This window comes from Tympanuchus pallidicinctus, unplaced genomic scaffold (assembly GCF_026119805.1).
Source record: "Tympanuchus pallidicinctus isolate F22 unplaced genomic scaffold, pur_lepc_1.0 scaffold33, whole genome shotgun sequence".
Taxonomy (NCBI): Eukaryota; Metazoa; Chordata; class Aves; order Galliformes; family Phasianidae; genus Tympanuchus; species Tympanuchus pallidicinctus.
Window position 1 is genome coordinate 910892 of NW_026294751.1, and position 288358 is coordinate 1199249.

The 288358-nt window shown below is 46.8% G+C and overlaps 1 protein-coding gene and 1 long non-coding RNA gene across 4 annotated transcripts; one reads left to right on the plus strand and one right to left on the minus strand.

Moving 5' to 3' along the window:
- Positions 1–8965: 8965 nt before the first annotated feature.
- Positions 8966–239487, minus strand: CSMD2 (CUB and Sushi multiple domains 2). Of its 2 annotated transcripts, XM_052698617.1 has the most exons (72): positions 239182–239487; positions 238783–239038; positions 220790–221006; positions 207929–208041; positions 186147–186341; positions 179382–179589; positions 150917–151029; positions 145840–145917; positions 138824–138911; positions 137543–137667; positions 135130–135251; positions 129328–129431; positions 125816–125928; positions 118645–118827; positions 108709–109035; positions 106688–106882; positions 104521–104659; positions 104166–104353; positions 103600–103788; positions 103324–103440; positions 98918–99133; positions 97081–97269; positions 94992–95161; positions 93865–94021; positions 93318–93509; positions 91909–92035; positions 87450–87652; positions 84947–85138; positions 82443–82581; positions 81854–82041; positions 75669–75863; positions 74745–74861; positions 71931–72044; positions 71673–71768; positions 69114–69317; positions 68456–68580; positions 64876–64972; positions 63742–63846; positions 61057–61175; positions 60893–60962; positions 58140–58256; positions 57643–57852; positions 56364–56552; positions 53918–54095; positions 53422–53567; positions 49849–49929; positions 49369–49482; positions 47627–47815; positions 47008–47154; positions 45878–46066; positions 41415–41600; positions 40991–41185; positions 39437–39610; positions 38948–39121; positions 35528–35701; positions 34549–34737; positions 31723–31896; positions 29206–29388; positions 24856–25032; positions 24372–24551; positions 23009–23182; positions 22023–22196; positions 19719–19792; positions 18538–18649; positions 16461–16640; positions 15953–16018; positions 15179–15340; positions 14561–14673; positions 13784–13871; positions 13285–13423; positions 12550–12726; positions 8966–11904 (listed from the first exon to the last, which is right to left on the minus strand). In XM_052698617.1, exons 2-71 carry the CDS (start codon positions 238937–238939, stop codon positions 12567–12569), a joined length of 10794 nt encoding a protein of 3597 aa, XP_052554577.1. In that variant the 5' UTR covers positions 238940–239038; positions 239182–239487; the 3' UTR covers positions 8966–11904; positions 12550–12566. The 2 variants fall into 2 exon arrangements, with proteins under 2 accessions (XP_052554577.1, XP_052554578.1); XM_052698618.1 differs by lacking the exons at positions 118645–118827; positions 125816–125928; positions 129328–129431; ... (1 more) ...; positions 137543–137667; positions 138824–138911 and having other exon boundaries at positions 239182–239486.
- A 30473-nt stretch (positions 239488–269960) lies between these two features.
- LOC128088295 (uncharacterized) lies at positions 269961–275596 on the plus strand. 2 transcript variants are annotated; one of them, XR_008210215.1, is made up of 3 exons: positions 269961–270049; positions 270821–270910; positions 273367–275596. It is a non-coding gene; the product is annotated as an uncharacterized LOC128088295 (long non-coding RNA). The 2 variants fall into 2 exon arrangements; XR_008210214.1 differs by lacking the exon at positions 269961–270049 and adding an exon at positions 270170–270221.
- The last annotated feature ends 12762 nt before the right edge of the window (positions 275597–288358 follow it).

Below are 288358 nucleotides of genomic sequence, written 5' to 3' on the forward strand. Positions count from 1 at the left end.
TGTGCAGGACACGACTTCTAACAGCAGCCAGCTACAGAGACATGATTTGGCCTAAAATATAAAGTTGCATAACCTAATTGTGCATGTTAAATTGTGATCACTTAATACAATGGTGATTCTCATCTAATTTGGATGAAGTCAAGGGTAAAATTCTCATTAAATTACCCGACTAGAAATAGGTGTTCTCCTTTGCAAGAAGCTTCTGTTTTGTTCTTTCGTTTTGTGTATTAACACACCCATTTCTTTATCTTTACACTGCAAATGAGTGCAGCTATTTCTCAATTTGACATTATTTCTTCATGTTTAATGGCAGCCTATGGCAGCCTGCTCCCAGGAAGAGGGGCATTGGCTGTGCCTGATCCATGCCATACCATCCTCAGACCCCCGTGCATCACACTGGGATCCACAGACCTGCTGCACAGTGGAGTTCTGTGCTCCCCACCTCGCCGTCGCCACACGCTCTGGCTGTTGGCAGCACACAGTGCTGCTGTTCCTCCACCCCTCCTCTCCATACAACTCTGTCCCCTCAGTCTCCATCCCGGATGGAGGATGCTCGGCTCACACTCCTGCTCTGCTGTCCCTTCCCATGTTCCCATGGAGCTCCCAGCCCTGGCTGCCTTGCTCCTGCAGGGGGTGACGGCCTTCTTGTGCCAGAAACAAATCAGATTCCCTCGTCAAGAGCTGAACTGTGCGACTCCTCCACCAGCAGATCAGAGCGTTTCTATCATTTCCTATTCCAAAGGGCTCTGTGCAGCTGGATGGCAGCAGGAGGAACTCACCGCTCCCTGCACGGCGCCTGCTCACTCCCTCCAAGGGCTTTTTATGCTGAAACCTCTGATCAGAAACAAACTTCACCCAGCGGGGCAACGGAAGGATGCCACGATGCTGGTAGAGCAACCCCTTCCCTGTCCTTTAATTTACAGAGAGGAGTAATGGAGGGGAAAATCAGCCGAAAAGACCCCAAAGTCAGCTGCCTCGTCTCCCAGCACAAAGCACGAGTCCCTGAGATGTGCCACTGCTTGGCAGCTCTCAGATTATTTACGGCCTTTTATGCAGAACAAACCTGCCTGCCTCCACAGGCTTCCCCATCCGCTGGCAAACAAGGTGACATGAAAAGCGTTATGAATAACACATGGAAACAGAAAATAAGACAGATATTACAAGGCAGGAGCGAAGAGAGCAACCATTTAAATAATTCTGCTGCATTGCCACCTGTCATACATTATTGAGCAGGGCAGGGTGCAGCCGGGCACGGCTCAGAGCACGGATTGCTTGGTGACAGCAAGCCTGGAATGGCCGCGGATGCACTTCTAGTGTTGACATGGAATCGTCTCCTCCATCCCCAAAACTGCTTTTCTTGAAAGCCAGTGTGGGAAAATCAGCTCACGTTGAAGGTAAGGAACTCAGCATCCTTTGGAAGTGCATCTCCCAGCCACATCCATGCACTGACACACAAAGCACGGCACAGAGCTGAGCCAGCATCAGCCCGACGAGCAGCACTGCTCCAGCCAACCCAGTGACCGAACCAGAGAGAATTACTGCAACCATTACCAAAAAGGAACAAACAGGACAACAAAAAGCATCACTTAATTTCATAAGCAAAAAATCAAGCTATAAATGTGATCTTCCAGCAGAAATGGCTACCAAATGAAGTTATGGACTGATCGTGGCCAAACATGCCTGCACTGCCATTCGTTGACATCGATTTCCCCTTTTTCTACTGACACGGATGTCAGATATAAATATTTCAAACCATCTCACTCCATAAAGCCAAGGGCATCACGACCCGCTGGTTTCAGATCGTTATTGTCGTATTTATTGGAGGCCACTGAGCTGGCAGGGCTCTGGGCAGTGCATCAGTGAGGGATGGCAGCCAACAGCAGCCCAGAGAGCGCCGTGCTCTGCTGCTCCACTGCCTGCACCCAGCAACGCCTTGCTGCGGAGGCACCACGACAGCAATGCAAGAGAAGCAGCCCTGCGGATCACATCCCCTCCCTCCATCAGCAGGAGCCCAGGAACCTCTTGGAGCAGTGCTATGATTCTGGTTCATGGTCAGCGTGAGATGGCATCTGGGTGTTTGGAAGAGAGAGCCAGATGTGGGATGTGGGTTAGCAGGCATGGGAGTGATGGGTTGGAATAGACGGCCTTGGTGGTCTTAGTGACTCCATCCTGCCTTCCATCCATCCCATTCCAGCTGCCATCCTGCAGGGTGCTCCCACACCTGCTGGAAATGGACTCAGGTGGGATCCTCCCCTCCCATCCCATCCCATCCCATCCCATCCCATCCCATCCCATCCCATCCCATCCCATCCCATCCCATCCCATCCCATCCCCAGCCAAAATAATTGTGTACTGCTGCTTCATTTTGACTCTTGAGTGCCAAAGCTTCCTATATTGATACCAGTAATCTCAGCTGTGATATTTCCCTTGCCAGATATTTCATTCTTAATAACAGGGCATAATTAGTGCTAATTAATACGAAATGCAGTAAGCAAGAATTCCAGTAGTTTCCCCTGCTGTTTTATCTCATCAGCTCAGATTCATTGCAGCTATGGCTGCTTCATCCACACCAACCAGGGCTGCAGGGACAGCACTGGGTTGGCTGGGATGCCCTGATGGCAGGGAAGGAGATGAAGCCAGGTGGGTGACAACCCTGGATAAGGGACAACACAGGGGCCATGGGTGAGCCAGGACCCTCCTGGGAACCCTCTGCAGAGTGCAGATGCTCCTCTGCTACAATGGGACCAATTGTACCAACGGAGCTCTTCTGAAGGCTTTGGCTCAGCTCTGAGCTCTCTTGGTCTTCTCTGGTTGCTGGTGTTGATGGGTTGAACAGCAGCAGGAGCTGCTGCTGGAGCTGACACCCCCAGGCTTGGGAGAGGACTTCTCTTTATAGGCAGATAATGAACCCCACACCTCCCCCCATCCCTCCTCTCATTGGCTGCTGTCACTTTTGGCACTGAACACCAAAATCTGCTCCCACCAAAACCATCCCCAACAGCTGCGCTGCTCCTTCCCACACCTCCTCCATTCACACTCACCTCTCTGCTTCTTTTCTTTCCCCCTTCCAAGAGCTGCTGGAGCTTATCAGGAGATGAAAGATTGAAGGACATGCATAATTAATGGCCTGGATTTCCTTAAATAATTTAATTTTGCCATCACGTCTGCATTCTTCAGGTATGGCTTTAATTCTTTAATTACAGAAGAGCGCGCCACGGCGCTCTGCCTGATTAACGGTCAAAAATTAAGGCTGGATTGGAGTGGAGGGAAGGATGTGTAAATACAGCAACGAGTGCATGGAGAGCTCAGCAATCTGCCTGTGTTAAGGGGATCAGCCTGGAAGCTCTCAGTGCAAATCACTGCTCAGGGTCAGCAGTCCCAATGGGGATTGCAGCCCCCAGGTTCCGGCCTGACAGAAGCACTGCGGTGCCATGGGGCTGACCCAGAGACACCCCAAAATCAAGGCTTTGTTCTGCTAAAGCAGAACAGAAGCAGCAGGGCCAGGAGAAGCTGAATGCTCTCATTGCAAAGTGATATTTTCAACTCTAGGAATGAAGAGCAAACTCTTTGGTCGATGCAGTGCCATCAATTAGCCAAGGGCCAACATCGGCGCTGGCTGTAGAGGATTGCTCTGCTTCTTGGCTCTGCTCACAGCCCAGCAGGCAGAGGGAGGCAGCAGCCCAAGCTGGGACAGCAGAGGAGAAACAAGAAGTGGAAAACAGGAGAGAAAAGCGTCCAAAGGGATTGGGAGCATCGCTGCTGGGGTTCATTGCACAGATGCTCTCCTGGAACCGCTGCCCCAAACCCTTCTTTCCACTCTTCGTGCTGTTTTACTTTGATGCATCGGAGGCGTTTCTCAGTACTGAAGCAAATCTTAAAGCAAAGGACCGAAAGCACAGGTGTGGAAAAAAAAAAAAGCCCTAATGAGCAATTAAGGGAAAGGTTTCACCTGCACAGCAGCTGTGTGACACCAGGCAGCTCCATCCCTGCTGTGCTCACTGCCCACTGGGTTCAGGTCTGCTCCCATGCACTGCAGTGAAGCAAACTTGTCCCAGGGCTGCAGTGCTGCTCCCCAATCCATCCCCAGCTCCTGCCACTGCTTGAGGCCACCCCATCCCAAACCGAGTGGCTCCAAGGGGCATTTCAGACCATTCACACAGCCCTGCCTTATAATGGGAAGATGATCATGATTAATTATCCTACCTGTCTACAAAGGGAATAATTTCTCTTTGCTGGAATAACAGAAATGGTTTCTTTTACACCATAACAGCACTTTATTGCCATGGGGCATCTGAAATCCCAGCACTTCACACCTGTGAGCCCCAGGAGGGCTGCTGTGCTCCTGCAGGACAGCCCTGCTCTGCCGCCGCAGTGCGAATACAAACAGCACCTCTGTTTTCTTGTTGTTTTTTTTGTCTTCCGAAGTCAGAAAAATGAATAATGCATTTTCCCCCATAGCACCAAACTATAAATTCTCCTTACACAGCTCGGAATGTTTCTGAAGAGAAAAAGCTCCCAATTCCCTCCCCCCGAGGTGCAAAATCTCAGTTCGATAATGTGTCACATTTGGGTTTTTCATTTAGGCGCCGATTTATTGTGGTTGCTGCTCAGCCAGCAGCCCCCTGCGATGGGTTTTATATCACTCAGCTGTTCGGATGTGAGGATTTTGCATCATCTCAGCCTCTCCCCAGGAGATCAAACCTGCTGCTTTTATCCCAAAGCCCCAGCAAAGCTCGAGGAGATGCAGCACAACGCCCTGCGTGGAGCTGCTGACACCACTTCAGGTTCTGCCCTCTGCACCACCTCTGGCAGCCCCCCCTGCTCCTCACTTCTCCATCTCACCCCAGTGCCTTTCCATGGGCCTTTACCTGCCCCCAAAGAACGGCTTCAATGCCTCTTTGCACTCCTCTAAGCATTCCAAATCTCTGGGTCGTGCCGTGGGGACCGAGGCACACAGAGGCACACGTGGCCGTTATGCTCAGCTCCAGGGCTCTGTTCCCCTCCAGACAAGGGGGAACGGGCAGCAGATGCTGAGCACATCAGGAGCAGCACCGCAGAGCCGTTGGCTGCCTTCTGCTGAACACAGATCTCTGCCTCCCCGGCCCAGACATCAGCCACTGCCATGCATGGGGGTCCTCTATGCTGAACCCAGCTATGATTCAGATGTCCTGGCTGGAAGCCCAGCTGGACACTTCAGCCTCATTAGATCCCATGAGAAAAAGGGAACACTGCCTCAGTGGGAATTTCTAATGAATTCAGCCACACAACAACAGGCGGTGAAGCAGATGAATCCATGGAGTCCTCAGGTGGGGCTGCAGAAGCTCAGGCAGAGCTGAAAGCATTGGAAGCATCTGCAGGAGCAGCCCAACGAGGGGATGCCTTCTGGGTGCGATCTGTCTCTCACAATAAGAGAGGGCATGACTGCACGGCACGACATGCTAAGTGGGAACCTTACATGGACAAGGAAAACTGGAACAATCCAAATTAACAATTACTGAGCAATAAAGCAACATCAGGGCTGCATTTCTCTCATCCCTGAGCTGCCTTTAGGATGCTCCCACCCACAAAACCTTTCTCCTCTCTCCTGGTTTTGATGGAGCCCAGAGCTGAACGTGTGTTGTGCACAGGCCCAGGGCTGCACGCAGCTGCAGGGTCCAATGGAAATGCCACTAAAATCAGCTGAAAGCTTTCCATTGACACACACTGTGTCAGCTTGGAGGTCCCCCTCCCCTCCCAGGTGGATGCCACGACTTTTTATCCCCCCACGCCACAAGCTGCAGCTCTCCTTGCAGAAGGCATCACAAGTTCTACCACCACAATGCTTCACCCCACATCTGCTGGGGAACCACGAGTCGTAGGAGCTGAAGAGCACCAATGTGTGCTGAGAACATCCTGCCTTGTGGGTGCTGATGGGGGCGGAGCAGAAAGCGAGGATGCAGCAGCAGGAGCAGCAGGCAGAGCTCAGCCCAGCTCCGAGCAACGCCGACCTCCTCCCAGCCCGGCTCCCCATCCGTGGTTAATTATTCCAGCATTTCATTACTCACCTCACTTGCTTTCTTCCTTTCTCCTCCGGTGACAAATGAATTTCCAGGTGCTCTGTCGGGTGCTGTAGAGCGTAACCAGCACAGCCGCTGCGTGGCCGTAATTCGCTTGGACAGCTGCACCCCCCCCGCCCCCAGCAGCACAGAAAGGACCTTCCTCCCATCCCTCATCCTCACGCTGCTCACTCCCAATTGTGGGCCCCAAAATTCAGCCACCGCGTGGGAAATGGGCTCCCAGCACAGCGGGATCGAACCCCAGCTGAGCGAGTAAATAAAAGGAGGAAATGAAGTAAAACAAAGCGATAAAATCAATAACATCGCGACCTCCCCGCGTCGGGCTGGATGAGGTGGGGGGCAGGACGGCCGCTGCACTTAATTGGGGTAATTAAGGAAGGCGTTTCCATCCCTGAGATCTGCTGGAAAGCCAAAGGAGCCGCAGCTGTGGGTGGAGCGGTACGGACGGGGCAGCCCTGGAGCTGATGGCTCATTTACAAAGCGCTGATAGGAACCGCCGCTCATTAGCTCCGCAAACGCTCATTGCGCCGGCTAAATTAGAACCTGCTGGGCAGGGCGAGACGAGCCAACGTGGGCTGATGTTACTCAGTGATTTCTAAGGTGGGCTGCCCGGGAGTTTTGGGCTGGCTGAGCTCCACCTCTCCTGTTGCGATGCGGGGTTTTCCCTCGCCGGTGTCCTTCGAGTCCAGCAGGATCAGCGCTGCTGCCCTAAATGCCATTAAAACCCATCCTCGTGCGCAGCTCAGATGGCTCAGCCTGTGGAAACCTTCAGGGCTGCATCCCAGCTCCTTCCTGCCGACCTCATTCCAGGTAGAGCAGCTGAGAACACGACAGATGAAGCGCCTGACTTGGAAGAGACAAATAAAAAGCAGCGTGAAAGCCACAGAGAGCAGCCGACCTGCAGCTGTGCAGCCAGAGTGGGCAGAGCAGAAGCAAAGCAGGGCATCAAAGTGTAACAGCCTTCCTTAAAACTAATGTCAATCAGTGCCCAGACATGAGCTAATTGCACTCAGTTACTGGGGGGTGGAGGGGAGGCAGAGAAAACAGCCTAATTAAAGCAAATTGAGGCATCCTGGAGCAGAAAGAGCAGAGCTGAGCAGCAGTGGGATGGGGGGGAAAGATTGAGGTTGGATGTTGGGAGGGAAACATTCAACTCTCTTTGCTGTGAGAGTGGTGAGGTGCTGGAACAGCTGCCCAGAGAGGCTGTGATGCCCCGTCCATCCCTGGAGGTGCTCAAGGCTGGGTTGCATGGGGCCCTGGGCAGCCTGGGCTGCTGTGAAATGTGGAGGTTGGTGGCTCGGCGTGTGGCAGGGGGTTGGAGATTCATCATCCTTGAGGTTCCTTCCAACTTGGGCCATTCTGTGATCCTGCAGAGCTTGCAGAACGGATCTTACAGCTGCAGCAGGGCCTGAGAAAACCCAGCTGGAAAAGCAAAGCAGTGCATCCTGCACACGGCTGGGATTAACCTCCAGGATGGCACAGGGACAGCCATCATTTCCTGCACCGTGGACTGCCAGCCTTATGGCAGCTGATGGGGAGGAAGCACGACCCATAGATGGGAACATCTCACATCAGAGTGCTGTAACTGAGGGAGCAGCTCTTCCATGCGGTGCTGGGGATCCAGACTGCACCGTTTTGGCTGGGGCACGGAGCTCTTTCTTCCAAGCTGATTGGTGCAGCAATTAAATGACTGATTCGTTGTCTGGCTGTGCCTTTCTTCGGGGTTTGGAGAGATGGAAGTTCTGCACTGTTGCAGATGTCTCGTTTTACATCCCTGGTTTTAAAGCTCATTTGGAGCCTCAGCCAGAGGGGCAGAAGGGACCGGAGGGGGACGGGTGGTCACCCCACAGAGCTGCAGGACTCCCACCTCCCCAACCTCAGGCACGGAGCAGAGCAGAGGCTTTGCACAGAGATGTCTGCAGGAGGCTGCGGGCTCCTTTCCGACCATCACAAACTGATGCTTCCAACCTGGGCTGCACAGAGGCAACTTCTGCTGAGCAGAAGAAGGTTCTATGCTCCAGCAGCAGGGAGACCAAAGCGTTGGGCAGGAACCTCAGGGATGCAGCTCTGTATTGGTCAGAGCAGGAACATGCAGGCAAACGTCTTGGGGAATCCACAAATGGAACGTGTCCATTTATCACTGAAAAACTCAGGAATTTTGGGGGCCCTCCCAAAGTGTGACATGAAAACACACTCCGTGCCCCTTTCCAGCTCCAAAATTCTCCGCCATCCAACTCGATGCAGTACCAATCCAGCAGCAGACCTGCACCAAGGGCCACCAACAGCAGTCAGCCTCGCTTCGGGGAGCTGTGCTCCTGATTTCAGTCGCGAGGTGGAGATGGAAATCAGCTTCAAGGGTTTTGTTTGTCTCTTGGAGGTTCTTCCTTAAGTACCTGATTTCCAAGGGGCTCCCAGCACAACCAGCATCCATCCCCTCCCTGCTGGGGGGAAGGGGAGCAGAAGGGGAGCACAGCTGGAAGTGCATCACAACTCATCAGCGCAGAGCAGGTGAGGAGAGAGGAGGGCAGCGACGGACGGCAGGCAGGCAGTTCAGCTCCTCATGGATGAGTCTTGGTGCAGACTGCACCCAAATTGGGGCTGCCCTCCCAGGGCATCGCGTGGGGATGGCAGGGAGAAGCGTGTGGAGCTGCTGCTGGGACAGGAGCAAAGTGTGAGTGCTGCTGTGTGTCGTGAGAGCTGGGCTGAGCTGCAGGGCTGCTGCAGCACTGAACCTCCAGCCTTGGGGTGACCCAGCAGCCTTGGGCACGGCGTCGTGTGCAGCTCAGCATCCAGATGTCCTGGAAGAGAACTTGGGCAGCTCGTGAAAAAGGCACCAGAAAAAAAAATATATTAAAACAAAATACAGGTGTATATAAATATATATATATATATATAAGAAAAGCAATGCAAAAATTTATATTTTATTTTAATTCAAAAATTTAAAATAGCTTTCAAATTCAGGAAAGTATGCCTGGACACAATGAAAAGCCTCATATACAGAGACAGATAAATTAAATTGTATATATTGCAGACAAGCCAAGTGTATGTATAGATTACATATTTACACTTTTATGTAAACCATATTTATACATTTTATTACATTTACAAAAAGAAGCTGATCTTCCACTACTGCGTACTACAATAATGAAAAAACATTTACATTGTGTCTTTTTTACTGTACAAACTTTTGCTTCATAAAAATATATCTCTGTACAAAAGAGGGATTTTTTTTCTTTTTTTTCTTTTTTTTTTCTTTTTTTTTTTACTTTTTCTTTCTTTTTTCTTTTTTTTTCTTTTTTTTTTTTTTTTTCCTTTTCTTTTTGGAACATAATGCAAGTCCTCTGGGCACAAGAATGGAGAATGGCACACATCACGACCCAGCCAGCTTGCAAAAAAATGGGATCAGACCCCTTCCTCTGCCTTTGTTGCTTGGGAACAGTAGAAAATGGTACCTAATAGGTTGAAAGCAGCAAATCTCGTGTAAGGACGGCTCCTGCCCTCCCTGCTTTGCTGTTGAAACATCCCAGGTTTGTTTTACACACCTTGACACGAGCTTCTCCTTGCTGTTACACTGACTGAGTGGGATTTGGAAAGGTCTGAAAGGCAAACGTGGGATCTGCTGGGCTGTTTGTGTCCAACCTGCTGCAGTGCCAGCAGCCTGCTGTTGGTGGCAGCTGGGGGATGATTTTCTTGAGCTCCCAGAGCTGGGGCAGATTCCAGCTCTGCTGCTGTGAGATGCTGCAAGGTCTGTGCTGACACGGGTGCCAGGGTGCTGCAGTCACCAGCACAGGGGATTGCAAAGGGGTGCAGCTTTAGAGACTCGTTGGGCAAGGGAGCCTGGTCTGTTGTCTGTGTTATGGGGACTTGGCAAAGGCAAGGAAGAACAGGTTGTGGGTTTGGCTAAGGGCAGAAATCACAGATTAACTCAGCTTTGGGAGGGGCCTCTGAAGTCAAACAGGGGCCAGAGAGCAGAGGTGAAGTCAGGAACCAGCTGTATCTCTGCATACAGGAGGAGGAGAACCAGGGGAGCATCCTGACCTCAGTTACATCGGTGTGATGGAGGGGCTGCCCCCAACTTCACTGCAGCAGCTCAGCTGAAGCAGGGGAATTGGACACAGCTGAGCCCTGGCCCCGGACCCCCAGACCCCCACTCTTCTTACTTCACCTTCAACTGGCCATTTCAGGGAAGGGCAGGGAGCTGGCAGCCCCTCCTGGCTTCCCAAAGGAGCTCAGGCCTACAGCCAGCTTTTCTGGTTACCTTTCTCACCTGTCTGATGGTCTGGCATGAGCTGGGAGGAGCAGTGCAGCAGTGCAGGAGTGGCACTGAGCTCACACGTGTGCTTCCACCCACCTCTCAGGTACGAATCAGAGCACCTTTGTGATGCTTTGGGGAGCAGATGGCATTTTTTGGCAGGCTGGCTGTTCAGACTATAGGCTGGAGAATGCTGCTTATTCTGAGAGCACTGAATGAGAGACAGAAGTAAAAAAAAAAAAAGATATATTTATACATACACACACAGAGAGTAAAAGAATAAACAAAACATAAAAAACTACCCTGTGGTTTTCATCAGACAAAACCTCAGCTGACATCAGGTAGGGGAGAGCCAGTGCTCAAATACAAGCAGAGATGTAAACACCACTCCATTTGTTTTAATTATTTTCCCTTCAAGTTTTCTGTAAGAAAAAGCTGTTTCATTGACTTACTGCTCTAAGTCAACAGTATTTCAGAGAGGTGCTCGACTTACAGTTTGGTAAAATGGCACTGTTGCCTTCTTGGACTCCAGCACGGTTCAAGAAACAGTGACTCAAATCAAACAGACTAAACCCCTAAATCAACAGGAGCAGCTCTCCTCTTTATTAGAGGAGGGCATCACAAAGCAGCGTTCTTTTAGAAGGGAGGAAAAATGTCAAGTCCCCTTATCTGTTCTCATGAAAGCCAGGCCAACCTTTCCGCCCCTGGGAAATAAAGGGAAGAGCTTTGGATGGAAATTAGCACTCTTATTGCATTGCCATTTGGAGGATCAATATGGAAAGGGCAGAGGCTTTTGAATGCAACCAGTTTTGGGGGGAGGTGGAAATCAGTGTTTGTTATTTTTAAAGAGGTTTTTGTCCCTTCACGTCTGTCAGCAGTTTTCTCGTGAGGGTTTTTGGGCATGGCTGACGTGGGCAGCTGGCAGGAGCCAGGGATGGAGGGACGTTCCCTCAGCAGCCCTTGAAAGCAGCCTCAGGCTCTGAGAGACTTCCTGTAAATTGGCAGAAGAAACCCAAACTCAACTAAACGTGCCAAGGAAAATTAAATGTAAGGAAGGGGAGAAACGTTTTCCCATTGAAAAGATCCCATCTGAACACTTCCACAAAAGCCCCGGCTTCAACAAACCAGCGGGTGACCAACCAAACCGAAGACAAAGCAAATCCTCACCCTGCCCCACGCTGGTATTTTCCACTGACTCCAGTCAGCACCTTGTGCAGTGCAACCTGGCTTCCTCCCTGTCTGCCCAAGATCCTCCAAAAGCGGAGGAGACCCCTCGTACCCCCCTGCTCCCTGCAGCACACTGAGCCCATCGCCTCGTTTCCACGGCCCTCCGCTTCCCCAGGTCTCACTACCAGGCTGGTGCCCACTGGGAGGAGCTGTGCAGAGCAGCTGTTTGCTTGGCTTCATGATCCATGGAGGGATGCAGAGGTGGACGAGGATGATGGAGCCATCTCTCAGGAGTAACACAGAGTCCAACAAGGCGTAGCAGCTTCTCCACAGCCTCAACAAGGTTGGAAGGAGGGAGATGGGGAGGGAATGGACGGAGACTAGTGAGGTGAAACACAATCATTTGCTAGATACCGACCCTGGAGGAATCTGGGACAGTGGGAAGGGTGAGAGAGAAAGAAACGGTTTGTGAGTGCACACAGAAACGATGAGAAAACCCACAACAGCTTTGTTACCTCAGAGTGAGAACTTGCCAGCCTAGAAATGCCCCTGAGGCTCTGCCTGGGGCTTCTGTCTACAAGCTACTTAATCCTCAATGTCTATGTGGTCAAACTTCCAAACCCCTTGGCTCACCCTCCTCTGTATCTTTTGTACCACTGAACAAAATCACAGTGCGTGATCTCCCATACAGACTTGTTTTTTCCTCCCCTTCCCAGTGCTTGTGCTCATCACAGGGATATTTGGGATTCCCTTTGTCACTGCTCCCCAAGAGGCCACGTCCCAGCTGATCACCAGACCCCAGAGATGGCAGTTCTGGTTTGGGTTGTGCCCAGCACAGAGATCTCCCAGGCAAACCAAACCACAGAGCGCTTCTTTGAACCACTCTGATCCAGCTTAGGACAAACACGAGGCTCTGACAGCCTGAAGGCAGGAAGGAGACACCCTGGGAGTGGGGATCAGCAGCACACAGCCCCCCCCCAGCAGAAGGGCAGTATTTTATCCACAACCAGTTTCACCAGGCTGAGCTGCGGGTGCCACCGTTCCGCTCTGACGTCCCCCCTGTGCCCCACTCACCACGCAGGGGATGAGTGCTATACAGCTGTGCACACAGTGCTGACTGTGAACTCTGCCTCGTTGGCCATGATGTCCGTGGGCTGCAGGTTTCTGTCATACATGGGGTTTTCAAACGTTGCTCTGACGTTGGTGTTTTCATGGCCCGCGTAGCCATTGAATGGGACTTTGGGTCTCCTCCTGCAGGGTGCCAGAAGGAAAAACCCAGAGAGGTCACGGCTGCTCCTGCTGCAGCCACAGCACTGACAAAGTCAGTGGGAAAGAAAAAAGCTGCTTTTGAAGAAGGCAAACACCTGCGGGAAAGGCAGGAGGGATCTACAGCAAATCTTGTTACAGATTCGTGGTACAGGAAGCTTTGCCATAGTCCTACGTGTGCTCCCCCTGCACAGCATCCAGTCCACACAATGCTTTGAAGTGCAGCAACGTTTCCACAGCAATGCACAGATCAGGAGAAAGAAGTCATTTACAACGTACGCAAAGCCCAAGTATGAAATTTACTTTGCTTCACCCTCCTGAACGCTGCCACAAATCTCACTGATCGCCATAAAAGCCCTCAGCACTCTGCTCTCCCAACACCCCTGCATCTCTGTGCACTTTTGCTCTACTCCTTTTTGTTTTTTTACTTTCTGAACTAAATGAGAAACCAGGTCTGGAGGGAATGCTTTTAAGACAAGCTCACAAATACTTCTGTCAGCCCTCTTATTTTGTTTCACTTACTGTGTCATTCCTGAAACCCACCTGTGTTTGTAGAGATAAAGCACAAACCCTGCAATAATCAGGGCTATGAAAGGCACAAGAATGGCAGCTGCCACAGAACTGCTGTTAGATGCAAAATGGTGTCCTATCGATTCTGGATCATTTTCCATCATGCTGACGTCTGAAACACAGCAAAAGTAACCATGCTTCAAAGCAGCACTGCAAGAAGTGGGGTTTGCTTGAGTTACATCTTCAACAAGACAACAACAGGGTTAGAAGTGGTGCTGTGGAAGGTAATCAAAAGCTTCTGACTTGCAGGAAGAATGGCTTGGCAATCTAGCCTGGCTTAGTTCATCATCATTTATTTAGGAGGGTGATTAAAAGCAGATGTAAACAGATTAACCTTACTGATTTTCGGCCCAGCAGGGCTGAAAATTAATGCCAGGGACAGTAGAAACATTTCCTGCTCGATAACCTCCACTGCAACCACAGTGCAGCTGTCAGCAATTAAGGGAAGAACTAGTAGTCAGAGCAAGGTTACCCAGTCTCTGAAGGCCAAACTGCCCGAACCCTTTGCCACGCACAAAGCCCTGGTACACAAAGGTGCCACTGGACGACTCTGATGAGACCTGGAACGATAAGAACCCGGAGATGAACAGATCTGTTCAATGCTTCCCTGGTTTGCAGCACCCATCTCGTCAGCCTCCTTCAACTTCATGCACTGTTTTAATTTAACTCCATTCCCTGGAAAAACGTGACATCTTTTTAGAAGTCTAACTGCCCAGCAACCTGTTCAGACTCTCGCATCTCAAGGGGGGAAAGCATCTTGTCTGTGATAAAGATGTGCTGACAGCGATGCCCTGAGCTCCAGCTGGCCGTGGGTCGATGAGATGCACGCTGCCTGTGAGCTCCACTGGGTCTCTTATGGGCATGGGAAGCTACCAGGCTCAGAAATCGGGGTGCAAAGCTGACTCCATAAGGAAAGACTGGCTCTTCTGATGTGATGCTTAGCAGATATAAGCGAAACAAATTGTGCTGGTTTCTCCTCTGGTGTTATCTGGAAGACCTACAGATAACCAGGCACAGATAACCAAACACACAGCTGCAGCGTGGCAGAGCTGACTGCTCATGGAACGTTATCTCATGTACTGGAAGAATGGCCCAGGTGCCCTCAGGGCAGGCAGGTCACTGCAGGATAACAGCCTCATCTGGGGAGTTACGTCCCCACATGGGACAAATGCAGTGAGAGGAAAGCTGGGGTTATGACAGCAATGGATGAGTTGTGTGGACTTTGTATACGAGGTGTCCAAGTACTTACGTGTCCATCGAGAGCCCATTTATCGTTTTTGAACTTGTTCACAAAGATCTCCACTGGCCCCATAATCTGATAGACCTGGAGGAGCAGGTGCACGTCTTCTTTCTTGTAAATGCCTGGAAAACAAGTGACTTTTAACCACCAGATCACAATGTCTCAATTCAAATTTGAAGCGATTCGCTTTCTCAGAGAGGGCAGCAACTCCTCCTGCGCTCCCATCCGTGGGGTCACTTGGAACCACACCACGAATTCTCAACCTCACATCTGTCCCCCAGGATATTAAAGGCATTTTGCACGTGGGAAGCGATTCAGCTGCAAATATTTCCTATGTGACACCAGATCAGTAACACGATGCTCCTAGGGGGGCCAGAGACAAGGGGTATTCACACCATTTAACTGCTTGGATTAAATTACAAGTCAGTGAGCTGGGTTGTGCTGCTTTCCAGGATGAGTCAAAGCAAACTCATACACAGGATTTGTTCGTCTTGCTCCACTCAAAGACTGGGCACTTCCAGCTTCTGTCCAGCTCTATCACAAAGCCCAGACCATCAGATAACAGAGCACGCTGCTCCATGCCCAGCAATGCCATGAACTACAAAACAGCCACGTTGGTTCCCTCACCAGAAACCTGGAGCTCCACGCCGCTGTGGTCTATCAGAGTGGCATTGACTTTACTGGTGACAGGGTCAAAGCTGGTGACAGACAGCATTGCAGGCTGCTTTTTCCCCATGTATTCATAGGAGCCTTTCCAAAGGGAATTTCTTGCAAACACATCAGCAGGCACTGCAGAGCACAGTAATTAGGGGCAGAGAAACACAAGATACGATCATCATACGATCCTGTGATCGTTGCCACTTGTTTCCATTTCTCAGAAATCAACACAGGGTGGTTTTCTTTCTTGCCTCGAATTCAAAAATATGTATTTAAATATCCCAAATCCCACCCACTCTCATCAGTGGTGAGAGTGATGTGATCTTTCAGTGCTGTGCTGTCATCACTGAGTACAAAGCCAAAGAGAGGAGAACAAACGTGCTGATGACTTTCATTTTGGTGTTTTGACCAAAAAAAAAACCAAACAACAAAAAACCCACAAAAGTTTTAAAAACAAACAAAACCCCAAACAGGTTCCTATGGAAAAACCAGCACAGACCACCAACAAACCAAAACCAAACACAGAACCAAAAAAGCTCTGACGTAAAAATATCCCAGAGGGCTTCAGCTCAGAGCAGCGGCGCTGGTGCTCCACTCCTGAAGGCGCCCATCTGCTCTCCAGCAAAGCATGAAGGAAGGGGACGGGGCACTCAGGCTGCTGCCACCAGCCTAGCAGTGTGAAATGTGCAGGACCAGCTGCTTTTCTGGCTGCTCCTTTGCCACAGAGCCAGCCATGCCTCCTACCTGACAGCTTGGAGAGCGGCGGGTCCCGCGCTGTGCCCACCGGCCGGCCGCTGGGGCGGACGTCAGCTGGAAGAGAGGAATGAAACCCACAGCCAAATGAACACTGCTGCACCCGAATCTGCTGAGACACTGCTGCTGTGGTGGTGCTCATAAAGGACAGCCTTCACCTTCAGCTGCTTGAGCACACAGCAGGGCTACCACCACACCGGGGCTTCAGGTGGGTTCAAGACTGCACGATCTTGAACCAAGAGCTTCAAGGCACAGAACGCACAGGTACAGACCAGGTTCAGCTTGTGCAGATGTTTCTAAGTCTAAAACATCAAGCAGAAAATCCCCTCACTTCCCCCCGTTTTCTGGGGTCTGTGGATGCTGCAATCAGCTCAGCCACGCAAACCATGGCTTCTCCAAAGCGCCCACGTAGCTCTAACAGAGTTGCTCTTTTCTCTCAGGCTGCAAATCCCCCCTCTGCAGAGACGGAGGCCAAAGCCACGCTGCTCACAGCTCTTACCGAGGCAGATGGGAGGCTTCCCTGTCCAGCTGCCATCTGCTTTGCAGGTCCGATGCTCAGACCCTCCGGTGAGGTAGTACCCACTCTGACAGGAATAGATCAGGGTGTAGCCAAGGGATGGCAAATCCAGAGCCCCAACGTTGGCGTGGGAGGGGGTCTCAGGCTGCTTACAGTGGTGAGCTGAAAAGCACAAAACCAGAGACGTGACACAGCAGGCAGCGGCACTCAGAAAGGCAGAAGAGTGGCACCAGCGATGTCAGCTGGGAGACGGATCTCTCAGAAGAGTGTTTTTTTAGCAAAAGCTTTCTCTGCTCACTGAGGGACGCAGTGCCATGCCTGGACTTTTACCAGCCAGTGAATTAATGAGACCATTTCCCACGCTTTGCTGCCAGATTGTTCTTCCTATCTGAAGCTCTCAGGGGATCCTTCACTCAGTTCCAGCCTCCATGAACTCAACATCAGGCTCCATCACCCCTCCCCTTTTCAGGAAAAGAAGCCGAAACCCAACGATCCTGAGGACCTTGTGCCTGACACACGGAGGAGGAGAAAGCTCTGCTCACCCTCCCAGAGCCAAACAGGAGCCTGTGATCAGATGGCCACTTCTGCATTCCAGCAGGGATGGAGCGTTTGTGATGCCTTCCCTTGCAGCTGTAGGGCCAGGAAAAGAAACCGAGCAGCTGCCTTTCTCTTCTCTTTAAGCTTTCATGGACAAAATGCTCCTCTGCAGGAGGATTTCAGTGGATGTACTACAGGTCTGCATTTGTATAACCTCACTTCATAGGACTGCTGTCCTACTGATAATTTGTACCTATCCACACACAGCATCGCACAGCAAGTCCTCAGGAGTGTGCAATAACCATAAATTCCTATCACTGCTCAATTAGTTCCAGGATTTGGCCACAGGGATCCGGGCTGAGCTCGACCAGCTGCTGCCACCAGAGAGCGCCTGGCTGTGCTGCTGGCAGCGTGTCACCACTTCTCCCCAGAAGTTATGGCCCAGAGCTCATCAATCAGGGGCCAGGAAGCTCGCTTGCACCCACGCTGTATATTTCCCCTTTCTGTAGCTCTCAAAGCGCTCATGAGTGAAAACAAATCCTCGGCAGCCTTCATGAGGTATTATCTTCATTCCCGTTTTACAGAAGATGAAAAATAAAACCCAGAAAGGCTCAGAGAATGATGGAGCTCACACAGCCTTAACGCTGCGTCCCAGAGCCCCAGGCTGTGTCAGCAGTGACCGCATCCAGCTCCGTGCTGCAGGCACAGGAGGCAACAACTCAGCAGCACGAGGAGTACAAAACACCTTCTGTTCCAATGCACCTCACACCAGGAGCAAAATCCCATTCACACTCACAGCTGCTGTGCAACCCTGCCATCTTCAATCCGACAAAGAGGAGCTGGTAACTCTGGGGTCACGCTCCCTTCACTGCAGTGAGTGCTGGGAAAGGGAAGCTGCCTCCCAGCACCACAATCCCTCTCCCCAGTGCCACTGCTCTGAAGCTTTAAAGCCCCCCCAGCTGCTCTCATGTGCACCTCCAGGGTTTGTTCACTCTATTCACCACTACCCCACCTCACAAGGGAGAGGAGAAGCTTTGTAATGCTTATGGTACAGAGGCCACTGTGGATATTACAGCTTAAGTACATTAGCTCAAATTCCTTCTGGTATAGCGGGGAAGAGATGATGGACAGCTTAAAAGGAAGAGCAACACGTTATTAAAGGCAGGGAGAACACGGCTCTGCCTGAGAGCCCTTCTGGCTCAGTGTTAACTGCAGTGCCTGGAGCTCCAGCTCACATCTCGGCCATCAGATGTGGTTTCAGAAGCACAAAGCAAAGTCTCACCTCAAACCACGTCTCTGAGGAAAGGACAAGCTAAAAAAAATATCTCATCTGAAAGCAGAGGTGGCTGCTGGCACAATCATGTCAGCAGAGAGATGACAGCGCCGTCTCCCTTCTTCTTCAAGCCTCTGTTTTTTTCAAGCTCTCCCAAAAAATCACCAGCTCCTCAGAGCCAGCAATTCACAGGGCAGCAATGACAGTGTGCCAGCAGTGACCAGTGTGCCCACAGCTGCCAGCACTTACGGACACAGTCGGGCTGCACGCCGCTCCACGTCAGGTTGGGCAGGCAGGTCCTGGTGGTGGAGCCCTGCAGCAGGTAGCCCTTCTGGCACTTGAAGAAAATCATGCTTCCCACCTGTTTCCATAGGAGACAAAACACAATGTAATTTACCAGTGCTTACAATGCAAGAGTACTTCTATCGTTTTCCACCTTCTATGCAATGAAAAGGTGAGTTGCCTTCTTCCTGCACTCACCGTCCTGCCAGAGCCACACAGCTCCCAGAGCAGCTATGAACTGGGCAGAGGGTTCCTCCATTCAGTGATAAGCAAAGCTGCTGTGTCTTGAAAGCACCCAAAGCGAGCATCAGATTTAGCAACGCCCAAAAGTTTTGCCAAAAAGGGGGCATTCAAAATAATTACCATCAACAAACAGCCCACAGCCATAGTATAAATGCCAACTTGGATTGCAAACAGCAAAAAGGATCACAAAAACTGGGAGGTGACTCCTCGACGCTTCCGAGGTGCGTTCACTTCCTGCAGACTGCTCACTGCTTTGCTTTTGGATTCAACAGGACAGCAGATCTCACTCCCTGCTCCAGACAGATCAGATGTGATGCTGCATGGCTGTGAGCTCTGCTGCTGCAACAGGATTTGCTGTTAAACCTGAACACACTGGAATAAAACTGCCAGGGAAGGGCTTTGAGCATCCTCCCTTTCTCCCTAGCTTGGCAGGACCGTGCAGCACCCCTTCCCTGCATTGGGGGCACACCTTCCCCAGTGCTCCCTGCAGCCACTGTTGTGCAGCTCCCACACGGGCAGCCCTTACACAAGTCAGGCTTGGATTATCTCAGGACTAATTAAAAGCTAGGAAGAATACATTAAAAGCCAGAATTAAGATAACTAATTGGCAGCAAGACCGAAAGGTCCTGGCAGGAGCATGGAAGGCAGCATCCCAGCCCTGCACCCAGCTCTGCTGCAGCAGCAGCGCGCACCCATGGGTGCAGGGCCGACCGCCTCCTTCACGCTGTACAGACTACAAAAACCACCAGCACAATTTAGGCTGACAATGAATGGAAACTGTGCCTCCGATCTGAGTGCTAATTACGCTGATAACTATTAATTAGCACTGCAATTAATACCATAAATAACGCGTTCTTAGCTGATGCCCCACCACCACTCGGTGCCCACGGCCGCCCCAGCAGTACCTGATAGCCCTGAGAGTTGTTCTGCATCCCAAAGAGCGGCACGCCGGGGTCTGCACACGTGGTCAGGGTTGGGTCTGGGGGCAGAGCAGAAGCAGAGCATTAAGGGAGAAGCTGTGGAAGCCACACCGGAGCTCTGCGACGCAGCAGAAATACTTTGCTACAGAAGGAACACACAGCAGTAAGGAAAAACACGTGGATATTTTTGTTCTGTAAATCCCCGACGGCTGCAATGCAACCCAACCAGAGGCACTCAGACACCCAGGAGAAGATGTAAGAATGCAGAGCTTGTCTTGGAGACGCTGCTCTGCCCACGCCAGGAGCACAGCATGCAGCACTGTGCCCTTCCCTGCATGCAGCCCTGCCCACAGCCCCCTCCATGGAACCCTGCTGCTTTACCCAGGGGCTGGGAGTTCTAATGCATCTCAGATGCATCATCTCTCTTAATGCCTCATTTGGTCTCTACCAGAAGATGAACACACACAACTCACTAGCAAAACTTGCTGCTACTCTTCCAGCATCTCTTTTTTTTTCTTCTCCCCAGCACGTTGACAGTAGCAGCACACCAATGGGATCAAGGCAGAGATGCATTATGCTATTATCAGCATCTCAAACTGAGCAAAGGAACTGAACTCTTGGTGTGAAAGGCAATTCGGCAGCAGCAGCAGGATCCCTGCTCCTGGGGATCACAGCACAGAGCCCCACTGCCCCCAGGGGATGCTCTGGTACCCAGAGAAGGCAGCACCTGGAGCGTTGTGCAGTCATGTTCCAACGAGATTCCAGTCTGTTTTTCCCAGCCCTTTTTCTTCATCACACCATGAGAAGGATGCAGTCCCACTGCCAGCACCTCTCTACACTCAGTCAAAGCACTTCAATCAACATAAACCCAGACATAAACCCTCTAAGAAAAATCCAGGACGGAGTGGGAGCAGAGGCAGCCTGTCACTCCTCGCTGCAGCTCCAGGGGAACGAGCACAACCTCTGTACCTGACAGCCTGGCCCTTTATTGCTATGCCTTTATTCCTCCCTATCCAACTGACCCCTCTGTTCCCACCGAAGCACTACACACTTGGTGATGCTCTCCCTGTGTCCTCGGAGCACTGCTGACTCACTCAACAAGGGACCCACAACGTGGGCCCACGTGGGGCTGCAGCACAAGCAAAGTCATTTTCCCTCATTCAGCTCTGCTGAGCTTTTGTCATTCATCACTGAAGCGGTTTCCATGGAAGCCCCCAGGTAAGTCGGTGTCTGTGAGAAATGATGAAGAGCCCCAGGGGCTGGTGGAGGTGGAAGGGATGGATGGTGCAGGGCAGAGGGCACAGCTCTGTCTCCTGACTGCACCCAGCACTCTGCCCATCCTGCCTGCCTCACAAATGAGTGAGATCTGACTGAGCAGAACCCTCTGGGTTCAGCTGCCTGCCCCCTGTAGGCACCCTCCACTTCCCACTGCTTGGACTGGGGAGATGTTTCCCCAGCACAGCAGCAGGAATTGCTGCTGGATGCATTGCACCACTGCAGCTTCGTGGGCCTGCAGTGCCATGAATGGAGGACGGGATTCTGGATGAGGGATGAATGCCTGGATGAGGCCTTAGAGAGAAATCTGGCACGGGCATTTAAAGCCAAAATTTATTCTAGGAGGCAGCGCTCCCAGCTGCTTGCATGTGAGAAGACCATGGGGACACCAACGTGGAAGTAAAGAACTGACATTCAGGCCACCAGGATTTTACGTTAACAGAATCAGGGACACACTGAAGATGCAGCTAACAAGCCAGAATGACTGAGGTCAGCCTGCACCCAGCTGAGGGCAGGCAGCACGGTGGTGGTGAAGGAAAGCAGCACAGAGCCTGAGCAGTTATGTCACCACAGAGCCCAGGAGTTCAAGACTGCAGCCAGAGTTTTAAATTGGCGCAGAACACCGTGACTAATTATCATTATAGACCTCGCTGAGGCTTCAAAGGGTTCTGGAAGCCCCAGGAAACAGTCGCATGAAGCATGTCTGGAGATTTCAACCTGAATACCAACAGCTAGGCAAAGCAATCCGTAGGACTCTGTATACATCACCTTCATGTTCTAGGAGCTGCTGCTCTGCCATTCTGGATAGAATTCAAATGCAGCAGAGAACACAGGAGCTCTCACGTGCACATCTGGGCAGAATTGCAGTCAACGGCACGTTCAGGCCCAGAAACGGGACTTAAAACCCAGAAATGAAAGAAAACAACAACGGCAAACCAAGCCACTCTTCTGCAAATGAAAATGCAGACCAACAGCGCTCCGCCTGCAGGCACAGGCCAGGCGAGGTGCCCTTACCGATGCAGCTGGGCTGGGTCCCACTCCACGAGCCATCGGACTGGCAGAAGCGGCGTGCTGAGCCCACCAGCACCATGGGGGCCAGGCAGGAGAAGGACACCGAGGAGCGGTACGTGAAGCCTCGCTCCTCCCTCCGGCCCTGGGCAGGGATCCCTGGATCTCCACAGAACACAGCTGTAACAGCAGAGAGCGGGGGGTGGTGATAACCTCTCTGAGAGCAGACGATGCTAATGCACCAGCAATGGGGCTATTAATGAGGCAAAGCTCACTGCTCACTGCCACGGAGCTCAGTGATTGACCAGGGGATGATTGGTGGCAGGAGGCGTCGCTGGCTACTTTCCTTATAATTCTCTCTTTTTGCCAATTGCTGTTAATTAACTTCTACTTCTCCCCATCTTTTTCCTTTTTTTTTTTTCCTTCTTCTTTTCCCCCCTAGCAGCATGCTTAGCTTTAAAACGTGTCCCTAATTGCATGATGTCAAATTGCTATATGGCTCCATGTCACACAGAAAGCCCACTAATTATACAAGATCCTGGGAAGGGTGCAAGGAACACAGTGAGGGCTTTGTGTGATTTAATACGAAAATGGCTATTGTGCAGCTGCCAGCCATTCAGCCAAGAAAAGAAACTCAAATCTGCCTTTATCACCATGAGACGTTTAACTAATTTTTTGCATTAGCTATTTAATGGAGTACACAGGTTTCCAAGAGCCAAAGCTCTGTCTTCACAAAACGTTCCTAACTTCTGCTGTGACCCCACAGAGCCCTTTGTCAAAGGGCTTTTCTCATCACCGAACTCAAGGAGGCACCTGGACCAACAGCCACGAGCTTTAAGGGTGTTACACAAACACGAACGTGCAAGGAGGAATTCACACCTGTCACAACCCTGACCTCAAGCCCACATGCAAAGAGATGGATGAGTGCATCCAGGTGTTTCAGCCCCGTCCCTCTCCCAACCCATCCGTGGATGCGCAGCGCTGCTACTCACGGAAGCATTGGGGGATCTCCCCACTCCAGGTCCCGTTCCCCTCGCAGGTGAGCACGGCAGGCAGGGACAGTTGGTATCCCTCCAGGCAGGCGTAGCTGACGCTGGAGCCCCAGCTGAAATCCGAGCCCACCACCTTGCCATTGGGGATGGCTTGTGGGGATTTACAGACGATGGCTGAACGAGAAACAAAGGCAACATGCAGCTCCCTGCGCTTCTCAGCAGTTATTTCCATTAGCAAGCAAATTCACTAGGATCAAAGTCACGCCGCTCTCAAAGAACAGCCCCTGGGAGCCCCTGCAGGGGGCTGCACAAACTTCCCCAGCTGTGTGTGCAGCTGTGAGCACTGGGATTTTACTTTGAGACTTGGAATTAACGGAATCCCTGATCTCCGAGTCTGTGTTCACTTCCAAGTGAAGGAAGGATCCAGCCTGACTTATTGCGAAAACTCATCTAAGGCCTCCCTGAAAGATTCATGCATTTTGGACAACCTGGCTGAGTCTCAGATTAGCAGCTGAATCAATAACCAGTCTGTATTTCACTCACTCCAGGGTGTTTTAATGTGACATTTTTGCAGTGCTTTGCTTTTCAGCTCAGGGGAGCACTGGGAAAGATGCTAAGCTCATGTAAATCAACCTGGCCTCCAAATGAGACTGTGGCCACATTCTGTGTTACTCCTGCAACATTAGCTCAGTGGTGAGAATGAAAGAGGAGTGTGAGAATTGCTCTTTACAGCCTCTGAAGGAACTGGAGTATATTTGGAAGTTTCTACGTGGTCTGCATGAATCAGAATCATGACAGTTGAATTTTCCAGATTGCAAAAGAACACAGATGCTGCTACAAGTCTTATCTACACGTGGTGGGAGAGTAAAACACTGGCAGAAGAGATCCAGCATGTCCCGCAACTGTTCTATTACTTCCCTTTCCTATCTCTGAATTACAGAGGCAGTCTCAGAATGGAGAAATAATGAAAGGAGTTTGAGGAAGCCTTTTCCAGACCTCCAGATGATGCTCAAGAAGCGTGTGCCTGTGAAACAGAAGGCGCCATTCGAGCCTGTTCTGACTTCTTGTGAAGAGTCACTTAGCTCTCAGCGCTCCACTCTTCCTTCTCCCCATAGGGATAACAGCAATTCCCTCCCTCCCTCCCAGGCACGTTGGGATGACTGACAGACCTAAAGCTGGCACGGTCTTCTTTGTGCTGACAAATTGGGTAAGTGCTGTAAACATGGCAGAAAGACTGAACGCCAGGACGGACAAACTGCCAGGTGTGCTCAGGCACTGCGCTGCAGCTCATGGCACCACAGAACCATTAAGGATTGAAAAGACCTCCAGATCCTCCACCATTTACACCACCAACCAGCCTTACCCTTGCAGGCAGGTTTGGTGCCGTTCCAGGTTCGGTCTTTTGTGCACATCAGAGAGGACGCTCTGTCTGACTCCATCATGTACCCAGGCATGCACTGGAACACCACTGTTTTGTTGTAGGTAAAATCACTGCCCAGCCTGATGCCGTTGGCTGGCACACCTGGGTCACCACAGTTGATCACTGCCAAAAGAAGAGAAAGAAGCATTTCCGGCCTCACCATCCCTCATCTCATGGTCCCAAACACTTTTCAGAGCAGGATGCGGCCCCCTAATTGCAAAGCTGGGCTGCACCAAGTGGAGAAAACTTAGAGAGCTCCCTTCAGCCAGCTGGAAAATACAAACCCACAGCAAGAGTTTTCCATTAGGCACTCACAGGGGCTGCAGGCGGAGGGGCAGCTGGTACCAGGCAGCTCAGCTGAGTTTCTGTGAGCACTCAGTGCCAGCATTTCCCAGTGTGGCACCCAGGGGCCCATCCCAGTGCTCACCTGTGCACTCTGGGCTGGTGCCTGTCCACGTCCCATTCACTGTGCAGTGCCTGCTCAGCACACCAGTGGAGTAATAGCCCTCCCTGCACTGGTATATGATGGAGCTGGAGAAAACCAAGCCGTCATTAAACAGAACCCTGGCGTTGCTGGGGGTGCCTGGGTTCCCACAGGAGATAACTGGAAAGCAAAACAGCAGAGTTACTACGAGACTGAATGAATGAAAAACCAAATCAATAAAGCTTCCATCCTGCAATCAATCGACTGCTTGCCACAGAAGTGAGATTAGCTGCAAAGCCACTGGACCAAACCACTCAGAGCCGACTTCATTCCCAGCTGGTCCCACAGCTCTGCCCTACAGCACACCTTGGGGGGTGGCTGCCCCTCGGGAGCCCATGGCTTTGCAGACCTCAAAGGAATGACAGCCAGGAGCTGCTGCCCTGCACTGAGCACTGCTGCTGCACTGCCCTCCCACTGTGCCCTCCGGGGAGAGAGGAGGCTGTGGGATGCAATTAGAGGTCTGCCAGAACCCAAGTTTTATGTCTGAGGCACCACAGCAATAAAAGGGCTTCAGAGTGGACAGCGGTGCACAAAGTACTGTCGTGGCAAAATAAGTGCCTGCAATAATTGTATCAGCCCTCATTTACACTGAAGTTGCAGAACATAAAAGAAAATCACAGGTATTGAGGAAAGGCTCAGGCCATGGGATCCCAGGGCTTTGAAGGGAACTCCTCGCTCCCTCCCTCTACCTGTGGTCCAGATGCAAAAGAAGCTGTAAGCATAAGGATGAAGAGGCTTAAAGATTTAAAATCACAGATTAAATATATATAGGATCGAATCACTCAAGTGAGCAGAAAGTGGGCAAGTAATTCCCTTTGGCTTCAGTGGGAGATGAAAAATGAATGAGACCCCAAAAAGAAACTGGTTTGGGAACTGTTTTCTGAGTATAAATCCTAAAGACCCTGGAAGTCCCACAGTCATATCCATTCGCATCTCCTGAAGCATTTCAAAGCCAATCATCTTTAAACTAAGTCAAAATTCAAGAAAATAACCTGAAAATCAGCTGCATCAAATGGGGATTTCTTGGAGTTGCTGCTTCTTAGCAAGTGAAATATTTCAGCACATGATTATTGCAGAACTCCCCACCACGAGGTTTCTCAGTTTGCTCCTTTATCAAAAATAAATTTGGTTCCTGCAGTTATTTTCAGGAGGTCCTTTCTGTGCAAACCCTTTGGATGGCTCACTGAATGCAATGGGCATCTCTGCTGGAGACGCAGAGAGCACCCTGTGCCACAAGGAACACCAGAGAGAGCATCACCAGCAGCAGAGCAACTGCTGCCTGCTGAACAAAGAGCGCTCGGAGCTGCTGGGGAGATGTGTGTGCCTGCAGCCAGAGCTGTGACCACGACCAAAGACCATCCTGCAGCAGGGGAGGGCTGGGCTGCATTCCAGGAGGTCTCCATCCCCACCAGCATGTGCACACCTCCAATGCCTGCCCAGAGAGTGGGATTTTCCCAACAGCTTCAGGCCAAGCAGAAGGATGAGAACTCGGGTTCCAAGCATCTCTAACAGGAGGTGGCACAGAGGGAACCAAACACCTGAAGTGTTCCTGGCCCTTCTGAGAACCCAGCAGCTTGCCCAGCTCTGGGAGCACCATGCTGGGCAGTGCGACTTTGGTGTTCTGCTTACAGCCAGAGCTGCTCACACAAATCTCCTCCTGCACTGCAAAGCGACCTCTGCTATGAAACCCTGCAAAGCTCAGGGATGCTCCAGAGATCAGCAGTAATTAATGTGATTCCCATCCACACACCTTTTAGCAGGGCTGTGCTCTATCCTTTAACCAAACCAGCGCCCACAGAGGGCAAGTTGAAGTGCTGTTACCTGGTATGGAGCTGAACACTCTCAGCCCCACACAGCACTGATGGTTCCGATGCTAAGGAGGAGGGCACCTGCAAGGAGCAGCATCCTGCTCCTCAGATCATGCAGGAGGAAAGACTGCAGGCTGGGAGCTGCTATCACAGAGCACGGTGCATGTCTGACTGCTCCACTGAGGTGGCATGTGAATACTGTGTCCTCTGTGTGTCCCCCACTGACCTCACCTTCATCACACTGATCCTTCTTCTGGACTTTGCTGCCATCGGAGCACCTGGCTGAGAGGCTCTCCTAATGATGTCTGACACATCAGGCACAGCCTGCAGGGCCTCACAGCCTTCCCTCCAGGGCTGGTAATTTCCATGCTGTTTAATTTAACCAGTAACCCACATTCCACCTAACTACGCAGAAAGAAAAAAGCAGCCTGAGCCTAAATCCCAGCCCTGCCACCTCCCATGTCCTCAGCAGTCAGATTGGGATGAGACAGAACTCGGCTCCTTCCCTCCATTACCGCTTTAAATGAACACATTTCTGTCTTCTGCAATTGAGGAAGAGCAGCCAGGGCTGCGTCTCAGTTTGGATGCAGCTTTAATGCATCTGGTGAAACAATAAACATTATGAAAACAAATATTCTGCTATGCTGAGAGGAGGAGGGAGTGTAGAGGAGAGCACAAGCAATGGGCCCCTCCTGCACTGCCCCTGGGAGCACCAATTGGGCAGCAGGAAGGAGGAGAAAGAAGGAAAAACTACAATGCAATTTCCATCTTCAAAATGTGCTGCAAATCAATGGTAAATGAGGCTTGAAATCTGTGATTTTTAGGAAGCAAAGGGAGCTGCTCTGAGTGGGCACAACAAAACCAGAGCTGCGTACAACGGACTGAAGCGGAGTCCCACGATGTGTCCCTGCAATTAATTTAATTGTGCACCATTTGTGCATTTTGGAAAAACCAGCTGTGGTTCCCTCCTGTTTCCAAACTCCTCTGGTTTTCACAGAAATATTCCAGCAGGTGAAAGGCTCTCATTACTGCTGGGCCTGAGGTCGCCCTCAGCCTGGAGCTGCTCTCCCCTCCCATCCACACCGCAGGATTTGCACGGTGTCCTCTGCACCTCTCTGCACTTACACATCCACCTGCAGCCGAGCAGACCGAGCCCCCATGCTCACTTTGCAGCTGATCAGAGCAGTTTGCATGCTGGCAGTTGTGTGCCAGTGGCCTGCAGAGCCCCAGCAGCTCCAACTTCGCTCAACCGCAATGGCTGAGAGCCGCTCCGTTGGATGGCTGATGCCCTATGGAGGCACCGAGTGCTGAGCTGGGGCTCCTCCACTCCCCCCGAGCAGCTCTGTGCTCTCAGAGCACTCTCCTTCACCCTGAATTCAATCCCCAAATTAACCCCTCTCCTATGAACACCCGTTCCAGAAAGTTGAATGCACCACTCAGAAGTGCAGCCATAAGAGCACCTCGCAGCGCCTGCAACTTGCTGTGAATGCAAATGGCAGAGACACAGCTCGCTGCTCATCGCTGCAAATTGCTTTCCTATATTGGCCAGTCAGCACTTAACATTAAATGAGTACATTATGGGCATAATGTTATTATTATTCATAAAGTACAAAAAAAGAATCCGCCAGGGATCCGTATTTTGGTGCCTCCGGAACCTGATGGGTTATTTATGCTGAGATTAATGAAAAGAACCTTCCTACTGAAAGAAAAAAAAAACAGAATGGGAAAAAAAACCCCAACCACCAAGACCTGAGCGTGTTAATAACATGATTCAGTGTCTTTTCAATCAAGAGCTCCATCAATTTGGAATAAATTTCCAATTCATTTACAAGATCTCTCTGGGCTTCTGGCTTTCAAATCAGCAGGAGAGAAGCACTTGCCCAGGTCTCCTCTCATTCGGTATCCTGCTTCCTTTTGGCTTTTGTTCTTTCCCCATTTGATTTTTAAACACTTTCATAAAATAGCAGCAGTAAGCAGCACAGCTCAGAGAACCTGGCTGGGGGTTTATCACACTGGATGATGGAGCCTTACTTGATTCCTTCAAATAGAAAAATAAGAGGTTTGGGTTTTCTTTGATACAAAAATCTGCTTACTGGTTCATAATTTGCACTCTGCATTTCTGCTCAATGCAAATGACTTTTGCACGTGCCAGTTCCAGCTTTGACACAGGCTTGAGGCTGTTCACATCACTCACTCTGATGCGTTTCTTTGATAAAGCATCTATTAACTGCTCAGTGGTGCTAAATGCAGCGTGCCCTGCGGATGTCTGGGAGGTGAAGAGGCTGCCTCACGACATGGACAGACACGGAGTCAGAGACTCACAGAACAGCCTGGGTTGCACAGGCCCACAACGCTCATCCAGTTCCAACCCCCCGCTGTGTGCAGGGTCGCCACCCAGCAGACCAGGCTGCCCAGAGCCACATCCAGCCTGGCCTCGATGCGTTTCACCGTCAGCAGCTCGGCTGGGACCAGTGCTGAGCAGTACCTTCACACTCGGGCTGCACGCCGCTCCAGGAGCCGTTGGCCTGGCACGTCCTCTCAGATGAGCCCCTCAGAGTGTAGCCAGGCTCACAGCTGAACCGCACCACGCTGTCCACACCAAACTCATCTCCCAGCCCGATGCCGTGCGATGGGATCCCCGGGTCGCCACACACCCCTTGGCTGCCTCCTGTTAAGAAGAGAGCATGACACCATCAGAGCAGGCAAAGCTCAGGGCACGGCTCTTCTCACCCACCTGCACTTTGAGAGCACCAACACTGAGATTGGGATCGTGTGGCTGATTCAATTTAACTCCACGTGACAAGTCCCCCGAATCTGGGAGCCCGCTGTTTGCAAGCAGGTTGCAAAATCTGGCCTGCAAAAACTCCTGCATCTCAAGATGGAGTCCCACCAGCTGGAGCTGCTTTCCGTGGCAGCTGCTCCAGCAGACAGCAGCTTGGTTGCCAGCATCAGTCATGTGGATGGTTTCCCTCCAAGCAGAAATTACAACATGCTCCAGGCCACCTCAGCGAGCCCCATTGTATTTGCAAAACAAGAAGCTGTTGGGTTTGGAGCGCAGAGGCGAGAGGGATCCAGCTGAGAACCATCCGCTGGTACAAGTTGTGAACACTTTGTGCTGCTGGCTCTGCGTCTGGGGATGGGAGGAGGGAGCAGCTGGAGCGGATGCCTCGCGGGGAGCTGCTGGAGCAGGCTGGATAAATGCCCACCTCCTCCTCGCTGGCTGGTTTGGGCTCACACCGCGTACGCCTGCTCTTGGCTTTCTCTGCTAATGATCTGTGTAAACACAGTGAGCCCCAAGCCAGAAAGGACAATTTCACTCCAGCAGCTCGCAAGGAAGGTCCCAGTTCCCTGCCCTGCTCCCATTTGCTGCAGGTACAACCTTTGCAGTGTAACATGTAATGTAAAATATAATGAACGTATTCATCATCTGGGGAAAAACACTCGCTTTTAGAGAGAAGGGGGAAATGCTCCAGGCTCAGCATTTTCCTTCACGCATTTTCCTTCCTTCCTTGACTTGGACCAAAATCCTTTGTTTCACCTTGCAGAAGCTGTCATCACACTGGAGAGATCTGCACACCAGAGAACCTTGGGCAGGAGACATTCAGGACTTATTCTGCTCTCAGCTTCCACCCTGGGCTGGGAAAGGGCCCTGGAGAACCTCCCCTGGGCAAAAGCCAGAGCCATGAGCCTCTGCTCTCCTGTCCCAGCTTCCAGCAAGGGCACACACTGGGAGGGCAAAGGGAAATGAAGCACCAGGCCAGATTTGTGGTCTACAGTTAAAGGAACGTGACAATGGTTTAATTACTCATTGCTTTGGTCATTGTACCACCCAAGTTTGGGGTAGTAAGAGGGGCCCTGTCTTGGCTGCTGGGGAGAAATCCCCAACCCTGGTTCTGAGGGTGTTCATGGGGACCCAGTGCAGGGAGCTCCCACCAGGACCCATCAGCACTGCTCTAACACTGCTGCTGTGATGTCCTTAAGAAAAATCACACACAACAGATGTCAGCAGAAACTCATCAGAGCGATGCTGAGCATTCCAAACATCCACCCAAAAAGATCATGGGAGAGACAGTGAAAACCACAGGGGGAAGAAGCACGAACTAGAGCAGAAAACCCTTCAGAGCAGCTACAGATCAAGAACTCTGCAGACACAGCTTCTGAATAGGAGGACGGCTCTGCCTGATTTCTTTTCGCTTTCCAAAGCAGAGGTTAAACTTGGTCAAGTACAGCTGCTAAGTCTAAGTGGCATAATTAAAAATTAACACTTGTCCCAACTGCTTTGCTCCAGCTAAGTTCTCATTTCATCTGCAACTGTGCTCTCCATGGAACAACTGACCGGATGGCACAGAAAGGGCTCTGCACAGCATCCTCCAGTTATTCAGCATCTTTCTTCCCACTGGAGGCCATCAGCTGGGATCCCAGTGCCCTGATCTCAAGAAGGCTTGGCAGCACATCCCTCTGTATCGCCCACTGGTCTGATTTGTCTCCTTAGGGACATTTTGGCCCATCAGGACGTTTTCAGTGCAAGACCCTTTCTCACTGGCACGGAAGCAGAGATGGAGTCCTGATGCCAAACTGTTCCCAGCTGATGTGCTGAGAGCCGGCACAACTTGTGGTGCCTCAACAGCAGATGCCAGGCCCTGGAAAGGGGCCACACATGCTCTTTTACTGGAACACATGAGAAAGAGGATCAGATACTGCAGTTGGATGCAAGGACCCAATTTTTCACAAGACACGTTCACCCTGTACAGAGAAAACTGTAAAGCAGCAGGCTGCAGTACACCTCCTGCCACAAACATTTGCTGCAGTGATTTATTCCTCCTCTTGCAAGCTGAGTGCTTTACACTCTGCCAGTGCTTATCATCCAAGTTGCAGGGGACCCGATAGCTAAGACAGCGATTTGCAGCATCCCGACATCCGGCAGCGCTCGCGTTCCTGCAGCTCAGCAGAGCTGTCCTGCTGTCCCCTCTCGGGCTGCAGCCCATCCCCAGGCCCAGCTCACCTGAGCAGTGTGGCAGGGAGCCGCTCCAGCGCCCGTCCAGCTGGCACATGCGCGTGGAGTTGCCGACCAGAGCCCGCTTCCCCAGGCAGCTGTAGCGAACCACGGAGCCGACGGTGTATTTGTCACCCGAGATCTGAGCGTGGGGTGGGGAGCCCGGGTGCCCACAAGAGACCACTGCAAGAGACAGAAGCAACAGCCTCAGCCACCAGGGCTGAGGTTGGTTGCCTGCTGGCACTCTGGCAGCTCACACCGACGCAGCCGCCCCAGAGATGCCCAGCAAACAGCAGCGCCCAGCGCCAGGGATGGGCTCACACCGAGAGCAGACCCTGCATCGCCTCCTTTGAGGGCACACGAGGCACAGACCCCGCTGAGGGTCTGCGCATCGCTGCCTTGCCCTAACACCCACAGGCATCTGCGCATTCCTCAGAGAACCCTCCTTAACCTCAAACCATTCCATGCACATCCTCACCCCCCGCCCCGTCCCGGCAGCACAGAGCTGTAATCGATGCTGTGTCACACCTGAGCAAATTACCCTGGCGGATTCCGAGCGCTGCTCGCTCAGCCATCACCAGTAAAGAAGCACCGCTAACAATAATTAATAGGTTTACTTTAGCTTGGCAATCAAAGTGGAGACAGCGAGGGTGTTGACAAATATACCGACAGATCTAGGGGCTATTAGACAGGTCTGGATGAGCATTCTCAGCCTAAAGACCACGCGTCGCTCGGCTGCTGAAGGAAAGCATCCGTAACGGATATGTTCTCTCCCTCTGCTAGAGTCTAAAAATACAAATACTGGCATTAGGTAGAAAACATGATGTATGCCTCAATAAAAGGAGAGCACGCTTCTGTTTGGGCATGTGGGCGTTGAAATATATTGGTGCAGAGCTGTGACTAAAACCAAGGACGCTTTGCAAAGAAATGGGTTTGATAGCTAATACTTAAACTCGCACTGTAACTAACAATTTAATAACAGACACTCTGGCAGACTCAGCTAAGCTTAAAACCTGTGGCAGTATTGAGGTTTTTAGGGGATTTATGTACACAGCAGGCAGACTGCTCCTTCTGATGCGCTGGGCTCAGCTCCCACCTGCTTCCCTTCCTGGACTTCTCTCCCACTCCTCAAAGGAGATCAGCTCTGCTTTATTCCCCCCCAAAAACCAGGCACGAGACCAGACTCTCAGCACAAGCCTCTCCAGCATCAAGCTTCTTGGCTTCTGTTTTAGAAAGTCCCCACTAATTTTGGGATCCCAGCTGTAAACACTTGGAAGGAATCCAGGTTTCAGCACTGAGCGCATCCTGACTTGGACTCACAGAGAACACAGACGTGCAAAAATCTCTCCAAGCTTTTACGCCTGCAGATTCCAGGTATCAGTTGTAGGACTGACCTGGGTTTCCAAAGCGCCCACAAGTCTCCTCCAAATCAATGGATGTTCAGCATTTTAGGGAAGGAGATCCCTTTTACTCAGCCGAGCAGCTGTGGGCTGAGCAGCCCAAGGAAGCAGACTCATGGTTTGTAAAGGCAACTGCTCGCCTGGAGCCCCTGCAGCTGTGTTAACACGTGGTTATCACTTGTCAGCTCCCCACGGCCTGTGCAGGGTGCTGTAAACACGAGAAGGTGGCATGCTGCTAACAAAAGCAAAGGAAAACGTGCCAAACTTTCCTGCTTATAACTCGGTGTCAGAGGATAGAACAAGAGGAAAGAATTGGTGATGGCTTTGGAACAGCTCAGCTGACTCAAACTTAAGAAGCTCCATTTCTGACTGCTTTAGTGATTTATTATGCTGGGTGACAGGAGATCACAGTTGCTTTAGTCTCTAAAAAGGAAACACCAGCACAGCCCCATGTCTCTGTTCTGGCTGTTGGTTTTTTTTGCCTGCTTGCAATACCAACCCCATAAAACTTTTGTTTCCTCCCCGATGGCTTTCACATCCCAGGAAAGCTCCCCATGCTCTGCCCTGGGCTCCTGGGTGTCAGCTGCACTGCTCCTGGGGCCAACCCCCCCGGCTGCTAACATGGGGGCAGAGCAGAGCCTGTCCCATGAAGCCAGCACACTGTGCTGGGGGCAATCCCACTGACTGAATTGAATTGAACTCCATTCAGTGCCCAGGGAGCTCCTGGCTGAGGCATTACTACTGCAGCACGTGAGCCACATGAGCATTTTGTGTCTTCCTACACATAAAGTCCTCTACACTATTGGAAATACCCCTTAAGCCAAAGTCACTGCCCTGAACCTCCCGATTCGCTCTGCAAACCGCAGTGGCACACAGGGCCAGGACACTTTAAGAAAGGCCAAAAAATGTAAAGGAAGAGTCAAGAAACAGATCCTCTTTACCACCTGCTTTGCAGCAGAACAAAGTCCTGGTGTGTATCACTTCAATGCCATTTCCCTTCCCTTGAAGCCAAGGGGATGAGTGGGTGGAGGGAAGCTCAGCCATGCCCTGCTGGTGCTAAATACACTCTGTCCTTGGTCAGGCTAATTGATGCTGTTCCCTATGAAGGTCTGTGTTTCAGAAATGATGCTTCTCTTCTCTACCCACAGTATTTCTGCTGGAGCCGCACGGAACCAGTGTGAGCTGCCTCCCCTGCAGAGGGAAACAACCTCTGTCTGAAGAGATTTCTCTCCTCAAACCTCTTCTTTCCCTCCTGTGGGCAGAACCGGAGGCCAGGAACATTCCCATGGATTAGAAAGGGCTCTGGGTTCAGACTTTTTACAAGAGATTTCAGCCAAGTGAGCACCAGGAGAGCCGCAGGGAATGAAAACGCGTGGCAGGTTTGCGGAGCAGGGCTGGAAGCCCTGAGTGAATGGTATTAATCTGAAGAACTTACAAAGACACTGTGGGAGGGCACGGTCCCAAGTGCCATCCCCCTGACAGGTAAGGACGTGTGTACCCAGTAAGTAATATCCATGGCTGCACTGATATGAGACAGTTGTTCCAAAGCTGAATCTGTGAGGACCGCTCGGCTGCACTTGACGGATGCTGTTTTCCAGGTGCCCGGGGTCGGTACAGTTTACAACTGCAAACAAACAACAACAACAACAACAACGAAAAGTACAAAACAAAGGGTGTAACAAAGAACAAAGGGTTCTTCAAGAAATGAGCAGGAAAAGGGGAAGAAAGCACAAGAACAAATTCCACAGTTTGGGGCGGGTTTCGTTTCGTTTCTTTTTTTCAGATTCTTTGGGAGCAGAAATAAAAAAAAGAAATCTTTATTAAAAAAAAATAGAGAGTGAAGGCAATGCTGCAGGCTCACAGCCTGGCACATGGTGATCAGCAGCACAGCCTCACTGTCCAGCCCCAGATCAGGACTTTCACACTGATTTCTTGACCCATACAGTGACAGCATCAACAGATACTGAATTAACGGAATAAAGACTGAGAGAGTGAAGGGAGGGGAGGGAATGTGAAGCGAACTTGGTGCTAATATCACTGGAAGTAGGGCAGCATGTAAGCAGAAAGGGCTCAGCAGCAAAGAGCAGAATGTTTGCTTTGAGTACACTGGTCTAAGGTTATCAGGATGACCTCTGCTAATGGTCTACCCTGATATTCTCTTTTGTACTCCCCACTTAAAGCAAATAATTGCATGTCTTGAAGGACACAGGGCTGGGCAGAGACCATTAAGAGAAACCCAAGGGAAAACTGAATTTGTAACATCTAAGCAGGCCCTCAGAGTTCCAACATCACTTCCTAAGCAACCGTGAGGTGTTTTACACAAGCTTAGGCCAGCTTCAAGCTGGATTTTGGGAAGGCAGAGCAGTCAGTGAGGACGGGAGGCAGCCCAGCACTCCCGGGCAGAGCAGACTTACCACGGCAGGCAGGCAGGGTGCTGCTCCACTGCCCGTTGGCCAAGCACTGCGACTGCGCTGCTCCTTCCAGGCGGTACCCCGTGTTACACACAAACTTGGCCACGTCGTTCAGGTTGAACTGAGCGCCCTGGGTCAGGCCGTTGGCAGGGTTGCCAGGGTGGCCGCAAGTGATGGCTACGATTAGAAATGGGAGATGTTACCTCTTTTGAATCATCCGGTGGTGGAAAAAATACAAATCTCAAGCAAAGAGAGCGTGGAAAAACCCACATCAACTCTGAAACTCACATGGACCTCAAAGATCTGTGGCCAGCTCTGCTGCAATACTGAATCAAGTTGAGGATACGGTAGCTTTATTCATTTCACTGGCGTAGGAAATTCTCTGAACCCCTTTCTAAGCAGCAGAGTGGCAGCATCTTACTGACTTATACCATAAATCCCCAGAGCTCCTCTTCAAAAATCCCAGCTACTGCTATTAATCTATTGCCTTGCATTACCCTGGGCATCGCAAACGCAGCCATGAAACCTGATGTTTTCCTCCCCCTGCCTGGTGTAAGTCAGATGCTCACTGCAGTATAAAGTTACACCTGGAGGGATAGTAAAAAGAGAAGAAAAATCAGGTTTCGAGCATACGGCCTAAAAAGCTTAAATCTTCCTGCTTCAGTCTGAGAAACTTCAGGGGAAAACCTCTGTAACTAAATCCCTGTAATGAGGATTTTTGTGTAGTTCTTTCTTCCTGTGGCTGATGCAAGCCCAGGGCAGCCCTGAGCTGCTCCAGAACATCCCAGGGGAAGTGTCAGGTGGGGAAGGCACAGAGAGCAGAGCAGCAGGAGCCCAGCAGCATCCAGCACCTGCAATGCTGGAGTTCAAAGTACTTCCACCTGGGCCGCTCTGCTGGCAGAGATGGGGCTGGGAGGGAGGGAGCAACCTGGGAGACCTTTGCTTTGGGCACAGCAGCAAACCCCACCGTGCAAAGGAAACGTCAGGATGCTCCATACAGAGCTTTTTGGCTGCTTAAGGAATGTGACATCTTCTGACAGCTGAGGACGAAATGATATTGATTATTGTCACGCTGAAACTGGGTAATGGCCCAGCAGTAGAAGTCCAGCACTCAGCTGTATGGCTGCCAAAGCCAGAAGCTACAGGGGAAGATGAAATTCCCACAAAAGATCCATAACACATCTGACTGCCAGGGCTGGACTGTACCACAGGGATAGGAATTTATTCCTTATGCAAGCTGGTGACAGGTACAGGTTTAAAAAATATGAAGCAAGACAGCATTTCAGTGCTACAGGAAGCAGATGTCAGATTCTCTGAGGGGCTTCTGAATACAATTATGCACGTTTTGAAATAGCTGATGGATTCTTTCCCAGAAAAAAAAAAAAACAAAAAGGCTCCCTCCAGTTGGCATGGATCAAAAAGACCAGTTCACATAGAGCAAGCAACTGCAGCAAGTTTAAAGAGAAAATATCAGGACAGTGGGAAATGATAATGTGGTAACACGAAGTACCCTGAGCTTATTCTGAAGGTGATAAAGCCTCAATCCATCTCATTTCAGAGCTCAAGAGTGGTCTGCTTTAATGACATTAAATTTATGTTATCCATAAGGCTTAATGTAGTCTAATAACTTCAAGGCCAGTTTCTGTCTGGGATGCCTTTGCAGGGCTCTGCACAAAAGCTTGCTGGGCTTTCAGGTGCCGGAGTGGGAAGGCAGCACAAAGCAGCACTGAACAAAGGAACTGCGTGCAAATGAGCCCAGCAGTGAGGGATGGATCAGTACCAGAAGACAGAGGCAGACAAGCTTTGTTCTGAAGGGTTTGGTCCCTCCTGAAAGAAACAAGACGATGCAAGAAAATGGATGCTTAAAAAATCCTCCGTTTCCATAAATCTGCCTGACAGCAGGAGGACCTCTATCAGTGTGATTTCCTGGTCCAAGGTTACTGTGTGTGTACTTGGCAGGCAAAAGTGAATTTCAACTTTTTCAGCTGAGCATCCTCAGCTGAATTCACGCCTGCCTAAAGAACCAGAGGCCTTCCCAATAGTTCTTATCCTAAAAGCCCCAGGAGGAATCCTAGACATGAACAGTGTTAGGAGCCTTGGGCAGACTTTACAGCTTGAGTCTGTTGCTTACTTTTAGGCTGGCATCTGCATATTCATTGATTTGCAGGTCGTCCTTACCTCGTATCTTGCTGGTACTTTTGTGCCTCAGCACACAAAGCCCTAACCCAGACATCAGAGGTGGGAAGTAAACACCTGGAGAATCGTGATATGAAATGGATTGCACTGTCCAGCGATAAGAAGATGCTTACACTTATTAACAACCAGAGCTCTAGAGACTTCCTTAATTAGCTTATTTACTGGAAAGATAAATGAGAAGGTTGTGCAAGGTGACTCATGAATGTGCATCAGAGGAAGAGAGAAGCTGACCTTCTCTGGCACAGAGCATGGGTCTCATAAGGAAGGTGAGAGCAGCAGTGTGCTTGGTGGGTGCCATGTCTGCCTCCAACCTCCCCACACCCCAATGAACCCTCCTCAGAAAGCACCCCTTCACCTGTGCTCATCTACTGGAAACGTGTGTGAAAAACCCCAAGATAAAGTGGAATTTATACAGCAGAATGGAGAAGCAAAGCAGTCAGAACTGCCGTGTCACCACTGCTGCCGTTCCTCAGCTCTGTCCTGTGCAAACCCCAGAGATGTTCGTGCACTGTGCACTCGCTGTGTGCATGCAAAGCAATCTTGAACAGCCCGGCTTTGAAATGATTTGGGAAGCAGAAAAATAAGCAAAGCAACCTGAAAGCCCACAGGTTGCTCCTTCCCAAACCAAGGGTGGCTGCCTACAGGACCTGCCACTCCAGATTTGTTCCCAGCAGGACAGCTGGAACCAACTTCATCTTTGGACTGCCTGGAGAAATACCAGGCTCACTTCCAAGCATTGGTCCTTTTGGAAACCTGTCTGTGTTTCTCCTGATCTCCCAATGTCATCTCCGTATCCAGCCTCTGAGCACACGGTATCAGTGCCAGAGATGGCTGTTCTGTTATGGAGAGTGCTGCTATGGACTGCAGAGCTGCCTTCAACACGGGCTAAATGGGAAGGACTGCTCTGAGTGGAGGGGAGGCACTCAGCTGGTGCTGTCAGCCTGACAGCACTCTGTGAATGAGGAGCATTTCTGAAACAAAGCTGAACTCTCCTCCCAGAGGAGCAACGGTATGGGGGACCACTGTTTCTCAGCTGAGGGAGCCTGCTTTGGAAGAGGAGTTGGACCAGATGATCTCTAGAAGGGCCACCACTGAAAAGCCAGGACTGACAGTGAAAGCAGGTCCCCCCGCTCCAGCTCTTCATTGCTGTCAACTCAACAACAGCCTCTGCGTGTTTTCTCATCCTCTGACCACAGCCAGGGCTAAAATACCTGACAACATACTTACGCACACAGACAGGCGTCTTCCCGGACCAGCGGTGGTCCTGCTGGCAGATGCGCACGGACATCCCGATCAGACGGAAGCCGGGCTGGCACTGATACACCACACTGCCACGGTAGTTGTAGTTCTCACCGTTGATCTGCCCGTTGACGATGGGGCTGGGAATGCCGCAGTGCCCGGCTGCAGGAGGGACACAGGGGAAGCAGTCAGAGCTCCCGCCCAGAGCCGGAGCACGCCGACCTGTCTGGGTGGATCTGCAGTCATAAATCAAACCGGAGCGGCAGCAAAAACAACGGATCATTTTTAATAAAAGCTCTCCTCTCCGATCTCAAAACATCTCACAGCTGTGAAGCGGTACGGAATCAAAGCCCGCTTCCTTCTTACATCTACTGACAACCCCAATGCGCTCGGTCCTCACTCGGGCTCTTTCTCCAGCCTTTAAACCCCTGCTCCCCCCCAACACGCCATCAGGGCTCCCTCAGCACCACCACGTACCCAGGCACCTCACGTCAGCCCCGCTCCACAGCCCGTTGGCCATGCACTCGCGCACACGGGAGCCCACCAGGGTGTAGCCAGTGTTGCAGGAGAAGATGGCAGTGGCCCCATAGCTGGTCAGCGTGCCGATCTTGTTCCCATTGGGAGGCGTGGGCAGGTCTCCACAGGAGATAACTGAAAAGGATCCCAGAGCACAGTAAGAGGAAATTTATATGTGTGCTTCATTTTGTTTAACAGAAATGCGACTCTCATCATCACAAGCCGTTACTGAAGGCAGAAATGAGTATTAAACAGTTACATGCGGAACAACAACGGTTTGGTCACGTTGTGTGAGCTGACACAGGAGCACTGCTAATGTTCATGCTTCAAGACATGAGTCGAGCAGGAAAGGTAAGACTGGCTGGGAAGAAGCCAGCCTTTTTCACAAAGGAAGTTCTTCATACAGAGATGTTTCCATTATTAAGCCACCTCCAGATGCAGCTGGGAAGCAATGACTTTCAAAAAACCCACAAAATGGCGTAAGATTAATGTGGGATTTCAAACCAGAGCTTGGAGACCCCTGTGCTCCTGGCAGCGGCTTCCAGGATAGGGCTGCAGTCTCCAGACCTGACCCAGAGAGGACACCCAGATGAGAGCCCGGGAGCCACCTCCTCTGGCGCAGCTGGAGCTGAGCTGGGAGCCCTTGGAGATGCAGCTCCAGACACAAAGTTCAGCTCTTTATTTCACCTGCCTTAAAGATCTGCAAATCCTCTGGGAGCTTTCACACTCAGCAAGAAAACAGAGCCTCACGCTGGGTTCCTCTGACCTTAGTGCACTGCCAAGTTCCTGTCATTGGAATTTATGTGGCAATAACACAGGAGAAATAAAATGGGGTCAGGCTCACGCTCCTGGATCTGGCTGAAGAGCTAGCGGGGGTAAAACTACATCTGTCACTGAAGCTGGCAGTCGCATCTCCAGAAACAAAGAGAGCCAGGAGGGAAAGGAGAGCTGCCATTCTGAAGGAGAAATCTTGCTGCCTCTATCTGCACTCAGAAGAAGAAAAACTCCACCTTTGACAAAAGAGGAGGTCCAAAGCACTGAAGTCGTGTCAGAACGACTGAGAGCTGCTTGTTTGCCAGGAATGCTTTTGATTTACAGGTGACTCTGTTACCCTCATAAACTTGGCATTTGCATCAAATTGGAAGAGGTTAGGTTTTGAATCAGAATTTTTTATTTTCTTTCTTAAAAGCAAACTTCAGAGCATCTGGCACTGGTGACAGCTGAGCTGCTGGGACCCAACAGTGACAGATGAGCTAATGTGCTTGAGTTCTTGGAAAAGTGTTTAAATTAAACCGAGAATCAGACCAACAGATGACCTCTCCCTGCTCCCAAACTCTCCTTTAGCAGCACAATTCTGCAGCTACCCCCTCAGGTGCTGCCAAGAGCGCCCAGGGCTGTGTTTGCACACTAACAGCAGAGCTCACACCCCTGTCCCATGGCCATCAGAAAGCGCGATCCTCGTGAGATGCCCGGTGCAGCTGACCGGCCCCTGGCACGGCTGAGCTCTGTTCTTACTTTTGCAGGTTGGCATGGGCTCGCCGATGCTCCACTTCCCGTTGGCCTGGCACCTGATGACCCGCTGCCCTGTGTAGTAGTAGCCAGGGTCACAGATGAGCATCAGCTGGGCGTTGTAGTGGTACTGGATCTCGTAGGTCAGGCGCCACCGGCCGTGCTCCACAGCAATGCTGCTGATATCGGGACAGGTGACAGCTGGAAGCCAGGGAAAGAAATGAGACAAAGCTGTTTAAAGGGTGCTTTGGGGGTATTTCAGGATGGTTTTTTAAACAGGGGGTAGCATCAACATCTCTATTTCACAGGTGGGAAAACGAAGCTCCAGAGGCACAAGTTACACAGGCTGAGGATCCTTGCGTACTAATGTTGTACCTGAGAGGCAGAGCTGCCCCTGCTGGAGCAGGCTGATGGTGCTCATGGTACTCACCCACGCAGGGTGGGGGTTGGTTGCCGTTGCTCCACTGCCCTTCCTGCAGGCACTCGGTGCTGGGTGGCTCACCAGGAGCCAGCTGGAAGCCTTGGTCACAGTGGTACACAGCTTTTGTCCCCACCGTGTATTCCTTGCCAAAGACGACGCCGTTCTTTGGGGCTCTGGGAACTCCGCAGGAGAGAGCTGGGAAGGAGGAGAGCAGAACCCAGCTGAGCAATCAGGCAGCTCCCAGTGTTATCACAGATATCTGTAAGTGAGCCGACAGCCTGATCTCAGGCTCTCCTGTTTGTGAAAGCTCCAGCACTCCGTTGAATCCCAAAGCTGCACTGAATGCCCACTTCCACAGAGGATCAGATTTTCAGCTCTTTTCTAAGGGTGAGGTAACAGCAAAGCCAGCACTCAGTACCAGCATCTGCTGGAAGAGACTGGCTCATGCTCTATAATATCCATAACACAAAATGCATCAACACAGTATTCGAAAGTTTCCACACACAGATAAAGGATTAGATAGCAGTAATGGTTTGTATTTACATCCCACAGCAGCGGCAGCCCAAAACCCTTTTCTAACTGCACTTCTGGATTGCAGTAGGCAGCAAATTCTATAATTATGTAGTGCCAGAAGGAGGGATAAATTTAGCATCGTGGCTGAGAAGGTGGAGGGGGAAATTCAGGAGGAAAACTGACAAAGAGGCACAATGCCAAATGGCTGTGCAGGAAAGCAGCACTTGGGAGGAGCTGGGCAGGATTGGGCCAGGCAGGTCCCAGCAATGCAAGCACCAGCCAGACACAGACAGGCTGGAATCGCACTCAGTTATGCTGCAAAAGTTTCACAAGTTGCTACAAACCCTGCTGCCCTCTTCCCTAATGCTGAGAAAAGCAGCACTGGGAATCTGTCATTCAAATCTGACTCTCCCAGTGTTGATAAGAGCTGAGAAATCAAACCTGAGCTGCATCCATCCAGCAAATGCATGAACTGGAAGCTGAGCCTATGTCTCCTGAGCCCTATGCTGACCTTCCTATTATTCCCCCTGCAAATAAACAGGAGCTAGGAAATCATGAACCTTAGAAAAGTGACCTCCTGGTGATGTGGACCCCACTGAACACTGAAAGGAGAAACCAACATTCCCATGTATAGCATCAGCACAACACTGGTGCTCTCCACCACTCAAGGTCCAGAACGTTTTTATCCCACCACTACTCCACGAGTCGGTCGGAGCCCCAGCCTGGAGCACAATTACACAGCACCTCACAGACACTGGTGTTGCTAATAGGTGTGAGTAATTCAGCAGGCTGGTATTAGCATGATCAGGCATATCCCTGGTTGAAATGATAATCACACGTGTGTCACTTCATCGAGCTAAGGAGCTCAGCGAATCTCTTCACAAGGCTGGGTGTCTAGACAAGCAGCCACGCTGAATACCAATTTCATTCGAAGGCAAAAGAAGAGGAGGCCTGGGAAGTCCCACCCTTCCACTTCCACCCTGCAGTTCTCTTGCTATGCCTTTTGATGCCGCATCCTATCCAAGAGGATGGAAGAAAGCTGAGCCCTTCCCTTGCCATTGTCCCATGCAAAGCTTCCTCCTCTCTCTGGCTCAATTCTCTGCTGCTCCCAGGGGCTGGAGAGAGAGATCCCAAAGGCAGCAGCACTGCTAGTAGTTAGTTAGCAATAATACGGAACTTCTGGGCCAGAGACAGTTAACCAAAATGTTCATTAGGCCATCAGAAATAACAAAAAAAGTAACTCTCTCCTCCTGCAGATGGTCAGGCTACAACATGAAGATGTGCTGGTCAGGAAGAGCTAATTAGGACTGCAAACTGTGCTGCACCTGATGGCAGTCCCATCCTTCTCTGCAACCTGCCATCTTTGAGCAGAAGGAGCGATGGGGAACTCATTACTGACACAGTCCAGCTTTGGTTCTGGGGTGGCGATAAACCTGCTCCAAAGAGCGTTTCTGAAACTCAAATTCTGGACATTGAAATCTACAAAAACCAGAGATTAAAGGCAGAAGCTGTTCCAGGGGAAAGCACAATCAACATTTGGCCAGCAGAGACCCACTGAGAGTGAGATCCGGGGAAAAAGGAGCGCTTATGGGGTGCAGAGGTACAAAAGCTCAGCATGCAGGAAGAAAATGTGCTAGGAAAAGGGACAGAGGCTATGAAAGCAAATCTGCAGCTGGGAATCCAAAAACAAAGCAGCTTAAAAATAGACAGCAGAGACAGAAAAGGCATATTAGATCATCTTGTGTTCTCCTCCATTGTGCCAACGCAAGATTGTTCCCTGTAGAATATTCTCTGCTGCTTCCATAAATGTCAGCAAGGACAGAGCATGTAGTAAAGATTATTCAGAGGGGATGGGGAAGGGGAAGAGGATTATGTGCTGGCAGGAGGAAGCTATGGGAAATGCTGTTTGTTAACTAGACCATGTGTTTACGGGGACCCCGGTTCTCCTCCTCCTGACACAGCTGACTGTGTGAGCAATTTATGCTGTGCTGCAGATCGAGTTCCCAAATCTCTGCCATTTTGTTCTGGCCACCAGAAAGGATGAGAAATTGAGCAGAGCCCAAAACAAAAGGTTGCCAGTTGGCTTTGGGAGCAATGCAAAACAAAGAAGTGCTGGATTTTCTGCAGCTGACCTGAGCACGGAGAGCTGTGCCAACCCCACTCTCAGCTGCTGGGAGCCAGGGGGAGCTGCACTGCCATGAATTCTCCTATGGCTCTGTTTGCTGCTGCTCGCCCACCTCCCACTCCCAGCTCAGGGCATTCGGTACCCATGGGATGTTGTTGAGATCCCTGATGGGAACATGTGTGAGCAGAGAAAGGAGGTGACTTTCCCAATGGGGTTACAGAGAGAACCTGCGTGAGCACCGAGGAGCGTTCTGCTCCCACCCCTCTGTGCAACATGCTCCCAACATCTCACATCCTCTCTCTGTCCATCCCCTTCTGTCTCTGTGTCTGAAATCCACCCCCGTGCAGCTCCCAGAGGTAAACACAGGCTTCGGAACTGAACGAGGCTCAGGTGGCACTCCAGCACACCAGGACAGCGAGTGCTCGGCAGCATTACCACTGTTCTTCATTATGTGATTTTCCTTAAAAAAAGGAGCCGGTGCATCAGAGAGATCCCTTGTGCTGGGCTCAGGGTTTGCAGGCACAGTTGCCATGACAGCCCTGTGCATGCCTGGCTCGTGGTGCCGCTCAGCAGCCCCAGCCCAGCTACTGCTGCAGTTAAATCATCACCAGAGCCTGTGCCCATTTCCCCAGCTCTCCCCCGCCAACGGCGCCGTGTTTTGGTGACAGAGGATTGGTTCACTGTTTTCCAACCACCTTTACACAAATGCAGCCTTGAGAGGGCTCCATCAAGCACCCCCGTTGCAGAGCATCCCTTATGAGGCAGGACTGCACACAAGCTGTGTGCCTCCAGAAGGGACTGAGCGATTCATAGAATCAGAAAGGTTGGAAAAGACCACTATGATCATCAAATCCAACCACTGACCCATCGCCATCACGCCCACGAAACCATATTCCTAAGCAGAAGGGAATTTTCAAGGCTCTTTGGAACCCCCCATGCTAAATAATCCTGCTTTTCCTTAAGGCTCGGGCTGGGTGATGATGCAGACAGTGCAATGGGATTTTGCCTATGCTGTCTCCATTCTCTGGCTAGTTTCCAGGGAAGTCAATGCAATATTAATCCCCTGTGTTCAGTTCCCTTGGAATTTGGATGAATGTTCAAAGACACTGAAAGGTTTCATCTGAATAAAGACGGTCACCTTATCAACACAGGGATGATTGGTGGATTCTGAAGAAGGTGCAATCAGAAAGTGTGCATGAAGAGAGGAAACAGTGCAAATGCAAACCTCCAGGCACGCTGCCCTGCCCTGCCCTCTCTCCCACGCCTGGAAGGAGCCATGTGCTAAGTATGATATGTCATAACGATTACGGCTAATTAGGAGGTGATGTGGAAAGAACAATGGCATGCCTGAATCTCACATGAAGCCAACAGAAACTGGGCACCATCTGAATCCCAGGACCTCTCATCCCCCACGGACACACACAGAGCTGAGAGGGGATTTCCAGAAACACTAAAGGAAATCCCAAGCACCAAATCCCAGCAGGATTCACACTACTTCCCTCCTTTCCACATTCTCCTCCTGTCCTTAACTGAAGCTTGGCTGTGCCTTTACTGAGAATTCAAATGCTGAAGGTTCTGCACAGATGGACTTTCTCTCGCCTGCCCCAGTGCAGACAACGAACGACCCCCTGCTCCTCAGCAGCTAACTCCCTTCCTTCCTTGCTCATCTGCTCCCAAGGACTCGCACATGAGGATCACCTCTCACTGCCTCCACGCAGCTCAAAGCCTCAGCGGGGAACCAGGGGAACTACAGCAGCCTTTCATTTGTACCCATTTTACTCAGCCCTTCCCAGGACTGCCAGCTCCTCGGAAGGACGCAGCCTCTCGCTCTCACCTTGGCACAGCGGGGTCGCTTCGTTCCACTGGAAGTAGCCCTGCGGGTGCTGGCTGCAGGTGGCAGTGCTGTGTCCCACCAGCCGGTAGCCGCTGTCGCAGCCAAAGCGAACGGTGGAGCCGGGCTGCAGCCCCGTCTGGCTGAGGATCAGTCCATGGGCTGGGGGCTGCGGGAGGCTGCAGTAAGGAGCTGCGAGAAGGGGAGAGGGAGGTACAGAAATCAGTGCGCGGGCTGCCGGGCGACAAATTCCTTTCCTGCTCTTGGGCTGTCCTGGCTTCGGCTGCTTACCATAACCTGAGGCTGTACAAGAAGCAGAACCGGGGACAGATAAAAACAAAGGCAAAGGGGGAAAGAGTGCAGAGCTACTATCTGCGTTTCGCTCAGCTCTAGAAATAAAAAGTAATTTCTGATAATTAAATATTACTTAATTCATTTACTGAGTAAAGTCATAACTTATTTATGACACGCTGGCAAGTTCTCAACCCAGTTTTATAACTTCCATTAATTAAGATTTGCTAAGTTCCAAAAAACAGTAATTCACTTTAAGGAATTCTCAGCAAGCACTCGACAGGCAGCAGCAGTTTTGTGCTGAATGAGCAACCAGGAATCCCTGGTTCTGCTCCTGTAAGAAAAGTGCACAATGCCTGAGCAGGGCACGAGGCTTCTGATAGCATTTTCTACAAGTTTCTCACTCAGTAAGTGACACCTGAGTGTCCCCACGCAGCAGGAAGCTCTTAGCACAAGTTACGTTTCGTGATGTTACTTTTCAAACATCTCAAAATGGTCTCATCTTTACAGAGACACAATAATTTTGTAACACGGGAATCTGACTGAACTGCAGCGGGTGGGTTTCATTCATCCAAAACCAAGCTGTCTGTGGTTACACATTCTGGTTCTGACTGCTAAGAGTGGGAAGCCCAGACAGAGCCGCTGGGTTTTGCTGGTGGTGGAGCTGCTTTCCCAAGCCTCACCAGCCTCAGAACAAGAATTCGTGTGCCTTCCCGCAAGCTTTGGCACCTTTCTGTGGTCACAGATGGCCTCTGCCCCTCTGCAGCAGTTTTGTGGAGATCTGTAGCTGAAGGGATGACCGGGCTGTTGGCAGAGCCATGCAGCCCCTGCCAGGCACTCACCGGAGTAGCGGATTTTGAAGCCTTTCCTGTTGTAGGCATGATCAGAGGACCAACGGAGATAGACTTTGTTCCCGCTGCTGGTAACAGTCAGAGGGGCAGAGTAGTTCCCACTGAGCGACAAGAGCAGTGGGCTGTGGCCAGAGGGACCTGGAAGTAAGGAGGAGCGTGTAACAGCCAGGGCTGGCACACAGAAAGTATCACTCATGGGCCCTATGTGCCAGAGTGCCTTTCTGCAAGAAGAAACAGGTGTGCTTTGGAATAGCACCGTGTGAGCTTCCATTTCACCATGAGCTCGTGCTCAGTGCTTGTTTTGCGAGTGTGAGCTCCAACGAATACACCTGGCTCCCAGAAAACCAACAGCAAAGAAAGCCCTGGTGGCTGTAGCAAGACCTGGCTTCTGCTCCAGGCGAACACAAGGGCTTCAGCAAAGCACCTGCATTCTGCATTTGGCTGCACAGCTGTGTCTTTAGGATTGCTGATATATTCCTTGGCAGTTTGTCCAGGCCTATACAATACCTGGTCTGCACAGGCTTTAAGGATGGCATTCACAGCTAACAGCTCTGCTACCTCTTCCCTTTCCCCTCAGATGCCATGCAAGTCAAACTGGTGAATCTCTTACCATCAAAGATCTCAAACTCATCATATTGCTTCTCACTGAGGAAGTACTCGATGGTAAGGGAGATGTTGTAGCCAGGCTCCACCTTGACCACCCAAGAACAGGTCTGGAAGTGAGGGTAGCTTCCCAGGAAGCTCTGGCTGAGGATCACACCGGTGGAGTCCGTCATCACGGCGTTCATGGGGCAGGGCACTGCAGGAGGAGAGACCGCAGAAAATGAACACCAAATTGAAAGGAAGGGGCAAAAATCAGGAATGCAAAACAATTCAACAGCCTCTGCATCATTTCACATGCTTTTCAGAATGAATGGCACTGCAACCAAACGACTGTCCTCAAATGGCAAAATGGTCTCTTGGAAGCCCCTGGAAACTTGGGGCAGAATAAAGTGGGGAACGATGGACTTATCCCAAGGCACTCATTGAGTTGTCAGCAAGGACAGAAGCACTCTACTTCATTTCTCTCACCACTGGAGCCCCCAGTCAGAGGAATTCTGCACACAGCAATGCAGCTGAAAGCCCTAAATGAAAAGGCTGGCAACTGCACCCCAGGAGAGGAGGCTAACACACAAAGTGAGCAGAAAGCATAAAAAGAAAGGGATCTTACTTTATCCATAATTGTCTCTAAAACCCAGTGCAAACATTGCACTTGTATTAATAGAAAACAGCCAGAACTATCCAGAAAGAACACTGTATTCTTTCCAAATCCTTAATCCTATCAGTGATTTTTTGACCTCTGTAAATTGGTGGCCAGATGTAATTTAAGGAGTCCCTTTACCCCCAGGCTAACAACCATCAGCAAATAATTGAATGACCTCCCTTTCTCTCCTTCAGTCACGCTATTTCAGAGAGAATAAAGCTACAGAAAAAATATCCCATTATATGGTAAAAATGTTCAGATAGGAGGGAATGAAGGAGATGAAATAATCACAGTTGGAGCAAACAGAAGTAGCAGCAGGGACCCAGAGGATAAATAAGGCAACACGGTAGCACGGAAACATCCCTGGGATCCCTCCTGAGCAGCAGCAAGGTGCACAATGCAGTGTGCCCCAAGCACTCGTTTCTCTCCCACGTCAGACATTCTGCAGCACCAGCAGAGGCTGCTCCTCGCAGCAGGAGGGCTGGGCTGCAGCCTGCTCTGCCCCGCTTCGGCTGCTCACGTCTCACTGGCAAACTGTCAGGCACAATTCCTCCCCCCACCCCGGGTAAGGACGTTTGGGTGACTGCTTTAATGACTTCACGGAGGCAGCCAGACACAAAGCGTGGCAAAGCTCCATCAGCACGGCTTCAGTCAGTCCCACTTCAGCAAGTCCGAGCTCAAAGTGCTTTCCTGCCTTCAGGCTGTGGGGGGTAATTTGGCAGCACCAAAAAGAAGCAGAGCCCTTCCATATGGTGCTGAGAGCCCACAGATCCCCAGCAGGAAGCAGAGGAAGTTCCCTATCATTTATCAGGGAGCTTCTGCAGCGAGTCACCCAGCACATCCCTCATCATTACTAAGCTGCTGCCGGCTGAGCCCAGTGCAGGTGCATGGTGCAGTGCCACGAGGCAGGCAGGGCAGCACCCCTGCCCCATCATTTTCCAGCATCAGGACCCCAGAAGCCAGAAAATTGACCCCTCTGCTGCAGCATTTGCAAGGAAACCTCTTCCAGCTGCCACCCCTCTTGCTACGTCCCTTAGCAAGCCCTGAGCCCATGGCAGCCATCCCTGGGCAGGAAAGCTTTGGGTGCCAGTGGGGACCCCACGCTGTACCTTCACAGGTGGGCGGAGGGCCTTCAAACTGCAGGTGAGTGCCCAGTTTGCAGGTCAGGATTTCGTTTCCAATCAGTGTAAAGCCAGGAAGGCATCTGTACCTCACAATGTCACCTGCAGGAAGAAACAGAAAACATCCTGACCGAGGAGAAGGATGAATTGTGCCCTGAAAAGAGGGCCAGGAATATGGTTTAGTGGTGGGTTGTTAGAGTAAGGGTAGTATGGTTGGGTTGAGGTTGGACTTGATGATCTTGGAGGTCTGCTCCAACCTGAGCAATTCTAATTGATTCTATGAAGTGTAGGGAGCTTGTTTATGGTGGCTGTTGAGCAGGGCCACACATCAGGCAGTGTCACAGAACTACACGTGCAAAGGGGTCCCCTGAAGCCTGGGAATTGGGATGGACAACATGTGTCCTCCTGTGGGCACTGCCAGCAGCTGAGGACAGCAAGGGAAGGAGAGCACAGGGACCGTGAGCCTACCTATGTTAAACTCCTCATTCTCAGTGATGATTTCTGCGTTGGGAACCATGGTTGGAGGCTGACACCTGAAGAGCTGATAGGCTGAAAAGACAGCGAAGGAAGAGCAGCAAATGTTAAGCTGGGGATGGAAGCAGCCATGGCTGTCTCACAACAGCACAACAGACATCGGAGCAAATCCTCCCCTGACCAGCAGAAGGGCAGAAATGCAACCAGCCCTTTCCTCTCCAAACACTGCAGAGATGGCTCCAGTTACCTGCGTTCCCAGAACAGCTTTTATTTTATTTTATTTTTATTTTTTTTGCATCTAATAGGTAACAGATTTTCATCAGTCTGAGGATCCAGAGGTGCCTGGGCTCCATTGGACTGTTTGGATGAGCACTGAATGGTAACTGCTGGGTGCTGCCATAAGGCAATGTTGCTGTCCTCTGGGATACACGAGAAGGGCCCTCACTGGGGTTAGGTCAGCACAGAAGAGGAGAACTCTCAGACTGCTCCAGCACCAAGTAAATTACAATAATTATTCAGAGAATCTCAACTTGACCCTGAACAGAGATCAAAAACCTCTATGACTTATTTTTAACCCGGAATTATTCATTAATTTCTTCTGCAGATAACTCCAGGAGTGCAAACGTTTTCAGCTGCAAACTCTGTGTGTAGCTCAGGTCACAGAGCAGCTCGGCAAGGCTGCGAGGCTCACATCTCACACCAGGCAGAGCCATGCAGACGTGGTGCAGTTAGGTGGCAACGTGGGAAGGGCTCCAGTCGAGGAGCACCCGACCAAACACACTGCAAAGAGCTCATCTGCTATCAAAAATTAAAGATGAGCAAACACGGAACAAAACAAACGCACTGCTTACAAGGAGAGGGGTGCATGAGGCTTGAGAACTGCTCTGCTTACGAAAATAAACACACAGGAGCTGCGAGCGTGGCTAAATTGAAAAAAAAAAATGGTACTGGGAACTAAATGAATATTAATGAAAGACATTTTCTGCTATTTGCTCAGCACTTCTGTGCATCTTTGCTCCCCCTGCACCTGACCCTGGACAAGCATAACTTCCTCTGAAATTTATATCAGCCCTTTAATTTAAGATACTGGAGCTCAAGCTGCCACTGAATATTAATTCTTACCAACTCCACTATGTCAAACTCTTCACACCACAGCAAAGCTGGCAGCAACCTTAATGAGGCTTATGATAATGCTTAAATACACATGTAAAGAAGCAGATTTCCCATCCTCTCACCCCAATTTCCCTACCCCCTAAGGTGTTGCAGAACAATAATGCTGGAAGGTCAGCATTGCAGGCACGGAGCGCTCTGTACTCCATGGCTGCACTGCATCCAGGAATGGGGCTCAGCTACAGCTCACTGATCCCTGGGACTGCGCGGCTCCATCAGCATCATCATCATCACCTCCCTGGGTGTGCAGGAGGGGAGAGGCAGCGGAGGGGGCAGCGGGGGAGAGCCCTTGTGCTACACAGCCACGAGGAGGGACAACACTTGTTTGCAATCTTTTAAACAGCTGTTTGACAGCGGGGGAAGGGGGAATCCGCAACAAAAATTTAAATTAAATGCGATTTAAAAAGCACTTGACAGCATCTATTGAAGTGGAAAGATAACCCACATTTACAGCATTAATCTCCTCTCCTTAATGGGCCATATTTCAATAAAGAGGTGCGATTAAGAAGGCTTCAGCATATGGGTGATACAGCACTAGCAAAGCTCCTTTCAACAGCACATCCATTTGTTCTCACCAGGACAAAACAGAGTCCTGTCCTTGAAACCACAGTGGGACCCTCTGAGTTACAGTGCCATAAACCCCCCCGTCACACTCACACTTCAGTTGGTGCTGGCACCTTTGCTAACCCATTTAATAATAGGTGCCACATCATCATTTTTCAAGGGCTGCTATTCAATCTTCCAGCTCTCTAAATCATTCTTTTGTTTCCTCTCCTCCACCCTGAGGAAATGTTTCTTTGCAGGCATTTGAAAGAGCAATGGTTCTCTGAAAAGGGTGCTGCTGATCTGCTCTGCATGGGAAAAGACAATTTAAAGCTGAAGGGGGGCGTCTATGTCCCAGATCTGCCAACGTGAAGCTGAAGAAATGAAAATACACATTGCTACAGATCCCGAGGAAATTCCATTTCCTGCAGTTACACCCCAAAGAGCAACGCCAGCACTGCAAGTGACTGTGCTGTGCAATCCCAGAATGAACATTTCTCCCTTCTCTCCATCTCCCCAGTGCCACGAGGCTCCACACGCAGAATGAGAGGAATCTCACCCTGCAGGCAAGCACCTCAACCTGCAAATCTCTCAAGTTAAGCTTTATATTAAAGCCTCATGTATAAAGGGACCAATAAACCAGTGAGCTGTGCTTTAATAAAAGGCCAAGAGAGCCCATCTGGAAAATGGGCTCCAAACGGCTGCTAGCTGACGCTGCTCCTTCCAGCACCACTCCAGACCTCCTGCCTGGACAGCCCAGGGTGGCTTCAGACCTCAGAGAAACCATGAGCTGAAGAAACCTCAGTATGAAGGGCTATCAAGGATGGAGGGCAGCAACACATGCTGATGGGCTCTGAGCACAGCAAAGACAGTAACTAATTCGTGTGACACAAAGAAGCATTTGCTCAGCTGCAGCAGCGTTCACACACTGCTCATTTCTGCACCAAACTGCCTAACTCCTGGTTTTCTGCATAACTCCTACATATGCACCATGGTCTGATAATATAAATCTTGCAGTGTTTTGCAGCAGAAAACCAATTCCCTCCGAAGCCTGGCAAGCACTCTTTGAATTCAGCCAATCTGTATAATTCTTGCCTTTTGGAACCGAGCGTAAGCAGAAACATTCTGCACAGATTCATTGTGTAACTCATGTTAGACTTTGCTGAAGTTGCTGCAAGCAAATTACCAGAGCAAGGGGAGGTCTCCATTTGCACCCAGCAAAACCCAGTACTGCCGTAGCAACTAATCCAATTTAAAATTGGGTCCTCTTTCAGAGGCGGAAAGCAGATGTTCTCATTTTGATGTAATACCCAACACATCTCTCTGGTGTGAGCTGCACTCACACCAAAGAATCCCCAAATAATTCAGAGATTTACAAGAATCATTTTCCTCCCCGTGGAAACGAAGTCACCTCTCCGTCAGAACACAGCTGATGACCCAATTGGTTCAGCATGGCATTGGAAAGACAATACCGTGTCCAGCCAGAACTGCAGAGAGGGAGAGCTTTAAGTAAACAGAGTGGAGCTATCCATAATGGGATCTGCCACGGGGAGGACAGTATTTACAGCATCACCTTGAGAGGGGCGCAGGATGGCGTGGCTGTTAGTGCGTGGGCTCTTGGCTGTGCCTGACTTATCACAGTGTTACAAATGGATTTCTGCATCTGCCAGCACCTGATCGCACAAGAGACCTTCAGTCTCAAACTTGTGAGAACTTCACCCCATTGCAGAAGATTTCAGGTAAAAGCCCATTTCTTCCATGTATCGCCTCCCCACGGGAAGCCACAGCTGACCCACGCCCCTCTGCATCCCAAGGCAGGTGCAGTGCATGCATCGTGCAGGAAGCAATACAGACCATAGAAGTAAATGGCAAAAATCCCTCCGTTTGCAGCATCACTGTGGAATTTCACCAGGACCTGATTGGAAGAGCTTTGAGCTGACTTCTTAGCAGAGTTGCCAGTGAATACTCCAAGCTGCGGGGCAGTTTGCTGAGGACCATCCCTAAAATTGTAGGTGAGAATACAAGAAAAAGGCACTATTACACACCTTCAATCCCAGGCAACAACCACCCTCCTATACCACACACAGAACTCCCCCCAGTACCACGCAGGTTTGATGTGCCCCACTTTAACAGCCGATGATCACAGCAATTAATGGAATTAAAGACCTATTAAGTCTTAAAAATGCTGTCCAAAATCCCACTGTCCCCAGAGGATGCCTCCTCCTGCTCTTAAATACAGCACTCCCCACACCCTGCAACAACGGGAGCACTCTGCCTTTGCAAGAGCATCTTGCTGAAATGCAGCCGGAGCAGCAGCTCTGCTCAGTCCTCACACCTTTGCTGTACTCACCAAATGGTGATGAAATCGTTGTAGGGCTCTGTTTGCAGCAGAGTGAAGTTGAGATGGATCCCGTAGCCCACAGGCACTGTAAGGAGCCACGTGCAGTCCTGGGAATTGGGGTACTGGTTGGGAAAGCCAGGAGAGTAAACTGTCCCATTTTGGGTGGTGACATTGCCCCCACAAGGCACTGCAGAACCAAACAAATACAGACCTAGTGAAGAAACATCCCCCAAAACAATGACTTTCTAATATCTTCTCTTTCCCATTTTTCTTTCTTTTTTTTTTTTGGGGGAATAAAAGCAATTCTGCACACAGGTGGATCCAGCCCCAAAACCTTAGCCTACCTCACCATGAATAGTTTACGCCTGTCACAACTACCTCTAACCTTTTCAACTCAATTCCATTGCAATAAATTTGTTTCAGCTCTGGAGCCGAAAGGAGACTGTCAGACTGCTTTGTACAGATGTGATGGCCAGGTGCACAAATCAACTCCTTACAGCCAAGTAAGAGCCCTTGGGGTCCACCAGCTGTTTGCACCCATGCATAGAAAACACAGCTCCTGACCAGATCACACCAGTGGGCAAATCTATGCACTTGCTCATACAGCTTGGCTTGGACCAGAACCATCGAGCAGCTGGCTTTCCACAGATCGCATCTGAGCAGGGGGGAAATGATGATTTATTTGTACAACAGCAGCATCCACTTCATTAATCAAGACGACAGTTCTATTGCACCAGGTATCTTCCAGGCCTAAATGAACCTGGAAGCTACAGAGACGTAATTAGAAACAGCCAGGGCAGCGAAGAAGAGAGACAGAAAGATGACATCCTGCTGAAGTGCAGGAGGGCCACAGCAAGCCCCTGGGTCCAAGAGTCCCATGCACAAGAATCAGCTTCTGGACCTCTCACAGGGTAGATTCTGATAGTCCCCTGCCTGGGCCAGCTCCCTTTCAGAAGCCACACAGTTGTGTTAACCCAGTCCTTGGCTTAGGTTCACACATTCTTCCTCCCAGCACAACTTATTAAGTCAGGCTCAGCGCTGTCCTAAAACATGGCACCACACTCTCCTGTTCATAGGGGTGTAGCCCCGCAGACACGTACCACTCTGGATATGATCTGATGTGCCAAAGGTGAAGTTAAAGTCAGGCTCCAAATATTTACTGCCTGGCTCTGCTCTGCTTTCTCCTGTGGTTTGTCAAGCTGAGAAAACCTTGAGTAATTATATAAACCTGTACATTTACTTCTCTAAACAAACACCCAAGGAACCTGAGGGGCCAAGATCCTTTCTGCCCTGCAAAACAGGCAGCCTGCTGATCAGCAGAAGAGCTTCTAGGAGTGCTGCTGGAAAACTCAGCCTCTGTGCCTTTAGTTTGGACTACAACTTCTCTTTTAATTAAACGGGTGTTCAGCTGTGACCTGTGTGGGGAAGGTGAGGTGGTTAGCCTAAGGCAGTGCGTCACTGCTGCTTGCTGGTATGCAAAAATGGACCATCCAGCTCAGCTGCATTTAAGGAAACAGCCAGAAATGGAACACTCTGCATTGACTTTAACAGCACTAACAGCCCAGCAGATGTGCTTGCACAGGGAAAAAAGCAAATGGACCAAAATACACCTATCCTCTCACCTCCTTGTCCTACCACAAGTGCTGCAGAACAGGAAAGCTACTTAAAAACACAGTAAAGATCTAAGGCCTGGATGGTTGCAGCTGGCAGAGCTGATGCCTGAAGGAAAGGGCCTCATCCTGCTACCATTACTCACCAGCCCTCCCAACAGCACACAGCAGCCAAACAGTTTTCAACACACCTCTGCACTGCTGGAGTCACAGGCAGCACAGCTAGGATCCCGTTCTTTATGCTTTTTGTTCTTGGAGTTCAAGGACTTAGGACTTAAAAGAGGGAAAGCATCAGCCCTCCCTCTCTTTCCCCAGCGCAGACCAATTGCAGCAGGGAGGCTGGGATAAAGGTCAGTGCACTGCCTAGTGCAGCGGAAATCTTCACTGAGCAGCCTTGAATTTCTTCAGGGTTTGTGTGAAACCCTTCGAAAGGAAACCTCACAAAACTCAGCCTACCAGTGCAAAGGATAAAAGAGTGAAAGAGCCCCGCTGGATCTGAATTGAGAAGATGGAGCTTTGAAGCCTGGACCACAGATCTGCTCCTTCGGAATGCAGGGTCCACCTGGCACACGTGTGCAAGATTAGTGAAGAACTGTTGGATCGTTTTTGAGATGTCATCTCAATGACTCTCATTGCCAAGCTAAAGAGACTGGACAGGGACCCAATCTTCTCACACTGAGTGTCCCCAGAGCTGCCAGAGTCTTTTTCAGAGACTGCTAAGGGCAGAACAGCAACTGCGTACAGTTTCTGTGCTCCCCAAAGAAGTGTGTGCATTCCTGTGTGAAATCTTTGATTTTTGGTTTGGCCCTGAGTTCTTTGGTAAGAGGGTGATCCCAAAGCCATACCTTCACACCTGGGCAATGGGTGATCCCAGTTCCTGTTGGTTCCATGCTGACATGTCAGGACTGGGTGACCGATCAGCTGGTACCCAGGCAGGCACTCAAAAGAGATGGACTGGCCAACGTTGTAACCAGCTCCTCGTACAACACCGTTGGCAAAAGGCTCAGGGTCAGGGCATTCCTGCAGCTCGTATGCTGAAACAGAAATAAATCAATAAATGAAGGAATGCTTCACACTTGTAATTTTCTCATAAAAGCAGGAACTGTACACTCACCACGCTGCTTAGCTGCTTCCCCCTCACACAACGACTTAATTGAAAGAGATAAAACTTTAATGAACCATGCACACATCAGCATGGAGGACGAGGGACAATCCTGGGCAGCCTTGAGGTAACCTCAGATGTGAGCACTGGGACCCACTCTGCTCCTCTGGTTTCTCAGACCCTGCGTTCACAGGTCACCCCACGCTTCACCTCTAATTGGGAAATTGGCCTTGTTTCTCAGCAAAACATGGACAGTCCTGATGATGAATGTAAGTCAATTGGTTAGCATGTTCCACCTGGCATTATAAATTACTGGTCAGCCTTGCTAGAGCTCATTTGCATAGCAATTTCCATGAGATTACCCAGAATGCCTCACAGAACACATTCCTTCCTAAATTGTGCAGTAGCGCATGAATTATATGGTGCATGAACAGGACAGCCAAGACAAAATTAATGTTTTCAATTAAGTATGAGTAGTGGCTTTTATTGCTATTTCTGGGGAGGCAGCCCTTTGTCAGTCCTTGGCTACAGCACAGGGCTGGAGACACACGCTCCATCTTTCCCACTCCTCAGATCTCCCTTGCAGGCAGTCTTGGATCACTTGGCTCCCAGCTGCTGCACAGCAAAGCCCGTCCCAATTATCTTCAGTATGAAGCACGTGCTTTGCCCCTGGTCTCCTCTGCCCACATTCCCATATACCAAAGTCAGGTGGAAAGGAAGTCCAAAGGATTTTGCAAAGACCCTGTGAAAGGCAGAGCTGTGATCAAGCAGGACCAAAAGTTCAGGTCCTCCTACAACAGGCTGAAGTCTCACAGGCAGTCCCAAGCCCCACTGTCACTTTAGTTAGCTATTTCCTGATTAGCTCTTCATGTAACACCTTTCCACTCATTTGGATTAAGTCCTCATGGAACAAACACAATGGAATAGGAGCAACCGTGTCGTGCAGCCTCTCTCCCACACCCTCCCCACTGGCACCTGGGGACAGGTTTGCCCCACTGCTGCTTGTTCAGTGGCCTCCTTACCTTGGTACTCCAGCTTGAAGCCTGGCTTGTTCTGCGAATGGTCGCTGTGGAAGTACACAGTGGTTTCATGAGATGTGGACAGGAGGGAGCCTGGGATTTCGGTGCCGCTGAAGCGCCCGATGACGTTGCTGGTGTCGTACGGCCCATTGCGCACCTCAACGAAGTCATGGTTTGGCTCAGTGGAGAAGTTTAGGAATTGAATGTGAGCACCTAGGGAGGAAGAATAGAGAGTTTGCCTTCAAAGTTATACACAAGCCTTGGCACATCGGCACTGCCCAATACAGCCTGGATAATTGGAAAAGCAAACATTTACTGCACTGGAGGAAAAGGGCGACTGTCCTGCTAGTTTCAGCCCAGATCAGGCTACAAATGCTGTGGCTTCAGGCTGCTTGAGTTCCTGTGCCTGACAGCAAAGGAATTATGAAGGCTACACAGCTACGCAGCTCTCTCTCTCTTGCCAAACTGCACGTAGCCAGCTCACACCAAAGCCCACTCACCAAATCCCACCGGCAGCAATATCCTCCACGTGCAGTCCAGGTTGCTGGGATAGTTTCCTGGAAACCCCGGGCTCAGGAGGACTCCTTCCATCTCCTCTGCTGTTCCTCCACACTGGGCTGTAAAATCAACAGTGTTCATGGTCAGGATCACTCGCAGGTCTCTCTGCACAGTGGCCACGGCCCATCAGCCATGTTGGAAATAGAGAAACTAAAAACTTGAGAAAAAAGGAAAGCCTGCCACAGAACTAGCACAGATTGGCCAGGCAGTGAATGGCTGCATTACTAACGCAGGTGCCTTCCTCCTGTCCTCAAGATAAAAGCCTCAACCCAGAGATACACTTTTGGTGACCGCAGTGGGAGAGATTTAAGCTGCAAGGAGAGAGATGGATGGCCTGCTCTCTATGGACACCATAACAGTGCACATCATGCACACTGCACTTGTTTGAATTTTTAACCACCACAGAAATTACTGTGAAGAAAAAGAATGATCTTATTTTGACTCCATTTACCTCTGCTTTATCTGGTTTACTGATCTACCTTGACTGCTATACTTGTCACTCTCGAGGCAATTACTGATAAATATAGAGCAGCATGTTTGCACACTGACTGAAGCAAATTCCCTACCAAGAAGTGATCTGGAGATGACACAGCACACAAAATATGTTTACAAAAAGCATCACGTGAAGCACAGATATCATCTTCTCAGGCATATCTGGACGACCTCTACCTTGTTACAGTAAAACCACCTAACAGAATACACCCAGGTGTGCTCCTAACACATTCTGATGGCACAAGTACAGCTTCCCTCTGTCCAATATCTCTGTGCGTGCACTTGCTACTAATGAGGCATTCCCCAGAAGTTTCTTCTTCCTTTTAATGGCTCTTAGTAGTACTACTGCTACATTATTTAGGAGTCAAGCATCTGGATGAAGCAGACAAAAAGAAAATCAGTCCACTGCTAGGGAGGCAAGGAGTTCTCTGAGCAGAGGAACGACACAGCCTGGGTTCCTGCATAGCTGGTTGGCAGCCAGCGTGCTCTGGCAGTATTTAGATACATGGGTGCATGACTCACAAAGGACAAGGAGCCCCAGTGCTGCCAGCAGCCCCTCCAAGGACTGTGTCACTCGTACAGATCTGCACTCGGCTGTGGAGATGTGTTTGTGTGTCTCTGAAGCTGGATGACCTTTTTCAGTCAAGTGTGATGCAAGCTAAGAGATAGGAGCAGACAGGTGGACAGGTGTTTGTATCGTTTAACCACGACTGCCTAAAGCAGAGATCCTGAACTAAACCGTGCTGGTTTACACCGTGACAGAGCCTACCAGGCACAGCCCTGCCAGGCAGAATGCAGCTGAACAGCATGACTGATGCTGATCAAAAGACAGAAGAAAACACAGAATTTGTAGTTGCTCAGCTTGCCATCAATCCGTGGTGCAATACTGGGATCCTCCTTCGTGCTGGAACCCCCTGCCCGGATGCTGAGCTGAAGGGCTTCTGGTTTCTCCTACAACAGCTCCCAGGGGTGTGAGCCCTTTAGCTCAGACGTTCTGCTGTAACTGTCTCTGCACTTACTGCTGGCCTGAAGATCATCAGATGAAAGAGCTGTTAGCTCTTATAATTACTTTAAAGCAAAATGATGTAAGCTAAAACAGCAGGAGCCTGAAATAACTGTTAACCAAAGCTATTAAATGCATAAATGTCTCCCTCAAAGCTGTAAAATGTGCAATATGAATATTAAACATCTAGATTTGCTAAAAGCAAAATGCTGCTTGAAGATAATCCAGAAACTCCAGCAAGTTCCTTTCACCTCTGCATCTCTTCCCTCAGCATTTACTTCTGCCTCAGCGGAAATTAATGGCCTGGTCCTCCCTTCCTGGGGAGCACTCAGCAGCCTCAGCCCATGGCTGTTACAGGCAAACAGGACACCTGGCCCTTACTGGTCACAGAGGAGCTGTAGACACTGAAGTGAGGACAGCAAGGCACCAGGTGGGCAGCTTGGAGATACTGGGAGAAGAGCAGTAAAAGAAGCAGTTTTGGTGACATCAAGATGCATTTCCAAACAAACAAACAAACAAAAAACCGAACCACAGCCTGCAGAGCTTTCCTTAACGCATAAAAAAGAGCCAACAGAAACAAGCAACTCTCAACCCATAAAGACAATCTGCTTCCAGTATAAAGTAGTTTCAGGTTTTCCCTTTTGAATGAGTTTTTATTGACAAAACCATTTTTGTATTTTTACGCTTTATACCATAACCACATTTCAAGCATTTAAAATTAGGCATTCTGGTTGCCCTGGAGGAATGAGCGCTGAAATTTTCCCTTGCAGCTAATAAAGATTTTTTTCCAGCCTTTACCTCACTTCCAGAACAAGCTGCATTTCTCTGACTCACACCTTCACAGAACTCCTGTCCTCCCTGCCACTCCAGCAGCCCTCAGCCACAGGGATGCACTTGAAAGAAAATCTATTGTACTGTGCTCCTGGCCACTGTGCTGCCCCACCATGAAGAGGGCAAAACCATCAGCTGCAGCACGCTGTGGTTTATACAGCCACTTTTAAAGCACCTTTACATGGGAGAACAGGCTGAGAACCTGAGCACATCAGGAAAACAGAAGGCTTGAAGACATCCTACTGTAACAATGCAGCTGGCTCAGTCTGGGCAAGAAACTTCTCCCCATTTCATCAGCATCTGATTACACAGATTTTTAGAAGGGCACGATAAATATCTGCTAGGGAAGAAGAGCAGGAGGAATCCTACCAATGCAAAGCGGAGGAGGATAGTTCCAGCGCCGCACAGTGCCCGGCATGCAGGAAATGTGAGAGTGCCCCTGAGAGAGAGAAAAAGGAGACAGAATTTGGAGGTCTCCCTCCCAGATGTTTGCTGTTGTCCCTTTTTGTGCCAAAAAAACCCCATTCCTCTACCTGCAGTGCATAGCCTGGCTCACACTGGAAGGAGACGACGTCGTTCACCAGGTAGCGCTCCCCGACCTTCAGGCCATTCCCAGGAACTGGGGGCTCTGGGCAGCTGGACAGACCGACAGCTGAAAGGCAAAGGGGGGGTGAGTGCTGTGGGACAGGGAAGGGCAGGCGGGAGGAAAGCACACACCTTCACCAAGGGCTTCTGACCAGCACTGACACTGCGTGAAAAAGCCTGGTGGTGTTTGGATTTTCCTTGAAGACAGCCCAGAGGGATCCTGGACATAGAGGTACACACATCCGTCGCCTCCACTTTATCTGGAACACACTGTTCTTAATAAAGGCATCACTCATCATTTTGTGATTCATGGCCAAAACCATTTCTGACTGAACATTAATGGCTCGACCGATGGGCTGCATCTGCATCAGCACATCCATTCCCAGGGCAGGCTGAGTCATTCTCAATGGTTCAGGAATCAAAACTCCCATCACCAACCCTCCTCATCAGAGTCTGTATTCATGGTATGTTGTGTATTCCTTCACTGACCAGGCAGCATTTGATGAAACACCGGGGAAGATGTGTGAGGGAATCACCCGTGTTGCCCCTTGCTGGCAATATAAAGGACATAATGTGTTTGCAGAATGCAATTTGGGTAAAAAGCTGCTTAGTTTCTTCTCTTACCCGACTCTCCCTGCTTTAATCTGCGGAATGAATTTTCCAGGTGATACAGAAAGCAGTAAGCGAGGCCAGACTTTGACAGCACCCGCAGAGCAGCCCACAGAAATGTCATTCAACCCCATTTCCACCCGAGCTATGCTTCTGATCAGGGCGATCCTGCTGCTGCCACAAGATCACCTCTCACACCTCTGCAAGGCTAGAGTTTTGCTCCAGCTCCTGGCTGCAGGCTGAGCCCAAAGCAGGTGAAGAAAAGAAGGAGGTGATGGTGATTCTCCTTCAAAAATCTGAGTCATGCTTTCCAGCAAGAAAGCTCTCAGTCCCTGCCCACCCCTGGCTGAGCTGCCTGACCTTCAGAGAGATGGAGAAAACAGCCCTAAGCAACTTCCCATTCCGATCAGTAGACACTGAGCTTCATTCAGTCCTATTTACCATGAAATTTCAGTCGTACAAGCAAAGCAAAAACTGCATTACTTTCCATCTGCCCTGCAAATCAACACATATTAATTTTCTCAGCCAAGAAACCAAACAAACCTGGCAATCCCAAGCCTCACAAAAACCTGAGTGATTATTGCAGTGCGACAACACAATCCTCACAAAATTTATTGGTTGAAACAGAAGTGGGAAAGAAGCAGAGTTGCAGCAGGAGGATTTCTGTAACAACACCCAAGCTTCCAGAGAGCTCTCTAGTGCACACCTCTCTCAAATCTTCTTGGCTGCTGTAATTTTGCTCAAGCCATTAATATGCAAGGTTTCCACCTGCAAACACAATAAACCTGGAAAGCTTACTACTAGTTGGCCCCTTAAAAGCTCAGGCAGTCCCTGTAGTCAAACAGCTCTGCCATTTCTGCGGATGTTGTACAAAATGAAACGCACTTTCAAATCTATTTGCTACTTTGGACAAAATAAACAGAACACTGGTTGGCTTCAGAGACGAACACAAAATCGGTGATCAAAAGCAATTGTCAGACTTGGTGTCCAGCAAGAAACAATTATGTTTGCATTGCCCCAAGGAAGTCTGCATGAACACAACAGCAGTCCCAGCACACCTCTCATAGGCTCAGCATCACTGCTACCAATGCAGAAACAGGGCCAGCCCATCACCATGCACTCACCAGTCCTCTGAGAGTTGCAGGTACACAAGGCATGCTCCTGGCCCTGCCACACCTCTATCTTTAGTACCCTGCAAATGCACAAGCCTGCTTGCTGAACATTCAATTTAGATGCACTGAATAGAGCTGAGAGCTGCCATTCTACACCTGTTAGCTCTACTCAACACCCATTAGGCAGTGCCTTAAATACTGGGGGAGTTTTGCTCCCCTCCCCCCCCCCCCATTTCCACAGAGAAGTGGAATAAGTTCAGCAGGAAGAGCTCCAGGATGGCCAGGGGCTGCAGCTCTGATCCTGCCATGAAAGGCTGCCCAGAATGTTTGTGCAGCCTCCATCCTTGGAATTTTTCCAGAACAGACTGCATAAAGATGCAAGCAGTCTAGTTTTATCTCATAGCTGACCTTGCTTTCAGCAGGAGGCTAGATGAGATTACCTCCTGAGGTCCCTCCAGCCTGAACAATCCTATGAAGATCTGCCTAGTCCTGCTATGCTGCCCCCTGCAATGACAAATACTGAATGCCTAGGAAGGATGGCAAAGAGCAGACGGTCCCTCCTACTATCTGGCAAGCACCATTTAGGCACTTCCCAAGCTAAGATTACAGCACCGTATTGAACAGGCAAATTCCCCATGAATTTTTAATACTTTGGCTTCCATACCTCCTGCTGTACTACAACAGAGGAACCAAAAAGCGCTGCCAAGCCACTCTGTGACCCCACACATCCTCTTCTCCACTTACACTGGCAACCTCTCTGCAGTTTGAGAAAAGGAATCATGCACACGTGGGCCTTACAGCTCACTGCCCCCTCCCTGCACTATGCAGCTTCCACTTCTGCAAGGCAACAGCTCTGTAGCCATTTCCCCACTACCCAGAGGTACTGTGAGATCAAGGCTGCACTGCTCTTACTTTTGTATTCCAGGTGAAAGCCAGCAGCAGAGACGCTGATATCCGAATAGAAATGCAGATAGAGCTGGTTTGAAGTGCTGTTCAGCAACGCAGGCACTGTAGTTCCTGGGAAAACAAGAGGTGCACAGAGATACTGAAGAGGATTCTTTTTTCCTCCTTCATATCCTCAGAGACTTGCTGCAGAAGAGGCTAAGAATAGAAAGTCCTTTAACTTAACAAGCTCTGTTGGTTTTGATCAGGTTCTAATGAGGCCAATTGAGAAATACCCAAGGCCTCTCTGCAATGGCCTTTTCGAGGTATAATGATGAATTCCATCATGTGAAGTTTTACCACTTACAGACCAGACAGATTGAAAGCACTGAGAAAAGAACTGCTGAAAGGGAAGCAGTGTGAGTGGAGCTCTGGATTCCTTCTCCTGCTTCGTTCCCTGGAAGCTGCAGCAGCAGATCGAGGCAGTTCTATCCAGAATGCAGCTCTGGGAGGAGAGTCTGCCAGCCGTTACGCATGACTCTCCCAGCCTCAAAGCCCTCTGAACCTGCGCTCATTCAGCAATCAAGAATCAGGGCCATTGGTTGGCAAGTGCTTCTGCTATCTGAAAGCTTCACAGTGCTTTTGGGCTGCTTGTTGCTCCCTGCTCTGCCAAAAACCTCAGTTCCCCAGTACAAGGCAGGATAAATGTTGTTTTGCAGCCCTCGCTCCATTTTGGTGCAATCAGCCAGGAGGTGAACCTGCCTGTGCAGTGGTATGAGCCTGCACAACCCAGCAGTGCTGCACAACTCCCAGCCTGTGGAAACGGTCCTGAGTTAACACAGCTTAGAGAAAATGCCAGGGCACACCGGGGAGGTGGATAAACAAGAACAAAAGGAAAGAGGAAAGGCTCATCTGCAACAGAATGCTTTCCAGCAAGGGTTAAAATAATAAAGATGGGCTTAGGGCAAGTTTTTGTAACAGAGATAAAACTCAGAGCTACACGTACACACACTAGCATTCTCTTCACTGCTGCTGGAAGAGCTTGAAGGTGCTGGTGATTTCCAGCACGTGTTTGTACTTCGTGTGTGTGCTGAAGTGCAGCTGATGCTAATTGAAATGAAGCTTGCACGATGCATTTCACCAAACACGATGCTGAGCACTTACCAGAGAAACTCCCCAGCATGGTGGCTGTGTTGTCTCCTCCATCAAACACTTCTAGGGAATCCCAGTTCTGCTCAGTGACAAAACTGATCACCTGTATCTGAAGTAATAATGGAAAGGGAGGGGAAAAAAAGAGATTCCTGAAGACTTCTGCAATGTTTTCATGTGAAAGCAATCACTAGCCACCCAGAAACTATTACAAGAAGAAGGAAACCTCCATTATATCACAGTATCTTTTAATCCAGTGAAGCTCTCTGCAGTTGTCTTGCTTCCCAGCTTTTAACCCCATCACTCCAGTTGCATTTTCAAATTTCCCACCTTTCTCTGCCATGCACTGCAGAGTTTGAAGGTTTATACAAGTCACTTGACTCTGTGACTCAGAACTTCAATACAAACCTTAAATGAGTAACATCATGGTATCTCCAAATCTGCATTTACCCCGAAAAGCAGCTCCTGTACTTCAGTAATGATAGAGATGTAATTGCACGGTAGATTTGTTTTCCTTAATTATCATTCAAATTAATTCTGCCTTTATTTCTAAGTACTGGGAGTTCAAAGCATTCGGTGGGCCAATACAAAAAATAAGCCGTGCTGTAGGTCAGGTTTGGTGAATTGCCTGAAAGAGTCCAACAGCAAACCTGAGAGAGAGCCAGGATTACATGGAGCAGCCATCCTGAATCTGCATGCTCTAGATGAAATTTTCAGACACTCAAACTTATTTTCTAGGCCACCAATCTAAAAATGAGGTTCTTCAATGCTCCGTTCCCCCGTGGCAGAGGCACTGCTGCTCAGTACCACTCCTGGGTTTGGGGAGAAAGGCTTGCAGCTCCAGCAGGTGGATGCGTGTTCACATCCACCCTCACGCATCTGCTTACTGGAGAGACTCCATTCTTTGAGGTCTCTTTGGATGGAGATTTCCTGCTAAGCCTGATGCTTCTGATCTCAGCAGCCCTGCTGAATTCAATGGAATGACTCCCTTAAGCTCTGAGCTCAGCAGGGCACATTTGCTGGGCAGAACTCTTGGAAGAGGCTTCAACACACTGGAAATCGAGGCAGCCTGCTCACACACGCGCTCCTGTGCTCTCCTCTTCCCTCTCCCTCTGTGCTTACACACCTGCTTCAAACACCTACTTTCCTTTTGCTCTGGTAAACACAAAACACAGACAATCAAATCCCATGATTTCCGCCGTTTTAACCTTTTTTTTTTTTTTTCTCGTTGATTTATTCTAAATAATAAAGCAGACAAAAAAGTTCCAGGAAAGTTTCTTTTAAAAAAAGAAGAAAAAAAGGAAGAGTTCATCTAGCAGAAATGGCAGTGACCCCTACAGAGCCATCAGTGATGGCACTGACCACGTCAATACCTTCCAGCCTGTATAATTACACTCCTGTTGTGATTAATATTATTGAGAGGCCATGGACTGAGAACGTGCATTTATTTTGTTTGCTCTTACGTTTTTTAAATTATTTATCCACTCCCATGTCCCCAACTTAACGGAATAAACATTTTTAAGGGCCTAATTCAAGTCTGACATGTGGATTCACAAGGGATCTGCATCTATTTACTGCCATGTATATAAATTAATTCACCCAGGAAGGTTTGCTACAGGAATGAATAATTCATGGCAGAAGTGCTTGCTCATACACTGATTACATAAAAATCCTACTACTGACTTGCCGCTGCTGAGGAAGTTTTAATTTCACCTCCTTCTCTGATTTACAGCTGTTTAACCTTTAATTGTTGTACAAAATGAGGGCAAAGCGATGTTTAAATTAGTATCTAATAACCCAGAGCATGTTGCATGCAGCAGTGGGTGACCAGGGTGGCGCATGCAGGGCCAGCTGATCGCAGCAGGCCAGGTTCCTTCCTTCCTTCCTCAAAGGACTTCCACTGGAAGTACCAGAACTGGTTTGCTGTCAGGGAAGATGTCACCCAGCATCGTGCCCATGTGTAGAGGCACAGCTGGGCAGGGAGATGCAGTGCTCTGCAGCTGGGATTGGGGTTGGACACTGCAGGGCTGCTGAGAACCAGGACTGGACCTAGAACACCGCTCTAGAACTGGAAACTCAGCTTCAGGTGTGACATGGCAACACTCAGCTGCAGGATGCACTCTTTCTTAGTTATTTGCCTGCACTCTGTGTTAGATCCCCAAACATCATCTTCTCTTGCAAAATGTATGTAGCAGGAGGGAAGAACCCTTTAGAACACTTTTGACATTACATTTTCTACTTCGACATCCAATAGCTGCATTTGCACAGCAAAAGAAGTGAGAAACAAATGCTTTTAGCAGCCTGTTGTAATAGCTGCTTTCCTCTAAGCTCAGCAGATGTACACAAAAACAGCTCCATGGGCTGAGAAACTGGCAGCAAGGGTCTGCATTCAGAACGCAGCAGTGCAAAATACAGACATTTATTTACATCACTTTAAAAATTAAGCGAATTATCACCTCCTGGTCCCAGGAGTCCTGAGCAACTTGCAAACTGCCTCAACTGCTGAGACGTTTTGCTGAGCTAAATGGATCCCTCTGCCATTTAGGGGTTTGGAGCACGGCTAAAAATTCAGATGAACAGAAAGGAATTGACAATAAGCGTTGAGGCCTTTGAAAACACTAAGTTAAATGGCTTCAAAAACACATGAGGGAAAATGGGAATTTGCTGGACATGGCAAAGGGCACAAGCTGGTGTTCCAGGCTTGGCCACCACGCTCCCCAGCCCACTGTTCAGCTCTGAGTTACACTGGTGACATCATGGAAGACTATTCCTGCAGAAAGGCAGAACTGTAATCTAACAGCACAGAGCTGATGCTGCAATATAACTGGTGAGAGAAGCACAATATGGCAGAGGAGGAGGAATCCACCTGCAAATCTTCTGGCCAAACACATGATAGAGAAATAAAAGCACTTCGGGAACAAAACCCTTGTGAAGAGGTGAAAAGAAGACAGGAACCCTCTGTTAATGAGAAGAATGAACCTATTAAAGCATCCATCTTCTCTGCATCAACTGATGCCAGTGTAACGCGTGGTGAGACACTTTCTGTAGGGTGAAGTGCACATGTGTTGAATGGGAACATAATCTAAACTTTGGTCTCTAATGTTGGGCTTAATTCTCTCCATCCTCTAGCAGGCAGGACTCTCTGCAGAGAAATGATAAGGACCACACAAAACCTGGAGGGCCCATTTACCTGGAGACAATGAGCAGCAAAGCTCTAATTGTATAATCATACTGCTGTAACTCTGCTGGCAGAACAAAGCTGCACTGGCATGCTGAGCGAGCTGCTCTTCCTTGGTATAGCTTACAATGCTGTCAAGGTTGCATAATCCAGGAATATAAAGGTATTTACCCCAAATACCACAATTATTTTGTTGCAGCAAAACAGCCACATGGTTCCAAGTATTTCTCATGGAGAGTGCCTCCAGGAGGCAAAAATCCATAGGAATATTACCCACTGTATGGCAGCTGCAGTGTAAATGAGTGTCTGATTCCAGAGAACTACGCATTCAACCCATCTTAGCCTCCCAGCACACAGCCTCTATGTGCACTAGATGCTGTGTTTTCTCCTTTCTGTATCATGCTGCTAACTCAGTACCTGGATTCCTGCTCCCTCAGGGACTGATATCTTCCACACACAGTTGAGGCTGTTCAGATACGGCTCTGGGAAGCCAGGGGAGAGGATGGTGCCTTTGCGCTCAGTCAGATTTCCACCACATGGCACTGGAATGAGCAGAGCAATGCTTGAACATGAAAGGGTTTGGCTTTTATACAGGAACATTCTCTTTAAAGTATTTATTCATTGGAAAAAACCAAACCTAACCAGAACAAAAAAAACAACAAAAGCAGAATTGGATCATGATTTAAGGACATGATTTGTAGGAATAATCTCTTTTCAGTAACTCTCCCAGGTAACTTCTATCATCAGCTGCAAGCAGTCCTGACAAGAGGGCAGCACAGAGTGTTTCAGCATGTGAACTTGTTCAGGACTGCTCTCCTCTGAAGAAGAAGAAAGCGTTTTTAGATCCCATTCACACTAGATGCTACCCTGGATTCCACAACTGAGAACTGGATCCAGTTGTCCTTTCTCAAATATTTAAGGCTCTTGTTCACAAACAGGCCTGTTTGTACGGTGCAAGATAAGAAACAGCTTTCATGGTTTCCTTTTAACCATCCCAAAAGCTGCCACTTATTTTCCTCGCACAAACTGCTGTCCCATTTTGCCTTTTGCTCAGCCCCGGGCCCAGGACACCTACCCACACAGGTGGGGACAGAGACGTTCCACTGAGCCAGCGCTCCAGGCATGGTGAGGCACTCGATGCTGCGGGATCCCTGCAGTACGTAGCCGGCGCTGCACTCGAAACGCACCACAGCCCCCACTGCGAAGTCGCTGCCCAGCCGCCGGCCGTAGCGTGGCTCTGGGACGGAGCTGCACTGCGTGGCGCTGGTGCGAGGAACCGCTGGCGTGGCGCACGAACCGTCAGCAGAGAGAGGAGGTGCAATTGCAAAGGGAAGACAAACAAACCCACACGCAAAATACGTGAATGGAGCGGTTAAAGCAAACGTTTGGGAAATACGAAGTGTCCAGATTGTAAACGCTCTTCAGTACAAGAGGGGAGTACAGGCAGTTAGCTCTGGGAGGACAGGGCTCAGCTGTTGGCTCTGCATTTGCTCAGCACAACCTGTGCCAGAGCGCAGCAAAGCCCATGGTCAGGACCAGGAAGGGCAGAAAACGCAGCCCTGCAAGTGCAAGTTACCTTTCTCTTATTGTCAACTTAAAGATCCAACAAAAATAACACAGGAACTTGATGACAGTAAAAGCCCAAACAGTGGCTGAATCCAAGCACAAGCAGTGGGAAGGAAAAGAAATAACATTGCAACCAAACTTCTGCCAAAACAACTGTTACTTGAAGCGAAAGTATTTAGGACACTACAGAACCATGGATGCTGTCTGTATGCCTTCAGAAAATGTTATCACCACATCCAGAAGATGATTTCTGCATAGAGAAACTGAGGAATTCAGCAATGACTTTCTGAAAAGTTGGCTTGCTATATAATGATAGAGCCTGAGCAGAAAACCCTTTGAGGCTTCTCAGCTCTCTTGGCCGCTTTACCAGAAATGACAGTAATTTTGAACAACCTTCTTTGTGATGGGAAGGGTAAGAAAAAGTAAAGGGCATCACCAATTGTTGAAACTGTCTGCATTCCTGTTTAATACTGAAAACAGTAGCTAAAGAAAGAAAGAGAGAGTCTGATAGAAAAACTGGAGGGAAGTATGAGTCAAATAAATGTCTACTGCTGAGGAAGAAACCAATTTGTATTTATCTCTGAATTGCTTTACAATTTATTAGTGTTTAACGCCCGAGTTGCTGGGATGGGGGAAAATACAGAGATGATGAGCACATTAGCTATATTGTTTGATTTTAATTTGTTTCAGAAAGATGAATCTCAAGTAATTCTGTGTTTTTGTTTTACCCACAATGCATCTGACTCCTTCAGCAGTCACACGTGATGGCTCCCCAACCAACACACAGACTGCCTGGGCAAGTGGACAGTGAGACACTGAGCTGAGATGTGGGTGGGCCTTGGAAGAGGAACGGAGAGGCAGGAACAATCCACTTGTGGTGCTGTGCAACTTTAGCTAAAACCAAGACAGCCAGAAAACTTGTGGATCTGTAGCATTGCTCAGACAGCCCCAGTGCGGCCATTTGGAGCCAACAAGCATCTGCCTTGCCTCTCTCCAAACCACCAAAAGAACCTTCATGTCTGACTCTGTAGCTCTGCTTTTCAGTCCAGACTGCTTTCAAATGTAGGCTTCCAATTCCTTAACCTCAGGGGAACTTGCCGTTCGTGTTCCACCACTGGATGGGGGAGTCTTAGAGAGAGGCAGAACTCATTTGTAAAAAAATCAGAGCACATACATCAAAACCAGGCATTCTTCTTGCTTTTACTATTGCAGCAATCACTGAGGAGTGTGCAGGTCGTAACTAGCGCACAGGAAGGAGGAAGTAATCCTTACAGACTCCATTAAAAAAAACTTGTTTTGGCAAAATCTGTGATGATTACTGTCCGAACTACGGTTATTGTAAAACAATTAGGTAGAAATTAAAAATAATGTATTTCTGGATACTACAAAATCCAAAACATGCCTTACTTCACCCCTGGAGAAGGTACAAGTAGTCCCTGCTGCCCGTGGCCCCTTTTGCAGTAACACATGCGAATGCTTGGCTGAACCATAACTAGACAAAGCATGTGGGTGAGGAAAACACTTCTGTTTTCCCACTCTTCTGTACATCACTTTACTGCTTTAAAATCTCTAAGTGGGACTCACTTGATGCAATGCAAGCTGTTACTGAAAGGATCAAAGGGCGAAGTTTGACAGCAGGGGACCTAAGCCTATGACACGCAGAGAGCTAGGATTTTACAGAGCTGCTAGACAAGTGTTCAGCTGCTTACGCTGAGAAATATGATAAAATGCCAGTGGGAAAAACTGCTTGGGTATAAATCTCAAGAACTCACTGTGTATGCAGGCATGATTCAATGAGATACTTCTGATACTAATCCTGGGACGTGCGAGGGCTGAGGCTGAGTGCAAGTGGAAGGTCTGAATACTAAGCATCTCCAGGAACCACCTGCAAGCCGCTGCTACCAAAATAACTTCCATCTCCTTTGGTATTTCCTGTTCAGACTGAAAGTGCACAATGACCCACAGATGCCAAAGTCAGTTAACACTGTTTACAACACTTGTTGATGTATTTTTGACCGTTATCTCTTAATACCTACCCAAGGACACCTTCAGAACAAGCTATACTCACCTTGGTAGACAAAATGAAAGCCTTTGGCTGTAGATTGACCCTTGGAACTAAATTTGATGAGAATCTGGTTGGTGGTGGCTAACGGCAATGATTCACCTGGATGAGGACAAAGAATAAAAACAGAGAAGACAGATTACAGCATCAGTGGCTTACTAAAGCTTTTCTAGAGCTTGCACACAATACTGTTTCGCTCAGAGCAAAGCATTAAATATCAGACTATCTTTCAGCTTACTTTTTTCCACAAAGGCAGGTCCGTACCTGTATGAGAGCCTGAGAGGGAGCTGAGCAGCCGAGAGTGCTGGTTGGGGCCATCGTGAACCTCGATGATGTCGTTGAGCGCAGTCTGGAAGAAGGCAAACTGCCCAAAGACCACTGCAGAGAGAGGCAGCCCATCAGCCAGGCCAGGACATGTTGTGGCCTACACAGCCAGGCCCTGAGCCGAGGCCTACGTGGCCAGGCCCCGACTTGAGGCCTACACAAGCAGGCCCCGACTTGAGGCCTACACAGCCAGGCCTTGACTCAAGGCCTGCACAGACAGGCCCTGAACTGCGGCTTACACAGCCAGGCCAAGTTGTGGCTTACATTGCCAGGCCCTGAGATGAGGCATTTCATGCGCTTTTATTTCAGGAAACTGGCAAGGATAACAAGGGCCTGACTGACAGCCCCAGAAGGTGGGAGTCCTTTATTTATCCACAAAGTCAGCGTAACAGAAGCAGCAACCAGCCTCCCCCGTGTTTGTCTGCCAGTACGCTTTAACTGTGATTCATAGGCCAAAAGGGGCTGCTTTATGAATCATCCCATTTGCCTGCCTACGTAACACAAGGTGTATAATTTCACCTACAGATAATTATTTATTACTTATATTGAGCCTCTGTCATGAGCTGGGCCCCCACTCTTTAGGTGTTGTGCAAAGCCTGAACAAAACAACAGTCTCTGTTCTGAAGGAATTAATTTCTGGATTGTGCCACTGTGGCCAGGGAGGACCACTGCAAGGAAGGAGGACACTCACAATTTTACAAACAGCCAGTCTTAGGCCAGTCTATGGAGACTGCTAATAACGCCATTCAGTGCTCTGGGTCTCACTGCACACGTTGCCAGTGCACCTGAGGGCATGCAGAGTTGAAAAAAAACAACGATAAAATAATGAGAGGATCAGAGGGCTGTTTGTTTGTTTGCTTAACTAACGCTAAAGACTTCTGTTATTTATCTTTATTTTTTAGAATAAAATAACAGGTTTTTTCCTCCCAAATCTGCCCAGAGAAGTCTCACCCCTGTCTTTCTCTCCTCCTTTTGCATTTTCAAGTTGTAAGAGCCCGGTTGCAGGTTCACAAGCTGAGAGGTCTCTTGCTGTGAAATTCATCATTCACCAAGCTATAACATTTGTTTCCTGCACATTCAGGTTTCCAGCACAGCTTTGATGCTAGGAGCACTGAAAAAGTGACGACAGCACACCCTGATGCCTGGTGACCACAGAGCAGCAAAGTGAAGGAGATGGGAAATGCATAACATTTGCTACTAATGGTTTCCTGGCTGCTTTCAATGAAGCCATTGAAAGGCAGCGAGTGGAGAAAAGAAACTAATTTAGCTGTCATCCTATAGTTGGCAGAAGTCACACTTGCAGATCAAGACTGTCTAGCCCATTAGATGCTGTGTTTCTTAAGGGAGTATCAAGACCAGCTGCAGTAAGGTAGGTTAAGAAGTGTGATTATAGTGTAGTATTTCATCTGTTAGAGTCAGGAACTTAGAGGTAACCCAGATCCATTTGGGCAGAAGGGCAATTCAAGTGAAGGGAGCTTACAACTGAAGTGAGCGGCATCTTATTTCACATCTTGCTGTCTTAGCAAAGGAAATCATAAACAACTGAAAAGGCCACAGGGACTGACTAGAACAAGATCAATATAATGCGCTGAGAAACTGTATCAAATAACAGAATTTAGAGACCTTCATCTGCCAGAGCTGTCAGTGCAGGAGCTCTTACAGAGAGCTTTGAATTCCCTTCAAATAAGAAAATATGTTAACCAATACTAATACCCATCAAGCTATTTACCTCAAGTGTTCCTACAATGTCCACCATGCTTTTATCCTAACTGACCAAAATTAAGTGGGATTGGAGTCTATTAAAAGAATGACGATCCATTTAAATGAGTCTGACTTTGATGTGCGTTTATGTATCAATTCAGTAGACAGACTGAACGAGCAAATAGATGTAGAATATCAGCTCATTCAAGCATGCTACCAGAACACAGATTTGGTGCTGTCAGAACTTCATTTACCAGCAAGCTTTCCCCTTCCTCTCTTAAAAGGTGCTTTCCTTTAATCTGTAGCTGCACCATATTCATTTAAGAGCATGCCGTGCACACGTCATGATGAACATACAAGAAAAATAACATCTACAAGGAAACTTTACTCAAGCAAGTTATAATCAACAATACAAGTGCCTGCCCTCTCTCAGAATGCCTGGGGAAGCCATTGTTCCAGTTTTGACAGCTTTTCTGTCAGCTGGCCATAGGTAGCATATGACACCAGCCAGGAGCTAGTTCAGTCCTAATCATCAAACAAGGTTGAACAAGGTTGTAAGAATCTTCAAAATACACCTTGAATTGCTCAACCAATACAATTTGATCTACATAGTATTACCTGTAAGTCCTATAGCTTCACATCAACAAAACTACACGTATGTGTTTCTTCATGCAGACAGATTATTTAGAACCTCAGTTAGAATGCAATTACAGCAAGTACATTTCATACTCTCAGAGTCTGCTGTTAGTATTAAGCACCATGAATTATTCCTTGCTGATTTTTCAACTCTACACAATTGGATACAGCACAGGAACCGGAATGGGAATGGGACCATGGATTTTGTTAGATTTGTTTTTTTTTTCCTCACTTTCCTCATTTTTGATAATTCTGAAATTCAGAAAATTTCCATAAGCTTCAGTGACCTCAAAGCCCAATTAGCATGCAACAGTGCCATCTTCCAATTTCCCTTACATCTGTTTCCATATGCATTCATTCTACTGCTTCATCAGAACAACATCAGGCGTCTGAAAATCTGTTAAGAAAGAAAAATACCGTAGTCCTTTGGCACGACGATGAAGTACAAGCAGACTTGTCCACTGGTGTAATTCTGGGGATAATTTGGAGAGAGGACTACACCATCTGAGCCTGTGTACTGACCACCACAGGGCGCTGTAAGACGAAGACGAGAGCAGATCACGAGGCGCCCTTCCCACAGCCTGCCAGAACCACCAGCCTTTTTCCTGCTGCTCTCATATCCATCTCCACACACATTTTGTAATTCTATGCAGTGTCAGCTGCCCCGACCTATGATCGATTCTGTGCTTCAGGCATTGCAGCTCTCGCTGCAAGTTCTTATTAAGAAAAATAAGGCTTATCCTAACCTGAGTTCATGCCTGCTTCACATTTAATTATTAAGACCATGCTGAGGCTAAGGGATGCCATGTATGGTATTGTAGCCTAATGGGTGATTCGCATTGCTCTCCATCTGCCCCCAGAGCTCAGGGCTTGGCAGTATGAGCTCCTGCTCTTTTTGCCTTTCCCAGTGGCAGAAGCTCTGAGGGGAGCCCAAGATCCCATTCTTCCTGCCAGCAGACTACAGCTCTCTCTTCTGCCGTTTCTTACATTAAGAAGGTCTAACTGCAAAGCCATCACTTAAACCATTTTCTCATTAAGCCAGAGAACAACACACCCACAAACACAACACAGAATATCTAAAAAAAAATGCCTGTCTTCTCAATTATGACCCTGCTCAGGACAGCACATGCTTAAGGGCTCTGATCAGGAGGGAGTCAGGTAAGCAAATGTTCAAGTAAGCTCCTGAATGCTGACTGAAATCAACTCCTCCTGACCCTATGGTGTTAGAAATGAAAGAACTATGGAACATATTTCTGTCTCTGTGCAAGCAGTTCTACGCAAAACTAACACCAAGTGCTGCAATGGAATAAACTGCTTTAGCACTGGGCCCTTTCCCCTTACCTGTACAGGTAGGTCGGGGTTTGTTCCACGCAGGTTTCCCATCCTCTCCCATTATGCACGTCAGCGTGGAGACCCCTTCGATGTCATACCCTCCATCACAGTAGTAGGTGATGGTGGATCCCAGTTTCAGATCTGTACCCACTCGTGTACCATTTTTAATTGATCCAGGATCAAAGCACGATTCCCTGGGATTTTCTGTAAGACAAAATTGCCAACATCTTTACCGGTCTGGTACAACTGCTTTCAAATTGTGGACAATGACATAGTTTTTGACTTTTCTTGCTTTAGATTCTCACTTGAGCATATCACAAACACCAGCACCACTTGCGGGGGGCTTAGTTTTCAAGCATTCTCTCAAGCTGCTGAATCTGGGGAATTATTAGGGTCAGATTCTGGTCCGCATCATTCACTGATGCTCAGCTCCGGTAGAAATATACTGTAAGAAGGAAAGCTTCAGTTCACACACATTAACTGGTACTCAAAATCCAATCAACACGGCAACTACCTACACTTGCCCTCCCTCTTCTTCAGGAGGTTGCAGGAAACTGCAAGTCAGGACATATTGAACACAGATTGAACACACACTACATTTCAGATGTGCTACATCTGTTCACATTCTCTCATTGGCACCTATCATGCCAGTATCTGAGAGCTGTCTGCTCTCGCCATGAAACGCAGTGCCACGTGCTAGCTGCTTGACTCTCCAGATGTGCAGCATGGCTGCAATTATTGCAAAATGATTACAAGCAGTTAGACAAAATGAAGGCATTTTTCTCTGTTCACTATGCCCTGCAGAGTTAAAAATCCCATTTACATATGAAAATTTCAGTAAAGACTACGAGCCTTCAGGACTTGGATGTTTCTTTCCTTCTTCTGAGGGCATTTTTTTCTTTGTTTCTTTCTTTCTTTTCTTTCTTTCTTTTTTTTTTTTTTTCCTGCACAAAATATAATTAGAGGCTTTGATTAATCCTGCTCTTTTGTCGTTTGGAAACCGCTCATTAAAAATGAGGGTTTTTCTGAGAGCAATGCGTTTGCGAACAATTATAATGTGTTTAAGTATTAAATCACGGGCTTTTAGTGTCTGGGGAGGGGTTGGAGGGAGAAAGAGGAAACAGCCAAGCCAAGTTTTTGTTCATTTTTTTCTCCCCACTAAAGAACAGGATTCACTTTACGTCCGCCTTTACACAACAGCTGTTCCAGAGATCCCATCAGCGAGGTGTTACCACCAGGAGCAGCTGCCACTGGCTTCTCCTAAAACAACCAGCTCTCCATTCTGGGAGCCGTGGACCTGCTAAACGTTCAGTGCTCCTCACAGACGTACACTCTTGTGCAGAACAGCCATCACAGCCCACAGAAGGGAGTGAACCGTTTCTTGCATCAGCCAGCCTGGGCCCTGAGGATGAGCAGGGCAGATGCACAGCTCAGAGCCCTCTGCAGCACGCAAGTCCTTCGCAAGAGTGCTTCACCCGCATTTCCAAAATACTTGTTTGTTCTGCTAGTCTTTATCTCCCTGAATTGCTAACATTCACTTTTAGCCCCTTCCATACAAAAGCTGCGCTTGATGGTTTCTTATGACCACTTCATGCCCCTCGTGTGGCTGGGAACAGCCTTGCTGCCTTTCATCTCACAAGTTAACGTGGCTTCAACCTGGAAGCCATCCTCCCAGCCAGCTGTCAGATGCCCGAGCCACGCTCTTGATCTCATCTTCTGCTCTTTCTTTGTGAAGCTGCGTAGCTCAGCATTCAAGTCACTGCAGGCTGCTCAAAGGAGCACCGGCTGATTGCTGAGATGGCCCAGCTGCTTCTGATGTGTTCTCCTCATTCCCGACCGCTTCTCTGTTCACTTGAGGTTCTGTGCCTTCTGGGACACCGCTCCCCTCCTGACACGCCAGCACATCTCTGCTGAACGGCCCCACTCGTTCTCAGCAGTACAAAGGAAGGCAGGAGCTCGAGCTCGAGGAAGCACTGGGTTGCATGTTGACAGCAAAAGGCTCATAGAGGGATGAAGAAAAGCCACAGCTAGAGCAGCCTTTGATTTACTGGGCTACAAAGTGAGAACAGTGCTTGCTCATTTAGAATTAATGTTTTATTTTCAATCACCCACTTCAGAAGTTGAGGACTTCACCACGATGTCCCAATTAACATGGAGTCAGGCTGCCAAATGTTTAGAAAAGAATCAAGACAAAAATGCCATGAGAATTGCCTCATTAGCTCATGGAAAGCAGAGATTTTCTGCACTTCCCCTCTTCTTTCTCAAGGAAAACTCAAAGCCTGCAGGAGCTCCTAGACAGAGAGGTCAGGCTTTTATCAGCATGCTCAGAACAGCTCCATCAAAGAGCATTGTCTGCCCAGCGCATCACCAGCTTCATGCCTGTGAACACATGCAAGCCTTTAATAAGCACTAAGCCTTAAAGCAACACCCAGAGAAAATGCTTGAAAGAGTTTTTCACAGCAGTCATCATAGACTGAAGAAAAGACAAATTACATCAGGATCTCCCAGCCCAGGCACAGCACAGCCTCCTCCCACTCATGCCAGCAAACCAGACTGCCTGATCCAAAGAAAACCTCTGTGCTTTCACATGATGTTGTTCCAGGCTCACGCAGCATTTCCCATTTCTTTCAACAGCAAACAGCACTAGATGTTTTTTAAACAGCTTGCCTTGCAACTGCACAGTAGAGTTTCTGGGAGGAATTTCCACCCTAAATAACCCATAAGTAATGCTGAGTGTATGTTTATATGCTCAGGATGGGCGAAATACTTCTGGCAAAAGAATAATGGATTTAAAATAAGGTGAGGTTTTTTTTTTTTGTTTTTTTCTTTCCCCATTCCTCTGGATGGGTGAAAAGTAATCAGTTTTGCTTCGTTTGCTTTCAATTTCACGCCTCTTCACTTTTGGCCTGAAAAAGAAACAGGAAGCACTAAAAAAGCGTGAGAAACCCTCCTGCTTTGAAGCACCTCACCTGGGAACTCCTTCCCACTTTGTGCCCTACACATGAGGAGCCAGACCTGAATGCACAGCATCAGTGCAGGCTGCTGGGATGGAGGTAGGAATCAATGGGTCTGACCCACTTCTGTGCCCACAGCCATGGACCCACCATGTTCCTAGAACACACAGCAGGGAGATGAGCTGGGAAAAGCTCTCCAAAGCTCTCCTGCTTGCCTTTCACAGCACCAACAAAGCATGGTCTCCATTGAAAAATACCAGCGTACGAATACGGAATTCTGTGGTTTGCAAGATAATGTGATGCAAACTGATTGTTAGAATTCAGCTGATTTCCCAGTGAGAAAAGACAGTCCCTGCCATAGATGCTCATACCCAGATCAATTCAGGATATCTGGTGGCACTTTCTGGCAGCAGCAGATGAATGGGAGCCACCCACACACAGGGCTCCTTTGAATGGACTGCAGCCAGGTTTGGGGACTTACCTGGCGCTGCTCTGCAGCCATCAATCTCCCAGGTATAAATGAGGCACAGAAATGTAATCTTGGTTCAAAAGCTAATACATACAGAGATACTGAGATAAAGACTTGAAAAATATTCTTAAGCAACCACTGGAACAAAAGATAAATTTTAGGAAATTGAAAGCAATGTCTTCCCTGTATTTAAGCTTTTGTTTTGTCACTGTCCTTCTTATTGTGTAATGAAGAACTTATCATCCTTTTGCTTTGCCAGACTAATGCTTGTCAGGCTCCAGTGAATCTGCTACGAACAAAGCAGTAATGGCAGCACTAACCAAGCTGGTGTTGCAAAGAAGCACTTTGTTAAGGGCAGTGATAACATCCCCAGACCTTAACAGGATGCCTGAGGAAAGCACTTTTCCAGCCCAAAGCCAAAACCTGCTCAGCACAGCTCACTCATTCTAAAGGATGCATTCCTTCCCATGTGAAATCCCCCAAACTATTGCACTGAAGTTACACCTTCCTCTCTGAACCCAGCAAAGGCTTTACGCAGACTGTAAACCACTACACTGAAGCGTATGTGCACTTCTGCTTTTTGCTGGTAACCTTGGTTTGATTTTTCATTTTGCTCCACAGCTGACAGTGCAGCACGGGTACAAAGCAGAGATGTGTGCTCATCCATCAGAAATCCCTCTGGAGCTGCACATCAGTGTGGTTAAATGGGGACCCAGCCGAGCCGTGGGTCTGTCCTCCATCACCTCTGTGGCACTGCTGCATTCCCACTTCACTCTCACTGCCACGCTCCACACAAAAATCAGCATAATAAAAGCCAAACTCATTCTTGTCTCTGTTTTCTCCACTCCTCCTGGCCCCAGAGGACAACTTTCTCTAGAAGAGCCATTGCCCCTGAAACAATTTCAGCTGAAGAGCCGAGGCTGTTTGAAATTCACCCCACACGCCGTAGCTGCAGGCTAGCGGTACGGTCCCAGTCCCAGGGAAGATGCAGGATTTCAAGGAGGGGCTGACAGATGGCTGCTTTGTTTTTCCACCCAAATATCACCAAAAGAGGACTACAAAGCCCCTGGTAATTAACAGCATTTCACACATGACACGGGTCAGACAGGGAGGTCGGGGCAAAAGCCTACGGTGTGCTGCAGCACTGACCAAACAGTGGGGCAGCGTCTTTGAACTGTACTTGGGACTCCACGCTGGCAAGGAGCTGAGCTGGGTGTTTGATTTTCTTTCACACATCCTCCCCCCTGCTCTTCTTTTCTTCTTCCTTCAATTCCCATAAGCTCTATTTTCTGCTGCTTATCGGACTCGGATCCTGGGCTCCTTTTAAAGTGTGGGGAAATTAATGAGCAAACCTAAAGCCTCATTCTTTTCTCCCAGCAGTTTGGCTTTTTGGGAAGCATGCAGGCACGATTAACACTGTAGGAGTGTTTAGAAGAAAAAGGCGTCACACAACAACCCTAATTTAATGAGATTTCATTTGTTAACCACTTCATAACTGCCCAAAAAGGGAAAGAAGAGAAACCCAAGACTTAATTTCCAGTAAATTTCATTCTAATGATAGCAGAAAACTTTTAATCTCTCTGATCTTAAGCAGCGCTGTTGTCTTTGTCCTGTTATCTTCACTTACCTTCACTGCAGGGAAATCCATCTGCTCTGTATAAATAACAGGAGTTGGTCATTTTGCTATCATTTAACCTTTGGCCAGGTGAACTCAATAGCAGGAACGACCGATGGAGGTGGCACTGGAGAAGGGAAATGCCTGAGCACACTGAAAGCACAGCAGCAGCCCTTCAGCTCTCCAGCACAAACCATTGCTGCTCCCACAGCACACGGTTGGGCCAACAAGGCTCAGCAGCCTGTTTCACTATGAACACAAAGCCATGCTGGCTTCACAGTGGCACACATCCAGTGCATCTGAAGCCATTTTTTTCCCATACAGCAAGCACATACAGACCATCTAAGTCTGAAGAACCATTTCTTCACAGCTCTGTTTTTTGCAGCTCTAACTTTTCTGTCTTACATAATCCTGGCTCATCAGATCCAGTTTTTCAGAGCGTATTTTTAACTACAGTGTGTAGCAACTCTACTCTTCTGCCTACAAACCAGCAACAGGCTCTGCCAAAGCCTCCCTTTTGCTCTCTATCTCCCAGAGCAGCAGTGCCAGGTCTGTCAGCTTCAGCTTCCTCCATCAGCAGAGAGCTAACAGGATCCAGGGAAAACTCCAACCACTGCCCTTGTCTCAGGCAGTGAGAGCTGAAGCTACCAGAAAGCAGAGGCTTACTTCTTCCTCAAGCAAGCAAGAAGAAAAGTGAATGCTTAGTAATGCACAGACCTGTGAACTGAATATTCTGTTCTTTTTGCTGATTATTACTGGGTTTTTAAGTAAATGATTCAGAATTTTAAAATGCACAGATTTCAGGAGAGCTCCATTGATTCAAAGAGAGCTGAGCATCCACCTCTGTGATCCTCACCTCCACCTCCAGTCACCCAGCTCTGCTCTTGAATGACATATCAACAATTCAGATCGAGATCCCAATACAGGGTATGAAGGTCTGCATCTCCTTGGACAAAGCTGCTTTTGCTGCTAAGAATAAATCATAAATCCATGGTACTGTGCAGTGTTCCTAACAACCGTTCAATAGTTTGATCATTTCTGGTGCTCAAAGCTGAAATTAAATGGCATGTTCTGCTAAGGACAGAGCTATTTAAGTTCACTGTGGTAGAATTAGCTGGGTAGAGTTAGCTGGGCCAGGCACCCACACATCTCTTACCCGTGTATTCGATGACAAAACCAGCATTGCTGACAGATGCATCACTCCGGAAGGCGAGGAAGAGGCTGTTACTGCTGCTCTCTATCCTCTCAGGTAGCTGGGAGCCATAAAAGCTTCCAATCAGGGGGCTGAGCGAATCGGGTCCATCGTAAATGTGAAGGAAATCATAGCCAGGCTCCAAACTGAAGCTGCAAAGAAAAATAAAACCAAAAAGGAAGGGCGGATGAAGCATCAGCATGCTGCAGTAGCCCCTTGGAGAACAAGGCTGGGGTCTGGGTGGGCTGCACTGACACAGTGCTAAGAGGCTGCTCCTGACCCCAGCCAGCTCCCCAGCTAAGGACGGGACGCCTCTGCCTCCTTTCTGTACATACGTAAGCATCAAGGAGTGGGGATACAGCTAAGTTTGTGCCAAGTGATGCTGCAGGGGTTTCCTATGTAGTTACATGGTTGTGTTCGAGGCCAGTCCCACCAGCTCTGGGTTGCTTCCTCCAGGGAGATTTGGATCCACAGGCAGCCCAGAGCCAGGCAGTGCCCCTTCAACAGCATCTCCTCCCCAGCCCACAGCAGGGAACAGCTCTGGGGTACGCACATGTTAAATACCAAGGCAATGACATAATCAGGAGAGACGGTCAGCTTCCAGTCACACTCCTTCCCCGGCGGGTAGGGCTCTGGGTACTGCGGGGACAGGATCACTCCTGCTGGTCCTGTCAGGATCCCTCCGCAGGGAGCTGAAGGCAATCAGGCACAGGGATGAGGTTTTGTCTCAGAGAAACGTTAAAAATAGCAGATGAGATGCAGGGAGGGGAAAAAAGAAAAGAGAGAGAGGTGGACGGATATGGGGACAGAGAGGCAGTCTGCAATACTACCTGTATTACGAGGCCCTAATGGAAATGAGGGCTCTGTTATGCCAGGCTCTATGCAGGGAAAGAGCTCTGGGTGCTGCTACAACCTGTATGAGCCAAAAGGAACCCAAAGGAACCCTGGTGCTCTTCTGTTGCATAGGCAACTCCAGGTAACGTCTGGCATGTCTCTAAATAAGTGAAAATGCTGTCTGGGACTAATGATGTGATCGCGTTTATTGCGCTCACCAACACATTAAGTGCCAAGCTGATAGAAAAATCAATTATTACCTTTTTTAAGGCTGAAATTGCCTGCACGTATTTCCACAGTGGCAAATACTCGCGATTGATTTCTTCGTCAGCCTTTTCTTGCAGCTCCTTCATAAGGGTCGATGCCCTAAAATCCTCCCTGCTGCTCAGATCAATCCCCCACACTGCGGTGGGGTGAAACACGCAGGTGTTGAGCAACCAGCAGCCTGCAGCACTGCACACAGCTGCTGGGAACTGAGCTGCGTGGGGCAGAAATGGGGGGAATGAACTGACAGGAAGGAGTGCATGTTTGTGTGTGCATCCTGTGGGCATTCCTGCAGCCCTCATTGCATACCTCCAGGTAACACTGCACGGGGCTGCACTATAAAGAGAGCAAAATAAACATCCTTGAACCAAAGCAACTTCCCCAGTCGAGCCCAGCCACAGGAGAGTGCAGGCACCAGAGCTGCCACTCCTCCTGAATAGGGAGCAGTGCACAGAATGGGGAAGGGAGAGGCTGAAGGTCGTGCTCAAAAGAACCTGGAGGAACCGCAAGCAAACATTCCGTGTCCATTACCCTTCATCTCAGCCTTTAGGGTGCCCTCCTCTACCAGATGAATGCTTATGGGAAAATTTAGAAGAAACTAAAACACACACTCATTTTTGAAAAGCCTATGGGAAATGACTGCTTCACACCCTCTAATTTTCTTTGAAAATCCCACCCGTACTCTCCAAAGGATTTGGTCTGGAAACTCATTCAAGTCACAGCTATTTGGATCCAGACTTCAAATGCCCCCAAATCTCAGGGGTTTATTTCAGCGGACGTTTTGGTTCAGCCCACATTGTCTAGTGACCTCAGAAGTTGTGCAAAATAAATGTGAAAACCTATTTGAAATGCTAAGTACAGTCATCAAACTCAAGCCTTCAGTTAAACCCCATTTTCTCAATCAGCTCTAACCAGGCGGCCTGTTACACAGCTACTCTACAGCTGGCATTATCTGACTACTGGTTATTTCTCCAAATCCTTTGCCAGCGAGGGAAGGGAAGGAGCAAGACGTTGCTTTCAGCTTTGTCACAGCCTATCAGAGCTCACATCTACAACAGGACTGCCCTGCTCAGAAGGGCCCAACTCAGATCTCCATGTCAAACCGCCTGCGTGAAACCAACCGTGAGAAATCCCACAGCCAGGTGAAGGCACTGGCTGTGCACCTCTGAGAAGGACTGCGAGCTCAGCTTCGGCAGTGCAAGGAAACTAACCAGGAGAGGGATGATGAGATGGGCATGACATGCAGTTATAGCTCCAGGAAGACCAGAAGGACCGTCCCCATCGGGCTGAACGAGTGCCACAGCAGATCATCAGGACAGTCACTCAGAAATCAAGTCATCCTGCAGGGAGCACAGATCCCTGCAGTGCTGTAGAAGCTTACTAGCTGGCATTAAACCAGATGTTAGAATCACAACTAACTGATTTTCCTTCCTTGAGATAACACTGCTCCAGAAGGAATGGAGTTACAGGATGAATAATTTGTGGCTACTGTTTAACAGGCCAACACAGCTGATGCTTATTGCTCCCATGTTCTTAGCATGACTGCTTTTGTGTGTTCTCAGCAAATGGAAACAGTCAGGAGCTTCTTTTATCACTTTATGAGCTTAAAGAGAACGTCAGATAGTTTTCTCTTTAGGATTTGTTATCTTCTCATGCAGAAATCATTTACCCATGACCCCAGTCTTCTCTACCGGCCTGAGTTTTCAAGAAGCCTTTCATTTCCACTTGTCAGGTCAAATATTATCACTTACACTGCAGTACGTCCTATGAGCTTCCAGCATGAACTAGATTCTCATTGTCTCAGACACTCCAGGGACAAAGCTGACATGGCTGAGACATATGTACCTCCACGTACATCTCTTCAAACCAGGTGGGACTTGCCCCCTTCAGACAGGGATGTCTCGCAGTGAAACCATGCAGGGAAGCCAATGCAATGGGAGGAGGGATGCTGGCTCATACCTGTGCAGGAGGGGGGGTCCGGCTGCCAGAAGAATCTGTTCTCAATCTGCACACAAGTGATTTTGGCCTCCCCTTGCAGAGCATATCCCGGGTTACACTGGAAGACGATGGAGTCTCCTGCTTCTTTGCTGTCACCACTCCGGCTCCCGTTCTGGGGAATCCCTGGGTCATTGCAGGAAGTGGCAGTGGAAACTGACGAGTATGAAAGATGCGTATTTAATACAGGCTTACAAATTTCCTCGTGGCTTATACTACTTTTTATTGCAAAATGATGAACCTTGCGTATTTCCAGACGTTTTCAACATATTAAGTTTCACAGGAAAATGTCAAGCTCCCTCCCTCTTTGCTACAGACTAAGAAATGCTAATTATTTGAACACAGAGCTGTCAAATATTTTGCAGACCATTGATTACCAGGTAAGTTCATGAAGCTTCCTTCCCTCCTCCGCTGGTCCTTCCAGCAGAGACCTTCCGTTGCTACAGGCACTGATTTTCAGACAATATCAGATACAACCTTAGCTCCTTCATGCCTTAATTTCAAGCCCCTGTTGCTCTAACACATTACAACTCCTTATTTTTAGTGCACTTGTCCCAGTGCTTTTTCTGCAGTAGGAAGAAGCACCATTTTCACTGTGAAACCAAGCCGAGCAGGAAAAGATCACTGCATCTGCATTTTGAGGAGACCAATGGCACACTGCAACCAAACCCCACACTATCACCTCAACAACAAGGACAAATTCCTTCCTATTTCCATCCAGACTCCTTTGCAGAGGACAGAGAAGGGGGCAGATACCCCAGGGATTCACACTGCAGATGCCAGGCACTGCAGTCCTGTCCTTAAGCAGATACCCAGGCCATGGCTTCCTGCTCCATCCTTCAGGATCCTCCTTCAGGATCTCCCCAAGTTGTCACACACACAAAAGCTGCCTTTTACTTTGCACTCAACATCTGCCACTCCAGCTGGTGGAGGCTCTGGGGAGAAGCAAGTTCAAGAACACTACACAAAGTGCAAGTCTGATGCATAATTGTGCACATGCATGTTTATTTAGTAAGTCCGGGCATCTGCTGATCTTACATGGCATTTTTATAGAATTCTATGTATGACATACTGCAAAGTAAACTCATCTGCCTTCTTCTCACTTCCCCCACGTGGGAGGGGAATTTCACCCTCAGCCCTGTGAGCATCATGCCCGACCTTTTAGAAACACACGTGCCTTGCTGCCACGTCCCTGCAGGCTGTGAGCTGAGCCCTGTTGGTATCCCAGCCCTCCCCGAGTGCTCTGGCAGCTGGGGCAGGCAGCACAGCTCCATTTAACAGCAGGGAAAGTCCTGAAGTAACACAGGTCATGCAAGCTTATATAGATCACTGAAGTTCACCAGATCCAAAACTGTCAACTTCTGAGCTTAGGGCTGGCTGCTTAGTCACACCTTGTGAACAAAGGCTTTGAGCAGAAGCATTCAATAAAGACCAGCTCTGTATCAGGCAGCAGAACAGAGCTTATTTCCTGCTATGTTGATATGAGCCCATTACACCTAGCTGGTTTACAGCAAGCTCTCCTTAAAAGAGCCAGAGGAAATCCCTCTCTCTTTCTGTGCAACTGAAGATAAGGCAAGGCAGCAGCCAGTCCTGGTCCTCCCTGGCAAGCAGACACGAGCCTGGCATGGAGCAAGCAAAGCTCAGGTCTCCCCAGAGCTGGTCTGCTCCCCAGGCCAACCAACACAGCCGGAACAGAAAGTTGTGAGCAACCTGGGAGCGACAGAATGAGCTCTGCTGCTTTGATGTGCTGGAGTCCCAGAGAAGCTGTATCACCATTCCATAGTTTACTGAACTATTTACTGCCATCTCCAAAATGGGCAAGTGCTGGCAGGGTACTGAAAAAGTCAGTGAAGGCCTGGAAATCTGTTTGCATGTTGAAATGTATTACCCTAATGTAATTGGAATAAATGTGCTTGCAAAGCCAGGTCTTAGGTAATGACCAGCAGGACTCAGGCAATGACAGACTGCAGTTGCATTACAGGTAGTGCTGCTGCTTGCAATGACATCCATACAGCAAATAGAGCTTTTTGGGATCTGCATCACAGGGGATCCAATTTGAGGGATTTTAAATAGACTTGGTTTGCAGAGGCTGCTGACCAACTGCTCTCAGAACGCCCAGCAGAAGCTGCTTGTAATGCTGCTGTCTCCAAGGGATGTGTTGGGAATGTGGTGGAAAATATCTGTAATTCCTTCTGTGTGTTCCACAATGTGCTGCTCTATGCCTTGCTGCCAAACTCACCACTGTGAAGGTGACAGCAGCAAAAGGGAGCACAGAATTCAACCGCATTGCAAAGACAAAATGTGAGAGTCCTCTATGTGTGGAGATCCAAAAGCACAAGTGCCCACAAGTTCCTGCTACTGTGTTCAGTGCCATCTTATTTGCTCACCAGCAGCACTTAAATATGGATGCAGAAATCACATGCAAAGACAAGCTTGGACAACACTGGGGAAAGAATGCAAAGCTGACCTGAAAACTGAATGGCGAAGCCCTGCTTGCTTGTGAAGAAATCAGTGTTGAACTGAAGGATGACGGAATTGAAAGTGCTGTGGATGTCACCAGGCAGAATGGAGCCACTCATCTCCTTCAGGAGGATCCCATTCTCCACCGGACCGTCCCAGATCCTCAGCACATCGTGGAACTCCTCAGTGTGGAAAACCATGAAATGGAGTCTGTGAGGCAGAAAGAACCGAGGTCAGACCCAAACTGAGCTCTGCCTTCATTGCTGGAGGGTTACGACAGTACTTACACCAACCTCAGCTACCTGACAGCCACTGAATAGGAAATGTGCTCTCCTGCTGTCTGTTACCCACCTTCAAGTATTTCAGCCTTCTACCAATGCTTGTCTATAAACCCTGAGAGCTCCTATGGCACACATCCCTACTGAAACATCCATCCATGGCCAACAACCAAGGCACGGGTAGCAGTGCTTTCTGAAAAGCTGTCCCCTTTCTGGTGCTCCCTAAGCAAACAAAACCACTCACCTGTCCCCAAACTCTCAAGCAGTGACGTGGAGGTCCAAAGGCCAACTGTGGGCAGCAGACAGCCCCCAGCTTAAGTTCACTGCTGCTTTCACACTGCGTGTGCTCACACCTCACACTGGAAGCTGCCACAGACAGAGGGCCCAGTCAAGGACATACAGAGAACATGCAGCAGAGAGGCACAGGAGCCGTGAACTGGAAGACAGAGGCGTTGCCCTGGGTTTTGCTGAGCTCTATTACAGATAGCCACTGAAGCACTGAGAAACTTATTCCAAAAGGAAAATTAGCAGTAAATGTGTTAAGGTCCCTCCAGACAACTGATGGATTCTCGTGCATTTCACACGTTGTCCCTGTAGTTGCACACAGCAACAACCTTGGCCGTCCTTTTGCTTTTTTTGGTGTCCTACAAGGAGCAGCTTTTTGTCTACCGATAAAATGCATTGATTTTTGTTACCTGCTCTCAGATCAAAGAATTTGCTCCTGGCACCGAGCTAATCTTGTACAGCAGGGGAGAAGAAAAGGAAAGGAAAATAACACCACTCTTTATTTAAATAGTGTCATGCTGGAAAAGAAACCCTCAGCAGGGCATGAGGTGCCCCAAGTTAATGAAACAGGGCAGCAAAGGGGATTTGTGTTTGCCACAAACAGCAAGTGCAAATAGCAGCTAAGCTATCACATACCGTTGTTGCTCTTGTTAGAGCCGAGGGAGTTATCAGCTCCAGGCTGCAGTACATCAGGGTTCAGCCCTGAGAAGTGCATTGTTTTTCACAGCCGAATCAGCACTGGGGGAAATACTGCCCAGCACTGAGATCAGGCAGATGGAGCAGAGATGTGTGCCGTGGAAATGGGGAGAAACCCTGTGAGAACCAACAGTTGGGTGTCAGGCTTAAAGCTGTGACGGCGCACGGAGGAAAACATGGATGTGGTTTTTGGCTGCTGTGCCATTTATCTGGGGCAAATGCATGTAAGTAAGGTAGAATCATAAAAAAAAAGGAAAAAAAAGAGGATGGATCCCAGCAGAACTGCTGAGCACAGGAGCCCATCCTGACGATGCTCTGAGGCTGAGCAGCGCTCATCAAAGCCTGTGCTGAAGTCCTCAGGAAGGGCAGATGTGAATGGAAATGAGCCGGGCAGGGGAGCAGGGCTGGGCTGCTGTGACTCCCCTCCTCATTTCACTCACACTTTACCAGCGTGGGGAGAGCTGTGCCCTGCCAACCAGCAGCAGGGCATGGGCTGCCCGGCACATCTCAGGAGTGCAGTGGGATACAGCACTGCGTTGTGAAAAGCTGTGTGCTCTGAAGCAATCTGTCTGTTCAACAGGCACACCTGGAACCAAACAGCGCCAGTTTTCTGTCAGCCTGACTCTGCTCCCAGCAGGGCTTAATTTAAGACGGGGCAGAGCAACTGGTTTAGCAAACAAAGGAGAGGGGAAAACTCAATTACATGCAAAAAAAACCAAACAAACCAGCTAAAAGTAACTAAGTTGTATGTGGTGCATATATGGAAGCTGCCTGACCAACCCAAGGCTTTTTGGTGGTGCTTTCCATCCAAGCCCCCCACCCAGATCATCATGGGATGATGGCCCCTTCCTTGGGGCAGTGCAATGTGTGTGTGCTCACACATCAGCACAACTCATCCCCTCTCACAGCACAACCCTTTAACTTTCATGGCAGTAATGGACAGACTCATTTCTGTCTCTCATTCTTTCCTTTCCTTCTCCTCCTTCTGTGCAGATACAGCTTTATTCAAAAAGCTGTGGTGATTAATTTTAATGTAGGTTATAAATGAGGGCTTTATACAATTGCATCATGCGTGAAGAGGATTATTTTTCCAATGGATTACCATAAAAATGAACTTGCTGAGAATGTGCTCTCAACTACCCAGAGATCATCTGTTCTCCTGTGCTGCCAAATAAAGGAGCAGAAGAAGGGAGCTTTCATCTCTGGTGACAAAGGGAGGCCCTCGAGGTGCACTGCCATACAGGTGCCTGGTGTCACTGCATCCCTTCATTCCAGCCCTGGCCCTTTCCAAGCTCTGTGATGCTGCAAACACGAACCCAAAGCTCTGCTCCTGGGCGTGCTCTGACACAGGACAGGACTGTGTTGGCTGAAGCAGCCTTTGGATGAGGCCACCTCCTGTACTTTTGGGGGAACAGAAGTGGGGGCTCATGCCTACACTGTCTGACAGAAATCTGCAGAATCCTTTACAGGACAGAAAGGGGAGAATTCAACCGGCAGCTGCTCGGGCAGGAATTGAGCTGGCTCTGCTCCTCCTTCTGTGAGCAAGATCAGAAACCATCCGTTATTGAACCGCACTGAGAGCACACCTAATGGAGGGAATTTCTCCATTAAGGAAAAAAGAAAATACTGAACCAAATCTATCCCCACGTAATCTATTGACAAAAGCAGCACAGCGCGCAGCGTGATGAGCAGTCGGTGCTGAAGAGCAGATGAGCGCTGACACAGCAATGGGTCGGTGGTGAAGGCAGAAGTGCGACGGGTGAGCGCAGCTGAACGGCAGCAGGGCTCAGCTCAGCACAGAACTGGGGCTGACACTCCAGCTAAGGTGTAGGATGGTGGGGAGAGCCTGAGAAGAGAACTACTGTTGAACGAGCCTCATCATCTACCCTTCTTTTCCCCATAGTCCCAGCAGTTTAGCACAAACTTCACCTGCCAACATAACTGCTGAAGGTGGCTTTTGCTGGGCTGAAATCCCTGGGAGAGCTTACAGACGTGGCTCGGCGGGATGGGGGCAAGCTGGGAACAGCAGCAAGCAGCGGGGATCACAGATGGAGCATCAGAGGGCAGAGAACTGCCTGGATTCTGCTGGTGACTGCACTGACTTTATGAGCCAACTGCTCTCAGCATCATGCTTACTTAACCACCAAATTCACACAACTTAGGACCAAATTACATTTCAAACTGCCATTTTCCAACAGGAAAGTAAAAAGAAAATGGGAACAGAAGTCAGAGGAGCAGGAGTAGAGAACAGTCTTGGGTCTATGAACAAACCAGATGTTCAGAAACCATCCTGAGCCTTTCCTTTGGGAGAATAACTGTATTTCATCTGTTCTTCTCATTAAAACCATAAAACAATAAGATTAGAAGGTGAAAGCTAGGTGCTGGGTCTCATTTTTCTGGCTGGGGACCCCATGCTTCACCATTCATTCTCACAAATGTGACTCCACAGAGCTCATCCATTTTGGTGCTGACTTACTCTGGTACTGCAGATGGCAGACTGACCAGATCTGTCATTGCCTTCCATTATCCTTTTCTGGGATGTGATCTTCCAAGCAATTTTATACACACATCCCCATTTTAGGATTATGCCACTTGGACATATGTCAGAATACGATTCAGAAATTTAGCCCTAATGTGGTGGAAGATGTTTGGTTCTGCCCCAATCAAGGAAAGGGGTGAAGAGCATTTATGTTTTACTCTTAGACTTGTAAATACAAAAAAGCTCTTAGATTTTTTTCATACAGCAGTAACACAGGCAGCAACAGCAAACACTCTGGCTTTGTCATCACATGGCATGATAGCTGTTAGACACAGCCCAGACGGGGCTGAAAAGCACTGGGGAAAGGGGAAGAAGCAGCAGTGGCACTTCTGTCCAACCTGGCAAGCGGACAAAGCAGTGTTTGATCCCCCATGGGGGACTCTCAAAGTGACACTGCATTCTCGCTACTTGCTTTATGTCATTATTGATCTACCTCCAGAAAAATTAGCTGTACACAGAAAGGAAAGCGAGCTACAACAACCAGTAGGAGATAAAGATCGGGTTTGCTGGGTGAAAGCCACTGAGGAAATTTCAGCAACGCCGAAAGAATTTGGAACCCCAGAGACACAACCCAGCCTCTCTGCTAGCTCTGAGCTCAGGCTATGGAAGCTGTCGCCTCACCCATACAAGGCTGCATGGAAAAACCAGCATGAAGAGCTCCTACTCACCCTATCGTGCAACCAGCTTCTGCCTCTATGGCCCAAATGCAGTTCAGGTTATGATCGTAGGGTGTGGGGTAACCGGGAGACAGAATCCGTCCTGACGTCTCTCCTTTGATAGAACCCCCACACTCAGCTGTAAGAAACACATGGGTTAATGAGAAGATTCACTGCATTGTCATGGCTCCTACTGGCAAGAGCACAAATCCCAACCTATCAATACAACAGAGGACTTGCCCCCGTTTAAAGAGATTCTTACAGCCTACCAGGCAAAGCCAAGGAGTCACTGCATTCAGCTAAGAGAGAGCCATCAAACAACAGCACTTCCTAATGCCTGACGTGCTGTCAGAGCTCCTCTTCACCTTTTTGGCTCCGCAGTGAATAAAGGCAGAGCCTGCCAACATCCTGCTTCCCCTGATCCAGACGTGGGGTCAAAGAACTCAGTTCTGCCTGCATCTGCAAAAAGCCTCAACGATTCATAAGAGTGATAAAACGGAGGAGCCAGCATACATATGGCTGCTAAATGAACCCCAACGTGAGGATTTTGAATATGTTTTCATTATATGCCCATTAAAATTCTCCAAGTTCCCACACGTTCATGAAGATGCAATCATTCTCATGAACACCCAGAAAATAGGATGCAGGCTAACAGGATGGATACATGACAGAAATTTGTCTTTTTCCCCTCAACAAGCAAAGCTAAAACTCAGCAGAGCTGCAGCACAGAGCTCCCAGCGTGGGAGAATTTGGTGTGCCAACATCTGAGCACCACATGGAAGCAGCTGCTGAGAGCTCCAAGGGGACAAAGTCTGTAAGAGCTTCGCCGTGCCCTGGAAGCCCTCATTAATCGCATGGATTTGGGCACACACACTTCATTTGGATAGACAAAACTCAACAGCAGAGTTTTCTAAGCTGTAAGATATCTATTTGGAGAGGTAAAGGGGAAGCCAGGACTTGACGAGGAGAAGGCTGAGGGAATTAAAATACCCAAAAAACTGGAATGAGGTGTCATGTAGCTCTCAAATCAACACGACTCTGATCTGTCAAACGCCAGGACACGCTGCTGTCTGCCATTTCCAGGCAGTGCTGCTGCATTTAACACAATGTGTTCATCAAGTGAAAGGACAAGGACTGGAAAAGCAGCAGTCTCCTTGCAGAGAAGCACAAAACCTTGTCAAATCTGTGCTCACAGCGGTGCTTCGTGTTAACACTGCCTGGAGAAGTTTTGCAGCTATCGCTGCTCTCGATCTGAAGATGCCTTACACAGGATCCTTATCATTACCTTTTGATGTCGATGGCTGCAATCAATATTAAAGATAATATCACATGTATTAGCTACAGAGAAAGGAAGGGCGTCGGTGCAGCACCCACAAGCAAAGAAAGCATTGGAGGACTTTTGGAAAGCAAGAGCTTCTCACCCACACAGGTTGGCAGGGGCTGATCCCAGGCTCTCCGCTCCCCAGTCAGACAGACCAGCACCCTGCTGCCCCGCAGGGTGTAGCCAGGGTCACAGCTGAACGACACCGAGCTGCCAGCAAAGTGCCCCTCATCGTGGACCTTGTAGCCAAACTGCGGGATGCCGGGATCCTCGCATTTGATGAGTTCAAAACCTGGACGGGAGAAACGGCGTCAGCTCTTCTCAGGCATTTAACAGAAGGCTTTAACACAAGACCACGGCGAGTATTTTCCTCCCAGGAAAATGCTCTGATGGAAAAGAATCACAGCAAAGAAGAAACACCCCATGCAGAATTCCATTTCTCAAATAAGATCTGAGCGAGATCCCAGAGATCTGCTATCCCAGCTGCAGCCTCGTGTGCACAGCAGGGCTCGTGGGCACAGCTCCTCTCCCCTGCTCCGACTCCACTTCAGACTGCAAGAACTGCTATGGAAGGACTGCGTCCTCTTCTCATGCAACTGTAACACAAAGCCATAGAATCACACCTCGAAAATGGGCCTAAGGCTTACTGGAAAACTGCAGCTCAAAGCCTTTGCTGGTGTTCTCACTGTTGGTGATGAACTCGAGCCACATGCTGCTGGAAGTGCTGTTGATGCTGGTGCTGAGCATTTCCGAGCGGCTGAAGGAGCCCAGCAGGCGAGCAGAGCTGTTGCTGCCATCATAGACCTGGGAGGAATGAGAAATGAATTCTGGAAAACACCTTTTATTGCCACTTTAGGGGACAAACCCTTCGGGAGGGCAAACAGGGGCGGCTCATTTGAAGCCAAAGAAATGCTGGCAGATGTTTCTGGTGTGGTTGTGATTCTGTGAGTTGAACATGCATGGATTCCACCAACAAGGGCAGAGGCGTTCTCTGGTTTTAGAACAGCAGAACACATCTTGTGTTATCAATACCTCCTACAAACCCATTTCTTTGTGGTTAACAGAAACTCAGCCTAGATTTGTCTCCTTCCATATTGAGTCCTGAAACTTGTAAATGAGGATTAATCTGAGTATGGGGATGCTGAGTAGCTTGAATTTAAATTAACCCCATTTGCAGAGGAATCAGCCTTGGTTCCTAGAATCACAAAAATAATGCTAAAACTCCCACCCTCCCTCAGCTAAGCTGAAGCACAACAGACCTTCACTACCACCTTAAAGCTGCTGCCAGAGACTGCCGTGAGCTCACGAAGTTCAGAGGTGCCCATTCCCCACAGTGACAAAATGTCTCTAAGCACAGCCAACACACAGCAGTGACACACTGCTCAGTGTCCCCGGGCTAGAAGACACAGTTTCACAGATGTATGGCAGTTTTTCCTCTTGCTCTAGCAGTGGGGGGGAATACCCACAGGCCACATTCCGTTACCAGCCTGAAGATCGCTCTGGTCCGTGGGACTTGAGCTGCTGCCTTCAGAACAGCTGTGTCAGGCACTCAGTGACACAGCAGTGATTACCAGCAGAAGCAGCCACAGACACCAGCCCAGCTATGGGCAGGAGACTCTTCCAGAGATGACCACTGTGCCACTGGTGCTGCCTGCATGGCACCTTCCCGAGGTCAGCCCCAGCTCACTCTATTAGAACTCAAGAACATCAAATTCCTTTCAGATCTTGCTCTCGTTAGCATCGCTACCCTTCCTTGCTTGAGACAAAGAGTTACCTTGAGGACATCTCCTGCTTCCAGTTCGAAAGTCCTGGCTTTCAGCTGGATCCCCTTTCCAGGCTGTGTCTGGATGGAGTAGATGCACTCGTGGTTGTTGTTGTAGTTTATTGGGTAGTTGGGGGACAGCAGAACACCTTGAGTTCCAGTTACAGACGAGCCACATTCAGCTACAGAAAGACACAAAACCACCTTTTAATAACCACGTGTGTATTCGAGCCATACAGCACATGCAGGTGATTCCTTCAAATGGCCACAGATGCTCACTCCTTCCTACACCCATCTGCTAACACAGCCATGAGCTTTACTTCCAAACTCATGCAGCACACAACAGAGCTGCTGGGACTGCAGGAAACCAGTGCAGTGCATGTGCAGCTCTCTGCATCACCTCTCCCACCTCTGCTGCTCCTCCCAGTCAAGCAGGAAAGCAAGCAAGGAAGCAGCAGCAGACATGGTGAGAGGAAGAGGTTGGGAGGTGACTTTCTCCTCCCCTCTTCCCTGGAGGACAACGTTCCCTGCAGCACTGAGTACCCGGGGCTGATGCTGGGGATGTCATCGTGCAGGACCTGGTCTGGTGCAGCGGTCAGCACAAAGCATCCCCACCTGCAGAGAGGGGCAGGATGAAGGGATAAGCTGCTCTCGTTTCAATCCAGATCCATCCCTAGAACAGGAAACTGAATACGATGTGTCCGGGCTGCCAGCAAAACCAGATCTCTTAGCGGGCCATAGGAAGGAGGTCTCTGGTTTCCAGCTGTGCCCTTACACAGGCCTGAGTGTGCAGCAGGGGTGTTGTGGAAAAAACTGCCAGCAGAGCTGTGCACAGATCACCAGACAGGCAATCCGATCCATCATCACTAACCAGCATGCTAACTCTAAGCCAGCTACCGCAGAGATCTGGGCACGTGGAACTCGTGTGTCCATTTAGGGACGTCTGAAAACCAGATTTAAAGCCGTGTTACGATGCTTTTTGATTTCTATTCCCCTGATGAGCTTTCTCTGCAACCTGATTATTATTCATGCCCTGAAGAGGCTGCTTGTCACAGCAGGATGATGCAGTCCTGTGACCTAGGCATTAAACAGTGCTGGGAAATGCACTCAGCATGACAGGACTCAACAGCAAAACTCAACAGACTGCGAAAGCAGACTGGCTCTTGCTGGGATGCTTTCCTTTCCAACATCCCTCAGGGGCCACAGATGAGGAACATCCACCTAGCAGGCTTTGCTGGAGTGATACCAGGTATGAATGTGGCCTGTCTCATCTGCACGCATCTCCACGCTGCTCTGGGTGACCCAGGCAGCAGCAGAGCTCTGCGTATTTTCCGACTTACTGTACTGTACAACAAACCCAGAAATGTGTTAAATCATCCTTCTGCAAAGGCCTGAGGCGTTGGCAATCCTTCTTCCCTCCTGCTTCATTGCTGCTACACTGGTACTACTGTTCTGTTGTGCTCAGAGGGCACTGTGGGCAGCTCAACCCGCAGCCCCTCTGCATTAGGGATGACAGCCAGCAATTGGCTCAGTGTTTCAGGTGACCTCCTCATCTCCTCTCCCCACACGTTTATTTATTAGTATAAATAACTGCAAGAGGGACTGAACAAAAGAACCTGCAGTGGTTGGAGGTGGATGAATTGAAGGTGGGAGAGAGAACCACACTGAGATGAAATCCGTGCTCCTCCCCAGCACCCACCCTGAAGCAGCCTTCATCTCCACCCTATTACGTTTTACAGCACTCTAATTCAAAGGGAGGTTGGCCCTAAAACCACACAACCTTACAGAACCTGTCCTTAAAGGGCTGCTGGAGCTCCCCCAGGTTGCGACTCACCCACTGGGCCACAACACAGGGCTTCTGAGGACCCCGAACCACCAAGAACTGTGTTCCAACCCGAGAGCGGTCTGCAGCCCTTCTGCCCACCCTTCCCCTTCCCCACATACAGTCACAGGGCTGCAGCTCATCCCAGCTCCCTCTCCCCACCCTTGCACCACCCAGCCCGGAGGTTTCCCTGCGATAACGCCACGCACTTCCCTGCCCCGCTAACAGCTCCAGCACGGTGCAACCAGCCAAGCAAAATGAAAGCACATGACCACCTACCAACACACCTTGGCAGAGGCGAACTCCACACACGCCGTCTCCCCCCGAGGCAGGTGATTCGTGCTGTGCCCTCCAGGCGGTACCCAGGGAAACAGGAGAAGGTGAGGACGTCGCCCACGCCGAACTGCAGCCCCTTCCTGATGCTGTAGGCTGGGACCTCCGGCTCATCGCAGGGCTCCAAGTCGTATTCTATGAGAGACAGACGGGCATTTATTGCACGGCTCGGAGACGCTCTGTACCCCGTCCTCCCCAACAAAAGTGCTCCAAGCCTTGTGGGTTGTGATTCAGATGTGGGTAAGGTCTGAAAAAGAAGCGTTCGTGCAACACGTGTGACCTGTTTGACCAAGAACACCAGAACCTGGGTCTCACTCTCAAAACACAGCCCTCAGGCTCCCAGCAGACAACTGATGTAAACCATTCCTGTTCTCTGTCACTGCTGCCAGCCAAAGCAGAAAGTGACACCAGTGGTGGCAGAGCATGATGGAGGTTTGTCATTCTCCCCCTGGTTTAGTACAATGAAGATGAACTGATCCGGATGGGATTTCTGTTGCCTCTACATTACTAATCCTGAAAATGAATGAACACAGCATCCTGCTTGGGGAATGCAAGAGAACATTTAAGCTGCTACTAAATGAAAGGTCATGTAGCATTATGGAGAGGAGCCAAATGTATGCCTTTGGCCACAAACCATTTTAAAAGAAACCTCTTTTGGGGGTTATTCTTTGAACAAATAACGGAGCTGCAAAATACAAAGTATGTACTTACATAAATAAAGAGAACTAAAATACATAACTGACTCCCATTTTCATTTTCTGAGAAAGGAAGTAGGTCCCAAAATACTGAAAGTAACAGTTATAGCAGGACAACGTGAGGCAATTTGTTTAGACAAAAAGCCATTTTTTCCCCATCAAAATGAAAGTTAATTGGAATTTTTATGTCTAGTTTACAGAGTATCATGTGGAAATCCCTGACTTCAGAGGGCAGAACAAAGGCACTGGGAACCAATTTGGAGTGTGGCAGGTTTTAACTGCATCTATGGCAGCAGCTCTGTCCCTCAAAGACTGCAAACACATCAGCACCCAGCCCCAAATAACTGGTCATGGCCCTTCCTCCCCAGCAGGCAGAGTAGGGGCACTGAAAAGTGTGCTGAGATACAGAAGAGAATGGCAACCATACAACGAGCTTTTGTTCTTTCTTGGTTGCTTTATGGAACTGCTTGTCAGGGCACTCAGGCAGCAAAGACTGCATTTACTGAAACGTGCACAGGCCAACATTTCAGCAGTCGTTTGTAGGACATCAGGGTTGAGGACACTTCAACCAGAGACTGCCTGAGCAAAGGCATTATTTACAAGGGTGATGATCTGTTCTGCATAAGGAACGGCCTCCTGGGGATACCCCAAGAAAATGAGCTGAAACTCCACCCATAAACAGAGAAGGAAAAGTCATTGGGCTTTATAATGGGATATAATTCCAGGGGGTCCAATCAGTCACCATGGGGGCTCGTGGTGCACAAAACTGCTGCATATGGACATAAAGGGCTGTAAAGAGAATATTTCCTGGGACGCACAGTTCAATGCTGGCACAATTTATCAGTGGAAGAACTGAATACAACCACAGAAGGGTTGGGTTGGAAGGGACCTCAGAGCCCTGCTGTGGGATGGCTGCCCAGGGCACATCCAGGGCCATGAGCACCTCCAGGGATGGGGCACCCACAGCCTCTTTGGGCATCCAGTTCCAAGAACTGCAACCGCATGAATCAACGGGAACCTATTCCCAAGATGTGCACTGAAGTATAAAGAAAAGGGAAAGAATGAAGTCTGTCCACCTCTGTTCTTACCTGAGAAGGTGATGTTGAAGCCCTCATAGGACATGGAGAAGTCTGAGATGAAGCGGATTTGTGCAGAGAAGTTCCCAAAGAGCCCTGCGCTGAGCGGGGCGGGCAGGCGGGAGCCGGTGAGCTGCTTCAGGGGCTGTGCAAAGCTGGAGTTCTCGGTGATGAGGAGGTAATCATGGCCATTCTCCAGGTGGAAGGTATGAAAGGTGAAGAACACGCCTGCAGGAGAGAACCAGCAGCACCTCAAACCAAAGCCCGCTGAGCTCCCTGCGATGACACCGGGCTCTTTTTGCCTCTTTTCCACTAAGAGCAGCCCGATGGAAAAGAAAAGCCGTACTGAAAAGAGAGGGCACGTTTATGTTAGAAAAGTACCCAGGGCCCAGAGCAGAGCGAGGCAGTCGGGGTCTTCCATTCCTGTGCCTCTGGAACTCTGCAACAGGCAGCACAGCTCACCTGAGGGTGGATCTGCAGCAGCAAGGATGGAGCCCGGCAGCTCCGAGTGCTTTGTTTTAGCTGTGCTGACCTTCAGGTGGGCAGCAAGGAAAGTAAGAGCTGTAGCCGTGAGGACTTGAAAATAACAAAGCATGTACTGGAAGGTATTCATACCTAGAAAACAGGACTTAAGGCAACACCAAAGGTCAGGAAGGTCCCTCCAGAAGGTATCTCTGCCAGCAGTGCTACTGCAGAGACCTCCTGCACCTTCCTATGGTGGGATGGTCCCTGCAGGACACCAGGAGATCACTCACAGATAAGCCCACATTCCTCATGCACACATGGCTTTTGTCCCCCTCTATGCCAACACTGCAACATCAACACCCTGAGGTCTACAGAGCAGCAATGGCCTTCACAATTCCTCACAAGCCCTGAACCCAGCAGAGCTTTACGAGGCTCCTCCATGCACACACAGGTGCTGTCATCTGCTCTCCATCAGTCACAGCTGATCGCCGCTCCTCGCGCACATCGGGAGCGCCCAGTGCCACGACCAAGTTCTTACATTAAAGCCAATGATTAACAGCACAGAGACGGCCAACCTGGGGAGACCCGAGGGCTGTCTGACTCTGCATCCCTTCTCTGACAAAGCATAGCATCAGCTGCTTGCAGGAAATCTGTAAATAAGGATCAGAGGAATTATCTCCTCCTTGCTCCCCATTCCCCATTAATTTGGGAGATCGGGATGCGACCAACCCAGAGACTGATTAAAGCTCTGGAGCATGAGCTTTAATATTCATCCCAGCAGACTTTTTGTCAGCATCCAATGATAACTTAACATTCCACACGTCCCTATTTCTATCCAATTTCTTGGACTGCAAGCAATTTCCTTCCCAGGACAGAAGGACTCAGAGGTGGGTGACCAACACAACTCCTCCCCATGGCCATGGCTGGGAAGGTGCAGGGTTCACAGGAACCTCAGCCGTGTAACATCTCCATAGCAGCACATCCCTTGTAAGCATTATCTGGAGCCCGGCAGAAAATGTTTACTTCATCTGTTCCCCTCTGTGTGGAACTCCATTAAGGCAGGAAACTTTTAAACGTTCCCAAACGTTTATTATCCGTACCAGCAGTACAATTGATTCAAAGCTGATATGAACTGCTTTGGCGTGAAATCTCGGTGAGATGCAGGGAATACAAAATGCTGTAAGCGTTTCTTGTTTATCCACTGACAGTAGATTTATACCCTTGCCTTTACAAAACCCAATCTAAGGAAGAGAAATATCACACCCCCCAGCATCACCAGAGCTCAGTGCCTGTGGTTGGGAGAACAGCTCCCAATTTCAGGGCTTCAGAGATAACGAAGCCAACCGCACACACGGGGCTCTCCAGCAGCAGAGCCCACCAAGGGCTGGGTAACTGCAGCCAAAAGGGCTAATTACAAAACCATTTTAAAGAGTCTGCCACTCTGATCAAATTTTTGCACTGGTCTGCAATTTACCGTGGCACAAAACGTCTCTGTAAATGCAGGGTTTTTTTTGCCCATTCTCAGGAAAAGAAACAACAAAAATTATAGGGAAAAGAAATCACTTCGAAATTCTAAGATGAAAAATAATAGTCTCTTTTTAAGCATGTAAACATCTTTAAAATTAAGCCACTTTTAAACTTAAATTATACAGCCCACGAGTCCATAAAGTCAATCTGTCTGCAGCCACATAAAAACAACTATTATAACGAATGTGCTTCCATCAGGGGATTCGTGTGCTGCCCACCTGCAAGAAGCTCATCAAGACCTGGGAGTAACCTGAGGTCAGCTTTTATGGTGCAGTTGGTTCCACCAGGAATGGCCAAAGCAAAACCCCAACTCTACTCAGCCATGTTATGGGAGAAGGAAACTCACACCCACAGCAAGAAGAGTGAAGGACAACGGCAATGGATGATGCACACACCTTCCCTGCCTGTTAGAGCTGCCAGAGCAGAACTGTTAACAATCCTAGGCTGAACCAGTACCAGATTTACCCCGATCTCCACTGACTGCCCCCGTGGTATCCAAGAACAGGGAACTGAAGGCCAAGGCCAAAGCACACTGTGAAGATTTGGCAATTGCACTGCAGATGAAGTCAGCCAAGATTGGGCTTTTGGTTGTGCTTTTTTAACACATTTTTTAAGCCCATTCTGTTCTTCAGCAACTAAATTCATTCAATTCCAGTGGATGCTGCCCTGATTTGGGATCATTCTGTGGACGTACTGGAGGAATGAGCAGAAACACTGCAGGAATGCTGAGGAGGGCTGGGAGAAGCAACGCAGCAGCTGAGCATATCAATGGCTGGGCAAATTGATCATTAAGAAGAACAGAATGCCACTGCAGGAGACAGAATGTGTACAAACGCACACATACGTATGCACGCCTCCACTGGGGCAGCCCAGGTAAAGGCATTTCATTGTGTTTCACAAAGCTTTAGAGGAATGGACTCCTTTCCTTATTCCATGGCAGAGGTAAATAAGCAGCCCCTGAACTACATGAGTTGGAAGGAAGGTTCTGCTGACATGCAGCCTGCCCACATGCCACCTCATTATAACTGCACTGCATCCTTCGCGCGTCCTCTCCTCTCATCCTCACCTCTTTCATATGGAGGTTTCCTGCACCCAAGCAGTGCCTTCACGAAGCTCACACAACTAAAACTGAGCCTGATTTTCTCTAAGTGAGGCAAACACTGCCCAGTATTGGATGGTCAGACCCAGGCCTGAGTTCTTTGGCCAATCCAGAACTGAGTGACACCAAACTGCTCTATGGGAGGTGCTGTTTCCAGTGCTGCTGCACAGGGGACAAAGAATTCCTAGACTTGTGTGGGCATTCCCCCACTATCTGAAAACGCACCGTTCTTCAAGCCTTGCTTAGTTTGATCAAAAGATCTTTTCTTCTGATATTAGCCAAAAAGAAAAAAAAAGGTGCACAGGCCATCAGAGTTACACTTTCTTATATGACAGAGTGTCAGTTTGCTGCATTGTGCTTAGCTTAGCAACAGGATAATGCAGTGCCTCGTCACACAGCTGAATCCAAGGCAGAGTGGATTAATGAAGAGTGGATTGCTGCTACTCAACTGAATAGTTTTCACAGCATGTGATGGTTCCCTTAATGCACTGTGCTGCTCATTGACAAGTTTATTTGCTGTAATACAAATGGTATGGCAAAATTGGCTCATGATAGCTCCCGTTGTGCTGATATCCAGTATGAGACAGTTACATAACAGTGCATAAAGTTACATAAAGGCTGTACCCTGGGTGCTTACCCCAAGAACATTCTGACTGCAGGATGAGTCCAAGAGTTGGACTCGATGAATGATCCTTGTGGGCATCATATTCTGTGATTCTATGAGACAAACACCACCCTTCTTTCCACACAGAATTTCTTTTCTAATTCTCAGTGATGCACTTCCTGGAATTTTTCTTCCAAGGCACAAAATTGGCTTGTGCCGTGCAGGAAATTGGACTGAATAGACCCATGCATTGCCTCCAGGCTGCCAGCAGTCCTAGCTGGTGGAGAAATGGAAGCTGCAGAACCAGGGCACACCTGGAAACTGACAGCCTGAATTCTGTCCTATGTTTGGAAATTATTTACCATGCACCTACACTTCTCTATCTGTAAAATGTTACACAGATACAGCTCCAACACAGCTAAGAACATTCTGGGTGACAGTACGACTGAGTACCAATTACAGCAGTAGTGCCAAGGGCAGGACAGCCTTTCTCTCTTAGTCCTCTCTGTTTCAAAGAGCATAAAAGATGTGACCACAAAATTTATTTTTATGCCATGTCCAGACACAATGTTTGAGTGGTGGCAAGAAGGACAACTGGCCAAACACGTGGACACACAACAGCACTGCCTTGGAGACAAAGACATTGAGCACTGGCCTCCTTCTGACCATCCTCCAACAGTTCCAAACCCAACTCCAAAACACTGTCAGTTAAAAATCTCTCACCTTTTCCATGCGATGTTTCTATTGTCCATGTGCAGTTCAAGTTATTTGGATAAAAATCAGGAAAGCCCGGGGATAAGATAGTACCACTGGAACCACGAATGTAACCTCCACACAGAGCTGCAAAGAAGGCAACAAACAGTCAGCTCTTCTGAAGGTCCAAACAAAGCCCAACCCAGCACACAGATCAAACATCACTGCGAATTTCCCAACTGCTGCACTGCCTTTGCAGTTCAGTGTTTGCCATCTCCTGCGGATGCTTTCTTCTGCGCTCCTTACCCTCACAGCTTGGCAGTGGTCTGCTCCACTGGAAGTTTGGCTCACACTCCAGGGCTTCGTTGTCACTCAGGGTGTAGCCCGAGTCACAGCTGAATGTCACCAGTGCTCCCACATAGAAATCATTGCCATGGCGCTGCCCATTGACGGGGATCCCAGGATCCAAGCAGTGGTCGGACTGCAGCTTCACAGCTGTGGCAAACAAAGCCAAGGCGTAGTTGTTAATAGGGGGGAAGGTTCACTCCTATGAGCTCTTTCAGAGTGCTGCTGATTATCCCCAAGGCAAGGGGATGAAATGGGCAGAGGAACTGAGCTCTGCTTCTTTCCAAAATACACCCTGTTTTCCTTCTAGTAACATTCCGTAGATGTTAAAACAAAGATTAAAAAAAAAATTCTAATCAATCAAGATAGTTGAAAAGCAGAAAGTGCTGCTTGACTTGTAATGGCTTCTCCAATCAAGGCAGTGGTGCTAACTGCCTGGCAAAGGGGAGAAGCAAGTCCAAGGGGTCTTTGATTGAGTCCATTGTGCTGCTGGAGAGGGCATAATTACGTGAACAACTTGCACTTACTTTCATATCGGATCTGAAAGCCAATGTCAGAGTGGCTTTTGTCAGTGGTGAAGAGGAGGTAGAGGTAGTTGCTGGTACTGATGAGGAACTGTGGCACCTGAGTCCCATCATAGACACCTATCAGTGGCGACGAGTAGGACCGGCCATCTCGCACCTCCAGGGTGTCGTAATTCACCTCCGTCTTAAACCTGCAAGAGACAGAAGAATATGTCCATGAGAAAGAACAACAGCACTGCTAGTTCTGCTCTGTTGTAATTCTGAATGTGCTCTAACGACGAGAAAGCAGCACGGGCTACAGGATAACACGGAGGCATATAGATGTAGGATAATTGGGTAAGCTCTGAGAAATGCCCACCTGTCGAATGTGATCTTGATGGGGTAGCCTGGCTGGGCCTCGATCACCCATGCACAGCTCAGGGAGTCCTTGTAGAAGCCAGGCCAGCCGGGGGACAGGATGGTGCCACTGGGAGATGTCAGGTGGCCCCCGCATGGAGCTGCAATGAGGAAAGGATGCATTCAGGTGACAAACAGCACGGAAACTGCTGCAGGATCACAGGGACCCACCCCTGCCACACAATAGCTTTCACGCACTGCTGTTTCTCAGGTGTTAAAACCAACCAGAAGCAGATTGCAAGAAATCGCCTTTTTAAGTCCATGCTGACGAAGTGCAGCTCTACCTGACCTTGTGCAGCAGCTCTGAGTGGACAGGGTGTAATAATCATCATTAGATATAAACCCGAGGAAACTGCAAGGTCGGTGTGGATCTCAGCAGCTGCGGGTGCCAGGAAGGCTTTCATATCTGCAGGTAATTGAGTCATGTCTTTTCTGCCACAAGGGACATCACAAGACTGTGGCATTTATTCCACGTTGCATTCCCTCGCGCCAGCAGCAGAAGCTGAAGGCACAGTATTATCTTTTCTCGAGAAAGGACACTGATGGACCAGAGGAACAAAATCCTACAGCCTTAAGTTGCTGTGGATTGTCCTCTACAAAATGCAACAGCACAGACAGGTGCGTGCGCCCCAGGGTGAGCTCTGCACGAGGGCCATGAAGTGTCACAATGGGATCCAAAATGCCCACAGAAATCTGGGCCTAAAGCCATCACTGCTGACCTGAAGGATGCCAAATAAAAGCCAGCTGATCTCAACTGGATCCCAACCAATCAGTTTTGAATGAGACGCCCCAGAGCTATGTAATTTCTTGTCAAGACTTCTATGCATCTTTCAACTCGACTCTTAGGTCTTTCCTTGCCGTCAATTATTCAAGTCATAAACGTTACTTTGGATCCATTCCTTGTTTGAAAAGGTGATTAAAATGTACACTTAATTAAGTGCACACCAAAGAGGGAGCGAAAGAGATCAACACTGTGACCACAGAGAGAAAAGCACAATTAATGGCATAAGGATGTCTGATGTTCTCAAAGCCTTCAAAAAGACAAACACTGATTGGGAATGCATTACTTTATGTATGTTTCCCCGCTGCACTCAGAGATACATAGATTTAAATACTCCTGTTTGTGATAGGAAAAGGCACCCTCTATCAAACCCACAGACATTTTATTGTCAGCTGCTTGTAAAAGAAAAATTATACAAGAAAATAAGTCCGGCTTCTCTCTCCATAAAATTTATTGAACACAATCAATGCCTCTTATTTCAGTTTCCAAGACAATGGACAGGACTGCGTGCTTTCTGCTGCTCATCCATTTGAACAATGCATGACCAATTACCAAAATGATTTCTCAGCATTAGAGCACTTCTGTTATTCAAAGTGCTGTAAATACCAGCACAGGGCATCACTCCTCTGACAACACAAGACTTTTCACCTGTAACGAGCAATTTTATTTTTTCCATTTCTTTTCTATAATGGAAGATTTAAAAGACTCCGAAAAAGCTCAGAAGTCTGTAATAAAGCCTTTAATTCAACCATTTCATTTCCCCCATTTCTGCACTGGCTATCACAGCAGTAATGGCAAGGAGATGCAGACACAATTTATGGCTCCTGATTGCCAGAATCAATTAGTAGGGACTGATGTACCACAGCAAGAGACACGCTGGAGGTGTGCGTGTGGATGATGGCAGCAATGAGTTCACTTCTCACAGGGAAGATCTGCACCTTTCGCTGCTTTCATTACATAAATATTATATAATGTATTTTACATGCACCAAAAATCAGGACAGAAGACGTATCTCCACCTGTCCTCCATTCTCTGTTCTTTAATTCCCTTCATGCCAAGAGGAGCAGGGAAGTTTTCAGTCATCGGTAAATCAAAGCCTTCCATTATTGTTATTAGAAAAGCACCTGTTTTAAGACGAGCTGAGCAAATAAAATCATCTCCATCATTCATTTTGCAACAAGAACAAACAAATTAGAACTACTGAGCTCAGAGCTCATTGGTTGTTGTGTGACTGGTTCTCCCTTCCAAGCAAACTCTTCTGTGCAGACAGTTCCCAACAGAGCTGCACGAAATCATGGCCACGACTGAGAAGCTGAGGCTTAGAAGCACCTCCAGCTCTAAAGTTTACCTTCACATCTGAGCACGGCGTTGTTCCAGACCACGTTCCCTTCCTTCAGGATGCAGGTGATGGTCTCTGAGCCGTGGGTTCTGATGAAGCCCTCATCACAAAGGAAGGACACGGAGCTGCCGAGCTGCAGGCTGTCCCCAAAGCGCTTCCCATTCACGGGCACACCGGGGTCTGGGCACTCGTTGTGCCTAAATGCTGAGAGGCAAAGAGAGGACAGTGAGCTTCCCTTCAATGATGTAACATTGATCAGGTCAGATCACAAGTGAAGAATTCGTATTTCCACACCATTTCTGTGGTGGCAATTAGCACGCGATCTTGCCCTTGGTTGCCTCACAGTGCAGCAACTGGGACCAGAAATGAGTGTGCAAACCATCCCATCTCAGCAACCATTCCGATGTGAAAATGCTAAAATACTCAAAATAGAGACAGATTTAAAAAGAAAAAAAAAAAAGCTCTAAAAATACCACAGTTGCATATGATCTACACAGACAGTGCATCCACACAGATGGGATGTGAGTTACCCATTAAGGACACTGTGTGATTTGCTGCCATACGGTCCCCAGCCTTCCTTGTCATCATTACTGGGATAAAAGCAAGGACACGAAGCCATTACCTTTCTACATGTTGCAAAGTTAAGGACGGAATTGCACAGACACATTGCTCTGGTTAAAGGACTGCCCTTTTCCTGCAGCTAAAGCCAGGCCAGCCAACCAATCAGAGAATGAGCCCATAGCCTTAACTTCCCATTAAGTGCATAATTATGTACTATATCTTTGCAGGCTCAGAGGTGGTCTTCCGAGATGAACAATATATAAAAGATTAAAGCCTGCAGATTCATTACACCCACATGCTATCCATTTCTTTAATGCATTTGGCCAAGCACAGTTCTGGATTCCCTACAAAGCATCCTCTGCCTTACAGTAACGTGTTACTATACACTGCTGAAGGGGAAAACACGGGCTGAATCTCTGTCTTGTGCTCCTGGAACTTGTAGCAATATGTTGTCTCCTGTCTCCTATCTAAGAACAGCAAGGTGCCTGAGAAAGGCTCAGCAGTTCCCTTTTGGCAGATCAAGCAGTCAGAAGACATAAACCCAAGTGTAGCTGCGTCATTTACAACAGCAAAAAAAACAACAGACCACCTTAAAAACATCTTCATACAAGGGAAAACCAAGGCTCCCAGTGTGGTACGGACAGATCCAAACTGCCTCCTGCACTGCCAGCATCCATAGGAGAGCTCCTGACTTCACAGCACCCAGGGCTCAATCCTGGGTATGCAGCTCTGCCCCACGATGCTATTCTATCTGATGAGCCCTCAGCCTCCTCCATGTGGCCAAGGATTTCTTAAGACCTCTGAATTATTATTATTATTTTTTTAAACAGAGGATTTGCAATCATAACTGGAAAGGCTATTAATTTAGTGGTGCCACTAAAGGCTATTATAACAAAATCATTTATCAGTTCTGCTGAATAGGTTTCACAATGCTCCTTAGGAAATTATAGGACAATACGAGGATAAAATTACCATAGCATTCATCTGAGATTTGAAGACTGGACTTAAGTGTCCCTGAGGAAAGTCCCTGAGGAAGTTTCAATGCTTTAGAATATAACAGAGCAACAGGTTTCCTTCGGTGTTCAGAGCCCTGCATAGGGAGTCAGCAAACGATGACAGTGCTGATGGATGGACTCAGCCATCTGGGCCCCAACAGATGCATCTGCTGTCCATTCAGTGAGCAGCACGCAGACAGAGGAGAGGCAGAAAGCCCCTGGCACAGGGCAAGCTGGAGGCTGATGGGATGCTCCATGGAACAGATAACCCCGATTTACTGGTGGACAACACAGCCAGACAAAACTTGTGCAACCAGCTCTGAGCATGAAACCAACCCTCTGTTACCTGACACGATCCCCACTTTTCAGCCTCACTCTGGATTTCCAATGATTTTGGTACGGTCAGGCTTTTGCCAATAGGCACCCAATGAGAATTTGGAGCTTGAAACAAAAAGCAAAGGATCGAGTTCTTACTGGTGAAGGTAATATTGAAGCCTCTCTTCTCCATGGAGTGGTCAGTCTGGAACTCCAGCCTGGCGACGTGGCCGCTGCTGGTCAGCGAGGAGGGGATTTGGCTTCCTGAGAAGGTGCCCAGCACTGGAGACTCTGCAGTGCCGCCGTCCTTCACGGCTAGGAAATCAAACTGAGGCTCCACGTCAAAATCATTGAAAGCCAAATGAATTCTGCTCTCAGGTTTAGCTATGATCAACCAAACGCAGTGCAAGCTGCTTCCGTATTCTTCGGGGTAATTCGGCGACAGCACGATCCCAGACGGGGTGGTGAAATTGAAAAAGCAGGAAACTGCAATGAGAAATCAGCATCACTCGGGCAGCACGATGCTCCCACACGTTGCTGTCACGCTCCCCAGCGTGTCCCCCGAGCTCAGTGATTCCTGCAAACTCCCAACACGGCTCCTGAGGAGCGGTTACACAAAGGAAGGGCTCAGTGCTCCATTCACTGCTGCTTGTCAGTGATTTATTTGCATGGGGAAGAAGTGACTTCAAGGTGGCCCCCAGTCCCTGGTTCCGGGCTGATGTGTGCAGCACTGTCTGGATGTCTGCACAGGTGTTGAGCCACGCACAATGCAACGGGTTGGTTTTACTCCACAAAGGAAGTGCCGCTCAGAAAAGCAGGGATTTGGTATTTTGCAGGAGAATTCTCCTGCATATCCCAGCGGAAAACCCTCCTGGAGAATCCAGGGTGGAACTGCAGCCGCTGCCAAATGAGAACATCAGCTTCAGAAGCAGCAGTGGCTCCTGCTGTGAGCACAGCTCAGCACAGCTGACAGCAGCTGCCATCCCAGGACCCGCAGGTGCTGCCCTGGCCGCAGGAGCTCAGGCAGCCCAAGGCCAGCATTGACCTGCAGCTCCTTCCCATTGCAAACCAATCACTGACTTCTGCTGGGCCACCAAAAGGAGGCATCCAACCAGACCGCCATTCCCATGGGAATCATTAAAAGCAGTCTTAAACTGAAGTTGAGGGGAAGAGTGCGTATGGAAAAAACAACTTTACGTCCCAGGAGTTTTCAATATATACTGTATTTCAGCATGACAAGGTCCATTAATTTGAACAACCAAGGCTGCACGTCCCTACTCCATGTTCTTTATACCTTACGTATGTACGCTTTGCTCATCTTCTTCCCCCTACCACACACCCTTGGGGTAAAACCCATTACTTGGAACACAGATCTCACTAATTCCTGGCAAAAGGACATCGCACGGAGGATAAGATTGGTTTCAGTTTGGCATTTATACAATTCTTTGGTTCAGTGCTCACCCTCCCTCTATTATTTTCCCTCCGTCTTCCTTCAGCGCTTAATGGTTTCGGATCAAATAGGATGGACGTTACCGTGACGTTATCAAGGCTAAAAGCTACACAATCCATTTCCTGCTCTCAGCAACAAAGGGAACAGATTAAAGGGAACACAAACTGCAAAATATCCTCAGGATTTTGGCTCTGTGCTGAAATATCAAGGGATGCTGTCAAATAATTCTGTCAGCGTAAGCTTGGTATTATCTGCCAACAATAACTTACTGCAAATAAATGCAGTCACACACACAAAGATGTGAGCAGGAGGAGCTCCTCGCAGGTGTGAGGTTTCTCCTGCAAGTTTATAAGTCCAAAGTGGTAAATCAGCATCCATGGGATGCACAGCATCACAGTGCCAGCAGCAGTGCAGGCGCTGCGGTTGTGGCACAGAGCTTGGAAATAACAACAAAGAACTTGTGGACAAAAGAGAGAAGAGCAGAGAGAGAAGAACAGAAAATTAACCTCTGTCACATAACAGAAAATGGCAGATTCAAAAAATAACAGCCCCGACGCCCCACACGCCTGCACAGCAGGGAAGCACGTCACACTTCTGATGCTCTGCACAGCACTGAGTGCGGCAGAGAGCTGAGCTGCAGCTGGGATGAGGCAGGACCCCACGTCCCACTCCTGCTGGGGGGCACTCAGCCCTGGAGGACCACCAGCCCTGACGGCAGCTCGCCCTAAGGGCCAATGCACGAGGTTCGTTACCAAAGCAATCTGCAACACGAAGGCGTCACGGATTTATTTCAGGAAGAGGTTTCTTCTTTGAAATAAAGGGGAGGAGGGCATTGGCATGGAGGGGTGCAATCCCACTTCAGCCTGCCTGCTTTACCCAAACGCTTTGCCACCCAGTCAGACACAGCAGCTGTCAAACAGGACATCAAGGACACCGAGAAGTGCCGTCAGAACAAAGATGACAGCGGCCAGGAAAGGTGGAAGGCAGCTGAGCACTACCTGCCTCATGCTGCTCTGAGCATCTGTGACAACCAGGAGCTGTGGGGCCCTGACAGACACACAGAGGTCAGCGGTGCTGCCCACAGCCCATCTGTCAGCAGCACTGAGTGAGGAATACCTGCGGCTCCGCGGCCTCGAGCGAAGAGATCTAAATTAATATTTATTACCGTTATTCTTAAATGTTATGAGAGCACATTTCATTACGTGCGCAGCGTAGGTTCAAATTTATACTGACCTTTATCAATTACTGCTACTGAGGAAGTAAGGCAAAAGCAATTAGAAAAATGCTGTTATTAAATACAGCAGAATAAATCATGGCAGAACTCAAACAGCGGACTGCCCAAGAAAGCCAATGAGACCCACATCATTAATGGATGAGTGTCAGGTGTTTATTCACATCACTGCAAACTGTCAACATTCTGCCTTCCTTCAGAGCAGTAAGAAAGCAAAGAAGCTCTCACTGTTTCTTGTTCTGAAAGCCAAGGGATGCATGGCTGTGCCTGGAGGGCTCTGCCCCGCAGTCCCATGAGCAATGCTCAGTGCAACACAAAGCCTATCTGGCAATTATTCTCCAGCACGGCTGCTTGTTTCTGTGCTTTCAGCCTGGAGCTATTTCTGCACTGTCTGGTCACTCTAAGCACAACTTGCTTCTCTGTGCCTTCAGAAGCTGATGGCTGCTCTCATCCTGCCATGAGAACCCTGGGCTGATGCTGGGGAGAGCACACACCTGCAGCGGATGGAAGGGGGAAAGGCAACAGGTTCAGGAGCTGAAAACAAAGCAGGGAATCGCTGTAATGAGTTCAGTCTCCATGGAAACAGTACAAAAATCCCAACTTCTCTCTCAGCTTTCGGATATCATTCCCACAGTCTGTGACCACTTGGGACACAGCCTGAAGACAGGAACATACTTTCTGCTTTGCGTTTCGTTTTTAAGTAGCTCCCTCCTTGAGGCATAACTTGATGATGGACTGGAAAAACAGGACCTCAGCAGGAGCCTGGTTAATAACTGATGGCTCACGTTGAGAAGCACACGTCCCCAATAGCTAACAGGGCTGGAAGCTCAGGGCACTGGTTCCAGCTGTGAAGCAAAGTGCTTTACTTTTTGCATTTTCCTTTCTCTGTAGCTACTCCCTCAGTAAACACATCTGCATCACAATGCATTCTCCTTCTTCAACCCTGGGGCACCAGCAGGGCCAGTGGGAGGCGAGGGAACAGAGTCTGAAGCAAATATTAACCAGAACATTTCTGTTTTTGCAGAGCAACGAGCTCCCCAGCTCGCTCTGATGGAGGAGCTGTCACTGCCAGTGCGTTGGCCAAGGGCAGGAAAGCAGGTATGCTGAAACGCAAGAGAAATGGGCAGGCTCTGGGCACCAGAACGTGTGAAAAATATCATCAGCACACTTAAAATGGATCACACAGAAGTCTACGTGAATGTGGCAGGGAGTTACAATGCCAAAGCAGGTGTCGTTTCTTCCCAATCGACACAGCAGCAGCCACCAGGTTGCTGGGAACAACGAAAGCTTTTCAGCTCACTGGGAGATGCTGAGCAGCGCTGCGCTGTTTGCCTGCAGGATGTGGGTCTGCCTCCACAAACCCCACATCTCTGCACACAGAGTGCCTGAAGGGCAGCTGCTGCAAGACAAGCAAGGGCTCTGCACGTGTGCAGCTGCAGCACGGGTGGTGGTGGCTGCACAGCAGTGACAGACTGCAAAGTGAGCTATGTGGGAAGCAACACCGTGAGCCTTACAGATGCATACATCAACTCCACCTGCAAACTGGAAACTTCCCCGCTGCAGCTTTCCCAAACATCAACCCCACGTGTAAAGTACTAACATCAAATAAGGCAGACACGAGGAAACTTCTCTGCAGACTAAATTAAAGGCAGCAACATAACCCACAAGTAACCCCTGTTTTCTGGGTAGAGAAAAAGGAGAAGGAGATAAAGATGACCTCCATGCTGATAAAAATCAGTAAGTGTAATTTCAGACTCAGACTCACGTGAAGAAAGACAATACATCACGCTGTGAACTGCAGTCAGGAATATGGACAGATGCCTTGGCACAGGACAGCTCATTTGCACCAGCATGGAACCTTATCAGGGTAACAGCTCCACTGGCTCCATCAGGAAAACAACAAGCATGGAGACGGCCCAATGAAGTGCATCCTCCTGATGAGAGATGAGCACAGCTGGGGCCAGGCTCTGCCATGTGCAGGCTGCTGCGCTGTCAGCATCCCGCTGCAGCTGGAGAGCCCGCTGTGCTGCTGGAGCATCACCAGCTCAGCAGTCAGCAGGCTCAGCTTTCAGGCTGAAAGCACAGAAACGCAGCAGCCTCGTCACAGAGCATCGCTGCTAAAACAGGATGGCAGCACAAAAGAAAGCTCCCCAGGTCCCTACCAGACACCAGGAGAACGCACAGAGCGGCAGGCACAGCAGGATGCTTGTGCTTCTGGCTCTTCAGCCACTAACAGATCCCAGTGACCAAGGAAGAAGGCAGGCTCTGGTTGGACCAGAAAACATGGAAACATGCAGCTTCTCTGACACAACACTCCAGGAAGAGCAGAAGCAGGAGCTCCCAAGGAAAGCCTCATAAGGTCACAGAGAGGGGAAAAGGAAAATTCTCATACAGGCTACACCAAAACAATGGATGGGGAGAGCTGGAGACAACAAGAATGCCATTCATTGTAATTAAGGTGCTTAAAGTGCCTTTCTGTCCAGCACAGCACTTAAACATATATGTCCGCGTAGGCAAGAATTTGAATCTCAGTGCTTTGATAAACTGGGCCTGCAGTGCAGAAGCAGGACTTTGAGGGAACGTGACCTGCTTAACTTTAAGAGCAGAATGGTCTTACATGGCTGCAAACGTGAAACAAGGTTCTTAACAAAAGCTACAAATCCCTCATGTATACAGAGATCACAGTAATCCTACTTTCATTTAATTTGCTTCACCTACTGCTGCAGAAAGAATGGGTCTCAGTGGCTCAGGGGAACGGCTGTAGATACAGAGCATCTCAGCAGATTTGCTTCTTTGAACCCAGCTGAGGTTAATGGCGAGCAGAAGGCGTTAATGGGTCCCAGAAGATGCACATCTGTGCAAAGCTATGAGCCAACTCAGTGGGCAGCAGGACCTTTCCCTGGTGAGTTCTGAGCTGTACAAACCCAGGGCACTGCTTTGCTGAAATGAGAGCAAACATCACGGTAGGATGAGGTGACCCAGCAGCTCCTCTCCCAACTCGTCTGGCAGAGGCAACTGGAGCATCCCTCATCATTTCAGGATCATTGTACCAGGGTCCTTCATAAAAGCATCAATTAGAAAAACAAAAGCAAACAAAAATACATGGTAAAAACAGCTCTGAAATAAAAACATCCCCTGCGCTTTTTCCAAAAGCCATTATGAGCAACTGCATCTCCCCGCAGATAAACAGCCCAACGTTAGCCAGAGAAATAAAACCTGCTTACAGCAGGAGGGTGGAGCACATCGTGAGGCAACAACTGCAGCAGCACTGCATAAAGAGGAATTAAGAATAGAACTGAAACATGAAGAAAGCACACTGCATTGGGTTTCACTGCAAGAATGGGAACCTGCACTACAGTTTGGAACAGCCTACGAAACCTCCCTTTGGGATGAAAAAGTCTCAATTCCTTTAACAGAAAATTCTCTAGAATTTCAAATCAAAGAATAATTGGGCAATGAAAGAACCATCCTGGTCATCTTATCCACCCACCTCCTTAATACAGACTGCAAAGCAATTCTTCCTTCCTGTGGGCATCCAGGAGGGATTCACCCATCTCAACTCAGCGCTCAGGGGTGGAGAACCCACCACTGCACTGCTCCAAGGGTTAACTGCTCTCAGTGTTAAAATCTACTATTTTTAAAAGGCAAACTATGCTTTTAGCACTGCTAACCTGAAACACACTGTTCTGCAAATTACTCTTCACAAGAAGATGGCACCGTAGGGTACTGCAAAGGTGGGCAGGAAAAGAATACAAAGAGAAAGAAAGAAAGAAAGAAAATAACAGCCAATTGACAATTTAATTTAGAGCTAAATGGAAACCTTACCAAGTGATATGAAGTGACACAGCTCTGTTCAGAACACTGCTGGGAAAACATCAACAGCACTTTGCATTTCTGCAGACAAAACCCAAATGCTCACAGTAGACAGCACACACCAAAGGTTTGCTCCTCTGCTGCAAACTGCAACCTGTGCTTTGTGCAAAGAGGAGTCCAGGTTATGCAGCAGGTATCACACACTGAGAGGATCAGCAAAACAGCTAAGGAAGTAGATTTTATATTGCTACTGAAGGATCAGATGTTTGGAAAGCCTGGAAAAGTGCACAGCTTCCCAATGCCTTTGGAGCTGGCTGAGCTGGCACAGCACTTCTGTGTGAAGGATGGGACTGTGGGCTACAGGATGGTCAGAGAGCCTCAGAAAGCTGTGAAAACAGCCTGAAGCAGCACAGCCCAAGCTATGGCCTTCCATTTAAACACACACACACACATTTATCCCCCCGCCTTCACGGAGCCCCAAAGCAACACCAACCAAACACCCTTAGGTTCACTACAGAGACCTTCACCCCAGGTTTGCTCCACACCTCACCATCATAATCCACACTGTTTTCTTTCTCTGTGTTTTACATAACTTTAAAACACTTGGAGGGTCCATAGGGGGAGAGCTGAGAGACAAAGAGCAGCAGGGATGGCAGCTCTTCCTCTCCTTAGTGAGGAAACAGATTTTGGTCACATAAAATGTTTTGTAGTAATGCCTTCCACTGCAATATTTCACATAACATTCAGAAAATGAGTTTTGCCCTGCTATACATGAGGAGGTTCAAACAGCAATTGCAGCCACTATTTGGAAGCTATGCTGCTATCACAACGCCCAGCTCCTGACTGCATCAATCCTGACTTCTATCATCATTCTCACTGCAACATCTGAACAACCCACAGCTCTTCCAATAGCTGAAATTATGGGCTGGTTCCCCATTTGTAAACTTTATAACCTCCTCAGCCACACATAACTGAAAACTTCAGCTTGAATATTACATCCCTTGCAAGTTCCTATCATCAGAGCAGGAACTTCATCTGAGCAGTGCAACCATTTCCCACAGGCAACATTTATCCACATGACACCTCCTATGCCCATTTTGCTGTCCCTCACGACTTCAAGAAAACCAAACGTGGCTCAGTAAGAAAGCAACAACTTGGGTTGCCCTGGGGTCTGAGAACTGCCTGAGCCCCAGTAGACAGAACAGCTCTGTAATTTTAGAAAGGCAGGGACTGATTTGAGCACTGGAACACGTGCAGAACAGGGAAAAAGAGAGAAAGAAGGAAAGGTCTTCAGTACACACACAGCACCGATCCAGAGAACCACAGGAAGCAGAGCCCGAATCCAGAGCGCGCCTACGGATGGATGAAGCACTACGGATGTGGTGCCAGAAGTTCTCAGACCACAGTGGTTTGAGTATCTCAGATCATCGATCCAAACCCACACAGCAGGGACTCCTTGCTTAGTAAGGGGTTGGAAAGGACCTGCATCAAGGAGTCTTGCAAGGTTCTTCCAGTGACCCACATACTCACCCTGAGCAGTTAAGGGACGCAATGAGGATGAAGACGGAGGTGCTGTTATCACAGAGGCACAGAGTCACAAATTACGAATTCGTCACAATAAGCCAACGCATTACTTAAATGGTTTGTGTTGCTTTGTCATGACAGCCCCAGGAAATGAGCTCTCCACAATAAATTGTCTGCTCACAAATCACTTGCTCAGGACAGCAGGATGCACCGTGGCATGCTGTTTAATCTTCTGCATTTGTCATGCGTTTGCAGGCAGTATCAGAAGCACTGAATTGTTTGCATATCCCGACCAGCAGCACATAAATCAGGTTACCTTATTTTCCTGCCTGATACCCAATACACTTAACGGTCTCCCAACATTATAGAGAGTTGTCACTAATTCCACTACAGATTTCATGCCAGGACACACATTTTGTCATGCCACCTCTTCTGATTCATGAACACCAGTGTGACACTATCTGGAATAAGTAAATTCGAAGGCAGGGGAGCAAAGGTGTAAGAAAGCAATGGAATACTTTCCCCACGACCTGCATGTTGCCAAATTGATTCACTGATATCCAGTATTCTGAGGGTCACAGAGAACAGAATGCAATGACTGTTTCTTAACTAAAAAATGTATGCCTTTATGCTGCTGATTGTTGGCAATTGCAGTTTGACTTGATGCCCTCTTTCAGTTTCTATCTACAGAAAAAATATAATCCTGCTTTGCTGGGAAGTCTGTCCTATTGCTACCATGAGAACATCACCTCACCCCCGGTATGAACAACAGGTTTGCTCTCACCACAAACTATCAGCAGGAACCTCAGCCAAACCACCAGCTGTTTTTATGAACTCATCTCCTGGGAAAGCAGTAAAACCTTCTGAAGCCAAGCACAGCAACGCCCTGACACCTCCCACCTCTAAGACACCCCAGGAAATTCCATTTTCCTCAGCAGCATCTCTAGCTGCTTTGCTTAATGAGAATATCAAGTAGGAAGAAAGGCATCTGGAAAAGTAAAAGCCCCAATGTAACTGCTTCCCTTCCCCAAACAGATGTACAGAAATACTCAGAGGTCCAACCACAGTTTGCAAAGAAAGGCGCTCACTTGAAAACTGATGCCCACAACTGCCCAGAGTGGGGATGCTGAGCCCCTGCAGCCCCCAAAGAACCCAGATCCACCTCTGCAGCAATACAGTTCCACCCCCCATTGGCTGTATGATACCATTGGCACAGATCATGTTCTGCCATGCTACAAATGAGCGTTTTACACTGCATTTCTAATCCTGGTGCATTTCCATGCATAGTGAACACACTTCTAAAAATTCACATTTCTGCTCACTACCCTTCTTCTCGCCACGTTTCTGTCCTTTTGTCTCTTGCTCAGCTGAATTTTCATTCCCTATGTTTTTTGGTTAGATTCAGTCTCACTCCATGAGAGAACAGCATTTGTTCAAAGTAACGCAATCCAGCAGAGCCACGTAAGTAGAGATGAAACACAAAGAGTTTGCTTGTCATCAGTCACAGAAAATGCAGATATTTTTGTGAGTTTTGGTAAAGCTCAAACAAAACGTGAAGGTTCAGTCACTACAGTAATGCAGACTGCCCAGTGTATCTTCAAAGGATGCGAGCCCATTAAAACCCAATGGGCACTGTGCACATAACACCCATTTGCATCTGGAAATGTTACCCTTGGTCACTACTGAGAGCATAATATCCTACTTTTGCTGAGAACTCATGCAACAAATTAAAAATTGAGGTCCAGCAGCAGGGAGCCTGAATATCATCAGATATAACGAAAGAAAATTAAACGGCCAGAAATAGAATTTAATTCAATAGATCTTAAATTTCGCTGTCGTCGCCCCATCTCGGCTACAAGAAGTGCTTCTTTCTCTCCAGCACCGAGCTGCAAATGCTGGGAGGGCAGCGGGTGCACAGGGCTGTGCCTGTGGGTGCTGCCCCCAATCCCTGCCCTGCTGGGAGCACTGAGCCACGACTGCCTGCAGCTCTGCCATCCCAGCACGGCTCACAGCACCAACATCACCGCCTCACCACGCACTGAAAGCATCTCAGAGCCGCCTCCTCTCACTGACTTACAAACACAGACAGGTTTCTGAGCAGACCACTGGCTACTCTTTTGGCAGGTAATTGTTTTCTGGCCCTTCAGCTCAAAGGCAGGCTGGCACTCAAACTTCAAACTGTCCCCGTGGCGAAATGTGGACCCTTCTCTTCTGCCGTAGGCCGGAATGCCGGGATCCCCGCAGCTCCCCTGGTCGATCTCTGAAAGAAAGGACAACAGAAGCAGTGAGGGGATGGCTGTGACCCCAAGCAGCGCTGTGCGTCCACCCACGTGTGCCTGGCACGGCCATCGTGAGGCCCCTAACGAACACAGCCACAGCAACCTGACTGCCAGGACTCGTGTTAAACCACACGTACCATGGGCAGACCCTGCAGCCTTCGGCCATGAGCACGAAGGCACGCAGTGCTGCAGCACTGCTGTTTGCTCCCTCCAGCCCCACCACCTCCCATCCCATTTCCACGTGTGGTCCCGAGCTGACAGCTGATGCCTTCCTGCGTGCACAGTGCTCATCCTTCTCTGTGTGCATAGTGGGACTTCATGTAAGCACGGGCACAACTTGCTGTTATCTGCTGCTCCATATGATTTCATTTCAAAAGGGCCCCCTGCTCCACATCACCAACACCGACAGCTCCTCATTGCCTCGCAGTCATCTCACTGCTCAGCATTATTCATCTGCCTCACATTCATCTCTCCTTGCAGCCTCCCCTGCTTTCTGTCCCCATCATCTATGATCAGCCTCGCTGTCTTCTCTCCCCGTTTTCAATTTCTTACACCAAATTGGAAACTTCTTTTATGACATTTTCTTTACAGAAGAAAATCGCATAATCCCAGATTTGCATGACTCCATCTAATATTCCAATTTGGTTTGAATAACAACAACGACCTCATTATTATGCTGACTTGAGGCAACTTAGATACAGGTGTATTATGAATAGAAGTCACGACGAGGCACCTCGCTTCTGCTACCGCTGCGCGCATCCTGAACTAGAAGTCACTGCCAGGTAATGAAGCATCCCCAAAATAATTTAACATAAATTAATATTAATAGAAAAGTTGGTGTGAAGTGGGATTCTTCTTTCGCCTGTCACTGGAAACAGTTTGCTGGGATTTGTGCATCCTCCTGGGGGCTCTGAATATCTGAACGCTGCAGGTCTGCACTGCGCATGAGGGACGAAAGGTACAGCAGTTCAGATGGTAAAGCAGCACTGAACTACTGAACTGTACACTACTCTACAAAATAAAAAAGCAGAAGAAAGTGTAAATCGTGGGAAGAAAGCCGAGCTTCAAAAGTCATGAAATGGTAACAAGATTGAAGGGCGGAATGCATATTTAAACATGCACTGCCGTGACCTGAAACAGACGCAGGAAGATGATAAATTCTTCTGCCAGAACTCAGCAGCCCTTAGAAATGAATTCTCGTTGTGCCATTCCTTCTCACCCCTCGCAGCGCTGAGAGGCGGCAGCACTGGGACCCTGCAGGCTCCTTCCCCCCATGGGACCCTGCTGCTGGGGATGCACCACTCCTGTGCCCCTGGCTGCACAGAGCCCTGACCCACAAAGCCTGCAGAGCTCTGCTACTGCATTCCCAAGGGTGAGGGGCCATCCCAGACCTGAGTTCAGACCCAAACTCCTACTCCTACTCTGCAGCGGCTATAGGAACTGCAGTGAGAGGCTGTGCAGAGATGTGCTGTGCTATGAAGCTCCAGCCACCACAGAGGGCAACAAGCAGAGCTCCAAGTGTCCAGCACACTCAGTGCCTTTGTAAGATCAGGACATGCTCTGGCTAGCAGGTAATCAGAAAAAAAAAATGCAGCCAAGCAGAGAAAGAAAATAACTCCCTTTTGAGCCTCTGCTAAGAAAGAATAAAGGTAACAGGGGTGCTCTCGAGGTGCTGATTGAATGGGCTCCCCAGTGCTGCTCTGCAAACCCATCTGAGCAACTACAGAGAGAGAAAGCACCACTATAAGAATGGCAGAGACACAAAGAATCACACTAACGTGTTTCACCACGTGTGTGATCTCACTGTCAGCAGCATGCAAACAGAGCCAGCCCCATTCCTTACTCACAGAAGTCTGGAAACAGCATCTCTGCTCTGAGCAAATTCCCCGCTTCCTACATTTCTTTTCATACATCATAAAATTCATGAGATATTTGGCAGAGCTGAAATTCCAAAAATGAGTGATTCAGAAATATCAAAACATGTTACTTTGGTAAGATTGAAATGTTTCACCTGAAGAATGTTTAAATACAATCGTTTCCCCACTAGAATAATAGAAGTCAAAACCAAACAAGAACATCCAAATCAAGTGTTTTGACACTGTTTAAATGAAACAAGTTGAAATGAATCTTTCAAAATCCTCTCTCAAATATTACATTGTGCGGATGGGTTTTTGACAAAACAGTCGTTTCTATCAGAAATTGGTTCAGCAGGAATTTCCCAGCTGCTCTCTGGGCTGTGTGTGCTGGGGGTGGGCGCTTTGCTCAGCACTGAGCAGCCCACAGCGGTGGGGGACCCTGAGTGGCAACCTCAGCAGTGTGGGCAATGCTGTCCCACAGCCAACGCTCCATTTGGCAGCACTGGACACACTGCAGAACTCCACATCTCACCCTTTCTAAGGGGGCTCAGCATCTCTGCTCCTTCCTGACTCAGCTCTGCATGAACTGGAGCATCTCGGAGATGCAGCACTAGCAAAAACACATCAAAGAATCATATCACAGAATGGCCTGGGTTGAATAGGACCACAAAGATCATCTCATTCCAACCCTCTGCTGTGTGCAGGATCTCCAACCAGCAGACCAGGCTGCCCAGAGCCACATCCAGCCTGGCCTTGAGTGCCTCCAGGGATGGGGCATCCACAACCTGCTTGGGCAGCCTGTTCCAGTGTGTCACCACCATCCATATAATGTGGGATTTGTGAGCACTCAGAAGACATACCTGAGGAAATCATACAAATATTAGTTCCGGTCTGAAAAACCCTTAAGAGTATACTTAGTCTTATACACACAGTTTTGCATCTATATTAACTTTGCTTAAACTAATGAAAGCTAATAGTGTTAGGAACCTATCTTTAATGAGCCGGAAGCAGGGAGTTTCTCTTGTCTAGCTCTTTGAGTTGATTCCAGCCACGAGGAAAAAAGGCTCTAATGAGGAAACAGGACGAGAAGGAGAGGATAAAGCAGAAAGGAAAGCACCTTTCTTCTTACTGCATTTCTGTCACATCCCTCCCATCCAAGCTGCTGTTGAAGGGGAAATGCAGAGATGGACCCTCCAGGCTCATTAAACCCCACAGTGCGATGTCAGATCCATCCACTGAACTCAGGTGAAACTCAAGTCCAAGGGACGTGACCTGGGGAGCAGCTCAGGCCAATGCACTATCAGCTAAAAGCCCTCACATCAGCCAGCTCAGCAGTGTTTTATGGCAGGAGTCAATATATTGAATGGAAACACGCAGTGGGAAATCAGCGCTGCTTCCTGAGTTCACCACGAGCCTAAAGCAAGGCAATGCAGAACCTAAGAACAGATACACAGAGGTGTGAAACACCTGCAGCCACCCAGCAGCAAGGTGCAATTGTGTGTGAGGACAGAGGAAAGGACACGTGCATGCCAACACCTTTGTAAGCAGCTTGTCTGCTAGCATCTACTCAGAGTTCTGTATTTACATCTAATGCATATGCACAAAGAAACGTGGCAACCCAGCAAAGCTCACCGACCCAATGCCTCGGGCAGCACCAATTTGATTAAAACCAGAAAGGTCAGGAGAGGAGATCTTCAGGCTGCAGCTCCTAAGCCTCTTAGCAGCACAGCTCTCCGTCTGAGCTGCAAAGCTGTCCTCTCCACAGCCAAGCACTTCGTCAGCATCCCAGCAACAATAAATACTGTTTAATCATCCCCTGCCTGCAGCACGCTGCTGCCTCAGAACACAGACCTCAGCCAGCTCTACCCACACTAACCCAGTGCCAGCTGAAACCCAAACCGTATTCGTGCTTCTGAGGGCCTGTAAATGAAGTTCTAATTTGAGATTAGTGCCACCTTATGTTAAAAAACATAGAAATAATTTAAATGTATGATTACATTAACAGCTGCTTTTTCCTGCTTTTGCACGTTTTAATATTTTTCTGACAGTGAATTCTGGATTGCTGATTTTATTGGACACTACTGCTTGTAACAACCTCAAGCTCACCAGGAACAAACGCCACACACGCCTCCAACTCCACCAATGGGGAAAATAATGGCAAAAGGATAAGGCCTGGGATTTTCAGAAGTACCTTTATCTATATGGGAGCCTGAACCCTGCCCAATGAACCCCACGTTTCTCACCAAGTTTGGAACACGTTACCTGGAGGAACGACTTAAAGAAAGCTATAGGAGGGGGATGGCCTGGGAGCTCCCAGAGAACTGTGCCAATGGCTGTGGAACAGCAGCCTGCCCCAGGGGGAAGGTATTCTCTGTAGTTTTCTTAGATTAAAGGGAGAAGACCTGGGACCCCACGAGGCTGCAAGCTCTCTCACAAGCCAAGCACTAAATTGCAGCACCAATCTGCCTGCCACAGTTAGGAGAAGGATAAGAATTTTGCAGCAAAGTAGAGCTTAGTCCAGATTTCCTCCGACAAGCTCTGCAAGTCCAAAAACATTGTTCACTATTATGAGAGAATGTCTGTTTAAAAGGATAAGCATGGCTGCGGTTGAGACATAGGAGATTTAGAAGTAATCTTCATGAGCATTAATGAGCCAGATCCTCAGCTGGTAAAGACTGACACAGCTTAATTGAAAATCAATGCTGTCACACCGATTTGTACCAGCTGAACATGTGTTCCAAAAGAATCCAATCTTGCAGTGCAGATTTGGAAAAGAACAGAACCCAGACATCTCATGGTTTGTATGACTCTTCCTTTACCCACAAATGAAGCAAAATTCCCAGGTAGGTTCCCCCTCTCCCAGATCTCCACATTAGAAATCTGATGGCACATCGCCCTCCTGAGCACGTCCTTTCCAGCAGGTCCTAAAATCCATGCACCAATAAGTCTCCTAGGTGTAGCCATTTCAGCCCTAGCAACTGGCTTTATGGTTGCATTATACCTAAAAGGTACACTAAAACTTGCATGTTTTAGGATGCATGGCTATTTAAATGTACTCTACAAGCAATGCTCTGCTTTTCTAGGAGGCAGATTTTGGTCCTGACTTTATATTGCTCCATTAGCTGTAATTTTCCTCTCGCAGTTAGGAAGAAGTGTGCCTATAAAACCGGTACTGAAAGTTGTTAGTAAGTTAGGTATAATTTCATAATGTATTTGGCAAATGCTAATTGCCTTTTACTTAAATGGATCTTGCTTTGCAACTCAAAGCACTTGCAAAAATGAATTTTATGGAGTCGGCTGATCTGAGGTCAACTGAACCTCAGGACAGGGCCAGGCACACAACTGTATTTTTGTTCATGCAGAAATCCATTTTGCAAGGTCACAAATCTGCTATACAATGACTGCAAAGATGCCCAGGAAAAGAGAAAGGATTTGAAGAGCAGGCAGCAGCTCCTAATACAGCAATCTACAGATGAAGCCATCCATAACATCTCAGCAAGCCAGAGTGGGGAAAAGTCAACTTCCTTATAGACCCACAGCTCATAGAAGAACAGCATAAACCAAGGCCCCGAATCTTTACACGACTAGAAGAATATGCCCACATTGCCCTCGGGATGAGATTGACAAATGAGATCAGATCTGAAAGCAAAGCTGGGGAGTGCCTTCACCCCTCCACAGCAGGCAGGTGGAGGTGCAGCAGCCGAAAATCAGTCACTGACAAACGTGGCAGAAATAGACATCACAGTGACTGCAGAAAGCGTGCTTTCAGGCTGTTCCACCACAGCCACTAACACTGAAACGGCACCGTTACGATGCTCCCTGGACAACCAGGCTGGATTTGCCTTTTTTTTTTTTTCCCTTCCTCATTTCCACTGTCTTTTATCTATGTCTCTAATGACTTTCTGCTGACCTGGTCTTGCAATCCTGTAAATAGTGGAGCACTGTGACCCAGTCCCCCTCCCAGGCACTGCTCAGCCTGCTGGTCATGCTGGCATTTGGTCTGACCAGGTTTTCTAGTAGGTCAGGTCCCTTCAGGCTCCTAACTGATGCTGCTTTAGCATCAATCAGCAGCACTAGGAGGGTCAGCTCCTGGCCCAGCACAATGTGACACTTCCTGAAACACAGTAAGTCCAAGGCAAACATTTTAAATATGGATGAATACTAATGTGCACTGAGGGCCCTTGAGAGAAACAGTTTGATTTAAGCCTCAGTGCTGCTATCAGCTGCTGCAACTCAGACCTTTCATCATCAGTCCCCATGTCTAGATAAAGATTGTACGCCTGCTTTTAGGCATCAGAGCTGAGTAAGCCATCCCCGATATCAGCAGGTTTGGGACAAAACTGAAAACGCTTTGAAAAAGAATTCAAGACAACAACAAAACCAAAAAGAAGATGCAAGTGTTCCCGTGCTGGAGGCTGCATCGTGGCAACAAGCTTATCATAGATAACAAGCTTCCACTGATGGGTGTGAGCCCATCAGACAGAAGTTCTTCGGACCCCTCAGAGGAAGCCGATGCTCCGTCGTGCTCACACACTGTGAGACCACAAAGGATGGGAATTTCTGCAAAATCCAGCAGCATCTCTGAACAGAGACCCAGGCAGAGCTTCAGCTAGAAGCACTGTTCCCTTACATCAGTTAGAATTAAGGAGTACTTTTACTTTCTCTAACTTTGCAGATACCTATAACAGAAATGATAGAAGCTTATGGCAGAGTTCAGCATTCCCATCCTAATTCATCTGAAGGGTTTCTTTATAAAAGTCCCAGAATTAATTCTCCTTCCATTTGTAACACTCTGGATTAGCAGCTCAGACCGCTGATCTACTGGAACCACTGATAACTCCATCTCATATTCTTGCACAGTCTGTTGCAGATGTCATCACTCAGCTGAAGCTCACCAACTCATCCAAAAAAGCAGATGAGAGGGCAATGAAACATTAACCATCCAGCCTGCTCTCATGGAAATCACAGAAGCTGTTCTTATTGGAGCAAAGCTTCAATTTTAAGGCAAATTCTGAAGAGCTTCAGTATGTGGAGAAGCTCCTTTCTCACCAGCAGCTGAACCCATCTCATCTCCTTTTAGAAACAGTTATATTCTGAGAGACACCTGAGTTACCTTCGTACGTTGCTTTGAATCCCAGCAGGTTACTGACACTGTCTGTCTGGAACAGGAGCCACATCTGGTGCTGTGTGCTGACAATGAGGTCGGGGACTGTGGTGCCTGTCAAGCTGTACAAACAAATAAAACACGTCAGCAGTCTGTATACATCTTGAACCTCAGTTTTCTCACCAAAATACAGGTCACTTACACCACTGTGGGACAGCATACAACCAGGACAATGCCTCTACAGTAAGAACAGCCCCCAAGACAGAACACTGCCCCAAATCCGGAGAGATTTTCGAGGCAGATGATGCTCTCAGTGGGTTTCTGCATTCCACATACAGCAATGAGTCCTTTAGCAGAGTTGAGGGCCTGCAGGTTATTATCACCACTGCTTTAGTAACTACAGTTTAGTACCACCATTACAATATATTTATCCAGCGTCAACAGTAATCATTTCCTTTCTCACTGAAGCAAAACATGAGCAAAGAAAATTCCCACAAATCATAGTGATGACTGACTCCTCTTAAGACCTTTTAGAGATATTTTCTGGTATTCCCAAGTTAATTTCAGCACGTTCTCTGCTGCATCTCTTTCCCAACAGAGAAATTTCCACCAGGATCTCAGAAAAGCTCTGCAAGACAAAGCACGAGCCTCCAATCTGCTGAACATCCTATGAGCCCCTGGAAAAACACAACTAATCCCAGCAGCGTGGGCTGATCAGGGCAGAGCCCACCCCACAAGGACGCTGCTCTGAGAGTGATGAGATTAAGAAAAATGCCACCAATAAAAGCTGCATTAATGAGGCATGTTTGGCTCGCTCAGCCTTTGGGATTAATCACCTCGTTGTGGTTCAACACAGCTTCAGAGCTTTATCCTCCACCCACACAGCACCCGTGCAGGCAGTTCCATGCACAGATGCCCACTTTGAGCACAGCTCCTTCTCTCTGCTTCTGAAAGCAGAGTCCCGGTGCGTGGGAAGGGATCGTTACTCCAGCAATACGAGTGCTGTCTGTCCTCGTGGCAGTGCTCAATGCCATTATACTATTTCTGCTAAGGTACCACCTGAGATCAATTTGTAAGTCACCATAAGCGTAACTATTGCGGGTGGGTAGGTGGTTTCTTCTGTAGTGTTTGCTTAAACCTAAACACATACATATGTATAGATACAGCCTCTGCCTGGCATCGTTCTCAAGTATGACAGCAGCACCTGAAAGACTTGATAAAATGGAACCCCAAGCTCTCAAAGCAGAATTACTGCAACCCAGAGCTGCAAGGGAACGAACCCAGCAGCTGTGTGTTGATAGCATCTCGTGAATAAATGGAACTTGCAACCTCCAGGCACAATTATGGCAATCCTCACTTTCCTGGGTAATTGGAGGCAGTATGGCTGATCTGCCAGTTACAGTTTGCTCAGAGTGATGCAAAACGAGTGCTTGAAGGGCTGTGCTATTTATTCCACCTGCTTGACACCCTTAAACCAGCTGCCTGCTGAGTCCAGGTTTTTTCCCATACCCACACAGGCACCTACCATCAGAACTGGGACCAACGATGCCGTACAAATGCATTTCCCCCCATCCCACAGATTTTCTTACCACTCACATAAGCAATAGGAGCCACTACAACGCCTGAAACCATCACCTCTGCAACTCTGGCTGTGCAACCTGCAGGGCTTCCCCTTGGAACTGCACCCATCTCCCATACCCACATCTGTACCCATCTATTGCTCCGTTACTCCTCAGCGCTCCATCAGGCATTTTATTGATTCTAGTCAGTCACAGGGATTCTGTATCTGCTAGTAAATGAAGAAGTAACCTTTTCTTAATTACTGTTTTTCATCCAGAGAGTTTGATGTGGATGGGAAAAGATGAAAAAGTGCCACTGTTGATTTTTCTCAAGTTATTTAAGCAGCAGACAGACAGGAACAAGGAACATACCAAGAAAAAAAACTTCAGAAAAGGGGTTTTTTTTAAATAGTTTTTGCATGCCTTCCCATTCCACTTTAACAAGCTGGATGATTGATCTGGGTGCTTGTTACTTTGGGGAATAAAATCCTCACTGCAAGTCAGAAAGCTCAGCCTAACAATCTGTTATGTTCTCTGAGATGCATTTTACAGGCATGGGAGTGAGACTGAAAACAAATGGTCCTTTATACCTCAGTTTGGGGTAACGTCTGGTGCTATGAAACTTGACTCAAACGTATTTCTTGGTTTCAAAGTGCAGGACTGAGTTCCTCCTGAACAGCAGCGAATAAATGATGAGTAATAAGAACTCTCATATTTAACAGGGTTGGCTTTCTGCATGGGGGTTCCTTCATTGATTTTCAACTTTTTCTCCCAGGTAATGAATAAATAAATTCCCTTTTAGGATTAGCATCAGCAATTTAATGGGAAGCGTTCCCCAGCAGTGGGAGAAGAGACCACAACACCCTGCAGTCAGTCACAGGGATTCTGCACCTGCATTTGCACAGCTCTGAATCCCTAATACAGACTGAGGACACATGGAATAACCAAAAGCATGGAATACGTGAGGATACATGGAAAGGTGAAATGGAATACGTGGAATAATCAGAACAAAATCCAGTGAAATTTCCATAGATCTCAGCAGACAGAAAGGGGAGGGAGTGAGAAGCCATTTCAGCAAGTTCTTACAAATGATTCCCTCAGCTGTAATTTGCACATTTGGACCAATCAGCTGTGAAACGTTCTGTGACACTTTAATTACAAACACTTTTGCCATAATCAGACTTCACATTTCTATACATGGCAGGTTGGAGTTTGTGATTTCACTATCACTGCTGTTTGCGTCCTGAAAAGTGCAGCAAAATGAAGCTCAGAGAAATGGAGACTTCAGGAAGACAGCAGACATTAAGGGGGGTGAAGGCAGAGTGGATGCAGATTCATAGGGAAAAGACACTGAAGACTTTGACACCCCTGGCTCATGTCTTTACTCAGTGGAGGCAACAGCACCTGGGCAGGACAAGAAGCCACGCTTTCAGATGCGCTCAAGACCTGATTGCATTGGCACTGTCCTGCACACCCCATGATTTGCTCTGCTTTCAGCCTCTCCCTGCATATCAGCATTCACACAATTGCACGCTGGGTGCAAACTGCTGTGACTCGAAGGTACTGCACTCACAGCCACTCTGCACTCTTAAAAATGGCTGCTCAAGAAAGGCAGCACAGGAGAGAGGTCCAAAGTTTTCAGCTTCTGCTTGATTTGCATTTACTTTGGTATCCAAATTTTAATCCTGTTCTCCCAGCTCCCTGGAAAGCCTCAGCTTCTCCCAATGGGGTCCTGACAAAGGGAATTCAAGAGAGGAGAAGCAAAGAGGTAAAAGCCTTTCTGTCAGCTGAAGCCTAAGAGAATGTGATGAGAAAAGAAAACACCACGGACAGTCAGCTCCACCAAAAATGAAAACCAGCTTATAAAATGTGCAGTGAGGAACAGCAAGCAGATCAGGCTCCTTCATCCATCCACATCTGCTCAATCTCAGCACTCAGACACGTTAAGGACGTGGTACTTACACATAAAGCACAGACTTCTGGTCTCCCACTTGTCCTCCATCACCAACTGTCAGAGTGTCATATCCTCTTTCTAGTTCAAACTCTTCAAAGGTCAGTTTGATAACCTGGCAAAGATGCAGTGTGTTAATAAGGACCAACAGCCGAGGCAGCCAGCAGATCCTCCCACCTTGTTCATTCTGCTGCTCTATTGAGGAGCACTTTATAAGACCATTACTGTCTTCAGGACATCACCAATGCTGACATCACTTTTTAGAGTCCTGTGGCACTTTTTTCAGCTGCTCTCATTGAAGTTACCTATCAGGTTTTCCTGCTTTACCTACTGATATTCTAGATGACCCCTTCATTCCCACAGTAGAAAAAAAAGAAGTTTTTGCTCCTGTTCTGTCAGCACCACCCATGCAACACGTTGTGACCACTGCCTTCTGCCCTGTAAGCTGCCATGCACTGCCTGCCCACAGCTGTGCATCCTTCCCCAGCTCAGTCCAGCCTTCCCCCCCAACAAAAGGCAGGATTCATGGAGCTCTGCATGCACCATTTGGGAGCAGAGGTCCCACTACGTCAAGTTCCGAGTCTCTCCTGAAACCTTTTATTTGCAAATAACTGAAAATTACATTTGGAGACTGGGGAGAAAGGCCTTAAATCCATCCTTGGAGAAAGTGAACAAAGAGAAAAGGCAGAGAGCTTCATTTACAGACTTGCTTTACAATTTACATCTGTGGAAAACACCAGCTGACCTTAGCAGGAGCTGCCTCTGAAAGCACAGACCCAGGAAAGCACAGAGAGCTGAATGCACTCCTCTCTTCACCCACAAACAAACTGCATTTCCCAACTATCAGCAGCTTCCAGGACCAAATTCAGCTTCCCACCACCTTTTGGTACCTAACACATGAAGTTACCAAAGCAGCACTGAGGACCTTCAGCCCAGTGCGCACACAGTGCCTGCTGCCTGGGGAGAGGAAATTGCAGCTGCCACCACAACTCCACCCCAATCAGACCCCAAAGCAACCATCACCTGGGCTCTGTTAAACACCAGCACATCTCTCTGCTCTCTCCAAGGCCTGCAGGTACTCTCTAGGATGATGACAGCATTTTTCTGTTGCGAGCTCCTCAATTTCAACCACTTCTATTAATTTATCAGATGCCAAACAGCTTCAGGGTTCTTAAAAAATAATGGGTGCGTGCAGAGTTCAAATTGAACTGCCAGGTGCTGCCATCCTCTATACAGAAATGCAATTACCCTCTATATAGAAATGCAATTACTATTATTTAAACGAAAAGCAAATGTGGTATTTGTCTGAAGCACATTACCCGAAAGTAGCAGGATCTTGGAACAGGAGGCTTTGTGGTCCTTCACAGAAGTTTGGAAGCATTAATTTTAGTCAGTAGTATCAAAATATTAACGTGTGCAGATTATTATTAAGCCATGTAACGATGGAATAATGTAATTAATGCAAAGAACACAGGGCTGTAGAACAGCACACATCATTAGTTAAACCACTCGTTCAAGTAAACCGCATTCTAGGGAGTCTGACCCTAATTAAATAACTAATTATATTCCAGTATATTGAAGACTAACCTTGTGGCTCCGGAGCAGGACGCTGAATATAATACTTATTTATCCATTTTCCTTTCCTATTTGGGCTATAGGCTGGAAATTACTTAATGATTCATTAAACAACAAGAGACCTACCAGCACATACAAACACATGGATGACACAAAACCTCAATTTTAAGCTAGTGAAGTGACAGGAAGCAATTAGCAAAGTTGAGAAAACAGGCTTCAAATGACACCTGATTCTCAGGCTTCCCATACTGCAAAGTGATTTGAAATGCAGTCACATCCATAGGAAAAAAAAATCCCACAGTCGCCCTCTCCATGGAGCACAGCACCTCTTGCAGTTATATTCCAATGCTTTACAAGCTCACATTACTCATTCTCCCCCCGTCCTCCCCTGTCTCCAGCATCCATCCTCATCGTGATGAATCATCCCCTGGAGGGACCCATCTCTCTCCACCGATGACACAGGAGCTTGGACAGAGCTTTATTTGGCAAGCTGGGCTCCAGGTGAGAACAACCCCAGGAGAAATACCAACCAGTGACATTTGTTATGTCAAGAAGGTTCAGAAATAGTTTTGATGCAAATGCACCAATTATCATATGCATTTCTCAGTTCCCCAGTGATTTATTTTTCCAGTGTGGTTGAAAATAATTCCCACGGCACCAAAGACTGGGGGGGGGGAAAAAAATCTGTCAGCCCTCAATACTCCCCCAAATAGCTTTTCTATGTCATCCCCTGTATAGGAAATAATTCCGAGTTGTCAGCTGAAGAGCACTGTGCCCCTAATGCTGTTTATGTGGGTTTTTGAGCAAAGTTGGAGGGGATTATGTAGCTCAGAGAATCTGGCTCACAGTTCTTTTCCAAATATAGAACAGATGACTTGCAAATGAGTTCTAAATTCAGCTCAGTGGTTTTCCCATCGCTCGTATTAAAAGCTCCATAGAACAGGACACGATCCAAAGACCACTCAAGTCAATGAAAAGATTACCACTGACTTCAGCAGGCTTCAGCTCTGGCCCAGAATGCTTTAATCTTCAAAGTATTTTATGGGCATTTTAATTAATTCATCTTCCACTCCTCCCTCACCCATGCTGGGGGCCCCACAGTGATGATATCATCCCCTCTGCACAAAAGCAACGTGAGTCAGGGAGGTGAGCTCGCCAATCTAGCAACATGCTTCTAACATGGGCCTTAAAGTCAGAGTTCGACACGTCCAGGAACGTCCAACAAACAGCACTAGTTGATTTGTGAGGCACGAATAGCAGGGACTGACCAGGCATTAGAACACAGCATTACGTGGAGCTGTGCACACCTTGCAGCGTGTGGCCATAGCTGCCCCCAAGGCCAGCACCAGGGATTGCTTTTGGATGAAAGGAGCCTCTGTGCCGCTGAACCGACTTGGCATTTTGTACATTGACCCATGAGACCCGTGGTCCTCTCTGCAAAGCTTTGGTGTCTGGAGCCTTGATGAACTCTTTACACACTTTTACAGCAATGGATTCCATGCTGCTGTCTCCCATTTACTCCTGCACCTTGCCTGGGCTCACACAGCCACGCAGAGGAGAGCTGTCAAGCTGCAGGGAGGTTGTGGATGCCCCGTCCTTGGACGTGTTCAAGGCCAGGTTGGACGGGGTCCTGGGCAACCTGATCTGAATGTGGATGTTTGGTGGCCCTGCTAGGCAGGGGGGTTGGAACTACATGATCCTTGAGGTCCCTTCCAACCCGGGTGATTCTGTGATTCTGTGCAGTTTTCTACAGCTCCAAGTAATGTGAGCATGCAAAGCACCGTGCAATGAACACGCATGCACACCAGTGCCTTTCCCAAAACAGTCACTGCATTTCTCTCAGCTTCGCTTCAAAGAGACTGAGATGTTCCCTACCTGTAAATCGTGCTTCCAGGATGAAACGCTCAACAAACAAATTCTCTCAGAAACCTTTCATAAGCTGATGTTGCTAATTAACTATTTATCACTTCAAACAAAAGGAAACCAGCCGTCTTTTCACAGACAGGTAACACAAACTGCTGATTTATCAACCTATCCTTCTTATTTCTGTTGTGTTACACCTCCATACAGGGCATGCTGTAGCATGGAGCAGAAGTTCCAGTCAACCTCTGTTGAGTTATTACGTACTGAAAGGAGTGGATTTTGACAATCTCAGTTCACTTTGTGATGTACAAAAGCTAAGGAACAGATTTGGTTTCGCTCCCAACAGCTTATGACCAAACAGCTTTAAAAGCTCCTAAAGAATCTAACCAGGGGAAGAGGAGAAACTCAGACTCTAGGAATTAAAAAAAGAAAGTGAGTTTCTGAAAAATGAGACAGCATGCCCAGGAAGCTTCCAGAAGGAGAAGTTTGTCCTATGGCACTGCTGAAGAAGCAGAGAAAGTTTGCTGCTACCATCTGGGCTAGGCACGAGGCTGGCAGAAAAGCCAGAAAATGAACAGAACTGAACATTAGATTCCAAAAACTCAACCCTAAAGCAATGTGAAAAAGGGTCAAAAAAAACCTGTCAGTGTGGCCTGTAATCATTTATTGGTGTTTAATTGCCTTTTCCTCCCTCCTAAGCGGTAGAGGCAGCCTGCCCAAAACCCAGGGAATATCCATGGTTAAGTCAGCACCATTTCTTTCTAAAGCCAGGATTATTTTATCCAAGAAATTGGGATTTTGTTCATATTTGAAAGACAAAGATGTACAAAAAGAAAGAGATATAATAGATACATCACAGCCTAAAAAGCTGATGTACTCAACAGCCTGTCCATACATAGGCAACACACATCTGAGGGTCAGCAGGACGCAGGCTGAGACACAGCTGAGACGTGAGCAGCAATGGCTGCAGTTACACGTGGTCTGCTCTCCAGTTGCACATTACCTTGATGAAGGAGAACCTCCAGGGTCTGATAAACCAGCAGACCACTCCTAATAAATGAGTACTGGAACAATACCCTGATTTCACAACCCAATTTCCCAGAATTTGGGTCATTACGAGGCTCCTGTGCAGCCAAACCTGCTAATGACAGCCCTTTAACTACAAACTCATTCTGCAATTGGAACATAGGAATACCCCTCATTAGAACTGCAATCCACCGACGATGTCTACTTATTAAAGGCTTCACACTGAGGTCAATGGGGAGAAAGCAGCAGAACTCAGCTGAGCGCCGCAGGTGAGCGCACACAGTGCCACCCCATCCCTGCAGAAAGCAGGCTGCAGTGTGGATGGCTGCCAGCATTCCTACAGACTGGAACAACTTCTTGTGAACGATGAGATCCTGGGACACCATCATGTCTGCGAAATGACTTCCTTGGATCAGCAGCATAAGGCTGAGTGCCAGAATGCAAGGCTGTCTGGAGGCAAGGCCCAAGAAATAATTGACTGGATAAGCACATGAGCTCAGTGCCTTGGAATGCAAGGCTTGCTCCTGAACTAATGAAAATTATGTTAGGAGGAATCCAGGCACGGAGAAGAATGAAAACTGTTTTCTTTCAAGAGCAGAAGTGCTGAATACCTCGGGGTATTTTGAGCTACACAGCAACAGAGTCCTTTTTGTTTTTATTTCCCATACAGATCTGGAGGAGAGGAGCAGGCAGAGTTTGCAAGGAGGGGAGAAGAGATAAGAGGCTCTGAGCCTTGTTTTCCTGTGCCAGTGGAAAATGGAAAAGGCCTCAGCCTTGGATGGATCAGTGACACTGAATCTGAACGCTTCCAAACTGTACAAGTTGACCAAAAGGGAAAAACAAACATCGCTACCAACATCCACTGCTCCAAACACAACGGAAAGGACTTCTGTATTAACTTTAAATACTGTTTAGATAGCAGTGAAGAGAAATACTTGTTTGAGGGCTGAAATCCCCGTTGGTTATGGGACAGCTATCATCCAGAAAGAAGTGATGAGAAATGAGGGTTTCTGGCACAGCTGAGCACTGGCTTAGGGAGATGCTTTGCTAAGCTGTTCGGTGTTTCACCACCATTCTCACCAAGATATCAAAGAGATTTCAATTAAAAATAATTACATTCTCTTTTAATTACACCCTTTAATAAACTGATTCTTCAGCACTGACAGAATATGACACGTCACAGTCTATAACGACGGTTGGGGATGTGAGAAGCCCATGGAGAGAGAGGGGCTATGACTTCAGAAATAGAACCCTGAAGGGCTAAAACGCCAGAGCACAGTGCTGTGAAGAAGCACAGCTCCACATTGCTTCAGTGAAGGCAACAAAAAAAATGCATCTCCAAGACCTACCTTGGCTGGGTTGAGCGCAGTGATGACCCACACGCAGTAGGCGTTGTTATCGTACTGGACGGGGTAGTTGGGAGATGTTATCACACCGCTGGGGCCGCGGAGGTACATGTCACACATCCGTGCTGTGAACAGAAAAGCAAGGCAGACGTGTGAGGGAGATGTGTTGGCCTGGAGATGAACGCTGTGCTCCTTGTGTAGAGACTGGAGATGCACAGCAGTATGAAGGCGTGGGAGAATGAAATATTGTTGCTGGGTTGTTCACTAGCCAAAACTGTCACTGTCTTCCATGTGACATCAGAGAAGATGCATTTATCTGTGATGATGGGATGAGTGGGGTGTTTTCAGGAGCTACCAAAGAGATGGACCACCAGACCAACGCATTCCTCTCTCTCACACTGATTTAGTATTTTCTTATTATATTAAAGCCCTCGAAGAAATATTTTCACATCCAGGACAATGAAAGCAACCACATGGAATATGCAGTTCCTTTTTCATGTTCCAGGAAAGTTACATTTCCTTTCCTCCTTGCAAGCCTAAAAAAAATCTTGCACATCAAAAATTCATTAGGTGAGGGCTGACTTCATTCTGATACAACTGCTGGCTCAAAGAACGACGATGGCAACTCAGCTTCACATCTCAAAAACATCTTAGGTAAAGTAAAAGCTGAAAAGTGCTTAAGGGGGAATTTTTTGCTTGTGGTGTTCCTTTGATGCAATATTTAATCAGAAAATGTGAAGAACAGCATCTTAGTTTTGTAACTGCATCTGCTGTTGTAATGGATCCTCAAAATTCATCTCTCAAGTTTCAAAGGAGTCATACTTGCAAATAAGGCATCCGCAAGGCTTTTCCATCCCTAGACAACAGCGAATCATGGAGAATGATGTCCTGGTTGAATTGTTTGACCACATGGCAGATCTGCATTCTGCACGTGTGACCCAGCCCCTGGCGGCCATTACACCTACCCTATCCTACAGAAAGTAGTTAAGCCCTCTTATTCCCATTTTAAGAGTGGGCAACAGGAGCACAAAAAAGATTAAGAGACGCTCCCTGGGACCCTTAGGGATCCTGCTGCAGATGGGGAAGCTGAAATGCAGCCTCCAAGCCAGTGGCAAGATGCTCCATTACCACGCATCAGAAGATGGCAGAGTCCAATGGATCTGAACTGGCTGATCAGGTGCCCTGCAAGCTGAAAGAAACCCGTCACCCAGCAACAAAATGAAAACAGAAAAAGTGCTTTAGAACTGAAATAAAAAGCAAGAGGGAAACTTTTTACGAAGAAAAGAAACAACCCAGAAGTTAGTGGTAGGAAAAAAATTAAGTTGATTCATAGAATCCTAATAACGCAGGCAAATCCTTTCTTATCTCTTGCGAGAGGACACCATAAATTTCCTTTATAGTGTCACATATTTATGCCAAATATCCTCTTACACTGATTCAATTTATTCTACGCTTGTTTCAAGAATTAGATGGGATTCCAAAGCCTTGAAAACCTCTGCAGATGAAATTAAAGAAAAAAGAGGTGAAAAAATACCAATTTATGACTTTAAGAGCTTTAGATGGATTTAGCTTCAAATATTACAAGTAGTTCATTATTAGCATTACAAACAGCACAATTATGCATGCCACTTTATATACAGAGAAAGGATAGAGTGAAAGAAAACAGAATGGCCAAGGGCAAAATGGACACCAGTTCTCATTTCTTCACTGAAACAAATCTCCATTTGCTGATGGCTCTCGGTGAGGCCAGAAGGTGACCAGTTTGATGTTGGCTTCCAGACCTCCACCTCGTGTCCTCCCCTCCTTAAATGTTAAGGGGAAATATCGGGGGTGGAGCAAACAAAAAGGGGCAGAAAGCTAATGAGGCTCCACAGTGAACAGAATTAGTTTTGTTAATTCCATTCCACTGGAGAAGTATGAGGTCCTACTGCTGGCAAGACCAAACCCCCATTGCCAAGAGCACAAATGCTCACAGTGCAGTGCAGACCAACCAGCAGCACAGAGCTGATGTCTGAAAACAGCTTGAGAGCACTGAGGTTGCTCTCCTGGCTGCACCTCCTGTCTGAGTGAGGGTTTTGAAAACAGCATATAATGTTCAGCAAAGGTTTGAACTGTTCTAGGACTGCCTGACAACGTAATTGTCTTTGAAAGGGAGGGAAAGACTGACCCAAGCAGAAGTTAAACAACAGGGGTTGTACGAAGCTGCCTCTGAGAGGAACCAGAGATGGTCTTCCATAGGGCAGCCTCCAGTTAAACACTGCTTTGAGAAGCAGAGCTCTAAGCCAAAAGGAAAAGGCAACAGGCAGCAACCAAGTGGGGACAAACTTAAGGACAGAATGGGTGATGCATGAACGTGACGTGGTGGGTTTTCTCATTAGTCCTCATCACTCAGTGAAAAACAACTTTGCCTTCTTACCTCTGCACACTGGCCTGTGGTCACTCCAGGCAACAATGATGTCGCTCACTCTCTTACAGGTGATGCTTTTGGATCCCTGTAAATCGTAGCCCTCGTTACAGGTGAACTGGATGCTGGAGCCTAACCTAGCAGACAGAACAGAGGGGAAAGTCAGCGACTGAGACGCCTCTGCAGCAACAGCTCTGTCTCTTGCTTTTTACTATCCAAATTGTGAACAGAGAGAGTTCACTGGCCCTCCAGGCAACAGTGGAAATGAATGAGGGGCCAGCTTTTCCTCATTCATTTCCTCGTGCTGGGCGCTGGTTGCCTGAGGTGGTGAGAGTCCAAGAACAGATTTGAGTCTTTCAATGCAACTTCAGTGGGAGTTTTGTTCAGTTCGGGAGCTCACACTCAGTCCCAGGAGATGACAATGCTCAGCGTTCTTATAAAGAACAAAATCTTTATCTACTACTGAAAGATTTGTTCTTTGTTCTATCGCTTTGGATTCGGATCTTTTGCTGCTTAAAGCAGTGCTGTATTATTCACTGAGGCGACACAATGCCAGTTTCACAGCAGCTGAGAATTTATCCTATGGCATTTAGGGACTCTATTGGGAATACCCTTTCCTCCACCTGCGTTCCCTCTCCTCCAATACGTTCTCTGGATTTCAGGAGAGTCTGATAGACGCAGGTTAAATTGAAAGACATTTTTAGTGAACAAAACAGCTATTGACAGCAAAATAAGATTAAATATTGATTCACCATTGCTAACAACAGGCTGATTCATTCCTACACGCTTTAAATGAACGCCAGCAACTACAAGGGAGTAACACCATTATTTTAAACATTATAAGAAAACAATTATCCAGCACCACATTTCCTTATTGACAAGGAGCTGTACCACTGCTTCAGGAAATCACCTGAAATTCTCTGGGCACAGGGTCGTGCTGGGACTTAGGCTAATTTAGAAGTGATGCTGTTGCTGTTTAAGATGGTTGCTTCTGTGCTTAACTGGAGAAGGGAGCGACAACAAACATGATAACAGCAGGTCCAGTGCCCACTTTGTGGTATGAGGAATATTCTCAAAGAGATCATTACGGATCTCTGTAATAGATTACACACACATGCACATTCAGACACGCTCGTTCTTCTGCATCACCGGCTTCAGCAAGCTTTTCAGACACAGCACAATGATGTGTGCAGAGGGGCTCTGCAAACAGACTACATAATGCCAAGGATAACACACAGTGCTTGTAACAAAAGCTTTGCAGCATGCATAAACACACACGTCAAAGGTTCTTACCTAAAATCGTTGCCTATTCTTTTGCCTCTCTCTGGAATCCCAGGGTCTGGACACATATTATGTCCCTGGGACACACCAACCTGAGTTACTACAAAGCAAAAACAGCACATACAGAGACAGAATAGCAAAAGAAACATTCTTTCATCAACTTATCTTGGTGGATGTGGAGAGAAAAATGGCAGCTGGTAGCTGGAAAACCTGAACACGTTCCATTTTGTTTAGAAAAAAACAGCTTTGGAAACAAGTTAAACTGGAATCATTTCAGTTCAGTTTAGACACCAAAGTGTTTTCTAGGAAGCGCCAGCTAGGAACATTGCTTTCCCTCTGTTCTGCTACAGAAGTACCTCTGAAGAGAGAGATTTTTCATTCTGCAAAATTGCACCAATTAAGCAGCCCATTTCCGAAGCCTGTGATTAGAACGGCCTGCCCTCCCCAACCCGAGCTGAGAACACAGCCAACCCAATGAGGAGGTGGGGTGTGATACCAGGGAAGAACAGGCAGAGAACGAGAGAGAGAGGAGAGGGAAATGTGAGTCTAGCATTCTAAAGCAAGTAAGTAGTTTGAACGTGAAAAACTGTATGGAGCAACCTTAACGTGACTGCCAACAAACATGGAATCAATGAAGTGGTGATCAGCATCGAGTAAACATCTGCCATCCTGATGCTCTGCCCCCCGTTTCCACCTTCCCCTTCAGCCTGACAAGTGGCACAGCTGAGCACTGTTTGGGATGGACAGAACCTGGGCGGCTCCAGAAAGCATGAAATGAGATCTGGCAATTTGTTGATTTCTATTCTGAATTCCAGCAACGACCAACGCATGGGGACGATTCAGGAGAAAGGGGCAACTGTGTCACAGCGCTGTCAAAGTTGATGCAGCTCAGTTTTCTCCTATCACTGAGGGAAGGATGAAAGGAAAACACACCACCTCTTGTCATCAGGGCTGAGGTGGTAAAGCATGAACCCAAAGTGAGAGTGTTCCCTTCTACTTCCACCCATCCCTGATGAATGATCTTGGTGCACAGAGCTGCTGCTGAGAGATATGGAGGCTTGGGCATGAAGTATTACATGAACTGATAAACACATGGGGTGTCTACACAAACACAGGCTGCAGAGCATGAACACCCAAAAGGCAGGGCCATCAAAACATTATTCATTTGGTAACAACACCTCACTACAGCTGGAAGACATAAGGCTGTACCTAAAAGGATGGAGGGATCACTGCTTCCATCTGAGCACCTGCACCAGTGCTGGCTGAGTGCTGAAAGCATCAACTGCTCCTCAGCCCAAGTGCTTCCTTCATCCCACCCCTCCCCTTCCTGCTGCCCCTTCCCCAGCACAGCACTGCCCAGCCCTGCCCCACTGCTTCGGCCTCCTCCTCCAGGCAGAGATACAGCTTAATGGCAAATCAGCCTCCTAAGAAACTGCTTTCCCCTTTTTGCATATTCATAACTTCACATTAAGCTCCATCACATGGACAAGCAGAGATGCGAGCGAGACACAAGCATTAAAGCAGCACACAGCATCTTCTGATGGCTGTGTTTTGTAGCTACAAAGCTTTGCTGCCACATTTACTAGGCTGACGACTCCGAGTTGGAAGGAAGGAGCAGAGTTCTGTCCTGACAGAATACTGCTGTGCCTGGCACTCTAGAAGCCACAACCAAACCACATTCCATGAGCATCATCTCCAGCAGCCATCACAGCTGCACGAGAACTCAGTGGGTTTGTTCCACTGATTCTCCCTTCCCTGATAAATGTCCTGCTCACATACACACAAAAAATGGAACAGCTTTTAATCTGCTGCTAACTTTTTGCTAACTTGGCTGGTTTGCTTTAGAGCCTGAGCAGCTTACAACCTCTGCAAGAAGCTGGTTGTGCAACCCAGAATTTGCCTCATCACTGCAGGAGCTGCAGGCACATTTCAGTGTCAGCCAAAATAGTGGCACAGAAGACTGGTCCCACTGGGGGAACCCTCAGTAACCACCTGGAGACGCTGCCTGGAGTTTTGCTCAGGCTGTTGAATACCACCTATGGAGCTAAACACTCCTCTGCCATGGAGCTCCCCAGGTGTGACACAAACCTGATGCTTCTGTTCTAACAAAGCAAATGGGAATTCAGAGCATGAAAAAGAGGGTGCAGCAAACGGCCCTGGTCAGAGCAAAGAATAAGGTGAGAATATCCTGGCACAACAGCTTCACTGCACAACACGTACATCACAAGTCTACGTGGTATTTAAGAAAAAATGCTTCGATTTCTCATCTTATTTCTATACCTTCTCCAGGATAAAAGTGCACTAACCAAGGAGCTGAGCCTGCGATGCACACGTTTACCAACACAGCTTCCACATACGCCTGCACTGAAACATCCCTTCCTGCAGAGCACATCACCAGATTGCCTTTCCACATTCCATCCTCTCTCCCATGGTCAGAAGACTACCAGACAACATCAGTTACACCGTGTTGGTTATTCTGAGCTGCTGTCACAGCCATTTATTACGTCCCAAATCGGATGACAGCAAACCTGATTCATGGCTTTGGGAGCAGGCCAGGCTACAAATAACCAGCAGAACCCACAGGCACCAGAGGGCAAGTTGCAAATGACTAATCACACTTCTGAAGTCTAAAAGCAGTTCTTCTCTCGTTACCTAGCACTTTATTAATACCCATATAATCCGTATACATAAACCAGTGAGTAGATTAGATACAAACAGAGAGAGAGAAAGGAAAGGTATCTTCATAGCGTGGTAGTTTGGACATTTTGCTTTGTTAACACAAAGGAAAGCAGAGGATGGATTAGATGGGCACTGAAACTTTTCTTCTTCTGTCTTCTAAACGCACACATGGCAATGTAACTTAACCAAAGTTGATAAACCACATTTGTTATGCTGAGAACACGCAGTGGGTGCTGCATTCATCTGCCTAAAGCTTGGACTGCTTCACACCAAGGCTGCAATGCTCCAAATTCTTCATGGTTACAAAGACAACAATAGATCTTAAAAACTGGGGTGAAGTGCTGAAGTTCTGTGCTGGAGGCTCAAGGATTCCTTCTCCCAAAGTAACTCTTTTCCAGCCCCTTTGCCCTCCTATTTCTTAACAACCACTTTCCTCATTGTGTTATCAGTAGCACCCAGTTATGATTGCTTTGTTTGTCACAGGAATTTACTCCATCTGTTAAAAGAACTGAGAACCTTCCTTAGTTCTCTCTACTTCCCCACGTTAATAAAGTTCAGAGAGATCCCCAATGGACAGTTTTTTATTGAAGTTAGGAATGGTAAATAAGAGCTACACAACAAAGATGGCCAAACGGTCTCCTTCAGTTTTGTTTTGTTTTTTACATAAACTCAGTATTTCTCAGCATGGAAAACACAGTCCAAGAAGATGAGCTGTTCTAACTGGTGTGAGGGGAATGGGAGCACTTCAGCAGTTACCAGTTAAAAATGTTCAGTCCATCTTTATGAGTGCTGTAAGGCTGATGGTGACTCCATGCAGCCAGCCGACAAATGAGAGGTTACAGAGCCCAGCTTGGAGAGCAGAGCTGTTGGTATCACACTGAGCCCAACAATGTGCTCAGGGCCTTTCCAGGCTACAAATCTAGACCTTAAACGCTCCCATGTCTAGCTAGCACTCCGCAAGACTTGGGCTGAGAGAGCCTAACATTGGAAACGACTGCTTCCAGCTGGAATTTTTGTACTGTTATCATTTGGGGCATTCTGAACCCGTATTTCACATCTTGTCGCTACCTACAAAGAGCTCCCAAGTATCTGAGAGTTCAAAATATCACAGGCCTGAGGATTTTTAGACAGTTTGCAAAGCCTTTTTGCAGCACAGCCCCACTCACTGGGGAGTTCATTGCCTGCAGCTCACAGCCCCAGCAGCTGCTCTGCCCCACTGCTGCAGCGCAGCACAGACCCACACAGACACTCCTCACACCTGATGCACGAAGCAAGCTTGCTGCACTGCTGAACCCAGCAGCTCCCATACGTTTGGCTGAGACCAAATTGGATCAACCCTCCAAAACGACTTTGCATTTGCATAATTAGTACAAATTGATACAACTGAAGGTACACAGAGCTTTCTCTGCTTCACGCAATCCCTTCCAGTGATGTCCAGCAGTGCATTTTCAGGTGTGCCTCATTCGAACGTCACAAAAGCAACTCTGATGCTGTTTTGTAACCAAGGTGCCACGTTTTTTCCACTGTATGAACCTGGAATATACACATTTACACATTGCATGCAATACACTTTCTCACTGCTTCAGGAATACTGCAGATGCAAAAGGTGTGCCCCTCAGTTGCTACCAGAAGTAATCCTCTAAACATAATCTCAAACTTTAAACCGTATTTTTTATAGCTTTTTCTCCAGAGCTGTATTATTTTCCCCTAAAAATGATTAAAGCAAGATGCCCAATTAATATTAGGGATGGTGAACAGTCTGAAGTACTTGATTTAAATTTCAAATAAACACGTTTGACTGCAACTGAACAAAATTAGCACGTCCCCCACCAAATCCCATGTTTTTTTTTTAATAAATCCTTTTTCTGAAAGAGTACAAACAAGTGTGATGTGAATACATTCTGCCTCATTCGGACACGTGAAAAGGGCTTTAATCTGGCAAGTAACCACAGCATCCATGCAGCAGAACTGAAATCCTCTGAGAGAACCTGCAGGGCTGCGAGCATGGAGCTGCAAGCTGCCTTATGAGAGAAGGAGGAGAAGAAGGAGCTGCACTACCCAAAAGAGAGGGGCAAAGACCACCAGAAACCACGGCTGGCAGGAAAGGGTTTGGAAATAAAGCGCGGCACAGCTCTCGTTTTCACCACATTTCTAAATTTCTGATAGCTGAGCGAGATGAAATGACAAGAGCAATAGTATCCAACTCCAGAGACCTTTAATCAGCCTGTCCCACCTGCACGGTCATCTGTGATGCACAGCTCACAAGCTCATGAAAGTTTCAGAGAAGAGCGGGCACAGCCAGCCAAGCAAATCAGAAAAGCAAGGGAAAAAGAAGATAACACTTAGGGCTCCATTTTCTGAAAATAAACCATTTTCTGGAGATACCTCCTCTGGAGTCAGCGTTTCTGAAGCTGAAAATTCACTGTAACAGGAGTGTGACAGCAGAAGGCTGTGCAGGATGGAGGTTAATTGGGGTTTACAATCCAGACGTCGCTGAGCACAGTGTACAGGGAAGGAGCTGAAGGCAGGAGGGTTGTGGCAAACCCCACGCTGGTGACAGAAAGGGATTTGGGCCACAGTTCCTCCACCATCAATACTACTACAGCTCAATAACTTTCAGGCTAAGCTGCCTTCCTGCACCGGGTTTTGCCTTATCAAATATGACGTGATTAGTGCTACACAAGATGCTGAACTGGCGGCATTCAAGGCTGGAGTCTGGTCTGCATTGGGCGAGGACAGGCTGGGCAGAGGCACCAGCAACTTCCAGCAACTTCATCCTCAAAAGTGGAGCCCGACTACAACACAGCACGACACCCTGAAAACACAGTGGACTGATGAGCTGAAAACAAACTGCCATTTTCCACCTGGGGAAGAATCCCAGCACACATCCCAACATCCCACACGGCATCAAACCCAGTGCAAACACAACCTTCCATCTTACGGAGCTCCAGCGCTCACTCAAACAGAGGCAGGGCTATTTTCTATCGTAACCTCACTCTCCATTAAGTGCTGAAATTTTTATCACACCTTAAAATGACAGTTAAATTATACTTGGCAAGAACATTTCATAGAATCATGGAATGGCCCGGATTGAAAAGGATCACAACGATCATCTATTTCAACCCCTCTGCTATGTGCAGGGTCACCAACCACCAGACCAAGCTGCCCAGAGCCACATCCAGCCTGGATTTCATAGAGCCCAGAGCACCCTGGATTCAGAGCCTTTCTTACAACTGAGTTTTACCTGAACGTGCCCCAGCATTTTGTACTCTGGAGATCTTGGATAATTTACATCCTGCTACTTCGTTACCTTGTTGGACTTTTCTCCTGAATGACTAAAAGCTACGAGCACTCATGTGAACCTGAAAGTGAGCCTTTTTCATTGAGTGATGTTTTAAATTCAGTTCATCCATTTTTCTTAACTGAGTTCTGCATCTGAAATTCAGGCGAGCAGAACATCCAAACAGCTCCTCTTTGATGAGCGTAATGGGCTATGCAGAAAACGAACAAGTACAACCTCTCCTCTAAAAACTATCTTAAGAAAGTCTACGTTCTGATCCTACTTAAATCCCCGTGAAATATTCCGTGCAGGTAATTCAGATCCCTCATGTTTCATCTCAGAGCCCCCTCTGGAGCGCAGCCATCTGTTCAGCCACGTGCGGAAGGAAAAGACGAGCGTCGCTTCTGATCTGAAAAGGACCTCGTGTGAAGATGAATGGATCTACTGGGCTCTCCTACAGCCGGAGGAAAACGCACCGGTGACAACGTGACACTGCGAGCATCTCCCTAACAGACACCAAACATCAGACATGCTGAACGTGAGAAACTCACACAGAGATCACAGAAGTCAGTGCTATAAGCTTTTGCACACTGAAGGGGCGTGATTTTTCTGCAGGAGATGAATAATTAAATAAAATGCAAAGAGGGAAACAAAGACCGCTATTGCTTCTGTAGATTTTCTACCAGGTTGGTTTGTTTTGCGGTTCCTTATCCCTATCCCTGGTTTTACGATAGCAACATCACTTCACATTTCCAAATTGTTTACATTTTGACACTTTCCACACTAAAAGAAGACAGAAGCAACGAACCCCGGTCTGTCACTGAATAGGAAGCATACAGTATATATTAAATGCACACACACCAATCCCCTGCATACCCACTTCGAGGGGTTAGTACATGCTTGTGAATAGAGCACTGGGAGGGAGTGATGCAGTAATGCAAAGGGAAGAAAGGGTAAAGCATTAAAACTTTTAAGAGTGACAAAGTTTTAGAGATTATTGGAAAGTCAAATGGAATGTTCAAGGAGACCATTTTACAAAGAGAGCATATGGAGGAGTCAGAACACTTACACACTGATGTCTTCTGGTTACTGTTCTTGCTTGGCATTAGCTTCACCCCTCTGGATTTCAGTTCCATTTGCTTTTTGACTACAGAGACAGAATTAAAACACAAAGAAAGAAAATTTTTAGATAACCGTTGGTGATGATGTAAAATGAGAATGCAGCACAACAGTTACACACGATAGTTCCCAGATGTTTGAACCACTTTTCCTAACCCCTCAAACCCATCAGCTGCCCCCCTTCATTTACCCTTGTTAGATCTACTGCTGTCTTTGAAGAACTGAGCCAAGTTGACCCAGCCTGAATATAAAAGCTGGGCATACAATCCTCAGCACTCTGTAGCCCTGCAATGCTGCTTAACGTTCTACAAATGGGAAACAGACTGAAGGAAAGCTCCAGGAAACTGCAGGGACCTCAAAATGCGGAGTTAAGCTTCGACTTTGATCAGTCCACTGCCAAAAGAATCCCACGTAATACAAAGATGGCCAACGAAACTCAGCAACTATTTGTCCCTATTATCTGGACTTGGTCAAACTGAGGCTCTCTCTGCACAGAGGGCTCTGCACAAACCCCACACCACCAAATCCATCTGACTACTGGCAGACACACAACAGCTTCCTGCAGCACAGAGAGGTTTTGCAGTAACACACAGCAGAATTTTTACTGGCACGTTTGAAGTTAATGTGGTTAAAGGAAGCACGATGGCCATATTGCTTCATGGGATCCTTTTTCTGATGAGCCAGTTCTTATCTATGGAGAAAAGCAGTCCATCTTTCACTTCAAACTGTTCTTTTCTTGTTCTTTATCTCATCATACTTTCATCTCTAAATTAGCACATTCCAAAGACAAAGTTGTCAAGAAAAATTACCAATAGAACTAACAAGGTTTTTTTAATCATGCTTTTTCAGCTTGAAGAAAAAAAAAAGCTAATAACATCTGTTTGCAGGAGCTTCAGACAGGGAGATGTCAAGCATCATTCCTTGAAGCTCACCCAAGGTAGTGCTGCTCTGAGCTCACTGCTGTAGCATGCAGCTTTTTGTTCATCATTTGGTACAGCTTTCTGCTTTCTCCTTAAATAAAGCATAACTTCAAACTGAGGGCTGAATTACCTCAAAAAACTTTCATGCAGAAAAGCTGACGTTGCCTGGTTTGAGTATCTTTAATCTGCTGGGGGTTTGTTGCCTTTTTTTTTTCTTTTTTTTAAATTCAGAGGGACAAATAATTAACAGTATGCCAATTCCAAAGCAAATATAAGACGTGCCCGCTTCCTTCTGACTGTAATCCATCTGCAAACGCTCTGAGGGAAAGGCAGCAGGTCTCAGAATGCCCAACAGCACTGCTTTCCTCCAGGTGACATTATGGTAATTCTGGGACATTTGCAGCCTGACCTCAAGGCTTTCAATACAACACTGTGTCAGGGATGTAAAAGAGAGAATGAGGCCACAAAAGCTGAAATTTCAGGGGAAGCCTGGAACCTATTCCTACCTCTGCTACAACTAACCCTCCAGCCAGCATCCCCTCTCAGCCAATAGATACAGCCAAGCCCAAGTTCCTGGGGTTAAATGTGGGCTACCACAGGATGCACAATGCTCAGTGTGGCTTTGCAGTATCAACTCACTGCTCTGTAAAGTGCTTCAGAGCACCATCACCAAACCCCAGCTTACAGCATGGAGAATGCACAGCCTGCATGCAGCTGGGCCTGGCGTATGACTGGGAATCCTTAACAGGATATACTCAGTAATAAAAGGTTTATCTGCATTCATTGCCTGCCTTCCAGAATATGCTCCACTCCAAATCTGCGACCAACAGAAAATTCAGCTCAAAACCAACCCAACAGCAACAAAACCAGCAGAAAACAGAGAGACACTGCAAGGAACCGGTCCTAAAACACACAGAACTGCATTGCCCATCAGCATGTCCCATGCATTACCCTAAATGCACTCCCTCCCTTTCACCAATAATTGGTACAGATCACTGCATTCTCTCCCTCCTTAATCCCCCATTTTGTTCCAAGGAAATGAAATGATGAAGTCAAGTTTTACAAACGACTTACTTTCGATTAGAGCAACTCAGAACACATTATCACTGTTCTTCATAAAAAAAAGGAACAATTCCCCTTAGCTATTCCCTCAAAAATCTAGTGTATGAAAATTTATATTGTTTACAAATCTGACTGCAGAACAGCACCACAAAGGCCTGTGTCAGGCTAATTGGATGAACAGAAGTTACTCTGTCTTCTGGAGGGGTTTGCTGCTCACACGTTCCTAATAGATCTAATGGAAAGCTCAGCATCCTGTCAGATTTAAAAGATGACATTACAAAGCTTTTCCAGTGAGGAGGCATTCTGGGATGTCTTTTCTAACATGCTTCATGTTGTTCTAAATGAGAATTTAAGGAGACATTTATTTATTTTTAATTTGAAAAATAACACATTTCAGCAAAAATCTGTTCCACCAACCTCTGCTCCCCTTGCTGGCAGATTTGCTGGGAGATTGCTATTAAATATTGGCTTGCCTGGATCGGTTTTCTACTTTATTTTTCCCCTGCTGAGGTGCTCCAGTATCACCTGTGACATCAGCACAGGTTCCTTATGGGGATTCTCACCCAAGCTGGAGGTGAGGAGAAAACACCTTCCTGCAAAGTGAAACACCCCACGTGGCTGTGCGAGCTGCTGGCAAAACAACCCCCTTACCTCTGTGCCTCCCCTTTGCTGCTCTGAGAAACTCTTATTTAGGAATTGGAGCCTGTAACAAACATCACAATTTTCCTCTTTTTTTTCCTATTTTACCAGTATGGCCCAAGGGACTGAACAGGTTGCACAGCACACACCATATCCCTCTGCACCCTTTGCAGATCTGCCAGAAATTAAGCATGTATAGATGTACATATGCTTAAAAGCCATTTAGGTGGTGCAATATGTGCAAAGAGTTTATGAGAGCATTATTAAAGATGACGGGTCTGCTAGTATTTTGCATTTTGCTGTGGGTTGCAACTCACCCACACTTATCTTGCTACCTGAGTGCAGGACAGAAAGGGAAGGGAATGGGGAGGGCAGATCAATAAAAGATACAATTATGTGTTGGTAACAATCAGCTAAAAAGCAATTTGGGACCCTACTTAAGTAATAAAATATATGCTGGAGAGATGGACTACACCAGCCAGATCATTAGTTCTGTTTAGCATCATTTTAAATTCAGCAGCTTTTTCATTACCTCATTTACAGCATCCCATCACTGCACTGATGTCCCTGAGCTCTGCACCCTTACTGTCACCTGCCCCAAGCAATGCACACCCAGCTCAGCCTCTTATCAGCTGCAGATAACACAGCACCCACTGGGGAATGAAGACAGAGGGAGTGGGAGGCTGGGGAGGAAGGAAAAAAGATCAATGCATTGATTTATCTGTGGTTCCTTTCATTTGCTTTCACAGGATGTGGAACACAGTATTTACAAGAATGCAAGATTCACCTTACATAAAAGAGACAGGAAAGGGAAAAATATTTCCACTCTCCCTGCAAAGGAATAAATTTACTGCATTCAACATAAAGAAAACCTGTATATGGGCTGATTCTATCTAACCTTGCTTTTATGTTCATAAAGATTTCTAAACTGGGGCATGGATTAGCAAGAGCTGAAATGGAACATACTAAGATGGAGTTCTGCTAAATCTAAGTATCAATGTTAAACAAGTTGGAAGGGAAATGATTTTCTTATAGATTATCAGCAAAGCCAGGTACATCTGAGAGGAAACAGGGTGTTAATAAAGGATGAACACATCTTTGGAAAACCAGCAACAAATCAGATTAATCCTAACCCTCCCCTCCTTCCTTCTCTTGGACAACCCTGAGGTTTGCTTCTATCTCTACTGCTAAAAAACCACATTTTAGCTGCTCCACTTTATAAGGCAATACATGTCCTATTTTGTATCTACTTACTTATTTATCTCCATTAAAATATTTATGTTCAAACCAAGTTCTGTTTCTCTGAAAGGGTTATGCAGAGTTTTCTGAAGCAGTACTGGCACTTGGGTGCTCTGTCAGCACAGATTCCACTGCCTGCCAAAATCCTGCCCTCGTGCCCTGAGCTGCTTTGTTGCTGCACTGTTTGTTCGTTGTTTTTAAGGCATGGAGATCTTTCCTAACAGGTGGAAAGACCCTCACAAACTCCAGACCATCCAGCAGGAGACTGAAGAACGGTTATCAGGCTCCCCCTGCCACTGGATGGAGGTCCTGCATCAGTGGTGTTCCAAGGGCACGTTTTTAGCTTCACCTTTTAAACACTCAATACACAAAAGCACAGTTCATTATATCTAACAAAAGAGTTTCCAAGGAGCGTGCTAGATTAGAACCCCCCTGACATTCATCTAATCAGAGGGAATTATAACATTAATCTCTACTTTTCTATTTAAAGAAAAAGGATGATTCAGACAGGTGTTTCAATAGAAAGCAGCAATCATGGCTGCAAAGGAAATGCCATATCAAGAGCCATCAGCTGCATGGTCGTTTGTGTTATACAGAACAAAAAAACAAAAGGTTTTTAATTATAATTCAAAATAAATTTATACATCAGAGGAAAACCAGGAAAGTTAAGAAACAACGGTGATTCATAATGCAAGGCTCTTGCTGAGGCCATGACTACATTGCTAAGGCCAAACAAACCAGGAACAGAAAGGGCAGGATTACAGATTTATGAAAGGAAACTCATCTCCCTTTCACTGTGCTCCTGTCAGTCAGTGCTACAGCATTTCATCCTCCCCAAGTCCCATTCCTTCCTTCTGAGGAAAGCTGTTGTCTCTGGAGGTTGGACATGAGCACTTCCAGCTCCTTCCCTGTTCCAGTTTCTCCCACCCTGCCCCTGCCCTTGGAGCTGATCCTCCCTCTGGGACCCTTCAGGATGCACTGAACGGTGGCATCCCATGGCATACAGTGCAAAGCAATTTGCCAGTAACTCTCAGGCATTCCTATTTCCAACACACTGCCAACAGCAGCCCTCCATACAACACCACCTGGCAAACCAGGTGGAAAAATCAAGGTTAAAAACACCAAAGAATCAAGTGGAATTTGTCTGGATGTGCTGTGAGTGCTCACCTTGGTACTGGGCGCTGAACCCCTTCTGCCTGTGGTTGCCATCAGATGTGAAGTGAAGCCTCAGCCAATTTTTACTGCTGATAACTGGGGCGGGCAGATTCATCCCAGTGAACCTGCAAGAAACCAACCAAGAACAGCCAAGCGTTATTTTGACTGTGAGTTATAGCAAAAACCAAACGTCCTTGCACAGCCGATCCTCCTTGGTGAATATGAGAGATGTGTCTGCTTAACAACGCTCAAAGAAAAAACAAATGTTGATTTTAGCTGAGCAAAAGGCAAGAACAATCTTCCTTCGTTGGAAATTGCCAGCAAGAAGCGATGATTTATGATCTACCCCAACCTGGAGGAAAGATTACAGCCATCAAATGTGAGGTGCAACGCTCCACAGCCCATTAGCAACTGCTCTCTCCATACCATCTTATACTTCCTTAACAACAACAACAAAAAAGCAGTATTATGCTGTTTGCTTTATTAAACACAGCCATATTTCTTGGCAGAGGTGTCACATGCCAAGCCTCAGTCTGGAACAGTGTTTACCTAAGTCACAGCACCCTTGAATTGAGGTGTATAATGGGAGCATTAAGCACGGTGAGGGAATAACGCTACCATGACAAAAGCTATTATGGAATCCTATTATTGTTAACTAAAACCCATTTAATTTTTTAATCATAGACTGTCACTGACTTACAAATTATTGGTACTTTGCTATCTATGCATTTTTAGATGAAGGTAGAAGTACACCGTATATCTCTTTGATTCAAAAGGATGCTTTAGATTTCATAACTTTCCATTTTCAACAGTAGAACCGACAGCCGGAAAGCATTTCCAAAGTCCTACATCCAACTAACACCTGCAGAGGTCACAACTCTTCCCTTTTCCCAAGGCAAACAGCAGGGAATTGGGATGACGCCTGGCAGATCTGCAAGGTGCTCCTGCTCCACTTGCTAATGAAGCAGCAGAGATGATGATGCTGCATAGCTAATGCACCTCTGCCACCTACAGTACAGGCTTCAAACCTCCAGCATCCCGTGGGGCGAAGCCGACTTCTGCACAACTCAACCACCACTGAACACATTCTGCACGCTGCACGTCGGTTTGACATCGCTCCTGAATGTTTCACTGTTGACAATTTCATGTCAATTCTGCAGATCCTTTTGAAATACAAACTCCAATTTCACCTCAAACCTTTTTGAATGACTAAGTTCAAACACACGTCTTTGGAGCTGAGATCAGACACGGGGCATCTAAAAGCAATTCCAGGAAAGTTACTGTGGCTGTTTGTTATGACAACGTGTTTAAACTTCACACTCTTTCCCCCAAAGACTCTTTTATGATTTATTCTGAATTAAAAGTCAAACTTTTCACACAGAATCTTTAGGTGCGCAGAGCCAAATTCTGCTTTCAGAACTGTGTAGAGCTGAATAATTCAATTACCTGATCCAAGAACTGCAGAACAGTAAAATTAACCTGGCTGCACGCAGCAGCTTCACCTTCCTCTTCCCCATCTCTCTCTTTTTAATGTGTACTTTGGAGAAGTGGATGCAGCTGACTCATCATTTACACACAAACTGACCTGTAGGTACATCAACAGTTCACTGTTAACTCCCAAGAATCCCACATAGCTGAAGTGAAAAGTTAGACATCTGTCAGCCAAGTAAATTTACACTTGGAAGACTGATTCAAAACATTAATGGATAGCACTCCTTGCCACCTGTGCAACAGCATAAAGAAATTACTGTAGGCAAAAGCAGAACAACAGTCATAATCAGAGTGCTTTGCCCTGCTATAGAGAACTACAGAAGATTTGGGGTGAGGGACAAAGTCTCCCCAAATCTCTGCACAGAAATCCATCAGCATCATGTGGCATTTGCTTAAGACCCTGACAGCTCTTTGAAAGGCCTAAATCAGCCACAAAAGCACTATCAGGTCTTCATTTCCAACACATCGCTGCTCAAGCTCCCAGCACACACTATTCTCCAGGGCTCCAGTCCAGCAGACTCCCTTTTATCTTCCCACCCCTTTATTTCTACAGTGAAGCTGTGCATTGTTAACATCAGTTACAGGATTCAGATTCCCAGGACAGCCATCTCAGCAGCTCCTCCTTCGCGTTCAGCTCCCAAAGGCAGCTCCTTCTGGCCCTACAAGTGATGAAGAGGAGCACTGGAGAGCTGCTTTGCTTGAGCTTACCCAGTGAAGGCTGGTGATGCATACTGTGCATATGGTGGAGACCCCACAATGCTGCAGGTGGGAACACGCTGCAAGTGTGAGCTCCAGCCCCAGAGCAGCAGCTTCTGCTTTGCTCCGCACAGACAGCATTGATCCACTGCCACGGCAGCGGCCAAACGCATCCCCATCACCCACCATCCTTCAGCTGCTGCCTCTGAGCAGCAGATGGACACCTGCAGAGCGAAGGGTGCAATACCCAGGCCTTGCACTCTGCTCAGCAAGAGGCTGAAATGTTCTCGTGGATAAGAAACCAAATGGTTACGCTGTGCATGTAACAGAAAACATCCCGCTCACCTGCAGTTAACTACCACTTTTTTTCATTATGAGGCTCCCACAGGTTTAAAATAATCACTGGAAAGCATTAATGGTTAATTGATAATGGAATATTTAATTACAGGTAAACACAGTTGAACTGAAGCAGCTGCATGGTTTCTGAATGCAAATGCCCTGGCTGCTGTTGCTGAATTCCAGCTGGTGTGGGGAGGATGCTCAGCACAGAACCTGCAGAGCCCCCCGAGCCCCCTGCACCCCCATGCACTGCAAACACCAGGAGCACACCCTGCACTGCCAGAGCAGCAGCTGCAAACAGGACAGCACACAAAAGCAGTGTGAGTGCTCACAGAGGTGCTGCTTGCACGAGGTTGGGGCTCTCAAAGTCTTATTTTTTGTGTTATAAACCCAGCGCTGCTTTGTTCCCCTCCCCTCCTTTCCTGCTGCCATCAACCAGGAGTTATGAATCACTTGACTCAATATGCAGCTTCCTGAATGTGACAGCATGTTAACTGGAACTCTAAGGCCCTGGAATGACTAACCAGAAGTGTAAGAATTAGGGGTGGGTTTTTTTGTGGTTGGTTGGTTGGTTTTTTTTGGAAGTAAAATCAATACCCATTACTCACTGATAGGAATTCAGTACCCATTCTACATGAAATATCTCTGCAATCCAGGAGGCTCTGAACACAGTTGTTGTAATCTCAGCTCTCTTCTGAACCAGCAGGAACAGCTCTGCCCTGGGATCCCATTTGGGTCCATTTGAGGCCATTTGTGGTGGATTGGAGGTCAGCGCGCAGTTGGCTTCTGCTTAGCAGTTTGCTCCAGCTGCAGGGCAGGGGATGGTCCAGCCCAGCAGATATTTATGAGTGCATTAGTCTTGCTCAAACATCTGCAGATACACAGACTTCCACTCTTCCCCATCCTCCACTTCGTTGGGCAGTTCCTGATCCCCATCCCCAAAGCCCCACTTGCAGGTTTGGATGGGCTGTGAAAAATGCACTTCTCAAGCAACAGCTTTTGAGAGTTTTACCAATTCCTTCCCAAATAGCTTCCAATATTTTTAATCTAAGCACTAAGCATTTTTTTCTTAAGTGAAATTGAAGCCTCCCAGTCAGACGCAGCTCCTGTAATGCTCCGTTATTCCGTAATACAGAAAGGTTAATGGTATCAAAACTCTTCTTTTGAGCAAAAGCTGTGAAGTGTGGTTTTCTTAACTGCGCTATTTTCTCTATTTCTTCTTTCACTCCTGTATTTCACATTGGATTCAAGCATTAAATATTTATACCGCTCATTCAACCATTCCTCCCTTGGTGCAATTAGTATTATTGTACATGGCTGGCAATGATTAATCTGCATTCAGGCACCATTATCTATTTACAATCCCAATTCCTGCTTTAATTTTGTTCCACATGCAGAGAAAAAGCAAGAAAAAGAAAAATCAATAAAACGTCAGAAAGCGAGGCAGAAGCTCTAGAATGGAGGAAGGAGATATTTGCAGGCAGAAGATCCAATCTTAACCACCCTGCAAGCTGATGAGCATTGAGTTTGACCACAGTGTTTCCCTTAAGAACCCAAAGATGATGGGTAACTCATGGCGTGGATGTCACACAGATTTACTGTAGGAGAGCACGGAGCCAAAGGTCACAACTGGAGTTAAGAACTCCCCTTGAAGCCCCATTATGTCAAGTGCAGCAGTGGGAGGTAATGAATTTAATGTCAACTTGAAGGCACGAGGGCTACTGTGACACTCAAAGCATTGCACTGCCAACAACCCTGTATCTTTAGAATAAAAACTTCTACAGCCCTTATTTTAAAGCTCCTCAGGGTCTGCCAGGGGACTGAGGATCCCTGATCTGCATGAACCCATGTACAGGTGCCTGGAAGGAGCAGCAGTATGGCTGGAGAGCCATTTTTCCTTTCAGTACAACCAGGGGACACTGCTGGAGCTGTGTGCCATTATTCCCTTCACCCGTACTTCTAACTTTGCATCCAAGCCTCTGCTCAAATTATCATGAGAGCTGAATTAAGTACCATCAATTTAGAGCATCTTATTCAGCATGTCAGGTCTCTTAAACAAAGTACACTTAAGCACCTCTACACCTCATTTTTTGGTGACGAGAGACATCCCAGCACAATGGACTTTTATATGGAAAATGAATAATTAGATTAAGTTATTGTTCCTCACTAAATGCTGCCGGGGATGGAAGGAACACAGCTGCATCTCAATGACAGCACTCTGCTGATGAGGAGCTCGCCGCTGGTTCTCAGTCCCTGGATGCAGCTCTGTGCTGAACTCCTCTCCCCATGACCAGGTCGTGCAGTCTGACCTCAGATGCTCTGCCACTGCCTCCTCCCAGTGGAGCTGCACTCATCTTCCACACCAGGATTCAGCTCTGGCTCCAAGAGCACTGCACTGCTCCCACTGCCTTCCAGCAGCCGTGCTGCCTGCCCACATTGCTCCTGGGACTGCAACCCAATGAATTCATCACTCCATTCCTCTTTTCTCCCTCTTTTTTGTTTTTCTTTTTCTTTTTTTTCTCTTTTTTTTTTTTTTTTTTTGCATTCCATCAAAAGATGAAAGCATTTCCGTGCGGCAGCAAAACTTCAGTCATCGGCATTGACTTTAATTACTGCCTGCTCCCAAATAAATTTGCTGGCTAAAAACAAATCGATACTTTTTTTGCAGGAGCCTTTACACCAAAGTCCTTAATTCCTCATTTTTTAAGTGACATTTCCCCAGCTCATCCTTAAAAGAGCAGAAACCAAAGCCCTGGCTGATCCAAGGTGACGTGGCTCCACTGCAGACAACAGAGCCAAGCAAATTCACACCATGCTCAGGACACGACAGCCTCATTTCTCTGCTGTTTTCCTTAACCTACGAAATGTTTCAGAATTATTGCAGTCTCATTAGTCTGAATTCTCTTGGATCTTTATTCTGGATTAATGATGGGCGCTTCATGAAAGAATTCAGTCTGTACGCATTGCTGAGACTGTCACGATGGAGCAATCCAACAGACACGATGGTCTCTAGGGAATTCTTATTAAGCTGAGCAGTGCTTACCCACACACCCACCTACTGCTCCTAATTGGGTTCTTACATTTACATAGGCAGTACTGCATACATATATACACACACATGCATATGTAAGTAGGCGTTAGATACACACAAGCACGTGGCTTATCTTGCAGGTACACAGTTTTCAAGGCATTAATCAAATGGAGATGTGCATTTTTGGGATAAAATTCACTTCCAGTTGAAGGCACAATTTGACATGCCACTTAGGGCAGCAAGGAGCAAAATGCAGGTGGTGCATAAAGGTAACTGCAAGGTGCTCCATCTGGCCACGAGCATGAAGTCTCAGTGCTCACCATACTGCAGCTAAAGCCACGTTACAGCCAACAGGGAGAACGTGGGGAACGTGGGGACCTCTGGGAGCCCATTCCCCCAAAGCAAAGGGCCCTTAGTGCAGCCATAAACTGATTTGAGAGAATGGAAGCCAAATGCAGAACCAGAGCATGAATTTTTGGCTCAGAGCAGGACTGCAAGGACATGGCACTGAGCAGGAGCTGCTGCTGGAGCTGCACTGTTCCATGGAGCACCTCCCACCATCCTGCACAGAAACGGCGCTGGGCTGCCGTCACACCAACAGATAGGTAACAAACGTGATTATATTTATTCTATTCAGGAGACAACAAACACTAATTCAACACAACAGCAGAACAGCTAATGCAATCGAAGCTTACTAATGCCGCGCTGCAAATCCCCCAAAGAAATCTGCTACAGCTTTATTACAATTTCCTATAAACCCTTTCTGCCTTATTATCAGTGTTACAGAGATTGTTTTTCTCCGTGCAGGCAGAGTTAGATGTGTTGATAGCAAGAGACACTATGTTTATTACTTGATAAATAGCAGCCATTTCCATCACTGCGTGCACAGATACTCTCACGTCTCTGTCAGGCTAACAGTGCTCTTAAGTTCCATTCAGCGTGGACTCTGCATTGACAGATGAGGCTGGAAAGCCACGGGCTGTGTTGGCTCAACAGTCAGCCCACAGAATTCTGGTGGCTGAGCCCAAGAAACCAAATGAAGCTCACATCTCAGCCCGCCCATTTCCAGCCAAGGTTGCTCCATCTGGGAGCTGCTGCTCTACCAGGTCGAGGCACCTGCATTTCTAAATTCCCAGAGCTCACCGAGCTGATGCTGCCTTCCAAAGCCACGGTAAAAATGGAAGATGCTAAGCTTCAGTTACAAGCAGAGTCAGAGCCGGAGCCCCTCCATGCCTGGCCTAGACTGGAGCTGCCATCTGGTTTCAGGTTCTGTGGTTTCTACAGAGGCTCCTCTACAACGCAACAGTCACAGAGACTTGCAGAAAACACAATTTGCAATCTGGAGCTCAGAGAGCTGACAGCTCAGTGAAAACGTGAGAATTACAGCAGTCATGGCTGTAGGAATTACGACAAAATGCAAAGCAGCCTCGGGATCAAGAAAGTCATCACAAATTGCAAGTTCTCCGAGGCAGAGAGCATTTAGCACTGCAGGATCTGCATGTGACTGGAGTTTTCTATATAGCACTGCAACTCAGTGCTGATAATAAATAATGACACAAACACAACACATGCAGAAAATCCATCTTCACAGGCACGGTGCTGCCATGGCCCTGTAAAGCAGTGGGGGAGCTGATGGGCCGTGCAGCCCAGGGAGATACAGGGCTGGTCCAGCAGCTCCAGCCCACACCAAGTGATGAGTGGTACCTTGCTCCAGGCTGAGGGCAGCCCCACATCCTGCTGCCCTCCTGCTAAGCCAGAGGCAGCTGAAGTTTGCATTCATTCCTGTGCTATTTTGACCATTTTCAAGTGCACGTGACCTCAGAATGATGGCAGTGCCCTCCCAGCCAAGGGACGGCCAATAGATTGGTTGTAGTGGGTTCTGCTCCTACAGCCATGAAAACGTGCTGCTGTCCTAAAAAGCATCTCCCAAAAGGAGCAGGGACCACCACAGCTGTACCCCTGGGTATGCACACAGAGGGGACACTTCTGAATCCCTCAGCAGACAGAAGAGTTCTGAGCTATCACGGTCAAGACTGTTTACTAGGGAACTTCCAACTGCAGCACAGTGACAGTGAGACTAGAATTTCTGTTAAAAAGGGCTTAGTGGAACCATCTGCTTATTTACTCTAGATATTAATTTAGCATGAAGCCCAAAACTGAAGAAAAGCTGCAAAGTGGCTTCAAGCCAAATCCACAGAAGCCACTTTGTCCCTAAATTCCAGCCTCAGCACTGCTCTACATTCCTTAAACCTTCATGTATCTCTACACAGAGAGCATCAAGAAGCTGCTGAGCCGTGGCAGTGCTCTCAGCAGTTCCCAGCACTGAGCATCACCAGCCAGCTCCACATGCCAGCAGCTGGAGACCCAATGCCAAAGCAGGGAATCCTGCTGGAAGTCCAACCCCAGGATCTCTTTTGCAACAACATCTAGACCTGAGATACAATTCCACCGAATAAAGAATCCCAGGGGTACTCCCATCAGCTTCAGCTGATGACACTGGGTATTTCTGCTGCACACACCAAGACCAGAAGGTGTGGAAGAACATCCTCAGCCTCCTCCAAAGCGCTGCACAATACATTTTTCCCTTGAATGTTTCCACTGCCTTATAAATCACAACATGGAATGGGATGGAATGGCTTCCTGAAGTTCTTGTAGAGGCCTCCATAAAGATTCATAAAGCTAAAATACACATCCTTTATACTAAAACTTTTTTAAAAAGAGATCAAATATTATTAAAGCCTTGAGTGAGAGCTATAAACATCAAGGAAACCCAGCACAGAGTCAAACATTGGGTCAAAGAGAAGCAGAATGGAGGAGAAACAGAGACAGACAGGGATTGCTTCCAGCAGCCAACATGTTTACCTTATTAATTCCTGATGCTCCTATCTTGTGATCAAGGCCTTTGGGATAGGGCAGAAGTTAAATAAAAGCTAGGCACCGTTCCCAGAAAACCAACCTGGGAGCACTCATCTTCCACTGATGGCGTCAGGAGATCTCAGGGTTTTACAGGTCATTCAAGAACGGCCTTTGGTGACAAGGTGACACAACCCAGCACAGCTCGGGTCCCCAAGGCCCCAGCTGCTCTTTCTTCATCTACTTAGAGAAATCACGATGTGTCCGGGATAAGAGCTTCTCCTGAACAGCCCCATACACACACACCGACCTCTCTGTCCTCAGCTACCTCCCGTATCCGAGATAAAACACACACAACATTTCTGCTCCAAATTCGTTCCAGGTGCAGGATTGATCAGGGCTGGGAGAACAGCCGCAGTGCTCAGGCACGGCTAATAAATAAACAGCAACCAAAGAAATTATCTGTGGGATCACCGGGAGGAGCTTTTATGAGGGAGCGAAGATTTGGTAATGATGATGTTGAAGAAGCGGTTGTTTGTACAGAGTGGTCCCCATGGTAATTTCTGCAGTGACTACAAAAGTATAACATATAGGATTATTGCAGGGAAATCTCTCATAATGAAGCAGATTCTTAACTTAGTTTGACATTGTCATTTTACACTCCGCTATTTAACATGAGACCTGCACAGCAATAAATACTTATTTTGCCAGGATATCAAAGCCCTGTGAGAGGAGCAGTATAGCAGTTACAGCAATGAATTGTTAAGCCAGATTCTCATTTTTGCACTGAGTACTTCATTGTCCTTGTTGCCTCTTTAGAAAGAAGAAGAGTTACCTGCTTAAATCACTCCGGAAGGTTTGATATTGCATTCACTGATAAGCTGATGCTTGAGCCTTATTGTAATCTGGCAGCAGAGACAAGGAAGCATCTTCAACAGCACCCAGCCAGCAAAGCTATGGAAAAAAATAAGGCTTCTTTCCCCCCTGTGCTCACCCCAAAGCTTTCCATCCCAAGTCAACGTTAATGGCTTCAGCTCTTCCTGGCACAGGGCAGATTCTGAAGAGGTGCTTGTGAGATGATGTATATTTACTTAGCAAGCAATAATTGGAGCAGAAGAGCATAAAACAAGCCTCTTCCTGTCCTTTTTGGTGAATTATTTAAAAAATCCATTTTCAAGAGGCTAGTGTAACAAAACAGTTTGCTGTTGAGAGAACTCCATGCTTTTGATCCCAATAAATAAATCACTGTTTGTGAGGACCAGGCAGTGCATTCTTCACAGTGAAAGGACTCCTGTGTCTGTCTCACAGTGCTGCACATCCCATAGCTGAGCGGGAGCTTCTCATTCTGTTTGTGAAAGCCTAACATCATTTAACTTCTAAGTGCCAACTGTTCTTCCATCTCTTCAGCCAGCAACACAATTAACCAGGTTAATCAGGTTATTGGTGCTGCTCGCTGCCTCCTCCTTCAGGAGCCCAGGTCTCAGTGCCTGATGCACTGCAGCCCTTGTGTGACCTTAGAAAGAAAGGGCTGAAAGGCCACGGAGCTGCTTTGTCCTTAGAGACCCTCTGTTAAGGATCCCACTGCTCATCGCTTCTCTGTTCTCTGGGGCCTTTGTGCTCAGCCTTCACATGCAGTGTGCACCTGAAGGAAGAACAAACGTCTCATCCTTACTATATTCTTTCCAAAGACGTCGTGGTATCATCTTCAACAAGAGGATGCAGGGTCTAGATATTACTGCTGTAACATTAATCACACCGCAGTAATCAAAGGCATGAGCAGGTTTTGAAGACAAAAGGTCTTGATGGACTTTGAGAAACACCTGCCACTAAGCTGGTGGCACCCTTTTATCATGCAAACCATAGCACCGAAAAACAATCTCAGCCCTTTTAATTTGATGTCTGCAAAAGCCATCTGAAATGTTAAATTGGCCGCGTTTAAGAAAACATTGCAAAATTATCATTAAAATCTCCACAACGCAAACAATTCCTGTTATAATCCAGGCAGTCCCTCAGGACAGACCCTGTGGCTATGGGCCATGGAACTGTGGTGGCACAACCTGTTATGGCCCCAAACAACGAGTGAAGGAGGACAGGAACGAGCCAAGGTCACAAAAACGGATTGCACAAGCAATGCATTTCAGAAGCCATGTAATGTATAGAATATATGGTACAGCTGTGCTGTCTTGTGAAAAGCACTGTGCCATTACAAAATACTTTGCTCAGCCAAATGTTCGGAGGCGTCAGGACTTCGGGTTGGTGAAAGATGTGTGCACACAAAGGAAGGGGTTTGTTCAACACCTTAACACATCACACCTCACCAAGGAAACTCCATCCGGGTGCAGCTGACCCATTTTATAGCTGCTGTACTGCTGTTAAATCTCCAACCATCCCATTGGGAATGGGTTTTTATGGCCACCCTTGCTTTGCTCCCTGAGCGGGCTCTGCTAGCAGAAGAAGGCACGGGTGGCAGTGAGTGGGTGCACGGAACAAAGATCTGCTGATGGCGTGACACAGTCTGTTCTGTTGACAAACATCACCAAAACACAAACCCCAAACCACAGTGGGCACGAGAGGGAGGCGAGCTCATTATCAAGCAGAAATAGGCAACACATGAAATCCAAACACAACTGCTATCAGGAAACATTCCCGAGATCAGTCCTCCTCGAACCTTTGTTATCTCACCCAACAGCATCTTATGTGGGGATTCACAGCGCTTCAGCTCAGCAGCATTTACATCCAGCATATGGAGTAATTCCTTGTCAGTCCTGCCATGTCCACCCGCTCCCTTACAAGATGGCTCTGCAGTCAGCCCTTTATTTTTCCCCACATATAACACACGAGAGCTGCACTTCGTGCTGTGCTCCAGGTCACACACAGAATGGGGTGACACGGCTGGACTAGAGCTGTGCTCAGGGCCCACCCAACCATCAGCCCCAAACTGGAGAGCATCGCCTCACAGCAGCTCTGTTATGGACAGAAGGACTGGGATGGTCACAAAAACAACCTTGAGAACTTGGTAAGGTGATGTCCTGGGCAACACAGAATGCAGCAGAGTAATATGGCAGCTCCCCAGGAGCTACCATGGCATTTAATCTGGATACTGACCAAAACCATGTGTTACAGGGAGCTGAGCTCCAGCAGTGATGCATAACTCTGGTTGGGCACCCACTCCATCAGAGCAGGGATGCAAAGGTCAGAAGCAGAGCCCTGCATCCCAGGCACATGCCAGGCACGTGTTTCTAACCAAGCTTTCAGCCCAGAGCCCATTCATTCTCTAGGCAACCTCATGCAGTTACTCTTCAATAGTATTTCTTTCTTCCATATCATAAAAAACTTAATATTGCAATTACTTCATTTAATACCACGTAATGGCTGAACGAGCTTGTCAGCTACCTGCAAGAGAGAAAAGGCAAAGTATGGTATAATTGCATTAAAGTGGAAAACATGAGTAACTACTCATATTAAAAAGGACCAGAAATAAAAAGCCAACATGGTGTGAATTATAGAGAAAATAAATACTTTATGACATGCAGCTGAATTTCTGGCACGGTTCGTCAGCATCTGGAAAACCATTCGGAGCATGAGGGACCACTGTGCTCCCAGTGACCTCGCATTGCAGAGTCAGGATAACAACAGGGAAAGAAGAAAGAGGGGGAAAAGTCAGAAGCACACAGCTACAGATATGGAAAGGGAGTAAACTGGGCTCATATACAGCCTCAGGTGAAGGACATGGCGGTGATGCACTGGAACAGGCTGCCCAAGGAGGCTGTGGATGCCCCATCCCTGCAGGCATTCAAGGCCAGGCTGGATGTGGCTCTGGGCAGCCTGGTCTGCTGGTTGGAGACCTGCACACAGCAGGGGGTTGGAACTGGATGAGCATTGAGCTCCTGTGCAACCCAGACCGTTCTACGATTCTATGGTTTTGCTAAAAGGACCCATGTGTACACCTCAGCTAAAGAGAGAGCTATTCTGATTAAAATCAAACCCTTGACCTTCGCTTTATGCAACTCAGACTACCTGCACCTCTTGCAAATGCAAAACATTCACCGAAACACCAGATTGTGAAAGGGAATGCAGTACTTCTATTAACCCGGTGGCTTTTAAGATATTCACCACGTTGAGTCCTTTTCCTGCAATCACAAATCAGACGAAGAAAGGCTGCAGGAGAGGAGGCTTTTAAAAGTATCTTTAGATTCACACTGTATAATTACAAGAAGCGACAAAGACGGCAGCGCTGAACCTTTTACTTTCTCCTGCTCTGCTATAAATGCAAGCGTTCAGACATTACACAACTTCGCCTCTCTCCACATCACACTCACACAGATCCTCCACGCCTCACCATGTCTGATCTTTTCTAGCAAACTCGCAAACGTCAACATTCATTTACCTTATAATTAACATCATTATGAGCGGTGACATTTTTCTCATCTTTCTGGGTTGTCTTTTTTTTTTTTTTTTGTGCCTTCACAGCTTCTGTCAAGGGGCTGCTTCCACTTCACTTTTTTAAAGAAATAGTAAAAAAAAATTAAAAAAAACAACCAAAAAATCTGTTCAAACTGACAGCTAAGAGATGGTGAAAAGATGGGTGCTGATGAGGGAGGAGCTCCCAGCAAGGAGCTCTGATGTGCTGTGGCCACAGGTGGGAAGCCAAGAGTTCAACACTCATTAACTAACAGCACAGAGGTAAGGTCTTGCATGAGTGAGACACTTTGGTGGCCAAAGCCACTGAGGGTTTTGTCACTGCTGCCTTCATTTTTTAATGAAATGTCAAATACTAAAGGAACATTATTATGTATTACATACAAGCTTTATAGATTCTGCTTCTCGCTGGGAATCTGAACAGGTCCACAACACAGATTTTCTTCTGGCAGGACTGATGGCAATGTCTCTTCTTCATAATTAGGTGTCTGCAGCCTCGGATGCATTTCTAACTACTGCACTGCCTAGATAACACCACCAAGCAGGTATTTTGAATAGTCAGAGGACTTGCTTGGATTCAGTCAGGGAAGTGGATGAAAAACTACTGACAATTCCAGGATGCCTTTCTGTGTACATAAAACAAACATCTCTACCCCAACCGTTCGCAGCCCACTGGCTGATCTGAAATCCATCACTCCACAAAGGGACAACACGTTGAATATTCAGCGCTGACATGAAGGGCTCGTTTCCTACATTTTCCATAAATTCATTGGGAAATGTCAGCACAAGGAGATAAGGACAGCAATGTTCCTGCCTTGGAGGTGCTGGTGATTATGGGCTGAAGCGGCGCAGCCAAAGGGAGAAGCAGCTTGGAGCAAGGCACAAAGTGGTTTTACAAGGAACTCATTTTGGATGCCAGCTGGATTCATGAGCTGAATGCAAATACTGAAGCTGAGCAAAGTAAAGCTGAAATATTCCTTTTTGATGAGCAGATTGGACTAACAGAACACCTACATGTCAATACAAGCATGACAATTGGACTATGAAGGTAAGGAATATAGTATTATTTGAAGGCTTAAAGCATATTCTTGCAAAGTAGGTGGGAATTTTAAGCTAGCAGAAACAGTATTCATAACTTTAGTGATCCCCAAAGGAATTCTGCCTTGCATCTCAACTGCTGACCAGCCAACCACTGCTAAGACACAGCCAAAGCACCAGGGGGTGATCCACAAGAACAAAGTGCAAAGGCAACTCCGACATTTTACCCAGGATGAAATTACCTTTTGTTTTCAGAGTGCTCCAATTAAGCCTTTCAAGGTGCTTGCTTCCCCCCAGGCTCGGTGCCCCATTTGTGCCCCCCTCCCCTCAGGCTGTGACCCCCAACCCGTGCAGCACAGAGGATGGCAAAGACAGACTGCTGGGAGCACAGCCATGAGGAAGCTGCCACATCCCAGAGCCCAGGAGGAGACTCATCCTGCAGGAAGAAGTCAGGTTGCTATGAGAGATAGGGCAGAGCTTTTCAGGAAACACTGTCCAATGAAAATAAAGACTGGAAGCATCTTACAGCACGGAATATCTCATCCATTCTGCGCTTGAATCTCCCTTTGCAAAACACACAGCAAGCAATGAGCTTGCAATGTACCTCACCATGTTATCAGGAAGAGAGAGTCATTTTCAAGTTATAGCTCCCTATAAACTCATATCAGATAGCTCTTTTTCTGCTTTATTGTGATGTTCCTGACTCGTGTACCGCAGTGGTGGAAGGGGAGCAGCATCCTTGCAGCCATTCCTCGCTGCAGCCTCTCCAGAGCACAAAGTGTTCTCCTCAGCATAAGGGCAGTGTAGGGCAGGAAAGACATGGCATCACCTCCACACTGAGCCCTGCTGCAGTGCTCTGCCGTGGGAGGGACCCCCTCTCCAGCTCTGACCCATGTTCATTCCAACATTCTGAACCCAGGATTTATGTGACCACAGCTGGCCTATTGTGATGAATTATGGAGGTAATTCAGGGACATGAGCAAACATTCTACTGAGTGCAGATTAATGGCCTCAATTCAAAGCAAATTTTATAAATGACCCAAACCAAGTGGGACTCATGCTGTCTCATGTGCATTTTAACACAATGCACTCCTGAAGTCAATTTTACTGAATATCGTCAATTGCACATTTAAATGAAATTCCTGGGGAAGATCTGGAAAGAACACAGATAAATGAGGCTAAATAAACCAAATCAGGGAAGGAGTGAAAGAGTTTTATTTGTAGCTCCTGAACTCTGGGAATTGGGGAATCTGGAAAGTCTCTCAGGTTGAATTATTGAGATAATAAAGCACCTGCTGAAGAGACCTCTAAATGCTGTAATAGAATTATTTCATTGCCCCAGAATAATCACAAATGCGGATTCTCTTTTGAGACCAAAGGAAACAGCAGAAGGGAAAGCAGATAGATAAATGGAATGCAAATCAGTCTGCTCACAGTAAGCAACAAAGCTCTGACATGAAAGGAGCGAGACCTATGGCACTGCCAACAGGTCCCAGTTTTATTTACTTGTGTGGGGTCACCTGCAAACGAGGGAGAATGAACACAAAAAGGAACAGGGAAGCACTAAAGCACCCCCATAGTCAAGTATTCTGCCTGGGCTTGATTGTAATAACATCTGAACTGGAACCGGGGGTTTACCACAAGCTTCTACGTAACCCATGACATCATCTGACCCCAAGCCTGGCATAATTACATCACCATTAAGTCATCCGACCCTTGCTCTGACATCATTAAGCAACACAGCTATTACAAAAAGCCCTATTTGCTGCAAGACAATCATGCAACAGAAAAAGTCATCGGTGAGACAGGGATGCTCCCTGCTCCCCATTCGCTGCCTTTCAGAAGGACACGATCCACAGAAGCAGCATCTGCTCCATAATTTAATACTCACACAGCCTGCTCCGTATGAATGTTTAACACCACCAGGAGCTTCAGTAAGCCATCCCACACCTACAATGAACGGTCAACATTTCAATGTGCTTTGTTTGTAGGCCTGTTCTTAGTCATAAGAACTCTGAGAGGTGCAGGAAAGCTTCCAGCTCCCCAGGAACAACCGATGTAACCTTTTGAAAACAAGTAAACAGAACAGGAAATTTCTTACGTTCCCACACAAACCTGCAGAACCTTGTTACATTTTCATTTACTGAAATGTAATTAATGAAGGCTTTTACGCCCTCAGAACCTTTCAAATTAATGAAAAGTCCACCCAAATAAATTAGACATGTAGCCCAAGAGCTGCGGGTTTAAATTATAGTAGTTATCCTGACAGGAACCAAGAAACAGCTGTCACATACAATTATTTTTAGGGCTGCTACTAAACCGTCCTCACATTATGAGCTGCCACCTCCCAGCAGCGAGCAGCAGCTTCCCATTTTATCATGACGAAAAATGAGAGGCATCCACTTGTCTCCTTGGGTAGGGCGCACATCGCTGGGTCTGCAACGCCAGGCAGCAAGCGCTGCATCATTTTGCTGCCACCATGACGTCACCTCCGCCATGACATCACCTCCACCATGACGTCATCACAACCCACAGCCAATAGGGCTGCAGGAAGCAGACAGGGCTCCGTGAGTCACAATGGCACAAGGCCTGCCGCCATGCTGGGGCAGTGAGCGGAGCCATGGCCCGGCCGCCCCGCCGCCTGGTGTTCTACTTGTCCATCACCAAGAAGAAGAGCACGAACAGCGTGAAGCCTGCTGCTGGCATGGGGAGCTCTGAGAGATGGAGAACCATGCCTGGGGAGCAGCAAAAGAAGGCTGAAGGCAGGGTGAGGAAGCGTGAAATGGAGTATGGAAATGTAGAGAATGCGCCAGATTCTCTACAGGGAGCGAGACCAACGCAGAGAAAAAGGCCACTTCCTGCCTTTTTCCTATTCATGGAAGAGCATCGTCCCTGCCTTCAGAGACTGAATCCACACTGGACGGCAGCAAAAACTTCCATCAAGTTAGGGGAATTATGGCACAGTCAGCCAGAAGGGGTCAAAGAGATGTACAAGCAGCAGGCTGCAAGGCTGAGGGGGCAAAAATAAAAAGAGAAGAGCATAGGTTGGGGCAGGAGCCAGGAACAGCCAGGAAAGGAGCTTTCTGCAGGAAAAAATGAGCAGAAATTTGGAAGTAAAGTCTGCAATGGCCCACGTTGCTGATAAGGCCACGACCTGCTGCAATTCCACCTCATTGCTCCTGCGGCTGCAGCTCCTTGCGAACTTCCAGTGTTGTTCATCATAAGCCTCAGTAAAAATAACTGCAAACTCTAGATAACCACAGCTTTTTTGGACAGGGCAATAATTCAGAGTTAATATAGCTGGCTCCATAGTGATGGCAAAGGGAGGGTTTGTGCAGCCTAGAGATGGATGTTTCCTGCTTATCCACAGTGAAAATAGCAATGAGTCTCCTCTGCCTTCTCTCTTCTTTAAGCAACTCTGTTCCGTGTTCTTTCCTTTGGCTCAACCAAAGAGATGCCTAAACTCCCTCCAAAGACCACATCCACTACACAAAGGCTGACAGCCCATCCTATTTAGCAGCTAATGCAAGATAACCTCTTGCCCAAGCAATGCTTGCTGGTTATCTGGCTTGTAATGGCATCTTTGCAAAAGCTGCTCTTTGGAAAGAAGGTCAATTGCTTTCCAGCATCCGAAGTCTTTGCTTGCTGTCTCAGCTCCAGCATTCCGCCAGCCTGTCTTGTCCACAAGCACAGCCTCCCTGACCCTCTTCTCCCCGACTACATATTTCTTTCTTTTCTTTTTTGGAAGAGAAAAAACAGCAGGAAAGGGGAGCAGGGAAAGCATTCCTTCTTAACTGCTGTCTTGTGTGTGAAGCTGCTGTTGTCTTTTGCCACATGCCATTTTTTTCTGAGTTAAAATTTCATTCTAGGCTAGAATTTGATGGGGCTTAGCCACTCTCAGCTCTTTCAATGCCAGTTTCCCTAACACACTGCACACACACACTGCACACACACACAATGAAAATGAGGCAGTCCATGGAAGTGGAGCACCCCAAAATATTTCCACATGTCCCAAGCTGGAGCAAGCCTCAGCCCAAAGCATCAAAGTTCTGCAGTCAGTGCTGTTCCCTCTCCCTCCCGGTGCACAAGGGAAGCACTTTACCTCAAAAAGTCACAAAGCCAACGAGGCTCCAAAGATGTCCTTGCTTCCTTATTCCATGCTGCAGGTTTTCTTAGGGCATCAGCACCATCTGCTATAGCTCCTGGAGCTGAAGTCAGAGGTCAGCAGCTCTCACTGCTGAGAAACTCAAAACCCAGGACACAACTCCAGCGAGCTTTCAGTGCAAAGACTGACATACTAAGTAAAAAATAATGCTGCGCTGCGACATGATAGCAGGGACAAGAAATATCACTTTAATGGTTCTCATGACTGCACGGCTGCTAACAGCTTGACAGGATCCATCAATTAAAATCTATTCCCAGCTGCACTAGCGATGGCCACACCAGACTGTGCAGCTATTTTTGGCACATCACAAATATGAAGTGGTTAAAAAAGATACATCAAAAAGGCCCAAGATATCATCCATCCAATTATACTTTACGAGAAATCTTTGTCTTCCATTCCTCCACTTGGATACTTCTTAAACAAGAGGCACTCAGGTAAAACCATGATCTGGGAAGTTGGCGCGCAGGTTCCACTCAATTTAGCACATCACAACCTGCTGGTGAGTAATGTCTCCAAATACCTGCAGTGCTGCCTCAAAACATACACTTCTTTGCAAACACACACTCTGCTGAACTCCCACGACGGCTCCTTCTATCAGCTGCAATGCCACCCGAGCAGCTGAAGGACACCTCTGCCTGCCAGCTCAGAGCATGATGCAAGGCAATTCCAGCTGCCTGCAGTGGGAGAGCAGTGCACGTGAGGGTGGTAGCATTTTTCCATCAGTGTCCATTTTCACACTACTGTCACACAGACCATAGATGGAAATAGATGTTAGAGCTGAGCGCTACCGGAGACAAATAACGTGTTTGGAGACGCCTTACAGTCGCAGCAAGGAAGCTGCTATGATGTTTGAAGAGCCTGTGGATAACTGATGGATAAAGGGGGTAATGATTACTATGGCTATTAGAAGGGAAACTTATCTTGGAGGTCTGGGGTAGGTTCCTATTCCCTCTGCTTTGCAGAGCACAGCAAAAGCACACAACAAAACCTTCAACTGAAGCCTCTGGGTTTTTTGGTATCAGAACGATACGGGCTCACAGCAAGCCACTGCATGAAAGCTGCTTCACATACTTTTCATGTACTCAAAACTAATGATAATGACATTATAATGGATCTAGTAATATCATTTTTATAGAGCTTAATGCAGCCTGTGTTGTCACTGCTAAGGGAAAGATGAGTAAAAAATACCTTGTAAATTCTGCAGGAGAAGATTAGCTGGACTACATTGCCTCCAAGCCAGTTAAATGGATTCATCAGGAGAGCTGGCAGAGACAGAGTTTGCTCTGCCTCCCATCCTGACACAGGGGCTTCTAAGGGGCAGAGATTCAGAGTAGAAAAGCACAGCAAGAAGTATTCCATCTTTATCCAAAGCCTTCAGAAATCCACTTTGCTGTGCTCTGACTGGGGGCACAAACACACATCTGTCACCACAGCTGTCCATGTTGGATCACATCATGCACCTGGGTCAGGCTTCAGAGCCTGCATAAGCACACACAAGCTCAACTTTTACATATCTCCCCACCTTTCAGAAAAGAAAAAGGAAAAAAAGTGTCCGAGCACAGAAGCATGTCCCTGCCATCAGTAAAGTGACCCAGGTGCTGCTCTCATGCTGCTACTGACATCAGGAGAAGCACAGTGCTGCAGATTATTGCCTCTCTCACTTGTTAAACGGGAACAACAGCACTTCATCCTGTCTCCTTCATTCAGCCTCCGCTCTCCTCACTGTAGCAATTTCTTTCCATATGTGAAAAAGGCGTAGTCCAAAAGCTCTCCTATTACAGCAACAGTAGGGGAAGTACTGGAATATTTCCCAATAGCAGATTTATTGAAGAGATGCTCCCTGCAGTAACGCCTCTGCATTGCTGCCTGCTGTGTGTAACACAGACACGAGGAGTGATGCTCACAGAGGTCACAGCTGCACTGGGTGCAACCCCCAGCCCGGCACTGCAGTTCTTCTGGCAGTTGCAGTGATGCATTTGTTGTGACTTCCAGACTAATACACCGCACAGCCTTGTAGGAAGAGCCCCGTTGTGAGTTAATTGAGATCTTACAACTTAAACACTCAGAGAAATCAGAACCTGGAAGTGTTCTTTGCTCATTAACTGGCTGGTAAAGAATCTCTCTGTTTTAAAGAATCAATAACTTGCTTTTATTCACAGCTTGATTTTAATGTGACAAAAAGGCACCAAGTTACTCAGACGCTACCAGCATTATCTGTGGTGAAGAGAGCAACAGCTTGCTTCTTTTAAGTCCATCTTGCAACAAAGCACAGATTGAGCATTACAGATCACTTCTCCATCTGCACAGATCTGAGAGGCAGCGCATCCTGCCACCCTTGTTAGCTCTGATTTACATCACAAATCGCTGCAGTAACAAACTCGTCCTCTGCGTGCCCCCTGCAACACCCAGCGCGGTGCAGCCCTGCTTCGAGGATGCTATAGCTAATATAGCTTAATTAAGTGCTCCTCTATTTCCCTCTCTGTCCAACAAGGTAACGCATTTAGCGCAGATAATGCCTGTTGACCTTGCACTCCTTGGTGAGAGGCATCTTCACTCAAATTGGAGTGAAGATAATGAACACGTCTTCAGCAGCGCACCACTCCCACTGAACTGCAAACCCATCTGTTTCTTTTATTTGATAATGGCTACCAACAAAAGCCAGGTGCTAAGTTATTAGAAGTGCAATTAGAGCGGCAGTTTGACAGACCCAATTTTGTTTTTCCCAGAATTTATCATTTAGATGGATAAAATAAATATCCGCTCGCGCTCTTTCCAACCTCACATGAAGGCATGACAGGTATGTTCAATCAGGCAGACAGATAGGCGAGGCTTGCAGTTCTCTTGGGGGTAATGCATAAAATAAAATAGAATACGAGCAACATGCTTAAAATATTAATTCCTCTTCCAGTGGAAAAATAAAACTTTCATCAGGCTACTATTCAGGAGACCACAACTGCTGGTTAAGGGAATGTTAAATATACTCCATAAATCACCACCCTGACGTGCCCAAGTACATTTTCCATCACATATTGCAAAATGCCTTCTATGCTTCCAAGAAGAGCGGATGACAACGCAAGGCAGGCACAGAAATTTAAATAAATAACCAAATGGGAACCTGCACGTGGAGCTCCTGGATGTGGGTGAGATCATTCAATGACAGCTGGAAACTAAACGCTGGCTGCCCTCTCCTAGCTGCCCATCACTGCCCATCACTGCCCACTGCTTTGTTTCCATGATCTGCCCTACTGGCCACATCTTACAGCTGAGGATGTTAACTCTTTTTCTGGGTGCATGCATGGTAAATACCATTACATGCTATTACATGACAGGACAGGAGGTAACAGCCTTAAGTTGTGTCAGGGGAGGTTCAGGCTGGACATCAGGAAGAATTTCTTCTCAGACAGAGTGGTGATGCAGTGGCACAGCTGCCAGGGAGTGGTGGGTCACCATTCCTGGGGGTATTCAGAACTGTGGAGATGTGGCACTGAGGGACGTGGTCAGTGGACATGATGGGGTGGGCTGGACTTGGTGATCCTAGTGGTCTTTTCTAACCTTAATGATCCTCTGTGCATGAAAAGAACACACAACCCATTCTGTTGTAGCAACGCTTACATTTTGAAGAGGTAACATGTCTAAAGACCAACTCGTTCCTTCAGCAATCAATGAGGAGCTCGCCAATACTGAATGAAACACGACGCTGCAGCAAGCACAGCAAAGAGAAACCCAACATTAATCCTTCCTGACTCACACGCCAGTTTGCATCCCATCGCACTGAGGGCTCAGCACAGCCCCAGCACCCAGGTTTGCTGAGGTCCCTGGGTGAACCTCCTGCTGCCGACCGAGGCAGTGAGTGGTCCTGAGGGCTTCAGATCCAGGGGTTTGTGGCACTGCTGAAGTCGCCCATGCAGCAGAATGAGAGCTGCACAGAGGTAAAACCTCCCTTTGAAGCAATCTGCATGGATGACCCCAGCATAGCCTGAAGGCTTCCAACTACAGAACCTGTTGAGAACTTGAAAGCATTGCCAGAATGCCAAAGCCAGGTGGGACTTTTTAAAATTTTACTCTTTTAAAGCTGCCTTCTGCGTGCTTTGCTGCTGTGGGTTTCTCTTCTCTTCCCCATGCAGACCCATCTGCAGCTCTGCTCTCAGCATCCGACTGACACACACTGCATCAGAGCCGACTGCTCCCCGCTCACCCATCATTCCCAATTTCCAAGTGTCTGATCAGATAAAAACCCTGTAATGGAAGCATCAGCCTGAAATTAAACAGACCATAACAGCATTCAGTGAAAGCAGAAGTGAAGAGTCTGTTTTTGTGAGGAGATGAGCATCTCCCATCTGCGTTGCAGGAGTTCAGCTCACCCAGAGCATGGCCACAGCCAACGACCCTGCAAATGGATGGAGCAGGTTGGTCAGCAGCACTGCCTTCCCATCATGGTGCAGCCACTGTAGCTACACAGATGCCAAACTGGCAAGGAAACAACCAGAATTATCCATAGTTCGGATGAACTTGCTACTCTTGCAATCAGTAAAGCAGCATTAATGACCCATCCCCAGCCTTCCATTGCTTACAGCAGCAGGGGCTCAGCACGCTCGTGGCACATTCACACTCAGCTGCATTCAGCTTCAGCTCAATGTGAGTTTACTGGCAGAGCCTTGAATCATAGAATGGCCTGGGTTGAAAAGGACCACAATGATCATTTAGTTTCAAGCCCCCTGCTACGTGCAGGGTCACCAAACCAGGCTGCTCAGAGCCACATCCAGCCTTATGAACCACTGATGGTAACCTCAAGCTGCAGGCTGGCTGCCCTAGGAAAATAAAGAGTTCCAGATCTCCTTAGCAGCAAACACCCCAAATGCAGGGAGGTAAGCAAACACCAAGGCCTTCCAAATAATTTGGCATATGAAGTGAAATAGTTACTTTTTTTTTTTTTTTTTGGCAACTTGTTAAAATCAGATCTTGCACAAAAAGGAAAAGTGCCAAAAGCAAAGTGAGCACTGGCATCACGGCACATTCAGAATATATTATTTTGTCCCTTTGGACTTAATTAGTTAAAATTTATGAAGAATGACACCCATAAAGATGTTAAACATTAACAAAACTTCTGTTAACTTGCTTAAAATGAAGTGCAATTGCAAGCTCTGTTTTGTACATATTCCAGGGTTGCAAAGTTTAATGAGTATTTTATTCTCTGCACAAAAATCCTGTTACATGAATTTCGTGCTAGAAGTCCATGGCTCCTTAAAAGGTCTAAGGAAAAAAATATCAATGACATCGATAGCGACCTCTAATATTTGGCTGACATCTTCCTATTTCTGAAGGTTGCTTTTTGCTCCCTGGGGAGCAGAGGGGTCAGGGTGGGCAGATCCCAGGTAGGAACACACAGATCCTCCTGCTTAACCATTCCCATGTTTAAAACTGATCCTATTAGAGAGGAAAATGTGACGATGCAGACGCTCACAAACAGAACGGTGTTGGTTTGAAGCAAGCACAGCATCCAGGATTGGGCAAGACCCATTCCAAGCAACCCCATCCCAGATGGGCATTTGGGGCACGGCTGTGGGACGGATGCCATTCGTATCTGCTTCCACAGCACCGTGCCAATGGCCTCATTTCAGAGCTCCTTGGTGCCAGCTTCCAGCCCAAAGCACTTGTAGGTTTTCCCTTTCAAGAAGAGCTGACTTATCAAAACCTAGGTTTTTCTAACAGAAAACCACAAGCCAAGCCACGTTATTATAATTGAAGCAATTAATTACTTTTATGCCTTTCTTTTAAAGAGATCTTTAATGCAGGTAATTCTGACTAAAAGCTAATTTGAACCGCTCCATCTTTTAAAGGACGATTACAAAAATTAATTTGGAAAGCGCAAAACGAAGACAAAAGGGAAAAAGGAAAGCAGGGGGAGATGGGCAGATCCATGGGCTGCAGCATCACACCCAGCCTTCATCCCAAGGCACACTGATGGAGCACTCGGCTCCAGCACAGCTGTGCCTGCAGGCACACAGCACTCAGCACCAGGCATCAGAGCCCAGGCTGGGCTTCCCTTCAGCACCGAGCTGAACAGAGACTGGAAATACAGTCTGATGAACACAGCTTCAACTGCTTTACGTGGAAGTGAGCTTGTTTGCATTGATTACACCAGAGGCAGGGATGGCGATTTGCCTTTTTCAATTTGTACATGCAGCAATTACCTTTAAAAAACGAAACAAAACAATCACACATTGGTGGTGAACCACAATGGCTCCAGTTCTCCCGAGACTTGGAAAATTGTGGCCATCAGACGTTTGCTGCTGACAGCGTTTTGCCTATTACTAATGCTCTGATATTTACTGATGTCCTGGCACCTTCCTGCTCCCTGCCATAAATCCAGCTACAAAAAAGTCCCTGAGAGGAAGAATCCAAACACCCAATGTTGTACGGCAGCCAAGCCTGTCAAAAACAAACTCGGTGTGAGCTAAAGAGATCGTGACCCACAATGACAAAACAAAATGTCACCAAAGGGATGAAGCAAAACACAGTTGCCACATGAACCCCAAACACATTATTTCCATCTTCCATCCGGGCTCTCAAAGACAGATTAGATCTCAGCACACAAAGTATCAGAGCCATTAAGTATCAAGTTTAATAACCAATATTCCCAGGCTTACAGCGAGCAGCGCGAGACGCGGCGGTGCCAAGATCTGTCAACAGCACCATTTCCCAGAGGGAAACATTGGATGTGAAGCACAAACAGATGCCAGAGTGGAAGAAAACCCACACGACTCCCGTGTTGCTCCTATGGCCAATTTCCACCCGCTCAGCCCCAGCTCTGGATGCTCCATCCCACGCTGGGCTGGCACAGCCTGCCTGCTCCCTGCTTTTCATCCACTATCGATCCCTGCCATGGTATCCTTATCTATTTTTTAAGGCAGCTCGGGTCTGCAGTAAGCAACCAAAGGGAACAGAAGTCAATTTTCTCTGTTCCAGGCGAAAGGTTGTTATTCAAGGGGCCAAAGGCCTCTGGGGCTCTGCTGCAGCTATCACATTACAGCTGTGTGGCTACAGCAAAAAAACATACTTATATATATTTTTGTACTCCATTGAATTTGTCAAGACGTATATTATAGATATGTCAAGATATAAATATATAGAACTTGACAAATTCAATGGACTAGCTCTAAGAACACACTTCATAATACTTAAACTTGAATAGTTCTTCCACCTCCACGGCTGCAGCTCTGCTGTTCTGGGATCTTTAGCATGGCTTCTGCAGTGTTTCACAGCTCTGTTATTGATGGTGATCTGTTATTGATGGTTGATGTTATTGCTGGTGATCTCTATCTTGCTGAGGGACACCCTCACCAAACCAACCTATCCTGAAGATGACTCCCAAGAATTTCTTCACTATGTATTTCATGCATTGAAATATTTCTAGAGAGAAGTGGAAAGATCAGGTTGGGCAGATGGGTTTGACCTCAGTTATCAGTGTGAAAACAACTGACTTCTCCACAACCTGAGCTTACGGAAACCGTGGGAAATGCGATTCTTCCCCAGCTTCAATGAATTAACACACAACACATATTAAACATAGCAGTAGTTTGATCCCAGTGTGTGATACACTGCCACCAGACATCCAAAATCAGTTCAAATGAGAGCAAATTCAGCACCAAACAAAACCTGTATCAGCTGCGACTTCCCCTCAAAGCACAGGACAAAAACTGGAGACGGGGGAACATGTGGATGGGTTTGTGCTCTTGTAAGAGAGGCACAGCTGCTGAGAACTGAGGGAGGAAAACCCAGAAGGCAAAGATCATTTAAAATGTATTTTGTGAAGCAGATGACATCTGAAAACAAAGCGCGTACATTCTCTATCACAACTTGGAAACACATGAAAGCAGCTACAAAACAAGTCCACGAAGAAGCCCCGGAACAAAGATCTTTGGAAGCAGCAGAGCAGCTGCAGAGGTGTCTCTGCTCCTTCACTTTGAAGCTGTAGATAAGGGCAGGCAGTGGAAAACATGACTTATCAGCTCTGGCAGGCAGATTTTGACATTCAAATCCAATTCCCTCACCACGGTGAATTTCTCCACCAAGTGAGACCCTCTGCATACGCACATCTTAACCAACAGCGGGGATCCTTGTGCAGAACGTGATGCATGCTGGCTTCTGAGCAAGAAAGGTGAGCCAAGATGCCCCACACGAGACCCCCCTGTGCTCCCAACAACTCGTACTGCAGAGGCAGCTGCTGGGTGCAGCTCTGAGCAAAGCCAACCTGCCACCTTCCCACCAACTGCTGTTCCAATGCTTGCTCCAGCTGGGAGAGCTCCACGTCCCACCATCACAGCACAGAAGGGGAGTTGGGGTGCAGCCATTTACAGTAAGATTTCCCACCAAAGGCAGCTCTGAAGCCTTTGTAGAATTTCTAATTAAAAGCACTACAAATTGTTTAACAGAACAAAACGAAACTAAACCACACCAGTCAAATAAGGCAATCTATTTCCAGGTCCTGATCAAGAGGTAACTGACATTTAAATGCAGATTTCAAAAGCCATTTCATACACATTTTGCCTTCGTTCCCATTCCAATGGGAGCCAAAGCCAGCTCCATGTGCTGAGTGAGCTCCCTTGGAAATGCTGCCATTATATACAGCTCAAAAATGGATGTGAGCTATATGAAATACAGTTTTGTTTGTTTGTGTACATCTCAGGGCCGGATTAAAACTATTTATAATGCTGAAGAAATGAAATATTCGGCTGCGAGGTTCTTCAATAGAATTGGTTATCTGGCTGTAAGTCTATCTGCAGCATTACCAATAATTAAAACTAGGTCTTCATAGAGGGGGGAAAAAAAGGCTTTTAGCTCTATTTTCAAGCTGAATCATATCAACATGTTTAAAGAGGAGATATGAGCTCTATTTATTCCTCCTATGGGCAAAAATTATTTAAAAAAAAATGGGGAAAAATGAGTCATCTGAATTTAATTATCAGGCTCTGAGTTGTGAAGGCCAGCTTTGAAAAATGAAATTTAAAATAAGACACGCTGCAATTCTGCTTCTGGGACTGAAAAGTTGACTTTGAGAATGGCAAACGAGGCTCCTTTGAATTGACTGGTGTGCATCAGCTATTGGGGCTGATGGTTGGATCTCAGGTGATTTGAGCCTTAATGATCCTATGATCCCATCGCACGGTGCTGCAGGAATGCAGGATGAGCCCCAAAGCCCCAGGGTGCATTTGGTGTCATGTGGTCCTGTTCAGTCTTCTGCCCTCCCCGTGTGCCTACCACTGAAACTTCAAGGGTTTAATTCCCAAAGACTCATTTGCCATTTCTGAATTTCCACCATGGAGTATTTAGGGGTAGTTTATTAATTATTTCCAGCAGGTTCCCACTGACAGGCATTGTTTCGTTTCTGATATGACAAGACAGGAGGCTGCACTGGCAACACCTCCAGGCTGAATAATGTTTCTTAACTAGTTTACATTCATCTTTACCACATACTACAGATGACTGATCCTCCCTGCAGTACATAATGGCTAAGATGTAATGGGGCCCTGAAATATTTATGCATGCTAATAAAAACAGTTTTGTTTTGTTTTTCCCCATGAAAACATCAAATTTTCAACAGGGTCTCAGAAACAGTAAGCAACTGGTGGATGGTAAATGGTTCCCTCACATTCATACATCCAGAACATTCAGATCCACGCTATCAGGCAAGTATAGATTACTCAAATAAACATTATTTGTGGCAGTGAGAGAATCCTCACAAATGATGGTAATTTAACTTCCCACGGATAACCCCAAACAGCACCTAAAACACTTTGCTTTTCCCACCCAAGGATGTCAGGTCAAAGCTGACCCCCCCTCTCCTTTGCTCATGGTTTGGGACTCGACCACAGGCTGAAGCCCCTGGCTGAGCATAATGGAAGCAATATTGCCAAATCCCCTTTGTGAGCCCTCAACTTCATCTGGGCAGCTCTTGTGTACGAGAGGAAAAGAATCCATGCAGCATTTATTATACATAAAAGCAGTGCTTCTGAAAGCATTGCTCAAGCAAACTTAATGGTATGCAAGAGCCATTGAAATTCCACGCACAGCCGCATGGCTGAAGAACAAACTGATCTGCAGAAACATTTGCCAGAGGTTCATTAGCAGTAAAGTCAACTCGTCAGCAGCATATTTAGCAATAATCAGAAAACAATCAAGTAGAAATGTTGTTCTGAGCGTGGCAATGTTTGAGTTGGGTTTCTTAGGTTTGATTGCTGCAGTGACGTCCTACAGCGGAGGTTTAAACTGGTCACCACGAGGTTCACCAAGCAAATAAAGGCATCCACAAGAGATCCATCAGAAGGCAGCAATCAAATCTGGGGATCACTGGGAACCACCCCATCCCAGCACTATGAACACCCATGAAAATTCAGCAGCTCGTATACGACAGTAAGGATAATAATTAAACAAGACCAGAAACCTACCAGAGCGAGGATCCCTCTGTTCCAGCAACTTCTAACACGTCATATCCATCTTCCAGCTGAAAATCCATGAACACCAGAGCAATGGTGTCTCCAGGTTCAGCGAGAATAGTCCACGTGCAGTCTGCATTATTGCCATACTCCAAAGGAAAGTGTGGGCTTGAGATAATTCCACTCTGTCCCCTCAGCGTCCCTCCGCAAGCATCATCAGCTGCAAACAGAGAAGGCAAGTTATGATGTTGTGCTGAAACGCACGAGCAGCGAGTCAGAAAAAAGTCCAAAAGCAAACCTTTGAATTCCTCTGTAGTAAGATAAGGCCTCTGAATGGTTGGGTTGGATATTATTTGTATGCCATATTCAGAATAAGAGAAAACTTACTGATTAACATCCTCTCCCTTTCTGTTTTTTTTTCTTTTCTTTGTTATTTTTGTGGTGGCTGGTTTGTTGTTTTAAGAAGCAATGCTGATTGATATGAATCAATGGTTAAATTTGATGGCAAAAATCAAACAAGCAGCAGCATATAAAGCCTAGCATCAGATCAGAAGCAACTCTTAAAAGCTCTGAGCCTTCCTGAGCAAAGCTCCCTGGGCTCTGGAGGAGCAGAAGGAACCACACACCACCTGATTTGCACACCAGCACCTGTGCACAGCATTTTTCAAGGGCAAGGGCAGCATTCAAGCTTGCAGCAGGACAGACATCTCGATTGATCAAAAGCTTTCTTAAAAAGCAAAGTGTTTTCCATTCGACTGATAAAATTCTGGCCCTAACCCACGTCATCAAATACAGATTGATAAGAAAATCTTTGCATTGAAAGTTCAGACACGTCTTTGTTAAGTAGCTTTTGGGAGAAGCACAGAGGGTTTTTTACCACACAGTACTAGGAGAAAGATTTTGAGAGATCCAAAATCCTATTAGGGCAGCCAGTCTGCCGCCCTGCAAGTGCCAGCTTATTCCTCATTGCATGCTTACCGTAATTTGTTCAGTCTAGTTTTAACCACCCCAAGGACAGAGCTGCTGCTGCTCCATGGGGAGGTTGCTGCAGCCCGATGTGTGTGGCTGGCAAGATGCTCAGTCCTCATATTACTGCCTCAGTTTTTGTTCCATCCCTTCATTCTAATTGGGCTCCTAGGAGGCGTTTTCCACAGCTTTCCTCCCATCCGTGCAGCCAGCAAAGCAGGAGGAGAGCCACCAAAATTCAAAGGCTGGGAGCAGCAGGTTGGTGGCTTTAAGGAGCTTTCAACCCAACTCACAGCGATGTCAGCACCTCCATCAGCAAGACAAGCACCCCAAGGACCACAACATCAGCACCCAGGAGTACAAGCACTGTATTTAGTGAATCTGAATTTAACAGAAGGGATTGGAGAATCTCGCTGCCCTGCCTCACATGTTTTGGTTTCTGTTTTTTTTAAGGTAATGGGTAGTTACCAAATCAGTGCTAAAACAGTTTATTCAGAAATCAAGCTGTGACATCTTCTGGCTGCGTAATGATCCCTCTGCTGCAGGATCTTTCAGTTTTGCAACCTGAATTCCATCAACGGGAGCTATTAGAGCAATTAAAGGAGGGAGATCTAAGGAAAACACGGGCATGAAGATAAAGGAAGCCAAGCATTAATTTGACTTGCATCAGAGCAACTCGTGGCTTCCCCACCTACAGCATCAGCCTGGAGTTTGTTTGGTGCGTCGCTCAGAAAAGCCTGTTAACCTTACATGTGTTACAGAGCAGCATCTCTGATGCTTTAGTCAAGGAGCTCAGGGCTTTACAGCATAAACACTTCCTTTTATTACCAACTTTAAAAAAAAAAAAAAACCTTCAACATTGAAACTTAACACAGGTGGGAATATTTGCACACCCAAAGACAGAGCAGAGAATCCCACAGGCAGCTCGGGATGGTGGCTTGGCTTTCAGCTCTCATCAGGATGCAGTGCCTTGAGCACAGCTCTGCCAGCTGTTCTCCTCCCTCAGGGCCATCTGCTGCCCCAACACAGGCAGGAGGCACAGTTAGGGTTTGGGTTCACGCCTGCCCAACCGTGGCCATAAGTGGGGGGGAGCCGTGGCACTCGATGCTCTGTTGCTTGGAATTCAAAGATACCTGTTTGCTGTAGTCGTATTTCCAATGAATGACATTACTGGTATTGGTATAGACACCAAAGTGCAACTGAAACCATCAGGTAATGGCAGCCAAAAGATTTCTCATGCAGTTCAGCTCTCCGTTCAAAGCAGGGCTGATTTTCAGGCTAGATCACATTGCTTACGGCTTGCCACAACACACTGCTGGGCAACTGCTGATGCTGCAACCAAGTCAGGCCCCAGGAAATCTTTCAAACTTGACACAGGATTCACACTTGAGCCTCTAAAGGCGGCCCTTTCCAAAAAGTGAAAGAGCTACTTGCAAAGCCCTCTTCTCCTACAGAATAGAGTGAAAATGCTTTTAAGAGGATGAGTGGTTTAAGCCAAAGAGGATCAGCATAAATCACCAGTTTACTGTATGTTCACATTTTAATATCTCAGGAATAAGATCCCCTGTAAATACTAGAAAGAAACACATGCAAAGAAAGATTCTCAGCCAGTGACCTCTTCCAAACCACACACCTAACCACCAGCTGCTTCAGCAACGCACTGAGATCTGAAGAAGCCCATGTATTCTTCAGATACCTGCCCCACTGGGGCTGCTAATGCCAACTCCATGTCTTACATCAACCACTGCAGGCACCCACTCACAACACCTCTGCACGCAAAGCCCTGCACCACCTACAAGCAGTCCAGATTCTGGATGTCAGCCCCACGGCCTGCAGGGCACAGCTGCAATGGCCAAACAAGCTGCTCCTCTTGTGCTCATGCACTCTTGCAGTCCAGAACCCATAAACACACCCAAAGGCAAACCCTTGTTGCTTTTGCAGCAAGCTTTTCTTCCAGGCAATTTCTCAGCCACATTTACTGCTGGGGTCTTGGAACTCTGAAGCAGCATCTGCTCCTGTAGAAGGAGAAACGGGAACTACACCAAAGAACTTTGACTTGATGCTGTATTAGAGATTTGCAGAGCTTTCTACCATTAAAATACGTTCTACGACCTTCTAAAAATCTTCTTGAACAGTCATTCAATTATTTTGGGCATGGTACAATCTAAGCAGCTGTTGGAATTATAAGAAGACAGACCACTTTTAATGAGATTATGCATATTTGATACTCTTAAAATGTAGCTTTGCAAATGTTCTCAACTTCTCAGCTGGCTTACTGAATTTTTACTCAGACGCCTACCAGAATCATAAACCTATCAGTTCTACTTAAATTCAGCAAACAATCTGGGCAAGACTTCTCTCCACATGCCTGAAAGTGCCTTATGAAACAGACATTTCAGAGCATTCTTTCAGAGCTGCAGAAGTACCACCCTGCCCTGCTGGAAAGGAACTGGGGGTACTGGTGTGGTACTGCTGGCCATGAAATTTGCCCTCACAGCCCAGAAAGCCAGCTGTGTCCTGGGCTGCATCAAAAGCAATGCGGGCAGCAGGGTGAGGGAGGGGGTCTCAGAGAGGTGGTGGTCTCCTCCTCCCTGGAAACATTCAAGGTCAGGCAGGATAGGGCTCTGAGCAGCTGATGGAGCTGTGGGTGTCCCTGTTCATTGCAGGGGAGGTGAACTAGATGGCCTTTAAAGGTCCCTTCCAGCTCAGATGATTCGATCCTATATACAGAAAACTGTGCAGGATGTGACATACAAGATGCAACAGGGAAGCCATACAATACCCTGACACACTACAGATGGGATAAATGCCAGCCTAGATCAGAGCCTGGAGTCAGCACCAGGCTCACAGAGGACGCCCAGTCTTGAGGTGTGTCTGCAGGCTGCCCATGTGCTCCCAGGCAGAGCCAAGCCTCTCCCCCAGGCCCTGCCATGGGCACATGAGCACAGAGATGCCACCCGCTGCTGCTTCATTGCTCCCAGAATGAGATCACCACAGTTTTAGTCCTTCCTGCCACATAAGCAAGGAACATAATTCACCAGAACAGAGTGTGTGCTGAGTGATTTTTAGCTCAGAGTCCAAGAATCAATTCTGATATAACTGTGCTTTCTAAACCACCGGGGAGCCGCAGCACCACCACTTCCAGTGCTTCTCCACTCCACTCCTTCTGCATCTGGGATTCCTTCCTGCTTTCCTTTCTCATTAAGAATACACTTATCCCTTATAAAAACAGTACTTCTAAACTGAGAGATGGGTGAAGGGGTGCAGACATCTCATGAAGACAGAGCAGCTGAGCCACAGCACTCCTCTCCAAGCACTGCTGCCCTGGCACCGCCGAGCTCCAGCTTCTCGAATGCATTCATTTCTTATTCTTTTCCTACCATGCATTTCCTTGCATCTTTGATTATTTCAATGCACGAGGACTGGAATAATGGAGACAAGGCTACCAAAATATAAAAAAGGATGCTACAGAGAGGAAAGCAGGTACAAAGACAAGAGCATAAAGGAACCAGAGAGAAGGTATTGATCAGCTTGGTCGGAACTTCCTGCTGATTTCTGCACTTGTCTCCCACCTCTGCCCTTGCAGTGGGAGGGGAAGAAGCAAAGGGCAGTCCCCACACTGAATGCAGTGACATCAGACAAGTCTATTCTCAAGACAGCTGCTCCCCAGATTGTAACACCTGCTCAGCTAGAGGGCATCTTTCATCTTCATTTGTCTGAACGTGACCCAGCAGCACGACCCATCTGAAGCTTGCGTTAGAAAAGAAAACACACATTCATTCTACAAACTTTCAGACAGAAATCACCAGTAAGCCAATATTGACAGAATTAATTACAAGCTATGCAAGCCACAAAGATCTTCCATCTCTCAGGGAAATACATATTCCTCCTCAGGCAGTAGTCTTTAAAACATGATTTTCCCTGCAGAAGAAGGCACCAAATCTGCCTGCCTGCCTCTTCACCCTTTGCAACAACAGAATTTTGTACCACCAGTTTATCAGCCAAGCACCAACGTCTGACGGCTGAAACCCACTTCTGGTAGAAGGAGTGCAGCTGGTTTTCAAACTCAGCGAGTCAATTTGCAGATTGTCTTTGCTACTTTCTGCCTTCCTGAGACAAGATATAAATGTTACATGAGGAGATTTCTAGTTCCTGCCTCCAAAAAAAAAACTGCTGTGGAAGTTTCAGTGCCAGCTTTGAAGCAGCAGGATCCAATCTTTCAGGAAGGAGTGCTGCACCTCCAGGAGCCTGCAGGCTCACAGCACCACGAGCACAGCTCAACAAGCCAACGCTTCCCTGGGATCAGAGCAATTCACACAGCACTGTTTCAAGCACCATAGAATTTAATATTCTTTCATTCTGAAGTACATCAGATGCCTCCATCATCGTTGCTGGATTCAAGATTGAAACAGTGGTGTTAAAATTAAAATTGAGCTTGGCAGTGCAAGACAAAAATGTAGAGATGGTCCTTACTCCATCTGCGAGGGGATTGCATCAAAATTACAACCATGCCAACCTTCACGTTTCAGTACTTCAACACCTGTTGGGGTCAGAAGTTAATCCTCCCCTTATTGCAGACTGCTACACAAATACCTGAATAATAGCTGGGCCATGGGAAGATGGCAGGCTTCCTTTGGAGGGAGGTGAAGGATCCACAGATCCATTCAAGCACAGAATCTGCTATTTTCTAAAAAGGCCGTTGCCTTGTGCGCTCTCAAAGCTGAATGCAGGCGCATGCACACGCACTTCAGTTGTTTCTGTTTGTTTTTAACTTCATTGGTTTGTTTGCTTTTCAGGTGACAGTGAGTCCTGATTCAAAGGAAAAGCACAGACTCATAAGCAATGACACTCAGGTGGCAATGGCAGCTGTCCCTCTGCAGCACAGCATGGCTGGGTGAACCTTCAGTGCTGTGATGCCCTTGGCTCCAAAGCAGCAGGTAAGCACACAAGAAATACACAACATAGCACACATCCCTGCTGTGTAACTCGTTCAAGCAAGCATTAAAAACACGCCAACCAAACAATATTTGTTCATTTTAAATTCAAGATTTATGCTACAGCTTAGAACTGCTAATTGATTGCACAAGCAGAGTCAATAAAAAGAATCAATAGAAGATGCTCTGCTGAAGTACACAAGGAATTGAGGGGAAAAGACTTGAAAGCAGCAGCAACTGTTTTGGTAAAACAACACAGACACTTGTATATTTACAGCCTCTTCAGTCCCTCGTGGCTCCAGAGGATTAGCAGGAAGCTCTCTGTGCTGATAAAGGAATCAAAGCTGCACTGCCCCAAAGGGCCTGCAGGAAAGCTGCCCATCCCTGCCCAGGTGTCACCCCCCACTCACCTCTCCTGTTGGAGGCTGCAGCCCTCAGTACATCTGCACAGACCCCCTTCTCTTTACAGGCAGCCAAAGGGGAACTGAGGTTGATGTGGGGGAAGAGCAGAAAATTCACTCTAAATTTCCCAATATTTGATGCAGAAAAATGCACGGTCTTAGGAAGATGCCTTGCTGCAATGGATAATGTGGCTGCTGCTTTTTTTTTTTTTTTTTGCCTTTATTTAAACAAAGGAATTGGAGTTAAAGCAGCGGTGCAGCATTTTGAATACTTTGAGCACTTCATAACCTTCCCATTAGTCACCCAAGTCCTGGCAGCTTTAGGGAATCCAATAAAAAGGAACCTCAATATTAACTACATCATGTTTAGATTTCAACTCTTTTAAATCAAGCTCACGCTCCATGAAGTTTTTCCCAACCCCAAACAGCTCGTTAAATCCCTCTTCGTTGTTGCAGAAGGAAGGAGGGCACTTTACCTCTGCAGAAGGGGAGAGGAAAATCCCAGGAGGCTCCGTTCTCCATGCTGGCGTGGCACGTGAGCACAGCGTGGCCCTCCAGGAAGAAGCCAGGGTTGCAGCTGTACCTCACTTTGTCCCCGATGCTGAACGTCGTTCCTTGCTGCACACCATTCTGCAGCCTGCCTGGGTTCCCACACGTGTGACTGGGGAGAACTGCCAAAGGAAAGTGATTCTGGTTAGGGAAATGGGGCAGCGAAAGTGAAGCGTCGTCAGGTGGGGAATGCAGAACTCCAAGTGAATTACAGTGTAAGAGCAAATAACCATAGAGCTGAACTGAAGTCATTAGGCTGGTGATGGTCAACAGTTGTGTGGGCAGCAACGAGGGAGAGGAAGGATTCATCTGTAGGCAATGTAGGGTTGGCCCTCCTGCCCTCAGCCCCACTTTGGTCACTCCAGAACCTGAATAGTTCCATGTTCAGCAATAACTTCACATCAAAACAGCAATGACCGCACGTTGCAAAGAGTTGGGCGATGCTGTGGAACACGTCAGCTGGGTTGAAAAGCAGTGCAGAACTAATGTTTCATTTTCTGTAATGATACTCAGAGCCCCAATTTAATTAAATTACCAATGTCACTTTAAAAAAAATTAAAATGAACCCAACTCTTGGTTTTATGCTTCGTTCCTTTAAAATTAATGACTAGAACTTCGCTATAAATAAAAATCTATCATTTTAAAAAGTCACTCTAACACTAGCTGCTCCCTAGTTAATGAACCGTGAAGAATCAGACAACCCCAACCTGCATCGTATCTTAAAATCATACTTGAAAAACAGGATCTCATTTAAAAATTCTGCTTCGTTTGGCTGCCTTAACTAACTAACACCGTGCTGCAGGACGGATAGCACACGTGCTTTTGGGGGAAGCAACATTAACTCCTTGATTGCTTTGGATTCAATGGGGCTGCTGAATGAGTTGATTTTTGCTTTATTTTTTTTAAAGACACTGGTGCACATCTGCAGAAGACAAACACTTCGGCATCACGAACCAAAAAACCTGCCTGCACAGAGCCTGGTGCTTTCCAGGTTAACGTCAGCAGCAGAGCCAGCTGCCACATGAGGATGCTCAGTTGCACCCCTGAGGTCTGCATGCAGGAGACCAATCCATCACCCCAAACGTGAGCTGCTGATGTTCCCCTTCCCCTGTGCTCCTGAGAAAGCTCAGCTGCACTGAAGCCCCACAGCAGCTGCCAAGGTGGGAGCCCAAGATCCTGAGGTGCCTCTGGGAGCCCAGCATGGGATGCAGGTGCCTCGGATTTAGGGCCAACCCCAGCTCACCAAACCGGGGCAGCAACTGTGTTGGCAGCAAAGGATTTCAATTCTACTCCAACATTCCTTAGAAGAGAGAATATTATTGCTCATCCTTGACTGCTTCTAACAGCCAGACTCTGATTGCTTGAGAGATTAATAGAACTGTATTATTTACATCAGATGTCGCACAGAATAATATTATTAAAGCTTTGTCTTACCCATTTACCAATTCCACTGTAGATTATTAGTAGCACGCATTTTTTTCATCCCCATAAAAGCTTTGTTCCTGGCAATCAACGTAATATTTTCCAGTGATTGTATGGAAATGAATGGAGCCACAGACCAGATTGGTGCAGATGAATAGAATGTCCTGTTAGTCATTTTGTAGCAAAGTCTGTTGCTTTCCACGATGAATGTAGAACAGTTTATTTTATTTGTCTTGATTTGAAGGGCTGCCAAACCCTTACCTTATTTTATGTCAGAGGAAAGGAAATAGGGTTATGCTACTGCAGTTGCACCTCATCAAACCATAAACACCAGTGTCCTGAGCGCTCCCTGAGGTGACGCTGCGGAGGAACCCTGGCCATGGGGTAATGGCAGCATGGACCGTGAGGCCCTGAGCTCACGAGGGGAGAAACCATGGCTGCAATTGTGCCAAGAGCCTGAAAACTGCTAAACAAACTGGAAATGGAAACACAGCATTGGATCAATTTCCACCACCCGAATGTACAAGCTGTTGCAGAGCAGCCGGAGCTGACAACCGTCAGAAGCTTCACACCATTCCCTGACTTCCACTTTGAACCCCGTTTGGCTTTGCCCTTTCTCAGCCCCTCACCCAGGATCACCATGTTGGAAAGTCCCAACATCAGAAGCTTTCAAACCCTAGCACTCGTCAAGCCAGGTCTCCTCGTTCCAGTTCATTCGAAATTAATTAGTAGGTTTTAAGTCATTAGATGTGACTCAACGCATCCTTGGACAGCATCCCACCATCAAGACAAATTCAGGCTAATTACATCAGCCTTTCCTAAAACCCCATGGGCTGTTTTTTGTCAGGAAAAACAGGCAAAAGACCCAGAGGTGCTTCTCATCCTGCTCATCACACCGATACATCTGAGTTACGTTACCAGTTCAGGTGCTTTCAAACAAAAACTCAAATCCATCCCTACTTCTCTCGCCATTCAGAAGAGGAATCCTCCCTGCTTCCTTTCAAATTAATCTGCTGCTCTATTTCCTCCCTGCATTGTTTGAATATAAACTAACCCCAACATTTAACACATCTAGCTACCACATTCCAGTCTATTACCCTATTTACATAGCTAAGAGAAACATTTTTATTGTTTGAATCATCTATGGTAGTTTATGACAGATATTTCAATGCTATCATTGTTGTAACCTTGAAATCTTATCAAGGAGAACAACTTTTACGATATGAGATCATACATCATCTCCTCACTCAAAACTGATTTTCATTCCTGAGCTTAAAAGAAAGAAAAAAAGCAAAGCAAGCCAATGCCAGAGCAGGCACTTATAGCTCCTGAGTGCTGCTACTACAGCAGGAATAATTTATAAATCCCCATGAAAGGATGCTGCATAGACAAAGCAAAATAACAAAACTATTGACCTAAACCAGTTGGCTCAGCCAACAACTCATTTCCAAAGTTTATCTCCAATATGCTTTTGTAAGGTCTCTATTTGACTGCACTTCCCAAATGCAGGCTGGGTGGAAACCGCAGCACCCAAAGCCAGTGATGGGCACTCAGTGCAGGGCAGAGCGGCGTTCCTGGCTGCTGCCTTGGGTACCTTCCCAGAAACCCAAAGAGAGCAGAACAGATCCCAGAAAACCAGCATCACGTTGGCACAGAACCCTCAGCCAGCGCAAGGGTGAACTGCAGGGAGAGGTGGGGGCCCATGAGCAGCACCTCTCTGCCCATAACTGTGGGGCTCAGTACCACAGGGATCCTCCATCAACCTCCAGTATCTCCCAGCGGCGTTTCAGTGCAATCTGTTTTAGTTCTGAAGAGTTGTAACCTTCAGAATACGTGTCCAGTATGTGTTACAGAAAAGGAAATAAATGGTATCTTCTTCATTTCATTTTATCCTTTTTTATGTCATGATTCATTTCCAGTACTGCCAACAGAGATAAAGCTAAATGGAAACTATTTTTTCCCTCTAATATTTCTTTGTTCACTAAAAAACAGCTAGATAGTTACTTCTGGATAATAACAGACCAGAATGATTCACCATCCATCTTCTTTGCAGTAGTAGTTCTAGGGCTTTTTTGGAAATTCATTTTCAGTTTTCAATTTCCCCTCCTGCAATGCACTACAGCAACCCCAGCACAACTTCCCAGAGCATCGAGAGAGAGCTGAGAGTGCTTCAGATCTGATTAATCACCCCGCTGCAGAAATGGCATAAGATTCAAAACATGAAAGCAATGAGATCACAGTGGATCTCTAATGCCCCTCTAATGCCCACTGACCAGGTTGGCCCAACAGAGCTGCTCAGTGTGCCACCCTGCTGCAAACCGTGTGAATACAGCTGGATAGAGGAAAGCTGTTATTTGCACCTCAGCTCTCTGCAGCACCAAATCAAAGGTTTGAGCTCTCAAAGCACACGACCCTCAGGAATAACGTGTGACTGACAGCGGGATGGATGTAGCCCTTGTCACATACTTACACAAGTATGTAGGTACACACACGTAGGTAGTTATTGCGGTCCAAATGTCAGCCATTTCTCACCGCTGGTCCAAACAGGACAAGGAGAGTTGGATTTACAAACCACCATGTTCTAAAGAGAGGGAATGGGAAAGAAGCATCCCCAGAGCCAGCAGGGGGGGATGGTATCTGCAGAGCTGCAGCAAGCAGGGGTCCCTGCAGCCAGGACTCACTGCCACTCGCTGACACTTTCAGCTCTGTGCCACATCTTGCTAAGCTCAGCAGAGGATGCCTGGCCAGCACAGCAGCACGGACACAGAACTCCTCTGCTGGGCATTGGCACATGCCCAGGTCTTCTACCCCGACCCCAGCACAGGATGCTCTCCTGCATCTCAGCTTCATCAGCAACCACTTGAGGACGTGCTCATCTTCGTGAGCATGCTCCAGCCCTGCTGCTTCTCCGTGCAGCAACACTTGAACACAAGCTTAATTTAAAGTATGCGGTTAAGTGTTTTGCTTAGCAGGAATGGATTTAAGTGCACGTTTAAAGGCTCCGTTGAACTGGCATTTACCAGCTGCAGAGCAACCTGAAAAGACTTCTCCCAGGAGCAGGAGTGTGGCTTTGCGTTTCTGTCCTCTCTTCCTCCCTGAACTAAGGTTAACCACTCCCAGGGAAACAAGCAGAGCACCTCACTGCGAAAGGCTCAGCCGGCTCCTATCCAGACACTGGGTGCCAGTGTTGATCCGCTCTGCGTTTTGCTGGAGACCGTCCCTGGACAGAGAACAATCTTTGTTCCGGTAAAAAAAGCCACTTCCAACTTTAGAGCCTGCATTGTTTATCTGCGCATTGATCTTCGCTGGCTATTGGCTGATTACCCAGAAACAAGAACTGTAGCCAACTGCATCTGTTCCAGTAAACATTTCATAGCAGCAGCGAGGCGCCCAGCCCCAGGCATCACCCCACAGTGCCAGGGCTGCCCCTGGGCCCTGCACACCCACAGCCCCACTATCTTCTTTCTAGCAGCCAACCCACATCAGCAGCCCTCTGGAGCCCTCATGGGACCCACCAGGATGGCACCATGCTTCTGCAGGGAGCAAACTATATAAAACTCACAGCTGTGTCCATTTCCTCAGTGGGATTTACAAACCACCATGTTCTAAAGAGAGGGAATGGGAAAGAAGCATCCCCAGAGCCAGCAGGGAGGATGGTATCTGCAGAGCTGCAGCAAGCAGGGGTCCCTGCAGCCAGGACTCACTGTCACTCGCTGATGCTTTCAGCTCTGTGCCACATCTTGCTAAGCTCAGCAGAGGATGCCTGGCCAGAAACACCTGTAACTCACACTTCTGTTCCACCTACATCAGATGTCCGAAAAAAACAGACCAACCTAACCATGCTTAAACCACTTCATCATTTATTTTTCTAATTTATTACCTTTACAGCCCCGTGTTTTTGTACTTTTTTTTAGGAAGCTCAGCTACTCAGCGCTGCACAATGGCCAATACTGCAGGCGTGACAAACTGGGACAAAAACCTCAGAGCAGTCCATCAGCCAACCAAAGAGGTGAAATTGCAGCTCATGGGGAAACGCCCTTGAAAGCTGGAAAGGTGAAATATTGTACTGCTAAGTAGAAGAGTCAACAGTAAAAGCAGCCAGGACTGCTGAGCTCAGTGTGCACACTGCTCACTGGTAACCAACAAACATAACTTGAAGATGATGCCATAACAGAGCTGCATTAATCATGAAGCCTTCTGCTTTCTAGCCCTAGAGGTGCACCATTAATTTGCAGTTGTAAATGACTTTTAAAAATATTTAAAGGTGATTTTATCCTCTTCTCTGGAAAGAAAGCTGAAGTGATCTAATTATGACCAAAAAAAACCCAAAAGCCAGGCCTAGGGCTGAGTTCTGTTTCCTAAGTTCACAGATGCCTATCTTGCAGAATTTGCCACAAGCAGTATTTTGCAAGCTATGCAATAACACGGACTTATTGCAGAGAACAAGTTTTTAGCCCCATGTGGGACCTCCTCAGTGCCTAAATTTCTTCAGAGGTGTGAATGATTCTGCCTTCAGGTCCTTGACCATCTGTTACACATGTCTGGCTACCATGCAGAACTGCCCTTTCCCCACACACACGTGTGTCATGGGCACTAAAAGGACACTTACACAAGCTGACGTTAAGGCAGCGCTGGTGGTGCCCTTAAGACCAATTAAACCTAAAAGCCACCCCACCACCAGCCAGAAATCACAGCTGACACGACCTGCAGGGACACGGACAGCCTGCTGCCACGTTGGATCACGGACATCACTGCAGAAACCTTTTTGTGGTGTGGGTGTTCGAGAGGGATGGAGAAGCGTTCTGTCACTGCAACAGCAACCAAACATCACTCAGATCTCAGCCAGAGAAACACCTGGTGGCTCTCAGTGCACCATCAGCAGAGCTATGCAGCTCTATGCAGTTCCAGTTAGTGAAAACAAGGCTGGGATGCAGGAAAACCTGCACAGGCCCAGCTGACAGACAAGGAATGGTGCTGCCCTTCTCTTATACACAGCAGTGAAGCAGCAGAAATGCCCCTCCTTCACTGCGCTCACTTTGCTGAGCACAGGTTGGGCTGATGGCCATGCAGGATGCTCACCTAAGGCCAACCCTGAGCAGCGTGATGGACAAATCCATCAAGGAGACCTCACATATACCAGGAATTGCTGCAAAGAGGTGATAGAAATGAAGAATTTTCATAGACGTACTGCATGGAAGGCGTCTATTGTATAAATATTGTCATGGAAACAATACAAGATTGCTTTAAAGGACACTCGGAACACATTAATGAAAGAGGGAGGACTGGGAACCTGGGGAATAAGATTCCAGCATCTGAGAATCTGAATTTTGTCCCATTACAAGGAGCAAACCTATGCATTGGTATATTAAAGGTGAACGATTGGGCCTTAGCAGTACAAATCTGCTCAAAGAAAGATCATTCTGAATCAGTTTGAACATAAGCACACATCCAGGAAGCCGTGGATGTCTGACCCTTTCCAATCCTTGTACTGGAAAAGGAGAATTTACACAGCTGATGTGCAACTCAATACACGATGTGCAATTCAACCTAAAGAAAACCCCTTTTCTCCAGGGATGTGCATCAGGCACTCAGAGGAAAAGCACTGGAGCCAAAACACTGGAGTGGAAAAAACAGGGTAAAGAGATAAACCAGAGGGGGAGAGGTGTTACAGTCAGCAGTAACTCACTGAAACTTTTAAGAGATTCATGCAGTGGACTTTTCTATGACTGCTGCCACAGTCTTCCCTACAGTAGCTGTGCTGAAGCAGATATTTTTAGGCTGAAGTCCTTTATGTGCTGTTCATCTTATTACTGCTTCATTCCATTCATTACATTTTTAATCATGTCCAAACAACCGAGCTATTAAATAAATTCCAAAGCAGAACAGCAGGCTGTGGCTTATGCAAGCTAAAGATCTGAGCAGCAGCAGAAAAAGGCTACTTTGGTTGGGGATTAAACCTTCCCATTCTTAAAAAGCACAAAGCAACCGCTGGACTCAACTGCCACATATTCAGGATTATGGCCAATTCTCAGTCCTGTCTCCTGCTGACATCTTAAAAGACATTCAGGACATGATTTGCTTTTATAGAAGTTACAGCCCTACCACAAAGGAGGGAGAAAGTTATATAAGTATCCTTTCAGTAATGAACTCCACACTGTAACGCTTCTGTTGGCCTCCACCAGAGCAACTGCTGAGGGTACATTTGTTCAGTGCAACACTGGAAGCTTCCCAGACACTGTTCAGACAGCTTCAGCATCTCATGTGATGTTTTGAAGGGAGAAATCCCAACCTGCTGGGACCACAAGGCATGGAGCACTGCCTCCCATCCACTGCTGGCAGCAGCGATAGTTAAAGACAGCCAGCAATTCCTCTGTAAACACAGCAAGGATTTACTGAAACCAGGGAAGCTGCTGTACAAGTCAGAAGGAAACCATCACAAGATTAGGAAAAAAAAAAGTCTATTGGTCTAAGCATATTCATTTCTGGTCCCATCAGGCAGCTCCTATGGAGGCATCTTCCCCCTACAAACGTGGTGCTCAGGGTCACTGGAGCATCACAACAAGGATGCATCACAGTGCAGACAATACAAGGATTAACAACATATGGCATTTATAAGGTATTTTTATATGCTCGAAGCATTGTTCAGGTATTACCTGCCTCCCAGGGTCAGCCAGGCAGGAACTCCCCTGTTTTGAATTAGTTCTCGAGGGATTTCTGATAATGGATGCTTCACTTACGGGAGAAAAAAACCACAAAAATAGATCTGCCTGGGGAGCAGCACAGCCTGCATGCTTCCCACTGCAACCTGCAGTCTCACATGAATAACATTTTCTCAAGCTCTAAAATTCTCCTTTTCATTTGATTTCCACACAAAACGTTGTGACAATGCACAATGAGAAATGAGGGCCCACTTTAACCTGGATTCCAGCCCCCAGGTCAGGCAGAGAGCACCAGCAGTTGGAAAAGTCATCTTCTGATATGTAAACCAAGCTGCCAATTTGAAAGTCACTGAAACAGAATGAACAACATAATTTTTTGCTACCTTTCCCTGCTACAGATGCTCTTTAAGATCCCAAAAGGCACAGCAAACAAGCTGCTCAGCACCTGCAAGGGGTCCATAACTGCACAGGGACCCTCCCCATGCTGCATGCTGGTGGCCCAGGCTGTGCTTACTGAGATGTGGAACTCCTCCATCCGACTCAAGGTGCTGCAGTTCAGTGCCTCAGCACAGCACTCATTCCTGACTCCTCCCCATCTCTGCACATCCCGAATTCAGCAGGCAAACCCAGGGCAGCACCACAAAGCCAGGAGCAGATGAGGGTGCTGGAGGAGAGCTCAGCATAAGCGCATCCAAAAGAGCACATATGCACAACTCTGTCATATATTCACAGTAGAGCACAACTGCTAATGAGATTACGATATGAAATATGCTACCAAAAACTCATTTTCCTCCCACTGTGCATTTCTGCAAGGCTGGTCTAATTTTATAGGATGAGAGGTTATGTGGGAAGAACACGATAATAGTGAGATCAGCGACAGCAAGAAATTTTAATTAGCATAAAGGCTCTCTGTGTTAGTTGGCAGAACTGAGAAAGCACTGCAGTGTCTGGAAGGTTAATTTCAAGGTAGTTCTGTGATCCTTGCTATGAGAGCAGTGAGGTGCTGGAACAGCTGCATAGAGGCTGTGATGCCCCGTCCATCCCTGGAGGTGTTCAAGGCCAGGTTGGATGGGGCCCTGGGCAGCCTGGGCTGCTGTGAAATGTGGAGGTTGGTGGCTCTGCATGGAGCAGGGGGGTTGGAGATTCATCACCCTTGAGGTCCCTTCCAACCTGGGCCATTCTGTGATTCTGCAAATCCAAGATGCTTTCAGATCTCAGTCTGTGCAAGGCTGAGCCTTGGGATGCTCCCAAATCCAGAAGACCAATGGGCAGATGTTTGAACCTTTGAATGAGGAATTCTGTACGTGTGAAAGAAAGTAAAGAAAAAAAACAACAAAAACTCCTGCAAATCGTTTTCCTCCATACGTGGAGGACTCCATCAGTTTTCCTCCATTCATGAAATTAATGAGCTTCCCACCAAAAAAGTAAGAGGGACTGCCTTTACATAATGTATCTTAAAGGGGGCACAGAGGAGAAGTATAAATCTTGGAGGGAAGTGTATTAGCTTATTTCACATGCAATACTGTACATAAGTGAGTATGTGAAAGACTAATCCTCTTAAAAACCAGACAAATAAGGGAAAAATGCTCAGAAAGAGCCTCTTCCCACAGCAACAAGCTCGGGATTAGCACAAACCCATGTTCTTATGCTTTTTCATACCCACCTCTTTCTTTTCTTGAGCTTTTTATGCTAAGCTGGAAATTTCCAGATAACCCAATGTTTTATGGAAGCGATGACAGAACTGCCAAACTGCCCCCTCCATCCTCCGTTGCTGATCAAGAACACGGGCCGTAACATCAAAGCAGCAGTGGGTATTTATATCTCCTCAGCAGAAAGAAGCATTTTGAGTGAACTCTCATGTTTCCCAGTTAGAAATGGATGCAAAGAGGAGCTGAGGATCTTTGTTCTAAATACTAGATTAATTTTTGTCTCCTTAGTAACAAAGGCAATTCTCCCTGCTTTAGCACATCTAAACAGACCGAAGGGCCAGAAGTTGATGCGGGGTGTTGGGAGGGGATTTCTTGAAAAGAAAAAGCAGCATGGGGGGGGGATGTGCACAGGAGAAGGCTGTGATCTGCCACCTGGATTCAGTAACGCTCAGTGCAGGTTATGATAACCTGAGCCATCAGAAGACAGGCACCAGATTTGCACCAACATTATAAAACAGCGCTCGCTGCCAACGCTGTAAACTCCTTTATTAAGCTCAGGACAAGCTGTTATGAAGGCAGCATGAAGTAAAGCTCTGTGAGAGTGGGGCTGGCGGGGTGGGGGAAGCCTCAGAGAAGCACAAAGGGATGAACCCAAGTGCTGAGTGATATCTCTGCAGATGAGATCTCTGTGTAATCTCCAAGATAAAGCACAGCACAGTGCTTCCCCGGGGGCAGGAGGCAGTCGCCACGACGTTATCAACTAAGTAGTTATAATTTTCATGCAAATAACAAGAATAATCAAATGAATATCACAGCTGTGTCAGCCTGGAGAAAACACCATCGCCAAGCCGATCAAAGCAAGCAGCTGACCTCACAGCATGCACGTTTAGATGGTATCTATCCTAATGCAGCTCATTTGCTTTGGTGGGAGCTAAAAATAAAGAATCAGCGCTCGGGCTGCCTGTAACCGAGTCGTGATGCCGCATGGATGGATGGAGCAGCGACCTGCAGAGCACAGCAACCTGCAGAGCACACCTTGCACGTGCTGGGCAGCAGCCAAAAGCCATGGCCACGCGTGCCCCATTTTTCTTTTTCCATGTGCTCCATCTTTGCTGGCACAGAAACACAAGCGTGCAGCTGCCATTCCTCCAGGCGAAAAAATAAATAACAAAACAAAGAAGCAGACAAGTCGGTGTGTGAAGGAATGGATGAAGCAGCTGAACAAACGAGGACAAGATCAAACAATCTGTAAGGGCTGGGCGTTGGGTTTTGTCTCCTTCGCCTTCCAGCCCACCAGGATAGCATCACACGATCACACTGACCTGAGCTTTCAGCATTGGCAGTCCTATTGCTTGTTTGCTTTTTAAAGAACAAGCAATCCAACAGTTCTTTTATACTGAGCTTTCATATCTTCTAGAGACAGAACAGCACTTGGTACAGCACTGCTACAAAGAAACACGGACCAGATCCATCAGTACCTCCACACAGTGACAGAAAGCCAGGTTGTATTTATTTTGCTCCACATTTCAAGGATTACTGATTGACAGGCCCTTTTTTATTAATAATAATAATATCACTGAACCTTTTTGTGCTTGAATAATCATTGGTTTTGCTCCATAATAGCAGGATGTGGTTGAGACGGAAGACTCAATAGCATGAAGCTGTTGTGACCTTCCTTATCCACCTGAGAACTTGCTGCAGAACAAACACAGAGCAACGGGAGCAGCCGTCAGCAGCTCCATCTCCAGCCACACATCATCCTGATGGGTGAGAGGAACAGCAAAGTGGGGCTGAAGACAGCACTGCTTTTGCTCAGCCTCACAGAGCTCTCTGTGGCATTCGCCTAACACCATTTACAAACACGTTCCCATCTACCTGTTGCTCCAGGCACAGTAACCAATAACAAAACTGTAAAGGCAGCTGATACTTGGGGACACGAGGAAAACAGTAAATCTGAGGGGAAATATTATAGTGCATACACACTATTTGTATACTGGAAGCTGAGCCATCCTCAACACAGCTCATCTCTGCACAAAGAGTTATTTGCAGTGAGACACAAGACCTCGCTTTGAGTCAAGGAAGAGAAAAATGAATATAAGAAATCAAGGAGCTGCTGAGCCCTGCAGTGGTTGAGAGCAGCGCATCAAGGCCGAACCCCAAACACTGCCAATGTCCTCCGATGGGGAGAGCTGTGCCAGGGACAGCCTCATCCACCTGCACTTATCCATGACCTGGGGACTCGCTAAAAACCCAATCAAAGCCGAGCAGTACAGGAAAGGACTTCACGCCACACCGACCCCTTACCACCATTGCGAACGCCACTAATGACTTTGTTTTCCTTTAACCCATGTTCCATTTGCTGGAGCGACTCCACAGTGCCTGCACTAAAGCATCGCACGCTCTGCCAGCTGCAAACAGCTGTGAGCAGCCCCATCCTCGTGGCCTTTACAATTAACAATCTCCATTAAGCACAGCCAGCACAAAGGGATTTGTCTGGGGGGGGGGAGAGAAGGAAGTGGGGCTGTTTTTTTTCAAATCTCTGATGGCTGACAGCTAATCACAGCGCTTTCTGAATCAAAACATGAGTCAAGGTGAGAATGCACGGCAATCAGAGGCACAGATCACCATGTGGCATGTGCATTCACTTCTGGAAACAGAGATAAGTTAATTAAATACTCATTTAATTTGAATTAAGAAGGATTCACTCTATATGAGCCGATCAAAGCCTAAACCAAAAGGTTTGCTGCACACAGTAGTAGCCCTCTGGTATTTAAGCATTCCTGAAGGCAACTGTGTAGTTGAATACGTGCACACAAGGCTCTTACTGTAAGATGTGCTTCAGCTCTCCACTTCTTTCCCATTCCCAATAGTAAATCAGGCAGCAAAAGAACAGAAGACTCCTGCCCTGCTCCCTGGGTGAGCCAACGGGGACATGACGCTGATCTCATGTTGGATCAGTCCCTCGCCCAACCTCAATGCCTTCTGCTTCACCCTGCTCAGCTCTACAGGCACACAGAAAGGGAACTCCTGTGTGTCCACCCCTGCTGCCATCCCACGTCCTGCCTCCCCAAAGGGTCAGAGCCCTCCCAGTTTCCTTCTGCAATAAAAACAGAAGCCACCCACCAGGAGTCCCCAGCAAGCCAAAGCTTGAGAGCAGAGCGATCCCAGCAAGACAGCCCAGCAAACTGCTTCCATTCTACTTCTCTATTATAGTCAGGTTCTGCTTGGACAGATGACATTTTAATCTCAAAACTGTAAAGAAATACCACCTGGTAAAGAAAAGGGGGAAGGAATCACCATCCACAGACTGGGTAGATTTGAACAGATTGAGAGGAGACGTCTCGCAGGAGCTTAGATCCAATCAAATCCAGTCAGAGGATTTTGTGGGATAGGTTTTCTGTTACTCAGCCAAGCAAGTTTCCCCTCAGTCTCTCTGCAAGCTGCTTTCTGTTTCCCAACCATTGCTGCTATGAATGACGAGTTCAGATCAGGGCAAGCTGCTAAAAGCAAGGCTGGTCAGCCCAACCACCTCCTCTCCTCCTGCAATAATTGCCTTGCCTGCATAATCAAAAGTCAACTAGCCTCCTACTAATGGAGAATGCTAAGCTTAAAGCTAATTTTCCATATCTAAATTGCTGCACATAGACGGCTTTAGCCTGGATTTTCAGCTGTCCCCCATAGAAGTTCCTCTAAAGTCAATCCCATCTGCATATCAGAAGGGACATTCATGAGCCTAAATTGAGATGGAGACATTTTAACACTGATCCCACTAAAGAAAAAAAAAACACACATTAGAGACCAGCGTAAGCAGTTAAAGATGAGGATTCTTGCCAAAGTCTCAGCTGGCATAGGAGAGACAAATCAAGCCCTTCAGCCAAGGAGCAGCCCCCTGTTCCCTGACTCCAAGGCAGAACCAGCTGGTAAGCTGCACAACCAGAAGAGCTGAACCATCACCTCTGCAGGTCCTGAGGGGTGAGGACCACCTCCAGGCTGGAGGAGCTCTGACTGATGTCCAAACCTCTGCTCACTTGAGCAGGTGTAAGCAGCAGATCCTGGAGTGATGAAGATCTCCATCACCAGCAGCGGTGCACAGAGTTCTGTGCAACATCCTCAAAGCAAATTAAAATACGTTAATCCCTTAAATAGAACCTCACTGGCTTCAAAGAGAAGCACAGTAAGGAACCCTGATTTCAAGTATATGGAAAATGGCTCAGGTTGTGAATGCAGACCTCTGTCCTTGGGAATGTCATTGTACAGAGGGACAGCGAGACCAGATGTTGGGTTCAGGTCGAATCCCTTACACCAATATCCAGAAAAGGAACTGGTTCTGATTTTCAATCAAGTGAATTTCACCAGTGGTCAATTTGGGAGATAAAATGACCAAAAACTCCTTGTGTGGGCTATAACTACAAATCGGCCAATGCATCTTAAAATCCACCACCACACACAGAGATACATAAAATAAGACAGCAGAACAACAGCAGCGGTGGGACTTCCTCAGAGAACAGAGAGGCACCCCAGCCCTCACCTCCCCCTTCACTGCTACCACAGCCATCCCTGGGCAAGCACTGGGCATGATGGAATGGCAAGGAAGGACAGACAAGCCTTTTAACCAAATTGCCTTGGCAGCAAGTCTGCAATTTTCACACAGCTCATTAGTGGTGACTTTTTATGGAAATGTATGCTGAAACAAAACCAAACGCATCTAACAACTACATGTTCTGCAAATAGATTCCCTGATTGAAAAGAAATGGCTCTATTATATGCAAAAGGGAAAAAAAAAAATAAAAGGAGCAAAAAGGAAGGAAAATGAAGGTCTGCCAGGAGGGAGCCAGGATCTGAGTCCTTCCCAAGCACCTTCATCAAGGGGACGTGCAGCTCCTGGAGGTGCTGCTTCCAGCTCCTTCCCAGCACCACAGGTCTGGCAGCACCTCCCACCACCAGCAAAGCAGAAGCAATAAGAGATCCTGCAATTGTTTTTTTTGTATTTTCTGCACTTCCACACACTTATCTCTGAAACTGGTCAGTAACTGAGCAGCTGTGGTTAGGTGAGAACAGTGGGACCTGCGTGACAGCAAAGTGACCCCCATGTTGCAGCTGAGCAAGTATCACTCCATGTTTGTCTGAATGCTTAATGCAGGATCCTATTTGCAGCACGTTATTTCTGCTCTCCTGCGTCTGCACTGATTGATCTCATTTACATATGCAAATCAAACGCCAATATGAGACATTTAATATTCTCTCAACTTCATTTAGTGCTGCAGCTACACGGGTCAATATCTCACTGCATGCTCTAGTGTGCAGGAGGGGAGGGCTGGAGCTGAGTCAGCAAATGCTAATAAGCTCCACAGCTTTCAAGTCTTAAAATCAATTAGTAGTAAATTAAGGCAGACTTGCTGGGAGCTCATTTAAGTAATAAAAATCTTTTGTATAGTTAAAAAGGGAAAGAAGAGGAAGGTTGGTTTTTCCTACCCCAGATCCCCTGAGGGGTGCTTCAATTTTGGAATAAAGTGGGCACAGCTGCCGTGCTGGGTGCTGAGATGCAGAAAACACCCAGTCCTCATTGCAAGTTTTATTATTGACCTTGGGCACAGTGAAACTCAATGAACGGGTCATGCCCTGCCCCTGGGTTAACACATACAGTAAGGGGAGCTCAAGCCCTCTGCTCCTGTACTCACTTTTTATCCTTTGAAAAATGCTTTTAAAATAGCTATTTGTCTAAAGCATCCCATTCTGAATATAAGAAAAAACAAGCAAACAAACATTCCTCAAAGGAACAAATCCCTGCAAGGCTGCCAGCAGCTCCATGGAGCTGGCACAGGCCAGAAGAGAGGGGCAGCAGGAAGCCTGGAGGGGATCCGAGCACCTGACAGAGCTGTGGGTGTCCCTGTTTGCTGCTGAGGAGTTGGACCAGGTGACCTGTAGGGGTCCCTTCCAACTCCAACGATTCTATGACTGTATGAAAATCACTTGTGTGCAATATGCATATGGTACATGAAATGAAACAGTAGTTGCACATTGTGAACAGCTGATAACAAACAGGGACACGGCTACAGAGCTGAGAAATCCTGGATAAATTCCAAAGAGCAGACAAAATCTGAAACCATACAATATGTAAACCTATTGCCAAGCACATCTTTTGCATTCATAGAAAACACTTTAATTGGAGACAGAACAAATCCAACGCTATGCTTAAAATCTAATTGTGAAGCAAACTCTCTTCTAGTCACTCGTGAAACAACCCTGCCACTCAGTGTTATTGACAACACCACGTTGCCTCACAGCTCGTTTGGTGTCTTGGTTGATCATGTACTCCAAATACTGACACTGCACGAGCAGGAAGCAGAGCACAGCACGGTGCGCTGACTGAGAAGCTGCATGGTTTGGCACTGCTCTGACTGCACTCTCTGTATGCATTTGTAAGTGCAACGCTATGAACCCCCCAAACAACAGCAGTTTGGGGGTGTCTCACTTGGTTTGAAAACAATCAGTTCTTTTAAAGCCATTGGGAAACAGCAGTGTGACCCAAACAAGTCAGCTTAGCTGTGAACCCACTAAGAACAAGTACTGCTGACAAGTGCACACAGCCAGCACGGCCAAGTGAGGATTTCAGCTGCTGATCTTTTTGGCTGGCTTGAGTGCTCTAAGCGAGTTACTGCAGCAAAATAAACTCTAATAGAGCAATTAGAATTAGATGAAAACTTCTGGTTCATCTGCTGCTGTCCTCTGCTACTTCACTGCTCCTCCATATGGTGGGCTACACGCAAAAATTAGCAAATTATTTTTAAAACGGATTAGCTGAATTGCATTCAGACCTTGGGTAGGCATTTAGATCATATTTAAAACATCACTAATTCCATTTAGCTTAAATCACTTTGGAAGTGAATCAACCCACGAGCTGTCTTCAGTCTGACCTCATCTATTACTCCAACTGCAACTACAGCACAGAGGCAACAGCAAACTTCCATAGAAGAACAAGGAGCAGAGCAGCACCCTCAGCTTCCATCCTTCCCACTGCCACCACAGCAAGGGTTAACCTGTGCTTTGCTGCAGGATTCACATTCCTCTGCCTCAGTATGAAAGAAAAGCACCAACTGAGGAAGCTTACCAAGCACCCAGCGTGTCTCTGCTATGATTCAGGTACTGAGAGAGCTGGGACCCAGCTGGATGTTTAAATGAACCCAATGCGGTGTTTGCTCAGAAAGAAAATTGGCGTAAAAAGTACATTCTGTTACAGCTTTAAAGATTTTAGCCTATTCAGTTCTAAGCTGGCAGACCTGAAATTTATTTTCCCAGATGGAGAAAATACTCTGAGCGCTTCCTGAGCAGTGTGGGTCACCCCAGTGCCTCTGCACCCCCCTGGGCAGCTCCCACTGCCCCTCTGGGAGCCCCGAGTTCAACAATCAGAAGCTGATTTGGACATTTTGCACCAACTCTGCATCCTTCATTGCTAAAGACAGAAATCAGACCCACTCCATTAATAGGGCAGTTGCCACTGTGAAGACAAATGACAGATGGGAAAAGGGAGACACAGAGCACAGTGACGACACATCCAGAACAACAGTCAAGAAACCTTGTTCAAATTTAGGAAAAGCTATGGATAAAGATGGACAGGACCCACTTTTAAACTGCATTATCTAAATATATACGCACAACTCCCCATACAACCCTCTAAAGAATGAAATATTTGTGCTTGAGAAAGAGGAGGGTATTTATTATGAAGGAAAACAGTACCATTTACTTGGGGTTGTTTCCCTCTGTATTTAAACGCTTCTAATTTCTTAAAATAAGCAGTGTTCTTCTAGGCGTAATTGTTTCTTTTCAATCAGGCACTCAGTGTTTGCAGCTATCAAATTTGTTGCAGCTGTAATCAAACGCGATGTCTTGGGAAGGAAAATCTTCACCTACTGTTCCATCTCACTGCATCACACAGCAGTTTTTTGAAGCAGAGGAGTCCAGAATCCAAAACCCTTCGGTTCATTCCAGGGCCTGAGTTTCTAAATGAACTTTTGCTTTTGGGAAAAGGACACCAGCAGTCTTAGAACATCATCTATCCTCTGTATGCCTCCTTCTTGTTTTGCTCACAGCCCAGGCACAGGGTTGGGATGCTGGGTGATGCAGTTAGCAGGCTGGGGATGGGCTGACGGTTGGACTCGATGATCTTCGTGCTCTTTTGCAACCTGAGTGACTATGATTCCATGAAATGCCTCCAGCCTTTGTGGCTACAGTGCACAAAGCCAGGGCAGAAGTGTTTTATAGCAGTGCTCTCTTCAGTCATGTGTGATGAAGAGCAGCTTCAGGTATCTTTCCTCAAGTCCTCTGCCATTTTTCATCCCCTCAGTGCTAAAGTGAGGCAGCCAAGAGGTAATGGTTTACAAATAAGAACGTAATGTTATTTTATACCTACATTAATAAGCTAAAATAACCCGCCCTCTCTTCATCATGAAGTGTTATTAGTATTATTGAGGAAGTGATGTGGAATGTGTATCGATTTCCTCTTATTGTAAAAGACTTGCCCAATTTATTGTAAATGTCAACTCACTGCGTATTCATCAGGTGTGTGGCAGCTGTGATTGCAATTAATTTCACACTGTAATGCAGGCATGTGCCTTAATATTAGCTTCAAACATCCTTCAGGGGAAGCAATCAATGGAGGCATCGGTCATTTTTGGTTCCTCGGTCCCCAAGAATATTATTCACAAGACAACGTGGTCAAGATTCACATCCCAGAACAGTTTGTGCTCTGCTTATTGATGGCTGCTGCCTCACAGCTCTCCTGAAAATGGAACACAGGGCTCCAAGGTTTGGCTGGGAACCCTGAGAAGTGTTTCACCACAAAGGGAAATTGCCCCACAGATGGAGGGGAACAAGGCTAACTGAATCGTATGGAGTTCAAGGGACAGTTCTGTAGGGGGAAAAAAAGAAAGAAAGAGTCTGCTGTAGGCATGAAAGCACTTCATGTAAGCATTTTCTAAAACACTGGTCCTGGAGTAGAGCTTCTTAAGAATTGCTTGTTTAAAAGAACAAGCCCTTGTGACCAAGGCCATTTCTCACTGCCTCTCACTCATCTTACAGCAGTTGCCCCCACTCTGCTTCCAGATGATCCACCTCAGTACTGGCAATCCAGCCACATCTCCTCATATGTGAGGTCTTCCCACATCCACCACGCCATAGAGAAGCTCCTGAACGCCACCTTTGCAAGCTCAGAGCAGTGTGTATGACAAGAAGCCATCCTGACCTTATTTTACACCATGGGAACTTGGAATCCAGACTTGGACCAACATGAGATCCTGCAGAGCACCCCTGCCAGAGCTGGAAGCAGCACCCATGTCCCCAAAGCTGTCCCCCAGCACCTCTAACAGAGTTCTGCACCCTGCAGCAGCATCACCTCCAGCTGCAGATGTTCCACCCATCAGGAGGGGGCTGTGCTGGGGAAGCATCACATCAGCCTGTTTGCCTTCCACAGCAGGAAAATGAATGTAAAATCCTTAGTGTTTATACTGGGCTTCAAAATAACAGTTGACATCAATAGAAGAAAAAAAAAATCACAACAAACATCAAGAGATTGGAGAACAGGAGGAATCAGACAATGAAAACAAACAAGCTGGCAACACACAGCAAACCAAATGAACAAAGATGAGGAAATCAGAGGAAGAGAGAGTTCAGGAATATCCTGCAGCACTGCATAGGTGTGTATAAAACAAGTCAGAGGAGCACACACACAAGCAATGCTGCAGCATGGCAGTCCTGGAGCTGGCAGTTCTTCAGATTCCAGTGCCCTTCTGGCACCAGCAATACCTAGGGCTCACAAAGGGCTCTGCAGGCTCTCAGAAATGTGCTCTGTCCATCTGTTCTTGTAGCATCTCTACATTTTCTCGGTGCAAGCATTCTGCTACCCGTGCATGCAAGTGCTCTCTTTCCCAGTTGAAGTGCATGGCTGAAGTGCAGCCAGAAATGAATAAACATATACACAGATCTAAGCAGATGTTTGTTGCTTCCAATAAATTGCTTATAAATGGTCTTCATCACGCATACTCATACTAATTAGATAAATAAGGAAGACCTTCACTTCGATAAAGCCAACCTCAACTTCCTTACCTCCCAGAAGACCAGGATAGAGCAGACAGCAGCTTATGTGCAATGTTTTCCTATCACTTCAATGTTCCATGTATGTATTTCCTTCCTTTAAAAAAGGGGTTCCCGAGATCTTTTGTTACCATTTCCAAATGCCTGCTTACAGGGAGGATGCAAATAACGAGCGTGCTTTGATAGCAGATCATAAAGGAGCCATTTACCAAAAGGACTCTGATGCATTGTTCTGTCTTTAAGCATGAATTATAGAATCACAAGCTATTCACCGAGTCGTGGATTACCAGCGAGCTGAAACAGCACTACAGCAGAGCATGTATCTCTTATCAAAAGCTGGCTTATCTCCTCCTTTACCGTGAGTTAACAAAAATCTAAATATGAGCACCTTGTTGGGAGGGAGGCGCAACGCCACGCTTTTAGCGAGCCTCCATCTGCTCTGTGTCACTCAATGGTTCTGTCAAGTTTGAAAAACCTTTCTTTTTTTTTTCCCCTGCAATGCATTCTGTTATCTGCTTTAAAGCCTCCTTAGCAAATTTATGACATGTGACTGAAGGGCAGCCCTGGAGCAGGCTGTGTACAAGAACACCTGCTGCAGCAAGGTCACAAGCGAGGCACAAAGGCAGGAAGGTACCACAGAGAAGAAAGGAGAACACAGCTTCATGAAAATGAAGTTACATACATTTTATCTGCAGAACTTCCTATGTAAGAACAAATTGTGGCACAGAAGCATGGCTGGGGTTGCCTGGGCAAAGGGCAATCGGTGGAACCAGGCTAACCAGCAACAGGATGGAGAGTGCAAAGAGCTGTGCAACTAAATGGCAAAAAAATGAATTCTCAAAGTCAGGAAGGTACAAAAACAGCTCTGTCCTCTGTCACCAAATTTGGGAGCCATGAGCTGTTGCATTTATCAAGCATAATGGTGGACTTCTACCACAGGTCCCATCAATGGGATGGGATGCTTCTCCTCCTCTGCCCTGTGAACAACCATTGCCTGCTCTGAGCTGGACAACAGCACACAGCAGCGCCAGGCTGCTCTCAACACCTGCTGCAACAGCAACCATTGGAAGTAATAAAACGCCCCTGTTCTCTGCAAAGCCTCTGCTGCCTCAAGGCAGAGCAAAGTGTTTAAACAGAAATTAGAGAGTATTTAAACAGAATTCTCCTGAACCTGCACAATTGTCAAGAGCAAAAAACACTGAGAGATCAAATCATCATCTAAATGAAGGCATCTGCTTGGTTTAATGCATTGGGTAATTGGCCAGTAGGACTCATTACCAAAAATTGCCATTAAGGCTGAGAACTTAAGAAAAACATTTACAGGGACAGAGACAATATTCTAGGTTCAATAATTAATGTAAATGCAACTCCAATTTAGACATGGTTAACCTGTCCTTTACAGCAGCCCCAGCTCACACAGCCACCATCTGCCTTCGAGGACAAACAGTTCTTTTAGGTATTTCATGACTTCCAAGAGAGATGGAAGAGATGCATGACAAAAAAAAAAAGCAAAGAGAATGGAAAAAAAAATGCTGCAACCTCTAAACATCCTTTGCATTCCTCTGCACTCCCCATGAGCTCTGCTGTAAATCCCATAAATCCCACTGGCTGCAGCCTTGAGGATCCCACTGCCAAATTCCACTCCTGCCTCAGTCACTCTGGAGTTGCTGCTGGATTAAGATTTTAAGCACAAATGCAAAGGAGAAAAATGCATTTCCCCTTGTAAAGGGTGAGAGATCTGAATCGAGTGTTTTGTCCTAGATTAAGCATCGGCACATGGGTATATATGTGCATATAAACACTTCTTGTGGTATAAACTCCACACTTCAGCTTCTCATCCTGCCATATGAGGATGCACACATGATTCAAGACAGGTTTGCACTGGGCACTTACCTTCATAGTTTGCCTGGAAGCCTTGAGCACTGACCGCGTAGTCGCTCACAAGCCACAAGGACAGCACGACCCCCGTACTCACTATAGGAGCAGGCAGCTGGAAACCCGTTAACCTGGAGGAAAATCAAGAGGAAGATTACACTCACCACTGCCCTTCACCTCCCCACACAGCCACAAGCAGGGCAGCTGCTGCCTGGCCAACACAGCATAGCCTGAAAGGGCTGGGAAATCCCAAGAGACAGAAAGAGAATGGCTAACAGCTCCTTAGGAAGGGACATGCAGAGGTTGAGTCAATTACACAGCTGTTCAGCTAACGCTGGGCAAACCCATCCTGGGCTTGCAACCCCTCCTGGCTTTCCACAGGCACTACTCATGTACTCCATCCAGCCTAACAATGCAGAAATGCCACTTTCCATATGCTCTCCCCCCTTGCAGACTCAGAGCTAAATGGCAACTTCATTTTATTACAAAACTTTCTTTTGTAATGTTCTGTTTGTAACACTTTATTAGATGGCAGACACCAAATCCCTCTCACTATATTGACACAGCCCAAGAACTAATGCACATTCCTTACAAACAATCACAGTTTTATAACTTATAATCCATCTCCCCACACAAGGCTAAGGTGATTTACATAATAGATTTACATAAGGTACAAACGCGCTGCTGTAAGAGGAAGCTGTAAGAGAAAGCCTAATCCTTCTTACTCACGCAGACGCTCATCCCACATCTTTTATACAGCAGTTACATCTTGTTTCCTGTTCCATGAGAAAGATGCTTGCAACACAGACAAGTGACGCCTCACAAAGCACACCTACAGAGATTTATCCCATTCACCTCCTGTGTCACAGCTCCACTGAACAACCCTTAGCACTGGGGCCACCCACCCTCGCCAACCAGGGGCCAGCACAGCCAGTCCCAGCCCAGCAGCTTCTCCTTCAATCTGCCCCCAGCCAACTTACAGAGACAGTAAGTGAACCTCCCTCACTGCTCTTATTCCATCCCCAACTCGGTGAGCTCCAATATTTATGTCAAACAGATTGAACTGACTAATGAAAGCTGACATGCTCTGCCTTTGGAACCTTATTAAAGCAAAAATGTTCAGTTGCTGGCAAAATTCATGCACTTGCCAATGATAGCAGATGATTTGATGTCAGCAAAGAAATAGTTCCCAGCTCCCAGCATAAAACCCATTGTCTACGCAAGTTGAAAGAACAATTGCTGCTGTTTATTACAGATTTAAAGCTTCCAGTTTTTTCTTAGGATTCAGACAATTTTGCTGTTGTATGATCAATGGATACTAAGATGTTACAACCACAAAATAAACAAGAGAGTTAGGCAAAGTGGACCATGATAACAAGAAAAAATAAATGGAAGGCTTACCCTTATGCTGGGCTCACCCATAAAACACCAGAAGGAGGGATCTCCAGACGAGATCCTTCCCCCCTCACAGCCAGCTCTTCAGTAGGTCTGGGAGGGGTGCAGCCTGGTTCCACCCCTTCCAGCAGCACAGGTGAATTGCCTTCACCTGTGCTCCTCTGGCTGGCTCATGGCTCACCTCAGGTGATCAATCAGAGGTTCAGGCCGTTTCTCAGCAGTTCCCATACAGCTGTGCACAGAATTAAAGGAGAGTGCCACAGTTTTACTGTGGAACTCAGCTGCAATGGCTGATGGAGACGCCGACGTCCCCAAAAACACCAAGCAACGCACAGATGAGTTTTACTAAAAACAGAAAACAGAACCTGGTGGTTTTTCTCCCCAGCTAACCACCACACACTGCTTCATCACTACCCAGGGATCAGTTACCAAAAGTCTGTGCTTTTTATTTTGAGCAGATCTGTCCTCTCTGAGTGAAGGTTTTTGCATCTTGGATTCAGCTCACAGCGCGCACCAAGACGACTCCACTCTGCAGATGTTGATTTTAATTCAGGGCAACATTTACATGTCTGCTTACCTGTAAGCAAGTGCACACATCCCAGAGGAGACAATGGGAATTAAGTGCTCCTGAAACAAAATTGCCCTTAAGCATATATTCATGCATTGTAGTTACAGGGTGCTTAAAGAGAAGAACGGTCTGTGCACAGGGGCACGACATTGAGGCAGAAGTTTGGCCTCAGTCTTTCCACAGATTCCACACTGTTTGAAGATGTTTCCATGGGCACCCAGGACTTTCAGAAATTGTAAAAGAAAAAAAAAAAAACAACCCAACCCAATCATCTCTTCCCATCCTGAGCTTCCTATGTTCCTTTGTAGAAGGTATCCCTGGAACAGCAGCAAGAAGCAGTTCAGAAGGCAAGCAATGCCATCCTGCCCTTCACACTAGACATCAGAAATGTCCCCATTGATGCTACACCTAGGAAGAAGCAGGAAACTTTGCCTCAATCAAGTATTTATGCAGCAACTCCTATCCTTTCTACAGCTAATTTTCATATCTTCTACAGTGACAGCCTGCATGAGAAATGCCTTGAAATTCCACATGCCCTCCACTACAAGCAGCTGCAGTCAGAGAAGTTATGACTTTCCTCTCAACCCCTCAACCAACATGTGCAGCTAACTTCTCCCATCTGATGTCCTCAACTTCTCCAAGCAAGTAAGAGCACAGGCAATATTCAAGGAATGGGAACTTCACTAACAAGGCTCTGCCCAGATGCCATCCATAAGCCCCAGCACTGCTGTCCTCAGCCTGGAGAAGCCCAGCCTGCACCACATCCCTCCAGTCCCACACCTCCTGCCTAAATTTGCCCAGGCAAATTCAAAGCGTGGGTATCGTGTCTGCAGACAATATGAAGTCATCCCCAAATGGCCTCATGCACGAAACAGTCATTCTGACATCACTGTTATTTAGCGTGGCAATAAAAAAAGATGCATACAATAACAAGAGAGAGGAAAGCAGCAAACACTGTCCCTTGTTTTCATTAAGGGCTGGAACAAGAAGGTGAGGGCAGTAATAAGAACACAAATTATCTCCCATTCCTTCTGTGTCTCTGGCCAAATGGATTATTGAGTCATTATCCCCTTAAGTTGCTTGCGGGCCAACGCTGATTGTGTGAGCTTTTCAATGTGTTTTCCATTGGCTTCATTCTGCTCCTACAGTGGGGAACCAAACTAAAGCAGTGCCAGAAGCACCACTTGCTAAGCTAAGTGCACAGCAGGTCGCAGCACCAAAGCCCTCTGCTCGTGTGCCCACCTCCACCTGTTGCATATTGTCCTGCTCCACTGTACCAAGTGCAGCAACATCACAGACTGTGACGCAGGCTCCCATTTTGGAATGCAGGTGCCATAATTAAAACAGAGCACATTATTTTTCTGGTAGGATGCCCACCATCAGCTCAGACTGCAATCAAAATAGTTATTGCAGCTGGCAATCCAACAGCCTTCAAAGCATAAATGCTAGAGAAGTGTCTCAGAACATCTAATGAAAATGCATTGGATTGCATCGTTTAAACCAGCATTAAATTACACTACACCATACTTCAGTGATTTTTTCCTGTATCTAATTTGAAGGCACCTATTAAAGAAATTTCCCATCAAATGAACCACTCTCTTCACCATATACAGTCAAAACAAGATGTGGTCTGACCCCCCTTGCTATCCCCAGGACAATTTTCAAGTAAAGCTGGGCGTAAGGGGACTGCCTTAAGGAAGCACTCCAGAGCACGAGTTGCTCTATGGAAAACTAAGAGGGGAATCAGAGCAAGTCCTCCAGCACTGAGCTCCTGCTCACCAAGCAGCCAGTGCAGGCGATGGAGAGGAGAGTTCATGATGTACAAAGCTGATCCATTACCGACTGGTGCCAAGAGGAAAAGCCCAATAGCTTCCCATTGACCTGGAATTGAATTTCATGTCTTTAGCATTCAGTTAGACAGCTGGCTGATGTAAACACAGAACTACGAGGGAACTCGCTAGTTTCAAGGAGACTACCTTGGAGACTGAATAAGTGAAAGATTGTTCATCTCACACCAACAACTTTCTCAATTTTGATGAAACCAACGTGCAAGCATTCTGCTGCCAGAAGACCACCTTCAGAAACGTGTGCATGTTTAAATATTAAAGCCTTAGGAAAACAAGAAACAGAGCCTCATTTAAAGTCAGTGGTGACTAACAAATATCCTCCTCTAGGCTGCCTTGTGAACTGCCTCATGGACTATGTCAAGAACAATAAAAGAACAGATGCCAGAGATCAGGGAATTTATCCACAACAACCCAACCCCAGCACAGACACCCCCACAAGGAGATGTTTCATTTCAGAGCAGCTGTGGTGGCTGCAGGGTGAAGCGGCCAATGGAAAGAGATGGAGACCATCTTGGCATTCCTCTAATACACGACTTCTACAAACTGCAGACATGATTTATGTCTGGAACTGAGATGCTTTTCTTTTGGAGTCAAGCTCAACCAGACCCAATGCACTGCTGTATTTTTCTTCCTGAGACAGCACAAAGTCAGCATCCCTTCAGCTCCTGCCCACTGACAAATGCAACGCCCTGATTTCTCAGGAAGTTTATCTACCCTTTGCAAACAGCCCTCAATCTAACTTGATACAAACAACCCCCCCCATGCCAACATGACTTAAGCAGCAACTGCATTTTCCCTTCTCCAAGCCAAGGATAATTCATCAAGCCACAAGAGTCCTCTGCTTACCTCTGACACTGACAAAGGCTTCATTAACTAACACGGTCTCCAGGGACAGTCGCAGGGCTCATAAATTCCAGCCTGGATGGATTTCTCTGCTCATTTAAAATGAGTTTTGGGTGAATTCCCACTAGAAAAGTATTATTTATAGGGCCTAAAGCCTGCACAGCCATTTCAAATACATGGGGCCTTCACGGCTCTCAAGCTATGAACAGGAACTAAGCATCAGATTTCAATAAATGCCATTTTTCCAGTGTATGGAAAAAAAGTAGAAAACGCCCAAGTTCACAGCTTTCCTATCACATTCCTTCCATGCACATTTTGCCTTTACTTCCTCAGATAACAGAGAAACAAGCAAACTTTGGCAGCTGTATCTCTGGTCTTATTATTACAAACTCAGAAGAACAGCACAAATTATCAGAAGGGTTCACCAAATTTTAGCAACCTCTCAGCAAATCAGATCTGATATTCTGAGTAAACAGCAGCAAGATTGGCCACAAACCAAGTAAGGCTCAGCAGTGTTAACTCAAAAGTTGGCAGATTTGGGTTATTTACGACTTTCTTCAGAAAGAGTCATTAGGGGTGTGAAATCCAGTTGCTGGGGGACTCAATGCTGCATGTGATGCAGCTGATGAAAAACAAGTATCAGCATACTGGGCGTGCTGTAAATACCCCAATATTCACACCATTAGTTCTTCTGCTGCATGCTGTAGGGGGGGGGAAATAAAAGTGTCTTAAAGAATAAGAACTTTAAACAGATACAGATGCTCAAAAACAATTTTAATGTGGAAAAGATGTGGGAACGAATGTAAAAATTCTCAGGCTGCTTTCTGAGCCTGTTCCCCTGGAGGACAGCTGGTGAGATCACAGCAGTGCAAGGCACAGCCAATGCCCTCAGAAAAGCCAGCCATGATGTAGGCAATCCTGCTGACCCCATATGTTCCTTCCGAGCTCCAGGTTCAGCAGCACTCAATCTCCTGGCTCGGACTGAAGAGGCTCTGGGTCACACTGCAACAACTGCAGACAGCATTAAGAACAAAATGCTGTAGCTCATAAAGTGACCGGGTGTTTTGCTTCATTTTCATTTCTTGTCCATCCAACACAGAAGGTCTTTGCCCAAGCATCTGTGAGTTTGGCTGTTCTCTTTCTGGAGCAGCAAAATGTCAGTTTGAAAAGAGTCTGACGATCAGTTCTATCTAGCCAAGAAGATGGAATGGTAAATTATCTTTCTAACCAAAAGAACGTACACACTGCAATCAATAATGTCAAGAGAATATTCTTCCCTTTTGGGCATTGGTACAAACACATTCTAAAAAGAGAAAATATTTTCAACCCCAGGCAGTCGCTTAATTTCCCAAAAAGATCCCCATCAACGATTCAAAAAGGCTCCTGCAGGACAAAGCAAAGCAACCCAGGACAAATGCTGCGCAAGGAGGACATCGCCTGCCCTTAACGGCTCCCTTGGTGAACATCTGGTGGGAGCTGCTCTGTTCTCAGACCCCTCCAGCAGGAGCTGTGTCTGGGTATGCAGCACACTGAGCACAGCACGAGCATCGGCCTGATGGAGCAGCATGCTGCTGATGGTGCCCCAGGAGCACAGCAACTTGTCCTCAAGTATCATTTCTAACCTCACCGTTTAACAGAGACCATGGGATTGTTATCATAAATCCTCTAGGAGCACAGACAGGCTTTTGCTCTAAGTGCCAGCAGCTAACAAAGCCAAGGAATTCTCAGGGAATGTTACGTTTTCCAGGAGCAGGAGCTCAATGATCTTAAGGCTGAAAGCCTGCCTGTTTAGCCACGTGAATAAACCCAGAACATGCTGGGCATCCAGGAGGGTGAGTGTATGGAGGCATAATCAAGCAAAAACTTTAATTATGGCTTTGTTACCAGCCATGCAACCCTATTCCTCCTGCTCTCCCCATCTGAATCTCCCGAAGCTGAAGCCACACAACTGTGAAGAGCCAAAGCTGACATGCAGAGTGACTCTGGGTCTCAGCTGCCAACTCTGTGCATCCCTCCGACTCCTGACGCATACACAAGCAGGCTTTGAGCTCTGCTTCAGACATCGGCCTTCAGAGGGAACCTTCACTCTCCCAGGTGAATGTTAAGCAGCAGCAGAAGGCAGGAACTGTTCTGCCCAGGTGACCCCAGGACAGCAGCTCAGTGGTGAGCTCTGATCCTCCTGGGGATGGACACAAACTGCAGCCTCACTACTGACCAGAGGACAGCTATGCCTCCTTAGAATTTAATCTGTAACTGTACACAGTAATGAAATTTAACAGCAATAGGAAAGAAGGAAACAGCAGAAATTTGCTTTCCATAAATCTAAATTAAAGGGAAGCATCCAAATAGCACAAATAAGTGATGCAAGTTGGCCTCCGTAACCAATGCAGTAAAAACCAACCAACAAAACAGGTTAATAAGGGATGTGATTCTCAGATGTGCTGGATGATGAAACAGCCTGAAACAAAAAAAGTTTCTGATGATGAAGATCTATCTAAAAAGACTACAGTATTGATTCACGTCATACCTAATTCTCTGTTCACCTGCACCTTCAGTGAATGCTGAGTACCAAGCAGAGATGAGATGAACCATGCAGATAAATGGTGGAGTTTAGAGGAGATCCCAGCTCCAGGAACGCTTGATGCACTGGAGACAAAAAGCCTCAGTCCCAGCAGCATCACAGCTTTCACTCTGCATCAGCCACTTCTGCATCCATTTCTCCTCCTCTGCTACAAACACATGGGCTGCAAAGAACTCCAGCATGAGGCTGTCGTGCTACAAACCTGCACAGCTTAAGGACCCAATTCCATTGGAAAAACAAATCTGTGTAAGAAATACTAAGACAACATTTCACACTTCAGTTTGCACATGGATTGGTGACAACAGCTACCAAACAGCTCAAGTGGAAATATTTCTCCTCCTCCCAAGCCCTCTAATTCCACCATAGCAGCAGTCATCAGCTGCAGGACTGTGTATTATCAGGTAACTGAAGATGTCAGGGCAATTACTGCACCTTTGGACTGCAGAAGCCTTTATGTCTTCTGCACAGTTATGAGACTGCAAAAAGACAATTATACTCACTAAGAAAAAAAGACCGGACGTCAGCAGCCTTGTGCCACACCAAAACACAATTCTGAGAGCCTGAAGGGAGTCACAGCCCACCCTCTGCTGCCCAACAGGAGCGTAATGAATTAGAGGCAATGGGCACTGCAGATTTGTCAATTTTCCATTTGAGTCTGCAAGTAATAGCACTCCACAATTTCATTGTATCTTCAATGATCTAGTAAGATTGTATCATCTCCTGTAGTCTTTCATTAATTCTGATAAAAGAGAAATACGCATTGACTGGAGAGATGCTTTGCCTGAGAAACTCTCAAGGTCAGACATTAAAGTGAAATAAAATAATTCCTTGACCTGGAGACTCACTGCATCCAAAAAAGCCTCCCTTCAGGAGGAAGGCACAGCTCACGTTTGTTTTGTGCACTGAGTCTTTTCCCACCCCAGCAAACAGGCCCTCCAAGGGAGTTTTTAAACATTCTACAGCTACAACTTCCACAAATAAAGCTGTGCCATTTTACAGATGGAAACAACCACCAACCAACAGCTGCTGACACACTGTGCTGCCTAAGGCAGCTCACTGAGCCTCCCCGTGCTGCTGTCTGCTCTTCCCTATAACATAAGAGGCCTCAAAGCACTGATGGGGAGATGAGAAGCACCAGGCAAAGTCAGTAGATGGGTTCAATTTCTCTCCCTCCACTGCTGAAGACAAAACTTTCAAACTCATCTCCCTTGCTCTGACCCCAGAAGCTCGCCCACTGCCTTTTTAAATTGCTACTCCTGCTAAAAGAATTAAAACTCCACGTCTACATCAATGACTTCTATGGACTGCAAACATCCATGACTGCATCGTTTTGAACACCACACACATAAAAAGATAATCAACTTTCCCACTATCGGACATTCAGTAGCAAAACAACTTTGATAAGGCAAAGGAGCAATCCCAGGAGAGCCATTACAGCTCCCACCTTGCCCATGTATTTTACCTGGAGCACCAGTTCTGGGCACTGCAGGATCTATAGTCGTAAATAAGATCACATTCAGAGCTCACAACACTCTGCTTCTGCTGTCTAAATGCTATTAACACTCAGCCTGAAGTTCTCGTGCTCAAGAAATGTTTAGATGTTGTACTACAGGACACGCTCCAGTGGGGAAATATTGGTGGTAGGTGGAGTCTTAATTAAATCTATTAGACGTTACCTAATTATAGGGAATCCTTCTGCGCTCAGCTTACCTTAATATGAAGCAAGAGTCATTGTCAAGGATTTCTAGTAGATTGTCACCCATAAACACCATTAATCAGCAGTTTAGTGGGAAAACAAACCACTCATGGTTTGGATAACAGCGATGCTTTAAGGCTCAGCCACAGAGAGCCCCTGCACTGAGCACACAGCAGGAACAGCCGTATCTGGAAAAAATTCCAGTCCAAAAATCCTCCTGCCCCAATTCCACCGTCAGCTTCCATCACCCATCAGAAAAACATGACCTAATAGAAATAGAGAACATGAACAGCCCTAAATGCTGTTGCATTTACCCCGTTAGCTCTCCAAAACTTCCAGATTTCCTTGCACCAACTGTCCCTCTCATCACCGCTATCTGACAGTTCTAAGATCAAACAAAATACTGCATCTTGCAACCAATTAAACATGGCCAAAGAGATGTTTTTTACCTGCATATTGTTGACATTCTTCCCCTCAACAAACCACTGGTACATTCTATTTGTCTTTCCTGAATATTTTAAGAGTTTTTAGAAGGAAGAGTACAAATCTGATTTTCTCACCCATCAGTCCTACACCGAGTGTAAACCCCATAGCTTCCATCACAAAAAACATGTGAAAAAATGACTGACTTATTGAATACATTGGAAACACACTTTCCCATCATCTTAATTACTTGAAGTTTCAGGCCTGCACTAAGTTAGCAACTAATTAAAGATTCTTACATTAAGATCACCCTCCAAATCATCAGCATCAGACGAAAACGTTTGAAGATGGCACATGGCCTCACTTCTCTACTTTCTTTCTTTCTTGTCAGCTACTGTCTGGTTATGTCACGTCCCCACAGTCAGATATGAAAAGGTGCAAAGCAGCTCCCAAATCCCACAGCAATCTGAGATCCAAAAATAACTCCAAATATTCAAATTTCAGTCAGGTCTCTGCTGAGCTGCTAAGCCCAGCGCGGTGGGAAAGCAATCAGGAATGGAAGCTGATTGGAGCATCCCCTGCACAATGGCAATCAGCGAAGCACAATGGGAATTCACAAGAAGTGTTCTTGAGCAACTGCAGCTTTCAGATCCGACCTCCAGTGGCAGTTCAGGAACTCAAAGGATGGGAGTTTGGGACAGCTTGGTCTGGTGAGCACATGCAGCTCAGGAGAAGGAAAGCCACGTGCAGCCCCAAGAGAAGTTACGAATCTGATGGTTGAGAGCAGAGCTCTGCTATGCAAGCCAAGGAGAGAAAAATCTGCATCTTTCCACGTTCTCAGGATCCAAGGAAGATTCTGCTACAACGGTCCCTGCTTGTGGTGCTGTCACTGATAAAAGCCCCACAGTGAGGGGAAAAAGCAGAATCATTGAATCAGGCTGAAGAAGCAAGGGCTCTGAAGCAAGCTCCCATTCTACCAACCACAGCAAAGTCATAGCAAGAGATGGCAAGATTCCTGCACGTCTAAATTAAGACACTGGAACACATTTAATATTCACATACTCATCACAAACACGCAGTGCAAATTCCCTAATATACAGTAAAGCAGTTTATTAGCAAATGTCTCATTGGATTAAGTCTGCTCTTATTCTATTAGGCAACTTTCACACCACATTAAATTGCATGACAACAGGGTGTTTGCCAGCACACGATGAAGGCAATCATTAACCCTTCCTTAGGAAGGCACAGGCAAAAGGCATAGGTGTGACACTGAGCCATCAGACTGGAGGGACTCTTAGCAATATAGGCCTGAAATGGAATATCAGGGTTTAGAGAAAATTGTAGCATCCTCCATCTCTCAGCACATCAACACGTAAACCACTCATTTATACCCAGATCACTCACTTCTCCCAGTCAAGACCTACTGAAATAAATCAGCGATGCTCAATAATACAAGCTTGAGTGGGAGAAGCAGGGAGGCACGGTTCCTGTCTTTGTTAACTGTTTTGTTCAAAGGCCTTGAACAACAGTGAACAAAGCAGTTACCTTCTCTATAGAAACAGCTTTTCTTTCCCTTTTGTATGCTTGCTTACAGCTTATTATGGCTCACCTCCTGGTAGCACCAGCTTTGATGAATGATGTGTGGTCATCCATCTTCAGGTGCTGCAATTCAGTGATGAATAGAATACATTTGGAAAGCAGTCCAAGAAAAAAAAAATTGATAGCCAAAGGGGAAAAAAAAATTGAAGAAAGAAAAAAAAAAAGTCCAATGTTGGGCAACAGCTTCAGAGCTTAATGAAGTAAAATGGATGTATGAAAAAATATGAGCTGAACAAAGAGATCAGACAGGAAACAGCACAGAGGAGCAAGCTCCAGGTTTTGCAATCACTAATCTAGAAACATACGGGAGAAAACACAGGTGTCCATCATGTATGAGCCCAAATCTCATTTACTTCTGTAAGCCCCCTGCAAGTGCTTTCAGTTCTCTAGAAAACTTCCACAATACCCTTTTCTGTTTATTTCACTTTCCTCCGTGGCACACCACCACCTGAATGCATCACCCACTCATTAGAGAGGAAATTCTCACGTTGCTTTGTGCTCCTGCAAACTTGCATATGCTTCAAGTCGTGCAAAACATCCATCAGTGATGCAGAGGATCTGATTTGTCTCCTGCACCTTCCCCAAAAATGCAAGTCCACACACTAAAAGGCAGCAGCCAAGCTGCACCTCAGAGGTTTGTTGTACCAATGGACTGTATCACGACGCCCTTGCTGGTACTTCAGACCATAACATATCATGCTGAAGAGCAGCTCAGGGCAATAGCTGGGCACAGTTATTCTACTGCGTCCTACTGATTTACTCCACCACGACCCCACTTCTGAATTCATTCCATTCATGGATTTTGCTTCTTCAGCAGAACCTCCCACTGACACGCAGAGGGCAAAAGGAAACAGCTGGCACTGCTGATGAGCAAAGCCATTCACTGGGGTGCCTCCAAGGGCAAGAGGTGCACGTAAAGTTTCATCAGCAGAATTATACGCTAGCTGTGGGCATCCTTCATGTAATATGTGAAGCAAAGCACTACCTTACCTTCTGCTTAAGTGATGAGGTCCCATAATTAAGATGATTCTAAAGCATGGTTGCTGGATGAATATTTATTTATATAACTGTACATAAAAAGCTGGTTTTTCGCCAGTGTTTCTAATTCAGATTATACAGTTGTGTTGGAGAAGATACTGAGGTCAAAGGGCCCCTACTGAAATAGTTTGAAGTAAAACTTCCAGAACTGTCCACGTCCAGCATCCCAACCAGGATTCTAACACTAGATGCCACCATTGGTCCCTCTCTGAGCACATCACTATCAGATATCAGCAGCAATCAGACACCACATCACACAACAACAGTCATATTGTCCACAACATATAGGAGTCATTACTCCTCCGAATGGAGGAAACTGACATACCATTTAACAGCTGCTATACAGTAATGCATTATTTTCCATAATCAGCCTCTCGTTAACTTTTTATTATTTCAGGATGGTACTCTGAAGTCTTAGAAATCAAACTCCATGGAGGGTCTTCATACTAAACTATTTTACTCGATAACTCCTTACCCCGAAAGATCCATCAGTTCAGTCAGAAGTGAAAGAATATCACCCCAGTCCAGCCACAGATTCAGTAATTTGGCTAATTCCCCACACAGCATTTGGCAGAGATATAAACTGAAGCCCATTATCCATCCTCCCACTCAGAGAATCTCCTTTGGATTGAAGGAAGCTCCTCTGCACATTAGCTTTGCTTCCCTCTTGCTCCATTTTCTAATTAACTTCTCTGGATATCTGGAATGACTTTTGATAAATCATTACTGTCAGGCATTCAGAGAAACATATCAAACTTTATCAGAGATAAGAAAGCAAAAAAGCTGTAAGAACTGCTCATGAAGAACCCCAGTTTACTGCTGGATGCATTTAATCCTACTGGCAGAAATAGGAATAGGTTTATAAACATCTCTATAATAGACAATATACCTTGTTCTCAGGTTCCCCTGCTGAGGCAGTCCATCGTAGATAGATAATACATCAAAATCTTCCTCTAATGCAAAGGACTGGAAAACAAGCTGTATCCTGTTCTTCTCCTCAGCAGTGATTGTCCACGTGCAGTTTGCATAATTTGGATATCCATACGGAAAGCCTGGACTCTGTATTGTCCCATTCGGGCCATGCAAAATGTGACTGCAGTTCTGGGCTGGTGAAAGAGAAGACAAAAGTACAAGTCAAATGGTGCAGAATACAAATCCAGCATCATCTCCATTGAAACAGGTCATGCAGGATTCTTCCCACTGAATTTATTCTTCCCCAGGCATTCTTGGTCATGATGAACACACCAACATAGCACCTGTTTGTCCCCCCTGTGTGAGCTCAGGCCCCAGACAATCTCCTGTATTTAAAGCTGTGCTCAATCCTTACATCCCCCACCTTGTCAAGGTTGCCATGACTCAGGTGCAGACCTAGCACTTGGATTTGCTGAACCTCACGAGTTCACTGGGCCCACTGCTCAGCCTGTCAGGTCTCTCTGATGGCATCCCGTGCCTTGGGAGCACTGACTGCACCACACAGCTTAGAGGGTGCAGGCTAAACACGCAGCAAACATCTGCTGGGCCACATTCCTAAAGCACTGCCCTGACTCCACAGCTGAGGCAGAAACCCCATCCCACATCCACCAGCTAAATACTTCAAGCCTCCCTTCATCAATTTTTCCTTCCCCAAAGCACTACCTGTGAGCACTCCATCCCAAAGATAAAGATCGACTGCCATGATGCACAATTTCCGGATAGATGAGAGTTTTTTTCTCTCTCTCTCAAGGGAAACTAGTACATAAATATGTGCTGGAGACAGCCCAAATGACAAATTCTCCTTAGTGCTTTCCTCTCTTCACTGCTACTTTACCAGAATGTCTTTTGAGGCACAAAGACAAATTCACTCATACAAACTTGGATATCTCTTTGCAGCTGTAATGCAATAATCTTCCACTCACCCACACTAAAATGAAACTGCAGACAGTTTGCAAGGCAACTGCTGTGAAATCCAAAGCAAAGTTTCACCTTTATCCTACAGCCAGCAGACCTGCAGGTCAGCACTGCTGTCGTGTGGGCTGGCTTTTCTCATGGATCCTGCCTTGCTTACCCTGCTTATGCATCACCTGAGTTGAAATGAATCAGAGTAGAAATTGCCTCTTTGATTTCTCACTGCTTTTTTCAAGGCAGCAATGGCATTTACACTTCTGAGGGCCAACCAGCTACAGGTAAAGAACTGCAGAGTAAGGCTCATTAAAGCCAATTACAATTAAATTGACCTACTTTGGTGCAAAAAATGCTTAGTGAAACTTGTCTCTGCAGGATGGAGCTCACACCTTCATGAATCTAAAATGGTTAATCATATTTACTACCCAGGGACTCTTTTTGTATCATGTTTATTACATCAGCCAGAGTTACGACAGCCCAGTAATCCGCAGGGGACTGAAGCTGAGCTAGGCACATAACTCATTAACAAGGCCAGACTCCAGTACTTTGCATTGCTGCAGCACCTGGCATCTGCCTCTCTCAGTGCAGTTTGTCAATATAAATGAATACAAGAGTGAATCCTTCCTCCCTCTTTCACCTTAGCTCCACTTCCTTGCAGGATGTGTAAGCCAGGCGCCAGCACAGGACTGAGAATGGCACAGAGGGGTAAAATTCAGCTGGGTTTGGTTTAGTGCCTCAGACGGCCAGACGTCCATCACTTCCAGTCCTCCAGAATTCAATCACAGCCTCTTCTCTTCACCAGACTGGCACACAGTAGGCAATGCGGCAGTTGAATCTCTAGCTACTGCACATGTTTTATCTTAATTGTAAGTAAATATCATCAGAACAATTTAAGGAAAGGGGGAAATTAAAGAGCCTGTATCTCTCCTTTTCCTGATGGTATTAAAGCCACCAGCACTGCATGAGAAAGGAAATTCAAGGTCAGAGATGCTGCGTTCCAAATGTTTCCAAGGTCACAGGAAAGACAACAAGATTTAAGATCAATACAAACTTATGCTATCCTTGCATAATTAGTGATTAAAGGAAAGAATAAGGCCTCAAACCTAGCTGAATAAAAACAAATACATAAGAGAAAATTAGGACGCAGCTCTGTGACATATCCAATCAATCTACTGAAATAATTGCGCGTTCATGATTCTGACCAAGATGCGCTATGCACATCGCTAACAAAGCTGCTCACTGCAAAGAAAAATTAGTTTTCCAAAAGCTGACAATCTGAAAAGCAATATATACTTAATCAACTGTGATAGTAGGGAGCTTCGTTTATATTGGACGCTGATGGAAAAGTCAGCAGGCACGGGAAAGAGATCCAGAAAGCCCAAGAGAATTTATGCATGCTCTGTAATTTGTTTTCAGGTATGAGTTAGCTCAGCTCAGGCTTGACTGACAAAACCTTATCTGAAGTACATGACAAGGAAACACACCATTTCTCCTCTGAATACTTGCAGAAACAATTCTCTTTATCCCTTTGGCCCAGAAGCACGAACAAACAGAGAGGTTTGAAAGGACAATGCCACTCAGCGCAATGCAGTTTCGATGAATTCACCTTTGGCAGAGAACATTCCCTTCACTGCCCCCCACTCCCTGCAGGCTGACACACACCAGAACAACCCCACATCTCCCTCTCCCTCTGCCACTCTTCATCCAAAAGCCAGAACAAGGATGAGAAAGGTGAACGCTGGCAGCGAACGGCTCGGCACCAGCATGACGGTGTAAATATTTGTGTACATCTCCCCCTGCTAATGCTGTTACTCACAGACTCCCACTTTCTGAAGGTAAAACACCAACATGAAACTCATCGGCGGAGATGCGTCTGCGGGCAGCTGTCCTATTTTGTGATGGAGATGGGCAGTCTGAGAACAGAGCTAATTCCAACCCGTGCTCTGCCAACGCAGCCTGCCATTTTCAATTCTGGGAAGTGGTTTATTATGAGGGTGTATCTTTTTAATGACTGCATCAGTGTAATTTTATTGCGGCAGCGCTCGGTTTGTAGACAAGGACAAAAGGCTTGGCACTGCTCAGTGGACAGAGCCTTTCAACCAAAGAGATCTCAATTGGTGGAAGAGGAAAACATCACAACCCAAAAAGATGCATTAGTGGCAGGATTGGGGTTCTGCAGAAAAGCATCTCTTCCCAGCAGCACAACCACCACCTCCTCAACACAGAGCTTAAGGCAGCTTCACCCCGCTCAGCTTGCAGCACTCGGTTTCACTTCTAGGCCATATACACAAGATATACATATGGATCAGCTTCACTTCTAGTCCATACACACAAGAAAAAGGATGAAGCATTTACCTTGCATGATGTTCACAGAGGAACCATATTTCTGGCAGAAATAGGGGCTGCCTGCAGTTTTATAACGCACAGTTGATCTACATGCCACAGAACTTAACATGACTGGGCACAAATATCAGCCAAAGACAGCTCTGACTGCCTCCTGCTTGTTGAGCAGGGAAAGCTGCAAACCCCTCTGCATGGAACCCATCAGCCTCGTGCCAAGAGAAGGGCAGAGCGCCCCGAACTCAAAAACTGGAACTTCTGGTAAGAATGGTAGTAATATAAGATGCAGTCTGATGGTAAATGTACCCATTCCCTGTACAAAAGACAAAAATCCAAGGCTGGTTAACATCTCCCACCTACTTCCAGTTCCTTAAGCTTACCAGGCTGGATCTGGTAGAAATCAAAGCAGCATTTTAACTGCTCAGATGTACACGATATTAAATCTCTAGAATGCGATTCTTAGGAGAGAAGAAAACAGAATTTACTTCTGAAGTATTTCCTAAAATGGAACTCCATGCCCTTTGTTTCTCAGCAGAAAAAAAGGAAAAACTAATTTAGCTAACATTGATGTATGGTCACTGCACAATTCAAGGAACAAATATCAAACCATATCTACTGAGTTGCTCTCAGTAGTAGTGGCTGCTGGTGATACATGGCTGCCTTCTCCTTAATGCAGCAGTGCTCCATATTGTCAGTTTCTCTAGTTATTGTTACTTAGGAGCAAGTGTTTCTGGTCTGTGTTGTTCCAGCCGACTCAAGGAAACAGACTACTATAAAATACACCTTCCACCATAAAACTGAAATCCATACCCTGCAGACGAGCACATTCCCTTCCAGGCTGAAATGCCAGGGCCAGATTCTGCTCATGCATCAATAACTCCCCAAATTTTTCTATGTACTGCTCAGAATCATTCACCTTCACCACATGAAGATCTTCAAATCAATTTTTTCTTTTTTTTTTTTTTTTTAATATATTTTTAAGTGTTGCTTGATCTGCCATCTAAGGTTAGAAAAAGGCCCCTTTTCCTAAGGTTTGTTGTTTTGAATGATTTATCTGACTGTGCCTTCTTACAAAGCAGGTTTCTGGATCTTTACAGACTATCAGAAATCAGAACTAGTTTACCCATAGGCTGCCTTTCATTCTCTTGTTCACACAATTCAAGTGAACGCAGAGGGAAAGTACCTTCATACTTCATAAATTAAGCCCTGTTTCCCTAAGCATTCACCTTTTCATAGTTTTAACTTAACCTGCAGTCTAATATCAAAGCCCAGAGGGTAATAAATAATGCAGAAACATTCCATTAACTATAACTTTTAATCAAAAGCCACTGGATTCAAGAACATCATCAAGGGGATGATTAACATCTCTGATAGCCAGTGCCTTTTTACTGTGAACACACGAAATGAAGAACACAAGGGCAAAGAGCACACATTTTATCTGAATCTACCTCACACCCCTACTGCCAAGTCCCAGAAGGAATTACAGCATGGGCCTCCAATCCAAAGCAGGACACGAGTTCCATACTACAGCAGATTTGCACAGTACTGTGGGGATACCAGAAACCCAACACACCATTCCCAAACCCAGCTAAGTCACCCCTCCAGTCCCAAGGCATTACTTCTTCCCATCCAGCAGTCTCTCAGTCCCATCACCATCTCTGTGTCCCACTTAGTGCTGGCTCAACAGCTTTTCCAACACATCTTGGAAGCGACGCACACATCCGAGATGCAGAAAATCCCACACAGAAGGATGGCAGTTCATTTTTCCCAAAATAACAACCTACATAATATCATAATATAATAATTCATTATTACACAATAAAGGCACCTCCACTGAAAACGTTGAGGACAACACATCCAAAACGCTGGAAGTACCGTCATAGATGAACACAACCTGCTCACTGCTTCCTTGTTCAATGATATTTCTGAGGCCCTGGCCAGGTTCTAGACTCCCCAAGCCCTTCCACAGCTGTCTGAAGCCAAGAATCGGCCAGAATGCTGCAGTTTGGGCAGAGACTGAGCGGATCACTGCCCCATTCATATAGAAGGCAAACTGGTTGTCATCCCTGCTTGTACATTCCCCTCCTCAGCACCAAGCTGACCTTCTCCCTTAGAAGGGAGGAATAAAAAAGACATAATAAAGCTGAAAAGATTTATTTTTATATTTCACGATTGAACCTCAAAAGGGCATGCAGTTCCAGTAGCAAGATCAAAGGAGTTCTGATACGCTGTCTTGAAAAAATAAAGACAACATCCCATTTCGGGGAACATCAAAAGGCATTGCAGGGCAAAACTTAAATCACAAGAACATGACAGTGCACATATGTCTGTCTTACAGCTGCACAGCAGCCCCTGACATGTTGAGAGGCCAGAGACTTCAACTGCTGGAATGTAATGCCTTGTTGGGTTAAGACAAATTGCTGCAGTGAGTACATGGGTCATGGCAGCAGCTGCCAGATCGTCCCCCGAGGCTGGAGCTCCCTGCTTCTAACAGGAGGACAGGGCAGCATGGCAGCTGACCTGACACAGGCTGTCCCCTGCCTTGGAACAGCAGGGACTTCAGGCTTCAAGACCTTTATCAGATTTGTATTTTAAAAGCAGACTGCTATCAAAGGGGGACCTAAAAAAAATCACACTACCCGGGGCATAGCTGGTGAGGACTTGAGCTGTACTGTGAACATGGCAGCACACCTCCCAGTTGGGTTATCAGAGACATTACTGTGCCACGCTGCCTTCCCCAGGTGCGTGCTCTATCTTTCTCAGCTACTTTAGAAGCACTTACCCCAGCAGATTTATATACCACTTTATTATCTGAAATGCTTACAATCTAAACAGAACCAAAAGCAAGCTAGAAAACAGGACAGGCCTTTAGCAGAAGATTTGTACCAGCGTTTCAGAGATGGCACAACCAGCAAAACTACATCATCTTGTGTTAAGGGGCTGCTCTAAAGATGAATCACTGCATAAGTAGATAGACAAAATGATGTCAATATACTCTGTTAAACACAGCAGGAATACATCTACTTTTAATAATCATCTAAGAAAATCCCTGCTATTAATGCTAAATAATCTAAGCAGTATCAAAGTAAATGGAGATGTCTCTGTTTATTAAAGATACATAAATGATTTTTTTTCCCTCAGTATTTTGTACCAGCAATCTTAAAACCACTGTTCTCTCTGAGCAAGCTGAAGTTCACTAGCTGGAGGCAGATGGGACACACATCCCTCCGTACACATCTGATCCAACAGTGCGACAGCAATAGATGCAACGTCAGCCAACATTCCCAGTGTGAGTAAAACAGAACTTTGTTTGGCCAACGCTGACGAGGAACCTGACTTACTGCATTACCAATTGCACACCTCAGCACCTTTTAGTCAAATTTCAGCTTTTCACCACCTTCCCTGGAAACACGGTAACAACGAGCATCACAATGGCTGCTGCTTCATCTGGAAACGTGTGTAGAACAAAGCAGAAAGATGGGTCTGCCTGGAGCACAACAGGAGAGATTGTTTCCACGCTCTACTGACCCCCCGAGATGACTTCCAGCCAGGCAGTTTGTTGATGCAAGGAGTGTACATAGAAAAAGAAAACCCTGAACCTTTTAACAATGAACAAAGAGCAGGAATCCCATCAGCAAGGGCAGTGCACTGCAGCTCAGCCAGGGAGCAGGGCTTGGCTTCAGCACAGCTCTGCTGAGGATGTGCCACGCTGCTATCTCTGCGTACCAGTGTGAAACCAGAGCAAGGGATTCTGTTTGAGATTCCTCACGTAAATGGGGAGAGAGTGGGAGGAAATGTTTGTTGTACAAAGATCTACATCACGCATCCAAACTCAGCGGTACGGCTCCGAGCAGCATTTGTGGCTGGTGCTAAACAGAGTCAGGACATTTGACAGCCCCAGCTCCAGGCTGTGCTCTCTGCAAAGGGACTGTGCTCCCCTCCAGTCCTTCGTGATCTCCTGATGAAACTGAGGAACTCACACAGACCATCCGTTATGTGACATCACCTGCTCAGCTCTGAGCGCTATCAGTTATCCCAAATTCAGCCCCAGCGGCTCCTTCTCAAGGGATGCAATTTTCTCCCTTCAAAACTTTCCCTTTCAAGATCATCTCTTAATCAATTCTGACTGCTCCCTGAGCACCACCACTCCTCTACGTTGCCATTGTCAGCATAATAATCACACCAAGCACTTATACAGTTATTTCCATCTTCAAAGCCCTCCACCACCATTAACCAATTAATGCTTATTCTCCTCACGCTGCCTCCAGTGTGAGTAACAGCCTCACCAGGTTCTCCCACCACTTCCCTTCATGGCTTTTTGGTTGCCCAGATATCCTTCACAAATACCACAGCCAGTCTCACGTTGCTCAGCTTTGTGCCATTCTCCTGCAGGTTGGTGTTCTACACCTGACAGTTCATCTCAGCTCATCACTGACGTGGAAATCCACAAGGAAACCAACCTGTCAAAAGCATCTGCACAAAGCCCAGACTTACTCCATTCACAGGCAGAATTTTTACTCTCTCAATTTTTAAGGTGCTAATTAAGATCTTATGACCTGCAGTACCTGTGGTGTTATTTGCCTTATTAGATATGAAGCATCCACCTGTGAAGTAAAACGTCCCCTTCAAGGCCACCAAGAAGGGAAGTTGTCCCTGGAGAAACCTTTGGCCCAGCTATGAGTTCCCCCAATAATGGCAATTTCACTGTTACAACGATGGAGAATTAACAGCCCAAAGGGAAAAACACACTGGGTATAGAGCCTTATTTAGAAGAAAACCTGCCCCATGCTCACATGGAGTTGCAAGCTTTTTCTTTTTCTTTTTTTTTTTTTTTGCCTTCCCACTATGTTTCCACTTCTGGCTTAAACCTTTAAATGTCAACAGAGCAACCTGGTTATGTTTTCATCTGTTTGTAATTCCCTGGAAAGCCAGGAGCTGCACCAATCTGTGAAAGCTTGTGGTAATTGCAGGGCAGCCACCGGTCCTTTCCAGCACCAGGAGCTCAGAAAGAAAGGAGACAGAAGTTCTGTAGGAGAAAATGACACAGAACAGACTTCAAATACTCAGCTAAAGCCATAACCAGCAAGTTAGCTGTCAGTAGTGACCAAGATCTTACGCCTGTGGGTAAAAAGTAAAACTAAAAAGCCCTCATCCTGAATAAGCACATCCTCCACTTCATTCTTCTGCTGCACTCAATAAAGAAATGTGCTCTACATTTACAAGTGCATTGAGATCTTCCAACAAAACACACTGCCAGGCGTTTGCATTATAACAGCTTGCTCTTCTATTATTGTATTTGAATTACAAAAAGAAGCAAACAGAAGGCAATTTCTCTAGGGAATTTTTGTTGGGACATAAATCCATTTTTGTATTTGATTCTGTTAGCAGCACTTACACATTCACATCCTTTAAGTATAGCTGTGCTTCATATTTACTACCAAATGCCTGCTTCTCACCTTGGGCAATCAATGAAAGTCACCAGAAATCCACACTGCACAGACTTTACCATTCACTTTGCCAAATGAGCCAAAAAAACCCCAAAAAACCAACACCCAAACCAGAAGAGGCGACACAGATGAATGAAGTACAAGCTACCAAAGGTTCCTAATGAAGAAAAAGCAACATTTGAAACCATTTCAATCGTATCCAGAGTTTCATTCCTTTCACACAAACAACAGTTTTCAAAGTCCATAATATTATACCAGCAACCAATCTGTACTCTGAAACTAAGATACCAGGCTGCTTTATCTCTTGTTCTGACCCAATTTAGAAAGCTTCTCACCAACCTGACACACCACGTGCAACTCCCAACGCACCTCCATACAGTCGCTGTGTTCTGTGGCCTCCATCCATGCTAAGCACCAAAGTCTCAGAACTTATTTCCAGTATATTGTACTATTTTATTTTTCTTTCAGCTTGTCCATTCATTTAAAAACTCATTTTCACTCTCGGACTTTCTATTTAATCTTAGTTTTCAATCCCAAAAGGAGATCAATACCTTTCTTCTTCAATCTACATAGCTCTCAATCAAAGAGTTAACAAGGGGTGAATTGCATCGACTCCTAGGTTCAAATTGGGTATTTTTTTGTAAGAAGCCTCATTTGCTAAATGCAGTCATGGAAAAGGAAAAAACCTGCCCACAACAGCCTTCAGCATCAGGTTCCTAGAAAAACAAAATTAAAAAATTTTAAAAAAAATTAAGGTTATAATTTGTTCTGTAGTTTAAGTCTGTCGCAGCACTTAGTAGGAACAAATACAAACCCTCCCATAAAACATCATTTTCTGGAGCACTTGAAATTCAATGAATTAACTCGCTGTTGCTAAGCTGACTTCCATCAGTTAGAATTGATTCAGCTATTTATGAAGAGCTGTTGACAGCAGCATGAGCTTGCAGGACCGTTTCTGATGCCTTCGTTCTGGCCAAAGGCACAGCAACCACTTTCCAGCACGGAAAGATCTGTGGGTCTGAGACATCAGCACAGAGCTACCACAGCTGCCTTCACCACCAAGGCCCAAGAATTTCATTCAAATAAATAAAAAATAAAAAGCCACACAAACCACAATGGTTTCACTGTGCTTCAGCTCCTGGCTCTAAGCAAAACAATGTCTGCAGCTTGGGGAACATTTCACACACTGTTCCCTCAACAAATGAGTACCTGCCAGCTTTTTTAGAGGTGTTTTCATGAAAACACCCTGCCAAAACACTGGGACTCCAACACAATTGCTTCACCATCATCTTTCATGAAGATGAGAGTCATCATAGCTTATACAAGCAGAGCTGGAGCCCTCAGGGAAAGGGAGAGCCTCTTCAGCTTCTTCTCAGCCCATCCCAGGACTGGTTCCTATGGAGGCTGTGTTAAACTCAGCTTTAGAAGAAATCCCAGCGATCAGGGAGAAGTCCCCTACCCTTCAAACGCTCATTATTTCAGCAGGTGGACGCTTCTTTTCATCATTAACACAGAGGTTTTCCAAGTGGTGCTTAACTTTAATGGAAACAACCCAGGATTGTGGCTGACAGATGTGCAGGGTCCACAACCAGCATCTAACCTTTCCATAATGGAGACAAAAATACAATCGAGGGATATAAACAATACGCTGCACAATGCAGGCAGCATCTTGTAAAATGACACTGGCTTTGGGAAAGCTCGTTATCCTTCTGAGGAAACATTTCTTTTTTGGAAGGATAGATGTTTTTCTCGATATCATTATTCGGTGTATCAAATGGGAAAGGAATACTGAATTGTGCCTTTGTTGTAGAAGAAACGAGCTGCCATTTTCTGTACCTCCAGCTTGGCAATGGCTGCTCACCAAGCATCACATCTATCTGACAAAGGACCAGATCCTCTCTGGCCCTGTAGCAACTAGAGGAGGAAAGAATCCTGCTGAAGATAATGGAGTGACAAATGTGAAGGAGAAATGGCTGAGGAACAGAACAAGACCCAGAACATCCTTACATTTTGAAACTGTGAGACTGGCTCTTTTGCAAGATGCTTAAAACGCCAGCTAGAATTGCTCATTGCAGCTCAAAGAACAGAGAAAAAGAATTCCCTTCACAAGCCATTAGATCTCAAGCTTGGGAACACACCAGTTAGAAAAGCAGAGTGAGGCAGAACTGGAACAATATGCAAGAGATTACACAACCAAGTTCTTTGACAAACTTTCTATTACAAAAAAAAAAAAAGATGAAAAAAAATCCATCAAATGGCTTCCAGTGCTTTAACTAAATGTTCAACTACTAACAAGAGGCACCCTGACTAGGAAACAACTTCTCTATTTCCAAAGTCCTTGAAACTTCCACTTCCATCACACATTGGGTAACACTGTTTTATCCATTCTGTACAAGAAGCTGAAGCTCACGCAGACTGAACAACTGCTTTGCAGCCAGTGAGTTTGCAGAGGGTTCAAACCTCAACGCCCAGCCATCCTCCCCTGTCAATACTCTGCTTTTCTCAGTATCTCATTCCTTGATGCTTTTGGCAAATTCTTCTGCAGGTCTCCTACCCTCCATTGGAGCACATGTAAATGCTGTGCTGCAGTCTTTCACAAAAAAAAAAAAGCACAAACGTGGATACAGACATACAAAAAAACCCATGCAAGTAATGCACCACAACCTACAGAAAGAGCCAAGCAACCCGGGCCGGAACAGAACCTGCATCACATTCCTGACTTTTTGCCATGAGCGCTTTATTTCTTGAAGTTCAGCAGCAAACAGACAACTTCCACCTTAACATCATTCCCAATTAATCCCAAATTGTACGTGAAATGATTGAATTCACTCCATGCAATCAAGGGAGAGAACCAAGAGCACAAAACCTGTGAGGCTAATCAACAGAGCGCAATTTGTATCCGCTGAAAGCCTATCACAAACAGACCCGCATCTCTCCGCAGAATAAATCTGTAAATCATTTCAGGATTTTGCAGATTCTGCTCACCCCCACTTACAGGGATGGAAGTGGAACAGAAGGACAAAGGCTTACGCCCTCAAGGACTTCCAGGAGCCACGGAAAACAGCAGGAATTGGGCTGCGGTGACTTCTCCAAGTAGAGAAAGAACACAAATAACAGGAGAGCACTGAGCCATAAAATCCCCAGTGGTGGGCAGCTCTCTAGCTGTGATTAATTCATCTTTCCAGTCTCCTTATTTCAGTGCTCTTGCACCTCCTACAGCACCTGGCTCTGGATGCTGGTGGGGCCGTGATTACCAAGCTAGACTGGGGCAGAGAGATGTCCTCCTTGGTCCACATCTGAGCTGACAGCCTGAGAAGCAGCTGAATTCCTATGTTAAAAGCAACACGTGTGGCACAAAAACAGGTGGATTGAGCCTAAATGAAGCCATTTCATTAGGACGGAACACACTTAGCATTCCAGAGTGCTAACAACAGCCGGAGGCCAAAGGAACCAATCTTTTCTTTCTTTCATTTTTAAATGTCCTGGATAAAGACACCTTTATTGATATTCATTGTTGTTTTATCTGCCTTGAAATGGGAACTGCAGACATTTTGATAAATTGATTGAGAAATTGTTCTGTTTCAGTGTAACTACAGTAAAATGCCTTCACATTCACGGTGCAGATACAGCTGAGACCTCATCCTCAGAGAGAAGACATCTCAAAAACATCTCCTATCCCAGCAGCAAGAGGATGGCACTTCTGTGCTGCAGTAACAGCAGGAGAAGACCTCAAGTTGGTCCTCAGCTCTGCTAGGAACATGCTGGCTGACCTTGGGCAAGGCTTTCTGCATCAGGTCTCACCTCATCCCCACTGTGCACTTACAGGCAAATGGACTGATTTTTTCTGCCCAGTGCCTTCACTTAAAGGGTTAACAGCAAAGCAGGAGCAGCAATGGTTCACATGGAGAGTGGAAGGGAAGAAAACACCTGCCAATAGGAATATAATACGCTGTTTATTTCCTTCTTATTACAGATGGAATCTTGCATGTTGAAGTCACCACAAATTACTAAGGCAGAGGCACAAATGCCAAAGAACACTGAAGTACACCAGGCCTGGGTGAGAGCTTGGCAGTGCTATTAGCAAGCCCAGTCAAAGGTACAGATGAGTACAAAGCTGTTCTCTGGTGGTGCTGGTTGCCCCTCACACATCACCTCTAGATGCTGCACTGCTGTCTCCTCCAGTCTCTGCAGTCCTCTAACACTCAAGAGATACATTTGGGATTGTTATCATTTGGATTGCTGTCTTCTAGGCAAGGGCTGCCTCCAACATTATGAACACATAGGTTACGACCTCTGCTCACCCACAGAGCTGCAGCAGTCACCATACTACAAACATGTTGCATGGGTGTCACAGAATCACAGAACATCTCAAGTTGGAAGGGACCCATAAGTCCCTTTCAGTGACATTCCCCTTCCTTCACTCTCTAAATACCATAGGCTTGTCCCCAAACCTACACATCAGTTCATTTTCATGCAGATTTTTTTTTTTTTTTTTGCAGTCAATAACACGGAGAGAATTTTTTTTTAATTACTTTTTTATCACACATCTCCCTGGCAACCATAGCTGCTCCAGACCTCACAGTTACAAATCTTCCTGCACTTCTATGAGAGCCATAGCTCACCACATCTCCCTGCACAATCATCTGGGCCTCCCAGCCATGACCAGCAGCAACAGCCCCTGCTCCTCCTCCCACCAGCAGACAGCAGTGGCACACAGTGCATCACAGCAGCGATGCCTGCATCTCAGAGACAGGAAATTACTGCAGTCACTCCTGCAAGGGGCTGAAGCAGGGCATGTAGCTCAGCCTGGGAACACCATATTCAGTCCACTGTGAAGCAATGTAAGAAAGCCACAAGTCCAAAAACCCACTGTTCCACTTCCACACAGGGCAGGTGTAAGGAAATAGCACACAAGCTCATTGCAGCACACTGTCTCCATCCTGGCCGTGTCCATGGTAGCAAAGACTGAAACGGAGTTAATTTGATTTCTTTAATCAATGGGATTTTCCCAGTTACACATAAACCACTATCAGATCAGTCAGCCACTGCATAGCATGGCAGAGGCATATTTATTTTGCAGATTACTGCACTGCATCATGTTTATAGCAAGTAAAGTACATTGATTTCCATAATTGCACTGTACTTCACTCCTCCAGAAACACTGTGTAAACACAGAAACTATGGGGGCTACCATCACTGGAGTGTTGGGGATTTTATGCATCTCTATCTAGATTTCTTTGAAAGCAGTGTAAGTACCTACATCTGAAAGTCTCTTCTTGTCCCTGAAAACAAATCATCAATGAGGCAGTCACTCTTGTTTAGGAAAAAGCATTCTCTACAGCAGGAATACAACCTATGATATGAATGCGCTATCAACAGCTCAGCTACACCTTGAGCCCTAAATCACCTTGGCAAACACACATCCACTGGGATCCACGGCAGATTGCCTGGATCACATTCCCTGAACCCATTTTGACAGTTGCCTTCTTTTGACAGAAACTCACAGACAACTGGAAGGCAGCCACCAAGGATCAGCAGAGCAGACACCCACCTCTGTACCACTGCAGGCTGGGAACCATCAGCCAGCTGAATACAGAATTTCCCTAGGAGGTATCTGACATGACAGACCGGCTCTGCGGCAAGGAGAGCTTGAGCCTGGATGTTCTTCAGCAGCACCGAGAGGCCACGACAAAAACCAGAGTGATGGGCAGTGGGGAGCCACATAGCACAGGAAAGGCTCCTGTACCCAAAATGATGAACTCGATCAGCACAAGGAATGAGAAGCCAAAGAATGAGTGAGATCGACTGCCAAGGGTCACATAGCAAGGCAGCAGCACACACTGCAGTGCCCCTGGTTCCTTCCCCTGTGCTCCCCTACCTGTTATGTGGGCTCATGCTTCCATGGAGAAAGCCATGACAAATGCAGATATTCTTCAGGAAGAACTCACGAGAGCACCAACCTCCATGGACAGGTAAGAAAGCTCAGTGTGCACCAGTCAAACCAGGTACACATGGACAGGCACACAGAAAGGGAAGGATTGGGCCAATCCTACCCAACTGAGGATCACACCCGTGTCACCCCACTGTGACACACTGAAAGCATCCAGCCCAGGCCAAGCATCTCCTCCACCGCAGTCCCAAAGCCAAGGAAAGAGAACTGCAACACAAAGCCCTCTGCTGTGCCCACCCTCCCCAGGCCAGTCTGATCCCAAGCAAAGAGCTGCACCCTCTAAATGTTTGCCAGAACCACCTCCCCCTCCTGCAACAAGAGGCATCAGCAAGATATGAATGAGTAAGTGGGAATCATTCATTCCATTTAGCACTGATATCCACACTGCCTGAATGCTGGTAGTAGGACTCATATCAAAACGATACGCTCAGCTACTATCATCAAATACTGTCGTTTCATTGTGTGCCACAATCAAATGTAATCACGCTAGCGACTGTTCCCTTCCCTCCTACACAAACATCCATCCACTGCTTCAGAGTTAATATCTCACATCCTTACCCCCTACAAAAATAATCTGAGTGCTTCACTTGCTTCCCTAGCAGAGCAACTATCCCTGAATCACTCTTCATCCTGTGCAGATTAGAGACAACAAAATAAAAGGATGGTTTACAATGGAGATACGTACACATGCATCAAAATTCATAAGCTGCTTCCTATTCCTCAAAGGAATAATTTGCCAAAACTCTTTTCCGTCAAGAAAAACAGAAAATTACAGTGGGATAAAATTGGTGAGACCACATTTCAAGCCACTGCAACTTTCTGTTACGCAGCACAAAACAAGATGTTGACTAGTAAAGCACAGTGTGAATAACGACATCGAGACCTCCTTCACAACAGTCCTTCAAGAGAAACTGCATGTGTGCACCAAACACGCTCTGCCAATGCACAATGCACCAAATGCCCCAGTGCCAATGCACAGCTCATTACCCAGCAGGGAACAGAAACATTCTTATTAAGACCACCTGTTTGCACCATCGAGAAATTTCAGCACAAGATGCACTTTGTTGCTGAGAGCACATACGTGAATCAGTCTGCTCTCAGCCAAAGACCTCTCAAACCCAAATGCCATCAAGTTAGCACACCATCAAAATAAGAAAGGGAAACCATGAACCACTTCCTCTCCCATCAGCTCCCATATTCATAATGAACTTTGAGGTATGGTAGAGCACCTTCCTGCAGCTGGTTCTGCTCGCTGCACAACAGGAGCTGCCTCGTCTTGCTTCCCCATGCGTCTGAAGGAAGCACCCACAGCAAACAGCCATGTTTTGGAAGGATGTTGTCAGGCAGCAGAACCGCTGTCAAACACAACTGATTTGATCTCAGGAGGATTTCTTTCCCTTATTTTTTTCAGCCGGCCAGACCCACTAACCGGTAGTTTTTATATAAATACATACAGCTCTACTGCCACACTATGGGTACTCGTGGTTATTACTACCCACACAAACCCCCAAAACTGGCGAGATCAGAACTGAAGTCTCTGAGGAACTTTGCTCTACCAAGGATCACTGCCTGCCCACCAAAGGGAACACTGAGCTTCCTTGCTGGGGTCAGGCCCCAAAACTGCACTGGGTTCTGCACTGAGGTGGCTGTGTTTGCCTCGTGGCAAACTGCACTGTGGAGCTCCTGCAGCAGGGCAGCACCAGTTCCAAGTGGAACCTTTACCTTGACAAAAAGGATCATCACTGGGATTTCAGAATGTGGTGAAAAAGAAGAGCTTGGAAAGAGTCCTCATCGACTGACAGCTCTGATTCTGATGCAAATTTTAAAAACAAACAAACAAAACAAAAACATGGCATCTGAAAAGCTTCTGCAGATTTACTTGCAGAGGAAAAAAAACAGAGCACTGACCAGGGGATGAAGGCATCAAACAGCACTCTGAATGCAGGGATAGAGCTAGGGGCCTGGAAAGAAAAGATTAAATACTGAGCAAGCAGGTACAGAAAGAAGCCTGGAAAATCTAGTGTGAAAAAAAGCTACAGATAGCCTGAAAGAAGGAGAGAGAGCTGCAAAAACCTGACATAATAAATCTTCTTTAGGTATCTCTGCATCATTCTATTCGTATCAGAAAAGCACAACAGAAACTGCTGGAACGGTTCTCCCTTGTGGATAGGCAAAATGCTCCTGCCGAAGAAAGGGGACAAAAAATAATCACCAAAAATAAATACTCATCCCTAATTATGGCTTGTGGGTTGCTGGGTGGTTCCACCTCCTTCCCTAATAGATGCTTCCCGTTAGCACAACTCCTCGGGTCCACTGCAAGAGCACTCGGGAGGAACAGTTAATTATTCTGAATCTCTTTGGAGAAAGTCTGTCTTACATAATGAAATGAGTGTTGCATTCTAAATAACACGAGGATTTATTAAAAAAAAAGAAAAGAAAAGAAAAGCTTTTATACACATGAACACACACAAGCATACATTCCTCCAGCCTAAGATGCAGCAGACAAGACAAACATTACTCAGAAACTCTTGGAAACCAGGGCACAGCAGCGTTGAAAGAAGGCTGCCAAGCACAGCTCTCCCACTCTTCCCCCTCCCACATACACAAAGACAGTCCCTAAATATTTGCTGTTTGCACCAGAAATAAACTTCAGTCCATAGATATCCTTTTGCTACAAGGTCAGCTGCAGAAAGCGGGGAGGAGACGAGTGCACGCTGCCCCCAAATTGAAGTCTCCTTCTTCCAAGTCAATACATGCATTTCCCACAAAAATCACCACGCTGAGGCCAAAGAGCTCGTCTTATCAAGTTCAAATGCAGGGGGGAATAAGAGGAAAGTCCTTCCATTTCCATTCAAGGAGTGCAAACCTGTTTTATCAGCTATGGTCAAATGCTGTGGGTACTGAAATAATGAATTAAGATGCAAGGGAAAGACAGGGGGAAAGCAATGGCATTTCTCTACAGTCGTCTTGCGTATCACACAGCAACCGTGCACAGATTATTTGACCCATCAGAGATGGAGAAATACTACGGGGTTCTATGTGGTATTACATCATTTGAGGCAGTTTCTCTCCAGCCTCTGGGTGCAACAATCTTGCCTGAAGAAAACTGAACACTCATTCAACACTACAGGGAAGCATGTGCTGACATACAAACGCATACACACACACCAGAGTCCCCTGGAAAGAGGATTAACAGCAGTCCCAGGCTATAAGCAGCAAGCAGGGAAATGCCCCAAAGTTACCAGCCTTCCCCAGCACACTCACCGTTCGCAGAGGCAGCCAGCAGCCCCACGGAGAGCAGCAGCACCCGGCTCCAGGAGCTCAATTCCACCGTCATCAGAGCCAAGATCCCCAGTTTTCCCCAATTCCTTCCGATGCTGCAGCTGCATCCCGGCCGGTCCCATCCCAAGGAAGGTTGCATGTCAAAGGGCGGCAGGAATGGGGCGTGCTGGGGGTTGGTTGGTGGCGGATTTTCCCCCCTTTTTCTCCCCCTTTGCGATTGGGATAGTCCTCGGCTCGGCTGGAAGAAGAGGAGAAAGGCAAGAGGGGGGGGAGGGGGGGGAGGAAGGAAAAAAAAAAAAAAAAAGCAGGTCAGGCTTGCGATTTCTTTTTTATTTTATTTTTTTTTCAGCTCAGGGTAAAAAAAAAAAAAAAAAATCCCACCGCATGGAAGGCTCTGAGCTTCTGCAGCTGGAATGAACCAAGTGTGGCAGCAGCTCGGGGAGAGGAGAGGCGAGGAGAGGAGGGCTGGCTCGTCCCTCCCGGCGGCTGTCTCCGAGCCAGCTCTCCGGCATCAGCGGCGCGCAGCCCCCGGGGATTTATACTTTTTTATTAGCCACTTGATTAATCGCTCCTGTATCTTTGTTCTCCTCTTTCCCTAAATGCTGGGAGGGGGCTCGGGGGCTGTCATGAGGGGCTGCCGTGCAGTCAGCGAGCAGATCCGCTTCGCTCCTGCTTCCTGGACCCAGCACAGTCCTCCCACCAGCCCCCGCCCCAGCAGCACCACCGCCAAGCCGCAAATTACGTTTTAGCATCTTTAGGCATTGTTTTTTTAATGCACGCCACAGGTTTCTGGCGTGGCAGCCGGGCCCGCAGCCCCCCATTTTGCAGCGAGCACGGCGTGCCCACGGACACACGTACAGCATCTCTGCTACGAGGGCATCAGCCGGGGAGCAGCGCAGCCCCCTCCACCCCCCCTTGTAAACAACTTGATGATATTGACGCGATTTTGGTGATGAAGCAAAACGCAGAACACAGAAGGGCCACCCCAGGGCTGTGAGCCGTCCTGGACACCGGAACGAGCCGTGCCCTTCCCCCCCGGGCACCCTGCTGCTGCTGCCCCTCTGCGGGGCTGAGCGGCATTCTCCTCTCCCCTTCCCCCCCCCCCCTCCTCCTTGTTGGTGTTTTTTTTTAAGCGTCTGTTAGGACATTTGCCCTACGGCTGCATGCAAGATAGGGGGAAAAAAATGCTGTCTTTAAAGACACAGTGAGGAACTTAATTATCGTGGCAATGATGCGCAGATCTGTGGACAAGAAAAAAACAACAACTACGTGACCCTACAGCCTTACAAAAAGGAGAAAAAAAGCACCCTCAGAAGTCGTCAGTTCTCCCCCGCCCCCCCAATTCCCGGCAAGCTGCTGCCTAACGACCGCCCATCGGCCAGCAGCAGCCCCATCCCGCAGCACCGCGACCCGCACCCCCCCCCCCCCCCAAACCGACCCGGCTCAGGGCCGCCCCCAACCCCCGCCCCGCGCTGCGTTTGCTGCAGTTGCTTTGCTGCAAAACCCCCTTCTCGGGGCTTGTTCCGGTTGCCCTGAATGAGCTTATTTGACAGCTAAAAACAAATTATATCGAGGGTTCACAAATCTGTCCCTCCGCCCTCGGATCTATCCTCTCTCTCGCTCCCTTTCCCTGTGTCCCCTCTGCATTTGAATCCTTCCACTGCCTACACTGTGAGCCGATGCCAAGAGCCAAGGCAACCAGTGCTGTTACATGAAAGAGTTGCTTTATGTCTGATTAAACTGCAGTGTCCTATTCAAATAGACCTTATTGTTCAAAGGCACAGATCCAAATCGAAAAGGATCAGAGAACAGGGTACCACACTTGACAGCTCTATACATTGCTTCTCCCTTACACAGCCATCCACCTCGATCCCCCACCCCCAGGCTGTAGCCGGAGATGCGACTTCGTTGCTGCGCACAGCAGAGCGCGGCCGAGCCAAGGGCTGGAGCCCCGCACCGGGAGCAAGCAGCCAGCATAATCGAGGCATTGAGGAGACACTGTCCTAATTTATTCCTGGGCAGTAACGCCATACCTATTGCAAATGAAGGGCTCCCAACCAGGCAGGATCCCACACCTAGCAAAGAAAGCTTACTCGCTCTTTAAGAAAGAAAAAAAGTATTTTATCTGCCAAATGGACAGCGTGATGAATGTAGTAGAATCCATCACCATCACCAGCATCTACCACTACAACTCACCTCCCCAAGGAGATGCTTGCAGGTTCTGCTTAACAGCCCACTTCTGACCTCTGACGCTCACTTTGCATCTCACCTTCGGGGTGATTTTGCAAGGAGTCCTCAATGGGAGGAGAGGGGCATCATTGGGGCTGGGAAGTCTGCAGTCCATCCAGGCCTCAGATCAGCCTCCTGCCTTCAGACTATGTGGCAGATATTCAGCCAACTATTTCGTACTTTGTGTAGCCCAAAATACCTCTTCCTCCCAGCCCGAACAGTAAACTCTGTGATCCCTCCCAATGAAATTAGAGCAATTGTATTCCTGGTTTAAGGCAGAGAGCTGAAAGCTCACAGATAGGAACCACATCCTCACAACGGCCTCCCACAAGAAGAGCAGCCTAGAGCTTGGCAAGGGCACGTGTCAGTACCAGGCACAAACACCAACCCATATCCCTTAGGCTCTCCTTTCTCTCTTCCCCCCCAATGCAGCTCACAAACACAACCCTTGGTGATCAATGAGGAACCACAGAAGGCATTCGCACTTGGAGAACGATGCCAAAAATGGAGAGTTTCACCACTAGTAATCTGGTACAGGAACGCAAAACATCTTAGTAACTACCACACATTTATTCTTTCTTAACCATATCATCACTATTAGTAGGGAGAAAATAACATTTATCTGGGCAAAGCCATGAGTTAACAGAGCCATGCGCTCTTCAGAGCTTCAGCACCTGCACATCAAGTAAGAGAGGCAGAGCTCCAGGAGGAGGAAGAAGGGCAAAGGACAGCTGAATGCCGACCCTGGAAAGACAGGAATCTAGTTACAGGTTTATTAGAGGGAAAGCTCCCAGCTGTGCCAAGGACAAGTGGGTTTTTGCCGTTACCAACTGCCAGGTCCTGGCATTCCATGGTTGCCACGGCTCTTCTTTCCGTTTGCAACGTACACAAAACATCGTTCAGAAAGATTGCCTGAATGCAAAGAGGCAGAAGGATGCTCAGTGGCACGGACAGGTTTTCAGCCCCAGCAGTGAAATCAGAGGGGCCGTTCCCACTGGGGCCATTCCCACGAAACATCTGGATCCACGACAACACACCCCAAGACGGGCTGGACAAAGCCTGCCACGAGATCTGGAAACGCGTGCAGAGCCTCTCCTGGGATCTGCAGCCCATCGTCTGCACGGATCCACCTGGTCCCCCATGGAGCAGGAATGGAGCCCACAGTGGGTGAGTGAGCCAGGCCAAGGGGCTGCTGCCTTCCCTTCGGTGCCCGGCTCAAAAGAGCCCTCATAACCCCTAGAAACAGAGAGCTGGAGCACGGGGTGCTGGGTTGGCTTCAGGCAGGATCCTGACAGGACAGAGTTTTCCCACTTTTCCCACTGTAACCAGGCTTTTTTTTTTGGGAGCGTCCTGTGAAAGCCAGCTACTTGAAAATCTGAAGCACCATAAGCAGCTGCTGCGTTCTCTTCCCCACAACATTTAAAGGAAAACAACCACACGCACATCAAAATATTTACAGGAAGAAGTGAAAGCAGCATTCAAAAGGAACAAAATCGAAAATTAAAGTGTTATAAGGAAGCTACTGTAAACAGCTGATCTTTACAAAGAGAAGCTGAATTTAGCACAGAAAAAATTATGCCAAATCATGTTCTGTGGGACAAATGGTGATAAGGGAGGGAAGGATGCTCTTCAGATTAATGGGATAATATTTACTATATGCTCCTGAAGTAGAAAAAAAGCGACATTTACAAATCCAGCTATCAATCAGCAAGTTATTAGCACGTGTCCAGATCTTAAAGCCTACATAAATCACACATCTTGCCTGATACAGTGAAAAAACTGCAATCGTGTCTTTTAAGGCCAACTTCACAGACTGAAAAAGCTGATAATTTGATAATTTTAGCTGAAGACATGGAGGAACAGAAGGGGAAATGGCCAACACTGTATCAGTGTGAAACCCAAGGTGTTGATCTTGGAGTCCTGGCTCTTTCCCTTTCTCTTCCATATCCGTAACAAGAATAGTAATTGAACTAGAATAAACTAAGTGCAGGCAAACAACCCAAGAATAACCAGCAAAGCCAATGGAGTTGCACTGGTAGGTCAAGTTATGCTGCTGAAACATCTTAATTAGCACATGCTCAGCCACATCCGTTGGTCCTGCCAGCTGCTTAGAAGTCCAAGCAAGGAATACGATATGAAGCACCGTGAACTATGAACAGCTAAAACAGTTACAGAAACAAAGCTACAGAAAGAAATACACAGATCTAGTCTTTAGCAACTAATCTAATGCAGTGACAGCAGCCCAACCAGCGGCCGCCCACCCCCAGCAACCTGCAGCCATGCTTAAGCCACTGTAACAGGGCTGAGGCAGCAGATCAAAATGGTTTGGGACAAGCAGAAAGGACCTGTGACAAACTCAGCAACTCCAACCAAGATGAAATTAACAAGCCAGCAAAGCACAGTGGCTACAGCACCATTCTCAGGTTCAGAAAAATGATTCATTGTTCGCCTGCTGATCTTCGAGTTGCTTTGGGCAGCTGCTCTGACCCTTCTGCCAGCAGCATTTTCATGCATTCAGCAAGCAGGCACTTCAGCAAAGAAGTACCCTCTGCATACACTCGTCACAGTACATTGCTCATCAGTTGTTCAAAGACCCTCCTGAGTCACTGAACCTTCCAAAAATACCGAACCTGAAGTGCTGAAACCAAATTGCTGTACAGAATTCAAAAGAACTTCCTTAAAATCTCTTCAGGTGAGGCAGCCCCGGGTCAGGCGCCCGCCTCTGACCTTGGAGAGAGCAGCTTCTGTACCACAGGTACCTCTGTTATTCCTGACACAGCTGCACTGAATTATTTTCCCTCGTCTCTCCATACCCAGGAGTCAATAGAGATGCTCCCCTGCCCACCAGCTGCAGTAACATCAGTGGTCAAAGATCACACTGCACGACCTTGCTCTAATTAGCAGTCTTTAATTATCTTAGAATATTGACTTATGCAAATTGCTGTTTTGCTCATTTAAAAATGTACCTGGAATCTTTTGAACAAACAACAACAAGTTTCACCTTCCTGGGTTTGTTCTGGAATATTTCGATTCAGAAGAGCAAAGCTACTGAGGACTTCAGTAATTTAAAGCCCAAGTCCAAAAGCAACCCTCCCGGTCTTTCCAACCACCATTGGAGAGAGGAATCCCACTGAAAGGTGGGATAAAGTGTTGTAGAAAATAAGCTTTACTCTGGAAATAACAGCAATTTTCTATATTTATGCCCATAATATGAATTTATTGAGGATTTTAAGGTATCTACGCTTTAAAAATAGGGGAAAAAGCAGCATCCTGCCAATTATAGTGATCCTATGATTAGAGATAATTAGATACCTCTAACTATTCAGATTTCACTAATATTAGCAATCCATTTATGTACTATATATGTGTCTGTGCAGTGCGCAGGGCGTCGCTTTCCCTCAAACTGAAGAGAGTAAACTGATAATACGTTAAGTTATTGAACGTACCTGGCTGTGCAGGAGCAAAGTGGAATTTAAATGAGCATTTTGAGCAGGGAACCACCATGGTGTGCCTCAGAGAACACAGCATTCAGCCCTTGCAGCCATCCCGCTGTAAGGTCCCAGAGGATTTCAGGGCTTCCTATCTGAAACGCTGTCACCCAAGCTTCAGTTATTCCTGAATAGATGCATTAAGTTGAGATTTTGTTTTAATTTTTCCATTTTTACGTGGTTCTTTGAAAAAGAACAGTGTGCTGGGAGAAGTTTTTGTTCTGGTTGAGAAGGAACGCTCGAATCTTAAACAGAGCATAAATGAGAGAGAAATGCAAGGTGTAGAAGGAGTCAAGAAAATGAACTCAATCTTATGTCAAACTCTGAACAGAATCCTTATTCCACTTTCTTACAGAGACTGGTTGCTAGATGAAACAGAGGGACTTGAAAGCATATACAAAGCAGTGATTGGAAACAGAGAAAGAGAGATGAAATTAAGAGCTCTCTGCGACGCTCAGCTTTCTGCTAAATCCACCATCACCAACCTCCTGCATTCAGCAAGCTCTCCCAAGGGCCTGGGGGACAGCAGCACCACAGATGCTGGCAGCAAGCTGGGGATGCCATTGCTGCTGAAACACACAGACATTGCCAAAGGCCCAGACAGGCAGGTCATGGCTGAGGAAAGCAAGGCAGTGAAAGAGTTCCTCCAGAATGGCATGTTTAGCACTGCAAAGAACAGCACAGCTGTGCCAGCTCTGACAGCAGAAAGTCAAACTGCAGGACAGAAGCAGCAGCTCTCAACGGTTGGCAAGATTTGCTCCAGAACTGACTCCAATGCAGCCACAAAGGCACTGCAGAATCCAGGTATGGATCAGGGCCTGGTGCTGGTAAAGCACTGGGAGCGATGGGAGAACCAAGGCTGAGTGGAAGTGGTTGCACGCAGTTGGCTGAGGTGGCCAGCAGCCCTGCAGGGTTCACTTTGCAGTGGTGTCTTTCAAACGTGTACGTGGGACTGAAATGTACCGAGCTAATCCTTTCCATTCTCAAATTGCATTTCGTATCAGATGCCAATATTGCTCTCTCCTCTATCCGATGTCCTCCTCATATGAACAAGCAAGGAATACAGGAAGGTCATAACCACAGAGCTTTGTGTACCTGGTCAATATTTTCTATAAGCTACGCTGTTTGGAGGGGGTTGGTTGTGTATCAGATGCTATGACTTTGGGTTCCCAGTAAGAGATGCTTAAGAGATCCACATTTCCACAAAGTATTGATAACTTAAGGCATTTGAGCATCTCAGAATGGGGAAAAATCACGATGCATTTCTAGATGTGCTGTTAAGTTTCTGGGTTGGATTTATCAGTCTGGAGACGCTTCACACCATCAGCTTTTTCTGTGGTAGTTTCCTGATCTCAGATAAACTATCTCTGAGCTCTGTAAGAATGAAACAAGAACCTTGTGCCCCATTCCAGTCGTTCTTACAGCTCAGGCAATTAACTTTATCCCAGGTCCTGTGAGTTGGTGTTTAATGGCCCTACATGTGAATATGAACTGCTGATTTCTAAGTGTGGGGTCTCTGTGCTGCAGAAATATAGCCTAAAAAAGCATCTTAAACACTTTGCTCACAGGGAGAGCGTGTCCTCGTAGTTGCAAGTGCTTCACAATTTAATGAAGGAAATGCTTAATTTTCTCCAACCATGTTTTATTTTACAGTAACTACTGCAATGTTGGATAAAAAAGTTGTTATATACAATGCCAGTACTTCTACTCCATGCTTTTCTGCTACTACAACAACCACAGCCTTCAACCAGCCCACGTGGCCCAATCTGAGCTTCCCTCCACTTCCTCTATTTCCAAACCAGCCAAACTTCCCACCCTTTCAGGTAAGATTAAGTAAACCCACATTTTGAGAAGAGGAGAACATTTCCAGGCCCGTACCAACAAGCTCAGGGCACCAGCTACCAGCGCTGGGAAAACTGCTTTCTGATTTGTAGGGCAGAGCTTAAAAGCAACCAGACTGCTGTCCTACGGTGATTAATTACACTGGCATCGCAGTGGTTCACCATCAGAGTATTAACATCCTATGTAATGCAGTCCTCTGAGATGTTTGTGATCAAAGGATGATGTTTTATTGACAAGTACTGAATGCTGACCTCACTTGGCATTCATTACTTTCCATGTTTATGTTGTATTTACAAATATTTATCCTGTATTACAAATACTTCGGGCTAATAATTCATTAGGGATATTTCACTTGGTGGCTCTGTTCACACACTGGGATACTGCTTTCTTCACCTGACGAAACAGGACCTCATCTCAAAGTAAAAAAGCCAGCCAGGATTATTAAAACAGCAAATCCTTAAGTCAAGAGGAATAAAACCTTGGGAATCCCATGTATCCATGGCTTACAGTCCAAGAATTTCCCCATTTTCCCTGAAGCCCACAGTTCAGAGACCTACTGAGCACAGGACAAGTGCAGCCCTTCTGCCCCCAGCATTGGGCTGCTCTGCCTGGGCATAACTGAAAGGAAACACTTCTGGATGCCGTAGGGAGACCAAGGGAAGACTTTTCCCCAAAGCTAAGAAATTAATTTAGTTCAACCTGGTTTCTCTGAACATAACTTCCCACTAAAAAAAAAGATCTCACACCAAAGTAATAATAATTAACAGGGCGACTCAAACTGTTTTTAAAATCATGCTTTCCATATGCTTAACAGGGTCCATACCAGAGAGCAAGGATGCCTTTCCAGCAAGCTCTGCACCCTTCCTTTGGATGCTATTCAAGACAGGTGCGTTCAAATGGCTACAAATGTGCTCCAATTTGCAGAGCACAGATGCTAAGCACAATGGATTAGTCAGTAATGTTTGTCGTATGCCAAGATTGACATTGGTGATAAAAACAGATCTGGGGACAAGATGCTGAGCTGGGCTGAGTTCATTTCGTTCTTTGGAGCAGGAGTTATTGCAAGATAGCTCCAGAGACGGCCCTGAGCCTCTAAGTGAGGAGATCTATTGCATACGCTCAAGTTTTGTACCAAATGATTTGTCTGTCTTCTCCATTCAGACTGCAGTTTTATTAGGATTATTTTTTTAAGAGTTTGCATTTATATAAAGGCAAAAACCACCTTTCTCTAGGATCAAAAATAGAGAAAAAGAATCCACCAAAATATCTGAAAATGTTTCAGTGAACTGCAGTTCCTATCGTTGGGATCATCACCCCCTGCAGACTCTCACCATTCTCCTGTGCCTTCTCTCTCCTCCCCAGGGGGCTCCATTCAGCCCACAGATGTTCCGGTCACCCTACACTCCTCAGCTGAATTACTTCCCCCTGGTTCAGCCTGGATTCCCCTACTCGAAGGCCCCACCTCAGCTGCCCACCAGCATCCAGGATCTGCCAGCAGCACACAATGGGATGCAGTTCCCGTTTCCTCCTCTCTATGGGTATGGCCGTGCAGATCTGCATTCTAGCCTCAGTGCCCAGTGAGGGATCATCCCTTATTGCACCCCTTCATGGAACTCACAGCCTAATCACTAACTGGGTTCCCCAGCTCCATTCTCACCAAATGCCAAATCAGAACAGAAAATAAAAGTTTCTATAGGGTATATAACTCCAAAGTAAGTTTGATGCAGCAATGAAATAGTTTGTTTTAAGCAAATGAAGCTGCTGTAGGATAAGATCACACCTATAGCTTTCCAGTCCTCGTGGATAGAGCACAAAATTTTTGTAACCTAGCAGAAAGGAAATGCTTCAGCATGATAGAAACCAAAACGTTTTGACACAGAATGTCATTAAAAGATTCGTCTCCATAGGTTTCTATAAAAACCAAGGATCTGCTTACAATCTCAGGATATGTAAGTTCTGTGTAACATCTTTCAGTACTTACAGAACAGCACATACTTTCCCTGCATCACCTTTCCAGAAACCACATGAGTGTCTTTTTAAAAAATTCTTTGTAACTTGATGCAATCTCCTGAAGCTGGACTGAACGTTCCTTCTTGTTTTAGGTTTGGTGCCGCACCAGGAGGAGCTGTGAGGTCCACACACTATTACCCCCCCAACTGGAACTGCATGAACTTCTAAGAGAACCAGTCCTCCTGTTCTAATAGCACCAGATTTTTATGTAAATATCAGAAGCCCTAGGATTCCATAAGAACTTTGTGTTTCCCCAAAGAGAAGATTTCTATCTTGGATATAATTCCACATGAATTACACATTAAGAAACATTAAGAAACAGCTGTGTGACAAATCAGAAATAATTTTTTTTTTCTTTTTAGGATGACAGAAAAAGGGGCTTTTTTTCCCTTTTGGAAAACAAAGATGTAATAAAAACTGTTTTATTTATGACAGATGTCTGAACACTTAAAATTGAATGTTGGTGCAATAAAGACTGTTGGAAAAAAAGAAGTTCTGGCCACAAATTTCAGCTATGGTAGTTCTAAAGTGTACATCCAAAGTGAGGTGAGCACAGATGCAGTCTGTGCTGCAGCCCCATGAATGGAATGTTCCCATCCTGTTACTGCAAACCCTAATGCTAATCCACGTGCTAATCTGACTTGTAGTATTAAAGGTGGTCAAGCCATAATGCCTGTATGAAGAATCCTCTTTAAGTGTATTTTGTTGGTTATTTAATTCAAGGCTCTGGCTTTTGACTCCATCCCTGCTGCTGCCTCCATACCTGCATCATGACTGCAAAGCCAGAGCAGCAAGGCTTTCTTCCACACAGAGCAGGGAGAGCTCTCTGCTGTTACCTGAGCCAATTTGCTGGGTCTCAAGGGTGTTTGTGGGATCTCACAGCCTGTGCTGTGCACACCAAGTTATCACAAATCTCTTCCTGCCTTAAAACTGGTGAAGAAAGTTTCAGTTACATAGAGCTGACAGTTTGCAACCATGACAGCCCTAAACTGAGCAGTGTGAAAGAGTCTGCTCTTAAACTTGAGATTTGTGTTTTGCATAAGTATATTACATCTGTGTATGTCAAATCACACAGTGACTGAGGTTGGATTAAATTGACAGAAATTAGCTTTTAAACGTTGCCTACCAGCAGCTCAGGTATTTTGCAGATAGTTACAGCCCCACAAGACACGGAGCTGAGGGGATCAAGTGTACCTCACCCCTGCAAGGGGCTTTGGGAACCATAGGGCTGGCTTCAACAGCACCTCATACCTCAAGCGAAGGATACAGCTTCCTTCTATTCATTGAACTTTAGATCTAGCCCCAGAGACTCAACAAACACAGGATTAATTTACTAGGAGACAAATGCAAATGAAACTAGTCTTGTAACTCAAATACAACTCTTCCTTCCCTTCAATCTTGTTTAACGAGCAGCACAGCTTAGCTGTGTAGACTTAACCTGCAGCCAGTGCACGTTCACATGGAGTTCCTTACTTCTGAAGGGCTGGCACACAATCCCAGTGACACACAGGTGATGTCTCTTTATTGTTTGCTCCCTTCTCATTGCAGCCTCCTTCCACTCTGCATCAACGTTCATTTGGATCAGCTAGCTGGTGGCCAAGGAGATCTAGGATAATTTCTATTAAGAAATGGATGCTTTGACGAGATGTTCATGCTAGCCCTTTTTTCTCCATGTACAACCATGAGCCAAAATTTCCACTGAGATACATTAATAAATCAATTAGCAATTAGGAACCTCCAGTGTTTCCTCAAAGCAAAGCTCCTCAATCTCCTTGCCCTGTGGCTGATAGGTTGATAACACAATCTGGATGACTATTTAAGAAAATCAGTGCTGATGTCCATATGCTGCTTACAAGCTCCCACAGGTGTCAGCAATACAGACATAGTGATCTTACAGCTCCAGGGCACCTCACATCCAAAAAGACAACAAAAGGGGCCACCAAAATGTCATCTGTTAATGACATCCCCTTAACCAGGTGTGTTACAGCACCACAGTTTGGGCTAGAAATCTGTGATCCTTCAAGGAACTGAAAACTAGCCCAGATGTACAAAGAAGCTCCCTGCAAGGAATGGGGCCATAGGATCATTACAGCACCAGTGGTCTGAGCACAGCTGGAGCCTCAGTCCATAACACCAGTGCACTCAGGCAGGATTGCTGTTTTTTTCAGCTGGGGATCAAAGGCACTTAATGAAGACACTTATCAATGTTTCCTTCCTTAGCCATTACTCAACACATGGCTGTGAGCCCTGTTTTAACCCCATGAGTATTCCAAGTTCTCAGGAGCTTTCTGCTCACACTCTGAAACCCACAATTCCGTTCTTGCACAGAACTCTTGTCCTAAAAAAAAAAGTGAAACGACCCCAATTTTGCAATTAAAAAGCTGAACTCTAGGAAATAAGAGACATGAAACATCATTCATTTTAAGGGCTCTAATGGCAGGCAGTCAAATATAAGAACACGAATCAGTCTCTAGAGGGCACAGCACTCACATACACTTTTCCACTGTTTGACCCTCACTGCCATTCTCTTCCAGAGCATCCATCCACTGCTTGATGTCACATGCAGCTCCCTGACCAGGTCCTTGCTCATGAGAGATAGAAGTACTGAATTTTTCCAAGTTCCTCTTACAACTCCTTTCTCTCATCCTGTTCTGTCTGTTACAGGCTTCTCATATGAATTTTAGATTTAGATTTTTACATATTACTTTTATATTTCTGTTTTTCAAAACCCAAAACAGATGAGAATTTGCTTTGGCTAAAGTCAGCTGTGTTCAGCCCCAGTAAATTCTCATTTTCTCTCAGTAAAATACAGGCTTGGATTTTTCTGCTGTTAAATTCACTGACTGTTTTTCTCCAATATTCCTAATGCAATTAGCATAACAAGATAAAGGAATCAAGTCCTTTTCCATTTTTCTTCCTTTACAAAAGGACTGATGACAAACTGGGAATCAGAATCCGTATTGAATTACATTTGCCACAAAAGAGTTCATTAAGTAATAGTACATAATAAAAATCATCTGTCAACTTGAGGGATCGAGCAAATTCACTTAACGAAACAGCTGGTTATTTTCTAAGCACTCCCTAGCCCCAATGGCCAACACGAGCAAGGACGACTGAGAAAAAGGGAAGGAAGGAACAGCTCAGTTGTGAGCATGCTGAGCCCCAGCTTCAAAGCTCTTCTCTTCTGCACAGCCATAACCTGGCTGCAGCAGCACTGCCCCAGTGCCTTGATTTCCCCCTCACTACAGGGATGGCAGCAGCTCTTTTCACACAAAAGGGATTATGAAGTGAGGGCACAACAGAGCACGAGATGCTTCCCCAGCTGGCAATATCACAAAAGGAGCAGACTTTCCATCCCACTCCATCAGCTGGCTGTGATGGGAGCTTCCTGCTCCACGCACGAGGCTGAAGCAGCTGCATCACATCCTGCTGGAGCAGCATCACCACTCCCAGCCTCCCAAAGAGGGAAACTCAATGTGGAGGTGCTCGACTTGCAAAGTTTGTGCTTCCAGCAGCAAATTTAGAAAGAGAGCCAAGTGCCCATCCTTTGCTCTAACAAGTCACACCAGCTCCAGACAAAATTTACCTCTCCTTCACATTCAGCTCACTCACTGAATAATCCAAACCCCTGCACACTGCCTGCGCTGCTCTGGCTCAAGAGATTTGTTCCAAGCTCCTTGAAGGCCCATAACATAGCACTTACAGTAGGAGTACTACAGGAAACGCTCTGCCACAGAGACAGCTCTCTGGGAACAGAGGTCATCGTTGACATAGCGTTGCTCTGCGCCTCCAGTGCCCTTCCTGCATGTCTTTAACACAACGTTCTCAGAAGAGCAGCCCTCCTTACAAGCGGTCAGCTTCATTTTCATCTTGTTGACTCTTCGCCACTTAAGGATTTGCTACAAGTCGTTCTCAGCAGTCCTCATCTTCCACCTACCTACAAGAATGTCAGATTTATTCAGCTCTATGCAAGTAGGTCTCAGGAGTGAACGGATGTAAAAGGCTGTGCACTAGATCCTTCTTGGGCAGCCAACCAAAACCAATTGTGAATGTGAGAAACAGAACAGATGGGTTTTAAGAATCTCATACCGGGACACAGCCAGGATGGAAACACCAACCCCAGCACACGGATGAAGGAATTGCTTACAGCTCCACAGAGCTTTACAGGACCTGAAGGAATTCAGCAGACACTTGCAGGAGTTGCAGTCGCTTGGATTTGCAATACTGGAGACAGCACATCTCCATCGGTAGGCACAGAGCAGCTTCCCTCCCTTCCCTCTAGAGCCTTGCACTGCTCATCTTGCTATCACTGCAGTTTTTTCCCCAAAGTAATTTAATCCAGCTATCCAAAGCAAACTTCTAGAAAATTAGCTTGCTTGTTTCCTAAGTCCATTATATTTAACATGTGGGGAGGGGATGGATTGGATAGCTATTAATCAAAAGATGGGTTTTATTCCTGTGATGTCATAAACTGCAGAAATTGAGCTCACACCGTTTATTAAATTACAGGAACGTCAAGGAAAAATAGATAGCTCTAATAATACATTTCTGCCTATCTGTTATATTTTATATATAGCTTATAGAGAAGAATTTAAAAGTTTTCTACCACATGCAATTACAACTTTAAAAAAAAAAACAAAAAACACAGAATAGATTCTCTTACTAATGCAGAACACAATTATTCCAGGCAAAAGGTTTATTCTTTCACCACCATTTGAGATTACTGCAGCTCAGAGCCTGGGGGAGAGGAAGAGGATTGCTCCAAGATAAGGAAGTCTGTGCTTAAATACATAAATACTGTAGATGAGGAAAGAATAACAAGCACATCAGTGTCTCCTACAGGCAGCCCCTCTGCACAGGGGATCAGCTCAGCAGGCACAGTTTGCACAGCACTGCCAGCACCCCAATGGAGTGGCTGTTAGCGGAGCTGTCAGTGGATCCCAGCACGTCACAGCTGCCAGGTTGGTGGAAGCACTTAAGAGGAGAGAACTGGGCCAGAAACCTCAGCTCTTTGCTGAGACCCGACCCAGCCTGAGAAGTAGGATGGCATCAGACTCACCAAGGTCAGAAGACTCATAAAACTGTTTCCATGAAGAGCATCTCTGCCTATTATTCCCAAACCACTCTTAAGCGCTGACAGCCTTTCTTGTTAGCGACTACTTTTTTTTTTCCCCCTTTTAATTAACAGTTCAAGAAGCATCCCTCTACACAGTTGCAGGCCCATCAAAATCTGACACTAGCTCATTTTTATTCTTCTCCCACCATCCTCCCTCCTCTCATCTCCAGGACTTTCCTGTGATTCAGCACCAGCCCTTCCCAGCTCCCCTTGCAAGCTGCAAACTGAGTCATTATTGGATGGAAGGCTTCCAAGGAGAGTGCCCAAATGGTGTCAATGCACCAAATCCTTCCTCTGGGAACAGGACTCACAGGAGCATTGCCATGGAATGCTGTGCTGCAATTCAAGATGCAGGAGCAAAGCAAGTCAGAACTAAACTCTGAACTCCACGCTATTAAGAACTGTGACATTTACAAAAAAGTTTGAGGTGAATCATTTGTGTTAGTCTTTGGTTTCACATTGATCTTGCAAAGACAGACATAAGTATACTGTAGTGTTATAACCTTCTATGGAGCAGGCTACATAAAAATGTAAATTTATCAGTAAGTGCAATTGCATTGGGCAGGGGGAAGCTGTCTAAGGGATTTAACAGGTAAAGCCAACCGACAGAACACAAGATTTAGTGATGGCCCAAGGTGAGGAGAAACAGAAACCCAGGAAGGCTTCTGTCATGTTGGTAGGAGAACTTGACCTCATTTTCATATTCATTTCTCAGGGTTGTGTCGCTCTTGCTCTCTCACAGGTGCTTCTGCAAAGGTAGGGCTCATCAGAGCTGAAGCATCTTATTGAACATGCATGCCTTTCTCACCTCTGAAAGCAGATTGGCTCCTGGGAGGAAAGAATCATCCAGCCAAGGACGCAAACAGCAGGGAGCAAAGTGTACATTTCAGTGCTTCACACTGCTTTTCTGCTCCTCTGGAGCACTTTGCTTTGGCAGACATGCACATGGAAAATAAGGAGGAAAGTACAAAGATCACCCAGCACTCCTCCCACCTCAAGGCAGGATGTGCATTGTGCAAGATGCCTGTGTAAATAAGGTATATGTGGTTAAAACAGGTGGATCTGATCCTGCCTCGAGCAGTGAGCCAGACTGGCTGGCTTCTTGCACAGGAAAAAGTTTATGAACGTACACTCTTAAAAAGGAGACAAGTGTTCCAAACATTGGTTGCCAATACACCTCATCCCTATACTGACAGTGACCAATAAGACCAATTTCTGCCTTACCTGTTGAATTTCCCATATAGGTCCTATAATCTGCCCAGCAGTAGCCTGCCCTATGTTCCACCTCATTCATTGTACCAACGGATGCAACTGATAGAGGAACACAGCAGCTGAAAAAAATTACTCCATCTGAACTACAAATTAAAAGACAATTCAGTTATTGATCAATAGTTCAGAAGTTGCCCACCAACTTCCCCTGTTATCTCCGTGCTCTGAAGGTTTCTCTCCATAGCTCTGCGTGATCTCTTTGCTTGCTGAAATTGCTCACTCACAGGCTTGCAGCAACACCCGAGTGCTAACATGCTGTAAACACATGGGAGGAAGCTGCATCGCACCTGATGCAGTACTGGAACACTGAAGGTTTGCCTCAGCCTCCTCAGTTCATCCCACCATAGTCAGTATAGGATCCACACCTGATGCGAAACTGCCTTGCCAAGCACAGCTTGGAATCCTGACACTGAAAACAATGCAGCTCTACTTGTTTTAATATGACTGTCTTAGATCAACTAAGAGTCTTTAGTGCACTCCTGCAACAATTAAAAACATTAATTAGACAGCAAGGCACACAAGACTCAAGGAATAAAACCTTCGCTGCAGATAATGAAAGTGAGCTCAAAAACAGAGTGGCTCCTGCCTGTTCACCCCAGGGTTTTCAACAGTTTCTTTCCCAGTTGTTCTCTTCCAAGGGCCTTTTCCTGTCCTCGCTTGCACTGCCCATGCAGGCTCCATGGTGTGTGTATGATTACTGCCCCATCTTAATAAGATATCTTGCATATAACACAAGTCACTGATAAATGCCTGCTTGCTGTTGTGTCTGTGCTTCACCATTTGTATGCTACTGAATTAATCTTATTAGGAAGTATAATATTCAGAACATTTATCCCTTACTTCCTTTCATTTGTATAAATATGTTGCTCTGCCATGTTCTAATTGCTTAACATCTGTTAGAAGGAAGAGAAAATAAACACATTATGGCAAGAACAAACTGTAATACCCTTTTAAAGAGCAAAAATGTGGAGTGGGCTGAGAAAACCAGGAATACCAAAGCCTGGGAAGTAAAAGCCATCCAGCCCATAGAGCAAGTTCTTGTGCCCAGTGCTAGCAGTGGGCTGAATCACTGCCATCGAGGTAAGTCCGTTCAGTTTCAGCTTTGGATTAAAGTGTTCATTTAGTCAGAGCGGTGCTTTGGCCAACATACAACGCATGTGAATGCGGAGAGGTGTGGGAAACACTGGGAATATTTCAGAAGCACGCAGGCAATGCTGCAAGATCCAGGGACAAAACAGCACTGTGAGTGGAGCATGAGCTCAATGACCCCCTGTGACTCCCAGCTCAGGATGGTCTACAACTCCAAGTGCCCTCCAGTGCAGATGCCATCAACAGCTAAGAAGGCTCCAGCCAGCTTTGCCTTGCTGTTTACAGGCTCACTGAAGCAGCTTATTAGCATCTCCATTAGCTTAGTGGGAACAACTGTTAGTAGTAAAAAGAAATCAGGATAATTGGCTAGATCTTTCTGTTGTAAGGAACAAGAAGCTGAACAGAAGCTGAGCTCAATTCATTTGATTTTACCTGCCTGAGAAATACTGCTTCAAATCTTTCCCTGCCCCAACCTGTATTTTTAACTCACGTTTTAAAGAAAAATAAAGCTTGATACTGAAACAGCATGAAGTCCACAAGGTCCTCAACCTGCTGCATGCCTCTTGTATGCCTGAAGGGCATTCTGACTGAGGAGACAACAGTTGCAGTTTACTGTATGATTTCCAGAATGACTGCTAACCATAGACAAAGAGCCCTGTAAATAGATTTACTACTTTGAGTTTTGCTGTGACTTCTGATAGCATCCCTCAGTAACGCACAGCATTATACAAGCCTTGCTGGCTCACCAATCCTGTGCCACGGGGTAGCATGGCCAGTCACCATGATGGCTCACTGTTTTCTTCTGATGATTCCCCCTTTCCACAGAGGCCCATCTGACAGAGCCAGCCAACAGTAGCAAAATCTAATATTTTCATGGATAAAATGCCTTGTAGAAGGTTTCAAACCTCCAGAAACACAAGTTGATGATGTAGTATAAATGCCAAGCTAGGAGAGCCCTTAATTTGCTAACTCTGGCAGGGAGAGAAAAACACAAATGCACATTTGTTATTTCCAGTGGGTTAGCATTTTCCTTCCCTGAGCTGGACAGACCATCTGAGCAGAGAGGAGGCAGCACTGCTTTCAAATGTTTATTTTTAATGAGCAAAAACATTCTGTCTCCGCTTTGCAGATGCAGCTGCAAGGTAAGACACAGCCCTGCCTGTGTGCTTAATGGTTTTTTTGTCAGGACAAGTTAACACAGCACTCATGGAACATATTATCACAGCCACCAAATCCAGGGAAGCGTACGCCTGGAGCCTTCTGGACCCACAAACAAGAGGAGGCACTTTCCCATTGCCTGGCACACTGCACAGCAGTGCTTGATGGGTGCAGCTGAGCTGCACCTGCCCACCTCCCTGCAGCACCACCAACCTGCAGCACCACCAACCTTGAGGTTTGCTTTCTTTCTAGAAAGCCTCCCCAGGAGCTGGAAAGCCTCAATCAGCACTGGCTGCCACTGTGCTCACCACAATCTGTGGCTTGGCAGCACTGTGTGACTTTGGACAGTTTTCCTTGCCAAGGGACAAACTAATTCACACATGGAGTTATGGATGCAATCATCTCCTTTTTAAAGCCCATTTCTATCCTTAATTGTATGCACACAAAGACATCTATTCTCTTGAGCACATCAGTGATATTATTAACACGAATACAGAAATAGCTCTCCCTCCCTCCATCAAGAGGGACATTTGGTCTTTAAATATGGACACACCATCTCAGCTTAAGTTCTTAGAAAGTATCTGTTGAAATCCAACTGGATGTTTGTTTTCAGTTTGTTTTCCTTTGATAGATCTCCAGGGGAACTAAGAAAAAAAAGGACACAATCCTTTCAAACCTGTGATGAATGGAAAACACTCTCCAGAACTCACAAAGGGTGAAAGTGATTTACACTTTAAAGCCTGGCTGATTTGAAACACTTATCTACGTGGAAATCCCTTTCTTTAATAGGGAAATATTGATGACTGAACTACTCTACATACTTAAATCAGCAGGAGAGATGCATGGCACCTCAGCAACTTCTGTGAACAAGTTTTAGCCTCTCCACACAGAGCAGTTTCAAGCAACGCACGAAACACTCCCAGACCCAACTTCAAGGATGAAATTAGGACAGTCATCTCCAGTTTCAGGACAGCCAAGATGCTCTTTCCCTCCCAGATCACACCAGCAGTCATTTAACAGGGAAACACTTACCCTGGCTGGGCACATCCTTCCACCAAAGCTGTCACACTGATTCCTGTGCCACAGAGGAGCAGCACACAGCAAAACATCTTCCCCAACTCCGCTTCTGTGTGCAGCCAAAAGTCAACTGCAATGTCAGAACTTGATTCGTTGCTGTGCAAACGTTATAAAAGTGACAGACAGGAAAGAAGTTTCCCTGTTATCCTGAAGATTTGTCCTCTCTGCACTCCTGGGAGGAATACGCCGCGCGATTCACCTTCAGTTTACAAATGGCCACACAATGTGGAAAAAATAATGAAGCATGAAATACAAAACCTGCATTTGAACCAAACCATTAAGCAGTAAAGGCAACACAGCTGGATCCAGTTCAAGTGCTCTTACCCTGACACAGAGTACACATCAGCCTGATTTAGAAGCCTGGCAAAAATCATTCCATCCCAAAACATCCCTTAAGCAAGGGAAAGGATTCAGTGCAGTAACACACAGGGGCTGACTTCTGAGCCAGGCTCAGGCAGGAAAAGCTGTACTGAAGGTACAAGGTGGAAAGCATTGGAACAGCAACAACTTGCACCAGATTAGAAGTTAACTTAGCAACAGAGCAGCAATTACAGGAATTTTGAGCCAGCTTAACTCAGTTGTTCCTGTGGAAATACTGAGCAACTTCAGGGAAATTACCAAGATAATGCTAAGGAAAAACACTAAGAGCATCTTTCTTCAGAGCCCAGACAAATCTATAGCCTCATTTTGAATTACTGCTCTTCTACAGTCATTTGATAATTTGCAGAGGCCCACAGGAAACAATAACATTGTTCTGCTGAAGATTTGCACTTCAGTTATCCCTTGTACACCTTCACAAACAGCAGCAAGTGCACTTCCAGGCATCCAAGTCATGCAACTCATGGGCAGCTTCTGCTGGTGCGAAGGATGGATGAACATCAGGATCCAGACTCTCAGCTGCTGCACAGAAACTAAGAAAGGACCAGAAGGCTCAGGACAGCTTTGTTCTAGACAGAATGGTCTACTGTGATACCACACATAGCAGCAGAAAGGAATGCTTCAGCAGGGCTGCTGGTGAGGATTCAGAAGCACTGTGCTTGCCTCCAGCTCCGGACAAAAGGAGACTTTATCAGATGTTGCGGGCAAGAGAGAGCCAGGAAGAGCAGGTGTTTCTTCAGTCACTTCTATTTGCTGTAGCAGACATTTGGGATGAAGGGAGGCCAGGGAGGCTATTTGGATCAGACCCTGCAAGGTGGCAATTGGCTCAGCCACCTGGCACACTGGGAACAGCAGCGACCTCCGGCACGCAGCCAGCCGCTTGGCAGAGCATAAGTGAGAATTTTTTTAATTTATTTTTTATTGCTAGTATGGATGGGACCAGGTTGGCAACTGAGATAGCAAGGTTTACACAGGTACATCATCCATATGCTGTGGACATCAGTGCTGTCCAAAAACAGCGTATTGCACAGAACTCAGTGCATTGTCTGTACTGCTCCCAGCACTTCAGATGCTGGAGTCATTTGTGCACCTGTGCTGTGAGTTGTGCAGTCTCTGGAAGCACTCAAAAAAGCTCTCACCTGGGTTGGGACTCCTTCCATCTTCTGCTAACTGGAAACAGTACTTCTGAGTTATGTGGCCAAGCTGTCCCTGTCCCATGCTTCAATGGTGAGGAGCAGGTCTGGCCCAGAGCTGCTGTGCTGTTAGAAAGCGAGCCCTAGGTGAGATGATCCTGGATACCCCACGAGCCCAGAGCAGTCTTGAAGGGCTGCACCTGCATAGAATGGGGTCTAATGACCTGAAGAACCACGTGCATGTTTTAGAAAAGCATATTGTTCATCTGAATTGGATCCAAAACTCTTCAACCACTTTATATTTAAAATGCAGCTTCCCATTTCTGTGGCAAATAGCATTGCCTGCCTTTCAGTACTGCCTGTTCTTGAAGGAGATCGGATATCAGCTATCAATTGCAGAAGCAAGCATCTAATTTGACTTTGGCAGCAAGAATGACAGTGTCTTGAATGCTAAATTACATCTGCAAAAAGGTCAAAGCCTGTGGATACCTGAGCATTTACATAATTCAGCTCATCATCAGTTGCCTCCATTTTCTTTTATTTTTTTTTTCCTTTAAGCTACTCCAGGCAACAATTTTGATGTGACTTTCAGGAAAGGGACTTTTAGTGGGTAATGTTCTTGGGTTTGACCTTGTTTCTACAGTGTTAATTACTGTCATTATCAACTGCTTGTACCTTCAGAAAAAAAGGCAGCTAGTGGTAGGAATGGGCCCTCCCCTGCAATCTTTGTAATAAACCAGAAACCCTGCCATGGAACAGGCAGCATTCAGTGGTGGAACATCACCTCCCAGCCCCTCCTCCCGGCATGAAATAACCCAGAGCTGCTCAGTGCACTGCTGCATTTGGTCGGTCAGCTTCTCAGCCGCTTTACGCTGCCAAAAGCCACCAAGGAACGAACGCAGGGCACCAGCCAGCAGCCCTCCATTTCCTGTGCCATTTGAAACACATTTTAATAGAGAAAACACTCAGGGTAATGGAAGAGGATTTCTGCCGCCCATTTACAGAGAGGAGCAAAGCCAGGTCTTTCAGATCCTCAGCTCTGATTTTCTGGATGACAGATGAGGCACTTTCCCACTCGCTGCCTCAGTTTCCATTCCCCTGCCCAAAGCTTCATCTGCATGGCAGCACTGGCTGAATTCTTGCTGAATTCCTCAGCTTGCAGGTCTCCTAAGCAGACCTCATTACTGATAACCTATTTGAGCATTCCTCGTGGTTTATATTCTGCAGATGAATTACAGCTTTGTAATTAATCTTCCTCCTTATAACTCTATATGTTAATTACCATGATTATTTCTGGTAATTCCATTTTATAAATGCTCCTAAAAGTACGAAGCACTGACTGCACTATCTGAAATGAAATCTCCGTTCAGAAAACACAAGGAGGGAGCAGAGGGTGCAGGGCACAGCCTTTGGAAACCAAGATGAAATTGCATGAGTGCTTGGTTCTTCACTGGACTCCTCCTGCCCCATAACTCAGCCTAATTACCACTCATCAGCACAGGAGCATTTTGATCTTGCCTGCTCATAAGGCAAGAGATCACTCACTGACAGACTATTTCCAACCCCCCCTCCATCTCTGGCAAAAAATAAAACAAAGTTTGCTTTGAGTGCATTTGCTCCTTGCTTTGGAAGAAGACTTAAAAACAAACATACCCCAGGTTCCAAACACATTGAACACCTGCGCCATCAAAAGAAACCTGTCAGCCAGCTGTCTGCCTCCCTCCTCAGGCATCACTTCTTGTCCCATTATGCAGCACTTGTTCCAGCCAGTTTCAGTGGTCGGCCTGATTAGCCAGCTTGCTGCTTACCTCCCAGCTCATTTCTCCACTTGAATTCTGCCTCCCTCTATCTGAATTTCAAGGGATGATATTTTTGTTGTCAAAAATTTGAAACCATGATAGAGAGACATGTTTAGGGTTAATAAGCATCTCTATCGGCAGAATATTCGATCAGCATGAATAACCATCATATCTCTCCCCACCCTTCTGACTGATGATAGCTAAATTACTTCTAAATATAGCCTTTAAAATCTGCATTAATCCTGTCTGCTTCAAGCACGCTGGGTTTATTGACAGCGTGAAGATAGAAGCCAAGCACCTGCACAGAACACAAGCTTATAAAACAGGAAATAAGAGCAATCCAGGTGAAGTGCAGCTCCCATTAACCTTGTCTTTTTGGTTTCCCTTCTCTACAAGCAGACTACCACCAAATAATCTCACTGTGGATAGCTCTGTGTCGCAGCCTAACAAGAGCACTGTGCAGCAGTACCTCTTCCATTCATATCGTATTACTCTCCAGCCTGGAGGTAAGTAGCCAGAACAGAGCTTCCTCTTCACCTAGGAACGAAGAGAGCTTAAAAAGAACAGTAATATGTTGGAGCTTTCAGTGTCCCCTTGCTCTAAGAGTGGTGTTGGTGCATCCAAACACCACAGCCATCACAAGCAGTTCACATCACAGCAGAAAACAATTCAACTTACAAACTTTGGGTATTTCTGTACAAGCTAGCAGGAAATGCTGTCATGTTTTAATGACCACATTTGTTAATGTCTTACTTCCCTTAAGAGTGCAGCATCCAGATTGACAGCATGATTCTTTTTAAGTGTAGACGTGCAACATTGAAGCGTAGGTATTTTTTTCCTCTGTGCATCAAGTTGTTTTCCCATGATGGACAGAGCCAAGGGAACAACCTCTTTCACTGCTCCGATGTTTTCAAAATGTTATTATACCACCGAGTTTGTTTCAAATGCAGCAATGAAGCATGCCACATCCCCAACATCAAGTGGAAAAGCCTCTTCTGCACGAGCCAAGCAAAGAGTGAAGAGCCTGACGGGAGAAAGACCCCAACCACTAAAACTATTCCATGCCATAACTGCCTAGCTGCTGACAGGACAAGGAGTCAGTGCAGTTATTACTGCTGCCTTGCAAAATGACAGTGCACCTGGCAAGAGTAAGTTGTTCACCACCACATCCATCCAACAGAACTTGCCATCCAAACACATAAGGCAGGAGCATTAGGAATCTTCCATGGTGAGCTGACATGTTTAAAGCAAGCCTTCCAGAAGGCAATTGGAGGAGCTGGCAGGACTGCAGCCTCTCCTCCAGGCTCAGGGCCATTTTGCCAATACTCAGTGCTTTAAGAAGTCTACAACAAAGCCACAGATACACATCCAGAGTCAATTCTGTTTTGGTCTAGTGTAAATTAGAAATAACTCCATTAACTCCCAGAGTTACATCAAAGCAAGAGGTAAATAAGGCCCTGATCATATTCCCTCTAAGGACAGCCTGCCCATCACACTGTGGGTTAATGTACTTTGCTGCTAGTTCTGGGCTGTTCGCCATCAGTAGTAATTGGATTGCAAGAAAGGCAGATATCTGGTTCCAAATGACATTTTTATCAATATCTGTCTGTTTACAGGTGTCTGTCATAACCTTCAAATATACTTCAATGTCTCAATCACCCAAGCATTGAGCATGTGCTGGGAAGATTCATCAAGCAAATCACAACCACTGCTCAAGTTTTTGCCTTCTAAAAACATTAAAGAACAAACTTCCCTTACCCAAAATTGAGAAGCCATGCAGATTCCATGGCCAAGTCATCACAACAGAGTAAATGGCTTGGACTTATTTTTTCCCTTGATTTTCAGCTGCACAGTTGTTCAATTCTTTCAACTGAAGAAAAAGTACTTAATAAAAGAGAAACTCCACAGTAAAGAGAGCAACACTAAAGCCTTCCATCAGGCAGAGTTCTATCACACACTCCACACAGCTTCATACTGAGCTGCACAAAACGTGCCATTTGTTCCAGTCTACAGGGAGGCACATCAGGATCTACTTCCTCAGCTTCCCCCAAATTCTTCCCTGCATTCAGGAAGCAGAAAGCAATGCTGTCAGTTTACACAACGGTAGTCTTGTTCCTACAACAAGCAACTTTCTCTCAGAAGGGCTTAAAGTTAACATACAGTTAAACATTTCCCAGTCAGGTCACCTGAAATCCTGCTGAACGTCCCTGCCTTGATGAAGCACAGCTTATTCCCACACCACAAACAAAAATGGAACAATTCTGACGCCAGATTCTGCAATCCTGTCTTATTTCTGATAAGCCTCAGTACTGTTTGGAAGGGCTTTGGGGAAAGGTCAGTTGATGTGGTGGCTACATAGGATTCATGCAGGAGAATGCATGCATTTCTAGAACTGACTGCAATACTTTGATTGAAAGCTTGAGTTCCTGTAATCAAGTGGCTACTGCTTTCACTGAGCAGAACAGGACAGACTAAATCCTCACAGATGCAGGCAGGAGATGCAAAGAGTCGTGGGGTTCAGAGTAAAACAAGTGAAATTCATTAAGAAAGCATCACGATGTTGGAAGGTGAGCAGGGAATCCCAGCTCTTGGATTGCCATTGCAAACAAACAAGTGCTGCTGCCACGTTGGGCACTGTGTGTGCAATGCTGTTAAAGGTCCTTAGCATGCTGCCAAGCCCACCCTGCAGAGCACGTGCCTTCCTAAAGAAAAAAAGAATACCCCATCCTCAAAATGTTGATCCCTCAAGCGTTCTAACCTCCACAAACTCATTTCTATTTATTTTGCCTTGCTAATGACCTCACCGATTAGAAAGGGGCTTATGCACATCAGATTAAAGCTCTGTGATAACGTCTTTAATGTTCCACTTTAATATTAGATTTAATTAGGACAGCAAGGAGGTGGAGAGGGAGGAGGGCTGAAACCTGGAAAGTGTCGCCAGCAGCTCCTTTTCAACATCTGAATTGGAATGGCTTTTAGCCAGATAAGCAATTACTCCAGTAGCAGACAGACAACCCATGCATGCGAGGCCCATATGCTCCTGCCTAGCCCAGGCAAGGAGCTCCAGGAAGCTCTGTCACTTCCCACTTTTCTCTCCAAGCAGATCCAAGATGCGCTCTTGCTGACAAATCAGTCCCTTAGAAAACAGATCTGGAAGACAGGCAGCCCCAAATCCTTTCATCCCTCTAGCCTTCAAAATAACTGCAGTGTCACTTGCAGCAGGAGGCAGGGACAAAGCTGCAGGTCTGTGATCTTTCTTCTCCAGCTCAGCAGGAAAGAAATGCTCGGTTAAGTGCACGACCTTGGAGCCAGCTTCCTTCAAAGGCAGACAGCAGCGCAGCCAGCCTCAGATGGGACAGACAGGCCCAGGTGAGGTGACAGGACTTAATGCTGCCCAACAGACAGAAGATAAAAGCAGCCCTCCTTGCAGCAGCACAGATGGCAGAATTGATGGCACTACACTTGGAGAGAAGCCCCAGTCCCTTTGCTGTTTACACCAGCACTGCCAGACCCATCCTTGTCACTGAGAGCAGACAGGCAGCAGCCTGGGAAAAAGACAGTTCTGCAGCCAGGTCCATTAAGTCTCCATGATGTCCCTCCTGTTTTCCGGTGCTGCAAAGCCCTGTCCTGCAAGAGCAGCCACACAAGTGCTCCTACAACCAAACTCCACCGTTGTCATCAGGGCAGCAGATGACAAAGCCACAGTGAAACGACCATGGATGAGAACGACCAGCTCCAGTTTAACTGTGTGCATGGTGCTTGGCCGTTGCACCGGGAGGTTAAAAGCAGATTAAGCAAATAGTTTGTATCAGTCGATGCACATCAACAGAACAGCAGTTAACTGAAATACTCCAGTCCCTGCTGTTAATGTAATTAAGACAAACACACACCAGCTCCCGAGCAGCAGGCAAGAGAAGCTCAGAAGCCCACATCTCACAACCCTCCAGGTAGGGATCTCCAAAAATTCCACTTCAAGCACAGCCACACCGTGAGCCAAGTTCCCAGCCCTTCCTTTTTCCAACAGGAATCAGCGCAGCGATTCTCTTTTAAAGCACCTCGGTCTGCAGGGAACCAGAACTTTGCTTTAGTAGTAGTGGTTACATATTACATTTACAGAGCCCTTTGTCCAAGGATTACAGTCTTTCCAAAACTTAATTAAGCTGCAACACGCACCCATCCCTCCCCCCACCATCCATAAGGTGCATTAAATTCACAGTCAGCATTTTTTGAATAAAGCACTATTTTATAGCAGTTATTAATTGGCTGTAGGCATCAAGTTCCTCAACCAAAGATTTAATTCCTGCCTTTCAAGCACTTATCTTGAAGTCAGGACTCCTGGGGCTTCTAGATTTCACTTCTGCCACTGTCTTCCTCTTCTGACACCAGACACTGGCTGTCCAGCCACTTGCTCCATGGGGAACCAGAGACAAAAATGGGTAACCAAGGGACTAAAACAGGTACTTAAGAAAAATTGGCAGCTTACACACTAAATACATTCTCTCAATCCAAAATGAGCAGCTCTGGACTGCCTTTTCCTTTGCACGATGTGATGCCACATCTCAAGATCGCTCTCCCCACACACTCTGTGCCTCCATTTGTCTGCAAGGCCACCACAGAGAGGGAAAATGATTTGCCTGTTTTCTGGGCTGGAAGACACGACCACCAAACCTCCCGAGTGACTGTGGCTCAGTCTTCCTCCTTTGACAGTTCTCCAGGTGTTCAGGCTGACTCTCACTCTGCACGTCCAACACCCGGTGCAGTGAGGATCCAACTAAGATAGGGCTCTGATGCCATCATCACATCTTACGTGAAGTTTCCTACTTGTCTCCCACAAGCATCTCGTGCTTCTTTCTTTCCTTCCCATACCAAGAGCCTCATGCCCATCTACATTTCTAAAACTGAACTGAAAGTCAAGGCAGCCTGACCTCCTGCCGCAGAAGACAGAAACCCAAATCATTAGAGAGGTGGCCATTTTAAGCTACACACAGAATCTTTCATATTCTGCAGGACTGTGGCAAAAAGCCTCAGAGTTCCAGCTAAAAGTCAAAGAGATTCACCTGTGCACAGCTGAGAGCTCACGTGCCCCAATCTCCCCCATCTCCATAAGGATCTATAGATTATGCTGTGAGTCTTCCAGAGTACTGTCAGATCCTCAGGCAACAGGCTTGGGATGTGTGACCTGTGGCACAGAAGTATTTATCTTCTATAGAAAGCAGTGAGATTTTTATAGGATATACGTATGAGAAATCAACACCTCTATTTTCATCCCCAGCACAGGAGATGCAAGCAGATGATTCCATCTCGGTCCTGCTAAGGAAAACCAAATGAAGTGGAACCCACAGATCTCCTCAGAACCTTTCTATTCTAATGTGACTGTAATAGGAAGAGGTACAAGTGCCTCGGGCACATCCATCAGCACATGGGCATACTGGGAACTGCCCAAAAGCTGGAATGGAAGCACAAATGGACGCACAAAGGATGCAAAGCAATCTGCAGAAGACTCCCTGGTTCTCCTTTAACCCAACTGAGCAGCCCCTCTGCTTATCACATAACCTTGTGCTCAGCTCCCTGCTGCGATGAAGAGATGCTGCGTTACTGGGAAGAAAAGGGTTATGAGCTCAGGGTTTAAAAATAAATCAGCCTTCGTGTTGTTTTGGAAATAATCTACGAGAAGGGTTTGGTTGTAAAAGGCATCAGATAAATGAAAGCACTATTACTGTTTGACAATAATAAAAACTAAACAGTTTTCTTATACTTGCTTGGAATAAAACCATTTTGCAGATGTCTTCAGACTGACTTTTAAACTGCTTTCCACAGCTTAATTTCCCCTTGTAGGTTTTTATTACATTTAAATTAGAATTATGCCTGTAAGCAGTCAAGGGCAACTTCTTACAAGTCTGTGATGGCTGAACTTTTCTCTGCTCCTATCGCCTTTGTTCAGGAGCCTGCAAACAAGCTCTACCCCCTTTCTGATAGTAGTCATCTGCTCTGCTTTAAATAACAGCATTCACACCTACCCAGTCTTTGGGCTTTCAAAATAACCTCATCCTGCAGCTCGTTACTGCTCTAATTACTTATTACTAGCAGAAGAGCTGAAAGCCCCTCTGCATATTTGTCTGCATCTTACTAAAAGTGACCTGTTAGTGTGGTAACTTCAGTTACAATCAGAAGGGAAGAGACTCTTCTACCACTCTCTTCTCCCTAAAAGAACGACTGGTGTTGCTGTACTTAACAGCATTAAGCTCTTATGCTGCGTTCCACTGATTTCCATTTTCTAAAAATCAGAAATAGGGAACTACAGCATTAGACAACATCCTCATGACAGCAAATAATGGAATTGTCCCACCGTAGACATGTGGGTGTTCAGACAGACACTTCCTAAGCTCGGTTTGCTCAGAGGCTCTCGGCACAGAACACGAATCATCACAGCAGCACTGGCAACAGCAGACACACGAGGAGACACTGAGCTGTGCACAGCTTACCATGAGAGCTTTGCTTTTCCAGGTATTGCAGTCAGGTAGCCCAAGTACAGCCACTTGGCAGCCCCTCCAAAAGAAGAACTGCACCTAAACCACCAACGCACACCACAGAGGTTGCCTTCTTGCTCACACATCCCTGTACTTCCAAGGTCCCTCGCTTCAGTAGAAGCAGCTGCAATTGCTGCAGGCCAAATTAATGCAGCATGTTAAAGAAGAGATCAGCACACCTGCTCTCTAATAAAGATTTTACTTCTGTTGCTATATTTATTCTTGTTTCACTCAAACTAAAGTAAATGCTATGCAGACTCAAAGCTGCTCTTTGCGTATGGAGAAACGCAGCAAGGGCCCCCAGGTACCCCCAACTCAGGATTAAATAAACCATTATGTTACCTCATATGCTCTGGGTTAACTCCCATGCCTGGATACAGTTCGTACTTTCTGGGCTGAAGAGATCTTGGTGAATTAAATCATCAGTTCATCAGCTAAATGAAATATATACACACACACATATACAGGCAGTAGTCAGCTGCACTCCTCAGGGTCACTCACTACACTATTTCCTACAGTGCACCTATACTTAAAGCAGAAAGATTTGACTTGGAAGCCTAAGGAACAGGCATTTTTCATCATCATCAGGGTGCTGTTTTCCCAAGGGGAACGGCCCATTCGCACAAGGCACTGCTGACCTCCCCACAGGCCACACAACGCCCAGCTCCCTGTAGGAAGAAAACACTTCAGAAAGATGCATCTCCTGTAGAGCCCCAACAGCGAGCACAGAAAATACCTCCAGACAAAAAAAAAAATGCTTACCCTGAGGCAAGATTAGAGCATAAAACATACCTTTGCATCTTGAAAGAGCAGCCCAAGCAGCTCCTGATGAGCCCTCGGCGGCCATCAGCGCCCACTGCAGCACTGCTCAGAACGTTCCAGAAGCGCTCCTAACCTCACCATGAGCAGAGCTCACAGGTCACACGTCATACTTCGTACTTCCCCTTTCCTTTGATTTCAGTCTCTCTTTTAAACAAAAACACCTAGAACTCCTACAGAACCCACCCTGAGGCATTCAGCAGAGCTGTGGCTGATAGGGGCAGCTGTGGGGAACAGCCTCTTCCCCACCCCTCCATGACCACCTCAAAGGCCCTCAATCCCCCCATTTTATAATCATATATATCATCTGACTAGACTTGATAACATCCCCCTCAATTATCACCTCTTAAATCCATTTCTAAGCGGGAAGAATCCTGCTTTAATCCCACCCAAACTACCCACCATTAAATGCTTCCCATTGAGATCTCCACTCACGGGGTTGGGGTTAGCAGGGCCGTGTTTCTCAGCTAATGGTGGTGTGACCCACATGCTGGTTCAGTGCTTGTCTGCCATTAGAGACTGCTTGTGAGAGCAGCCGGACCAAAGCGGAGTTCAGTGAGTGTCACCCAGGTATATGACATGGAGTTATCAGCCTCAAGCAGCGAGCTGGAACCAATCTGCAACATCAGCAAGTCCCTGCTAATTCCCAGGCACTGTTATCAGCCATCACGTATCTTGATTGTGCCTCCAGACTGTATCTCCACTTCCAGATGTGAGCCCTGTGATTCAACATTATAAGGTAAACGCTGAGACCCCATGCAGGATCTGCTACCCTCCACTTTTATTTCCTTTTACAGCAGTTGTGTGTCTCTCTCCTGTGTTTAACGTGGATGAAAGCATGAACAGCCTTGTCAATAGGAAATGTGATGCTGCATGGTATGCTTGTGAATCTGAGGCTTGAAGCAGAGTGCTAAAACCTCTGTTGCCATAGCTTTCATCCCTCTTAGACTTACATGTGTCACATAAGCTGAATGAGGTACACAGCCAAAGCAGAATAGGAGTACAAGAAAAGAAAGAGCTGCAAGCAGAGCAGGAATCCTTTCTTTTAATTTTGGCTTCATGATTCAATACTTATGATGTCAATAACTTCACATGGTAAACAGCAAGCTAACAAAAGGCACGTGTGGGAGGGAGTTAAAGTGGAGGCCGGGATGACTGGCATTCCTTGCAATCAGTAGTCAGCTTCAAAGACCTGTGTGTTCATTTGGACCTCTCGTTAGCACTGGTGGCCATCCCAATGGAGATGCTAATGCCAGAAAGGCACAACGGTCCCATTTATACTGTGTTGGCATGTGCCTGAGTCTAGGTAACAAAGGTAGGAAATATTTCTTACATAACTATTCAATCTCCTGGGTACCTTGTGTACTGCTAGAGGAGGTAACAATAAATGTGAAGGTGTCTGCAGGAGTTAGTTCATTTTGTTTTCTGCCCTGTGAAAGGTAAAGGGAAACGTTTCAGCCAGCAAGGCTGCCTTGGGAACCTTACAGGTGAGTAACAAATTGTTCTCTTTGATAGTGTTTGTAAGAGGTGCCAATCCACACTAGGGCTGTAAAATAAGAAAGCAGCTGTTCTGTGCTGGTGCCCTGAATGGCTTTGGGTATTCCTGTGCTGAGAAGTAAGCCACACAAAAAAAGGGGGGGGAGGGATGGAAGGTACCTGGGTAGGTAGCAGTGACAGAAAAGAAAGGGCAGAATTTGCTTTTTAATCTGCTGCTTCTATCAGTCTTTGTTTTTTAAACTTAAGAAAAGTCAGGAATCCTCCTGTTACGTTTTGGAGATCAGCATGGGATTTATTATGGAGAAAGCCAGAAGGCAGCAGTGTAGCAAGAAAAGGTGAACCTGGGCTCAAGGGGCCCACGTGCTGGGCCCTCAAAAAAGGGTTTTGATTCTAGCTACTGCTTCCCATCCTGTGTGGCTCAATCCCAAGGCAAAGTGTATCGTAGAATAACTTTCAGTGTTTATTATATCTTTCTGTGCTGGTTAGTGCTGAAGGCAGTGTATCATGAAGAAAATTGATGCAGCCCACGTTTCTATTACAATGGGGCACTTGAATGTGTGCTCTGTGGAACTTTTTTCCCCACGTGAAGGTTAGAGCTGTGTCCAGAGGTCTGGTTTGGGTCCTACCATGTGCTCCAGCTGGCCAAGATCTTGAAGGTTGCTCTGAGCATCAGCTGAAGGTCAGTGGTGTGTAACCTATATGTATTACTTGACTATAAGTACAGCTATTCCTTAATTAGATTAATTACCTGCATGGCTTTGTGTGAAGATGCACAAATAGATCTGGCATAAGGGAGTGCCACACTAACAGATTAGAGAGAGAAACAAGCAGAAAAGGTGTTTGGGGGCTGTTGAGTCATGGCCTGAACCACTGATTGAGCACCTGGGGAAAGGATCTGGTCAGCCTTGGGAGCACAGGTGAAGGCAATTCAGCTGTGTGGCCAGAAGGGATGGAGCCTGGCTGCACCTCTCTTAGACCTCATTTCAGGGCTGACTGCCACTGGGGAAGGATCTCTTTCTGGAGATATCTAGAATCTTCTGATAGAGGTGAGCAATCTTCTTCCTTTATAGCATCTATGTGCTGCTCCTTCTGTCATCGTGCCTTTGTTGTAATGCCTTTCCCATTGCATTGGTTTGTCCAGTTGCTACGCAAGGTTTGTGGTAAACAAATGAGAGGTAAACAGTCTTGTAATCTGAAGACCTACAGGCACAGAGCTTTAGAGGTTGTGGGCAGTTTCAGGCACAGGCGTTACTCTTTTCTGGCACTGAATAAATCAAAGCTTATGTGAATGATGGATGTATGTGCAAGTCAACTTAAGCCTGATCCAGCTGTCAGTTGGTTTCTGCAAGTTTATCTTCTCCTGTTGCCCTGCAGCAGACCTGCAAGTGTTCACAGCTGTTGAGATGAACAGCACGTGTTTGCAGCTGCATTCTGTTCCCAGCACGTCAGGAGATTGTGATGAGATCTGAGAAGGGGCATAGAGGGAGGGTGAGCGCTTGGGGAGGGCTCTGCTTACACAGGTGTGCTGAGAGTAAATACAGAACACTGGAGAGAGGGAGCAAGCTGGAGTTGCCGTCAGGGTGGAAGCACGTTCTGCTGGTTGAACAGCACTTGCCTGGATTCAGTTCTTGGTTGTTCAGTCAGATTTCAGACAAAGCTTTTAGTTTGCCATGCAAATAGGTGTCACCCAGGGAGTGTGGGGCTGTCAGGAGGGCTGGCCGGCCCCTAGAAATGGGGTTCATTTCTTAGGGTGGTGGTGCATCTCCAGGATTTGTTCCTCGTGTTCAGCAGAAGTGGTTGGACGCACTGCTGGTAGAAGGGAATCTGTGGGGGGAGCTCTGTTGGGGACACATTAAGGATGCATCCTCTCCTTCCACAGTAATAATGAAGGCTGCTCACAGGACCTGCCAGGCAAGCTCCAGTGAACATTATTGGAATGAATCTGATATAGTTTATTTGTGTTTCCTCTGTAGTCTTCTAATTTGGCTGCCTGTAGCCTTGGGCTCGTCTCCTTATTATGGTACTTAATGGAAATAAAATATGTGCAACACCTGTCGCACTTGGACCTGAGCTCACCTGGGGTCTCTGCCTCAATATGAATAATAATAGCATCAGATTATATTTTTGAATGATTTGCTTTGTGCTTCTATACCACTGCATAATTAAATACAGCAGGGCTGTATTTAGATTGTTTTTCTGTTGCTAGGCCTATCTCAGGGCATTGCATGGAGTTAATCAGTTTTGAATAAGAAAGGCTGTGTGAAGGAGATGCCAGAAGGTTAATCCACCTACTCAGACCTTCCTGTGCCACGGGCAAATGGACTCTGGTTTACTGCTGTGGATCAGGATAAAGCATTGACCCAGAAGATCTGGCAGTGGCAAGACCCCTGTGCTATCTGGACTAGCACTGTGTATGCTGAGGGATCAGGCTGTGGGATCTGCTTTATCCTTGTGGATTGACACTGAACTGCTCTTCACACAACAAGCATTTGGGGTGAAGGGGCTGAAAGCTTGACTTGTGAAACATGCTCTGCTTGGTAATCCTGCGTGCAGGCTTTTATCGAGGCAAAGAAACTGAGATGAAGTACAGGAGACTGGGTAACAGGTGTCAAAAATATTGCCTCATGTGCACGTTTTAATTTGGCTTTTAGGTTTAATACTTGACATTTTTAACTGAGTAACAGTAATACGTGTTTATGGAGGTAATAAAACTAATGCCTTGAATGTGAACCTTTCACTGAGTGTAAGTGACGAGGAACTACAGAGGAGCTACCTCAGTTGTAAAAATAATAGAAGCAGATGGGACTGGCACAAATGTTCCTGAAGTTAGTGGGAGAGTCCAGGATTTAATCTAAATTTAGGACTTGCTTGGGCATATTCAGAATGGGTCATTCTTTTAATGTTTCTGCCTGCAAAGGGTTTCTCAGTGTGTGCCAGAATAGAAATGCACGTTGGAGGAAGGACTGTTGGAGCACACGTCCTGCAGTGATGCCTCTCCATTGCTACAACTTATGTTTGCACGAAGGATTTATTTAGCATAATAAACATAAACAAGTGGGACTGGGGGAGGGTTCTGTAAATCCTCATGGGATGGCAGAGTGAGAGTGCTAACAGGTGTCCCTTGGTCTCACGTAGCAATCTGATAGACCATATCACTGCTGAGCAAATGGAGCCCAAGCCCAGTCTGCCTGCATTGGATGCAGAGTGGTTGTTGTCATTGCTGCTGCCTCACTGGAGTGCTGAGCTTCACTCTGAGTTAATGCTCAGGTCAGGACTGTCTGGGGAAGGCTTCCTGTGCCTTTCCATCAGGTTCCACACTGCTTTCTGCTCGTGGCTTTTAATAAGAGGAGAGGATGTGCGATCACTGCTGTGCAGCTCTAGGTGCTGGGATCTGGGGAAATACATCTGTGTGCCCTTTCAGGGTTTAGGGATGGCTTCTGTGTGGCTGTGGAGAGCTGAGAAAAGCCTGCTGAGCCAGGCAGCCCACGCAGCTGAGGAATCAGAGTTGGGAAACGAGGTCTCAATGGGTGTCCATCCAAACTGTGCTGTTCCTGCACAGAGCTGAAAGCCTTCTCTGTGGAACCAATTAGACTTGTTAGGCCTGACAAAGTCACTTCTACAGCGCTGAACAAATACCAGTGAGGTTTTAATTTCCTCCCACAATTGCTTGTGATACCAGAAAACATCATCCAGTTTTGTTTATACTCGAGTAGCTCAAGTACAGCAAAAACAGAAGCAATCAGAAAAGCAGCAGCAGGTTTAACAGGGAAATGTTCTCTCATAAAGCCTTCTGACTTTGCACAGGCTAGATGCAATCCCTTGGTAGATGACATTCTTTGCAATAGGGTTTTAATTGGCCTCCGACAGCTGCAGCAAGATTGCTTCTGGAGTACCTGAGCTGCTGTTTCCAATGCTGGTTCCAATCTCAGTGTCGCAGTGTGCCATGAGCACATCTAACAGTGTTGAATGGAGCAGGCTGGCCTCTGCTTGTGCTGATCAAGAGAGAAACTCAGGTTGAACTTTTTAGTAATTCCTCGTGCATCGCCCTGTTTATTAAAGATGCCTATAAAGGAGCTCATCTAAGGAAGAGTAATTGGAAAGTTCTGGAAATGGAGCTCATTCCAAATGTCTTGGGAGTTACTGTGAATGCCTGGTTGCAGTTGGAAACTCGAAGCGATGACTTTAATGGATTAAAGCTGATTCTGAAAGAAATATTACTGACTATTTTAGAACAATTTTCTTTATATGGAACTACTCGAGGCCTGCAAGCCTATCTGGTGCCTGAAAGGAGGAATGCTTTCTGTCACAGCAGTCCCAGCCACCTTCTGTTGAGCTTCCTTCTTGCTGTTTGCAAGCTGTGGTGAGCTGAAACAACTGTGCAGCAGTTACATGCAAATCCATCCCCCGCTCTTCTCCCAGGGCTTATCGAAATAGCAGAGGAGTTGTCACACATCCCAGAGTGGCAGAGATGATCATCAGCGTTGACGTTCTGGGTGAGAAATGTGCAGTGGGAATTCAGGAAGCCCTTTAAAAAGTCTGGATGTCTCCTAGGCTTTGCTTTGCTTTCATTCTCTGCACAAACAAAAATCCCAACTTTTTTTTTTTTTTTGTATTTATTCTGAAAATCGGCAGCCTATAGAAGGAGAAGTTGCTATTGCAGGAAGAAACAAGTTGACAGCTGACTGCTGAAAGGGCTGATCCTGCAGCTGGCGTTGGTATTGTGCTAACTTGCACCACAACTGCAGAGATGTCTTAAGGGCCAAGAAGGAAGATGAAGTTGGGCCGTCACAAAGCATCCCTTCAGGGAAGGGAAAGGCTGTGGGAAGCTGCAGACGTGGCTGTGTTTTTCCTTGGGCTCTGTGTTGCAGGAGCCAGTTGTGCTGCTTGCACATACAGGGGATGATTGTGGTGATTCCCACTGCATGGATAGCTCAGTGCTTCTGCTTCGTTTGCTTCTTCCTACGCTTGTGCAGCGTGGGTAGGATGCCCTGAGGAGAAAAAAACAAGATGAAGGCCACATAAAAAATTAAAGGATTTTTTTTAATTAATAATAATTAAAATGAGATCTCATGTGTTTATATTGTAATTGGAACCAAACTGTTGGAGCAGCTCAACGATGTGGAGGAGAGGTGGAAGCATAATGTTTCAGTGTTTGGTATTACATGAAAGTCCCAATCCAAAGCAGTGCCTTAAGGGAAGGGGGGAGGAGGCAATGGTGCAGTGCCATGGTGGTGCAGTGCCTTGCAGGACTGGGTTCATACAAGCATCTTTTACAGTGTCAATCCAGCTCCTGGCACAGGGCTCTCTCCCTTCTGCAAGCTCCTGCAACAACCTTCTGGTTTTATAGTGGAAGAATTTCCAGTGAGCAGGTGAGGCACGAAGCAGGCTTTTTCCTCTTCATGGGCTCTGTCTGTCCTCCCTGTACTGGGGTTCCTCCTCCAAATAAGACGTTCTTTCACCAGAACGGAGGTGACTTTTGTGTTAAATTGTGAAGGTCAGACTGTTTGGATGTGTGCCCCTGACACGGAGCCATGGGGAAAGGCTGCCACAGAATCCACCAGAGTGCTTCTCTTTGGCGTGGGAATTGATGTTCTGTAAGGAGCCAGATCCCCTGCTTGTAAATCAGTTCCGTTTGTAATATCTGTCAAGTGTTTGGGGACACCTAGGTATCTGATGCTGTATAAATGTCAGTTGTTATTACAGTTGCTTGCTCAGGTTATTGATTTCTCCCCTGCTGTTCTCCCTAGGATGGAGTGATTTGAGGCCTTAGGTAGATGAGCTCTTCCTCCTCCAGTTTGTCTTGCATACACTGTACATCAAACCTGCTTCCCCCAGCCTGCGGTGCAGTTTGGGTGTATCATTACCTGTTAGAACTTCTCCACTTCAGCTTTTTGTATCCCTTCAGCACTACAAGTTAAACAGTGCTGAGCTACTGAGTTCATTCTCTGCAGCTCAGAACATCTTCTGTGATCCTTGTAGTGTTGTTCTGTGGATTTTTGTATTCTGCTCCTCTTCCAGTGCACACATTCACACCCATTTACCCTTTATCCTATGAATTCTGCTCTTGTTTGAATGAGAATGTTCAGCTCTGTTATTCTAGTCTGAAGGACGAGGTTAACATTCTACCTCCTAGCAAATGTGCTGCCCTAACCTTTGAAAGATCAGCTGTGAAATGCAAACCTTTGGCAGGATCTGATCCCTCTGGATTCCCTGCAGTGTTAGTTTTGCACTCGAAGCTTATTTCTTTTCCCCAGCTCCAGAAAGTCCCTGCTCACCCCCATCCCCTTTCTCTTGGTATGACAGCAATAGGAATTTTTTTTCTTCTACTCCAGGAAAAATTAGAGCTTTTATTGGCAGATGGGGCCAGTTGTGATTATTTAGGCAAGACTTCTCAGAAGCACTGATGTACAAGCCTGTTTTTCTAAATGAGCAGCATCAGAGGCAGTAAGGCATGATGGATGTGTCCAAGTGTTTGCAGGGCAGATGTTATGCTGCCCTTTGGGGATATGTGCTCTCTGAACTTCAATGCTTTAAAAACCTTTGCTGGCTTTCTCAAGTCGCATGGGTGCTTTCCAAGTGTAAGTAGCCCAAGGAATGCTCAGTCTGTTCTCTTCTAGTCACGCTAGAAAAACCTCATTTCCACTGTTGCAGTGGGTAAGTGGGTTTCAGGGGTACCCTAAGCAGGTCTGTCTGGTGTCACTGGCACAGTAAGGAATGCTGGTGAGAACTGGCTGTGCACAAGTGGTGGAACCCATCAACCTGCAGAGCAGACGCTCTGGCCCACCCAGCTTTTTAATTAGGACCAGATCCTTTCCTGGAAGCCCTCCCTGCATCAACATGTTGCCGTGCCAGGTGCTGAGGAAGCACAACATCAGAAGAGAGACTCCAGGTCCCAAAGAACTTGTGATCTGCAGTGCAATTAAAGGCGGTTGCTGCTTGAATCTCATCTGCTAACAGTTGTTCTGCTATCAGAAAGTGCAGCTTGGCTAATTGCCCTGAATATCATCCCGGTAAGCCTTGCAACCAGTCCTTCCAGACCCCAAGCTGCTAGCTGTGCATGAGATAGCTGCTGTAGAGTTCGGTTCCATGTCAGCTCAAGCTGCAGCTGTGCTATGTAGCTGATCTGACCAGCTGCACTCAGAATTACAAATTCAGTTATTTGACTTGACTGGGAGAAAGAGCAGGTTGGTGTCAGAAACAGGAGCAGAAATAACATTTCAGGGCTCTTAGGCTAGGTCCTGTCTGCTGTATCTACTCCATCTTTGCTTCCTGGCAGCAATAATGGCACTAAATGGTTCTAGCAAAGCAGAAAGGGCATGGGGATCCTTTGTGCTTGGCAGGGAACTCAATAGAAATGCAGGGAGGGCAGGAAAAAGGACTTATTTTCACCTGAATGTGAATGAGAGACACTTTTATGGCCTTCTTTCCCTTTGTGTGCGCTGGGAGCAAGGGGCAATAAATTGGAGGATTTTTATATCTTGCACAAAAGCTGACATTGCTAAAATATTGCATTATTGCCAGCTGCCATAAATGAGCTCTTCAAAGAGACACAGCTGGACCCGGTGAATATGGGGGCGAAGCGATTACCGGAAGCCATCAACCGGCTCTGGAAGAACTGTAGGAAAGTCGATAAGTTATTAACACTACTTTTTGGATTATCTGGGTTCCTGAAGAGATTGCTCTCCCACTGCTTAAGTAAACGGTGTTTTTGTTATGCAAAGCTATGGATTGTCATCCTTTCTCACACTCCCTACTCAAAGTCCTGGAGTCGAAATTGGGAGAGAATAGATCCAAGAAAAAAAGCAATGTGTTCTCAGCTTGGGGTTTAAAGATGCTGCTATTCTCCCTTTCTGCGCTCCTGAGGAATTATATCTTGTTCCTCGGATATCAGGGATGGCCAAGAAGGCTACTTAAAAGAGCTGCCAAAAGAGCTGTTCTCTTCAGTGTCTCTGGATTTCTCGGTAATGACTCTTGTGAATAGTGACTTGAAATGCCATTTTGCTGCTCTGAACAGACAGATATCACCATACTTAATAGCAAAGACTTTGGGCATCAGATCTGGGAATGGGTGATGCTGGCCACCATGAGGGGGTCCAAGGAAATGAAGCCCAACGCAAGGGGAAATGCACACCCACTTCTCTGTGTCATCTGAGCTTTGGGTTGCAATCCACAGATGTTCTTTTCTAGTTTGGGGCGTCTCAGCGTCCTGCTTTCGGTGCTGCCATTGCAAAGGGTTCTTGGCAGCCAAAAGAACTTTGCAAGATGATGGTGAGAAATGGTTGAAGGAGGTGAACCATATCCAATGGTTGGGGATGGATATCCCCGGGTGTTTAGATCACAAGAAGAAAGGCTGTGTTCTGATGGTGAAGTAACAGGGAAGAATGCACTGTTTCTTTCTGGGGTGAAGTCTCTGTTTTAATGATGTTGGGGTGGCGCAGGAAGGGAAGCTGTTGGACCGTTCAGACTTGTGAAGGCAATGAAGTGCTGCCCCATCCTTTCAGAGCCTTCTGAACACTTTTGTGGGATGTTTTGTCCACTGGAAAACTTTCAGGAGCTGTAAAGAGGGCTCCTGCTTGGATGCTGAGTTTCTCAAGGGGAATTCTCCTTCATTCTTGTCATCTTCCTCCACATACGTTAAATTAATTTACTTACTTGATGGACCATGTCTCTATCACTGGGAAAGCAGAATGTAAACTACTTTTTATATACACATTTCTTGCACCATTAAACTATTATTTCTGTGACAGAACCTATGAATAAGTTACAAGAGGTAACCTAGCCTGTTCTTAGGACATCCCTTTCTGTATTAAATGCAGTGCATGAGCATCTGCTCTGAACTCTTCATGTACAATCCAGTTTTAAAAAAAAAAAAAAAGTTTGTAAATGATAGTGATAATTATGGGGTGCTAAAGCTTCCTCTGTCAGAGCCTTCCGTTGTGGTGGGATCAAGTGTTGCTCGGTACAACTGGTGGAACTGCAGGAGTGAGGCTTATAGGCACATGGCTGGAAGGGAAGGGCTTTTCCAGAGGCAGAGCATTGGTAGGAGCAGCTCTGCAGCCTTCCTTCCTCCCCATCCGGCTGGCAGCAGATGGGGGGGAAAGAAGTGGGCAGGAGGCTGAGAAAAAGCTTGTTAACAAAATTTGTTTAAACATTTAGCGTCTCTGCTGCTGTTCCTCTGCATTGAGCACGCATGACAGGGGGTAATTTATGTCCCGAAATTACAATCCATATGAATTAGCTTGGCACAAATACATCATTTCCTAATAATATAGACAAGATGCTTCAAGGAATGATGATGAGAACAGCCCATTCCTATATGTTCTGCTTTACCTGCTGAGTAATTATCTCATCATTTTCTCCTAGTGATATAAAAGGAATCTTATTCCCCCTACCCTGCACCCACCCTGTAATGCAACAAGTGCTGCTGCAATACAAGAGCCCTGAAATACCAATGGCAGATCCCTTTTGGAGCACCCTGCCCATGGGTGGGTGTGGAAGGACAGATGTTGGGGTCAGCTGGAGGCCTGTGTGGTTTGGGGGAACTTCCTTCTGTCAGCTCAGCAGAGAGAAACTTCACATCCGTTTCAAGATGGGCTGTTAAGTGTGAGTGGTGACTGTGGGGCCACCAATGTGCTCACGCGCCTCGCTTAGGTTCTGCCAGCCCACATCACAAATAAACAGCTCTCCATTTTGGTGCTGTGTGCTTTATTTGGTGCCATAATCCTGTAGCAAAGCCTTTCTCTTCCCCTTGTTTTGTGCAGCACCGTGCCCAGGGGTTTCCTGAAAGATGATTTCGACTTCTAGATTCACCTGCAATATTGATGATTGAATTGCCAATTAGTCGAGAGGCATTGGGCTAGATTTTCTTTAATGTTCTGTTCCCTTCCCTTACTCTGCATTCTAAGGAAAGATCTAAGGAGCTCTGGGACAAAGGTCTCTCTCCATCACCCGTGTGTACGACTTCCCATTACCTTGTTTATGACTGCCTCGTGTTACCATAGCGATAAATAATGATTTAAAAGTCTTCCTTAAATCTGGTACAGTAGCACAGAGTCCTTGCAGAGCTGGTGATTGGCTGGGTCTTGGTGCACACACCAACACTTGGACCCTTTTGTTTGCTCCCATTTCATAGGTTGCCAAAACTCAAAACCCAGCAGTTTTGGAGGAGCTGTTCTGCACTGTGTGCTGCTGTTGCCCTGAAGTTCTGTTTGAGGCAACCACCAGGTATGCTGCAGGTGAAGCCCAGGGCTTGCAGTGTGCTGCTAAGCTGTGTTCAGAGCCTTCCTGAGAGGCCCAGGGAGAGGGGCCACAAATCTTCACTGGCAAATAAAATGGGACCTTGTGTCCCACAGACTCATCCCAGTGCCTTTGGAAGTGGCAGCTGTGTGCAGAGTTAATGTGGTACTTAAATGCTTTCCAGCAGTGGAGCGTCCTTGTGCTGTAGTGGTTAGGGATAAATGGCCATAGGATCACGAAGCCTGCTTTCTTTGCTTAGTGGTTCTTCCACATAAATTTCCAGGAGTTTTTTTTTTTTACTCTTCCTCTCTTCTTTATAGCTGTCACATAACAGTGAGCTGTGGCCATGCTGATGCATCTTGTATTCTGCTGCCAATTTATTACCTCCTCGAGATGTAATAAACATTATACTAATAATCAGCTTGTAGGCAGGAAACAGAAATCACAAATGCATGAAAGTCTGCAAGGGAAAGGGGAAAACAACTCAGAATTTCTCAATTGTTTAACCTTGTGGCCTTCTAGCAATAGCAGACTGAGAAACAGACGCCCTTCTCCTGCACTCTGTGGCACAGTGACCTTGCTGGATAATTACCTTCAGGTTGTTGTCACAGCCACTCTCAGCACAAGAAGGGAGCAGAGGAAACCTCATGCCTGTCAGATGCTGGTGAGTGGAGTGTCATTGTACTGAGACAAAGCACATTCACCAAAATCAGCAGAATAACAAGCTGACACGATGAAGAAAACCAAGTAAGTAGCAGGACAAGAAGAGGAGCTATTCTGTCCTTATGCAGGCAGAGTTCCTTCACCTTTTCTTCTAGGATTTGCAGTTGAAGTGCTTATTGCTGGCCCTGGATGTGAGGGTCCTGTTATCCCAGTGCCATGTTCTGGATTGTTTGCATACAAAGGTGAAAACCTGAGAGCTAAAGGCAGAACTTCAGGACAAGGCAGCAATAAGTTCCCTGTTCAGCCTGCTCACTGCTGCTGCTTGAGAGGGAGGTGAAAGCTTGGTCTTTGCAAGGAAATGTGCGTGATAGTGAAGAAAAGCACGGAGAGGTGTTGCTGGACCAAGATTTCCTTAATTTGTTTTGGTTCACAAAAGAAAGAAGGTCTTACTGTCAAGATCTGGGTAATTGTGTGATTGAAATACAGACTGTATAACAAGGAAAAGAGGAGCAGTGAGGCAGTCAAGTAATGTGAATTGATTTAACCAACCACTATGAAGCTTTTCAATGATGCAAAATTAGTAATTAAAAAGTATATTGTCGTGTGTTGAGTTATGCTTCTTTGTGAGCCTAAGTACATTAACACATTTACAACCTCGGAATGAATTGTGTATCAGCAGTGTGTTCCTAATTGAGATTTGAACTCCTAGATGCTATTAGCATGCAAATCAGAAATAGTAAGAATAAGAAGAAAAATGATCTTAACCCACTGAGCTATAGAGACAGTGCTGCAGCCAGAAAAGGGTGATGGTGCAGCTGAGGTGGCAGTTGGGATGTTGGAGATGGGGTTAGTGGAGAGCAGGAGGAATGGCTTCAGCTGATCGTGGATGTGAGCCACAGGAATGCCTCACTGCCCTGCTCTGGTGATGCTCTGTGTAACTGCTTCCACTCTGCAACAAGTGAGGAGGAGTGTGACTTTGGGTTGAGAGGCTGCTTGGCCCCGTGCTGCCAGAAAGACTTTAATTGTGATGTGATTAGGAAGTCCAGGTTGTGAGCATGTTTTGTTCTGTTACAAACGTAATTGGAAAAGAAAACTATTCCAGCTAGAAATTTGTATCATGATACGTCGAGGCCTGTAGTACAACAGAGGTGAATTATACTCCAGCAGTCGTGAATTATTGAAGTTATCGCAGTCCAACCTGCTTAACTGAAGATTGGGAGTCAACCCCTGTCTGTCTCGCTCTGCAACGTGCTGAGCCATGAGCTGCCTCCCTGCCCTGCTGCTCATCCCATGGGGGGCAGAGGGTAACAGTGAAAAAGAGATGCTCCGTGCTAAATGTTAAAGGCATGACACCAATTAAGAGCTTATTGTGTTTATCTGTTGCTTTCTAGTGGGGCTGCCAGACTGAGCTGGCTCCAGCCAGGATCTTCCCATCAGACTTGCACTGTTATCTCAGCTCTGTAATGACATCACGTCCATTCCGTTGCTCAGGATGCCCCACTTCAGCCAAGGAGCAGCATTATCATTCTTGTGCTATTAGTGGTGACAGCACAATATTTTTTCAGCCACCTGAAAACACTGTTTTGCTGATCACTTTCTAATTTATTGTGTTACTGTGAATTATGGAGTCCTTTCATTCTACTCCCAGCAGATAAAAATGCATTTGCTTTCAGCTAATCTCAATATAACAATCAAATCCTGTCTCCATCTGTGTGTGCAGTGTGATCAGAGTGTGGACTGACATGGGAGGCTGGTGAGAACAGCCAGGTTTGGGTCTGGTTCTGTTCTCTTTGCGGGGCTGAACAGAATGCAGTCCAAACTCAGCAATCCACCCATGGTGCTTAATGCTAGTAATACACAGTGAATTCTCCAATACCCGTGCAGTCATCTCTTGTGTTGCTATATCAATATTTCTTAACAATGGCAAACGAGAGGAGGAGGAGAGATCAAGTTCCTTATGTGTTGCTGTGCTTAGGTTAAAGTTTCTTTTCAAATAACAAAAGTCTAAATTGCGTTTTATTTTCTTACCAGCTGCTAACTCCCCGAGACAGATTGGGAGATCAATTATCACAGCGGTGAGTGAATCTAATTTTTCAATATAATTTACAGTAATTCCATATTCTCTGCCTGAGAAGCAGATAGCGCTGGCTTTTTTCCAAGCAGAGAGCTGAGAACAGGAGAAGCCTCACAAAGGCGGCAGCCCACCTCTCGTACAACAGGGCTCCTGGTCTCCAGGGGTTGTACTCAGGGTGAGGAATGTACGTAGACCTCCTGTGCTCTCCTCAGAGACTTTGGGGAATTTGGAATTGACTTTTGGGGGTCAGAGATGACTCAGAAGTCTGAGTCGAGCTGAGTTTTAAGTATGTTTGCCTTTGGGTTTATGGGGGTTTTGGTTTCTGGGATTATGCTGCCACAGCCCGGGACTGCAATTCATCCCCATGTCCATCACCACTTATCTCTTGTAAATGTCCTAAAATGTGACTGTGAGTACATAAAGGAACGGCATGTGAAGGTAAGACGTAAGGGGGTGGGAGCAAATAGCAACTGCAGCACTTGTTTTCTTCATTTAAAATCTCAGCTCTGTGGGTGCAATTAATTGGCAGTAATTTAGTCCTCTGTTTCAAAAACCCCAGGGCAGAGGGGTTGAAACAAGGAATCTATTGGGGTCACCAGTAGTTCTGCATTTGGTCTAAGATGCAAACAAGTGGGGAAAGGGTTGTTTATTTTTCCCACATCATTTATAGCTTCATGAAGTGAGAAAAGATTTGTTTGTTGCACTGAAGATTCCTTTCTGAAGATGTTTTGGATTGATTTCTTCTCATTCCAGTAATGCATAAATCAAGAAATGATTATGTTTTTTCTGTGTAAAGTGGCCCCTGAATGTAATAATGATGTGAGCAGTAGCACGAACACTACAAGCTCCAGGAGAGCACAATAGCATGAAAGAGGTCACTTGCCAGGTCACAATGTCTTTTTTTTTTTTTTGCTTGTTCAGTGAATGGCTGCAATTTCTGTCTTTTATGTTCCCACAATCACTGGTTGTCCTTTGCCATATCTATGATTTTCCATATTAGAATTGAGGCCTCTATTCTGCAAATGACAAGTCTGAATAAAGCAAAGCCCACACCCTGCATTTTCATGCAATTGTGGGGCTGTGTTGTTTCAGCCCTGTGATAGATGGGAAGAGCAACACCTCTTGACTCCATGGTACTCCTTTGGTAGAGGTAGAAAGTGCTTTTGAACACACATGGATTGCACAACATATTGCACAACAAGACAGAGAACAATATTTCAGCAGCTGAAACGTGAGCAGTAGGCTTGGTAGCTGCTGTGATAGCAAATCTGTGTGCGTGTATGTGTGTGAAATGGTGTGATTGCAGTTCTAAGGTGGACTCTGGGCACAAATGGTCTGTCAGGTGCATCCAGTGCACTGTGGGGTTCTGGAACTGTGGCTTCTTGTTGCTCTGCTGTAGTACCAGTGATTGAATTGGCCAAGAGAAAGATTCCTGCTTTGTTTGAAGCAGGAGCTTGGTGCATGCAACATATCTTCACGAAGCCTATGGAAGTCAATGCAGTTCATGGTCTTGGCTTATGTTAGCAAAGGCAGGATCCAATTACAGTTTGGTGTTCAGAAATCTGCCTAGACTGTATCTTGTTCTGCTCTGGTATTTTAAAAGACTTGATTGTTGGTACCTCTGAGAATGTAGGTCCATCAGTATTTATTAACCTCCTCTGTCCCCTGGTGCTTTTCCTATGGCTGTGGCTGGGGAAGAGAGGAGCAAGAGCCAATTGCAGAGCTCAGAGCAGGGCTGCTCTTCTGCTTGGATTGCCCTGTTAGGCAGCCCTAAGGAGACTGCATCAGTTCTGTGCTTCAGAACGTTTACTTGGAACATGGGAAGAACGTTTCTTTAGAAATCCTGAGTGCATGCATATAGGAATATCCCATAGAGCTGCTGTTGAAGCCCACGTCACTCTCCATGTCCTTGTCATTGCTGTGACAAAGATTGCATGACCAGGGATGTGTTCTTATGTCTGCCTGCTGTTCACCTTCTGCCTTCTCAACCCCAGCACTGCAGTTATAAATGTTTAACAGCAATTTGTCCTCACTCAAATCACGGCTGCAGAGTTTGACCCAGAACATCAAGACGAAGGTTATTTTGAATGCGGTCTCAACAAAAGCACATCTGTCTTGAGGTGATGCTATAGAGGTGTCAGTGACTCTCATGTATAATCCAGTATGAGTTCATGCTGGTTGGCACTGTTCTTTGGAACGATTTCCTTATTACTGCTTATTTTAATCTCAGATTTTAGTTGAGGGGTGGGGATTGGAACAGAGCTGGGAGACGACAAAACCCCAAAGCATTAGGAGTCTAAAATGACACAGCCAACACACAGCAAATGGAAATTGCAGAAACGTTTTGATGTTCATATGCTAATTGTATCTCACTTCCTTGCAAGCCACAATCACTTCATTGTTTTTCTGCTGTGTGTTTTTGAAAAGATTTCATTGAAGCTTCCTTAATGAGGCAGACACACAATGAAAGAGAGGTATGTTGGGATGGAAATTTCTTCTGGATCCTCCACATTTATTCTCCTTTGATTTCTTTTGCAGTAAACTTGTTCACTTTACATGCAGAAGCCAAATTGGTTTAGCTGAGAGACCAGCCAGTTCCAGACTGGCGTCCCAGAAACAAGCTGTGCTGCCTTGAGCAAATTTCTAGGCTTGTTGCTTAGCAGGGGTTTGCAACTCTGCTTCTGATTGGTATGAGGCTGCTCTACCCAGAATTCTCAAGTTTTGCTTTGAGTTTGAGCCTTAAAAGAAAAAAAAGTCAATCACTGATGTCTCCCTGTGTTTTTCCTGTTTAATTTCTGTACTATATGGCTTCAACTTTTTTTTTTTTTTTCCTTCTATTCTATCCTTTTTGTGTCTGATGTTGCGCCTTTGGTACCTGACCTTGCCAAACCCTCTGAAGAATGTTTGGTAACTTCTCTAAGTTGGTTGTGATTTGCAGCTGGATGGTGAAGCATGAAGCAAGGTGAAGAAGTTCTGTCAGAGATGTGGCCTCTGCTCTAGCGGAGAGCTTGGCTGCTGCTGATGGATCTAGAAGGAGAGAAAACAGCTGCTTTTCTTAATTCCCTTATATTTAGTTTTAATGTGAATTGATGCGTTGGGGGGCTGTACCTAGGATACCTTATTTCTTCTGTCATAGGTGGGAAAGGAGATAACATCACCGTTCTTGATGTCTGAGTGAGCAATGTGCTGGCAAAGAGGAACTACCACCAAAGTGATACCTGCTTTCATTTCTCCCACCCAACCACGTGCAAACTTGGAACACAAGCTCTTTGGGGCGTGCACTCTGTTAAGCCCACAGCTTTTGGTACAGGTGTATGTTGCCAGTACCTTGGGCATACACAATGCAAACATAATGATGACCAAGCAGAGTGTGGGGTGTTCTGGGGGCCGTGACGTCGTCCCTTCCAAGAAGAGCTGAAGGGAGATGCTGTGTGCCTTGTAACAAATCCTTGCTGGGTGGTGCTGCCAGATAGAGAGCTCTGCATCGCTGCAGTGAGCAGCCCAAGCCAGGCTGATGGTTTATTGGTGTAATCCTTATGTGAGGGCTGCTGGAGCCCAGAGAGATGCTGCAGACGCTGGTGTGACTCGATGTGTGCTGGAAGGAGTCCTTGGTGCCATTAATTACAGTACCTATAGGCTCTTTCTCAATTCCTTGTGCAGGCAGGCAGCGAGAAGGAGAATGCAGGTGGTGACCCTGTGGGCAGCAGGAGAACTCAGCAGCAGTATAAAAAGCCTTTTATTTTCCTTTCTAAATGTGGTGCTGCAATGAAAGAAAAAAATGTATTTAATAAATGAGGAGAAAAGCAAATGAGGTTGTTGCCAGGGAAAGCGCTCATCACTGTGGTAGTTTCTATATCACGTTTGCTTTGTCTTTATTTATTTCTTCCTTTTGTTTTGCTGCTGTTAGAAGAGGTGATTCCAATGAGCAGTGGAAGCAAATCCCACCTTTTTGTTGTTGTTGTTGTTGTTGTTGTTGTTCCAAATCTTGCACAGGGAATGGGGCTGGCTAAGCAAAATGTAGTGTGGACTACAACTGCAGCTGATGCACTCAAAGGCCGAACAAAGGACCTTAATTTTGTGTATGTTACATTGGTGCATGTATATTACATAATGCAGATTATCTTACATAGGAAATACAGCAGCTTGAAGTAGAAAGCTGAGCCCCTGGTGTGACATCTTTATCCAAGTAATGCTCATTTCTTTACCAAGCTACACTTGTGTGTGCTGGCTTAGCTGAGGTATGAGTAGATTTACATCTCTACTGGGGGATACTGAGAACCCCAGTGCTTCCAAAATTCCTGTGGAGTTTGAACTCTGCTGCAGCTCTTGCTGCTTTCTATCATTTGTAACTATAACTGTTGAAACTGAAAGGACAAGCCTGGTTGGTTTTTTTTTTTTTTAACCTATACAGCAACTGATTGTGTAAGAAATTTAGAATCTTGTAGGATTTCAGACCAAAATGTTTCCATAGTAAGTAGCTGCAGTTCCTGAAATTAGCCTGCCATGAGATAGAACTCCTGTCAGAACACCTCTTGCTGCTTATTTTAGCACATGCCTCTTGGGAAACGGTGCCACAGAGTCTGTGGGTGTCTCAGCCTTTAAGGGCAGAAGCTATGAGCTCTGACAGTGCAGTGCAGTGCTCAGCAATCCCTGCCTCAGTATGGTGCCTCGTGCCCCATCCCAGAGATGCCTTCATGATGCAGGCAGTGACACAGGGACCCAATGTGAAGACATATTAATGACTGGAAAGAACTCAGCTAGAACAGAGTTAATCATTCCTCATGCTTTTCCAAAGCTTCTGAGATGCCATTATATCCACTGGGACTAAATGTAGCCCTTATTGTGTAGTGAATAGGCACGAGGGTGACAAGGAATCCAAGCTATCATTTGAAGCCAATAATCACCTGATGAATTTAGGAATAACTCCTGGTTCGCCATGATAGTCTGTGGTGGATCTTATCTTTTGTCTTGCTTTAAAAATAACAAAAAGTCCTTGAAGCATTCTGTTGTTTCCATATGAAAACAATGTGTTTGAGTATGACAAATCACATCCCACTCAGCCAAGTCAAAGCCTTCACACTCATTAGCTTTCTGCTTGTTTCTTTCCTTTTGATGCATCTCGCTTCCACCTCCACTCCTGCTAGCGTGCGCTGC

Coding starts and splice junctions, on each gene's coding strand:
- CSMD2 (XM_052698617.1), bottom strand. CDS start 238,939: ATGCAACCTTCCTTGGGATGGGACCGGCCGGGATGCAGCTGCAGCATC. Junction 125,929..129,327: donor CAGAAGTCTGTGCTTTATGT/GTAAGTACCACG, acceptor TTGTTTGTACAG/CTTGACAGGCACCACAGTCC. Junction 61,176..63,741: donor CTTTCACCTGGAATACAAAA/GTAAGAGCAGTG, acceptor TTTGCCTTTCAG/CTGTCGGTCTGTCCAGCTGC.